General features: G+C 33.0%; 3 protein-coding genes across 3 annotated transcripts; 1 reads left to right on the top strand and 2 right to left on the bottom strand.

Moving 5' to 3' along the window:
* Positions 1 to 49,493: 49,493 nt before the first annotated feature.
* LOC123667631 (probable deoxyhypusine synthase) lies at positions 49,494 to 50,746 on the bottom strand. Its single transcript, XM_045601491.1, has one exon. It carries the CDS (start codon positions 50,606 to 50,608, stop codon positions 49,496 to 49,498), a length of 1,113 nt encoding a protein of 370 aa, XP_045457447.1. The 5' UTR covers positions 50,609 to 50,746; the 3' UTR covers positions 49,494 to 49,495.
* Positions 50,747 to 51,423: 677 nt separating this feature from the next.
* Positions 51,424 to 113,320, top strand: LOC123667467. The gene is made up of 6 exons (XM_045601362.1): positions 51,424 to 51,498; positions 52,585 to 53,012; positions 53,139 to 53,370; positions 108,828 to 108,920; positions 109,219 to 109,353; positions 109,734 to 113,320. Exons 1-6 carry the CDS (start codon positions 51,424 to 51,426, stop codon positions 112,866 to 112,868), a joined length of 4,098 nt encoding a protein of 1,365 aa, XP_045457318.1. The 3' UTR covers positions 112,869 to 113,320.
* A 3,344-nt stretch (positions 113,321 to 116,664) lies between these two features.
* Positions 116,665 to 189,033, bottom strand: LOC123667539 (MAP/microtubule affinity-regulating kinase 3-like). The gene is made up of 23 exons (XM_045601421.1): positions 188,224 to 189,033; positions 151,080 to 151,179; positions 148,683 to 148,831; positions 148,182 to 148,289; positions 145,614 to 145,736; positions 144,423 to 144,558; positions 143,812 to 143,947; positions 143,218 to 143,402; positions 140,537 to 140,545; positions 139,682 to 139,794; positions 138,972 to 139,071; positions 136,598 to 136,705; positions 134,229 to 134,302; positions 133,893 to 133,949; positions 133,483 to 133,664; positions 132,670 to 132,864; positions 130,244 to 130,392; positions 129,510 to 129,621; positions 120,803 to 120,874; positions 119,005 to 119,064; positions 118,131 to 118,236; positions 117,457 to 117,616; positions 116,665 to 116,723 (listed from the first exon to the last, which is right to left on the bottom strand). The coding sequence occupies exons 1-23, from the start codon at positions 189,031 to 189,033 to the stop codon at positions 116,665 to 116,667; spliced, it is 3,303 nt and encodes a 1,100-aa protein (XP_045457377.1).
* Between the last annotated feature and the right edge of the window lie 64,051 nt (positions 189,034 to 253,084).

The raw sequence follows: 253,084 nt of genomic DNA, 5'->3' as shown, positions 1-253,084 counted from the left end.
ACATTGTGCAAGTATTTTATTTATAGTTAACACAAACAACATGTTAGAAATACAATTTCTAATAACAAATATTTAAGTAATGGTGACTCACAAAGCTCCAATGTTATTCGTAAAAGCCATTTGACTTTTTGTCTATATACAATAATATAAATTATTATAATTGAAACTATCCATACTATAAATAGTTAACTAACATTATTGTTTAGTTTAATATTTCATAAATACAATTCATGTATCACAATTGTGTGCTTATTTTAAATCCATTTTTGGGTCGGAACATATTGAAATCATTTTATACGATTAAGGTTGATGAATCATCGTTTATACCTTATAAAAAGCTTGTTCTGTAAATAACGAATTAAAAAAGGACTTATTCAATTTAGTGCAGTCGCTATTAAGTTATTTACGTACATACATTTCGGTAACTCATTTTATTTATCTTATTCTATCTATCTTTATTATTAAATCTATATTTGATAGATATTATGATAGCATTGGTCGTTATAAAATATTGATGATACAAGGGAAACTCAAACAAAACAATTTGGTCAAATCTCTGAGATAAGTCAAGTCATTGTTTGATGTCATCATTATGACTTTGATAAATCGCGCTGTCTACTCAACTTTTATTATGGCGATAGAACTCTATTATTTAAAATTTGATTTGTAGTGATGTCTTTTTAAGGCTTGTCGCGAAATTTATCTATGAAGATAAACAAGTAAATTAGTTTAAATTTTTTAAAAATTACTACTAATCTCTCTAGCGACAAGCTTTCGTATTGTATAAATTGTGTAATAACTTTATGTTAGTGACGAGTGATAGTAAAGTTTTAAAGGAAAAGTTTATTTTATTCTTTTTAGTGCATTTAATTAAAAGCTTATTTTTCCTTTATAATAGTATTTTTTACTTTTAATTAATTTAACGTTTAGTCTAGGAAGGACATTAAAGGGATAGTAGTCTTTGTGACTTCACGTGATGTACGCCTTCAAAGAAAATGTCAAATAACTACTAAACAGACTTTCATTAGAGATGTAAGACTGCTTGACAACTTGACAAGGACATCAAACAGAAACAAAACGATAAAATGCTTGATGTAGTACATCAAATATTAATACGTTTAAGATAAATTGTAATGTCAAAAAAATATTTGTTTATAATTTTATTATACACCGGAAATAAACAAATCAAATTAAAAAGCGACCTCTATCAAACAACCATAGGGATAGAAAAATTGCTATTAAAATATATATTTGAAATATGATTCAAAATTAATAGTTTAGTACATTCAAGAACACATCCTTTAATGTAGGTTTCTATATTCCAAAAATTAGTTTGTTTAGGAAACCTTTAATAAATTAAGATCACGATATATTCCAAATTGAATGGTTTATGAACTTAACGAAACCTTGTCTGAATACAGGAATTTGACATTAATGTTTAATAAGCGCAATCTTTTAAGCACACAACAGTAACTAATGACAAAACGCAAATGAAAATATTGACAAAAACTAAAAAATAAATAAAAAAGTGTGTGTGTACTTATGTACGCACGTAAGAAGTAATAAGTACCTACTTCATTGGCTAGCTAACTTCTTGTTCGTTGACTAGGTAATTTTAGGGTGTCGGTTTTTTTTTTGTTACGTTGTGTAAAAAAGTATAACTTAAAAAAACAAATACAAATGTCAACAAAAGTTACATTTATTTTCCAATCCAAAAACGTCTATCAGAATAGACAACAAGTTTATATACAACTTAAAAAAAATATTCCAAGCATATGGCATTATTTATGTTTTCGTGATAACACCGCCATGGGCACCCTATGATCTTTCGTCGGCTCCTGCAACCCATCAGTCGAACCACCCGGCCGCGTCTATTATCACTCGATTAAAACAAACCGAACACGTAGAGCACACTTAGTTCGTATAGAGTGCTTTGATGGCGCGGATGTTTCTTTTATGGAATCGTGTGTCTGTTAAAAGATTCTTAAAACAATGGGTTTTACGTGTAATGTAGGACTGATCATAATCAGTAGACGGTAGGTAGGGATATATGGTTTTACTATCTTTGCCGTTTAATACCCCATAGTTACTACCTTTCTATTAAAAATCAAAAATGTTATCCAAAACGGTATAAAATTCATTAATCAATTTATTCCATTTATAATCTTCTAAGTTTTCAAGATGGTTATATTAAAATCTTGACGTCTGTATTAAAGCAAAACGACAAACGAACAGATCTGATATTATTTAAAAACCAGCTGCCCGCGACTTCGTCCGCGTGGAATTTAACAAAAAGTAACCATCGTAGGTGTACCCCAATAAAAAAAAAACAAAAAAAAAAAAACAAAAGTAATTATAAGTTTTCTTAACTTCAAATACATCATTATAACATTAATTGGAATTAGTGTTTTATTTGTGCTGGAGTATACTTACTACAATTTGTACAATCATTTTATCAAAACGATAATTCTGGCATCGCCTTTAAAGATCTGAAGTGTTTTTTTTTTTATGTCACTAGGTCGGCAAACAAGCGTACGGCTCACCTGATGGTAAGCGATTACCGTAGCTTATAGACGCCTGCAACACCAGAAGCATCGCAAGCGCGTTGCCGACCCAATCCCCAATCCCCCCAGGAGCTCTGGTCACCTTACTCACCAACAGGAACACAATACTGCTTGAAGACAGTATTATTTTGCTGTGATCTTCTGTAAGGTCGAGGTACTACCCCAGTCGGGCTGCTCCATATTTTGAGCAGGAAATTCCTGCTGTGCCCTACCTCAGTTAAAAAGTGTCAGGGTTAGTCACTAAAAACAGCAGGAATTGAGGGGGGGGGGGGGGATAGCTTATCGCACGGCCAGTTTTACGTGGCCTGCTCGAGAGTGAGCTCATCTAACAACTTGGTCGTATTAGCATCTGAAGGCAGAGCCTCTCATGTAGTATATAAAGAAGTACTTTCATAATAGACTGAAAAAATAAATAGTCTTAACCCTTAGGTACTTCCTTAGCTAGGTTTCCTGCGCGAGCGAAGCCGCGGGCAAAAGCTAGTAAATTTCTAAAATAAAAGTAGCCTAAGTTACTCCTTATTACATTAGCTATCTGCCAGTGAAAGTCCCGTCAAAATCAGTTTAGCCGTTTCAAAGATTAGCCGGAACAAACAGACAGACAGAGTAGTATTATTGGGTTGAGATGTGATTCAAAAGAATTTCAGAGTAGAAAATTTACTTACATCTTAATGCCTATTTTGGCATTCATCTTATACTATTAAACGAGCAATTCTTGTATATATATGTATATATATATATAATCTGAATCTCGGAAACGGCTCCAACGATTTTCATAAAATTTAGTATTTAGGGGGTTTCGGGGGAGATAAATCTATCTAGCTAGGATTCATTTTCAGGAAATGTCGTTTTATCCCTGTTTTTAGGAATTGAAAAAAATATCGTTAGAATACGAAGGTAAATTTCGCATAAGTCAATGTAGTTGAAATAGCTCGGTGGGAAATCGGCCGCTCGGGATCAACCGAGAAGATCATGGTTCAAATCCACATGTCCCTGATCAATTATTTTTTCTTTTTCTAATTGCACTCGTTATTTTTAATTTAAATAGACTGTTCTTATTTTTTATTATTATGTCGGTAAAATCGAAAAATATTATTCATATTTTATCAATATGTAATTCGTATTTATACTTTATGATTTCCAAAAAACACGATTTACTAAAAATACCGAGCTTAGCTCGGTCACCCGGGTACTTAACATTATATGACAAATTATTACTACTTCCTCTTACTTTTCTTTATATACTGTGAGACTTCTTGTAGACCCAATACTCGAGCGAAATTGACAGCTAAACATACAAATGTTACTAACATTTTTATAACCTTTATATTAAATAAAATAAAAATCCGATCAATATACACGAAGCGGCCGTAACGCACGTACTAACGGACAGATAATTTTTTTTTACGATATTTGTTCAGGACAGTTATCAAACCATAAAATTCGGATGGATTATAGTAAACCATTCGGTAGGTTTTACGATAATTTTATGTGTATTTGAAGTTTTGTCAATTTGGTAGTTTGTTCGACACGTGGACAAATAGACGAAAAGGCCCAATCGATCTCGATAAAATTAATTTTATTAACATAGTAGACAATACCCGTGTCTTTACCCGCTTTGTAATTGAAGCTGAAACGCTCTGCTTCTTACAATAGTACAGTGATGTGACTTACAGAAGATACTGCCAATTAAAACTAAACGAAATAGTGTTATGTTCTTGTAATGAACAAGGTAGCAAGAGCTTATGGGCATGTATTGACAGTGAGGGTAGGGTCGGCACACTTGTGATGTGATCTTGGTGGTGCATACATCCGTAAACTGCGGTAACCGCTTACCATCGGGCGAATCAAATGCTTGTTTGCTACATTAAAAGTATTAAAGAATCAAACATGTTGTACTAATACTGGCTGTAAGGTTACACGCGCGTTAATTTGGAAAAAAAAAACATTAAAAAAATTAAAAATAAATAACAAAAAAACCAAATCCTTCGAGCAATACATGAAGTAATATGTAAACAAAAATTAAAATATATATAAACTCAAAAGAGCGACACTAGCGCCGCGCGGCGCGTACAGGAACTCAATAATGGCGCGGTTGCCATGGTTACCGCTCGTAAAATTTGATGGCCCGCGCCCCCTGCTTCACGCTTTGAAATCGTAACGCAAACTTCCATTAGATTAAAGTATGCTTTCGACTCGTATTTGAGATTTGGACGAATCGTATTTATAGTGGGTTTTATCTTCGACGGTTAGTTCCTGTTGTTTTTTTTTCTCCATTCAGGTTTGCTAGGAGTTTATAGTAAGTGTTAATGGATTAGCTGGGATTATATGAGCATATAAAGTAAATAATATAATAAATTTAAATAAACTAGTAGTCGCTCAGAGGTCGGTATTCGATCGTAATTAAAATTTTAAATTAAAGGAAACCAAAAAATAACGAAAATAAAAACCTTTTTTTTTTTAAATTTTCCAATTTGACTACAGAATTTGACAATGAACAAATAATTGTGTTTGCTCGCAAACGAAAAAAAAACCGACTTCAATTACATCAACTAGTAATACAACGTAGATCGACGAAAAAATAGTCAAGTAACAACGCGTTATCAAAGATTACTCAAAAAGCAGTTATCAGATCTCGATAAAATTTATATGTGACCACATGATAAACATCAGCTTTCGATTAAATTAAAAATTATCAAAATCGGTACACCCAGTAAAAAGTTATTGCAGATTTTCGAGAGTTTCCCTCGATTTGTCTAGGATCCCATCATCAGATCCTAGTTTGCTTATCATGGTACCAAACTAAGGATATCCCCTTTCCAACAAAAAAAGAATTATCTAAATCGGTACATCCAGTAGAAAGTTATGTGGTATAATACAACGTAGGTCGACGAAAAAAGCGTCAAGTAAAAACGCATTATTAGATATAACTCGAAAAGTAGTTGTTGGATCTCAAATAAATTTAAATGGGACCAATTGGCACACAAAACCTTTCGATTAAAACAAAATTTGTCGAAATCGGTCTACCCGGTCAAAAGTTCTGATGTAACATACATAAAAAAAAAAAAAAAAAAAAAAAATACAGTCGAATTGAGAACCTCCTCCTTTTTTGGAAGTCGGTTAAAAAGTTTAATAAAAGCGTGTGTATGTTAAATACATGGTAGTGTGTGTAATGTATATTTAATTGATTTAATGTACTTTTTACTAACTATAAGTGTGTGAAATTTCATATTGCTCCGTCCGCGTAATATTCGTAAGAGGGGTATAAAGTTTTTGCTTCACGTATTAATATATAGATAAATTGAATGTACAATTAGTCTAAGATCCGAACTAGACATGATCTTCATCCATCTGCTTAGTGGGTAAAAGTTAAATAATTATCTACTTTAGTATGTTAAAGATAAACCACGAAAGAGTTGGCTGGAAAACCTGGCCAGGTTATATTTATTTCAAAATTGAAAAATTGATAATATTTAAAATAAAATTCGTCTCTAGTTCGGATCTCGTACTAAATTTGTTGGTTCTACATTCTTAATCGACAATAATAACACATAATTAAATAAATAATACTATATATTTTTTTACTAATTATAAATATAATTTTATTACTAATTTCTATTCGTCATTTTATAGAATAATGAAATAACTAATTGCTATGTGCAATGATAATTCAAAAATATTTGTGAATGCTTTAAATATGAAAATTTATTAGTACTTGTGTTAGTCAGTGATCACTAAAGTAATTACAACATTAAGATTGTACTCAATAAACCTTATAAAGTTTATAATAAAGAGGAACGCTCAGTAAAATTCAGTATTATTGCTTACATGTACTGTTGAGTTATAAATAAAACGTTAATGTGATGTGATCGCTAATATTTGGTCTAAAATTAATTACTATAAAGCAAGCCTTAGATTATGATTTAGGCGTTCTGATTTCGTATTAAAACTTATAAAGCTACTCGGAATACAAATAATACACTCCGTTGCAACACAATATGACATCTGAATATTGTATGACGGGGCTCGTCTTCGAGCTCGTTCGGAATAACAATGGAAGTCTCATCTTCCAATCGATTGTTGCAACTGAGAGGTTATTATTACTTGCTTGCTTTACTCGTACTTAAGATTATTGGAAAAACATAATTTATATACAACGAAATTTTTACAATTTAATTTTAAATATTTTTGTTTGTCTTTTTATAGATATACCTACTAGATGACCCCGCAAACGTTGTTTTGCCATATATTTTATTAACGCCCTTAACCCCCCCCCCCCTTATAACGTAGGGCTATGAAAAATAGATGTTCGCCGATTCTCAGACCTAGCCCATACGCACACAAGATTTTATAAAAATCGGTTCTGTCGTTTCGGAAGAGTTTTGTAACTAACATTGTGACACGAGAATTTTATATATAGTGTAAAAATGTCATATTGGTTAAAATATTTAAAAAAGGAATAATAATAGGCTATTATTAAAAATTATATTTCGAGAATCGAATCAGCAAATACAGATTGTAGTCAAAGCGAATGTCACACTGTCGCGTAAGACGTCATGCAGCGCTACAGCGTGATGGCTTCTTTTGCAATTGTACAAATAGGGGGATGTAATCCCGGACTGTTATTTTGATCCCGAGATTTCGGAATTAAGAGTTTTCAAGCTTAGTTAGCAATCGCTTTTGACAGATTTTACTTACTAATATAAATGTATCTATGTAACAGTCAAATATTATATTAGTTTTAGAATGCCATATTTTGGTTCTGAGGATAAGCTGTCTCAATATTTCCTTATGCCTCCCGGGTACGTGGGTCTCTGTCAACACGCCGTTTGTACCTCCAATAAAAAAAAAAAAAAAATATACTTTGAAATAACGGCATCATAAATCATGAGGATTTTGGAAATTACGCTACGATTTTCTAACGTTCTTATTTCAATCACGAACCACACACTCGGAGCACAAACTAAGTTCACCACTTCATAATATCGCTGGATTTATTTCAAAACGATAAATGCGGTAAACTGACCTATTTTCCATTTACCTCTAATGAGAGTTATCCGGCTTACAGCGTTCTACGTCTGGCGCTACGACACCGTAGCCAGCCAGCTACGAGAATTTTTAATTTATTTTTCACACTAAAAATCATATAACTCTTATTGTTCTTAGACGCAGATTCGTTTAATCACAAAAAACACTCAAAGTGAAGTGAAAGCTAAAAAAGTGAAGATCTTTAGTTCATACAGCTTAATAGTGAGGAGCTTTAGAAGTAATTTATGGTAAAGTTCTTCGCAGAGAGGTAGGGCACAGAAAGTATTGAGTTCCTGTTGTGGGCTAGAAATCACCTGGGGAGGGTCGGCGGGTAGGGCCACAACACGCTTGTGATGCTTCTGGTGTTGTTGGCTTCTAACCTAACCGCTTGCAATCAGAAAGGCTGTACGCAACGCATCGCTGGCGTTTCGCCGACCTAGTCTATAATAAAGCTTTGCTACTTTTTGACCATTTTTTTTCTAATAAGACTAAAAGTTATGCTATATATATCATCCCACTGCTGCACGGGTATCTTTCTTCATGTTAGAGAAAGTTTGGAGCTTAATCCACCATGCTGCTCCACTGCGGGTTGGCGGATACATTTATTACAAGCAACGATCGCTATCAGGTTGTTGTTTGTATTTATTTTATTATATTTATCAGCGATAGCAAATTGACCAATATATATTTATTTAATGCATAAAAATTTATATCTAACATTACAGGGAACCCAATGCGTTAGTTGGAACATAGAAATATTAATTAAAAAATATATTCCACATCGTAAAATTTTTACGATTCCATTTAATGAGAGCCACCGCTGCTGCGACGTTAAAGGCAATATTTAAGGGTCGAAATACCATCCAGCCGTTTTACGACTTCTAGGGGCTGGTTTTAATTATAAACGTGAAACGTTATTCGTGTGATTCGTGTGTTTTATTTCAACTAGTTTTTACACCCAGCTTTTACTACGTTTCGGTGTTTTGATGTATACAAAATAGTATGAGCGTACTTAGTGCTTATTTTTTTTATATACAACTAGGTCGGCAAATAAGCGTTCGGATCACCTGATGGTAAGCGATTACCGTAGCTTATAGACACCTGCAACAACAACATAGCAAGCGTGTTGTAGACCCTCCTCCTCAATCCTCCATTAGCTCTGGTCACCTTACCACACCGCTTGAAAGCAGTTTAAGTTAGTGTGATCTGTGAGGTCGAGGTACAGTCGGGCTGTCACAAACGTCTCTTTCGAGTAAAGTAAATATATATATAGTGAGTCTTAGTAACAGAACTTTTTACAGAGTGGATCCATTTTGATGATTTTTTTTTTAAATCGAAAGGTGGTGCTTGTCATGTGGTTTCATTTAAATTTAATTGATCTCTTAGTACTAGTACTTTTTGAGATATCTCTAAAAACTCCTATTTAACTGACTATTTTTTCGTCTACCTACGTTGTATTACTGGTCGATGTAATTGAAGTCTGTTTTTTCGTTGGCAAGCAAACACAATTATACCTTAAAGTTACCGTCCCACAACTTGTGCTAACTCAATCGTCAAATCGTCGGTAATGTGTGTGTATCCACCAATAAACGATGTCCGTTTAATTTTCGACACATTTCCATTTCGATGTCCGCCTATTTTTATAAACAGTCTTGAAATAAAAGAGACATATTGAAGATCGTTCCGGTTAAGTAGTATCAAATGTTCATTTAAGACCTATGGGAATACGTTTAATTCCTGTTTAGGGGTGAATAACTAGTAACTACGTAAATATTGTTTTTATAACCAGCGTGCTATTGTTAACGATAATTGTGCAGATACCGTACTATTGATCGCTCGGTTATTATAATATATATTAAATATATATTAAAATTAGATTAAAATACTATTAAGTATTTCGTAATCGAAAAGAGTTAGTGTTCAAATAGCCAACCTATTGCTTTCAAATCGCAATTTATTAACAATTATTGCACATTTCCTGCTGCTATAACTGGTAGTGTTATTGCAACGCAGACCCCAAGTTTACTTGACTTTATCTTCTTCTACCTGGCATAGTATTAGTGTTAGTATATATATATATGTATGTATATATATATATATATATATATATATATATATATATATATATATATATATATATATATGTATGTATGTTCGGGGATAATTACGTCGTTTATGAATCGATTTTGATAATTCTTTTTTTGTTGGAAAGGAGATATCCTTAGTTTGGTACCATGATAAGGAAACCAGGATCAGATGATAGGATCCCAGAGAAATCGAGGGAAACTCGAAAATCCGCATAACTTTTTACTGGGTGTACCGATTTTGATGATTTTTAATTAAATCGAAAGCCGATGTTTATCATGTCGTCACATTTAAATTTCATCGAGATCTGATTACAACTTTTGGAGTAATCTTTGATAATGCGTATTTACTTGACTATTTTTTCGTCTACCTACGTTGTATTACTTATTTTCAAACACGCTCCTTCATGTAGGTCAAGCTATCGATTCAATATAGTTATGTATAAGAAACCTTTCATAATTATTTTAAAATGTTTAAAATGAAAAGAAATATCACATAGCAAAATAACCTTTATTCTTTAGCGCTTTTGTAACCATTGATACTAAAAAATATATCCTCCAATCACACGTTATAAAACCATAAAACTACGAAAAAAAGGATACAAAGAAGACGCATCATATAAATAGATTACTCACATATGGCTCAGTGATTAAAAAGTATGCTTGGTACAAAGTTCTAGTGGTTGTATCGTATTCAAAACGTACCAATTATTTCACGTATGGATTTTTGAGCGTGAATGAATATCGATACCGTTACCGTACATAGTGGTTCCGTAGATCGTTTTAATTAGAATGAGAATATTTTTAGTATGGTTAGTTATAAATATGACTAAATGTGTCAATACTGCTGTTCATCAGCTCAGCCTATTGCAGTCCACTGCTGGACATAGGCCTCCCCAAGTTCGCGACAGATATCCCGGTTTTCCGCAAGACTACTCTTAGCAGAAGGGTCTCTGCCAATTCCGTTAATGGGATGGTCAAATACATAATAATACCCATATAACAATTAAATATGTATTTACAAACATTGTAGAAGGTAATCCACGATTCAGCCTGTAACATCGCACTGCTGCACATAGGCCTCATTCTCCATGTAGGAGAACAATCTTGGCTTAATCCACCACGCTGTTCCACTGCGGGTTGGTAGATATATTCACACCTGACACATATGACAATTAGTGTCACCTAGAACAATATAGTTGATATTGTTCTAGGTGACACTAATTGTCACTTCTCTGTATACACTTCCCTACCGCTTTTTCACTACGCTGTGTCCTATATGCCCAAAGGTTGTCTGGAAGAGATCGCTATTCTAGCGATAGGACCGCCTTTGTACACTGTTTTATTTTTATTTTTTTTATTTGTAATATCTTATTGTGTTGATTGTTGTTGTGTACAATAAAGAGTATCTATCTAAGAGTATCTAGATATACTCCCTACTATGAGTAACGATCGCTATCAGGTATGTATGATAAAAACCGGGATCGGCAGCTAAACGTTCTCTAAGAAGCACGGTGGGGAGATGCACAAGGGCAGACAACCAGATCGGTGAGGAACATTTGTAGAAATACAAACATCATCACATGTGTTTTTAGGCGCCTCCACGCACCACTACACCAGAACGGTTGTTGGAAGAGGTAATTTTTATTTAGCAGTTTCAACAGTAGTGCGTGACGCACTTGCTTTAACTACATTTTATAACAAAATACAAAAAGCGAATAATACTAAATAATTTTTTATTTGCTCTGACGCAATTAAGGGGCTGATTACATTTTATTACACACGGGGTCATTGGAGTTTTAGGGGTGACTCCTCCCCTAATTTCAAAGTTTGAATATCTGACATATCAATGAACAGACCTAACCACTGACACAATGATTTCAATAGCTCGTTAGCCCAGTTTGTAGTGGTTCTGCTTTCGGTTCCGTCGGTTGTGTGAGCGATTCCTGCCCGAATATGGATGTTGATGAACATTTGTATTTATTTATAGGTATATGTATTATTTTTATGTATATTTTAGAATAAAATGTAGCTTAATCAGCCGGCTGTTACCTGTGTATGTTATAAGAATAATTGTGTTTGCTCGCAAACGAAAAAAAAACCGACTTCAATTACATCGACAAGTAATACAACGTAGATCGACGAAAAAATAGTCAAGCAGCTACGCGTTATCAAAGATTACTCAAAAGTAGTTATCAGATCTCGATAAAATTTATATGTGACCACATAATAAACATCATCTTTCGATTAAATTAAAAATTATCAAAATCGGTACACCCAGTAAAAAAATATTGTGGATTTTCGAGAGTTTCCCTGGATTTCTCTGGGATCTCATCATCAGATCCTGGTTTCCTTATCATGGTACCAAACTAGGGATATCCCCTTTCCAACAAAAAAAGAATTATCAAAATCGGTAAATCCAGTAGAAAGTTATGCGGTATAATACAACGTAGGTCGGCGAAAAAAGCGTCAAGTAAAAACGCATTATTAGATATAACTCGAAAAGTGGTTGTTAGATCTCAAATAAATTTAAATGGGACCAATTGGCACACACCACCTTTCAATTAAAACAAAATTTGTCGAAATCGGTCCACCCGGTCAAAAGTTCTGATGTAACATACATAAAAAAAAAAAAAAAAAAAAAAAAATACAGTCGAATTGAGAACCTCCTCCTTTTTTGGAAGTCGGTTAAAAAATTAACAAAAGAATGAAATTAACACTGTTTAACATAATATACTATTTAGTATTATGTTTCAGTTTTGTGTAGCGACCGCTCTGGTCTATTGGTGTTGGCGCCTACACAACGGCGGTCGCCGGTTCGATTCCCACTTGGGATGGATATTTGTATTTATAAAAATATTTCTTTCCGCTTTGGATGTCTGTCCTAGTAAGTTTCCCCGCCGTGCCTCGGAAAGTTAAGCACGTTAAGCTGTCGGTCCCGGTTGTTTATCACAGACACCTGATACCGATCGTTACTTATAATAAAGAATACATCCGCAAACCCGTAGTGGAGCAGCGTGGTGGATTAAGCTCCAATCTTTCAACTCTATGGAAAAAGAGGTCGATACCCAGCAGTGGGATGTTACAGGCTGAAGCGTATTGTGTTATTATAGTGAGTAAGGTGACCAGAGCTCTGTAGTGAGGGGATTGGTGGTAAGGTCAATAGGCTACGGTAGCCACTAAGTATAAGGTGTGCCGTACCTTTGTTTTGTGTCACCCTAGCATTATACCTACATAAAGAGCTTTCAATATAAGAACAAGAACTTCAACACACGCAAAAAGTCAGCGACCGTATTCTAGTCACGTCTCAGAGCCGGTGTCTGTCAGCCGTTGATATAATTAATTTCGCCCGTGGAAGGCGTATTTTTGTACGGAACACGTATGTTATGTAACAAGCTGTTTACGTCAAACGTCTAGAACATAATACATAGATATGTAGAATGATTATGTTTAATGTTTTTCGGAAGAATCCTGTTATAAAGGGATGATTGTTTTACATGACAATAAAATTATATTTTATTACTACTAGCTGTGCCCGCGACTTCGTCCGCGTGGAATTCAACAAAGAAGTTATTGTTCAGTTCGCAGAGTTATATGATAAATAAATTTCTAAAATATAATTGTGTTTGCTAAGAAACGAAAACAAACGGACTTCAATTACATTGACAAAATAACAACGTAAGTAGGCAAAAAAAAATTAACAAACACACTAGTCATCGCTGCGATTTTCGAGGGTTCCCCTCGGTGTCTCTGGGATCCCATCATCAGATCCTGGTTTCTTATCATGGTACTAAACTAGGGATATCTCCTTTCCAACAAAAAAGAATTATCAAAATCGGTACATCCAGTAGAAAATTATGCGGTATAATACAACGTAGGTCGACGAAAAAAGCGTCAAGTAACCCTTGGGATATTCCTTTTCCAACAAAAAAAGAATTATCAAAATCGGTTCGTAAATGACGATTTATTCCCAAACGAATATAATATATATACACGGTCGAATTGAGTAACATCCTCCTTTTTGAAGCCGGTTAAAAACAAAAATAAAACACATCAACCGAATAAAAGTAACGAAAACATTAATGAAAAAGCATTCCAAACTCGCCGTCTGGATGTACGAAACAGAACTATGCAATTACTATAATAGAATCGAATACTTGAAAAAAATATATACGAATAACGCTACAAGGGTTTTTCATTCATTATGAAATAGAGATTTTATAACGATGCCGGGACGTCATTTGGCTTAAAAAATTGAACGCGAAAAAAATATTAATTAAAACAATGTCTATAGTTGGTGTAAATTTTTTACAAGCGACAAAATGCTATTTTTATAATATGTGATGTAATGATGATCCATATTTACATTTTTACCTAAAATGTTAAATGATTGAAATTATTATACCGAGTTCAATAACTCTCCACCGTTCGATATTTAAATTAAAACATAACTTAAGACACAGAGCCAGAACAGCAAGAAAAAAAAAATATAAATAAAGGTGAAATTAGAAAATTAATATATTTTTAAAACGAAACGCAAAAAAAACTGCAAAATCTTGCCTTGCACAGAACAACTAATCTTAAAATCTACTAGGAAACAAGAAAACACAAGTAATCAAAGCGTTTAACATTAAAGATTAATCTATTAGTATTACTAAAGACATAACTAAAGTATTATAACACAAAAAAGCGGTTTAACTTAGGTGGGGCACAGCAGAAAATATCCTGCTGCAAGATCTGGAGCAGCACGACTGGGGAAGTACATCGACCTTACAGATTACAGCTAAATAACACTGCTTTCAAGCAGTGTAGTGTTGTTGTGGTGAGTAGTGATGAGAGCTTCTGGGGTAAAGTCGGGGGTAAGGTCAGCAACGCGCTTCTGGTGTTGCAGGCATCTATAAGCTACGGTAAACCCTTACGAACTGGGGAGCCGTTAGCTTGTTTGCTGATATAGTCGTTTAAAAAAAAATAGCGACATCCCTCTATCACTAATCACAATTAAAATTAATGTAAAAACACGCCTAACACTCTGTCGGTCTCCAAAGATTTTAGCCAACTAAGTTCGCACTCTGTTTTATAATTAAATTATACTTGCCCGTAGTGCGTAATAATTCTTCGTTATTTTACTCAATGTTGATTTAATCTCAGAAGTGCTGTCACTCGGTAAAGCGTAAAATATATAGTCTGTAAAGTGAATTATTAAATTGTTACTTTGGCTTTACGTGAAATGTTTTTGGGAAATGTAAAAAAATTTGGTACATCTCTCCTTTTTTACAATTCCTACTTTCATTTCACACTCTTTATAAACTTATAAATCTTAATATGTCTTGTTCAAATTCACTGTTCAACTTTTTTTAAAAGTCTACTCCTACAATATGATTATCAAATGAATTTAGAGCAATTACTCTAAATTCAAAGTTATTAATATCTATTCTTTTCGAGATACTCTCAGCAAACCCTTTCATTTGATCTTTACAAAGCCGCCATATTGAATTTAGAGTAACCACTTTGTTTTTCGAGTTAATCTTAGCAAGCGCTCTAATTTGATACCTGTATTGTGATATTGTCATACAATTTTTTGTTTGTAAAACAAAAATATACAGCTAGTTAGTCACTCGCGGAATTTTCAATCTCGTGGGAATGTCGGGAAAATAAATAGTCTGTGTATTAATCTAGATCTCTTGCTATCTATGTACTAAGTTTCATTAAAATTGGTCCAGTAGTTTTTGCGTGAAAAAGTAACAAACATACATACATTCATCCTCAGAAACTTTCGCATTTATAATACTAGTAGGAAGTACTTTTCATGTACACATAATCTACTTTACGTAGACTGTTGTGGGAGGGATGGGAGGTGCAAGTGTACAATGTGAGGCTTTGTAATAACGAGTGTGTGCAATTATCAACACTTAGTATAATAATGCTTTCATCATTACGTTCCCGTTATATTTAAATTATATAATGCTTTGTGACTTTATTTTTTAAAATAGAAAGAATACTTGTCGTTTTTTCTCGCTCTTAATTCCTCTACGGCTAGGCGAAGGCCATTTCTCCTGATACGGCTATCGCGTCAATTACGAACAGAAAGGTCTTAGAATTTTCTAGAAGTAAATATTGAGGCTATCCGCGAGAGAACGAAAGTAACCGACATAGCCCACAGAATTAGCAAGTTGAAGTGGCAGTGGGCTGGTCATCTGTGTCGCAGGACCGATGGTCGTTGGAGTAGACGGGTCCTAGAGTGGAGACCGCGTCTTGGCAAACGCAGTGTGGGACGTCCTCCGGCCCGTTGGATCGACGATCTACGTAAGATTGCCGGTGTAGGCTGGATGAGAATTGCGGAAGACCGGGATGTCTGGCGCGAACTTGGTGAGGCCTATATCCAGCAGTGGACTGCGATAGACTGAAGTGTAAATATTGAGTTTATCTTTGTAACATATGATCCTTTTGCAATGTGCAAAAATTTAATCATTTTGTGCAATGTAGGATACAGTTTGCTCAAAGTCATAGCAGCCCGACTGGGGAAGTACATCGACCTTACAGAAGATTACAGCTAAATAATATTGCTTTCAAGCAGTGTGGTTTTCCTGTGGTTTGTAAGGTGACCAGAGCTCCTAGGGGGGATTGGGGTAACACGCTTGCTATACTGCTGGTGTTGCAGGCGTTTATAAGCCACGATTATTGCTTGCCATAAATTAAAATGTATGATTAATTACAATAACGTCAGTGTTACGGAACCATTGCGACGGTCCGGCTCGAGCTTGGAACTTTCAAGTCTAATCATAAGCTTTTAAGCATAAAGAGAAAAACATAAAGAGTCGCAAATAGACACAGTTTTATAATAACATAAATACCATGTTCGTAAAGGATGATCTGAAAACTCGTTTCATACGTAAGTGAACATTACACTCATCGCATACATACAATAAAACACACTTAGATAAAAGTAATTGAAAATCATAAATAATTACTTTCATAGAAGAAGAAGAAGAAAGAAGAAGAAGAAATATACTTTATTGTGCATATTACAAGCCAACATAACATACATCTTTAAAAAATAAAATTTGCAAAACAATATTATGCACAAAGGCGGTCTTATCGCTAGGTAAGCGATTTCTTCCAGACAACCTCATATTAATAATTTACTGAGATTGTTATGTATTATATTCAATTCCGGACACACACACGTCTATATATAAAACCAAGAAACTAAAAACAAATTTTTCAAGTCTTACCGATACAAAGTACTTTGGCAATATTGTTAAAGACACAATACAGGTAGGACGTTTCATTTATATACATTATGGGTATATAAGTATATAACATTCTGGTCACGTGCCGACCCAAATATTGCGCGCCAACGCTCTTCGGATGAGAAAATGGGGAAGAAAACGTTTATTCCAATTTTATGGAAGATTTGGGTTATCTTTATATATTTATTATGTTCTTTTGAGAGGTTTATGTTTTATGATAGAAATAGAAAGCTTTCACGACGTTGTTTAATAGAGGAATTAGATGTATGAGAAAGTAAATTATATAAACAATATTTATTAAAATAATAATATGAAAAGATTTTGCATAGATTAAAACTGTTTGTAAGTTATCATTTCTATTTATAATTAATGGCATTCACTAGTGCAAAGATATCACAGATGATATAATAAAACTATAAACTATATCAGATCGTCATAAGTCAATTCCCATCAAGAAGTAATGAAAGGCAAAAGAAACGCATAAACTAGATAGAAATAAAACTTAAACAAATCCGTATCCCAATTACAACCGTAACAGAGAACCAGGGAAAATATGATATTAAGGAAAAAAACAAGCTTGATCAAATAGAACACGAAAATAGTTATGAGACAGTAACAAGAGATCAGATAGATGGAGCATTATGTAAATTTCTCTCGGGACATCGAATAATCGGTTTTTGATCACATCATTCTACGAGTAACGAATACGGTGCTTGTTTTGATACAATGAAACATATAGCGAGTAATATAATTCAATATTCTATATTAATGTTTCATGAAGTATATATTTTATGTAGTGTTTTGGTTTACGGGGTACTTGATTTTTGGACAGTGTAGTTATATCATGGTAAAAGAGTTATTATCCATTTAGTAGTTTCAGATTTGATCGATATGAAACAAAAAAATAAATCATCAAAATTTAAAATATAACTTTTCAATCTGAATAGTTTCTAACATCATTATGGACAAATACCTGTGCCCTGCGATTTCACACACGTTAATTTAAAAATAGCCTCGATAAATGGGCTATCTATAACTGAAATAATTTTTCAAATCGGACCAGTAGTTCCTGAGATTAGCGCGTTCAAACAAACAAACAAACTCTTCAGCTTTACTTATAATATTTTATTATACAATATTTGTATCGGTATAAAAAATAACATAATATTTTATGGGCATCATTTTTAAGATAGACCGAAAAATATTAGGATATGTTATATCTATTAGTGAGATTCTCATTTGAGCTAATCACATATATTCTCAGCTGGGTTAATATTGTAAAGCTTATGTCAAACCTTTACCATGATGAGCGCTCCTAATTCCAGTCTTCATCAATTATTCCAAACCATTAAATTTCTAAATCAAAATTAATTTTCCTTGATAATCCCAAATGATAGTTCTGAATTCAGTCGAGAATCTAGATAATGTACATAAAATTTATTCTATAATTATTCGCGTTAAGAAAAAAGGTGACACATCGCTATCGTTAGCATTTGAAAAGTGTTTCAAAATCGGGGTTTTCTTTTTCCTTTTGAGAGCTTCAGCTGCATGCGCTGCGTAAATAATTAAAGTTTTGCAAAAATCATGTACGACAGAATTGTTCCTATTCCATGCGAACGAAGTCGCGGGCAGCAGCTAGTATTTTATAATAATACTTAAGAATATTATATTCATTGAATTTGAAAACACTTTTGGCCTTTAGATCATGATGAAAAAATATTCTGCGATATGATTTTGTTTCCATCCATTTCCATTGTTTTGAAGATTTTTTGAACGACTTTCAAAATAGGTATCACAAGGTTAATTAAAAATTTTCCATTGTTTTCCAATTTAAAAATATATTGCACTTTTTTTCTAGAATTAGGTTAATAAGTTAGCAACACAAAGCATACTCGTATAAAGAGCGCATTCCATATTCGAATTTTTAGTAAATTCTTCTAAAAATTTTATATCAGGTCAGCTATAAATCTATGTTATTCAAATAAAAAAAAGTCAAGCCATTGTTTCTCTACGATAAATTTCTAAAACCCACGAATCGCCACTAAAAATAGTTCATCAAACAAGCGACCTAAAACTATTCGAGTGATCCATAGCTTTGCCGTCAAAAGAACCAAACTACATAGTTGGTACAATGAATTCGAAAAACGTTCTAATCCGCTAACGAATCGAGATCAAAACAAAAAAAAAACGGTCTGTCTTATCAATTATTCGACGCTGGATTTTAGCGACCGGCAACACAATGGCCCATCAATCCTAACAAAAACTGGCAAAACACTAACATACCGGACAAAAGGACGGATGAAAAGCGCGCCAATGCACGCCGTGTCCGAAAGTTTGCATACTGTCCGATGTATGTATAATAAATAAACATTTGACAAATAAACTACAATATTACATCATTGCTAAGTAGAAAAATATATACTAAACGACAACTATTTTATTTATAGATCTCCAAAAGTACATACACATATCAAATTAACTAAACATAAATTCTTCACATCATTACACAATAGACGTACTCCTTTAATTCTAGGGTAGATCACCTACTGCAGCATTCTTATAGAAGAACAAACAAACAAGTGTACAAGTAATTTAATAAACACCAAATAACAAAAAAAAGCTTACCAATGTTAATTAGGACACCCGTTGGCGCAACGGTCACAGCACTGGTGTGTGGCAGTTGCGCTGGCGGTTGCGGGTTCCATCGCCGCACGTCAAGCCATCGGTCCCGGTTGTTATGATGTACACCTGATAGCGATCGTTACTCATAGTAGGGAATATATCCGCTAACCCGCCATGGAGAAGCGTGGTGGATTTAGCTCTGATCCTTCTCCTACACGGGGAAAGAGGCATATGCCCAGCAATGGGATATCAAAGGCTGATGTGAATGTTAACAACATATCATTCATCATTACAGCCTATACAGTCCACTGCTGGACATAGGCCTCCACAAGTTTACGCCAAAAATAACGTGAACTCATGTGTTTTGCCCATAGTCACCACGCTGGGCAGGCGGGTTGGTGACCGCAGTACTGGCTTTGTCGCACCGAAGATGCTGCTGCCCGTCTTCGGCCTGTGTATTTCAAAGCCAGCAGTTGGATGGTTATCCCGCCTTCCGTCGGCTTCTTAAGTTCCAAGGTGGTTGTGGAACCTTGTTATCCCTTAGTCGCCTCTTACGACACCCACGGGAAGAGAGGGGGTGGCTAAATTCTTTAGTGCCGTAGCCACACAGCACAACTGTGTGGCTAACAACATAACTATTCCTCAAATATCTCGATACAGTATTATATCTCGATACATTCTTATAGAAGACGAAATCACAAAAATAAACCAAAAATACTTTACTAATGCTACCCACCATTAAAAAATATCCCATTTTAAATTTCATCTCCTACTGAACTTTCTAATAATACTAGAATATCTCATAGATCTTCGACCATTTATTTGCCTATCCTAGTAGATGACAAATCACGATAAAATACAAGTTTGCAACCGTCATTCAGTCCTCTGGTTATTGAAAAGACGTCGTTACCATTCCAGACCGATTCAGCTCAGTCTTTACGTCCCATTTTCTTCCCTTTTTAATCTGTCACCAATCAACCGTGCATTAATATGCAATCGGCATTCGAAAGAATCCCTCTATAATACTCGTGTGTTCTCCGTCTCTTTCGTGTTGGTACAATACGAGGGGGACGGGTTGTACAAAAGAACGCTCCAGTATTCATGGGTGAGGCGACGAAGCGAAGCACTAGACTAGTCGATGACGATGACGTAGAGCTGCGAAATGGACCGATTTGTTTTGTCGATAAAATTTTCTTATACACAGCAAAGGGCTTTACTGAATACTCAAATAACGTAATAAGCTTTTAAATAGCATTAAGAAAGTATATTTATATTTGTAGACTAGCTGTGCCCGCGACTTCATCCGCGTGGAATTTAACAAAATAATTATTGTTCAGTTCGCAGTAATAAAAAAAAAACTAAAATAAAAGTAGCCAAGTTACTCCTTATTACATCAGCTATCTGCCAGTGAAAGTCCCGCCAAATCGGTCTAGCCGTTTCAGAGATTAGCCGGAACAAACTGACAGACAGACACAAAAATGGTAAAAAATGTTATTTTGGTATATGTATCATGCATACATCCATATGCATTTAATAAGAAGCGGTTATTTTAATATAACAGACACTCCAATTTTATTTATTTGTATGGATTATTATTATAATCTTACTGATTTTGATAGAAAAGGTCACATTTATTCGTAAAATTGTAATCTACTAAAAATGTATGTAGCTACATCTAAGGCAATTTATTGTTGAAAGTTATGTGAGGAAACTTTTAATTTTATTAACTGTTTGTTTTAAAGTTTTGAACACCACCATATTAGCGTCTACGACTACAATACGCAATAAACATTTCACAGATGCATTTTTAAACTTTGTTTAAAAATTTTATATTTTATATTTTCGTAAAGTAAAAACTAACTACACAATCAATCACATCACTACAGACGAAAATAAAGGCCTGCCACTTGATGACTCCTTGGGAGCACGTATTGAAACAGAAGAGCCTCTAGGTAGTAGGCACTCACCATTCATACGGATTTCAATTCCACGAATTAGTTTCCGTCATATTTTTTTAATTAAATAAAATATAATAAGGCGCGTTTTAATTATGTCGTTTTTAAAAAAATGTTAAAATATAGTTGAAGACGGCGTCCTGTCTCTTTTCATTAATTAGGGACTTGTGGAGCTTAAAAGATTTAATTTTATTATATAAATCGCGGAGAAAACATACGGACAAAAACCTTTTCATTTACTTATTCAGTTAAATATTTGTTTTGTATTCAATTAAGTTTATTGTATATACGTGCATGAAAAGTTAATTAAATGACATTACTCAAAATATTATAATTTATTAACTTTTAATTTACGGCCTAAAACTAACATTATAGATAATATATATATTTTTATATAACATTATAGATAATGTTTTGTTTCCCATATGTTGCTTGTTATCTACGAAGTTCAGCGACCATTAAGGAATGCGGTCCTTTTGATATCGAGGGATAAGAAACGGGTTCTCCTGCCAAATTATTGGAATATATTTATTTGTAAAGATATTACTCCACTTATTAGTCCACAAGTGGTATAAAATATTTTTATACATCTGTATTATGTCATAGTATAAAAATTAATTATAAAAACATTTATTTTATTACCTTCAAAGTATTTTTCACTAAATCGTCACTGATATATACTTTTAATAAAACGTGACGTACTCAAAGTCCTTGATGAATTCCTAAATTTTAACAATCACACTTATTAATATATATTTTTTTCAGTTATAACTTTAACTGATAAATAACTAGTTTTAATTTAATAATCCATCTTGTGAGATTACGAAAAACGCGGTTAAAATCGGTACATAATTGATGAATATATTACAAAATCAGTTAACAAGACAGTAAATCTCTGTTTAGATATTTCAACTCACAAAAACACATTTTTGTAGAAAATTAAAACAAAAAATTAATAACAAATACGTTTTAGTAACCACTAACTTTTATTTCTATTTAAATATATTATAGCATAATATACATATATTTCCAAAGTACAGCACACATATCGTCTGTACACATAGTCGTTACAGATGACAGGTAACTCGCCCGAGAGATACCCACAAAGGCCGTTTCGACAAACAATGATTTCCGGATCCGCTTGCAACATGGCGGTGTTATAGCTTTCAGATTTGCATCGAGTTGCGTGTGCTTTTGTGAAAAAGGGATACCGTTTTTAGTTTTGTTATGCTTTGTTTACTGAAATATTCGTATATTGGAAATTTTTAGATCTAATCGATTCGAATATTGTTAGATTGGTAGAAAAGAGCTTTTACAATAATTAGGTAATGACAGATAGAAATAGTGCATTTACAATAATTAGGCTTTGTCGAATGACCACGGACGAGCGCATCACGCTAACGTTTATGAGTTCAATGAAAACATCATCAAGCTCATTACAAATGTTTATATAGACCATATTGGCGGTCTAGATACTTATGTTGTTAGTTTACTAATATGGAGAGGTTAATCCGCTACACACTGCTTCACTGTGACCAATAGAGTTCTCAGAACTTCATCCACGGCATATAATTTTTCTCAAGACATCTGTGTTCACGGTCAAGCACGAGAAGAATTTTAATAGCAAATCTAACACTTGAAGATTCAGCAGTACCAGCCACTCCCTTGTTATATCCACTTGACCATTCTGACTCCAAAATAAATCGACTGAACGCACCATTTCGCATCCGAAACAGACTGAATCACGAGCGCGAAATAAAACTCTAGAGCCTCTCGTAACGTCTAAGTTTTACATGCTGGTTGTATTTTCAAACGCAGAGTGAGTTTCAACTTTATTAGTGCAGACGAAAATAAAACAAAACTCCTCATTTCGATATTAAAACATCACCACCATGGAAACCGTTCTTTTAAGTAGGTATTACAATATCAGGGCTAGAAAATTCTGCTATTCCATAACACACTTATTATTAGTTTTTTGAAAATCTCCATCATACAATTTCGTGTAAAATAGGGTAGACCTTAAATTATTTACAAAAACACTATTAATAAAATGTCGAAATGATTTTTTGGTTTTTTTTTTTTTTGTTTAAAGCTATTTTGTTATCTGTCTAAACCTAAATTATCGGAAAAGTTTTAAATTTTATGATTTCGTACATATTAGGTACACATTTGGAGAATAGTTTAAATTAACCATCTTCTATCAATTTATCTGTATCATATCTTTGTATTATTATCTACCTTTAATGAAAATTTTCATTAATCAGTCTGATCACGAGTTTGTTCTATTCGTTTAATGTTTCGAAGTTATGATACTGGTTAGAAAGCACAGTTTACTTTTCATTTCGAACGAAAGTGTATTGTGTGTGTGTATAAAGAAACGTGATACGACAGCTTGGTGGCTCATTGGAGCACCGAAGTCGTTTAAAGACAAAGGTCGCCGCCGGTCAAAAGCTAATGTCTGATACGAACTTGAAGCGAATAATCTGATAAAAGCTCTGATTCACACACTTACACGCCTACTCTTCTTTTATGTACCTATCCTTAATAAGTTTCACATTTTTAATTATATCTACCGTTATATTCATCTATGCAAATAAATAAAATTGGAGTGTCTGTTTGTAATATTAAAGTAACCGCTTTTTACTAAATGAATATGGATATATAGGTACATGGTTCATCTACCAAAATGACATTTTTTACACCTTTTGTCTGTCTGTTTGTTCTGGCTAATCTCTGAAACGGCTGGACCGATTTTGACGAGACTTTAATTGGCAGATAACTGATGTAGTAAGGAGTACCTTACGTTACTTTTATTTTAGAAATATTTTTATTTTGTAACTCTGCGAGCTGAACAATATATTTTTTGTAAATTCCACGCAGACGAAGTCGCGTTCACAGCTAGTAATTAATAAGTCAAATGGTTTCATACTCGTATGTACATAAAGCAAACGAAACTATCTGACCCGAGAGAGGGTGTCCCGTATTGCAAATTGTCAAATGATTGAAATTTATTTAAAGTATATTTCAAAAATACGTTTTCATAAATATTTCAACATTCTGCGCAATTTTTACCAAAGGATTAGAACAAACTAAAAAAAATTGCCGATTTGATCCAGCCGTTCTCAAGTTTTGCACTTAGGAATCTTTATATCAATTACATAAAAACTATAGAAGTCAATCAAAACCAAATAAAAGCAGAATTGCACGTAGTATTTTTATTATATTTTTACATATGGTAAAGCGGCATAATCGTTTGAACAGTAATTTCTCTTTGTGCAAAGAAATTGCTTTAATTAAGCAGGACACAAATTTCACAAAGAGGTCTCCAATAAAACAGACAATCTTCTTATCAAGTTTTATTATTCTATTAACTACTTTTTAACACAATAATTGTGTTTGCTAGCAAACGAAAAAAAATTAACGATTTTACTAGTCGTCACTACGATTTTCGAGGGTTCCCCTCGATTTCTCTAGGATTCCATCATCAGATCCTGGTTTCCTTATCATGGTACTACTACCCTTCTCCTTATATATAATATATACCGCATATATATATACTCAATTTGACCGCATATATATATATATATATATATATATATATATACATATATGCGGTCAAATTGAGTAACCTATTCATTTTTCGAAATCGGTTTAAAAAGGCTAGTACAAATAAAAAAACTCTTAGACTTGGTATACTGCAGTATTAAGTAGTTGAAACTTCCAACTGAACCCAATACTTTATCGATGCCTTATTAAAATAATTTGCCTCATGTTTGAAAGGGACTTAAAAACTATTGAACCGCTTTAGCTTATTTTAAAAGATTTTTTTTAAACATCGTCAAAACTTCTTTATAAATAAAAAATATGATTGGATGGGATTTTTGTTTGAAGAACCTCAATTTTTTTTAAGTTTTCTGTTCCAAAGGAGATGGATACGATTCCATACATTCTGTAATGTAATGAAAATGGTATCAATAAATGCATATGGGCTTATTAATCCCTCGCTTGATTTGACGAAAACTATCTTTCTCATATTTCTCCGCTTCCAGTTTCAGAATTGAGCTGATATTTTATATATTAAAATAAAAAAATATGACCAATTTTTTAAACCATATCTCTACTTATTACATTTTGGCCCAATAATCCCCATCTCCTCTCAACTACAAATAAAATAAAGCGGCAACTATTCCGTAGCTGGGACAAGGCTTTTTTTCTAGACTAGACTACTAGAGCAGTCTAGACTCTATACTCTTGAGCAGGGGTGTCAAACTCAATTTTGCAGGGACCAGTTTAAAAAAAAAAAAAAAAAAAAAAAAAAAAAATGTACTGAATCATTATAAAATTTTATTGATTTAATTATATAGTTGTTCTAGAGCTTCATCCGTCAAAATGCTTCGTTGCTCTAACGATCGTTATCGACTGTTTGTCATAACAACCGGTACAGACGTCTTTATTTGCTTTCTTAAGCACGATGGAAGCCACAAAAAGTTATAAAGAAATAACAGAGTAATTATTTTATAACTTTAAGAGTTTTTTTGTAAAATTCCAATAACTCGGTCTAAGAGTATAGCAATTCTGTAACACTTGATTTTTCAAGGGTGATCACGAAGTGTTTAGGGTTGGCATTGTCTATATTTACCCTCTCACCCCGTCTATATCCTTTGTGATAGTATAAAACAGAAACTTCGAACCCTTTTTTAATCAATACATATAAAAATGGATATACATATAATAACACAGTTTATTATTGACTAGCTTCTTCACTTCGTCCGCGTGGACTCCGCTCCTATTGATCTTAGCAGATAATATATAGCCTATACCCTTCCTCGATGAATGGGCTATCTAACAGTGAAAGAATTTTTCAAATCGGACCAGTAGTTTCTGAGATTAGCGCGTTCAAACAAACAAACAAACAAACTCTTCAGCTTTATAATATTAGTATAGATTATATCATCATTACAGCCCATACAGTCCACTGCTGGACATAGGCCTCCACAAGTTTACGAGGTGAGTTCAAAAATAAGGTGAACTCATGTGTTTTGCCCATAGTCACCACGCTGGGCAGGCGGGTTGGTGACCGCAGTACTGGCTTTGTCGCACCGAAGACGCTGCTGCCCGTCTTCGGCCTGTGTATTTCAAAGCCAGCAGTTGGATGGTTATCCCGCCACCGGTCGGCTTTTTAAGTTCCAAGGTGGTAGCGGAATTGTGTTATCCCTTAGTCGTCTCTTACGACACCCACGGGAAGAGAGGGGGTGGCTATATTCTTTAGTGCCGTAGCCACACAGTACACAGTAGTTAGTATAGATTATATATGCCGTCTGATTTAGACAGTAAAAATTGCTTTAGGAAAAGTTTTATCCGCCATCGCGCAGTGGAGCAACGTGGTAGATTAAGCTGCGATCCTTCTCCTACATGGAGAACATGGCCTATTATAGGAAATCAATAGAGAAGTTAAGGAAAAACGACTACAGGAGTTAGGTAAGAGTAAAAGATATCGATTATTTTTATTGTAACACTAGCTGCCCGGACAGACTTTGTTCTGTCGAAAGTTAATAGTAAAAATTAAATAAATGTAAAGTTTTCTGAGTGACCACTTTATTTTCAATTTTTTTAGTAACCGACTTCATACGACATATATATATTAATGTAAGTTCGGGGATAACTTCGTCGTTTATGAACCGATTTTGATAATTCTTTTTTTGTTGGAAAGGAGATATCCCTAGTTTGATACCATGATAAGGAAACCAGGATCTGATGATGGGATCTCAAAGAAATCGAGGGAAACTCTCGAAAATCCGCATAACTTTTTACTGGGTGTACCGATTTTGATGATTTTTAATTTAATCGAAAGCCGATGTTTATCATGTGGTCACATTTAAATTTCATCGAGATCTGATTATAACTTTTGGAGTAATCTTTGATAATGCGTATTTACTTGACTATTTTTTCGTCTACTTACGTTGTATTACTTGTTGAGGAAATTGAAGTCGGTTTTTTTCGTTTGCCAGCAAACACAATTTTTTTTATTTTTTTTTAGTATTAAAAACTTCCGTGGCCCTTAAGGAACATACAAAAAATAAATTAGCCGAATTGGTCGAGCCTTTCTTGAGTTACGCGCTTAGCAATATTCATTTTTATTTATATAGGTTATCTGTTTGTATGGTATGCTTGTTCCTGCATTATACAAAGTTTACTGCATAAATTAATCTCCTTAAAAAATTATAGAGAAATTGCAACGAAGTAATTTTTTACACACATAAGCCAAACAGGCGAATAGCCTAGTTTTACTAGGCAGTCACAGGACTGTTGATCTGTAGTATAATAAGTAGAAAAATCGCCTGTGGTATTATAATGCATGCATGATAAACAAAAGGCACGGGCATTTTGAGCCCGTGGAAAAAATTAATATTAAAAAAAAAAAAAAAAAAAAACAGGCGAAAAGGCAAGGTAAGAGTTAGTTTTGTTATGTAAATACAGTGACTAACTACTTCTAAACTACGCTGACGATATAGCCGGCAAATGTCGTTATTTACATTTATATGTCACAGTTAAGAACATATATTCGTTTGGAACACGCGACAAAATAACGATAAGTAGGTTCGGTCACGTCCTGGGCCATGTATATATTTTTATTATTTAGAACATTGTTTTGATTATAGTAAAGGCCTGTTACACCGATTACTGATAAAGGTTATCTAACGCATAAGTTATATAATATGGCCACCCCCTCTCTTCCCGTGGGTGTCGTAAGAGGCGACTAAGGGATAACACAGTTCCGCTACCACCTTGGAACTTAAAAAGCCGACCGGTGGCGGGATAACCATCCAACTGTTGGCTTTGAAATACACAGGCCGAAGACACGCAGCAGCGTCTTCGGTGCGACAAAGCCAGTACTGCGGTCACCAACCCGCCTGCCCAGCGTGGTGACTATGGGCAAAACACACGAGTTCACGTTATTTTTGGCGTTAACTTGTGGAGGCCTATGTCCAGCAGTGGACTGTATAGGCTGTAATGATGATGATGAACACATAAGTAACTGATAGGCTATAAAAGGCTAAGCCTTGTTTCAAATGAACCTTTTTATACAAATCTCAAGATGTATAACATCTTTACAGTTTACAAAGTATAAGATTAGCAATTCATTCAGTTACACATTACATATTTATAATATTTTTTTTTGTATTATCGGTCAATTAAAATTTTTGGCACGACGATTACCAACTTAAAAGTCGTTTAGATTCTTAATATATTTAAATATAATAATTACGTATGCATGTATTCATGTGAACTAAAATTCCACGATTACGGGCAAATATTGCGTATAAAAATGCGAAACTTATTTAAGTTATTTTTAAGATATTACTTATGTTAATTATCGACTCCAATGGAATATAAAAAGGTATTTATTTTATATCATTATGTTAAGCCTTTACCGTAGCCTACGTACGCTTGCAACACTAAGAGCTTCACCAACAAAAGCAAAATCAAAAACAGCTTTATTCAAATAGGCTCCAAGAGCACTTTCGAATCGTCATTTTACAAATTGAAACTTTAAAAATAAATTATATTTGTAGAAGTAAAGCTACCACCGATTCGGAATGTAGGTTCTGCAGAGAAGAATCGGCAAGAACTCCGCAGGTACTCTTTTGAAAAATAATATATAAACTGTGTTTTAGTACAAAATTAGTAACATGTTGCATAAAATACAGTCTATAAGTCCACACATTATTATCGACTATGTAATCCTGCACCGAGCTTTATCTATTATTTTTTTTAATAAAAACTTTAAACACGTTGCCGACCCAGTAAATCCCCTGGAGCTCAGGATACTTTACTCACCACTGGAACAGAACACAGCTTGAGAGCAGTATGCCCAGTCCTCCATATAGCAGATGCTTCCTGTAACACCTGTATAAAGGTATCAAGCGGAACACGTGGTCTGCATGTAAAAAGTCCGCATCTTTAAAAGGTTCCGTCTTTTAGATGTTATAACAGCATCGTTATGAGGTAAATAACATAGCTTTGTGGCTGAATTAGTAATCCTATGATTAACCACTAAAATGTAATAGTCTATCACTGTTCGGCATTTAAAAAAAAACTGTTGATCACAAGTCACTTACCATCTAATCCGACAGCGAGTTGACTTCCTGTAACAAATAATATCAAATTATACACCATAACAATTTCATAAGTATAATTTCTAATTTAAATACATACCTACATTCATTATTTAATACCGTTTATGAGTGTCAGACTAGAGAGTCACTGTTTGTGAAATTAATATAAACCTTTATTTTCCAATATTTTACACATCGCTAAATGCCTTGTCAATATATTTCGTATATTTAACAGATAAATATCATTAAACTAAAAAAAAAACTTAAGTAGGTATATATATACATAATATAATAACTAAAAAATATTATTAAAAGAAGTCCCTTTAGGAAATAAATTGTAATAAGTTATGATGTAACATTTCACACCTGGCCAAAGGCTGCTCCATATAAGATATTCTCCATATAATAGATTTAACTGAGATAGAGCATAGCAGGAAATATCCTGCTCGAAATCTGGAGCAGCCCGACTGAGGAAGTACCTTGACCTTACAGATGATTACAGCTAAATACTACTGGTTTTTGCAAGCAGTTTTGTGTTCTTGCGTAGTGTGGTGACCAGAACTCTTTGTGGCGATTGAGGGTAAGGTCGCCAACGCAGTTGCAATGCTTGTGGTGTTGCTGGTATCTATAGGCTACGGTACTCGATTACCACCAGGTGAGCCTTACGCTTGTTTGCCGAAGGGTCGAAGATAAACTATGCTATTCTACTGAGGTTAGCGGATCCTGCCGGCAGTAGAATGTTGGCTGAACCAATCAATCTTTATCATATACCAAAATACAGACACACCTACCGTATTTTTCGATCTATAAGACTTAGATTGTTCCAGACAAACTGAACTCATATTTGGCTCTAAAAATTCGAATATGCCTCGTTTTGAATCTTCAGCTACTAACGTAAGTTTTATTTCAATACGTTCAGTGGTTTCAACACAATAGTATAAAGCGTTTTTCTACCGACCGTCCATCTCATAACTTTCGCAACATTATAATATCAGTAGGAAAACAAGTTCACTGAAAATCATACAAATAAAACCATATGTCTCCCCCATATAAATATAAACAAGATCGATAGCGTCGCCTTGCGAAGACAAAGTTGACCCCCGGTTGTAACTTAACTTAGTGATAACGTGCGTGTCGAAGGTGTCATCCACTGAATGCGGTATACTATCGAGCTATAAGCGACCGATGAAATGTGTACTTCCAAGTGCTTGCTTATAACGGTTTTCAATAAGGTGTTTAAAAAATAAGAAACGATTTTTTTTTTACATATCCACACCACATTACATATCAAAAAAAATACATAAAACAAAAAAGTTGATATAAAACACAGTGCAGTTATTTCACCTTACACACATATTATATACATCGGGAAACTGATCGTTACTAGTATCTCCCACAATTCTCTCCCAAAAGGTGTGCAGAAAACCTTAAGTAAATCGGTAAGTAACACTTTTCATACTAACAGGGCCGCGAGTGTTCGAAATCTTTGAGGGTTATAGCACCTATCAGTGGAGAATATATATGAAGATGACGAATATGGCGTTATCGTTAATTAAATATGTTTAGATTATGTATTTGATAGATAAATATATTTGTTTCCATGTAAGTGTTGAGTTTTATATTCTTTTCTCAAATGTTACCTGGAAGAAATCGCTCTTTTAGCGATATAACTACCTTTTGTTTTTTTTTGTACCATTAATCATATTATTGTCTTATATTGAAATGAAACTTATTTGGAATTGTTGTGATTTGAAGCTCGATTTGATATGTAACGAAAATATGTCTAGATAAAAAGAGAAACAAAATAATGTATAGGAGAGAATAAGAGAAAATACATTACTACTCATAACGCGTAAGCGAAGTTTTGCATGGCGCTTACTGCCTTTTTCACAAGACCGTGATCATTGTTAATAAAACAAATGGCAAAGGCCTACCTGCCTACGACTTTTCAGAAGTTTCACTCCTGCCGCGTGTGAATTGCACATACACAGTTTTTTGTATTGTATGTATATTTATTGCAGTAATGTAGCTTAGTATCGCTTGCATTAGCGTCGCAACCAGTATCAACCGAACCTAATTAGCGAAGCACTCGTACGTAGTCGCGATTCGTTAGCTAGTGTTTTAATTGCGACGTGTTGCGACACGTTAGGCTCGGCTCGAGTGTTTCATGCCGTCCGTGTTTTTGTTAATGGCTTTGGTTTAATATTAGTTTTCGTGTTCGTTTATCCGTCTGCCTGATCTGCGTGTTTACTATATAGTGTAGATTTAGTGCTCAAATCGTAGAACAGATTTAGTGTTCAAATCGTAGAACAGATTATTAGAATGTACAGGAAACGTAGAAGATAAGAATCTATATCTATGTAACATCTATAATAATGGCTACTTCTATAATAAGGCTCTCAGAATCTCATGTACTACAGGTTCGAATTGAAAAACTCTTTTCGTGTTGGGTAGCCTATTTCCCGAGGAAGGCTATAGGCTATACGTTGTTTGAGAACGTTTTTTCCTCATATTAACGAGTGCGAAACTGCAGAACACGGCTAGTATAATATAAAAATGAATCATCAAAACGACGTCCGAACGACATCGCCAAATTGAATAATTCTTTTTTCGTGATCGTTATTGCGTTATTGTTAGTTGTTGTATATATGTATATATACTCGTATATTTGTTGGTACAAAGTTCGCTGGATCTAGTTAAATAATAATTACCGAAAGAATGAACATTGAACAATTTCATTACTATATTAAACCAGGGGTCACATTACTTTTTAGATAATTATAGCCTATAACTTGTCTTCATAAACACAGTATCTATACTAATATTATAAAGCCAAAAAGTTTGTTTGTTTGTTCAAGCGCGTTAATCTCAAGGACCTGATCCGAGTTGAATAATTGTTTTTGTATTGGATAGCCCATTTATCGACGAAGGCTATTTATTTCCTAAGTCTAAGGATATAGGAATTATTAAACCGGTATGGTAACCTAGGGCCATTTAAATTACAGGACCTGGGTGACCGAGCTTAGCTCGGTATTTTTAGTAAATCGTGTTTTTTGAAAATCATATTTAAATACGAATTACATATTGATAAAATATGAATAATATCTATCGATTTTATTTTTTTTAGAATAAAAAAAGAAAAAAAAAAACGATAATCGATCTGGAAAACTTGAGGATTTGAACCATGATCTTTTCGGCCGAGCGCGATCGGCCGATTTCCCCTGAGCTATTACAACTTTATTGACAGATGCGAAATTTACCTTCTTATTCTAACGATATTGTAGCCATTTTTTCATTGCCTTAAAACAGGGATAAAACGACATTTTCTAAAAATGAATCCTAGCTAGGTTTATTTATCTCCCCCGTAATCCCCTGCATACTAAATTTCATGAAATTCGTTGGAGCCGTTTTCGAGATTCAGATTATATAGATATACTATATTATATAGATATAATCATAATTGGTAAGTAAAGTCATGTGTATTTAATAAAGAAAACTAAAAAGGTTTTCTAAATTGAGTTTATAAAAAAACAAGGGATTATTAAATTTCTCTAATGACGACCAAGAACCAGTATCACGCTTGTAGGCAGGCCTCCCTCGAGATGGACCGAAACGACGGTGGACAAAAAACTAATAATAAAATTTGTTTAAAATGATACAATGAATCAGTCTCTAGTTTCTGATCTCTTTTCTGATCTGATTTTCTCTTGATTATTTAAGTAAGCGATTTTTGACCGCGCGTTATGTTCTGGTAAATATCTCTACTCAAAATTTTTTTTTGATAGCAAATGATACATTGTTAGAAAGGACATAAATGCAGGATATTTTAAAAAAAATAGTTAAAACCCTATCGTGTTTGGTTTTTTTTTTATATCACTTTAAAGTTTGTAGTTTGGTAAAATTTTGCAACTCTTAAAAACTTTGAAGGCCCATATTTTCGTATTTTTTCATGTTACACTTACAAATATGGTTTCAAAATGTTGGGAATTTATTCAAAAAAAAGAAATAAAAATAATTTAGGTCCGTAACACATTTTTTTTTGTCTTTTGTGAGTTTGAATGATGAATTCTGGAGATTTTGTAAAAAACAATTAAATGCTGCATGAAAAAAAAATAAAAGGGCAATGACTTTAGTTAAGTGGCCAGATATATTGGCAATGACCCCCCCTTACTCCCCTGACCGTTTGTCCAACACCCCACCAAACACCCTGTATATACACAAGAATTGCTCGTTTAATAGTATAAGATAAGATTCCGTCTAATAGAAAGTACATAAAAAGGTCAATCATCTTTTACACTTCACTGCTGTTAGATAATGGGGGCCTACTCTATTTTGACAAGACAATTATGATAATACCATTGTATAAATATTTATTTTCGGTATGGATGTCTGTCTTTGTTGGTTTCCCCGCCGTGCCTAGGAGAGCACGTTAAGCTGTCGGTACCGGTTGTTTTTATACATATACACCTATATGATATATAGATATAGGTGTATATAATATAGCGATAGATAGCGATCTCTACTCATAGTAGGGAATATATTCGCCAACCCGGAGTAGAGCAGCGTGGTGGATTAAGCTTCAAGCCTTCTCCTACATGGCGAAAGAGGCCCAGCAGTGGGATGTTTACAGGCTAAATGGCAGGATTCAAAGTAAATCGTATCTTAATATTTAAAATATTTCATTTTATAATTTCTTTGTTATAAAATATACAATTTGTTAAAAATCTGAATTATTTAGTAAGTAATTATTATTATAACATATAAATGCTGTGAATGTTTGAATGTTTAATTTCTATAGAAAATATAATGCCTAAAAAACCATAAAAAAAACATGTTTTCGAAGTTACATTAAAAAAAAAAAAAAAAGCACAAAACATAATCGTACATCTGTATGACTGTAAATTTGAAAAGTAGCTCTGAAAGATGCATTGTGCCTGTAATGGTTGTTTTCGCTTACTTTAAACTTGGAGCCCTCACGTGCCATTACTAGTTTTTTTTGGCATAGGGATGTGGGTTTTAAAATATAAGAGGTTGAAACGATGGTTTTAAGAGAAAATTTTGATAGCGCAAAAGTTTGGTAAAAGCTTCTGTTTAAGTAACTTCGGGGTATTTTAGGGGGAAAATGTCAGTTGCAGTTGTTATTATCTGTTAATGTGCTATAAATAATTATTCAATTTTATATTTATGATAAACTATTACCTATTTAATAAATAATGTAATATGTATGTATTTGTGTATTTATTTATGTATATGTTTATTATTTATTTATATTGTTATTATTATATAATTAGATTGTATGATTCACTGTTTTGCCTTTTTGATGACCCTACTCTGTTTTGTTTTAAAATCTCTCCTCTAGCCCAAGGTTGTCTGGAAGAAATCGCTTACCTAGCGATAAGACCGCCTTTGTGCATATTATTATTTTGTAAGTTTTTATTTTTTAAGATACCTACCTATGTACTTTAACTTTTATGCACAATAAAGTATATTCTTTTTTTTTCTTCTTCTATTATAATAATGAAACAACTTTTTCGGATTTTATCGAAGTTACATAAGTCATAGAAGAAATAAAAAAAAAAAAAATAATTGTGTTTGCTGGCAAACGAAAAACAACCGACTTCAATTACATCGACAAGTAATACAACGTAAGTAGACGAACAAAATCAACGATTGCACTAGTCGTCACTACGATTTTCGAGGGTTTCCCTCGATTTCTCTAGGATTCCATCATCAGATGCTGGTTTCCACATGGTACCACACCTGTAATATCTCCTTTCCAACAAAAAAATTATCAGAATCGGTTAATAAATGACGAAGTTATCTCCGAACATACATTAAATATTTATACATATAGAGGTACCAAGAGGTACTCGTAAAAAAAATGGTAATTATCATAAAATTAGTAAAGCATGAAATACATCGCGACTAAATCGACATTTAATTTTTTGCACTAATTCAATTAAAACCCGTACCATTTTTATCTCCTCCGCAATCTGTAAAAAACGGTACTACATCCAGACCACGTTACTTGTGTCTAAACACGAGTAGTGCTTTTCATCCCAGTCTCGCTTGACACGGTTGAGTCGACACAGCGAAACGCCAAGTGTCTCCAGGCGACGCAGTAAAAGGTAGTTTTTTTTTTCACATTTCTTACAAAAAAAAAAAAAAAAACTTTAGCAGAGAAAACACGTTACTTAGTATACGATCCTTGGGGTTTTCATTTACATTAGAATTAGCTCGGTTTTGTGATACAGCTAAGGATACTTATTCTTTTGACTATGTGAAAACAATGTACTTAAGTTGAAATATCAACGTCAATCAGTAGTAGATACACTTCGCGGTTTCACCCGCGTATTTTTCGATGTCGTGGAATAGTCGGGATAAAAGTGAGCCTTTATCTTATTCTGGATCTTCAGTTATCCACGTACCAAGTTTTATTACAATCAATTTACTACATTTTACGCCTTTCGTGTATTTTTTCTAAGATTATTATATATATTTTTATTATACACAAAATTGTGGCAAGGCTGTGTGGCTACGGCAATAAAGAATATAGCCACCCCGTCTCTTTTCGTGGGTGCCGTATAAGGGATAACATAGTTTCACTACCACCTTGGAACTTATAAAGCCGACCGATGGCAGGATAACCATCCAACTGCTGGCTTTGAAATACACGCGGACCGAAGACGGGCAGCAGCGTCTTCAATGCGATAAAGTCAGCCCTGCGGTCACCAACCCGCCTGCCCAGAGTGACTATGGGTAAAATAACTACTAAAGTGAATAAAATAGTTAAATATTTCCGTATTCTGGTAAGCACAATGCAGCGGTCGCAGCGCTGGATTGGGGCTGTTGAGTGTTCGATTCCAGCACATACATAGTATATCTACATTAAATGTATAATACAAATTTCGTATTGGCCATACAAAGATTGGCATAGTCTGGGTGTTTGTGCTTGTCTATTGTGTGTTTTCGGAACCCCGATACAGGAGTAAATCCTAATGGGGGGGTTGAGTGGAAGGCGTTTATTTCCAAAATTAAAAAAAAAATTGAATTTGTACGATTTTATTTTTGTGTTACCCACACAGGAAATTCTAAACATTTTTTAATATCATATCAAAAATCCATCATATCAAAATTCCATAGCTCAATTGGCTAGAGCACCGATGCGGTCAGTCGGAGATGCAGGTTCGATCCCTGCTGGAACGGTCGATTTTTGATATGATTTTAAAAAACGATTAAAATATTTTGATTTAAAAGTGCACCGAAGAATAAATTTAGTGACTAACGACAGTATAAAACCTGTAGAAAATGCAAACGTTGGGTTTGCTATTATTATCATCCTGGCATAACGACTGGGTTGCAGGTATAAACAGGTAAATTAATATATATTGTTCTAGTTACTTTCCACTCATATTTTTGATAAATAAATCTTATATCAAAATGAGCGCTGTTTCATTGCGAATATGGTAACATAGGGTTGTCTGCTAATGGTCTGGTTTGAATGGCGGTTGCCGAATATAATATAGCCTGGTTAGGAATTTTCCAGCCAACCCTTACGCGATTTATCTTTAACATACTAAAGAAGATAATTATTTAATTTTTATCCATTAAGCAGATGGGTGAAGATCTAGTTTAGATCTTAGACTATACAGTAATCTTGTCATGCTTATGTTAGCGTGATATTAAGTGTAACAAAGAATGCCCCTCGAGTCTAATAACAACAACCTCGACTGAGGGGTTGTTTGGAGTGACTCAGCTATTGTCGAATTTGTTTATCAACAAGTCAAATTATATGGTAATTTGAAATATATATTATCAATATTATGTACGAATAATCGAATATTTGTAACATTTTTCAACTGCACAAACAAACACACAAACCCTTTACGTATGTGAGAGTAAACAATAATAATCGCTAAATCGGTCCCGCTTAAAAAATAATAGAAATCAGTAAAATGTTCTATTATTAATAATAATTATCTATCTTTAATAATAATGCAAATAATGAGATACATTATTGCGTATTGTGTACATTGTAAATTATAACAAAACAAAAGACTTAATAACGCTTGATGTCAGAAGGTGCACAATAAGAAGGGGCGTTGTTTGAACATTCATTTAGAAAAATGAGAAAATATGTTGATAACAGGTCACCATGTTTATAATTATTTAAATATTTTTTAAAGTACTAGAGTATTACCTCCTCTATTGGGCACAGGTCACTTCGCTTATTAAGAAATATCACTGAAGCTTAACACGCCAAACTGCTCCACTAGGGATTAGCGGTTTCTGAAGTCCATACAATACATTTGTTAAAAGCAAAATTACCTTCAGAATCTAAAATTAGCAGTTTCTGAAGTAGCCCATACAATACAATTGTTAAAACAACTTTTCTTCAGAATCTAAAATGGTTCACGAATTCTTTAAAAAGTTAATTCCGCGTTATTTTCAACAAAACCAACTTGAAGATACAAAAATATACATTTCTTTGAATAAATGCTTTAGGATTATAAGGCTTTAAAAACTATTCTAGTTCTTTCTAGGTCGCAGTATTGTTATTGTTTTAAGTAAAACGCAAAAATAACAATTTAAAAATAGGTCTTTCAAAAGAATCGTATTTTTTAACCGACTTCCAAAAAAGGAGGAGGTTCTCAATTCGACTGTATTTTTTTTTTTTTTTTTTTTTTTTTTTTTTTTTTTTTTTTTTTTTTTATGTATGTTACATCAGAACTTTTGCCCGTGTGGACCGATTTCGACAAATTTTGTTTTAATCGAAAGGTGGTGTGTGCCAATTGGTCCCATTTAAATTTATTTGAGATCTAACAACTACTTTTCGAGTTATATCTAATAATGTGTTTTTACTTGACGCTTTTTTCGTCGACCTACGTTGTATTATACCGCATAACTTTCTACTGGATGTACCGATCTTGATAATTCTTTTTTTGTTGGAAAGGGGATATCCCTAGTTTAATACCGTGATAAGGAAACTAGGATCTGATGATGGGATCCCAGAGGAATCGAGGGAAACTCTCGAAAATCCGTAATAACTTTTTACTGGGTGTACCGATTTTGATAATTTTTAATTTAATCGAAAGCTGATGTTTATCATATGGTCACATATAAATTTTATCGAGATCTGATAACTACTTTTTGAGTAATCTTTAATAACGCGTAGTTGCTTGACTATTTTTTCGTCGATCTACGTTGTATTACTTGTCGATGTAATTGAAGTCGGTTTTTTTTTCGTTTGCGAGCAAACACAATTATTATTTTTAAAATACTCTAAATAATGAAGATAAATTTAGTTTTTGATCAGCAATGTTAAGTTTTGAACGGGCTTTGTGATGGTATGAGATATGAGTGAAAGCGGGTTAGAATCGTTTTCAATTTCATTAGGTAATTTGAGTAACAAAATAGCCTATAGCCATTCTCTGTAAATGGGATATCCAACAACAAGGTTTTTTCAATTCGAACCAGTAGTTCCTGAGATTAGCGCGTTTAAATAAACAAACTTTTCAGCTTTACAATATTAGTATATAGTTACAAAATAATTAATTTCTTGTAAACTTTACAAATGGTAAACATGTGGTTGCTTCTGTAATGACAATATTTTTTAATTCTATTGCAGATATTAAAGTATAATATTGTAAATGTTACTATCGTGTGATGAAAGTACAATCCTTTTTCTCGTAGGGATAAGTGCTACATTACAATGTGTTGTGCACTTTTTGCTAAATAACTGTTAATAACGGCTGTCTCGAAGGGATAGATGTAAGCGATAATGTTGCCTTTTTATACCAATATGTATTTGTAATTAGTTTTGGATTGAATATATAAATAGCCCGTATTGGAGCAGCGTGGTGGATAAAGCTCTGATCCTTCTCCTACATGGGAAAAGAGGCCTCTGTCCAGCAATGGGATTTTTGCGCGCATAAAAAGATATTAGTAAAATAATAATTAAAAGTAAAATAAAAATTATTTCTATTAGTATAAAACATTTTGTTTTTTACTACGTCCCGTTACTTGCACCACAAACGCCAAGGGGAGCCACGGTAATAAACATGTCGGGTTTTATAATCCGCCCTGGGGTAACGCCGGTTGCTGGATACCGCGATTGCTTATCAGTGTACCTAGCACTTTATATTATTACTTCTCAGATGGAACATGTCAAGCGAAAGCTTATTTTTCATAGAGAAAAGCTCAACACAGCGCGTTTTAATACGTGGTAAGTAGCTATTACGTGTGCCAAGTTATTGTAAAGCTCACAGCTATATAGTAATTAGCTCTGCTCTGCTTCGTGCTGCCTCCAGTGGGATTGTTATGGCAGCTCAAGATTTTCCCGAAAAATACGAGAGAAAATGTAAGAGTTGGATTTTTGTTGAAAAGAAATATTTACATATTTTTTTACGAAGTTTTTTATTGAAACCTTAATAGCAATATTTGGGAATTTTACTGTATTATCAATGATGTTGTTGAGGGTTAACCATAAAGTCGCTAGTGACTATTAACATCGTCGGAACTGCATAATTGCATTTTTTTTTTGTTTATTTCATAAAACGTTCCCCAATAACCAAGTCTATCATCAGCTGAAGAGAAATTTTTTATTTTATGCATATATTATTCAATTGTGGTACTTCTGACAAATCAGTACCTATTAGTCTTAATCTGTTAAAAATGTAACAAGTGACTTTTCTAATATTTACACATTAAATACCGGCTAGTAATAATATTAAAGATAAATAGCCTGTACAGCATTACTTTAAAATTTTATGATCCTGCATAAAATAAGTAAAAAGATACACGCAATTTACACTTTGAATCGCAATCCTGTAAAGATGCTGTTTTTCACATCCGACGTTTTTAATAGTCATGAGCGAAGTATCTGTTGTTACTAGTCTTTAAAATAATATTGAACTAACATAATAAGGATTATGAGGATAATTAATATTTTTGAATTTTTAAAATTATTAGGACAGTGATAGCTGCAACTTTGGACTGTATAAGGCCGATGCTTGAAATTTTTTTGCTCGTCAGGCGCATATATAGTCAATATTTCTTAAACTTTTACTTGAGATTCCATCCATTCATCCATCAGCCTTTAGAAGTTCATTGCTGGACGCACGCTGTTTTTTTTAAGGTCTTGACTCGAGATTAAAATACTTTATTTATGGTTGTTTTCTTTGTGACGTAAATCGAAATTGTACATTTCTCGTCGTCGTCGTAAATCGTCTTTTGGTAAGTATAATTAATCGTTACAAGGATATTTCGTGTATTTTCCCCTTATATTAATATTTATCTCTTATGCTTCCCCCAAGCATCATCATTTTAATATGACGATATGTGTTTTCGAAGCCTATTTGAGTAAATTGTTAATACGACTTGATAATTACAAAACATCACTCATCGTCATCACGTTCATTTATCTAAATACGTCTAATTAAAAGTCCCGAATACCAAAAGCCCTATTATCTTTTTTTTCTTCATAAAACTTACGCAGAGCTAATTATATTGCGGATCAAATAAAACAATAAAATATTTTAGAAGACCAAAGAAAAACGTACAAAAAATTGTTAGGATGTAAAAACAAAAAAATTTTCGGCAAATTTTATGGTTAGCACTTAACGGTTTACACTGTTCCGTTTGTTCTACCTCGAGGGCCGCTAATTAAGATGCCAAACCTAAAATAGCCAAAAACACGGAGAAAATAAACAGCTAACTACCTGGCTGCGGTGAAAACTTTTTTAACATGGTGCCGAAATGCGAAGTAGTTGGAACAAGTTGTTGTAAGGTGGGTTTTCAATTGGTTCTATATTAAGGTTAATAATTATATTTTGTTATTCCTACCTAATAATGATTACAATCAACATTAGAATAGTCTATTGGTCAATTAGCGCCTTAGGTATTTTAGGATCGGCAACGCGTGTGAACCTGATGTTGCAGGATACCTATAGGTTACGGTATGCGCTATCGTGAAGCGGATAGTATACCTTTATTTGTCACCAAGGTTGTACGGTAAAAAAAGATCAATAGATTTTTTAGAATTGCAATATATCAGCCATTTAATATACCCAAAGTGACTGGAGGGCCAAGTTCATAAATCCGTGGACCAAGTAGAATGCAAAATATAACCCTAAAGAAAACAAATACTGAAAATATTATGAAAGAAGTACAATTAAAGACAATTTTTAAAGAATAGGTATATCAGTACAAAAAATACAAAATATACAATTCTTTTCTAAGATGTTGGACAGTCAAAACCTTTATTTCAAAAACGGTTTTAGTGCACTTGAAAGAAAGAAAGAAAGAAAACTTTTGCGGACCCAAATTATTTTACTGTTTTTTTTTTTAATTCGGCCAGCAAAAAATGGTCAGTGGATCGCATGTTTCGACATAACTGTTTTGGACTAAGATTTGGCCCAGTGGTCAGTGTTGTTTAAGTTTTGTTTTCTGTCATACCTGACAAAGAATTTCTTTTTACTCAAAACCGTTATGTATTTGCGGCATCTGTTATACCATAAAGCGCAAACGTGATCAGTCTGGAGCTCCCCGAACTAAAGATAGAGTCGAGTCAGACGTGTAGACGCAAGGTGTAACGAGTTGAACTGTCTGAATAAATTAATTTCTTACGATCTCCTTAGACTGCAACGAAGGGAGTAACGGGTCGGTGCATACCCTAATGCATTAAAATTTTTATGCCATAAAGTTTATGAGGTGTATAGAAACTTGTGTGTACTTTATATGTCTTTGTATAAATATTCGGAACTATTATTTTATATTATATAACTTAAAATTTAAATTATATGAAATACAGTGACTCATAAGATAATAATAATAATAATAATAATAATAATTATTATTATTTATTTGCAAGTTAGTATCAATAGTTAGTTTGCGAGTTATATAAATATCAATGTGGTTCGGTACAATATATTTTTAGCATTAGTAGATTATTAATAAGAACATCTTTTGTTTGGTGTTTTGTTTCGATGAGACTATAAAGAAATAAATAGTATTGTTATTATAAGGTTCTTATCGTTAAGGTTACTTATCTTCTACAAAATTTCTAATGCTCAAAAAATAAAAATAAAAATTAACTTCATTAGGTTTTAAAACCATCTTCTAATCGTCATCTTACAAATTAAAAGTCAAATTATAGTTGAAAGTGAAGTTAACACCGATTCGGAATGTAGATAGATATATTCTGCAAAGAATCGGCAACAAAACTTCGGAGTTACTGTTGAAAAAAAAAAAATAAACTGTATTTTAATACAACTGGTAATATCTTTGCTAGGGAGTGCAAACTAACGGTAAATATATAGCTACGTAGTACGTACCTACATCAGAAACAATAAAAATTATACTAATAACGTCTAGACTAAATTAAAATTTACTTATTACATATAACTAGTACATGATAACAACCGGGACCGACGGCTTAACGTGCTCTCCGAGGCACTGTTGTCATGTACACTGCTATCATGTACACCTGATAGCGATCGTTACTCATAGTAGGGAATATATCCGCCAACCCGCATTGTACCAGCATGGTGGATTAAGCTGTGATCCTTCTCCTACATGGGGAAAGAGGCCTATGCCCAGTAGTGGGATATTACAGGCTGAAGCGATATAACTAGTGGTCGCCCAGTGGTCGAAATTCAACCATAATTAATTGAACATCATTAAGGTTCTGTTAATATAGACTTCTATAATAATAAACAAAAAAGTATAATATGTGTGTGTATTTTTTTTTTTTTTTCGTTGATTTAATGTATTTTTTATGCATAATTTTAGAAAAATATTAGCATTCTGCACCATATAAACTATAAGTGTGCGAAATTTCATACTCCTCTGTCCGCACAATTTTCTAAAAAAGGGGTACAAAGTTTTTACTTCTCGTATTCCTAATATTGATTGTAGTCCTAATATTGATTAGCGGTTTTACTTGTTATCACATTAACATACTAATTTCTATACACATTATTTTATTAATAGTACTGTGATCATTTTAATAAGAAAAATAAATCAAAACTTGCTAGTTGTTAGCCGAACCGGACTAGACTTAATACTCTTAATTCCACATACATTTACAATAAACGCCGCAGGTAGAAGGTGCACGGAAATATTTGGAATATCCAGTTGGGATCAGGGTTAATTATAGTATTTGAGGTAAAATATAATTAATACGAAGTAAAAGTGGGCGTAAGATTCTAAGTTTTATTATAGCTATTACTAGCTCTAACCTGTGGTTTCGCACGCATTAATTTGAGTAAAAATTGCCTATAGCTTTCCTCGGTAAATGGGCAATCCAAAACGACAAGAATTTTTCAATTCGAACCAGTATTTCCTGAGATTAGCGCGTTCAAATAAACAAACAATACAACTTTCCAGCTTTATAATATTAGTATAGATTTCTAAACACACACTTAGAACATAATATTTACTTAAAACTATACCAGATCCAATTCTATAAGTTAATGATATTTTGAAAATATTTTAAGAGTTTACTGTTATACATAGGTACCTACCTACTATAGACAAAACTATTAAATCTTTTTCTTTTAATCTGTATCTTGGTATCGCGCTAAAAGTACTGAATAGATTTTAATAAGAGCTGGTTATAATTCAAATTCATACTATAGCGAATATAAATATACAAACACATGAATACAAGCTTAAACAAGTTTCCGCATGCATCACTACAGAGCGGTTGCATATATATACGGATTATAATTAAAAATATACAATATAGAGGACGATTAATATAGCACTGCAATACAAGACGATAAATCACTCAGTTATTGGTTATACTTAATTTAGAAATACGCCCCGCAGAGCTACAGAGCTACCTGGACGAGTAATAGTCGGCAATCATTTTTTATTTCCTAATTATTACTTCGTTGGATAAACAATTAATTATTTCGGTTTTTGGTATATTTAGATCGATAAAAAAAAATATAGACGAAGTTAGGTCGTCTACATTTTTATTTATTGCAATTTATATTCATTTTCCAATTTGAATTATGGTTTTTATGAATGACTTTTTGAGTTTAATTTACGTATTTATTTATAAAGAATATTATATATATAAAAATGAATATTTGTCTGTATGTCCTTTATAGAATCGTAAACTATGCATTTCACGTCATCATGTCATCGTCATCACGTCATCATGTCACGATCTTCAGCAAAGTGTTGTGCATGAGCCCACAAAGGTTTCTGAGTTGCTACGAACAAAAAATAAAAAATAAAAAAAGCGTAGCAACGCGCGTAGGGTAGAGCTAGTATTGTATATATTTATACACAGATTTCTAGTTAGTACTGCAGTTGATATTTTCATTACTTTTCACCAACTTCAAAGAAAAAAGATGAGGTTATCAATTCGACTTTTTCATGCGTGTTACTTCATAATTTTTCTGTGTGTACCGATTTTGACGAATCCTTTTTTTAATCGAAAGCTGATGCTTGTCTTGTGTTCTCTTTAAATTTGATCGAAATCTGAGAAGTAATATTATTATAAATAATTTGAGTTATCTCAAAATAATAATCTGTATTTAATTGACTATTTGCTCGACTACAACTACAACTATTACACGTTATATTACTTGTCAATGTAAATTGAAGATAGTTTATTTTTGTTTCTGAGCAAACACAATTATAGAGTACTCAAAACTCATGTATAGTTGGAATATGCTTTTTGGGAAAGTGTTACATCTTCACAGTAGATGCATGCTTTGTATCTTTGTAATAATTAGAATTTCGGCTCGGTTTGCTTCTGTTTTGCTACCAATTAAACTTGTTAATAGTTTTACAGCATTAAGTTCGTGGGAAGTGTCTTATTATCATCACATTCCAAGTAGTTTTCAATAGAGAAAATTACTTCGGTAATCTTAAATTAGTTTTGTAAGACTCTAGCTTTTCGGTATCGGGTTTGGGCGCGTGAATTTTTGGCCGTTTAGTTTTTTTCCATTAAAATATAGTCTGTATTACTCAGTGATAGTGTAGCCTTCTGGTGAAAGAAATGCCAAAATCGTAAGGAAAAGCTAATTGGAGGTAGAAAAATATTGAAAGTAGCTACGTATATTAAAACGTAACAGATTGGTGGAGGGGAAATTCTACGTAACGGTAACTCCTGACTTCAAAAGGTCCATTAAATTTTAATAATACATTGTTCACTTGATAATAAAATAAATAAATCCAGAATCATGTTCGCCATAAAACCATAATTTTAGCAAAAATGGCCAATTTAAAGCATCAAAGAAGAGATACGCAACACGTAACATCAAGATTTTTTTCTTATGACTTGAGGTGAAAATCTGAAAGAATTTATTCAGGTCGAAAAACCTCATTCGTTTTTGGGGTAAAATTTTGAAGAAACGTGCAATAAGGCTCACGACAAGCATCGTCGTTAGTAGAACTGCTAATAAAAGATGTTACTGGTTTGAGCCGAGCTCATGTACCCAATTCAGATTTACGATTTCGAAAAAGTCCTGACTAAGCCGAAAAGAATTCAAAAGAAAATCTAACGCTATATTTTTTGGGACGAAAATTTTGTTTTACTTCAAACTTGGCTCCAATTCGCCGGTTTCAACTTAGCATGAACTAATTTTCATAATTACCTCAGAATGTTGCAAATTGTATAGAGTAAAGATACAATCTATAGTCTTACATTTGTAAGGGCTTGTTACACGTGTTATTAAAAATTATTTCAAAGCTTTTTTTTCCATATGCAACTAGAGTAGCAAACAAATATACAGTCTGACCTGACGGTGGTGATATATATATTTTTTTATATCACTAGTTCGGCAAACAAGCGTACGGCTCACCTGATGGTAAGAGATTACCGTAGCTTATAGACGCCTGCAACACCAGAAGCATCGCAAGCGCGTTGCCGACCCAATCCCCAATCCCCCCCAAGAGCTCTGGTCACCTTACTCATCAACCGGAACACAATACTGCTTGAAAGCAGTATTATTTAGCTGTGATCTTCTGTAAGGTCGAGGTACTTCCCCAGTCGGGCTGCTCCATATTTTGAGCAAGAAATTCCTGCTGTACCCTACCTCAGTTGCTGATAGTTGGTGATAGTAAGCGATTGAGCGATGGATGCTGACTGCAGGGTTAAAACGTTACTTGAGTGGAGTATATTTTGGCTGTTATTCCTGGTAAGGCTGAGGTACCTCCCCACCAGAATTGTTCAAGAAATTGGGTAAGGTCTTCTTTCTATGCCCTACGTTAATAAGAAAGTTTTATCTGCTGGGTGTAAAAAAGCCATTTAGGGCTAGTTTTACTTCAACAAGTAAACTACAACTCTTGGATTCACATGCTATGAACAGAAATTCCTGACAGATATACAAGGGACTTTTTATGATGAAAAGCAGATTCAAGTGGGTGCTGGGATCTTGGACCATAAGCTTTTTCTCTTTATCAGAAATGGCTGAAACAGTCTCCAAAAATCTAACGACTGACAATGTCACTAACATTCGTCATTTTAAGAATCTTACAACTTTCTTTAAAAAATATTTTTTTTTGTTTTATTTTCACACAATTTTAAAAAATAATAGTTTTTTTTTTGATATCTCATTAAATGTAGTCAATTTTACATAAAATCTCGATCAATAATACTAAAAGAAAGTAAAAGTAACAGCTTATTAATTTTTACTTATTTTCTTAATCTTTTAACCTTTTTGTTTGGAGAACTACACACAATATTCCTTCTTGGTTTCATAAATTACTTATACATGTTATTGAAATTACTAGCATGTAGGTGCAGTTTATAGTTGCCCTGCTTTCTGCTCCACGGTGGGTTCGATTCCCGCCTTAGTCAGGGTGTAATATTTGTATTTATATATGTATTATTTGCATGTATATTTATAAAAAAATATTTAGCTGTATCAGTTGACTGTTACCTATAACACAAGCATTAAGTTGCTTACTTTAGGAACAGACGACCGTGTGTGCATGTTATAATTTTATAATCTATTTATTTATAATTATTTATAAAGTTCAACCTAAATTCTTCTTTTACCATATTTATTTTGTCGATTCAGCTCATAACTCGTATGATTTATTTTTGTGTTACCCACACATTAGGAAATCCTAAACAATTTTTAATATCATATCAAAAATTGACCGTTCCAGCGGGGATCAAACGTGCATCTCCACTGACCGTGTCGATGCTTTAGTCACTATAGATGGCGCCACGGTCGCTTAGACCGAATATAAAATCATCATATCAAAAATTTCGATCTAGCGGTTGCATTGTTCCATAGCTTAATTGGCTAAAGCACCGACACGGTAAGTCCGAGATGCAGGTTCGAACCCCGCTGGAATGGTCGATTTTTGATATGATATTTAAAAAAAAATTGTTCAGCTCATAACATTGTACTGCTGGGCATAGCTCTCTCCATAGAGGAGAAGGGTCTGAGCTTTATGGTGCTCCACTGCAGGTTTGGGTCCACTCCAAAAAGTAAAATAATTAACAAAAATTTACTTGCACTTGTTCTTTAGTACTGAGTTGTTTACAATGAACACACGATTAAAAAAAAATCTAGTCAATATATAAAGCAATCTCACCAAAAATCATTATAAATTGACCAAGCATTTATTATTTTTTAATGCTGTATATATATAATATAATAATAATAATAAAAAGCATAATTTATAAAAATATAATATTGATTAAACAAGCCTGACATATGTTTTGATAGGGATCGGTGTCGACTTATTGGTGTATTTATACTTTCATTATTGGCGCATCAACATTAATTAATTAAATAAACAAATGACTGCTTGCATTACTGCTGATTAGATTTTGTATAACAATTTAACGATTTCGAATAAAACAAATTTAACATAATTCAACTTGTATGAATACATCGAAAAGTGGTAGACTAGTTACAAATTAGTTGAATCATCGCTAAATATAGTATCTAATATAAATAATATCGAATGCATTATGTAGACATTGTTTGAAACAGCCGACATCAAACGAATGAGTGCTGGTAAACAGTGTCAACATCAAAGAAACATAGAACGTGCAACGAATTACATATCCTAACTAAATACCATTAATATCTGCCCCGAATGACCGTAAAACCTATAAATAACCGCCAAAGGACTAAGGATGCAACTTACCGGATAAGACGAGCAAAACGAGCAAAACATCGCGATGAAACCACATTTTGAGCACTTTACAACACTACGTCGACTTTGATACAGTTAATAAACTAATTTTAACTAATTGAAAACATTTTTAATTTAGAAAACGCTCTATACAAGTATTTGTATAGGAAGCTTAAGTAAATAACACGATTCACGTCAATCGCCGCAGCGCGTACTGAAGAACTGCAAACGCTAACTTGACTCGGGGGCCGGGGCTTCGAATTCGAGCTTTTTCAAGAACCGCTTTCACAGACAGCACACATCGACGAAATGTTTTCATTTACGCACGCATACAAAACATTCTCTCAGCCCAGACAGCAGATAACTTCATAGCACATATTTGACAGTTCATTGACACTAATAACGCTCCATTTCACGTCATTTTGTTATCTTATTTAAGAGAAAATATATTTAATATTGTTATCTTACAAAAGAAAATCTATGAAGAAAATATACAAAATATTTTTTGTTTTAAGAAATATGTTTAAATATTTAATATATAAATTGAATTTTTAACGTGTTTGGTATAAATTTTGCTAGATGGCGTAGAATAGAAGTTTTAACTAATACCAAATAGATAGCGTAACTTGTTACAATATCAAGAAAAAAAATCACTAGTGGTGTCTTGTTAAATTGTTTAAATTATTCTAAAAATATCGTGAAGAATGGTAAAAATGGTCGTTAAAAACTAGTTAAATAATAAGAATTAAAACAACTATTTTATACATTTTTTTTATTGCTAAAATGATACTTAGCAAATGTCTGTGCTACAAGCAATGGAAACACAAGTGTAGCATCAGCATATAATTTGACAGGTGTTGCATTTGCTCGAATTTTGCCCCAGGACACAGCTTCATCTGGTCTAGCACCTGCGTCGCTGCCATCAAATTCACTTGCCGTGTTCACATACACAGCAAAATCTGCCCCGTTCCTCATTAAATTAGCATTACAAATATGGTGTTTTATTAAACCACCACCTAGAATAATCATACCCGTATTATTTGCCTTCACGGCCATCGTATTAAGCCTACGCAAGTCCCCAAGAATATCGATAATAAGTCCTGGACGTTTGTAAGAATGAAAATACATCATATCGCCTAGAGAACCATCTGTTAAAGCTGGACTGAATATCGGAATACTGTTTCTCCATGCCCAGTAACAGACAGAATTCTCATTATTTATTCTTTCTCCTAGTCGTGTAATAATTCGTGAAGGAGTCCACACAGTTCCATCAGTGATTTGTTCGTCGAGCATTTCGTTTAGCAAAGGCGTTACCCACTCTTCAAACAAACAGTAATTGTCGTTCGGTACTAACAAATTACCAATCCTATTGATTCCCCGCGTCCTTAATACTTTGCCGCTTAAATTAAAATCTCCTACATAAGTAGGAGCAAGACACTTAATAAAATCCTCTTCAACACCTCCAGCAGTGGTAACAATGCAGTCAACAAGCTTATTTTTAACGAGAAATAGTATAGTATCTCGTAGTCCAGACGAAATCATGTTAGAAGTGTATCCTAGAAATATAGTACAGTTAGTTTTCTTCTTGATAAAATTATCCTCTTCGTACGGATCGCTAGTTTCTTCTTTAAGAGGGACAGATCTGCATTTGAGCATTTTATTGATTTCTGCTATGGCTTTTCCAAAGTTAGTGGCTTGGAAACCAGAATGGACGTAACTTTCTAGTATTTTATTGTAATCCGTGCCATATTCCCAGTTGTAACCTGACACTATTGGTGTGTCTGCAGGTAACTCTTGACTTGGAGCTAAAACTGCGTTTAAAGCGACGTCGGGAGCTAACGATTTTTTGTCGATTTTCGTTTGAATGTCCATTTTTAATATATTTAGCTTGCTTTTTTTTTAAATTTAATAATTGCGCATATAGCAGTCTGAATTTTCTTTTGTTGTTCTAACTGAATGTAATAATTTACTTATTTTGTCAATGTCAGAATCAGAAATGCGCATCAAAAATATGACATTGACATTCAAACATTAAATACATTCAGAAATATAGAGAGCTTTAATATAAAAGTTTATTATAAGAAATATAAAATATAGAGAAGCCAAAGAATAAAAATAAGAAAGTCAATTAGTACTTTATAAATAAAAAATAAGACGCAAGTTTCGAATGCTATTACAATTTCTTTTATTCGTTTATTAACCTATTAATAAATTTTTCAACCGTTACATAGTATAAAACAAAATTGCTTCCCGCTGTCTGTATGCTTAAATGTTTTTTCGTCAGTAAATAGAGTAATTCGAGAGGAAGGATATAAGAGGAAAGATATATACATGCATAATATAGTAAAGGAACGCAGATAGTTTTTGCAAATGCGCGAAGCCGGGGCGGGTCGCTAGTATATTTATAAAAAAGACAATCAAAAATATTTAAAAATATATAAACAGTAGTCTTTCGGTGGCTTTCGGTGGCTTTATTGGCTGTAATAATCCTATCGGTGACAATAGACCGATCTCAGTAGAGCAAAACACTCATTTCCGAGAAATGGCGTTGGATTGTACCTATAGTATGGTATCTCATTTTCAACGAAGCCATATCGATGATCAAGTCGTTGCTGGATAATCCTGGCTACTAGGTTATGTCTGTGCAAATAGTTACTGATAGCAAAACAACCACAACCGTAAACACCATGTCTGATAGATTCTCCAGGCTTATAATATGCTCGCCATATGTCTGGAGTTCCACCTTTCATAACATGTTTCCGGTAGATGTTCACCTTAATAACTTCATCCATAATTGGTTGGGGATTTCAATCGCAGTCGAATTGAATGGATCCAACATATGTCTATCTCGCACGTTGTGCCGAGGATTTCTAGTGGTGTTGTTTGTTGAACTCTGATCGATTTAGCTGCATATGCATGTTTCAAGCAATATAATAATATAAAAAATAAACAACAGAAAATATTAGATCTTGTCTGCTCAAACACCTCATACCCTCTGACTGTGACTAACCCAACCGATATATTGAGCAGTGTTGATGCATTTCACCCTCCAATAGAAATTAATTTAACATTTGAAAAGCAAAAACCACTTAAACCTAAAACAAATACCGTGATGCAATTTTATAAGGCTGACTATAACAGTATTAGGGAAAAATTGCCAAGTGTGGATTGGAACGAAAAACTAAATCTTTCGCTCACAGTTGATGAGATTACACAATTTTTTTACAGTGTCATAAATAATATAATACAAGAAGAAATACCAAAAAAGAGACCCACTAAGAACAATTATCCTGTGTGGTACACTATCAGCCTTATAAAAATACTAAAAGAAAAAGAAAAGCATAGAATAGTCATGAAGAAATTTAATAATAAGTTAGATGAATTTGAATATAAGTTGCTAAAAAAGAGATGTAGAATTTTGATAAATAAATCGTACTCTGAATATATTAAAAACGTACAAATTAATGTGGTTAAGGATCCCAAACGTTTTTGGTCTTACATAAAAGCTAAACGTAAAAACGAAAGTAACATTCCTAGCTGCATGAAGTTCAGAGATGAAATGGTTTCGGATGGTGAAGGGATAGCCAATCTCTTTTGTAGACATTTTTCATCTATGTATACTGTCCCACAAGCTACTAGTCACTGTCACGCTGGGCATGTTGCATCAGCGTTTGATTCTAGATGTTTGACAAGTATACATATTACAAAGTCTGAGATTGAGACTCAGCTGAAAAAAATTGAACATAGCCAAACGTTACGGAAATGATCGTATACTACCAATTTTCTTTTTAAAAAACGCAGAACCACTTGTTATACCCTTTCAAATTATATTTAATAAATTTTTAAAGGACGGTGTGTTTCCAACCGCTTGGAAGGAAGCCACTGTAATACCTATTCCGAAATCTGGTCCCAAGCAACTGATAGAAAATTATCGACCTATCAGTATACTATCAGTGCTAGCAAAAGTATTTGAGAAAATCATCTGCATACACATTACTTGGCACACGAAACAAATGTTAGGCGGACAACAACATGGCTTTGTAGCCAAGCGACCAGTGGCTACTAACTTGGTATCTTTTGTTGAACAGCTGTTGTCACATATGGGTTCGGGTGAGGAAGTAGATGCTATTTATGGGGATTTAAGTAGGGCGTTTGATAAAGTGGACCATAATTTACTTCTTAGAAAATTAAAAAATCAATTTTCTATAAATGGCTCGGTGTTGCTGTGGTTCAGTTCCTACTTAAAAAACGACAAAATGAGGGTAGTACTAAATGGGTATAGTTCAAATTACTGCATCCCTTCGTCTGGTGTTCCACAAGGATCTAATCTAGGACCTATTTTGTTTGGCTTGTTTTTTGATGACATTAAATACATACCTACCTAAAACATTCAGAATTCCAGTTTATATGCTGAGGATCTAAAAATATTTAGAGTCGTACAGAATGAATTTGACGAGGAGTTCTTGCAGAGGGATGTTACTGGTGTTGCTCAATGGTGTAAAATTAACTATATGACTATGAATATTGACAAGTGTGTACACATAAAATTCTGTAGAAAACGTAATAAATACAATTCTGGGTACCGTATTGATAATAAGAAGTTGAAAAGAGTTGAGGAACTAAGAGAATTAGGTGTAATTTATAGATTCAGAGTCGCAGTTTACTGGTCAGATAAATCATGTTATTAATTTTTTTTTAAGATGTTAGGATTTATAGCACGTAATACCAAAGAGTTTACATCGATATTAGCTCTAAAGACCCTATATAACGCACTGGTATGCAGTAATATCGAGTACTGTTGCTTTTTACGGTACCCAGTTTATCAAAACAATTTACAGCGTATTGAAAAGATGCAAAAAATGTTTTAAAAAAGACTATCCTTTAAAGCGTCTAGCGTCTTCGGTGCGACAAAGCCAGCCCTGCGGTCACCAACCCGCCTGCCCAGCGTGGTGACTATGGGCAAAACACATGAGTTCACGCTATTTTTGGCATAAACTTGTGGAGGCCTATATCCAGCAGGGGACTGTGATAGGTTGTAATGATGATGTAATGATGATGATCCTTTAAAGCTAGAACACAAAACGATCTGCTTCTCAATAACAATAACGACCGGTTACGTTATTTCAAGTACCTTCCCTCATGGAAACCCAATCAGGCTCTTGGCAGCATTTTTCTCTATAAGCTGTTTAATCGTTTGATTGACTGTCCCTCCCTCTTGAAGCGAATTAATTTAAGTGTACCCAGAATATCGTCCAGGGATAGCTTCTTTAGAATGTATAAACCATTTTATATAATGCTAAATCTTAGTATATAAATAAATCAACGCTAAATCTTATGAAAAAAAATTAAATGCAGTTTTTCTTAACATAGACATAGACATCTTCGCAGATTCATTAAGCGAATTTAAGGGAAAAATAATTAAAGTGTTGATGGACTTTGATATATAATTGTAATAGTTTTGTTTTTTTTTCTTTCTATTTTTTATTGTAACAAATGTTATTTTTTCGGTAAATTACACAAATATGATTAATGTCTGATTACAGTAGCGTTCTAAGAATGTTATGCAAACCTTTAATTTAAGTTAATATTGTATAACTTTGTGGTATTGTTTTAATGTAGAAAGCTTTATTATGTACTTAGTTGGTATGCCTTTATTAAGAGCCATTTCACAATTTTACGCTCTGCAAGTTTAGGTAAATTTGGTCGCATCGCGCGAGTCGTACGAGCCGCGCGATCTTTGTGCTAGTACGTATAGTGTGACAACCAAAAGACCATCGTGATCATTTTCTGATGTATAATAAAAATTATAACTATGGTATAAAATGTTTTTTACATAATTAATTTGTTAAAAATTTCAAGTATGTTATATAACAACAGTCAATAAATTTAAAATAAAATTAAAAAAATCAATTTTATGAAACAATTTTTTTAAATTGATTTAGTTTTTTCAGTTTACGAATGAATCTAATATTTACGATATGAATAAAAAAGGATTTAATGACATCGACACCGACAAACATATTAATTAACAAATAACAAGACAAACAGATTGAAATGCCTATTTGTATTGATAGTGTGAGAAAAGAAAATTAAATTATACATTTGTTTACAGAAATTATCATTATTTTATTTTACAGTCATTTTCGTAATATGTTTATTTTATTTATATTTTATTATGAAAGTATCAAATGCGTTTTATCCGCTATAACAACAGGCGCTTGGCGCGTGTGAGCGAAAGAGACGGCTGCGCAGAATTTGGCGTGGACCTTACCTCTAAGAGCGCTAGCGCTCGACTGATTTACCGGGCTTGATGCGTGGCAATATATACTATCTTTTTATTATTTAATATAAAATGTATTAAAAATAATTACATCTTTTAATTATTTTTTTTTGTATTCCTTAATGATGTAAGTTTACTTTGATGAAGATAGTTCGTTAAAATTTCTTAGTTTTCTAAGAGAAATATCGCTTTTAAAATTGTACTTATTTGGAAAATATTCGTAACTTTAATTTTTTTTTATCGTTTAATAGAGATACAAATGGAATAAAAATCTATGATAGTGGACAACAAAATTATATTCCACATATTATGATATTTTTTTAAAATGGTTTCAACGTAGAGGTTATTGAAAAGTAGGACTTCAAAGTATACATTGCGACCGTTTACCCAGGGAGGAGGCTGATGAAAAGGTTAATAATTTTATACACATAATATAAATCAAAATTCTGATCTGACTATGGACTACAACAAAGGTTGCTCTATTATATTTCAAGAATATAAATTACATTATTGCATCCAACACTGACATTAACGACGTCAAAATATTACAATTTCGCGGATTGTTACCGATTTTTGTGAAATGGCTCTTAAATAAATAAATAATTGTATCGACAAAATCTATAGTCTAGACAAAGAGATTACGTTGTTGTAGCCAGGATACAGAAGTGGCCTGGTCTACATCTGTCTGGGTCTGTCAGAAGTTTGTAGAATCGACCATGTAATTCTTTGTTCTTACATATGGCCTTGTGGGCAACTGTCCTAATTTGTTATTATATTTACAATACCTATAAAAAATTAGAACGAACTGACTGTTAGTTTAGTACAACTGATTAAAACCACACACACACACACACACACACACACACTTCAGCCTATCGCAGTCCACTGCTGGACATAGGCCTCCCCAAGTTTGCGCCAGATATCCCGGTTTTTTGCAATCCTCATCCAGCCTAAGCCGACAATCCAACCGCCAACAGCCGGCAATCTTACGTAGATCGTCGGTCCAGCGGGCCGGAGGACGTCCCACACTCCGTTTGCCAAGATGCGGTCTCCACTCTAGGACCCGTCTACTCCAACGGCCATCGGTCCTGCGACACAGATGACCAGCCCACTGCCACTTCAACTTGCTAATTTTGTGGACTATGTCGGTTACTTTCGTTCTCTCGCGGATAGTCTCGTAGCGTAGCGATACATTCTAAAAATATAGTCAGATCAAATTAGAAGATACACTGCTGGATATATAGAACTCCAAAAGTTCGCCAAAAATAGCGTGAACTCATGTGTGTTGCCCATAGCTTTGTCGCAACGAAGACGCTGCTGCCCGTCTTTGGCCTGTGTATTTGAAAGCCAGCAATTGAATGGTTATCCCGCCATTGGTCGGCTTTTTAAGTTCCAAGGTGGTAGTGGAACTATGTTAACCCTTAGTCGCCTCTTACGACACCCACGGGAACAGAGGGAATGGCTATATTTTTATTGCCGTAACTGCACAGCACGAAAACGCTAGTTTTATTTAAATTATTGAAATATAATTATTATAAAGTATTGTATTGATTTAATACAAACGAACAAGTGGGACAAGTCTTGCCTATACTTTAGCGATCTGAACAACTTTCTCTGATTGTGAGTTGCGAGCCTGCGAACTCGTAAATAAATTGCCATTATTAGAGTTTAACAGTATTTAAAAATATTATTATTTTCTTTATACCAATAATAACGTATAATAAATGCCAAGTTCTCTTAAATCGTTTAAAATGACAAGTATTGTACATCGTCGAAGTCTCACGAGTTTTCTCATTTCTGTCATATTAAATGTCTATTTTGACGTGACAACGTCTAATAAATCGATGAACGCCGGCGGCATGCACGAAAAACGACGACTCATTGTACCGTTACGTGCATTGTCCTGTTACGCTCAGAGATAGTCGCTCAGTGATACGAGTAGTATATAGAATATAGATAGATTCCACTCGACTGGCCTATACTTCCGAGGAGATGTTTTGTTAGACGTTATCACGTTAAACTATCGTCCATAAACCAACTTTACAGACAACTAACTTTTTTTAATTAAAATTAGGTATATGTAGATAATTTAGAGTGTTTTATCTGATTGAAAAAATTACAAATACTGTCTACTACTATCTACTACTGATAGGTACCTTGGTATTACTGTTACATTGTTATTCTTGACGGTAACCCTAAAACCGTTTAGACAAATTTTGGTCTATACAACTAGAATAGTTATTTTTAAACGAGATAGCGCTTATCAGATATTTTCTAGTTTAATTGACATACATAGATATTTTTGAGTTTCATATCATATGGATGTTAAAATAATTGTTATTGCAATAATAAATTTTCGTTTTTTGTCTTGTCACGATAGTATGTTTACAGTCTGTTTTTTTAGGAATTTAATAACGAGACTATACGAAATTATACTAATGTGTATATAACTACTAATGTTTACGATATCAGGATTAGAACAAGTGGTATAGCGCTGTAGTGGCGGATGATGCTGGCGGTCCGTGGCGTCGAGCAGCACCCACAAGGGTCCCCCTCCAAGGGTGCAAATTCACCATAATTTTTTCAATTGACAAAAAATAATTCCAAATCGCGTCCGCAGTATAAAACATATATAATACAGTTGAATTGAGAACCTCCTCCTTTTTTGTAGTCGGTTAATGAACATAATGAAAACTGTGCTTGCAATTAATTTGGTAAGAAAAAATAAAATGAATTGGTAGGGGCGACAAATTCTCGGACTGTTTCGAACCAATAGAAAAAAAAGAGACAGTAATTTTTATTAGTAAAGGGGTATTCTACCGATTGTGAATCGTACTTGCGCTGTCGTTCTTTGATAATAACATTACGTGCTCTTTAAGGGACGATGAAAAGATTCACGTGAAAAATATAATACGCCAGTCTCATACAGGTTTCGAATAGGTATAATACTTTTATTTTATTTTTATTAGGAAAGCAAAAAGTGAATAAAGAAGTATAAATAGCAATGAATATAACTAAATCACCATTTAGATGCCCTCACGTATGGAAAACTTTGTGTAGTTATGCTCAATAGTATCCATTTTCTATGTGTTAAAAAAATTGTTTATAAGAGTAAAAGATTATCCTGTACTATTACAAATATTATTCCTTAAATTATCACGGAATATCGGAAATTACTATACATGTGGGCCGTTTGCGTGTGAAGCGTAAAAAAATATAAGTTATATCTATAATATATATAAAAGCGAAAGGTCACTCACTCATCACGAAATCTCTGAAACTATAACACCTACAAACTTGAAATTTGGCAGGTAGGCTCTTTATAGGACGTAGACATCCGCTAAGAACGGATTTTACGAAACTCGGCCCCTAAGGGGGTAAAACGGGGGTTGGAAGTTTGTATGAAAGTCCTATGTTTTTGAAGTAAGAGACCTGAAACTTAAAATATATGCTCTATAGATGGTGAGAAAGTGTCCAAATAATGTATCTTTAGAAATCAACCCCTTTTTGGGGTTGAAACGGGGGATGGTACGTTGACTCACTGATCACGAAATCTCCGAAACTATAACACCTACAAACTTGAAATTTGGCAGGAATGCTCCTTATAGGGCGTAAACATCCGCTAAGAACGAATTTTACGAAAATCGACCCCTAAAGGGGTAAAACGGGGGTTGGAAGTTTGTATGAAAGTCCTATGTTTTTGAAGTAAGAGACCTGAAATTTAAAATGTATGCTCTATAGATGATCAAAAGGCGTCCAAATAATGTATCTTTAGAAATCAACCCCTTTTTGGGGTTAAAACGGGGGATGGTAGGTTGACTCACTGATCACGAAATCTCTGAAACTATAACACCTACAAACTTGAAATTTGGCAGAAAAGCTCCTTATAGGGCGTAGACATCCGTTAAGAACGGATTTTACGAAACTCGATCCCTAAGGGTGTAAAACGGGGGGTTGGAAGTTTGTATGAAAGTCCTATGTTTTAGAAGTAAAAGACTTGAAATTTAAAATGTATGCTCTATAGATGATGAGAAGGCGTCCAAATAATGTATCTTTAGAAATCAACCCCTTTTTGGGGTTAAAACGGGGATGGTAGGTTGACTCACTGATCACGAAATCTCCGAAACTATAACACCTACAAACTTGAAATTTGGCAGGTAGGCTCCTTATAGGACGTAGACATCCGCTAAGAACGGATTTTACGAAACTCGACCCCTAAGGGGGTATAACGGGGGTTGGAAGTTTGTATGAAAGTCCTATGTTTTTGAAGTAAGAGATTTGAAATTTAAAATGTATGCTCTATAGATGATGAGAAGCCGTCCAAATAATGTATCTTTAGAAATCAACCCCTTTTTGGGGTTAAAACGGGGATGGTAGGTTGACTCACTGATCACGAAATCTCCGAAACTATAACACCTACAAACTTGAAATTTGGCAGGTAGGCTCCTTATAGGACGTAGACATCCGCTAAGAACGGATTTTACGAAACTCGACCCCTAAGGGGGTAAAACGGGGGGGTTGGAAGTTTGTATGAAAGTCCTATGTCTTAGGAGTAAAAGAAATTTAAAATGTATGCTCTATAGATAGCGAGAAGGTGTCCAAATAATGTATCGTAATCTATATATATATAAAACCGTTTAAAAAGAGAAAGGTCACTGACTCACTCATCACGAGAACTTAATAGCCGCTGTATGGTCCATCCATCCAGGATGGACAAAGATGAGGCAGGGAGGTAGATTATAGTTAGTTGACGTCCACCGTTAAGAGGGTTTAATTAGGGTTAATAGTTTGTATGAAACATATACAGCCTGAAAATAAAACTAAAAATGTGGTGTATAGAGAGGTTTTATAAAAATAACTATTAAATTATACTAAATTGTGCCTTTTAAAAAGTTACTCAGTTTGATAAGCATTTCAAGTGACTGAAATAAAAAAAATAATTTGCGTTAAACATTTTAATAGTAATGCATATCTTCATAATCACGCGGACGTAGTCGCAGGCGACAGTTAGTGTATTATAAAACAAAGTCCCCAAAAGTATATGTGAAAGATTCCTTCAAAATCTACTGAGCGGATTTTCATGCGATTTCACCAATGGAGAGAGGGCTTGGAGAGAAAGGTTTACGGAACGGCTAAGCCGATTTCGATAATAGTTTCACTGGAAGTTTGCCGGGAAAACTTTGTGACACACTGATTTCTACGCGGGCGAAGCCGCGGGCACAGCTAGTATTATATAATATTAGATGATTCGATCGATGAGATCGGTCACCAACCCGCCTGCCCAGCGTGGTGACTATGGGCAAAACACATGAGTTCACGCTATTTTTGGCGTAAACTTATGGAGGCCTATGTCCAGCAGTGGACTGTGATAGGCTGTAATGATGATGATGATGATGATTAGATGATTATTGACGAAAAAAGATGGAATAAGCCGCAGGGCACTGCTAGTATAATTATTATTATGTAACCTTCATCAAGTTACTAATAAAAATAGGCAACGGGTCGAAATGATTGCGTAAAAGCACTAAAATAACGTTTAATTACACGTTTAATATGTAATCGTTATGTCACTTATGTTATATGGCCCTTTCTAACCATATTAGTGCTAGTATTTAGCGCTGGTATAACTGGAAAGTTCTGAGATGTTAATCTTGTTTGTTTTACAGTGACAGATAATAATAATAATAATAATAATAATAAAGACGTTTATTCACCAAGCATAAAAAAAAAACAAAAGATTTCTTAGTCTAATTTACAGAGATTTTATAAAAAAATGCTGGTGAAAAGGTCGTAGACTCAGCTTATTGCTGCTTTTCAGTCCGCACCTTTACAAATGCTGCCAGCACAGGACGTTAGATTTACATTTAAAAACTAGTAACGAAAAAAGTAATGAAAATAGTATTTAATAAAATAAAAAAATAAAAAACCAGGATTAATAAATGAAGTACATTGCCGAAGGTACAAGTAGGTAAAATGGCGAGCCAAGTGAGACATACTATACGCTTATAATACAGTCATAGTTACTACAAATCCAGCTCAGTGAGCGTTTCGTATCAACTGTCTGATGAAATGCCATAGTCGCCTATATCAATGTATTGATAGCTTCACTTTTTGCCAATTTGATTCTGACTTTTGCTGCTCAAGGAGCCATCTCTTGGTAGATAAGTAGCAAGATACACAACTTAAAATCAAATTGAATTATTATTAACTTCTCTCTATTAAGTGTTTAGTGATTACAGTTTATAGGTGAATGAGAGACAACATATAAGGGAAGGTCAATGAGGTAAAAAATACCCAGTGACAGTCGATTTGACACTAAGTTTATTTAGATAATTATAAGTATACTAGCTGACCCGGCGAACTTCGTATCGCCTAACAGTCGACTCATTAATTTTTTTTTTTTTTTTTTAGAATTTTTCTCTCCGTAAGAACCATCCTCGTACTTCAAGGAATATTTTAAAAAAAGAATTAGCGAAATCGGTCCAACCGTTCTCGAGTTTTGCGCTTAGCAACACATTCAGCGACTCATTTTTATATTATAGATATAGGCAGAAGTACAGACGTCACGTATGGGAGTGTAAGATATATGTAAAAACAACAATTTCGTAAGAAATAACCTAAATTAAAGAAGGTTATTTGATCGCAAAGACAATTACGTTGGTGAGTGTTGCAGACCTATGTGGTAATCCGTACAAAGTGATTAAAGAAAGGTTATTGAAGAAAGAGGTTTTATTCTATAAACTCAAATGTTAGCGTGTTGGCAAACGCAGTGTGGGACGTCCTCGGGTCCGCTGGGCTGACAATCTAGATATTATATCGGTTCTCGCATAATAATGCTTTCAAGATCCTCCTCCTCCTGGGAAGAGTCACAACTAAGGTCAGCAACAAGTGTGTGTTGCTCCTGTTACAAGCGTCCATAGGTTTCAGTAACCGCTTACCATCGAACACTTTGTCTTGTTTGACACAACAAGGTTGTAAAAAAATATCATGTCAAAGCAACTTCAACCACTCTGAACGATAATTTTACGTTGAAAGATTCATCATCATTATCATCATGATTTCAGCCTATTGCAGTCCACTGCTGGATATGGGCCTCCACAAGTTCGCGCCAAAAATGGCGTGAACTCATGTGTTTTGGAAGAGAGGGGGTGGCTATATTCTTTACTACCGTAGCCGCACAGCTGAAAGATTGATTAACTATTTTAAAACAAATGGAAACTGTAATATGATAGTACACTAAACGGCACAAATTTCGTCACTTATTCAAAACATCTTTGTGCCGGTAGCAATCAAAGGACCTTGGATTAGCAGTGCAGATTTTTTTTTAAAAGTATTCATTCACTCCTCGTCTTATTGCCTCAACTGGTGACAAAAGGGCAGGTGCATTTTGCACCAGAGAACCAGCATAGCGATTCAATGGGGAGATTCTGCCAGCATTCTTGATACGTACGATTATAATAATATGATACAGGATTCAGCCTTTAAGTTCCCACTTATGGGTATAGACCTGTTTCTCTATGTAGCAGAAGTATTGATTGATTGATTGTCAATTATTGAATGACACCATATACACAATTTAAAAACAAAACATTAGTTCTTAAGTTATGTATATGTAAAATATTGGAAAATTTCGTAATAATTTTTGTCCCTATCTTCATTCTTATTTCATAAACTCTTTTGTCAGTTACATGTTACCACAGATATAAAATTATAGATCGTGTTTCTGGTACTTAACCTCCTTTTAGCTTTTGTAAAAAAAAAAACTGTATGACATGTAGACGGTGTAATCATCACGATATTATATTGATGGCATTTGAATGTATGTATGCCAAATGTATGCACTTTGTGTGACGCTATTCACTTTGTGTCGCATGAACCTTCTTATCAATTTTAATTCTGCGTTTATGTATGGAAGTTGAGGTCAGAAATAAAATGAAAGATTACTAAGCAGGTTTAGATAAATGGTAATTTTTACTTATTTTACATTTTTTTTTTTTTGGTTTACCTAAGCAATTTGTAACTAATAAAAATATATTTGTATTTTATTTTAATGATTAAGTTGTTATAGTGATAGACGATTAAGTTTACTACTAAGTACACATGTACGAATGTCCTATAAAAAATATATTCTGTTCTCAAGTAAATTTACTTTAATTTTTAAATGAGATAACTCCTTGCCTTATTGCCTCCACTGGTGACAAGAGGGCTGGTGCATTTTTTGCCCAGAGAATCGGAATAGCCATTTAACGAGGAAATGCTGCCAGCATTCTTGGCACAATTCCACACGGACATGATTTGTACCAAACTATCTGTAAATATTGAGTTCTTAAATTGTGAAAAGTAAATATGTATAATGTTTAATAAACTATTGTTATATAAAAAAAAAATACTTTTTGTTAAAAAAGTCACTTAATAAGTAAGTCATAATTTAATCAAAAATTGTTTTGTTATTTTCGAATGAAACATTAAACGCTCATTTTTTTTCACAGCAGTGGTGCACATACCACGTGCGTGTACAATTACCTCAACATATGCGGTTTCCGGTTACACATTTGTATTTAAATATTTCTTTCCAGTTTAGATATCTATCCTGGGTCTCCCCACCGTGCCTCGGAGAGCACGTTAAACCGTCGGTCCCGGTCATTACCATGGATATCTGATAGCGATCATTACTAATAGTAGGGAATATATCCGCCAACCCGCAAGAGAGCACCGTGGTGGATTAAGCTCTGATCCCTCACCTATATTGAGAAAGAGGCCTATTTCCACAGATTGAATCTTAAACGATATCCGTAATCAGTGCATTTGATATTATTTGACTATATTATACGCATGTCTTATACTGCTGTCTCATCGTGAATGGCAGCTTTAAACGTATTACGTCACGTCTTACGAAAAGCATGACGCTGATTGATGTACTATTAGCTTCGTCATTTTTTATTGTAATTGAGAACATTTCAAGATATTGTGACGGTTTTAGAGTTCCGTACTCAAAGTAAGTCGATTAAATCAAATCACAAATTACTTTGTTCAACTAGGCTTCAACTACTTTATCTTCTTTTGAATCGTCACTATACAAATAAAAATTATATTTATTTTTAATATTTTAATATTTAAAATTAATGTGAAGCTACCAAAAATTCGTAATCTAAATTCCGCAAAGAAAAATTTACAAGAAACTTCCTCTTTAAAAATGCTCTTTTATTGTTATACAACTATGTCAGCCAAATTTCAAGCTTGTAGCACAAAAAAAAAATAGTATTTTATAAAAAAAAAGTTCGACGGCCTTTAGCTTTTTAATGCGACGCTTTCGCAAAATTCGTTCTTGATGGACGTCTTCTAACCTTAAACTACCCTGTCAATTTTAATCTTTATGCGCGCGGTATTTGATATTTCGTGATGAGTGAATCACTCGATGATTTTATTATATAAAGATTAGTGGACCCCGCAAACGTTGTTTCGCTATATATGTTATAAGCCCCCTTAATCCCCCTCCTTATAACTTAGGGGTATGAAAAATAGATGTTGTTCGATTCTCAGATCTACCCAATATGCACACAAAATGTCATGAGAATCGGTCAAGCCGTTTCGGAGGAGTTTAACTACAAACACCGCGACACGAGAATTTTATATATAAGATATACTGTACTCTTTATTTGTTTCATTGTATAATGGTACCAGAGGTACCTATCATTTTAAAAATGTTAATATAGAGTGTTACTATACATATATATCGACGAGAATTTCATCGGCATTTGTCCATGATTTTATGAGGCTAAGGACTTTATTTTTCATAAGCTAATACAAGTGAGAGGCAATCCATTAAACCCAATTTATAACATTTAAAGCCATAAACAAAATACAAGTCTAATAGAAGCAGTAGCATAAGTTTAGTTGTATACCTATCAAAATCAAAATCAAAAACAACTATTCAATAAGGGCAATATTTTCGAATCGTCGTTATTATTTTTGTAAAAGTAAAGCTAACACAGATTCGAAATCTATCATAGCATGTACTCAAAACTAAAATTAAATCTATCTAATAATTTTTTTCGGAATGCGTATAAAAATTCTCAGAAAAAGTAGACCTCAACAATCATTTGATTTATAAATATAAAAAAAAAGAAAATAACCCTCAGGATCCCGCCGCCAATCGGTAGTGGAGCAGCGTGGTAGATTAAGCTCTGACCCTTCTCCTATATGATAATTGTGTTTGCTCGCAAACGAAAAAAAAACCGACTTCAATTACACCGAAGAGTTATACAACGTAGATCGACGAAAAAATAGTCAAGTAACTACGCGTTATCAAAGATTACTCTAAAAGCAGTTATCAGATCTCGATAAAATTTATATGTGACCACCATGATAAACATCAGCTTTCGATTAAATTAAAAATTATCAAAATCGGTACACCCAGTAAAAAGTTATTGCGGATTTTCGAGAATTTCTCTCGGTTTCTCTGGGATCCCATCATCAGATCCTGGTTTCCTTATCATGGTACCAAACTAGGGATATTCCCTTTCCAACAAAAAAGAATTATCAAAATCGATACATCCAGTAGAAAGTTATGTGGTATAATACAACGTAGGTCGACGAAAAAAGCGTCAAGTAAAAACGCATTATTAGATATAACTCGAAAAGTAGTTGTTAGATCTCAAATAAATTTAAATGGGACCAATTGACACACACCACCTTTCGATTAATAAAAAATTTGTCGAAATCGGTCCACCCGGTCAAAAGTTCTGATGTAACATACATAAATAAAAAATACAGTCGAATTGAGAACCTCCTCCTTTTTTGGAAGTCGGTTAAAAAAGGTCTATGCACAGCAGTAGGACGTTTTAAGCTGAATCATTCATCATTCGAACCTCAAAAACATAATAGTCTGCAAGACAACGCCTATCAGATACACAAACGTAAAATTGAATAATTACTCTTTCCTGATCTCATTACAACTTCTATTATTAAGTTTACGTTCACAATAAGACAAAATAAGTCAGTCATTATATTTCTATTATTCATAGTTTAATTAATAATCTTAATAGAGTTTTGACCGATGGGAAGAGTTTAGCATCACATTAAAACATTAGGCAAATTTTTATGTTTTTGTTGATCATACTGACTGATGCCTAGCAGCTGATGGGCTAGCGGTCCCGAATTCGATCTTCGCAGAAGGCAAATCGATTTGTCACGAGTATGAAAAGGAGCTTCTAAGGAAAGTATGATTATAATTACAAGCAATTTTAATAAATTCAAAACTCTACTAGCTGTATGTAATAATAATAAGACGCATCAGACATAATATTCTAATAAAATTAGTAACATTGCGTGCTAGAATATAGGTTTAGAAATTCGAAAAATACCCAAAACCAAATCGGAGCACCCCACTGTCCACGTGGTCTTGGTCTGCCCTACCCCTAGAGTGTTTTTTTTAAGCCGCGGAGGCGCGGAGGAAGGGCTGAACCTCCCTGGTTTTCCATAATTTATGAACGGAACATGTCGAAAATTCTATTGGTGTTGTAATCCTTAGAAGTGTGTTTATTATACGAAGTGTATCTACGCGATTTTACCCTCGACCCTCCCCAAGAGCTCTGGCCACCTTAATCACCGCAAAATAGCAATATTATTTGAATCATATATCCGCTTATCGTTATGCGGACTACATGCTTGTTAAAACGTTTTCATTAACAATAATTAACATCCTCTTTCAATAAAGTAATTTAAAATAACAGTCTGAGAATTAACCATTTATAGATACTTATGTTTGTTTTGAAAGCGTATTAGATTATCTGTTATATTAAAATTTAATCAAAGCTCATGCTCAAGAAGACGCTTCATACCACAAATAACTATATTATAACCAGCGGTATCCGGTGTAAACCGGTTTGAGGCGCCATCAATCAAAAATAGTTCCGCCCATTTGATTAAATAATCATTTTCCCACATTATTAGATGATTTTATGCAAAAACAATCAAGTTGAAAGTAAAACTATCTTATCTGTCTTTAGAAATAAAAATGAATTGCCGAAGTGTATGAACGCGCATAACTTCCGAACGAATGTCCTAAATTGGATTTAAAAAAAAATGTTTAGTTACTATCGGAATAAGTTTCCTATAAAAGAAAATTAAAAAAAATGATATATTATTGTTTTTTTTTTTTAGATATAATGTTCGTCGAGCTTTCGGGAAATTCACGAATCAGCCTGTAGTATCTGAAGGATTAGAGCTTAATCCACAACGCTGCTTCACTGCGGGTTGGCGGATATATATACTTAACATATATACGAGGAAGGCAATTTTATTCCTGTGTTTTAGGAATCGAATCCACAATTGGAACAGGAAGCACAGAAAACTGCACTAACGGGCTAGGCAACAAAGAGCAACTGTGGAGTTTCTTCTTCTCTGCAGAATCGCTTGTAGCTTTACTTTTAAAAACTAATAATTATTTTAAAGATTTAATTTGTTAAATGACGATTCGAAGGTGTATTTGAAGCTTTGAATTAAGTTGTTGTTGATTTTTTTTTTTGGAGTTAAATACTAAAATGTTATGTTGACTACCGAATGCTTAATTAAGACATTTCGTAATAAAACTAGTATAAGAAATTAATCTATTTCACATCTAGATCGCATCCGTGACAAAACAAAAACATCCGTTTTGTATGTTTGAAAAAAAACCGATTTCAATTATACATAGACTAGCTGTGCCCGCGGCTTCGCCCGCGTTGAAATCAGTGTGTCACAAAGTTTTCCCGGCAAACTTCCAGTCGGCTTAGTCGTTCCGTAAACCTTCCGCTTGAAGCCCTCTCCTCATTGGTGAAACCGCATGAAAATCCTTTCAGTAGATTTTGAGGAAATCGATCACATACACTTTTGGGGACTTTGTTTTATAATACACTATCTGTTGCCCACGACTACGTCCGCGTGGTTATGAAGATATGCATTACTATCAAGATGTTTAATACAAATTATTTTTTTACTTCAGTCACTTGAAATGCTTATCACACTGAGTAACTTTTTAAAAGGCACAATTTAGTATAATTTATTAGTTATTTTTATAAAACCTCTCTATACACCACATTTTTAGTTTTATTTTCAGGCTGCAGTATAAATAACCTAGCAGTCGAACTTATAGTTGCTGTATATGTTTCATACAAACTATCAACCCCAATCAAACACCCTTAGCAGTGGAATATCAAAAAATCCGTTCTTAGCGGACGTTTACTAACTATAATCTACCTCCCTGCTAAATTTCATCTTTGTCCATCCTGGATGGATGGACCATCCAGCGGTTTTTGAGTTCTCGTGATGAGTGAGTCAGTGACCTTTCTCTTTTATATATATAGATTACGATGCATTATTTGGACACTTCCTCACCATCTGTAGAGCATACATTTTAAATTTCAAGTATCTTACTTCAAAAACATAGGACTTTCATACAAACTACCAACCCCAGTTTTATTCCCTCAGGGGTCGAGTATCATAAAATCCGTTCTTAACGGATGTCTACACTCTATAAGGAACCCACCAGCATAATTTCAAGTTTATAGCTTTTATAGTTTCGGAGATTTTGTGAGTCAACCTACCATCCCCCGTTTTAACCCCAAAAGGGAGTTGTTTTCTAAAGATACATTATTTAGACACCTTCTTACCATCTGTAGAGCATACATTTTAAATTTCAAGTATCTTACTTCAAAAACATAGGACTTTCATACAAACTACCAACCCCCGTTTTACCCTTTTAGGGGTCGAGTTTTGTAAAATCCATTCTTAACAGATGTCTACACCCAATAAGGAAACTATCTGTCAAATTTCAAGTTTGTATCTGTTACAGTTTCGGAGATTTCGTGATGAGCGAGTCAACCTACCATCCCCCGTTTTAACCCCAAGAGGGGGTTGATTTCTAAAGATACATAATTTAGACACCTTCTCACCATCTATAGAGCATAAATTTTAAATTTAAAGTCTCTTACTTCAAAAACATAGGACTTTCATACAAACTACCAACCCCAGTTTTATTCCCTCAGGGGTCGAGTATCATAAAATCCGTTCTTAACGGATGTCTACACCCAATAAGGAAACTATCTGTCAAATTTCAAGTTTGTATCTGTTACAGTTTCGGAGATTTCGTGATGACTGAGTCAACCTACGATCCCCCGTTTTAACCCCAACAGGGAGTTGATTTCTAAAGATACGTTATTTGGACACCTTTTCATCATCTATAAAGCATACATTTTAAATTTCAAGTCTCTTACTTCTAAAAAATAGGACTTTCATACAAACTTCCTACCCCCGTTTTATCCCCTTAGGGGTCGAGTTTCGTAAAATCCGTTCTTAGCGGATGCCTACGTCTTATAATAGAAGATGCCAAATTTCAAGTTTGTAGGTGTTATAGTTATAGTAGTCTGTCTGTCTGTCCGTCCGTCCGTCCGTCCGTCCGTCCGTCCGTCCGTCCGTCCGTCCGTCCGTCCGTCCGTCCGTCCGTCCGTCCGTCCGTCTGTCCGTCTGTCTGTCTGTCTTTTTTTTTTTTCACCTCCGAGTTTTATGTTTCGGAGTCCTTATTTACAATAGGTATAGTTTACTTCTAGGTATCTTTTATCATACTTCTCGCTTTTAATCCATTGCACTGTCATTCCGCATTCCAGTTTCTTCTTTTATCCATCCGCATTCATTCATTGTGGGGTATTTCCCCTCATCAAATTAAATTATCATTTCTATTTAGTTCTTATTCTATTTCAATTTTGTATAAAAAAATTAAACTTTAAATTTAGTTCTCTTTTACCATACATCACGCTTTTAGTCCGTTACACCATTCCGTCATTCCGCATACCAATTTCGTCTTTCATCCATACACATTCATTCATTTTGGGTTATTACCCACAAATGCAAAAAGCAAGCCTATTTACAGTGTGTAGCGCTGAGCTAAGTGGAGCGGGGAGGAAGCTAATATTATTACATTTTATTATTTAATCTTGTACAGTTAGTTATTTAAATTATATTTTTACAGTTACCCTTATGACTATAAAACTAATAAATCTAAATTTACAAAATTAACTTACGAGCTATTCCTTATATTATGTATCCTTCGCTTTTATGTTGACCTAATATACAATATTTACACAACATAATTTTCTAATTTTTGTTTCTATTGTTTACCTTTATTGCGGCATTTTTACAAAACTGCAGGAACAGCTCTCTAGCATTTGTGTTTTCTAGTAATTTTGGCAAGGTATTTTTTTAATTGGCGTGTTGGCGCATTGGCGTATTGGCGTGTTGGCGTGTTGGCGTGTTGGCGTGTTGGCGTGTTGGCGTGTTGGTGTGTCGGAGTGTTGACGTGTTGGCGTTTTGACGTGTTGGCGTGATGGCGTATTGGCGTGTTGGCGTATTGGCGTGTTGGCGTGTTTCCGTGTTGGCATGTTGGCGTATTGGCACATTGGCTTGTTGGCGTGTTGGCGTATCGGCGTGTTGGCGTGGTGGCACATTGGCGTGTTGGCGTGTTGGCGTGTTTCCGTGTTGGCGTGTTGGCGTGTTGGCGTATTGGCACATTGGCGTGTTGGCGTGTTGGCGTGTTGGCGTATTGGCGTGTTGGCGTGTTGGCGTGTTGGCGTATTGGCGTGTTGGCATGTTGGCGTGTTGGACTGTTGGCGTGTTGGCGTATTGGCACATTGGTGTGTTGGCGTGTTGGACCGTTGGAGTGTTGAAGTGTTGGCGTATTGGCACATTGGCGTATTGGCGTGTTGGCGTATTGGCGTGTTGGCGTGTTTCCGTGTTGGCGTGTTGGCGTATTGGCACATTGGCGTGTTGGCGTGTTGGCGTATTGGCATGTTGGTGTATTGGCGTGTTGGCATGTTGGCGTGTTGGTGTGTTGGCGCATTGGCGTATTGGTGTGTTGGCGTGTTGACGTGTTGGCGTGTTGGGGTTTTGGCATGTTAGCGTGTTGGACTGTTGACGTGTTGGCGTGTTGGCGTGTTGGCGTGTTGGCGTGTCGGAGTGTTGGTGTGTTGGCGTGTTGGCGCATTGGCGTGTTGGCGTGTTGGCGTATTGGCACATTGGCGTGTTGGGGTTTTGGCGTGTTGGTGTATTGGCGTGTTGGCATGTTGGCGTGTTGGCGTGTTGGCGCATTGGCGTATTGGTGTGTTGGCGTGTTGACGTGTTGGCGTGTTGGGGTTTTGGCATGTTGGCGTGTTGGACTGTTGGCGTATTGGCGTGTTGGCGCATTGGCGTATTGGCGTGTTGGCGTGTTGGCGTATTGGCGTGTTGGCATGTGGCGTGTTGGCGTGTTGGCGCATTGGCGTATTGGTGTGTTGGCGTGTTGGCGTATTGGCGTGTTGGCATGTTGGCGTTTTGGACTGTTGGCGTGTTGGCGTATTGGCACATTGGCGTGTTGGCGTGTTGGCGCATTCGCGTATTGGCGTGTTGGCGTGTTGGTGTGTTGACGTGTTGGCGTGTTGGGGTTTTGGCATGTTGAGGTGTTGGCGTATTGGCGTATTGGCGTGTTGGAGTGTTGGCGTATTGGCGTGTTGGAGTGTTGGCGTGTTGGCGCATTGGCGTGTTGAAAAAAAAATGTCGATGTTTCCGATTTTAGTAATTTTCCAATATGCAATGAATCAAAACTAATGAAATGAATGAAGAATAATAAAAATGAATTGCTAACGGGCGTCAGATGTAGCCCGGACGACGACCACTGACTACTGCGCTTAGTCAGGCGTTATACACATTATATAATTTATATGTAGAAAGCCGGTAGAGATAACTCTAGAAGAAGTCTCTTCCAGCTAACCTGCGGTAGTTGTTTTATTTATTTTTTATTTTATTACTGGACTTTCATTTGGACAAAATATCTGTGTTGTTACGGCAATAAAATATATAGCCGCCCCCTATCTTCCCGTGGGTTTCGTAAGAGGCGACTAAGAGATAACATAGTTCCACTACCACCTTGGAACTTAAAAAACCGACCGGTGGCGGGATAACCATCCAACTGCTGGATTTGAAATACACAGGCTGAAGACGGACAGCAGCGTCTTCGGTGCGACAAAGCCAGCCCTGCGGTCACCAATCCGCCTGCCCACCGTGGTGAGTATGGCAAACACACATGAGGAGCTTGAACTTGCGGAGGCCTATGTCCAGCAGTAGACTGTATCAAGCTAAAGTGAAGATGATGATGATGATGAACACGGAATCGACTATCTGTTTAAGCGTTATATCAAGTCAGTCAGTCAGTCCACTGCTGGATAAAGGCCTCAGTGAGTTCGCGCAAGACATCCCGGTTTACCGTAATATAACAATATATATAAATTACTAGCTGTGCCCGTGGCTTCGCCCGCGTTTAAATCAGTAAGTCACAAAGTTTTCCCGGCAAACTTCCAGTGAAACTAACTAACTTCCGCTCTGTATCTTTGAAAATACACATGACAAACACGCTATCGATCGCTATCAGGTGTACATGATAACAACAGGGACCGACGGCTTAACGTGCTCTCCAAGGCACGGTGGGGAGACCCACAAGGACTGCACAAGCAGGTGCTACCACAAGACCACGGCAAACACCTGTTTGGCCAATACAAATGTTTGTCATGTGTATTTTCAAAGATACAGAGCACTATTATGGACCCCGTTGGGGCACGAAATAATTGGGTATAAAAGAGGAAGTGCTTTTAGATACATATATTGTAATATAAACTATCTGTTCTCGTCCAATACATATTTTAGTAATATATCTATATATTTTATCTATTTTAAGGTAACAGATATGAAAAAATATAGTTGAATTTAGAAACCTCCTTTTTGGAAGTTGTTTAAAAAATAATCACTAGAATTTATTAAAGTTTTGTAACATTTTTATCACTTGCTAATTATGTAAATAGGTTTTGCAGACATTAGTAAAATTAAGTACAATAACAAGCAGCTGTTACCGAAACAAAATATTATGTAGGAATTTTTGATTAACCTAGATTAACTGCATATTTACACGCTTCAGAAAAAACATTGCTGATTACAAAAATGAGAACTTAATTTTTTTAACGGTTAGTTGTTTTCTATAACTCATCTCATTATTTTAAGTGTATATTTTTTGCAGTGAGGGGATAAGGTAAAAGCGGCGTATGTATTAGAGGTATGTTAATAAATAATCGATTATTTTGTTATCCATTGTTGTAAAAATCGATGCATTTTCCAACCCTATCGTTGCTTTTTCTTAGATAGACTTGTTCTAAACATATAGTAAATTATGTATTTCGATAGTGCATCTTACTAAAATGATTATTTTAATTTGCTGCACACAAGTACAGTCTATGTTTATTCAATTTAATTGAACGATAAACGGAAATCAATTAACATATAATTAACTTTGGGAAGAAATTAACTAGTTTTTCTGTACAGTAAATAAATAAAAATTGAATTATCAAAATGCAAAATGTATGTGATGTATTTGATAAATGAAAATTAATTAATAATGTTATACACATTATTAATTATAATAAAATAAAATAAAGATAATCATGATAATATCACACTTTTGATAAGAAAGGGTACAAAATCCTGTTCGATATTTCGGAGCAGCCGGACGGGAGAAGTATCTCAACTTTACAGAAGATCACAGCTAAATAATACTGCTATATTATATTGTTGTGTTTCTGTGTAAGATAGAGCTGCTAAGTATACGCTGTGGTGACTGCGGGGCTAGGCAGACATAGTGAGATGCCGTAGCCTGTACTTCCATCTTTCTTTACACGTATTAATTTTTGTTTACTTTATGGTGTGAAATAAAAAGTATTATTAGTAGTGGTATTCAGAATTGATTATTTTAGACTAAATTTAACATTTCATATGATACTTTCTTACATAAAGTCAGTCAGATATTAGCATGTAAAAATTAGGTTGAGTTTTTACATTATTAATAAAAAATGTGAAAAAATCTAATCATAAGATCCATTATATCCTTAGGTATTTTATATGTTTCCTTTGAAGTTATATATTGACTGGATATTACAAAAAAAAAATATTAATACTTTCCACGCGGTCACAACGAGTTTTACATACTTATGAATACAATTAGAAGTGTACTCGTATCTGCCAAATAGTAATTAAAAGTCATTGAAAATAGCTTCAAAATTTTAAAGTTGATCAACAAATAAATAAATAAATAAAACTGCAATGTAAAGAAAAATTATATAACATATTTATTAGCAGAAACAGTGTCAGGAAATCTCTAATTACTAGTATTTTAATAAAAAGTTATAACGACTCTTTATTAGCCTGCGCCAATAATATATTGAATGTAATACTTACATTTTTTAAATACTTCTTTTTTTTATCTTATACTAAATATTTTATACGTATTTATAAATTATATTGAAAGAACGAAATCGTATGGGAAAATAAGCCAAGTGCTGTTGAACTATCAATAACTATTATGTAATTTAGATATTTTCAATAAAATATTAAAAATGAAATCTATTACAATGATTTAAATACACGTTTGCATAAATGAATCAAGCAAGAATCGTTCTATTTCGTTGATTTCTTGTTTGTTTTTATCCCTTCTCGAATGCACGTGCTAAACTCCAGTTGATGTGATGTCCGTGCTAAGTCCAGCTGATGTGACGCGGCACCACACCAGTGGAGTAGCGTGTTGGATTAAGTTCCAATCCTTCTCCTTCGTGGAGAAATAGACCTATGTCCAGCTGTGGGATGATACAGGCTGAATGCAAATGCGTACATGAAAACCTCTAGTTTTCGATTAAAATAGAATCATCAAAATCGGTACACCCAGTTAAAAGTTATTAGACAACAGACATAAAAAATACAGTCGAAAAGAGGATCTCCTTTTTTTAAGTCGGCTAAAAGATTTTTTCTTGCAGTATGGAATATGAAATGTGGTTTTTGTTTACAATTGAGGAGACAACCATCTTGATTTTTAATTTTTTAAGAGGAAAGGGTACCGGAGAGACTTTTCAAAAATAGGTATTTGAATAAAATGTTTCTGTCGCGCTGCATGCCGCTACCGCGCCCCGCGCCATCTCCGCTCCGTTTTTTTTATGTGTGACTGTCGCGTTGTTAGTGTGCGTGCGCCAGCTATTCAGCTATTAATTGTTGACGATATTTTAGTATTCGCATCTTTCGTTTGTGATTGACTACACATACATATAGCGCATACTGTTATTTTTCTGAATTTGGCTTGTTTTATTGAACTTGTTCTGCATCGTATTGCTGTGACTCGGCTTACTATTATTGGATTTCGTAAACTACTTATTATTATGTTTTATTATTTTGACTTGGATACTCTTTGTGACTTGATACATGACTATATTTTTGTGGGTAATTATCGAAATACTTAGGTACTTTATTTATGAATTAGGTATGTAATTACATGGTTGAGGTGTGTGTAAGAATGGGTATTGAGATACATACATAATTATAGTGTATACATGTAGTATATAGTATAAGTGTAAGTATAGTATAAAACGTTTGTCTTAGTACCTATATCATTTGTAATGTCTCATGTTTGTCGCAGTTATTAATACAGATACCTATAGGTTATATGTATTAATTAACATATAATTGCGGCGATATAACAATGGTTAAAAATAATATTATAATTAAAAAAAAAAAAACGAGAATAGCCGCCTGCGTGAAGAACAACTATTACCTATAAAGTCAACTGAAAAGGCTGGAACAAGATAAAAATTCAATAATTACACAAAGATAGCTAAATAAATCACAACAATTTCACACATGTACTGTATGTACACTTACAAAAATCATGAAGGCGGCTTTTGCAATTATTATTTTATTTATGTTTTTTTAGTTAGGCAAATTACGTAATCGATTCAATTTTTTTAAAGAGTGGTTGATTAACATGACATAACATAACAATACACTTTATTGTACACCAACAGAAAATAATAATACGTATCAGATTGATTTTTAACCGACTTCCAAAAAAGGAGGAGGTTCTTAATTCGACTGTATTTTTTTTTGTATATAATATGTTACTTCAGAACTTTTGACTGGGTGGACCGATTTCGACTTGCTCGCAAACAAAAAAAAACCGACTTCAATTACATCGACATGTAATACGACAAAGGTAAACGAAAATATAGTCAAGTAAATACGCGTTATTAAAGATTACTCAAAAGTTGTTATCAGATGTCGATGAAATTTAAATATGACTACACGATAAACACGAGCTTTCGATTAAATTAAAAATCATCAAAATCGGTACACCAAGTAAAAAGTTATACGATATAATACAACGTAGGTCAACAAAAAAATAGTCAAGTAAAAACGTATTATTAGATATAACTCGAAAAGTTGTTGTTAGATCTTAAATAAATTTAAGTGGGACCAAATGACACACACCAACTTTTGATGAAAAATTTTTTGTTGAAATCGGTCCACTCAGTCAAAAGTTCTGAAGTAACATACATTAAAAAATTCAGTTGAATTGAGAACTTCCTCCTTTTTTGGAAGTCGGTAAAAAATACAAACCGATTTTACACGTCTATAGAATTCCTAAGTCGAGAAGCTTGAACAGTGAAAGATTTAGTATAAAAGAAAGAGGAGTGAGAGGGAAATTCAAGAAGTAAGCTTTCCTCAGAACGAAGACTGCGTTCATGGGTATCACTAAGAAATCGTCGCTTTAGATAAGCAGGTACAACAGGGTTAAAAATAATAGAGTAAAGTAAGTTGAGAATATGCGTATTCTTGCAGAAGGGAATTGGGTGCCACTCAGGGCGTAACTACTGCCGTATCAGCCGTATCAATGGTACGGGGCCCCCTATCTAAGGTGTGTAAGCAAAAATTAGTACAATGTTATCCACAATGTCACTTAATCTTGTGATTCCTGGAAAAAAGAATTAAAAAAAATGTCATACATACCTATAGAGTTTTCACTTCAGAAATGACTGAAGTCTGAAAAGCCCTTTTATCCGAGTTAAGCGTGCGCCCAATAGTTGATAACATTCTGTATCGTTTATTTCGGGATTCAGTTAATCATTATTAACAATGAATTATTTTTTTTATATAAGAATGGAGCACACAAGCTGACGAAGGCATCTGATATATAACGGCTAGCATCACCTATGGCCTTTAAGAGAAAAGATATAGACACTCGAACTCGCTTGAAAACCCCCAAATTTTAGCAAGGTAATCCACAGTTTGAATGTACGCGGTAAAAATGCGCACGAATCTCGCAAATTGGTTGTAAACCACTGATGGATACAATTAGCACCACTAGACTTCTTGACGTCGAAAGAATGCAGAACACGACAAACGACACTGCTCATAGTGCACATTACGCATCGCGTGCTCGCACCGTGGAATGCTCGATGGTGCTTTCCCCTCATCGTCAAGAGTTGAATTCGACGCAAAAAGAGTGCAAAGAATTTTCGCTTACTTTTTCGCATAATGTACCAGAGAGCCTTCACGTTCGTGCAATAATGGAAGTGTAGACTAAAAATAGTTACCTTCGACAGCTTTTGTAAGAGACAAAAAGCACGGGTTCCATTTGGAAAGCCCAATAGTCTCTCGCCAATTCTGCTAGTGTTTGAACTTTGCCCTAGCGATTTACTACCTGTAAGACCTGGAGGCAGCGTTGAATCTCTTCTTCAGGCTATGCGCCTGTGAATCCCCCGCATATAGATGCGGGAGATTCATAGGAATCCACTAATAGTATTAGCCTTACAAGCTGAAGCAAACGATCCCCCGCATCTATTGCTGCAGGTCAAGGCTAATAACTCTCCAGCTTGGAACTACAAGCTCTTTAAATTAGCTTAAAATCCGAAATTCAAAACATTCGTTCCATTAAAGAACTCATGGAATTATTACTGATAAAATTCAATAGCCTTGCATCCAGTTTTCCGGAGGTATTAACTTGATGTTTTTCAAAACTAAAACTGATACAAAATTACCTAAGGATTTCGATGGAACAGGAACAGCTACAGCAGACTACACTCACTATTGTCTATTCTAGGAGGAAGTAATAACTTATAATCAATAAATATTTATTTTAATTGAATGCAAGCATTTTTTTGTGAGAAATCTTTACCCATCATTTGCCTGCCCCCCTACTAATTTTGATACAGGGCCCCAAGGTTCCCGGGGTTCCAAGGAATGCTACGCCAGTGGTGCCACTTGAGTTTTTTACGCAATTCAGAAATATGATTCTATTTGCGAAGTCCAAATACGAATCGCATAGGTACATAGATTCGACCAAATTTAATAATCTGCTCCTCAGTAATGTCAAGAAAACAACTAAGCAATTTTTTACCGATGAAAAAAAACAGAGGAGGTTCTAAAGTCGCCACGTACCTATATTTATTTATGTTTGACCATGCATAACTTTTTACCGAGTATTCCGAAATTGATAAAAAAAATATATTGGAAAGAGTAAACCCCGAAGTTGTTTTTCGCCTAGGAGGCGAGGAAGAAGCGCGGCTCGCAGCTTGCTTGGCATAGGCATGGAAAAGAGCAGAGTCATAATTTTTTTAACTTTCTTATTGTATTTTTTATTAGTATTACGGTAATAATAATCATAATATACTTTTTTGAAATCCTTGTATTGAGCCCTTTAATTTGATACCAAAAACAAACAACACAGTTATTTACCATAATTATCATTGTTATTTGTTAGCGAAACCCTTCGTTAGCCCAGGTTTGCACAGTGTTACAATAAAAACCGCATATACAAATACGGTTTTATTGTAGTTACGAAAAGAGAAATTATTTAATTTTGTTAATACGAATTTTAGAAAATATCGACTTAAAATTACATCACTAGTGTATCGATATAATTGTCGACTATGAGGCATCACTTCGCTGGCGTATATACGTATTGCTTTGACCCTTCCCTCCCCCAGACCTATCCCCCAAAAAGCAAGAAAGGGACAACTGCAGCTCAGACCGTTTTAGGTATATAATTTTTGACCAAAACAGTGTTTCGTAGTCGACTGTTTTCTCCTCCAAACATGGCAATTTTTTTAAAATTTTTTTTTTAGAAAATAAAAGAAGACTTCGGCTATGCCCCTATGTTTTCATTTTTTTGAAAATATGCATATATTTTTTTTAACGAGTGTCTGAAAATGTACAAAAAATTCTGCAATATTTCGAGTTTTTGAAGTCTCCTAATTCCTATGATAATAAGAATATGAAAAAAATCAAAACATAGGGGCATGATCATGGCAGCAAAGAGTTCTATGTCGCAAAAATATTTGATCTAGTGTCATTATCCAGGGAGAAAACAGTCGACTACGTTTGTATGGAGAAAGAGCCGGTACCCTTTCCTCTTAAATGTACTATTTCTTGATTAAGCTGGTGTTAGCCTTATTAGCGCAACTTGTTAAATAAAAATAAATAAATATCTAATAGTAGAAATTTCAGAAGTTCATACCGAAGAAGAGTACCATAAATAAAATTAAATTTACATCAGTAAGACACATTAAGTTATTGAATACGTATAATAAATAGATACGTAGATATACTCAAACATGTAAATAGCACAACGTATTTACAGTTTTATATGAAATTTACTATACGAATTTTATGCGAAACTATATTAATGTAAGCAAGGGCCGTAAACCTTACACCTTTAGAAACTTACTCTTTCATTAAATGGAAATTATCAATTCTCAACCGGATACAGGAATTTTCTAATCAATATAAGCATGAACTAGTAATCTGGAGCAAATATATATAGACCTACTTGTATTATAATCTAATTAATTTATCCAAAAAATAAAACGTAATTTTTTGCATATAATTTGATGAAAAAAAAGTGATTGATAATTTTAAACAATTATATTTTTTATAAATATACTAGGTAAATTAAGTTGTATATTAAAGGGAATTATTAAAAATACTAAAAAATAAAAATTGCGATGGAAAAATAGGGGTTGATCGTAGAGAGGTGGAAAATTAAGAGTAATAATTATAATTTATTTATTCTAAGTCATGACAAAATAAAAATAAAAATCTTGCCAAAAAAATTAAAGTTCATAAATAACAAATAAAATATAGGGATTGATCGTAGAGGGTTGAAAATTTAGGGTTGTATGTATTTTTTAATGTTGTATCATAAAAAAATAAAAAAAATAATTTATCTGAAAATTTAAGAAAAAAAATTTTTAGGGGGGTGAAAAATATATGTTTTTCGATTCTCAGACCTACCCAATATGCACACAAAATTTCATGAGAATCGGTCAAACCGTTTCGGAGGAGTTTAACTACAAACACCGCGACACGAGAATTTTAAATATTAGATTAGCTGTGCCCGCGTTGAATTTAACGTTAATTAAAAATTATTGTTCAGTTCGCAGTTATAAAATAAATAAATTTCTAAAATAAAAGTAGCCTAAGTTACTCCTTATTACATTAACTATCTACCAGTGAAAGTCTCGTCAAAATAAGTCCAGCCGTTTCAGAGCCGGAACAAACAGACAGACAAACAGACAGGCAAAAGTTATAAAAAATGTTATTTTGATATATGTACCATATATACACATAAGAATCAAAATCAAAATCAAAAACAGCTTTATTCAAATAGGCTCCAAGAGCATCTTCGAATCGTTATTTTAAAAATTAAAACTTTAAAAATAAATTATTATTTTGTAGAAGTAAAGCTACCACCGATTCGGAATGTAGATTCTGCAGAGAAGAATCGGCAAGAACTCCGCAGGTACTCTTTTGAAAAATAATATATAAACTGTGTTTTAGTACAAAATTAGTTACATGTTGCATAAAATACAGCATCACTAAAGCCTTATTAAAAAATCTTTATCAACTATGTATGAATTTAGTAAAAAAGCGGTTATTTTAATATTACAAACGGACACTCCAATTTTATTTATTTGCATAGATAGAATAATTGATGACGAGACAAAATAATGATAAGCATTCATAAATCGAATGATGATTAATTACCATAATTATTATTGCAATGAACTGAAATATTTTATATATTTTTTTTGTTGTAAGTTTGATGAAAGATTCTATAGGTACTTTTTTTATAACTAAAATAATTGATTTTGTATTCGATTGTAAATTATTATACTAAAGCTTTTGTTCAAGAAATTAACAAAAAACATTTTGTTTTTAATATTTTATTAAACGTAACCGAATTCTAAGAATTTAGGTGGGGACACATTACATCAAAAAGTTGTGGATTTCTTATGAAAAAAAATTGACTCTCCACGTGTGGAACTAAAGACTTACATTACTTCCACTTGTTGATAGAATGTGTCAAATTGGAGAGTCAGAGATTCGGGGAGGTTCAGAATTCGATGTTGGGGAGGTGGTAGCTAATAATTGAGTTTTTTTTGCTTAGGTTTTTTTTGTAATTTATAGTAATTATTTATTGTGAAAGTTACCATAGGATTGACGTGCGTGACGTAAGTGTGTAGGACCAAAGTCCCTAAATTCTAAAAAAAGAATCTGACTGCTAGTTCTTAGAACCTCAGTTTTTAACCGATTGTCAACTATTATAATTTGTATTATAATAAACATAACGGTATTCCAACAAGGTTCTGAATGCTAGAATCTGGACACGTGATATCGAAAGCTCTCACTATTTGTAGGAAAGGGTACTAAATCTTACATGCCGCTGTTACAGTTCGCGCGCAAACGTCGCTTGATAAGGCTGTATGATCGTGTGCATAAGTCTACTCAATATTTGGCGCGTAAAAAGTTGGTGTATTTAGAAAATAATTTATAATTTTTTTGAGTGGACATCAATTGTTTGTTTTTTTTTTATATTTGAAAGTAAGTAAAATTTTATTGTTTTTGTATTATTTTCGTTATTTGTTTGGTTTTTATTTACGTAAATACACAAAAATAATATTAAAGATGAAAATGAAAAAAAGGTTTTACTACTTTAAATTACAATTTTAGTAACTGATTTATTTTATTTAGTGTAAAGAAGAAATGTTTTAGTTAATTAATTAAAGTTTAAATTACGATTGAGAAATAAAATAATTTATAAAATATTTTTTATACAATTTACGATAACTAAAAAAATAATAATAAGTAAAAGAGCTTCAACTTACGACTGAAAGCACTCATATATACATAAAAAAAAACAATAATAACTATTAAACAAATATATTAAGAACTATTAAATTATAAAATCACAAAACAAAATTCATATAACACACATAACAAAAAAGAAAAACAAAAAAAAATTCAGTTCAGTTCATAGTAATTTAAAGTAGGTGACCAAAAAAATCCACAATTCGGCTACCGGTCTAACATCAGAGCATTTGATCCACAAATCGCACCGTATCTCCGGAACTGCCAATTTAATACCGTCACGCTACATCGAACACGTCACTTCCTTGCGTGACAGACCGACATAAACATATTGCTTTCATATTGATGACAGTGCTATTAAAAATTGTTATCAATGTTACTGGGACGGCTTACGAAAATAGACAAAATAATATAATAATTACTACACTAACATTATAAAGATTAAAGATTTGATGTATTATTTATCATTATTAGTATAAAACAAAGTCGCTTCCCGCTATCTGTATGCTTAAATCTTTAAAACTATGAAACGGATTTTGATACGGTTTTCTTTAGTAAATCGAGTGATTCCAGGTTTATATGTATAATACATGCATAATATAGTAGAGGAACACTGATAGTTTTTGCAACCGTGCGAAGCCGGGGCGAGTTGCTAGTAATGCATAAACACAAATGCTACTTTACCGATTAAAGAAGTCATATTGTAACGTATAGATATGTCAAATTGTAAAAAAATACTTCGTAAATGAGCTTTGACTGGTACATGATAAAAGGGTAATCTTAAGTGTGATGTCCCTACTGTATTTAGATCACTAGACTATATTTCACGCGGGCCTCGTACAAAAAAAAATTAAAAAAAAAACAACCATTTATTTTTTACAAGTCATATTTTATTTAAAGAACCTAACGTTATAATATATAGGCTATCTTTTACTGGAAGAAAATAGAGCAGTCAAAATAATATACATGAAACTGCGATTAGAAAGCGAGTCATATATACTAAGGAATCCTGTATTTCTGATGTTTGAATGTATCTTATGTCGTTCGATGATAACGTAGTATTCTCCCGGTAAAAGAATTTTAAAAACTGATCCAGTAATATAGAGTTACATAAGAACATAAAATCAAATTCTTCTGTTTATAAAAAACTCAAGTGTCATAAAAACATGGACAAATGCAGACCGAATTCTTATACCGAGTTACGAGAGACTATGAGAATTTGGAGAGATCTATGAGATTATTTCCATAGGGATAGATATTCCCTCTTTATAAATTAGTCTAAACTAGTGGTCGCCCTAGAGGTCGAAATTCGACCATAATTAAATATTTAAATTAAAGAAAACAAAAAAAAAAATGAAAATAAAGAACTTTAAAAAAAAAATTCAATTTGACTAAATACCTTGACAATCAACAAAAGAGTATAATTTGCGTGATGTGTGTGTCAAATACATGAGAGTGTGTGTAATGTTTTTATTTTTGTTGATTTAATATATTTTATGCATAATTTAAAAAAAATATTAGCATTCTGCATTCCTTCTCTGCTGTGTGGCTACGGCACTAAAGAATTTAGCCACCCCCTCTCTTCCCGTGGGTGTCGTAAGAGGCGACTAAGGGATAACAAGGTTCCACAACCACCTTGGAACTTAAGAAGCCGACCGATGGCGGGATAACCATCCAACTGCTGGCTTTGAAATACACAGGCCGAAGACGGGCAGCAGCGTCTTCGGTGCGGCAAAGTCAGTACTGCGGTCACCAACCCGCCTGCCCAGCGTTGTGACTATGGGCAAAACACATGAGTTCACGTTATTTTTGGCGTAAACTTGTGGAGGCCTATGTCCAGCAGTGGACTGTATAGGCTGTAATGATGTAATGATTCCTTCTCTATAAAAACTATAAGTGTATGAAATTTCTAACTCTCCGTCCGTGCAATTTTCGTAAAAAGGGTTACAAAGTTTTTGCTTCATGTAGTCTAAGTTATATAGATGTTTAGATTTGAAACAACATCAAAGTTTTCCACTCAAACGAAACTGCGGACTACAAATAGCGTTATAGATATGAATAAAATAATAATAATGATGTATAAAACGACTTGTTCGTTTTTTATTATTACACAATTGAGGTTATGAGATTTTTTATAGCCTATGTGTTACTTCTCGATGTAGCTTTCTAATGATTGTACAATTGCCGAAATCGTTTAAGCACTTTTCCAATTTATCGATAAATACAAATAAACTATTTTGTGATTATTATTATAACAAAAATAATAAAGACAATAAATGCTACAAACTCAAAGGCTTCAAAAAGTACAACACAAACGTATATAATTATGTCGATTTTTTATTTTTTTTTAACGCCGAGTTCCTCAAACACAATGTTTACCAATAAGATGTCCTGTTATGTCCTCGAGTAGAATTATATATTTATAATTTTATCCATGACGCTTGTTAACGCAGAGAATTATCGGGAATTCAAAATGTCCAATAATCTGTTATGTAATCATCGTAAATATCCCGTTTTAGATGTAAATAATAGAGTTTGCTATTTATTTGCAATGTATGCTTTTTTTTAGTTGCAATAAAGTAGTTTATTATTATTATTAATGTGACAGCTTAGCATAACTTACGTCATGAAAAAGAATTTGATAACCAAGGAACTTATATTGTTGAAAACAGATTTGTGTTTCCAAACGCAATTAAAGCAGCGTCGCTCACTAAGACATAAATACAGCCACTTAAAATCGTGTATTTAATAAAAGATAATAATCTTATCGGTAATCAAAATCGCTACCAATTATTATTCAAAACGGCCAGTTATCTTTAACTCAATAATTATCCGTTATTATTTGAACTAACGTATTACCGCCTGTTTAATTATGAGCGTGTAAGTAGTCGTTAACTATTACTATGGATGAAATAATACATTTACATAATGTGAATGAAAAGTTTATCATTAACATAACTGAGGAAGATGATCTACATTCCGAATCGGCGGTAGTTTCATTATGTATGTTTTATATGTTATTTTTATTAATTAAAATTATTTTATCAAATGTTATTTATACTTATTTAATAATTGATTTAAGAGTTAAGATCAACATTTAAAATGGATCTTTGGGGGGAACTTTCAAAAGCTTATGTCCAATAGTGGACTGCAATAGTCTGAAGGGGCAGTACAAATTTCTTTATCAATGACTCTACAAATATAATTTGTAAAATGATAATTCAAAATTGCTTTTGAAGTCTTATTGAAATCAAAATCAAAATCAACTTTATTAAAATAGGCTTTAAAAACAGTAAAAAGAAAAACTATATTTGATTTGACAATGTTTGAATGAGGGAATACAAATATTTGTCTTGATCCGGGTATTTGTTTGGATTTTTGTGTGTTTTTGTTGTTATAAAACCAAAATTTTAATTAAATTACCTAAGCAAAACCAATCAGATTTTAAGATGGACATAAGTATACATACTTGCTTATTTATCTGTGAACTCTAGCGGTCGGAGAAATTTTACGAAAACAAATTTTATATTTAAATACAACTTAAACGCAATTTAAATAAGATCTCACACCTTTTTAATTTCGCAGCGGAACGAGGTTTTTCTATTAGCATTGTTTTTTTGTTAAGTTATTGTATGAAAAAATACTATATTTTTATGAATTAAATTTTTTCTTTTGTTTTCCGCGTTTAGTATGATAACATTAAATAAAGCGATGCGAAATTTGGAAAATACTTCTTATGCAACCTTAAAACATTTATATCTACTAACATTATGAAGCTCAAAAGCTTGTTAATTCAGAAACTACTGGTTCCAACTGAATCTTTTTGTCTTGGATAGCCCATTTACCGAGAAAGGCTATTAACTATTTTTTTCTCAAATTAACGCGCATGAAACGGCAGAGCATAGCTAGTTGATATATATTTACGCCTAGTTGCAGATAAATATAAAACTATACAAAAAAATCTTTTTTTTTTGTGGTTTAAAATATCTCATCGTGTTATTACTTTCCTTATCGTTAGATTGTTTTTAAACATAAGATTAGTGTTAGTTATTTTTTATTATTATATAACACCTTTTTTATTGTTTTTTATTCGTACAAAACGCTGACCAAAAATTTACATCCATATGACATACTTCAATTACATAAATTTGAAGAAATAAGTACATATTTACATAATCAAAATAACCGATTCAACGTTTTTTAACTCTTTAAAGATAATCGCTATATAAAATATCCTCAATAATTATTAATAATATAAATTTGGGTTGTCTGGAAGAAATGGCTAGCCTGTAGGGGTCCCTAACTATTCTAACTGCAGACTTCTTCTTAATATTTTTAAATAAATGTAAAATTTAACTTTCAATTCATATATAAGAAACTGTGTCTTTAGCTGGTATAGCACGAATAAATGAGAAGACACGAATTAGATTAAATGTTACGGTAGAAATTACAATCTTCATAGAATTTTGGAAGACCGACGAAGATGTAGGTGTTTTATTGATCTAGAACAACAAATTAAGACCACAAAATTAATTATTTTGTTAAGAATAAAATACGTGCTGGAACAAATTCGAATCGAACGCAAAGACACAAGACACGCAATGTGTAGGTGCTTGTACAGACACACTAAAACACATATTATCACGATTTGTTAACCATTGATGATTAAGGTGTTAAGTGGAATGGAGCAATGTCTATTAAAATTAAAAATAAAAGGCACATGGTAGTCCATAATAGTACCAGTAATATGAATGTAATATTGAGACATGACTGGTTTTAAATCACGACTATCACGATTCAATTCGTCTTCATTGCGACAAAGCCATATGTCGCCATAATGTCGGGCGCGAACATGTGGAGGTCTATGTCCAGCAGTGGACTTTGATTGGCTGAAGTGGTGGTAGTAGTGAAGATTCAACCTGTAACATACCATTGCTTTCTGCATGTAGGAGAAGGGTCAGAGTTTAATTCACCCCTCTGCTCCACTGTGGGTCGGCGGATGGTTCAAAGTTTATTAAAAGTTTTCGAATAATATCCGTTCTCTTTGTACCAACATAGCTGTCTCCATTGTTGTGAAAGTCCTTAGATAAACAAACAGAATTAAGTTACGCGATTTATGCAACTATAGTATGTATATTTCCTATCTTCTAACTATCTGTTCAAATCAAACGTTTTCATTACATATAAATCATGTCAAACGTGACGTAATGCGTTATAATACGATTCCTCGTCGGAATGTCTGTTTCAAGTATACGAAAGTTCTAATAGTGCAAGTAGTAACACATTCACCATAAGCCGTGGATTATATAAGTCAGATCTAAGCAAACGTATATGAGGTACATAATATGTATATGAATAGCGTAGTACGTATGTACGTACTGTCTGTTCTGAGTATTCATTATTTAATTTAAATGATTTAATTACATAATTAAATATTATATTTATTTCTAAAGCATTGGCGCGTTGGCGCAACGGTCACAGCTATGGATTGTGCTTGTTGCGCTGGCGGTTGCGGGTTCAATCCCCGCACATGACAAACATTTGTATTGGCCATACAGGTGTTTGCTGTGGTCTGGGTGTTTGTGCAGTCCTTCTGGGTCTCCCGACCGTGCCTCGGAGAGCACGTTAAGCCGTCGGTCCCGGTTGTTACCATTTACGCCTGATAGCGATCGTTACTCATAGTAGGAATATATCCGCCCACCCGCATTGGAGCAGCGTGGTGGATTAAGCTCTGATCCTTCCCCTACATGGAGAAAGAGGCCTATGCCCTGTAGGGATATTACAGGCTGAAGCGATAAATCAAAAAGCTGTTATTTATTTTACATATAATATAACTAATAATATACCTACATTAAAAGAAAAATAATGACTCCAAATTGGTCTCCAGACGATATTAAAATCGGAATAAGTAACGAGAAACAGTTGTCAGTTTCAGATTATGCCTTAAAAATAATGTAATTGATTATGATATTCCAACAAGATTTGGCAACAAAAATGTATGTTTTTAAATAGGCTTTAGAATTTAGACTATCATCGCAACAGCCTTAAGTATGAAAATGTTTTAGTTCCTACTTCAATTACACAACACTTGGGTACAGTCACCGCCACATACATACACGAGTATACCAATATTTTTAAGTACACGCATTATTATATATAATTATATATATATATATATATATATATATATATATATATATATATATATATATATATATATACATTTAATGGCTCGTAATGTGTGCCACATTAAAAAAAAAAAAAAAAAAACGAAATAATATATAACAAAATTTAATAAAACGAACGTGGCCTTATCACTAAAAGTATAACGGCATGTATCCAGCATAGCAATAAAACATAGTCTGAAAAACATGTATCAGTGTCTAATGAAAAGTGTTTACAAAGACAGGCACGCTTAAAGAAACGAATTCATTAATTTATGACTTTTTTTTATATCACTAGGTCGGCAAACAAGCGTACGGTTCACCTGATGGTAAGAGATTACCGTAGCTTATAGACGCCTGCAACACCAGAAGCATCGCAAGCGCGTTGCCAACCAAATCCCCAAACCCCCCCCAGGAGCTCTGGTCACCTTACTCACCAACAGGAACACAATACTGCTTGAAAACAGTATTATTTAGCTGGGATCTTCTATAAGGTCGAGGTACTACCCCAGTCGGGCTGCTCCATATTTTGAGCAGGAAATTCCTGCTGTGCCCTACCTCAGTTAAAACGTTAAGTAGACGTTAAGTAAATAAGATTAAACTTATGGTGAAATCATAAGACATGCATATCCGCCGATTCGTGTGAAAGCAACGTGTTGGTTTAAAATAAATTTCTTTCTTAATACAAAACTTGTACCTAGTAGTGTAACATAAATAAATTAATACTTTCGTAGACAGAAGCCTTTAGGACATTTTCGGTTGCTAAAATTTTGGTAAAAATGGCGAATGAGACTCTCATATACGTTAGTCGATACATTCCTGAAATATTGAACACACATAGGAAATATAAAGAAAAATAGACCGACCGACGACTGAGTCGACCTCTGCCGTTAGCTTAGCGAAAATATGCTTGCTGCTATGAGCTTAGGTTTCCTTGCTCAACTTATGTACTTTTGTACCATTGGTTGATGATCTTAGGTGGTTTCCCAGCCGGGTTCACTACTTGAAATACACACTCTATACTTGGCAAAGCCTAATTTCTCCTACTTCCGATCCATTTTCAATTAATAGGTCAGTTTTAATTACAATCAGATATTCAATACCAATTTTCCAATATTCTGTTACAGTATCAGAAAATATAGGACGAGGTTTTCTTGTCTAGAAAATTATTTCCACATCATTGCTCAGTAACTTGATGACTTAGTTTTCACTCTTGTCCGTCATTGTCGGGTTCAAAGTCAACCGGTTAGTGAATGTTTAGCGTGGAAGTAATGTTTTTGTTTTTATCTTGACGTAAAATCGACGTCATGATGGCGCCAGTGGTCTTCTTAACTGGTTGGTTTTAATTTGGCTGACATAACGTCGGTGATAACTTTTTATAGCAATTGACATCGTCCAATGAGGTTAGTTGAGAGCTTTGTTTAATAAAAATGCTTTAAGCGAGAAAAGTCAAAACCGCGGAAGCAATGGTAGGTAAGCCAAAAGTAAAAAGTAAATGCCGTTAAAAAAAAATGAATGGCTAATCTCAATACTTAGAGCTTAAAAAATTGGATAATAAATGCTGTTAAATGGTACCGAAGCTTTAAAAAGCTATGGGTTCTACATGTAACTGTTTATTTTGTGCGCCTAGTAAAATTTTAAATTTTAGACGTTTTTAGATCATGACATGGACGAAGGAAAAATCTTAATAGAACAATTCAATCCAACAATTTCAACGCTGATGTTACTTTGTTTTTAATCAAATTCTGTAAAAATACGTGCCTTTATTGTCCAAATTAATATCGTAAATTTAAGCTCCAAATAATAAATAATAAAATCGATGTCGTAATTTCTAATGATAGGATAGGTAGACATACAACTGCAGTTTAGTAACATAACTAATCAAGTCCACTCAGAATAGACCACACACCAAAAAACAAATAAGTCAAACTAACGATTGTAACTCAATTTATCTTTCAGATTGAGACACTTAAACCCAAATAAGAACCGCAATAAGACGCTAGACTAAATTACACGCTACAAATTGTCGCTAATTACATAAATATATCAAATGTACACCACAAGTTGGACTGCGGTCAAGAGAGAGTATATGAAGGTACGCAATGCAGGGCAGTTACGTAACATACATTCATATAGTATATACATTTATATCTTAAATCGTATTTTCCACTATCCTTTAAATTATGTAATCAAATTGTGCATTAAATGAGTATACTTCTTATTTGTCGGCAAGTAAACACCGACTGTCAGACACTGCACGCTTTTGAATACCGATTTAATTTATAGATTTTTCAGTCAGATCATTGCCGAGTCTTCTTAGCAGAATGTATATCCGAATCGATGGTTGCTTCACATTAATTTCCATTAAAATTTTAAAAATGATACGTATAATTTAAAAAATGTCGATTTAAAAAACCTTTGAATAAATAAATTTTTGCTGTTGATTTTCAGTTTTGCCTGAATTAAAGCTCAAAATATTTTTTGATAAATCTTGGAAATTAGCGTAACTGCTTTATGACGAGATGCAGCTTTCTAACTATATAGTAAATTCTTGAATCTTTAGGAATTTTGGAAGCCTGCACTCCAATAACAAGAAATAATAATAGTAATAATATATAATATATCTATTTTCCTAGGGACTAAAGGATACACAATACAAATGTACTAAAATACCTCCAGAGATATTCTAATTCCCTCGGAAAGTTTTTCGTCACCGCCTGTCTAATGATACAAAGCCGCGCCATTAAGGATTTTATTAAAACACTAGCTGTGCCCGCGACTTAGTCTGCGTGGAATTTAACAAAAATGTTATGTTTGTTCAGTTCGCAGAGTTATAAAATAAATAAATTTCTAAAATAAAAGTATGCTGATGTAATAAGCAGTAACTTAAGCTAAATTACTCCTTATTACATCAGCTATCTGCCGGTGAAAGTCCCGTCAAAATCGATCCAGCCGTTTTAGAGATTAGCCGGGACAAACAGATAGACGGACAGATAGACAGACAAAAATTGTAAAAAATGTTATTTGGTATATGTACCGTATCATATACACATGCATTTAGTAAAAAGCGGTTTTTTTAGTATTACAAACAGACACTCCAATTTATTTATTTGTATTTATAAGAAATGGCAGTAAAGACCTTTTTTTATTGAAGTCATAAACATTTAATTTACGTTTACTTTCATAATTAAAGCTACACAAATAACTAAAAAGCAAGTAAACATAAAGATTAGTACCTTTTAAGATTAATAGATTTAATAGTTAATATTTCTCTTTTATAGGACTATCGACATTTAAGAAGCGAGGAAATCTGTGAAAATTCATCTACACTGGCTTTAAACGATGGTAAGTAATTAACGAACATTATTATATGATAAATCAATTATTATAATCTTATATATAAAATTATCGTGTCACAATGTTAGTTAAAACATACTCCTCCGAAACGGCTGAACCGATTTTTATAAAATTTTGTGTGCATATCGGGTAACTCTGAGAATCGGCCAATATCTATTTTTCATACCCCTGTGTCATAAGGGGGGGAGGATTAAGTGGGTTGATAACATATATGGCAAAACAACATTTGCGGGGTCAGCTAGTATTAATGTAATGTGAATACAAGTGAAATGCATTAAATTGAATTACATATAATTCGCACAATATTAATTACATACTGTTTATAATCTAAATACAAAATATAAGTCAAATAGAAGCAGTAGTTTATTTAGGTTGTATACTTATCTTGTGCCTTAATCCAAAGTTCAAGTTCCTACTATTAATTAATAAATATTTGTTAATGAAAGTGCGAATAAAAATGTTTAATAATTAGAGTACAAATCCGTTCGCCAAGCCACATATTTCTCATCTTACCTGAATTCAAATTAAAAATATCCAATGCATGGAATAGGTTGAGAATTTCCTAAACTATTTCATTGCTTTACATGTTCAAATGTATTTAATTATCTTAAATAATAATGATTAATTAAGGGTGAGGCTAAACGAGTGTAATTTTGTGAGTTGTCAGTTGCGTAATATCGGTCGCGTAATTTCTGCTGCATTCGGTTTCATACAAATTACGCTCGTGTAGCTTCACCCTAAATGTTAATTTATAACATTTTGTTTTTGTAAGTTACCTCATAACTTTTTACTGGCTCAACCGATTTTGATTATTCTTCGTATTCAAAAGATGCCGATTGTTAATGTGTTAAATGGTTTTATTTAAATTTGAGAGACATGTGTCTAGTAGTTTTTGAATTATTTCTAATAGTGCGTATTTGAAGTCGGTTTTTTTAGATCAAACACAATTATATGAACATCTAAAAATTACAAGGTGTAGGCACAATTATGCCTTTCGTGTTTGTTTTCATATCGATACAACTGATTGATATTCTATCTGACGATCGCTTTTATTACCTTAACCTATTTATCGCTTTAAGAGAAAATCAATAACCTCTTATAATAAAAACGTTCCCTATATAAAATAAAAAGAAATTTGAATGGTTTGTACACGAGGTTTGTGCACAAAGTATGCTTGAAATAGATTTATTATTTTTAATGGATCGTTCTACAATATTAATATTGCATTTTCATTACAGTGGATTCCAGTCTTGCTGTCCTGTTTGTGGGGATATGTTTTGTCGCAAGATAATGTCGTGGTGAGTTATAATTTTTTTTTTGTTTATAATACAGGCATGGACATATCCACATTGGGGCAAGTTGGGGCAATTTAATTAAAATTTTTAAATTAGCCAAAACTTAAAACTATTATTAAAATAGCGTTGGTAGTCAAGGTAAATAGAAAAATAAAATTCTACCATTATACTTATTCAATTTTAACATTTATTTGTTTCTGCCCCACCCTTTACAGGATTCTGGATACGCCCATGAATACACGTAGGTACCTACTCGTAATAACCACCTGCTTCTTCGAAACGTGACGTGATGTTTTGAAGTTTTGTAATCTTTTCTAAACAGGCTTTATAAGATAATGTCATACATTTGAAATCAACTTTACTACGTGTATTGATTTTGATGATTCTTTTTTAACCGACTTCCAAAAAAGGAGGAGGTTCTCAATTCGACTGTATTTTTTTTTTTTATGTATGTTAGTTACATCAGAACTTTTGACCGGGTAGACCGATTTCGACAAATTTTGTTTTAATCGAAAGGTGGTGTGTGCCAATTGGTCCCATTTAAATTTATTTGAGACCTAACAACTACTTTTCGAGTTATATCTAATAATGCTTTTTTACTTGACGCTTTTTTCGTCGACCTACGTTGTATTATACCGCATAACTTTCTACTGGATCGACCGATTTTAATAATTCTTTTTTTGTTGGAAAGGGGATATCCCTAGTTTGGTACCATGATAAGAAAATCAGGATCTGATAATGGGATCTCAGAGAAATCGAGGGAAACTCTCGAAAATCCGCAATAACTTTTTACTGGGTGTACCGATTTTGATAATTTTTAATTTAATCGAAAGCTGATGTTTATCATGTGGTCACATATAAATTTTATCGAGATCTGATAACTACTTTTTGAGTAATCTTTGATAACGCGTAGTTGCTTGACTATTTTTTCGTCGATCTACGTCGTATTACTTGTCGATGTAATTGAAGTCGGTTTTTTTTTTCGTTTGCGAGCAATTATTTGAATTAAAATTTCTTGACGCACGCTTGACTTGGGGAGTAAGCGCGTGACGAGAGCGTTACGAAAAGTTCAGGCCTATTGCTAAAGAAGTTTTACTTCAGTCGTGCTCTAAAGCACACTTGGTTTTTTTTTTCAAAAGCTGTTGCTTTTCTTGTGGTCCTTTTCACTTTTTGTTCGTTTCAGCGAGATCCAACGAGTAATTTTTGAGTTAGTCCTAATAATGTGACTTATACTATACACATATAAATTGATTTTTGGAACAAACACAATTATTAAATACCATTGAAATATAACAAATAAAAACAAAACAAATATTAATATCTCTTAAAAAAATTTGCTATTGAAAACAGTTAGCTAACAAGCCATTCCAATCCCACCTTCACGTTCGTTAAACTATAATTAAAACACCCAATAATACCGCGTTCCTAACGAACAGACTTACAAATTGCTATATATATGTAAATGTATGATACTTTCTCTCAAATTGACATGATCTATGAGTATCTTTAGTACATTGTTCTGTGCCCGCTGGAATAACTGCGTCTATCAATCTTAATCTGTATCTATATTTCTAAGATAAATCATATGTATATATGTTACCGGAAATGTATGAAATCTAGGAATTGTATACAAATCCTAGGAAATTTATATAACTCCGAAGCTATTTAGGAAATGTATAAAATATTGTTTCAAAAACTATTTGATACATAAATGTCCTAGGAAGTGTGCACAATTCCTAGGAATTGTATATAATTCCAATTATAATTAGGAAATGTATAAAAATAATGCTTTCTGTAATAAAACACGTTGTTAAAATGAGAATAATATTTTTTATTAAAGCACTCGTTGAGACAACAACGTTCAGGTAACAGACATATCGTAAAATATAATAATCTTCATATTATCTATCATAATTAAAGCTTCGAAAATCAAGTATCTAGGAACTTTTAAAATGTATTTATAACAAAATCGACTTATATTTTTCTTATAAAGTCAAACTTTCGTTTGGTAAGTAATCAGTCTGTTATTAATAATAATAATAATAATATAATAATAATAACAATAATAATAATATTTAAGGAATTATAAATGTCACAATATTAAGGTAAGTCTTTATATTATTATATTATGTTAAGTGTAAACTAGTCAGTCCATATGGCTACTTATTTTTGCGGGTAAGCCGGAATGGCACTTGGAAGTACACAATAATTTATTTTTATAGCACAGACATCTTGCTGTAGTACAGTTTTTCTTGTAAAGGCACATTTTTAATCCCTGGCCGGTGCATACATTGATATCTCAAATATTTACATTTGCTGTTTAGACAATGTATATGTATATATTTTATTTTACACATTGCCGTGCGATTTTAGGAATTACATACATTTCCGGTAACATATATATATATTATGTATGTTCGGGGCATAAAAGTTAAAAGTTATCGGCTGAGATAGAAAAAACTCTTCATTAAATGGGCCACAAATTCGCCAAAACCTTTTTTAACCGACTTCAAAAAAAAAGAGGAGGTTACTCAATTCGACCGTATATATATATACTTTTTTATGTATGTTCAGGGATAACTCCGTCGTTTATGAACTGATTTTGAGAATTCTTTTTTTGTTGGAAAGGAGATATTCTAAGTGTGGTACCGTGATAAGGAAACCAGGATCTGATGATGGGATCCCAGAGAAATCGGGAAACCCTCTAAAATCCGCATAACTTTTTACTGAGTGTACCAATTTTGATGATTTTTAATTTAATCGAAAGTCGATTTTTATCTATGTATTACTTGTCGATGTAATTGAAGGCGGTTTTTTTTTCGTTTGCCAGCAAACAATTATAAATGTACAAATATTTGTTGAGTCCCGAGAGAGTGCCGGTCCCGGTTGTTATCATATACACCTGGCAACTATCGTTACTTATAGTATAGTCATATATATACATACACTTTAAATAATTATAAAGACTACGGGTGGTGAATTAAACTTCGACACTTTTCTCATTCGGAGAACGAAACCCATGCCAAGCAGTGGGATGTTACAAGCTAAAATCGATCAATCAATCTATATATCTGTGGATAAAGCTGATGAATGACCGTCGAACACTTTTTTTTTAATTATAAAGATAGCAAACAAGCACATCGAACGCCGCGTTAGCGCAATGGTCACAGTCATACCGTACCAGTACACGCACAGTACCTGTTGCGCTGGTAGTTGCGGGTTCGATCCCCGCACATGACAAAAATTTGTATTGGCCATACAGGTGTTTGCCGTGGTCTGGGTGTTTGTGCAGTCCTTGTGGGTCTCCCCACCGTGCCTCGGAGAGCACGTTAAGCCGTCGGTCCCGGTTGTTATCATGTACACCTGATAGCGATCGTTACTCATAGCAGGGAATGTATCTGCCAACCCCCATTGGAGCAGCGTGGTGGATTAAGCTCTGATCCCTTTCCTACATGGGGAAAGAGGCCTATGCCCAGTAGTAGGATATTACAGACTGAAGCGTAAACAAGCACATGGTACTGATGGTAAGCGGATATCCTGGCTTATAGTCGACTTCAAAACTGGGATTACAAGCGCATTACCAACCCTCTTCAGTAGCTCTGGCTACCTTACGTATACATAAATAAAATAATTCTTGAGAGCAATGTTATTTAGATGTGATCAAGTAAGGTTGGATGCTGCCCCAGTCGGGCTGTTCCAAATTTTAAACGAGATATCCTGCTGTGCCGTTTCTCAATAAAAACAAAAATCATCAACATAAAACGACCAAGATCACCCTATTAAAGGAAGTTATGATGCTTTTGTTTTGTAAATACGGAAAAAATATTTTTACATAACAACTTAATAAATTTATTAAAAACATTACGTAAATAAGCTAGCGGATGTAGGCTCGGTTTTTGCGTACTAAGTAGGTTGTACGTCCTTTCAAACAATTTTTCATCGTTACATAAAAATCGGGTAATTAATTTTTGAGGTTAGTGTTAATAGCAAAAAGTTATGGCTTACATAATATTACTAATGGTTAATTTGCTAATGTTTAAAGTAAAACGTGATTTGACCATTAAATACTTGTTTTTTTTTATATTAATATTTAGAATAATCGGAATGCAACTTCCGGTTTTCAACATGTCGTTTGAATGTTGTTATATTTTCATATGTGATATATTGCTGTTTATCGGTTGATATAAATGAAAAGGAGTGATAAAAGTATTTTTATTTGTAGCTAGCTGATTGGTGAAAAAGGAGGCAAATAAGGCGATTTTTTTTCTTTCATAGGTGGGGTCTTAGGGTTCTCACAAACTTGCATGGAAGTTCTTCATTTCTTAAGCTACAAACTTGAAATTTAAAAGAAAAATAGTTAAAATTTAGTAAAAGTCCACCAATAACAGATTTTGAGATAGGGCCGCACCAAAGAGGTCTAAGGTCTCTCACAAGTTTTTACAAATATCCTTAATGTTTGTGTGCTTTTGCACTTTAAAATTTGACAGAGAGGTAGTTAACAGTTAGTAGATGTCATCCAAGAATGGATTTTGCAACAGGACTGCACTAAAAAGTTCTAAGGGCTCTCGAAGATTTTTATGAAATACTATATTTTTGTGCTACAAGCTTAGCATAGAGATGTTTAATATTTAGTAGACGTCTACTAAGATCGAGTTTTGTGACAGTGCTACATACACAGGGGAAGTTTATGTTAGTAAACGTCCGCTAAGATTTTTTTTAACAGGATTTATGGGATTTATTAGGATGAAGTAAACACGGCTTTTAACTTTTATGGAAACTTTACATGTGTAAAATAAGGGATGAAATTTGTATGGAAGTCCGTCATTTCGGGAATTAGAAATATCAAAAATGACCTTAGTCTTTTGATCATAAATACATAATCAGAACAAATCATTGACATTATGTACGAAAGTATGTCTTTTATTGCATAGACCTTTATAGGCCAGTAAAAATAGAATTTAACCTTGCGCTAAATTTCCGATCAAATTTTTTTATGAGCTTTATAATCACTTCCTGAGTATAATAACAAAAATGCCGATAGATGGAGCTTCATGTGCCATATTGAATAATTGTATTTGCAGGCAAACGAAGAAAAACCGACTTCAATTATATCGACATGTAATACAACGTAGGTAGACGAAAAAATAGTCAAGTAAATATGCATTATCAAAGATTACTCTAAAAGTTGTAATCAGATCGCGATTAAATTGAAATGTGACCACATGATAAACATCTGCTTTCGATTAAATTAAAAATCATAAATATCGGTACACACTGGTACACTCACTAAAAAGTTATGCAGATTTTCGAGAGTTTCTCTCGATTTCTCTGGGATCCCATCATCAGATCCTGGTTTCCTTATCATGGTACCAAACTAGGGATATGTCCTTTCCAACAAAAAAGGAATTATCAAAATTGGTTCATAAACGACGGAGTTATCTCTGAACATACATACATATATATAATATATAATTATATATACGGTCGAATCGAGTACCTTCCTCCTTTTTTTGAAGTCGATTAAAAAAGGTTTTTGGCTGATATCTTGGAGACTGCACTTTTTTAATTTTGTTTCCTGTAAACTTTTTTATTCAACTCACCCTTTATGAATTTATGGCCCATTTAATGAAGAGGTTTTTCTATATCAGCCGATAACTTTTAAAATCGTCTATACTATCTCTTCTACCAGTTTTTGATTAAAAATAAATTAACTAACAATTAGTCCGGTCTCAAATAATATTTAAGCCTCAAAGTATCACAAGTAGAAATTTCAGAAGTATGACACTTTATTATTTGGCTTTCGATTGCATATTACATAAATAAGTAAATATAATAGCGTTTGCGGAAATTCTGCATGGTAAAGGAGATTAGTTCGTATTACTGAAATTAGCTAAAAATGTCTTGATAGACCCAAGAAAAGACAGATTCTCACACGACTGTTCCATGAAACGTTATCGAGCGCGAACGTCGAAGTCTGGTAGTTCTAGCGCACAAAAGTTTAACCATAAATGTAGAGGTACAAAGAAATCCTAAATCGTTGCTATATAATGGTTACATACTATTCAAGGCCCCCTTTGTAAATATCATCAATGTCGACGCGAGTAAAGCCGAGGGCAACTGCTAGTACCATAATAAAGACTATTTAACTAGGATTATAATCTTAATATATTTATATATATAATTATTTTGTACGTGTGTTTGTAAATTAACTTCGTGGTAATGGCTTAAGGGATTTGTTTAAAATTCTGTGTACTCATTTCAATAGGTTTTAGAATTTATTTTAGAATTTATTATTCCTATAATTAGACGAAATACTTATCAATTTCTTAAACCGCCAAAGTGCGTGACAGTTTATCTGCCGTTATTTGAATCTGGTAGGTGGCGCTGCTGTCGGTATGTCAACGATATAATTTGGTAGCTGCTATTCCGCCGAGCACAGCATCTGTCGGGTCCGCTAGTGGTATATCAAACATTAAACCACGAAACGCCAATGCTTAGCGACGAACATAAATATGAATGAATTCGCACGGATACAAAACACGGGCGGAATTTTAAACGTTACAAATAAAAACTTAACAAAAAACTACCACGTAACTTGTTATGATGCGTCTTGGAACCGGAATGAGTATTTTGTAACGAATTAGTCCGCATTGTCTCATAATAATTGCTCGATTGCGCAATACATAACGACTATGTACTAAATTCCGCGTCACTCGTATTTCCAACTTCCTACCGGTGAAAGGTACATCAAAATGCGTCAATGTGTTCTAATAATTTAAGTATTTTATTGATGTTATTTTTTTAGTATGACAGCTTATTTATTGAAGTCGTGAGCCACGGTGTTTTTTAACCGACTTCAAAAAAAGGAGGAGGTTACTCAATTCGACCGTATAAATATTTTTTATGTATGTTCGGGGATAACTCCGTCGTTTATGAACCGATTTTGATAATTCTTTTTTTTTCTTGGAAAGGAGATATCTCAGGGTTGGTACCATGTCGTCAGTACCATTTCGTCAACTTACGTTGTATAATTTGTCTATGCAATTGAAGTCGATTTTTTTTTCGTTTGCAAACAAACACAATTATTCTATCTTAAAGAAGCGTAAACATATTTTATGTTAAATGAAAGAATTCTGACAGTTATTCATTCATTCATTAGACATTCTAGTACGCATAAACATATATCTGCATACAGAATACAGATGCTATTTTTACGGCCGCTAGATTTTTGACACAATTTTATGGAGCTTAGATCAAAATTCTATCTCTAGTAAGCAAATTCAGAGATAGATAGAATATTGTAACTGACCGTTGATTTGCAACAGATACAATTGTTATAACATAGAGTTTGCCCTCTTTTTTACCAAGGAGAAGAGAAGAGCTGAATTTACCACACTGCTGCGGGTTTCTGGGTTCCGGACAGTTTTCCAAATATGTGTACCAATCGCTGTCAAATGCTAGGGTAGAAATCGATTGGTTTCGTGCCCTCTGAGGAACGCTAAGCCCACATGGGCAATGATGACAACTGGGACCGGAGCTTTCATGTCCTCCTAGATATGATGGGGGCTCCGCAAGGACAAACAGTTTATACAATATCTACATCGAGCGGAAGTCGAACTTACGATACATCCAACCTCGCCATTTAACCATTATATCAGTATGTACAAGCGAGGAACAATGTCGCTGGCCCCGGGCAATAAAGCGGTATACGCCAGTTACACCCTTTTTAATGTTATTTAATTTTTGGCTTCTCTGAGTATCAATCTATCACTCTTATTTTTTTCAGTTTTTTTTATTAATATTTCGTTAGAATAAATGACAATAACCGTTTTATTGCATGGATAATTCTCTTACGATTAAGCTATGTATTATTGCATTACTCTAAGAAAAATACCACAAAAAACCGGTGAACATCTTTACAGTAATTGTTAATGATCTTGCAATTAAAATAGTATCATCTATGAATTGTATTATACATTTTTTTAATTATTTCATTAAAAAATTATACGATTTGTTTTAAAAAAATTATTTTTAAAAGCTTAAGTTGGTAAAAAAAATAGCTTTCATTTGACATTTTGAACGTCTGTTTTGGATCACTGTACACTGCACTATAAACAAATTAGCTTCTTTTATTTCTCCTGTAAAATTTGATTTTTGATATTACCGCTTTATTGCCCGGGGACAGCGATGTGTATACGCTACTTAGATGTGAGAATATTATTGCAAAAAAATGTTTAAATACGAGTATCTTCACTTCCGACCGAAATCGATGTTACAAGTTTTCTAATACTATTTAGAATATTCTTATGGAATGATAAATTAAGGGAATTGCCAAGATAATTAAAAAAAAAAAAAAAAAAAAACGTAAAAATTTACTTTAGCTATTAGCTTGTCGGTTCTGCTAATTAATAAATAATTAATAATTAATAATAAAAATAAGACCATGTACATAAATATATTGTTCCGAACCCAAATGTATTCATTCGAACATTTAACGCAAAAGAACTTTTGTTTAAAATAGTTATATAAAAAATTAATAGTAAATAGTGAAAGCCCGCGAAGTGTTACAAGTTAGAAAAATTAAACAATTATAGATTTACTAGGCGATTATTATCGTAACTTTTACTTCGATGTTATTTTACGTAACGTACCTTTAATAGAACGTGTTTTAGTTCGGATTCAAACCAGTTCAGTTATGGTAGAAAATTATTAAATTTAAAGTATGGCAACCTCAACACATTTCAGACAATCGGTATTCGGTATTGTAGTAGGGCATGCAGTATAATAATGCGTACAGCGCCTAACAACAGAGATTACGGGCTTGATTACCGTTCATTCAGCGCCCGGGCAATTTTTATTTACTCCATAAATTAAGGGAAAAGGGTAAAAATAACGTATTTTTTTAGGTATGTATTAGTAAATATTAGATTACTTTCGGTGCAACGGCTAACCTTTTTGTATAATTTTTTTTTTTTTAAAAAGAACCGATCGAAGCGATGGATTAGTGCAGAGAAGTTGATAATTTCGCTGATAATCGGGGGTTCGATTCCCGCGTACGACATGAAATGTGCAAGGCCATACAATAATGTTCTAAATCTTTGTTTTTTATGTGATGTACTTATTTTCTTCCCAGAGGCAGTTGAACTTAATTAATCTGTATTCCGAATCGTCGGTAACTTCACTTTTAATGATAATAAAAAATTTAATTTGTAAGATGACGTTAAGAATATGTTTTTGAAGCCTATTTGATTATATTTAAAAATAATTATCATAAACACGTATAAGATCATCAGTACACTCAACCGTTAGTAATGTGAGATTCCTGTGACGGGGTCGAGAAAAACAGCATAAACAAACGAGAAATAGGCAAACATTTTACCTTAACTCTGAATCGACCTTTACTGAAATAGTTAGTTGCCATCGCCACAATGTCATCACGTCATTTTACCTTTTAAATACATATAAATTTTAGTAAGTTTATTGATGTAAGTTTACAACAGTGATTTGTTATTGTAACGGTACCCTGGACAGGCTTGCCCTAGTGTTGGGTTCTCCGGATATTGCAATAATTGTAAATGTCTTGTTTTCAATAAATATTTTCATTTATTTATTAAGTTTTATTTAAATCAATTATTAGTATAATATATAGTCCCAAGTATCCCACGGAAACAGAAGGTAAGCGAGCAAAACTAGGTCCAAAAGTTACGACAAAGGTGGTAGGTTAGTTAAAAAAGCCTTTGTAAACTTTCATTTTAGTTTTACAATACACTTGACCTTTCGTATTGCGTATATGCAAAAACATGTAGGTACATGATGTTTGTTTGTTACGCAACAGGCGGTGAAAGGGACTTCCGGCGTACAATGGCGACATGAACGTCTTACCCGTAATCCGCGCAAGTTAGATTGCGATGTTGTGAACTTGTAAATATTTATTTGTTTTTTATTTTTAACATATTTCTGTGCCGTATTTCGTATCAATAAATATGTAAATAATTATACGTATATGCTAGCTGACCAGGCGAATTTCGTATCGCCTTATTATTATTATTTTTGTGAATATAATAATTATTTTAAGTTAAACAAAGTTACATATCTGAATATTCCATTGAACCCGGCCTAGTAGTAAGTAATTTTTTATATACAACTAATACGGCAAGCAAGCATACGACTCACACGATGGTAAGCGATTACCGTAGCTTATAGACGTCTGCAACACCAGAAGCATCGCAAGCGCGTTGCCGATCCTATCCTCAATACCCAGGAGCTCTGGTCACCTTATTCATCAACAGGAACACAAGACTGCTTGAAAACGGTATTATTTAACTGTGGTCTTCTGTAAAGTCGAGGTACTACCCCAGTCGGGCCGCTCCACATTTTGGGCAGGTAATGTACCTACTGCTGTGCCCTACCTCAGTTATAATAGTATCGGAAACATCGTGACACGAGATTTTTATATGTATAGATATAAAACTGTAACACATCCAATTCCATGCAAAGCCGAGTTTTAAAAAAATGGTCTTCTACAAAATCTATACTAAAGTCAAAATTATTTTTTGGTTCGTTTTTTCCATTTTGTTTTTCTCGTAAATATTTAATTTTATTTGATTATAATTACGTTGCGTTTACCGTTATCAATACTAATATTATAAAGGACACGCTTATCTCAAAAACTACTGGATCGAATTGAAAAATTGTTTTTGTCCTGGATAGCCCATTCACCGAAGAAGACTGTAGGCTATTTTTCTCCACAAATTAACGCGTGTGAAATCGCGAGGCACAGCTAGTTTAAATATAGTATTAAGCAAAATCAGGCTATGGAACAAGTTTCTACGGCATGTAATAAGATGGCGAACAATGAGAGCCACCGACCTATAGTTAAGTCTTCGCCCCTTTGTTCCTCAGATAACAATCATGACAGCTTATTTTCACCCGTTAAATATTTTACACCATATTATCAAGTTTTTTGTATGAATATTGATTAATAGTCATTTTTATTTCAATATACTTACAGACATTTGAAAAGATAAGAACCTCTGTATCATAAATTACATTCATAAGTAAGCTAAAAAAGTCTCTTTACACGAAAAGAGGCTTATGGCAATAGGGCCCTATTAACAAGCTGTTACAATACTGTCAACATTAAAAAACGAAGACGCCGCGTTGGCGCAACGGTTACAGCCATGGATTGTACCTGTTGCGCTGGCGGTTGCGGGTTCGATCCCCGCACATGACAAACATTTGTATTGGCCATACAGGTGTTTGCCGTGGTCTGGGTGTTTGTGCAGTCCTTGTGGGTCTCCCCACCGTGCCTCGAAGAGCACGTTAAGCCGTCGGTCCCGGTTGTTATCATGTACACCTGATAGCGATCGTTACTCATAGTATATATCCGCCAACCCGCATTGGAGCAGCGCGGTGGATTAAGCTCTGATCCCTTTCCTACATGGGGAAAGAGGCCTATGCCCAGTAGTGGGATTTACAGGCTGAAGCGTAACAACATTAAAAAAATATTTTCTTTTAAACTTCATCATTACATCATTACAGCCTATACAGTCCACTGCTGGACATAGGCCTCCACAAGTTTACGCCAAAAATGGCGTGAACTCATGTGTTTTGCCCATAGTAACCACGCTGGGCAGGCGGGTTAGTGACCGCAGGGCTGGCTTTGTCGCACCGAAGACGCTGCTGTCCGTCTTCGGCCTGTGTATTTCAAGCAGTTGGATGGTTATCCCGCCACCGGTCGGCTTTTTAAGTTCCAAGGTGATAGCGGAACTGTGTTATCCCTTAGTCGCCCCTTATGACGCCCACGGGAACAGAGGGGGTGGCTATATTCTTTATTACCGTAGCCACACAGTACAGTCTTTTAAATTAATGACATACCAACTGATAATTTTAAGGAGTAGATTATTATTATAATGTACTATATTTCGAAATCGAAAAGAAAGAAAAAAGATATAAAAAATAAAAAAATGAAAAAAACAACTAATTTATAATTTTATAAACTTGTATTAAGACGAATAGATTAATTACGTAGCCTTCAATTAAAAACAATAACTCAATCAAATCCCAAATAATCAAAAATAACTTTATTCTCATTATTTAAAAAGCTTCAAAAGCACATTCTAATCGTCATCTTCCAAATTAAATGATTGATTATGATTGAAAGAACCTACCACCGATTCGGAATGTAGTTTCTGCAGAGAATAGGCAAGAAACTCTGCTGATACTCTTGTAAAAAAAACTGTCTTAATATGTACATAATTACGTAATATTCTGCATGAAATACAGCTTTCTGAGTAAGCTGCTTTATAAACTTTTTTGCTGCGCCAAGATCATTGAAATTTGAAATATGAAATAACAGCTATAGTTAAAGAATGTAATGCTAAGTTCCGGTACTTAGGGCTTACGATATTCGCCGCAGTACCGGTTATACTAGAACGTAGCGGTACTGCATTGTAATAGAGTTCCGGTGCGGAGCGAGTCTCGCGAACTTGTTATATATAATAATAAGAGTAGGTATAGGAACTTTGAAAGCCATTTTATCCATCCTTTTATTTTCGGCCGACTTCAATAAAGTAGGAGGTTCCCAATTCGACTGTATATTTTATTTGTGCTACCTCATATATATACATTTTAACTGGGTGAAGCGATTTTGATGTTTCTTTTTTTAATCGAAAGTTGTTACTTGTCATGTAGTAATTTTTGAGGTAGCACTATTAATGCGTATTTACTTGACTATTTTTTTATCTACCTTTATCTTGTGGATATAAATTCAAATCGTTTTTTTTTTACTTTGCGAGCAAAGATTAAAGATAACTCAAAAGTAGTCGTCAGATTTCGAATAAATTTAAATGGAACAAGCACCAGCTTTCGATAAAAAAGAAACACATTTCACTATAAAATAATCTCAAAATAAATTGTAATTATATTTTTTTTAATTTTTTCATAACAGCCATCATTACAATCCTGTTGTCGGAGTTCCTAAAATACATCACATACAAAAACATCCAGACCCCGATGAACATCTGTATGATCCATACAAACATAGATCAGGTGACATTCTCCTAGAGTAAAGCTTTTCAACTAAGTACTACTACTAGTAACTAAATTTTTGTAACATAATTTGCAAAAAAAAAACTTATTGATAAGCATAAACTTGCACATCACCTTAGGACATTAACACTCGTAGTTTATTGAAACCGGTGATTAAACCAGAACGTTCTATAAGTCTACTAATATAGCGAGCAGTCAGTAGCCGCTAACGAAACTTATCTCGAAAGCCACATGTGAAGTTATTACATCGCGCATTACAGGGCGGGCCATTACATGTTTTAAACATTTAAAGCCATATTAAATACAAATACTTTGCTAAATATAATTTGATAAAAGGTTGAATTATTATGAACAAAATACAAAAAGTTGACGTACGCATACGTTTTAAACGAAATGTTTAATACAAACCTCATTTACTTGCTTTAAATTTCGGTTCGACATATTAATTAGGCGCCTAATTTACTGCTCTTCTTTTAGAAACCAAATCACGATGTTCTCTCTCTAACGCAAAAAAAATTAAAGATTAGGTATATCGAACCTTATCAGTATTTCCTGATATAAATACACTAAAATGTTAAACAACCGCTAAAATACCGACGGCTTGCGGGTTCGATTCCCGCTCTGGACGGATATTTGTATTAGTACAAATATTTCTTTCTGATTTGGGTGTCTGTTATTATATGTTGCCCCACCGTGCCTCGGAGAGCACGTTAATCTGTCGGTCCCGGTTGTTATCATAAATATTTGATAGCGATAGTGGAGTAGCATGATAGATTAGGCACCAATCCTTCTCCTACATGGAGAAAGAAGCCTAATCCCTGTGGCATGTTACAGGCTGGATCGAAACTTTTAGAGATAAAATACATATTTGAAAATACTTTTCCATTACAGAAAAAGAAAAAAAATTGAAAAACGATTTAAAAAGATCATACTAGCCGAAGTTCGCGATATTGTCAAATAGATTAAAAATGACTCAAAATTTTCCATAAAAAATAATACCCGATAAATAAAATAAAAAAGTAATGTGCTCTAAGCTTAAAGGGCAACGGCGACCACTTTCGATGCATTTTTTTTTCTCACCGCACCACTTTTACTTTCGCGGTATGCGATACACGTTAGTTCCTACGAGTTTCAAATCACTATAATACGCGCATAATTTCAGAACAAATGCACCAAATTAAATAATTCTTTTTTTGTGTTCATTATTGTGTAAATTAAAAAAAAAAAAACGATATAATTGACAGAAAGTAAAAAAAAATTGGCAGGAATGAGTTCAGTCTGCTTTTTTTGCACTTTACTCACAATTTAGAAATTAGTAGTAGTTTTTTAAAGTAAGTTTTTCGTAATTTAAACGTTTACGGTAATATCAACAAATATCGTCTTCCGACAGATAATTATTTGAATTTAAAATCAATTGATTGTCTAACGGCTTTTTATTAATTACTATTTATTTTTATTTGTGTAGTTTTCTGACAGAAAAGTTAGATCGAAAGTTGTTATTTTTTATATTTTTTACACAATAAATCTTATTAAGATATTCCCTATAAATTGAAGTTGTTCATTTTTTTAATGATTTAAATAAATGTATATACATACTAGCTGACCCGGCAAACGTTTTACTATATATATTATTTATATATACGACCCTGATAACTTAGGGCTTTAAAAAATAGCTTACGACCGATTCTACCAAATATGCACAACATATCTTATGAAAAACGGTCAAGCCGTTTCGGAGGAGTTTGTCCCCTAACACTGTGCCACGAGAATTTTATATATTAGATGTCCTATTCGCAAATATACGTAGATATAACATTATTTTTCCAAGACATGCAGTTTCTTCACGATCTTCACCTGTTATTCGTTTTAAAGGTTTTACGGCCGTCATCAACACTTCTATTTTTCGGGACCCATCCCAATTTTCGTTTTTAAATCCCGATTATAATCGAAAATTTACTGCTGGTGAAATGATACGAAAAATCTAGTCCGTTGTACCTACGTATATTTTGCATAAGCAATTGAAAAAAAATAACACGTTAAAACGTGGGAATTATTAGTTATACAATTATTATGGTTTCGGCGCTATGACGTAACAAACAACTATTCATTTATAATGATCTCAGAGTGAAAAATTATTCGGTAATACTATCAATTAATTTCGCAACAATCTCTTTTTTTTATTATTTTGAATTCATGGGAGAATTTGAAAGGAATTGAATTGATGTGCGTAATTTTAACGTGTTTGTAGGAAGTTGTTTCTATTTGTGGATTTGGTATTTTATTATTGACATTAACTGTGCCTGCGACTTCGTCTGCGTGGAATTCAACAAAATAATTATTGTTCAGTTTACAGTTATAAAAAATAAAAATAAAAGTAGCCTTAGTTACTCCTTATTACATCAGCTATCTGCTAGTGAAAGTCCCGTCAAAATAGGTCCAACCGTTTCAGAGATTAGCCGGAAGAAACAGGCAGACGAACAGATAGACAGCCAAAAATTGTAAAAAATGCTATTTTTTACAATTTTTTGGTATACGTACCGTGTATACATCCATATGCATTTAGTAAAAAGCGGTTATTTTAATATTACAAACAGACACTCCAATTTTATGTATTTGTTTATATAATATTTTTATTTAATAGACAAAACGGATATTACGAACACGAATGAATGAAGTTAATAATTTAATTAGTATTATAACTTTTTTCTTCTGCGTCTGCTCCAACAGCCATCGGTCCTGCAAAACAGTTGACCAGCCCACTGCCACTTCAACTTGCTGATTCTATGGGCTACGTCGGTTACTCTCGTTCTTTCGCGGGATAGTCTTATTTCAATATAGAATCGAAACAATATAAAAAACAATTATTTAGTAATATAATTAGTAAAACTGCTAAAAATATTTAAATTAATGTTTCACTGTTGTTACAGAACAATTTCGATGGATCGCGAGCGCAATGGGGATGGCAGATGAGTCAAACTGGACCCGGCACGGTGGGTCATTACTTCGTCCAGTTACCAGAGGTGTGTATCTAACTAAACACTCGCTAGCAATTTTAAACATATATCGCAGTACACACTCAGAATCGGGAATCGATACCACAACCCGCGGAACAGAAAGAAAGGTCACTACAAACTGCGCCAACTATTAGGCACACTACAAAGGCAAGTGAAATGTAATCAATTAGAAAGAAAAATAAAATGTGTGTTGGTAACTTTTTGTCATAGACTCAAATCCACAAACATTTATAATTTTCGTAAATTTGGTACAAATTTGCATATCAAACTAATTCAAACATCCTATTTGCCTACATATATCCAGGCCGTACAACAAGTCCGGTACATAGCCGACGGCAGCGGCTACCACGGTGCGGTCGCCGTCACCACCAGCGACCAGCAACACATACATACCACCAACTTCGCGCTGGGAGAACGCGCTGTCGAACTTAATGCTCAGGTTTGTGAAGTCTTAAAGAAAATTTAATCCCGTACAAAATCATACATACATACAAATAATACATACATAGATATATAAATACAAACATTACACCCAGACCTGGGCGGGAATCGAAACCGCGAAGCAGGGTCACTATAAACTGCGGCAACGGGCTAGTCAAAGGATCTGTTTAGTCATTCATTTCATTAAAAACTCAAGTAGAACAATTAACATGTTAGTTTTATTGTACTAACATGAATTAATTATATTAAAATGTAACACATATTGTATTAAATTTTATTAGAACAATAATTCAATTTTCATTTTAATTTACAAACCTACGTTATTTTTTATTAACAATAAATAGTATCATAATTTACAATCCTTTTTATGTTTTACAGATACCTAACATATATCAAAATTCGGCGTCAAACAGGACACAGCTTAACTCAAACGGTAATCAACAAGCGCAAACTCCCATCGACATATATCTTCTTCAACAACAGTATCCCCAAGGACAATTCTTACAGATACTGCCAAATAGCCCACAAAATTTCTTACAAATATCGCCAGTACCTAACTTTTACTACACTGATAATGGGCCTAAGCAAATTTATTACAGTGGCAATATAGACCATAGCTTGAATAATAATAAAGAAAATTCAGGACATAAAGATAAAACAACTCCATTAAATAGTGAAGGCAATGATGAAATCATCGAAACTAGAGAAAATGGACCTGTTGTAAGAGTTTTTAAAGATCATAAATGCTCTAACGATGAAAATGTAAATAACCAGGAATATGCAACTAATTTACAAAAAACACCTGATCTCGTCGGAGATGTACCTAATTACAAAGAACGTAACATTCACGGTGATTTTGGAGCTCGAGAGTCTGGTAACAAACAGATATATCAAATAGAATCTAATTACAAAATCGATCCAAGCGATAGAAGCGAAAGATTTTATTATTCCACGGAAATAAGTCATCCTACAACAATCAAACCTATTTCTTATTCTGGACACGAAGGTATATCGCGGTTAGTAGCTTCGACCCAAGATTTGATATCTAATGAAGATCTCTTAAGAATAAATCACGCTGCCGAAAAAGTAGTAAACAGTCATACTGATGATATCATTAAACCTAGGCGTAATCCCAATGCAAGAAAGTTAAATTACTACAATCATGTTGATATTCCTAGACAAAGACTAACTGTGACAGCAAAGTATGGAAACATTGATGACAGCGAAAGAAATCAACCACTGAATATAAGAGAACAAACACATGAAACGACTAATGAATATAGATTCGCATCACCTATCGTTGTTGAAGATATTAATTACGGTGATTACAAACAAAAAATAGTTAACAATTTGATGTCAACAATGGTACCGTATATAGAAAATGGTTACGGAATTGTGGATGTCCGAAATAATTTAAATGAAAACAATACTTATAATGAAGAAAATAAATCCGGAGAGGATTTAGTTAATATAACTCCACGGCCAGTAAGCCAAAATTACCTAACACCTATCACAGTCGCCTTAAGACTACTTAACTCGAATGACACGGATTTATTTAACACTGTTGATGATCATGAAACATCTAATAGTGAATTTGTTTCCAGCACAGTAGAGAGTCCAAGGCGCGGTAAGCACCACAAAACTATAGTTGAAATACAAAAGTCAATACCAGTAGAAATTACACACATAAACGACGTCGAATATCATGAATATTTAGATGAAGGCAGGAGCAACAAAGATAATCCAACAGGTCTGATGTCATCGCTGTACTATAAATACATAGAATCTTTAGATTCAGCAAAAAATAATGAAAATACTTATCACAATAATAATCAACAAAACAGTAACGAGGAGAGTAGTAATACAGATTCAAATGAAACCTCAGAATCAAATGAGAATGTCGAAGCAGAAGTACAAGCACAAGCAAGTTCGGATAACAGGAATTCATACACAAATTACTATGATTCGCAAAATAAATTAATTCAGCCTATTATTATTGAAAAGCAAGTCCCAGTTCCTACATATGTGGATCGTTTCATTGAGAAGCGAGTACCGTATCCCGAGCCAGTTGAAGTTCTCAAGCAAGTACCAATAGACCGACCAGTACCTGTACCTGTGCATTATCAGACAATAGTCGAAAAACCTGTAGAAGTCACAAGATACGTTGACAAACCCTACCCAATAGAAGTTCTAAAGCCATACCCAGTCGAAGTTAGAGTACCGTATCCAGTAGAACACAAAGTATATATTGATCGTCCAGTACACATACCTTTTCCAGTCGAGAAGGTCGTCGAAAAACAATTAATCCATCCCGTTCCCGTACCAACTCCAGTTGGGGTTCCAGTCGGAATCCAGGTTCCAGTAGAAAAGGAAGTACTATACCCAGTTCCCATTGAAAAACCAGTACCTGTAGCTGTTCCAATTGAGAAACCTGTCCCTGTTGAGAAAATTGTAGAAAAGGAGGTCCCAGTACCTTATCCTGTCGAGAAAAAGGTACCATATCCAGTCAGGCATGAAGTTAAGATTCCAGTCCCGTATCCGGTAGAGAAAAGGGTACCGTATCCTGTTGAAAAAATTGTCGAAAAACCAGTAACAGTAACTAAATATGTTGAAAAACACATTAAAGTACCCGTACCTCATCCAGTGCGAGTTGAAGTGCCTAGACCTTATCCCGTAGAACGGATAGTCGAGAAAAAGGTGCCTTACCCCGTTCATATTGACCGTATTGTTGAGAAAAAAGTTCCTGTACAAGTCCCTTATCCTGTAAAAACGGTCGTAGAAAAGATTGTCGAAAAACCAGTAGTATTCACGAAGTATATCGAAAAACCTTATCCAGTCGAGAAACGTGTACCGTATGCGGTTGAAAAAATCGTAGAAAGGAAAGTACCTTATCCCGTTCACATCCCAGTTGAAGTTAAAGTTCCGTATCCCGTCGAAAGAGATCAAAAACACGCACACCAATCCGAACCGTATCGATTTGAAAAAGCCGAACCGACAACGCTTTACAGTTACGGGATCACCCAAGAAGCTCTATCTAATGTAGCGAATTATTTGAGATACCAACAAGAACAATACAAGCAACCTATTCCAAACTATGTAAAAAGCGATATTGAAAGCTACAGCACGCAGCATCAAGCCGAGTCACAGAGAAATTATCAAATACAACTCGCTAATGCTCAACTTCTGAAAAACGTGCAAAACGCAACACCAGTTCAAACAACACGATGGGGTAATCAATACGCGTCTTCGTACAACTATTTGAATTCAACCGCTGATAACAGACATGTAACAAACAATAACGTTCAAGATAACAGTAAATACTACGGTCCACCGCCTTTGAGAAACTATATCGATCAATGGGAAAAGAATAAGGAATACACGGACAGAATAAGACGGACGGAAAGAACGCCAAAAGTAATAAGTAATTTGAGAATAGAATATGGTTTTAAGCCCCCACTAATTCCAAGCACAGAAGTCGATATAAATGGAATACCGATCAACAAAAAAGAATAGCTTTAATTAACTTAGAACACGAAATTAATTTACAGAATATGAAGAAAAAAACACGCAAGTCGAATTACAATATCATAATTGCCAAAATACATAATCTACGAAATTTAGCTTTATTTTAATAGTATTAATTAGTCGTATAATGTATAAGTTAATTAAATTATTTTATTATTAGGAATACGAACAAATAATTTTGTAACGGTGATATTTATAAAAATAAGCTTTATAATAGGAACGTGTACTGAAATTATTGTTATAAAAGTTGAAATTATTAATTGTGTTATTATTTCTGGTTTTATATTGTATATATTTTGTTTCAAAATATATATTTTTATAAGACACGTTTGTTACGTGATAGCTTTATGAATGATATACAAATATTTCTAGTAATATTACATGTAAAACTGTTTTTTCTTAATAATTTATACAAATTGCAACCTCTTTCAAGAGCCATATTATTGTTGAAATAAAGCTTTTTAAAAATTAATTATTTTTATTTATTTTATTTTCTTATTTCATGGTATAATTACATTTCACAAAAGGCGGGCTTACTGTTGAAGCTATTGTTATAGACAAATAAATAGTTTGGATGCTGTACATAGTTGCGTAGAGTCAGGTTAAAAAGAAAATAAAGAAAAAAAAGTGTTTGGAATTAAAAATAAAATTTATTTCCTTGAATATCTCACAATCGCCGTACCACAAGTCAATCTCCAGGCCACGGACGTCTACACTAAATTATGTTATAAACCAAAGCTCATATATATAACTACAGTATGTAACATTATTATGTATTTCGACTTGACTTGCCGCGTCGTATGACAATGAAATTTAATTAAAAAATATGTTTTTTAAGTCACATTTAATTTGCAGTACATTAATTTAAAGGTATAATTATGATAAAATTAATTTACATTTTTTTATATAGCAACACGTGATTTTGGGATGCTGTTAAATTTTTTTTTAATTGAAACGTCAAAAAGGGACGGAGAGTTATATTAATGCTAAAAATAAAAATAACAGCTGTCTATTTTCCATGTTTTATTACAAGTAATATACATTGATAAAAATAAATATAAATTGAAAAAAAAAAGAAACAGTAAAACCAATGTTTGTAAAATTGAAAAATAATCTTTCGGTGAGTGTAGCTACTTCATACCTACAATATTTCGAATAAATTAAGTAAAATGATTTCTATTGTTTTTAAGCCATTCAACTGGCCACTCATTGATCTACGATGTAACAACGCGACAGTCAAGAACCGAAAGGTCAGATTTGTGATTTCTTGTAAAAGTATAACACTACGCTTATTTAGAATATAGAAAAAGATACGCGATCGCCCGCACGGCTTACAACATACATACTTATTTATTATTTATACCTAGTAAGTATGCGAAAAATTCACTCACAAAGAGAAAAAAAAATAAAAAACAAAAAAGCATCACACCAAATCACAAAATATATTAATCACAAATGAAAGGCTGATTACAATGTACGGTGTAATATTAAAAGAACATAACATACCACATTTTGACACGTAATAATGAACATTATTGCTATAACTACAAAGTTTATAATACTTTGATCACAATTACGTTACACATCTAACAATTTTTTTGTGTGTGTGGGTTACCCTATAATGCGTCGAGATTGAATCGCCAACCCGTTGTATTACATTTATAGAACATTTTTGACACTTTCTAATTCAGCCTTATAATTAGAAAGAGGCAACTGCAGTGGGCGACCGCGTGTTACCATTTTTTTTTTATAAACTGACACATCAAATGTAGCTTTGACAGATGACGCACTTGCGAGTGCTGCCATAACAGAATTTTCAAATTAATTTTACAATTTAAAAATTCTGCTTAGCTATTATAAAGTCATCGATCATTGCTTATTTAACAATTCGACCAAAGTTGAAAATTGCTATATTTAATTTGTAACTTAAATACTGGATGTTAATCAGACCATTTTTATTGCACTGCAACTAAAATAAAATATATAAAAGAAAAAATGTTGCCACAAAAAATAAAACAAATTTAAAGATAGCAATCCTCAACATGGCCTAATGTTAGTTCCTAAATTAGAAGTTGTAAATTTAACAAATAGCACGAGTGTTCAACAATGACAGTTAACGTATTTTTAAACAGCCATATTTTTTTTTGAAATTTGTTTTTCATTACGTTTGGAAAGAAAAATATAATTAACACTAAGCTAAGTTGTATCTTGAGCGCAAACTCACTTTGTACATTATTACATTAATAAGTAAAATTAATATATAAACGATAGCACAAACGCCGGTGCGTCGGTGTGAGTCGCGCGGATAAAATGTCTTTTAAAAAAAAACACAGACAACGGAAAACTACAGATATAAATAAAAATTGATAACATTTTAAAATCCTTAAAAACATCGCAAAACACACCGGACGTCCGTTTATTAACTATTAAAAAAAACCCGACAGTATAAGTTTCAATTATTTATTTTTACAAAGTAAACGAGGCGTTTTCGTTTTGAGAGCGTTTCTATTTTTAACTAAACAATCGGTTCATTTTATTTTAACCGAACATCACTTGCATACAATTTTGAGAGCAGCACTTGGCACATCTCGTAATCTCCATACGCCCCAATATTATCATCACCGATATCATAGATTAAATAATAAGTCTTAGTGAATTCATTTATTTATTATTTTTTAGGCATAACGGTAAACACGCTTGCCATATGAAAAATTATAAAAGACCAGTCCCGAGTATAGTACATAATAGTTCATCGTTCTGGCGACACTAAAGTGTAGTCGGATGTTAAGAGTCTTGAGCTGAGATATTTACATATTTATGATAAATCAATTACTTCCTACGTATGATTATTTAAAATATGACGAAGTTATCCATAATTTGAGTTCGACTGATTAGAGCAAATAGCTAGATAAAACATTTTTTATATATATATTACAATCATATCTTAATAATAGTAACCTTAAGTCTTTTGTAATAGAAAAGAAAGTATAGAAGATTAACAAAATAAGATTGAAGTGTTTCACAAAACACAATAAAAGCTAACTTTATAGTCGAATTCGTAGATACATGCGAAATAGGAAATCCAACCTTCACTGCAGACGACGTGCTATTGACCGCCTCTCCGCGAACTTGGTTCTCGGAGCGTCGAAAATTTCAAATTTAAAATTCGAATCTAACTCAAACTCTTACCGCGATTTCAAATTTAAAATTCGAATCGAACTCAATGCGATGGGACGCCGAGCGCCACTGGTTTGAAAATCGAACTCCTAAGCTCGGGGGCGCGGGAAAGACCATCGGTTCGAAAGAGGAACGAGACGCGAAGGTCAGTTAAAAAAAAAAACATATTTCAAAAATCGAACAGCTCCGGAGGGGGTATCGGGTCGACGGGCAGGCAGTCGCAGAGGGGCGACACCGGTGAGCGGACGCGGCTCTGTCTACGCAGCGTGTGTACGCTCACCGTGTGCGGAATTACACGCACATCCACATCCACTGTATCCGCTCGTAGAGATAAAGACGACCGGGGATGTAACCTCGGCTCCGGAGGTCGAAGGTAGTCACTGCGGTAGTCGGTGAGGTAGTGGGCGAGGGCCCCTGAGGGTGTTCGAAGACCCGCGTTGGCGACGAGCACCATATCCTCGGCGGAGAGTCGTAGGCTGTCGCAGCGAGGGGGAGGCGGCGGTGGGGAGGGCGAGGGGGACGGGGAGGGCGAAGGCGAGGCGGAGGGCGATGGGGAGGGCGAAGGGCGGCGAGGGCGGCGGCGCCGGCGCGGGGCGCTCCCGGGCAGTCACAGCTTGAGCTCGTTGGCGATCTTCGAGGCAATGTTCTTGAAGCCGATGCTCGTTCCTGGAAAAGAAGACAATGTATTAGAGTTATTATGAATTAAGTACTATTAGCAATTATTTATCACAATAAATACGTTAACTAAAAGAATCTCGAATCCGAAAATTTTAAGTTTGTGTATCCTTAGATTTGTGGCAACATCTATCGCGCATACAAACTAAAGGAACACTGACGTATCCTACATCGCGATAGCAAAGTTATCAGAGCGATTGAGTATATTTAGAAAAACCCGACAAAAACCGTTGGTGGTTGTACCGTTGTTGGTAGTCCGCTAGACACAACACCCGTCTGATTGTAGGATCCTCCCTTTTCGATGACGGGTGAGGAACATCACACCCTGTTCCTCACACACCCCCCAAAGATTTAATAATTTCATGCTAATGTTCAAACTCCACAGTCATCGTTTGACAACCTCGCGTTTGGGAAAGTGTTTTACATTAGTACAACTATTTGTTTTCGATCCGGGTTTTTATCCCCACAACAACAGCGATCTCTTCTGGTACGGAAACTACCAAACCTGTAGTATTACAACTTGACGGATCAAGTGCACTCTTTCTCCTACATGGTCAGAAGTCCTTTCAGCAAACTAAAATCTTATATAGTTAGTCCTTAACCACATTGGAACAGCATAATAGTTAATCTATTATGCTGTTCCTACCTTTTCTCCTCAAAAAGGACTTCTTTTATTCAGCAATTGGATGTTCACATGCTGTTTTAATGAGATTCAGTAACTCACCAGATATCCTCTTGAAGCGCACTCCGTTCAGAGAAAGTCGCGGCAACTTGCACACCTCAATCTCCCACTGAACAAGGGAGTCAGCGTTGGGGTCACCGTGTACGCAGAGTAGTAGGAACCTCTCTCGCTGTTCGTAGTCGCAGTTGTTTGCATCTAGCACCTACGATTAAAATTATCATATAAGTTTGCCTAATTTTCTTAAATCTTCTTGAAAGGCAGTGAAAAGTGTAATTCCGCCAATTCAATTGAGCAACATGATTGGTTCAGTCTAATCGTTATCCTTAATAGAAGAAAATTTCTTTTCGAAGAAACGGTATAATTACATGCTAACACAGCACAAAGAAAATGTGTCTCGGAATTTAAAAGTTCTGATCTAATAGTAGTCATAATTTACAGCAGGTAATATCTTGCTTAAATATGGAGCCACCCTAATACACCAAAATTATAGAAGATCACAACTAAACAACATTGCTCTCAAGCAGTGTAGTGTTCCTGTGGTGAGTTAGGTGACCAGAGCTTACTAGAGTAAGGGTCATGGGTATAATCAACAACGCTTGTGATGCTCCGAATGTTGGAGGCGCATACGTCTGGTTTGCTAAGGTGGTACAACTCAAGGCGATTTTGACACTTGTTTGCCAAACTAGTATAAGGAATTAGTAAAAATAATAAATTACCTTTCGTATTTCAGCCATGATCTCATTCGGGTCTCTTGACGATGTGGTTTTCATGCTCCATGTGAAGCGCAAAACCCGTGGCTTTACTTGCTCCTCAGTCCCCTGTCTGAATATTTAAGTTCGTTCAGAACTAGCTAATGGTATTATCTAACTAAACGGAGAATATGGACTATTTAGACCCGTCTGTAAACAATCACTATCTGCTAGATATCATCTTATATAATCTTAGTAGATAGGTATTACTATCAGTTTTATGTCGTGATCCCTTTTTCGTAGTGATATAATTGCCTATACTACAAAGTTATACTGACTATTTATTATTATTTTCAAATAGTTTTTCAATTTTTTATCTCTTTTTAAACATAACAGATTTTACTGTCATATTTAAAAGCTTTCAATATATCAAAAACATCAATAATATTACACATTTTTTTTAACTTCTACGGCTCCATGAACTATAACAACAAAGTTATATAGATATCAACCATTCTGGATAAATGAAAAAAAAAAAAACGTGCTTGCCCTTTTACTTGCGTTTAGTTATTGAAATCGTGGTTAATTAGAATGAAAAAATTAATCAACTACCCAAAAATTAATACTCAAGTTATTTCTAAGCTTTGGTATGTTTGTTAGTCAAAAAAGCACGTGATGTAATATGTAGATGATATGAAATATATTTGAAACCTAAACGGGTGTATGTTCGAAGCCCGAATGTTGCCATCAGTAAAAAAAAACGTCATTCTACAAATAGTAAAAACAATCAAAATATCAAATTTTGTAAAAATTAAAGAGAATTCGTAGACTGAAATTGGAGACAAATTAATGATTTTGACAGATTAAAGAAATATAACAAAATTAACCAATGGATAATTACCCAAGGAGGGCTTGCGGACTAGCGCCTACGGCATGCTTCGGGGTGGTACCGTCGATAGGCCTAAAAACAGAAAAACATAAACACTAACACTAAACACTAGGGTGGGGCGATGCACTAACACGATATTTATATCAAGCCGAAGATAAAGCTTTATAGATAATAATAAAAAAGTTATGTTATTTTAAAATTAAATAAAAAAATTCAAGTCAACTTCAATTTGGGTCAATTTCTCTCATGAAACTAAAATTAATTAATTCAATAATTTAATTAATATTTCAAAATAACAATCAACATTAGACATATTTTTGTAACATATTTTTTAAATTATCAACATTAAGCGTCATCAACAAGTTAAAAAAAAATGATTTGGGACTTCATTAACGCTTGAAAACTTTGAAAAAAATATAAATATAAATATTACTTAGGTAAAATGTGACCTAATAGTAGTAAGGAATGTAATGAATAACAATTAATAAGCAGCTTGATATAAATATTTCGATAGTTAAATACAAAAGTGCAAATTTTGAAAAAAATCAAAGCACAATAAAGCAAGGCCACATACAATATTTTATAAAACAACGTAAAATCATTTAACGATTAAATAAAAATCCAGCTACTATCATGCTGTGAGTCCTATAACTTACCCTTTTATTAACAACACTAATAAAATATATTTTATATAAAAATATAAAAGATAATAAAAAAAACATTACATAATTAAAAAATACTGTATACAAAAATACTGTAAACAATTAAATTTAGATTTTTTTTATTACTCGCTGTAAAAATGTAGACTATTTTTTTTTGTACACAAAATACAAATTTCCAATTTTAATTTTTTTTAGTTTGAAAAAAGTAGTGTTCTAGTCATGCAATTTTTTTCCATTTGGTTTTTAATAAAGTATATGACGATCCTAAGATATACTTTGAAATAAAATCCACATGATTAGTCAAAAATGTTAATGAACTTTAAAAAACACTCGTAAAATATCAAAACGGTTAAATTTTGTTATTTACTAACATAATCCAGCCGATTTTTATAAACAAAAGCTAACATTAAAATTATAATAATTATGAAAAAGTGGCGATTTAAAGATCATCCCTTATTTAATATATATTACCAGTAACTTTTATTATTAAATAATTTTAAAAAAAAATGTTTAATTTTTCATGATCTTTACAAGATTCTATTTTTAACACTTCATGTATTTAAAACAAAAAAAAAATCTTAATCCTTTCAGTAGATATAGTTACGTTACATATTTACAATAATAATTTTTGAAAAAATGTTTCCTATTTTTTCATGTCAACGAAATAAAATTATTTATTTAACACTATTATATTGAATTATGTGATTAAAAAATCGGTTGGATTACACGTAAGTTTGACAAACACAAAAATTATCGTGATTTTTTTTTAAATTTGATTGAAAACGCCTATCGCACATTTGTGGTTTTTAAAACAAAAAAAAGGCTATCCATAGCCATCAATAGCCATTAATCAATAGTATAATTTATCAAGTGCAAATCAATATAGAGTGAAAAAAATATAAATTTATATTTTTTTGTTATTAAAAAATAAAATAAAAAACCAACCATAGGAAATAAAAAGAAATATTTTTTATTACTAACATAATATCTGCAAAAACACGTACTATAACCAATATGCAAACGTTTATTCTTTTATAATTTTTTCTTTTCCTTTTTTATATTAAATATCACCACAAACGCGCGAAAACGCTTCGAAAATTAAATTAAAATAAATTAAATCAAACTGTCAAACATCTTATGCCGCGTACCTCCGCTGTATGTCCAAGGAGGAAAAAATTCGCGGTTTCTGCCGTCCGGCCGACTCGCCCAACACTGATAGTCTAAAGAATAACACTTACCACGTAAGTATGTATAAATAACCTTTATATCAAATAATCTCTTTTTTTCTAGAATTATTTTTAAACTTCTATATATTCGAATAAAAAATGTTATAACTATTAAAATAAAAACGTAATTTTTTTAATAAATACTTAGTGTCAAAGAAAAAAAAAAATTTTGAATGGACTAAAATAAAATAAACAAATGTATGAATGTTTTTATCACGAGACTACGATTTATTAAACGGGATTCATAAAATTCTAATCACGAACACTCAAAATATATGCAATTTTGTTAAATCGAAATCCTTATTACTTAAAAAAATAATTTAATTAATTTTATTTATTAAAGATATAAAGAAAGTAACGTATTTCTTCGTCGCAACGTAACGTAACACCAATGAAACGTAACCTATTATAATGAAAATTATTATAAAATTGACTACAGACAATGTAAAACTAAATTAGAACTAGAAACTAAATTAGGCGATGGTAAGGTTTTGTCGTAATAAAACACATGTGTATTGAAAATCTGATTATTAGGATAAGCGCAACACATACAATACTAACCATTCATCATTATATTACATTTCATACATTATATATTTCACGCTGCTATTACATTATAATAACTAAAATCGATTTAAGAAAAGATTATTATTACAGAAAAATCTCGAAAAAATAACTTTCAACCAAAAAAAGGGTTACAAAAAAATTAACAAAAAATCTGTAATGTTTTTTTTAATCGTTTTTACATAATTGTGATTAGGAAAAAGAAAAACTTATTTAAAGAAAATATATATCAAATGGATGAAAACATTTTACGTAAATTTAAAATACGAATTAATGAAATATTAGAAAAAAATAACAGTAAAAACTCTTTACTGTACGTTAAAAAAAAACAAATCACAAACTTAAGTGTCTAGGTTAGAGATAGAATGTATTGCATCTTTCCTACGTTTCGTTACGATTAATAATTTCTTAATTTAAAAAAAAAATGCTAACAAAAGAATAATGCAGTTTTCTTTCATATATTAAATGTCATAGCGAGATTATATAAAAATGTATATAGAAACTAGCTGACCCCGCAAACGTTGTTTTGCCGTATATGTTATTGACCCCTTAATCTCACCCCCATAACTGGGGGGGCATGAAAAATGATGTTGGCCAATTCTCAGACCTACCCGATATGCACACAAAATTTCATAAAAATCGTTCCAGCCGTTTCCGAGGACTATTGTAACTAACATAGTGATACGAGAATTTTATATAAAGATTAACGCTTGTTTTCTTAAGGGCTAAATAATAATATTTCGCTTTGAAAATTCTTAGAAATTTTTAGTAATTTAAATTCGTAAGTTATCTGTTGGGAAAACTACCTGAGAAGTCAAATGACCTCTTTTAACACTTTAAAGACCACTTTCTATACTCTGAAAACTATTCATATAAAAAAACGTACCGCTTAAATTTTAACATGTCGAGTTTGTGAACAAAAGGAGTCGGTTTCTGAGTATAGGAACCGGGCTTGTATCAAAATGGTTAAATTCAAACTTTTTATATATATTTTTAACTTACTGCTGCATTTTTTTTGTCTATATTATATAGCAAATTAAACAGTTACAAAAAAAAGTAAGAATTAAAAAATGAATTAATTTTCAAAAGCGGTTATTTGACTGCTTTGGTAAATAAGAAAAATGTTACTACGATTTAATAATTTTGTTAATAAGTATCAAAATAAGTTTTCTTTAAAAAAATATAAAGACAAAGAAACAGAAAAGTAACTTATTAAGAAAAATTATTTGAACTTTTCTTTTGAGAGGCTAAATTTATATTTCCGTTATATTTTTATTATTTAAAGAAAAATGTAAAGAGAATTTTAAATGAACTTTAAAAGTAACAAAATAAAAATATTTATATAATTATCACACAGAAAAATGTCAAAAAGACGAATCGTTAACAAATAATAAAAAAAAAAAAACAAAGGGATGGAGCACCTAAACACGACATGACGTTTCAATGTCATAACAATTTTACACTTAATGTGAATACTGCAAATAATAATATAAATTTAAATAAACGAATATATTATTATTATATTTATGTTATAAAACATACATAACATTACAAAACAATATTTCCATTTTACTGAAATTTTAACCAGATCTTTTAAATATATAAATACCATACTTCAGTTTCCAAAACATTTTACTAAAGATATATTTTTCGTACATAATAAAAAGTTATTTTATAACATAAATATATAAGGAAAAACATAAAAAAAATGCGCCGAAAAATTTAAAAAAAAAAATCTACATGATCATCACACAAATATCATATTTTTATATAAATCAACTATTGGATAGTCATAGTCACATATTTATAATACATAAAATAATACACCTATATACCTATACATGCCTAACACTCTCATATAACGCAAACGTACATATGTACATACGAACTAACATCGATTTATAAGTAGTTAGAAAATATGAAAAAATCTTATAAACGATTAGAAATATATTTATTATTTATACATTAATATATTTATTTATTTCAATCTGATTCAAAAATGATTTATATAAATTTTGTGAGTTTAATTTCACTATAAAAAAAATTATGATTTATACTATATCTTATGATTAGTAGAACTGTACATTGGTTTGAAAACTACAGTTCTATGTAAATTGCAAAATACTGAAAAAAACTTTCTCTCTCGTTCTTTTAATACTTAAACTTTCGAATTTAAACTTAGTAAAACTGTAACAAAAATTTTTCATAAAAAATACCTATTTTTTGTTTACCTACGTAGAACCTTCAATCAACGTATTAATATAATTTTCTATCAAAACAAAAGAAATTGTCTAAGACGTTTTTTTTTCACATAAACACTGACCATTTAAAAAATGTACAAAAATACTCGAAATCTGTTACTTATAAAAAAAAATGTGTTTTAAAATACAACGTAGTGTATGTATGTCCCTTTCACGATAATTTGACATAAAAAAAAATGTTGTTCCTATATAAATAAATAAAAAACGATTCGTTTAACGAACCACGTTTGAAAAACAAAAAGTTATTTGATAGATTATAGGAACCTAGGCAACATAAATCAAACAAATAGAAATTTTAATGACAATGGGTCAAGTCAACACGTTTGAAACTGCGAAACATAGTCAACACTTGGAGATAATTGCCATACAATAAATCTATGTTTTAAGCTATTTTCTTTTTCATGTAGCAATTGACGTTGAAATACTAGAAATGATTTGCTTGTATATTTATTTAAGTTAAAATATTTGACAAAATATATAATATAAATATAATATTATACTTTTTTCCTTTTCAAAATAATACTTCTTGCACTGTTTGTTCCACTATATGAATATCTTTCTCATGATCATGATTTGATTTTATTTTTTTATATTGTTATATTTTTTAAGGGCAATAAAAGTAAATAGCCAAACAATCATATTTCTGTGTCAAAATATTTATATACTGTCATATATACGTCAATTTACATAACTTTTAAATAACTTGATATTACATTTTAAAAGATGGGTTTTATTTTAAAACACATTTACATACTCTGGACAGTTTTTGTATGTACATATAGTTATAGCTGCCTAACGCATTCCTAAATGGTAAATATCTACTGAGTATTTGTACCGACGTTAGGGGATGGGTCACGGTTATGTACTAACATTATATACTGGTTATCTCACTCACTCTTCTATTTACTAAATACTTGTATGTGTGTGAACCGTTTTATTTATTAAACATTTTTTTATATATCGTGCATTTTTTTATATGTAGTTTTTTGTATATTGTTTTATTGTAGTGCCATTTAGAGATAAAAAGTTCGATGTATCTGAATTTTGAAATGTTAGCGATTTTTTTTTTTCCTAGAATGTCAATACAATAACTACCATATTTTTCAAATTCAGACAAATATTTATAACGTTCATTAAAATTGTTTTTAACTGAGATTATTAGACGCATATAGAGAATTTAAAAAATTGTTTTCCAAATAAAACATACGGTACTTCCCCTTTGAATAGCATTACAATCAAAACAATATATCGATTAATACAGGGTACCTACATCTAGAAAACGATTCGTTTTACTTACTATCAGTTAAGTTTCGAACACAATATAAACGTTACATCAAACATTTAACGGTTTGTTACATTCAAAAAACGATTCGTTCACTCGTTAGAACAAAACGAATGGTTCTCTCAATATAGGAACTGGGTTCGTGTATAATCGGTATCATAGCCTCTAAAATTTTCATTATAAATCTATATATCATAGTTACTAAAACGGTTCACAAATAACGAGTTATTGAATTATGTAATTAATAAATTTGTATTATATAATATTAGAAATATACAATATAATTTCTCAGTCGTCATAGTCTATATAGATTGAGTTCGAAAAAAACAATGATAATACGTAAACATTATAAAGAAAAAAAAAAAAAATATTTTATGCTACACGGGACTCGAGATCGTATGCATTATTATTATTTTTTTTTTTTTGGTTCAATTATTTTTATTATAATGCCTCTTCAATACAATAGAATTTAAATGTGAATTTGATTTATTAAAAATATTGTCAATTTACCATTACATCTTTTTTTGTACATGTGTATATCAAAATACCTCTCACGAAACACCAAAAATAAAAAAGTAAACAAATGTAATTTGTCACAATTTTTCGAGAATTTGAGTCATTCAATGTTACCAACCTAGTATTGCATGTCATAACTTTCTTCCTAAAATGAAGATTTTTTTGCTATAAGTATATTAAGATAGCTCTTAATTTCCTTGTTTACCAGTGGAGCAATTTTCAATTATTATTTAACTTCACAATGTATATGAATATTACCGAGCTGTACTATAAGATAGAGGCATACATACAAACTCGAACATCAATCCCGAATGTTCTAGAAAACCCTGGAATGTACAAATTCGTTCGACAATAGAACCGCTATCACTTAAGCTACGATGAAATGCGACGCGCGACGGGACTAGGTTTCCATTACATGTTGACCAATTCAAATAATGATATTTGTTTGTCTAGAATATTTTCATCTGTCAACGCCATTAGTATGTATTTTTTCCTTGAAAACATTGTATTTTATCCGAAACACAGTGTATATATATATATATACAAAATAGCGAAACATATTTATAAAATTATGATTACTTTTATCGATTAAATAATATCCTATTTTTTTTAATATATGTTTTTTTTAAACAAGACAACATGCAATCGGAAGTGTCGCCGCGACATAAAAAATATTAATACGTTTTAAATCAAACTCGAATAGGTCGTTAAAATTACCTTACAATGTCTAACGCGGAAATTAAAAAAAAATTTTTTAACACATTCTCAAACAATATAATTATTAATTTACTTACTCGGCGTATAAAAATTTTGTCTTTGTGATGTTAAAAAAAAAAAACAGATTGTAAAAAACCTTACCACGTTTTTAAAGAGTACTTTCACCGACACTGGACATAAAACCAAAAAGGATATAATACGCTGAGTAAAAAAAATTAACAATTAACCGATGATATAAAACCTCATACAAATCTCATAAATTAAGCATAACAATTTTGCACATATTTATCTATAAATTAGCTTAATACATATTTAAAAAAATATATATTCTTCTCCGTGCCACGGACGCCAGCGAAGCCTCACGGATTCTGATTCAACCTGCGTAGAACGGAACGGGGTGAGCGAAACGACCAATTAAAAATCGAATCGCCCCTCTCTTCTAGTTCCGGCTCTTTTTTTAATTTAACACTCCCGGGTTACCATATTTAAACTTTATGATGACAACCTCGATTCTCGCGAAACACAGATGCACAATACTACGCTCCCTCCGTATTAAAAAACGTATAATAATAAAAAAAAAACGCCCGTCACGTTGCGACTAAAAACGTTAAAGGGTTGTGGATAGACTATAAGCGGTGAAAAACCGGATCGCGAACGTCGACTCACGTTAGTACAAGCGTACGGTTAGAGAGAGAAATTAAAATAATAACAATAGTAATAACAAAGAAAAAAAACCAAATTAGCCTTCGTAAAACACGGGGGATGCACGAGGTGTGATATTCCGTACACCTAAAGTCGACGAGGCGATTATCGACAATACTTACTTTGAAATACGTCACTATAGAGATCTAAGAAACAACATTCAAAGCATGTAGCATAGCTTTTAGGGCTCACACTTCGAAGTAGCAATAACAAAATATAAAAAATATATATATCAGCGTTTAAAGATAATAGGGGAGTACATCATGCTTTGATCTAAAACTACTTCAATCGGTTATAGATGCAATGGCAACGCGCAAAGTCGGTAAAATTTACAAGTTAATTAAAATTGATGTGCGTTTGTCTACTAATGTAAGGGAGGTTTTAGCATCGTGCATCCCCTGTGTTGACGCGAGAATAAAAAAAAATATAACAATAAAAAAAAATCGGAGCTCGGAATCTTTAGAGGGAGACAATTTGAGCACCAAGTGAAAAAAAATATGTCAAATGAAAATAATATATGTATAATATATATAAAAAAACACACACAACCGTAATGATCCACAGAGCGACACATAATGGTTATTTCAATCGAGTGAGATTGACAAAACAAGTGTGTTACTTATTAATGGAAAAATTATTTACAAAAAAGAAAAAAAAAAGGATAAATCGTGAACAGACTTTGGGCTCTTATTAACATAAAAAACGTGCATTTAAAAAGATAGCTCAAACACTGTTCATAAGTCTAATCATTTAATAATTACGAGTCTTTTCCACAACCCTTTTTTAATAAATTTAAAAATCTAACGGTAAGAATTACGGCGGCAATTTAGGCGCCATTTTAAAACCATGTTACATTTGGAATGCATGTAAATGTATGAAAACAAGGGTGCCTAAGCGTGCGCCGCTAACACTGATGCGTGGGGTGGTATGAGATGGCATGATACTATTAAATGTAGGATAGCGTTTTGTGTTACCATTTCATAATTTAACATAAAATTTAAAAAAATAATTATTTATGGAATTTTTTATAAAGGCAAATAGTATAAAATATTTTTTCTTTTTAGAAACTCGAAAAAACTGTCAATATTTTATTTAACAGTATGAAGTAAAAAAGAAAATTAAATTCAACTATTCCTGACAAATTTTATAAAAATGAGTACATTAGGAATTTAAATGTATAAGTAATTTTGTATTGGTAACATTTAATTTTTTTTCTAAACGGTAACACAAAAAGCTCGTGGATCAATGATATAGCTCAAAGCATAGCGTTTATAGGACGTGTAAACAGAAATTATGACGTCACAGAAACAAAATATACTATACTATGAAGAATTTATATTAACACATTTCGATTAATTTCAACATAGCCTTTGTAAATCCAGAAAAATTACTACAACAAGTAACTGTTACGGAAAAAAATAATAATAAAAATATATTTTTTTAATTAAAAATAATACTGATATAGGAGCTTTTTTTTTGGTTAGTTTTTTAAAATTGCATTAAACTTATAATTTCCTTAACAGTTACTTATGGAAAATATAAAATGATTGTTTTATATTTACTGTTAGTACGATAGGAAAATTGATTACAATGTAATGTGGTGTTAGGTTCTCTGAGACCCTGGTTAGTAAAACTTAAGTATGAAGAAACACAAAATTAGCACTGGGTTAATGAATGATTTATGTAAATTCATACAAACATTTTTAGAATTTTTTCTAGTGTTATATTTTGTTATGTGTGATATTTTTGAGTATGTAGAGTTGATGAATATGGATCGAAGTTTCAAAATACTGGATTTTTTATTCGAACAAACTTATAGCCTTGTTTGTGTTTGTTATTAGTCTTAAAACACTTGAACATGTAAGTCTGTTTAACATTTACATATTTGTGAATAGGTATCTGTGAGTGGAAATATAATACATAATGTGATATGAAATTATATGAAAATTGGCTATATATGTTCACTTAAAGATTTTTAATATACCTACTGAGATTTTTTGTCTTTCAGTAATAGGAACATGAACATGTTTTAATATACTATATTAGTATAATACTAAAATAGTATTGTTTTTTTTTTTATTCCCTGTGTAATATAATACTTGAATTTTAGTTTTCCGTAGCAGCTCTTACGATAAAATATGATTGTACTTTAATGTATTTGGATATTGTAAACTGTCATTAATAATCTTTATGAGTATTTTATTAACATTGTTAGTTTTGGATGGTGATGGTATAACGGTGTCTGTAACATTATATTATGTTATAAAAGTCTGGTGGTAAAACATTAATTTAAATGAAATTCGCATGTTTAAACTGTGTCTACCAGACCACCTGATCCAATTTTAAAACAATGTAAATTTACAGTACTCTAAGTTTTTAGCATGGTGTACGACGCCTGTTATAAACATTATTATTTGTACAAAACTAGCATTTTTGGGTGGTATAATGACTTTGTAAGTGGGTGGTGTGGTGGTGTAGTGTGGTGGTATGGTGTGGTGGTATGGTGTGGTGGTATGGTGTGGTGGTATGGTGTGGTGGTATGGTGTGGTGGTATGGTGTGGTGGTGTGATAGTGTGGTGATACTGACCGCTTGGAGAAGCGCGAGGAGAGCTTGGAGAAGAAGGATGTCCTCGGTTGGTGCGGGGACCCACTATCGCCGTACGCGCCACCAGCACTACCACCACGCGATCGAGTTTGACCTGTCGAATGTATATTATTATTAAATAATGTCATGCTATAACATATATACATTTTTATGGATAAAATACACGCAAGAGGCTTAAATTAAACCACATACTCTACATAGAATTTAACAGCTTCATACGAAAAAATCAGTCAAATCGAAGCATTGGTTTCAGTTCAATTGTAGACCCATCTTATTTCTCATAGTACGTGCAATAAGCACATAATTACTATAACAAAAACTTTTAAGAATGTAAAATTATAATAATAATAGAGGCTTTTATTTCTGAGAATAATGAAATAGTATTAAACAAATTTATTTATAAAATGTCCCTAATCTCGATGTGACTCTTAGCATAGGCCTCCTCCACAAAAGAATATAAAATTACTACTTCCTAAACTAATCCTAAATAGTATTTTTTACAAACCTATAAACGTACAAAGCAACTTACTGAAAATCAAGTTTATAAAAATCTTCAAAAATTCAATGAAATCGAAAACACCCTTATATTCAAAGTTGCTCGTATGTTTTTAGTTACCCTCATGTTCAGAGTTACCCCGAGTAAAACACCCTTATATTCAAAGTTGCCCGTATGTTTTTAGTTACCCTCATGTTCAGAGTTACCCCGAGTTATATACCTGAGTGGAAGGTGGACCGCGAGGGCACGTTCCGGGGGAACACGACGGAGGGGTTGGGGAAGATCGCAGAGGGGTTGGCGAAGTCCCGTCTAGCAGCTCCCGAGTTCGGGGCTCCGGTCGCACCCACCGTCGACGATGTCGAGTTCAGACTGGAAATAAACAGTTTTTTTTTTATTAGTATAAGTATATGTTCAGGTTTACCAACTTTGGTCCCGATGGTGATGGAATTTTAAATATAGAAATAGCCTTATGTGTCTTTGGCTATATTCATTATAATTCTTCATAAGTAATTCAGTAGTTTTAACGACAAATAGTAACTTTTGTCCTCTCATATTTTAAATTCAATATATTTGCAATTGAGCACAGTTGTGATTTTTAAACATTTCTAATGATATTAAGTATAAAATTATTTTTAAGATATGCTTCTCATACGTCAATGTGAAATATTATTTTTAGGATAGCTTTTAACGGTGTAAGTTTCGGTTTCTTTTATTCCTTGTTCTTTGGATAATAGCATGTTAGGTGCATCACAAAGGTATTAAAATATCACTTCTCTAAGGATGGAAAGACGTGGTTATTACCATAGCTCTATTAATCAACATGTACAGAAAAAATGTATTTAAAAAATCTATCATTAAGAGTAAGATCAAAAAGCAATAGACTATTTAAACTTAACGGATATTAAAATATACTCATTTATTCCCGATTTCTATATTCAAAAACGAATCGTTTAACGAACCTTTCAATATCAAGGAAAACGAACAGTTTTTTTTTTTTTTTTAAATATAGGAACCGGGCTTTTTCTTTTGTAATAATTGTATATTAGCTCCATTAGTACCTGTAGTATTACTATAGGACTCTTTCTTCAACGTTATACTCAATTATACTTACAAGAGAGGTTACGTACTCATGTAAAAAAATTTAAATATATAACCAAACAAGAACTTCTAAACAACAAAAACTGACTAAAAAATCCAAACTACTACTACGTAATATAAACATGCAGTATAAAACAAAAATCAATGCTTGACATATTTAGTACATATTGAAAGTTTTAAATCTTTGAATACATCAACATTTGAAACAGTATGAATCATTAAAAAAAAAATCAAATCAATCCTCAAAAAACCGTATAAATTTATAATTAAATTAGGAACAAAAAAAAAATATATTATTAACAAAACGAAGTAAGCGATTTACATTATAATTAAAATAAAATTATTTATAAACAACATATTTCAATAGTGTTTGGACTGTTTAAAAACAATAAAAGAAAATCACAAACACAAAAAAAAATAGCAAAGAAATAATTAAAAATTGTTGCTATCACATTATACACACTGAAAATATATATTTTGTTATTACATGGCATCCATACTTAAAATCTATTAATTGTATTATTATTTCAAAAAGAAGATTCTGGTATGTGGTAAGACTAAAAATTAAATGAAATACATAGTCAACAATTAAAATGACATTTATATATTTATCGTAATCCGTTCCCTTGCATGAAGAAAGAAGCCTATGCATCGCAATGCGATGATAGTGACGGTAGAGGTTGAATAATCTTTATACAGAGATAGAATTATTTTTAACTGTAGCAACCCCCTAGTCTTTTTATATGCATAATGTATTGCCATCATTTTTATGAAGTGGAAGATCAGTGAGAATCATAGTAAATTTAATTCACAAACTCCAATTTAAACTGGGTTCGTAGATTTAAAAAAAACGTTACGGATACGTTATATTTACTAACACAGAAATCGTTTCTTAAATATGAATGAACTTCAATCTACAACTAAATAAAATATACAGAGACACAATATTAAAAGTTAATACAGCTGCAAACCTAAAATATATATTTATTACTGTCAGTGCGTGTGATACAAAACGTGCGAACATTTACTATATTCGTCGTAAAGCTGTGTCTTCGTGTTGTTTAAATCTAAAATACAAATGTGGTAGTTGCAAAATAAAGGCGTTCAGGCTGTCTGCTTGCGATTTGCATTGTTAAATTAAAAAGAAAAACTACAATTTATTGATAGGGAATTTACACGTAGATATGTAAAATATTTGCAGAATATGAAAAAATACTAATATTTTACTATCAACGTAATTAAATAAGGCTATGAGAAGCAAAATGGTCTAATTTCCTTAATTTGAGCCTAAAATTAACTATTTGCCTAAACGGTTTAAGCTTTTTTAAAATAAGTGTTTCACAAATTTACGTTGTAATCGGAATTAACAATAAATATTACTAAGCCGATATAACGAGATCAAACCAATTTGAGTCTCTCAGCCATGTTTTTAAAATACTAAAAAGACAAACAAAGTATTGAAAACAATAGTAAAGCAAGAAAATTCCCATCCTAATCACTATAGCAAATGCAAGCTCAAACTCGTGCATACTCGTACAGAGTATGTACCTCGGTCTCGGCTGTGCAAGGTCCCGCGCCGACGCGTTGTGGGGTTCCGCCCCCAGCGTTGGGGCTCCGCTGGCGGACGATATCGACGCGCTCTTCACGTGCGTCTTAGCGACATTACCGGTATTACCGGTACCGGTTCCGACATTACCCGTCGTGCCGTTACCGGTACTCTTACTGTCCTGTCCCGCTTGCGTGCTGAATCATCGCATGCGGTTAGTTTTCCCCCGTTATGTGAAACGGCCACATGCATTTTTTACTACTTGATAATTTTTAAGGGTAGTAGTGATCATTTTGAACTTATTATGCGGGGAATAATTATATATTGTCTTTAAATATTTTCAAATAATTTATTCAATACATTTATTAATAAAATATTATATTTTATTAATTTGTTTATAGTGTAGTAATGATCATGAATTAAATGGCATAAAATTATAATTCTACATAATTAAAAGGTGTACTTAAACAACAAAATTTATGGTAAAACTTCTGTATGCGACGTTTATTGAAAAAAAATGAGATATAATGTCATGACTGACAATTATGATAATGATAACGAACCATGGACCTAGCAGAATGTACACGTGTTAGTGAGATGCGAGCTTGTTAGTCAATCTACATGATATTCTATACAAGCAATCGTCGTTAAATTTGTAAATTAAAACCGAATGCAACAATTCCATTTTTACCTTTTAGAGTAGTTTTTATTTGCAAATTTTGCATTCACTATCAATTAAAAAAGGAATTATTAAAATCGGTTTATGATTATCTTTACCCCGTATCGTACACAAATAGTTTGTTAACCATGCTTACCCCGGTGTATCGTGCGGCGGCGACAACTTAGGTGCATTTTGATGTGCAGTTTGGTGCGCGGTTTGGTGCGCGGTTTGATGCGCGGTTTGGTGCGCTTCGGTCCTTCGCGTCCCGCCGGTCAGTGTACGAGATCTGGGTTCCAGTTTCGGTTGGGCGCTCGTCGGCCGCGTTGTGTTTTGTACCTAAAAAGTGTTAAAATTTCATTCCATTAGACAACCCACGCATAGTCAACCAATAAAATATAGAATGCTTCTATATCTTCCAGTGCAAACAATGCTTTTAAGTTGAAGAGAATTTTAAAACCAGATTGCTAAGTCCCCGAGAAAAAAATAAACAAGCAAAATTTTGGAATTAAAACAGTATACTCTTAACAAGTATTTTTAATAAAGTAGTAGTAAAACAACCTATACCTGCATCTGTGCAATCCTTGCCGTATTTTCCTTAATGGATGCTGAGTCAATTGTATTCTAGAATGAAACATATTAAAGTTACTTAATCCTTCAATGGTTAAAATTTTAAATAGCATCTAAATATATTAAAATCATAAAAAAGTCATTCAAACAAATTAAGAACTTATCTTTACAATAAACATTTTCATACATTAAAGAAACTCCCAGTTCCTATAGTAAAAAAGAAACGACTTGTTTTGTTTAAAAACCTTGTGAACAAAACACATTGTTGGTGAATATAGAAACCAGGCTTAAATTCGTTAACGCAAAAATATATGCTATATTAATATTACCCACCTGTCTTTTAAAGTTGGACGTTGTTGTTGTGGCAGTCGATGTCGTATTGTTCGCAGCGCTAGTGGTCGTACCGACTGTAATATCAAAATAACATCATTACCCCTGGACTGAAATAAATAATGTATTAAGAAAAGTATAAAAAACCCTCTAACGTTATCAAATATTTTATTATCAATATGGGTAATAACGGTCATTACACTAGGGTAAACATTATTTCTTTACATAACATCGTTGAATGAAGCCACGTTGTGGTTCTTTGTTTATTTTTATCATCACTTTTAGATTCAAAATCGACAATACTTTAAATAATAATAATTTCAATCAATTGCATGAGATCTTGTACAAATTTAGCAATTTATAAAGAAAATTCATAAGAATATAGAGCAATGTATTAGTGGACCACCTAAAACCGATAGCTCCAAGGGTTTTGTTAGACCTAAAATACAAAATTTTTAAAAACGTAACAATACTATTTTAAAGCCAATTTTAAAAACGAAGCGTTAATTCTAGTGCCTATATATTATGGCAAACGTGAAAGCATTAATATCGCAAAGCCAAACCCATATGAAAGCCGCAATACGTGAGTCACTTATCCAATAATTATCAAACTTATGATTTAATTTGATAAAGCCATGAATCTATACATTACATGAGAGCTATTATATTGCTATTGTGATTTGAATTTCCTAGTTATCCTATACTTTAAAAAAATATTTACTGCTCAAATTAAACTCTACGGCTAAAATACCTATTTTTTTAAATAGTAAAATATGAAATTTATTTAGTAAAAATATGTGAAAGGTCTATTTAAATGTTCCTTATACTCGTAAGTAACAAAAACTATTTATCAAATTTGGTCCATTCGTCTTATGAGGGCAACGAACAAACATACATAGTAACATGCTACGTTATAATGCTAAAATACTTATATGTAGAAGAGAAAATTGTATATTACATGCGAATTGGTGTAAAAAGTTTAAGAGTATTATCGTGCAAAGTTAAAAATAATAATTTAGAAGTAAGAACTGAATAGAAGATATAATAACAAATTAGTACAGCATCGGTACGTTGATATATTTTAAATTTAATCAGTTCAGATCAGAATTTCTATGTACCTATTGAGTAAATTGAATAAGAATGATAGGCAATAAATATATAAAAGTAGCTCAATGAAAATGAATGTTTGAAATGATGAATACAAAATTATTTTGCCTTTAATTAATAACAATTACTTTACAAATTTAGAAATCACACCAATAACACAGCTAAGCGACATGCAAAAATGGTGTTCGATGTTTTTTCCTTACTTTTTTTTCCAAACAATTAATGTTTACACCTAAAACAATTATCAACAAGTGGTACATTTTCAGACTGAAATTATTTCATTGTTAAAATAGTGCGTAAGAACTTTCAATGAAGTGTGTAGTAAAATGTCATGCTATACCTATCTTACAGAAAAAGGAAGCTTACGATCATGCAATGGCTAAAGTCTAGTTCGAGTTTTGACGTCAAATTTTCTGGAACAGCGAGTCCCTGAGTAAGAAATAATATGGTACATTTGAAAAATAAAATACTCCAGTCACGTGTCGTTTTATCTTGGGGTAAAGTGAACATAATGAGGGTAATATTTAAATCCCTCTACTTATCAAATATCTCTTGTCGATGAGTCAAGGACAAATAAAATTTTAAATTCTTTAGAATGATTTGCGTTTTAAATTAAGATCATTCCAAGCTATACATTGGTCATGCAGTAGATAACTGTACAACTTACCAATAGGGCTAAATCGATAAACTTTATTTTACGAATAATTTAATATTAATTTATAATCAAATTTTATTTTAAAATTGTAAATAAATAACACATGTTGTGCTTTGTATCGTCAGTTTTTACATCTTCAATTAGTGACATTCGTAACAAATAACACATTTACATTTATTTTATATATTTTTTAATAGTAATTGACATTTAGAGCCTCTCGTAGCTGTCACGAAACAGCTAATATCCCTCAAAGAGATTACAAGTGTCAGTGGTAGTCAACTTGTTTCTCAAACTTAAAAAAGTGTCTGCCCTATCTTTAACTTTAATACGACCCTCATGATTATAACAAGTCATTGCCCCGTCAGTACTAAGTCGGACACAGTGGTGAACACGTCAGTGTATGGGTAATAAGAGACCAGAGCCATCTATACCTAGTCGGTTAACAGGTCGGAGGTCGGTCGGAGGTCAGTCGGAGGTTAGTCGAGGGGTCATTCGGAGGTCAGTCGGAGGTCAGTCAGGGGTCATTCGGAGGTCATTCGGAGGTCAGTCGGAGGTCAGTCGCAGGTCAGTCGGAGGTCCGTCGGAGGTCAGTCGGAGGTCAGCGAGTTACCTTGCGCGCGCAGCACCTCCGCGCCGGAGGAGGCGCGGCGCGAGGCGGCGGGGCGCGCGCTCGCCGAGATGCTCCGCTGCACGCCGCGGTGCGACGGGGACGCGCAGCCTGCAGCGCACGCGCACTTAGCGACCTCCCGCGCACCGGCGACGGACCGCGGTCGGCGTACGATACGAGCGTTACAGATAGATTTAGACGTACGATTCCGAACGTGTCACCGCGATGTCGATCGTTAAAAACTGTCGCTAAACGAGACTGGGAGTTTCTTAATCGTATCTGAATATCGATAAGTTTATTCATTTTATTCACAAACCTCGATAATTACAACTAGTTTGATAAAAAAATCAAATGTTAGTTACATTATTCAGATTTACTTGCGATAGAAACAGTTTCCAACAACTTCCCCGCAAATTACTTATCTCCTTCTGAGCACTTCATCTCCTTAGAATAATACAAGAGTTTGATATGTAGAGGTGACAGCCATCGGAGCAGTATGTGCTTAATCTTTCTATAAAACTTCTATGAACCGAAACGAGTGGATTGACCTCAACTATCATTATAGTCAAACAATTTCTAGACTAATTGTAGCACAAACATTTCACAATTAATTCATTACTATTATTGCTCTTCTGTTTTAGTTTATTTAATATTAAGTGAAATATCGACGTTTTAAAGTCGTGCTCCGTTCAAAACCATCCTGACAAATTATTTTTAAACATGTAAACAAAATTACCAGAATTAAGTAAGATCGCTTAATCGTACGCAAACAACGTCGAGGTCCGTCGCTTTGGTATAAGAAAATCTACCCTCGCCCACGATACTATACCGCCCCGACAGATACACCGCGCGCCACTATAAATACCGTTTACCTCTAGTACGGAAAAAAGAAAAGTACTCTAGAACATTTCTTGGATACAACAATCATGCCGAATCATCATCTAACACATAATAGAATTAAAATGAAAAAAGAAACGCGTCAAGAATGTTGAAAAACACGTAAATTCGGAAAGATCTATTTAATGGTAACAATGAACAACACACTGGACGAAGGGACGTCACGGCAGCGATATAGTTGCGTCGGGTATACTGCACGTTAAGCACACAAATATACAATTAGAAATAAAGAAGCAACAAATACTACAACTTGGAACGAAAAGTACAAAAAGAAAATCATATTTACTGATACCCAGTTCCTATATTCAGAAAACTGTTCGTATTGCTCATAAACTGAATGCAAAAAAATAATCGTTATCTGAATACAGGAGCCAGACATGAGAAGTAGCTTTGATTCATGTTCAATTCTACCCTACAAATTTTATAGACGGTTTGAAAATCTTTTGATTCCAAGAAATAGTTTCATAACAAATGGACCTCAAATGATATTTCGTAGCTTACTATCTTAAGTCGTAGATGTCCTGTTAGAATAAGCTATGAAGCTCGCCCAATATATTTTCTCATTAAATACATAAATTGATTATAATACCCTGAGCGCTTTCTTTCGTATTCATGAGAGAACAAAAAACGCAAAAACAGTCGAGCTATAAACATGACAAAAATATTTTTTAATTTATAACAAATAAATAATTTATAAAAGAAAATACTAAAACAGCATAACAGTAAAAAGACACTTATTAAATATTTTCTTCTCTATAATCTCACTGTACATATACTGCGATATTTTTATTTGTTCTCAACTGAATACACATATTTAAGCGTTATTAATTATTATAATTGTTTAATTGATTTCTAAGCCTACTTTTACAGCTGTTTTTACATAGTCCCAAATTAAACCTTCCATTAAAATAATCGGACAAGTCGAATAGGACGCATGTGTTCAAGACATCATTTGCTTGAATTTAATTCCAATATGATAAAACAAGTTAAAACATCATTTTTAACCGCCGACACAAGAAGAGGAGAGTTATAAGTTTGATGCCAAAGGCCGTCTGGCATCGTAGCAACTATCGAACAGATGAACCGATTAAGAAATGGTTTCTAACGAAAAAAAAAATGATGATTTCCAAAATTATGCAAGACATTTTTGCGACAAAATAGAATTATTGCTTGGGGGTTTTTAAAATTAATTTAATAATTATAGTTTTCTTGAATTAAATTCAAACACGTCGCGTCTTCGGTGCGACAAAGCCAATAATGCGGTCACCGACCCGCCTGCCCAGCGTGGTGACTATGGGCAGAACACATGAGTTCACGTTATTTTTGGCGTCAACTTGTGGAGGCCTATGTCCAGCAGTGGACTGTATAGGCTGTAATGATGTAATGATGAAATTCAAACAAAATTTAAAATTTCTTTTATGTTTAGACCATAAGATAAGTATGTGTATTTGCATGTGTGTGTATGTTTGTCCAAGCTTACCCCCGTGCGCGTTGCCCGCCTGCGCGGCCGGCGGCTGTCCGGGCGCGGCCGCGTTCCGGAGCGACAGCGACGAGCCGGACCGGCTGCCGTCCGACTCCGGCTGGACGGATGGAAATCATATTTACCCTCGGTATCCGACTTGAAGGACCATTTGATTTTAAAATATGTTTGTGCCCTTGTCTTGGCGCAACTAATTTTTGGTACACATTACGGATTCATTAATATAAATGTGTATACGATACTTCACATATAATTTTAATAAAATGGATTTCAAGGGGTCAATTTTATTAATCATAATAAATTAAAATGTTTACAAATCAAAAATAAAAACAATATTTAAAAAAATCCTATTTTTATTTTATCTTTAACAGTAATATACACAGCGAATTCAAAATCATTTTTGTGCTTCAAAGCGTCTTTATCCAAAGCAAATCAAAAATATGGCAATACCACGTAGGTTACCTTTTTTTATACGACTATGTAGGTAGGCTATAAACACCTACAACACCAAAATCATTGCTGTGTTACCGACCCTACCCCCACTCTGTCCAAGAGCTCTAGTCACCTTACTCACCACAGGAAAACAACACTTCGTGAGAACTGGGATTTAGCTGTGATCTTCTGTAAGGTCGAGGTACTTCCCCTGATGACTGATTCGCCGTACTTCAATAAAACTACCGGCCAGAAATACTTGTGTGATTGTAACTTACGTCAGTACTCTTCCTGCCGAGTAGCAAGTAGGTCGCGAATACGTCGTCGTACTTCGCCTCTGCGAGCGAGTACTCGATCTCTTGTCGATTATAACCAAGGCACACGAGCGCCTCTGTGAATTAAAAATATTAACATAAATAAACAACTTAAAAAACTGTCATTAGCAGGAAAATAAAAAAATTTGGTGAATTATCAAAAATATTTTTTTCATTTCCTCCTGTTTCTAAAAGATCACAAAGAATTCAAAACAAATCACTGTAAAAATTCGTTTTCAAGTTTTCATACACTTTATTTTTTCTTTGTTTGTTAATATAACATCGGCGTTACAACATATCATGCAAACCTTTAAAAAAAATAATGTATAATAACAGCAAATAACATATGAGGCACTAAATAAAAATAAGCATGCTTTGACAGAAGCGAAATAAAAATAAATAAAAATTCTGTCTTATTAAATGTCTTGTGATATTATCGATAGTGAAAAGTCAATTTTAATTACAATTATTTAACAACTTTTTATTGTTATATTTTTATAACAAAACTAATAAGAACACTTTTTCTTTTAATTTAAAAAATTTACGAAACTTTTTGAATTTTAAATTGAAACACCATCTTATCGACAATTAAATCAGATCAAAATATTCAATCTACATTCCCAAAACATTTTACATAACTATTTCTTCTTTAAACTTACTTTCCCGCCATTTAATAAACCAGAGACAATAAAAATTTAAATTACCTAAAACTTTTTTTTTTTTAAATTTTCGTATTTCAAAAGACTTTTCACAAGACAGAATAATATTTAAGTACCACTTATACTGAAATAACATTAGTACCGCTTAACGGTCACGTACCAACTTGCGCTGTGGCGGGTTTTAGCGGGACGCATGAAATATAGAAAAACATACTTATTATATTTAGCGTGTATTGTGTACTTTATGTATGGCATATGAGAAAATTTTTAGTAAACATTACTTGTAACTTTAGACAAAAAAAAAATTATGAATCCAATCCAATCTTCATCCAGGGTAACGTTACTCACAGGACAAAGTTATAATAGACTGGTGAACTGCAACTTTGTGTATTTAGGGCTTCATTTCATTCTTCATTCAAACAGACATCAAACTAAAATCAAGTCTAATAATCAAAATTAGTTTATTATTAAAGGTGGTTGAGGTAAAATAGGCCTATTATTAATTTGTTTACCTCATGCTCATAAAGGATTTATTAATAACTTATGTCCGAGATAAACCTTACCGACAACCCGTGAATCAGGCATTTATTCATTCATAAGAAAAAGTTAAATTTTAGTAATAATACCATACATAAAGTACAAAAGACAAGACGCGTTCAAACGTCCACATGTTAATAATTTCGTAGACCCAATCGAATAAATACAAATAAACGTGTTATTGATAATTATGTGAAATTAAATATATTCGAATTCGATTATTTTGCTAAATAATAAATAAAGCTCTAGCCTAGTCGACGGTTATACTGACCAGACTTAGACTTTAATAAGCTTTCAAAAGCTGTTATAATAATTATGTTATATAAAGTATTTGTGCAAAATAAATAGCTCATGATTTTTAAGCTAAGTTTGTGTTAGTTCTAGCGGTTATTATAATTATAATATTTCAAAAATAAATTTTTATTTTGTTATTATTTTCAATATCATTAAGGCAACGATATTTTTACGTAAAAATATATACACAACACACACATATATATTTATATACTAAAAAAAATTACATACACAGGTGATACAAGTCTACAATGAAATAATTGTGTTTGCTCGCAAACGAAAAAAAAACCGACTTCAATTACATCGACAAGTAATACAACGTAGATCGACGAAAAAATAGTCAAGCAACTACGCGTTATCAAAGATTACTCAAAAACTAGTAATCAGATCTCGATAAAATTTATATGTGACCACGTGATAAACATCAGCTTTCGATTAAATTCAAAATTATCAAAATCGGTACACCCAGTAAAAAGTTATTACGGATTTTCGAGAGTTTCCCTCGATTTCTCTGGGATCCCATCATGAGATCCTGGTTTCCTTATCACGGTACCAAACTAGGGATATCCCCTTTCCAACGAAAAAAGAATTATCAAAATCGGTACATCCAGTAGAAAGTTATGCGGTATAATACAACGTAGGTCGACGAAAAAAGCGTCAAGTAAAAACGCATTATTAGATATAGCTCGAAAAGTAGTTGTTAGATCTCAAATAAATTTAAATGGGACCAATTGGCACACACCACCTTTCGATTAAAACAAAATTTGTCGAAATCGGTCCACACGGTCAAAAGTTCTGATGTAACATACATAAAAAAAAAAAAAAAAAAAAAAAAAAAAAAAAAAAAAATACAGTCGAATTGAGAACCTCCTCCTTTTTTGGAAGTCGGTTAAAAAGAAAGATATTTACTATCACGAGACAGGTAAAATTGATATTTCAAGCTATCTTTGATAAACATTGTAACATTTACATCATAATTAAAAAAAAGAGTAATTGATGTAAATTAAAATCAATAAAAAAATTTAGAAAAACGAGAATATTATAAAGACCTACTAATTTAACAAATCAAAACTGACACTCATATTACTCCTATATTGACCAAGGCTAAATACATAAATAAGTCAAAACAGCAGAGGAGATAAATGAAGTACCTAGAGGTAAATGAAGAGATATATACGTCAACTAGTAACATTAGTCTGAATCTCTTTAGAAGGATAAGACGGAAGAATATTGTAAGACCTACTACTATTATTCCTATATTGACCAAGGCTAAATACATAAATAAGTTAGAAACAGCAGAGGAGAGAAATGAAGTACCTAGAGGTAAATGAAGAGATACATATATACGTCAACTAGTTACATTAGTTTGAATCTCTTTAGAAGGATAAGACGGAAGAATATTGTAAGACCTACTACTATTATTCCTATATTGACCAAGGCTAATATAAATAAGTTAAAAACAGCAGAGGAGAGAAATGAAGAAGTACCTAGAGGTAAATGAAGAGATATATACGTCAATTAGTTACATTAGTCTGAATCTCTTTAGAAGAATAAGCAGAGGAGAGAAATAAAGATGTACCTAGTGGTAAATGAAGAGATATATATATATATATATATCTTCTTATATATAAAAATGAATCGCAAAATGTGTTGCTAAGCGCAAAACTCGAGAACGGTTGGACCGATTTCGCTAATTCTTTTTTTAAAAAATGTTCCTTGAAGTACGAGGATGGTTCTTACGGAGAGAAAAATTCTAAAAAAAAAAATGTAATTTCCTGAAAAAGTCTAAAAACAACACTTTTCTATACTCCCATACAAAAGATTTGTGATAATACTTAAAAGTCAATTTGAACTTTAATACCATACGATAAAGTTTGTGTTAGGCGATACGAAGTTCGCCGGGTCAGCTAGTATATATATATATATATATATATAATATATATATACGTCAACTAGTTACATTAGTGTATCTCTTTAGAAGGATAGGACGGGTGGACAGAGAGGGGTCACCTATCCGCTTGTGGTCCTTGAAGTCCTGCTGCGGCTCGACGTAGGGCCGCAGCTCGTCGTCCTCGTAGCCCATGTTCATCCACTTGTCGCGCATGATGCTCTCCAGCGACGCGCGCTTGGCGGGGTTCAGCACCAGGAACTTCTTCAGCAGGTGCTCGCAGTCCGTCGACATGTAGAACGGTATCCTGGACGGCAGGGAAAACGCACTGTCATGCATTCACGTACGCTTCAAGTGTTGAACGGTGTCCGGTAACCGAACAGACACAAACCTCCGTTTCAAAAAGTATGGTTATTTTTATTACTTCACATGGTTATTTTTATTACGTTATTCAATGTAACGTCATAAGAATTTCAGTGTCAGTAAATTGTGATCATATATGATATAATATAATTGTGTTTGCTGGCAAACGTAAAAAAAAACCGACTTCAATTATATCGACAAGTGATACAACGTAGGTAGACGAAAAAATAGAAAAGTAAATACGCATTATCAAAGATTACTCCAAAAGTTGTAATCAGATGTCGATGAAATGTAAATGTGACTAGCAGTGGACTGTATTAGGCTGAAATGATTAACAAAAATAAACTACGTACCTATATTTCCCACGTAACACCCTTTCTCTAAGCTCCCTCAGGGTTGATCCGTCAAAAGGTAAAGATCCCGATACTAAAGTATACAGGATCACTCCCAACGACCATACATCTACCTCTGGACCGTCGTACTTCTTGCCTGGAAACAGTTCATTTATACAATAAGAAAAATCGTTCTAGTAAATGCAAATTAATAAATACGTATATGTAGGACTAGCTTCTACCCACGACTTTGCCCGCGTGGAATAGTTACTTTGGGCTAGCTGGGGAAGCTCTCAAAAGAAAAAAAAATCCGATTTTAAAACATTATTCATTGGTGCTCCGCTCTTTTGGGTCTTTGCGCGATGATATATAGCCTATAACATTCCTCGATAAATGGTCTATCTAATACTGAAAGAATTTTTCAAATCGGTCCAGTACTTTGTGAGATTAGCGCGTTCAAGTAAACAAACAAACAAACTCTTCAGTTTTAAGAGTTGCTGTATTTTTTTCATGATATTAAATAAGTCCTTAATGCTTATTAAAAAAAGAAAAGCTTGTTGTTTAACGTCAAAAAAAAAAATTGTTAAACTTAGAAACTTATGCTATAAACCTGATTTATACAAGTACCTTACCTTGAAATAGCTCAGGAGCCGCATAGGGCGGTGAACCACAGAAAGTGTCCAACTTTGCTCCGGGTGTGAATTCATTTGAGAAACCGAAATCCGCTATTTTAATGTTCATTTCGCCATCGAGTAGTAGATTTTCAGCCTGAAATTGTAATAATAGGAATAAGTGTAAAGAACTCTTAAAAAGCAATCATATAATGTTACAATAATACCTATGATATTAGCTGTTAGAGTTGTAATATGACATGTTCATAATACATAATGGCAGATACAACCGTCTCTACCTTTATCATACAATTCATAACGCTTATAGGAAGCCACTTACAAAAGCAACAATTTTTCCCAAATGTTATATATCTCACATTACTTATAACTGTACTACGTTAAAAAACTTATTTATAACAGACAATTTCAGCCTCACGTGATGGTAAGCTTTACTTAGCTTATAGTCGCCTGCAACACCAGAATCATTGCTGTGTTGCCGACCCTACCCCCGAACCTGTCCAAGATCTCTCCACCTTACTCACCAACAGGAACAAACACTACTTGAGATCAGTGTTATTTAAATGTGATGTGGTGTGGTGTTATGTGATGTGATGTGATGTGATGTGATGTGATGTGATGTGATGTGATTTGATTTAATTTGATTTGATGTGATGTCATGTGATGTGATGTGATGTGATGTGATTTGATTTGATGTGATGTGATGTGATGTGATGTGATGTGATGTAATGTGATGTGTAAGGTTCACTATCCTAATGGCATTGCTCCAGATTTTAATAATTATTCAAAATCAAAAAACGAAAATAACTTTATTCAAATAGGCTTCAAAAGCATCTTTGAATCGACAGAATCATAATAGTGAAACTACTAGCAATTCGGAATGTAAATTTTGGATAGAAGAACCGACAAGAAACACCGCAGTTACTCTTTTTTTTTAAACTAATATAAAATCGGTAATATCTTGCAAGAAATACAGCGTCATTACTATTATTGTTACACACCACGTTACTACAGCTTCGGCTGACGCTGACGGTCGTGGGTTTGATCTCCGCTCACGACAAACATTAGCATTGGCCATACACATATTTGTCGTGGTCTGGGCGTTTCTGCTTGTGTATTGTGTTTTCTAATCTTAAGCATAGCAATAAGACCTAGAGGGGGCAGCTGAGTGTGTAAGTTTAAATATAAAAATACCTTGAGATCCCTGTGTATGATCCTCTTCTGATGGCAGTACTGTACGGCTGAGACGATTTGTCTGAATTTCGCGCGGGCTTCCTTTTCTTTCATACGACCGTGAAGCACTAGATAGTCGAACACCTGTTATACAAGCACGCTATTAATGAAACAAGTATGAACCAAGTGACGGAAAGTGACACGTTTACACGCAGATTTCCTTTAAAAGGACATTATTTCATAAGTCTTGTGAGGTCCTCGTGGTCTATATGCATACATAAAGCACAAGTAAGATAGGCAAATCTAAAATAGGCATCCCTATAGAAAAAATTTATATTACTCATAACAAGTTATGAGAACCTATGAGAATTTAGTCTGCACTACAGGAAATAGGGATTCAATTTTTTATTTATTTATTTTTAATATATTATAAAAAACATTATTATATATTATACATATTGAAACATCGACAAACACGCTGTACTTTATATATAATACTCGTATAAATTTATTGAACAATAATAAAAAATTGATCCATAACTGTGACTATTGTAAGCGCGCCATCCCATCGGTCCAAATGCAACAATGTAACTATACTTGTAAATATTATAAAGGGAAACCTGTTATTGGCCTTATGTTTTTTTGTAATTTGGTTATAGTATGTATTAACTGAAACGCTGTTGGTTTTCTTAATAAATAAATAAATAAATAAATTATTTAATTTTGAGTAGGAAAAACAGCTAAAATACTTTCATAAATACACAATATGCATAGAAACATAAAGCTAATAATAGTTCCCCCCATATAAAAAAAGAAATTACAACAGAAGTATATCACTAACCACATAACACATTTTATCTCTAAGATATATGCATAGAAACATAAAGCTAATAATAGTTCCCCCCATATAAAAAAAGAAATTACAACAGAAGTATATCACTAACCACATAACACATTTTATCTCTAAGATATATCAATGTATTTATACTAATGTTGTTATCACAATACCAACAAAATCAAAAAGAGTTAAAGAATGAGTCACTAATCAACTTTCTAACAGATGCACAGCTAGTATCAAAGAGATCTACTCGTATTATATATCAAAATTAATCGAAACATATTATATTGTTACCTGCTCGCCAAATGAAAGTATTTTGTTTAAAGTTTGAGGAGACAGAGGGTAGGTAGGGGTTTTTTCGCAATGTTTTTGATGAAATATTAAATGAGATTTGCGATAGTTCAGGATTATTCGATTTGAAGTAATATGAAACAGGTAAGTTAAGTCAGCGATTTCTCTTCTCAGTTCAAGAGGAAGAATATGGTACTTTTTACATAGGTTTACATAGTTACGAGAATCATATGGTTGATTTGATTTAAAACAAATGTACTTAAGGAATTTCCTTTGAATATTTTCGATGCGTTCAATATAAGTCCCATACCTAGGATTTCAAATTTGCGAGGCGTACTCCAAGTGACTACGTACAAGTGAACAATATAATATTTTTAATGTTTTGACTCTAATAAAGTCCACCGAAGTACGCATCACAAAGCCCAAAGCTTTGTTTTTTTTACTAACTACTAACTACTACGGACTAACACCCAGATCTCTCATTGTAGAACTCCTAGGGAGTTCTTCACCTTTTAAAAATGTAATTGTATGATATAATGTTACGCTTTCTTATAAACGTGACGACGCTATACTTAGCTGCGTCAAGGTCCAAAAAAATAGTGTTACAATAGTGTTCCAACCTATGAAGATCAGCTTGAAGCTTTTCAGCATCCGCGCTATTTCCAATTTTCGCAAAAATCTTCATGTCATCGGCAAAACAAAGTATATGGGACTAATGAAGACATTAACTAACGTCGTTTACACGGATCACAAACAGAAGCGGACCTAACAACGATCCCTGGGGGACTCCACTAGGAATGGTTACCCAACTAGATACGTAATTGTTAATGACTACTGCCTGAGAACATTTATGTAGGAAGAGAATCACCTTAATAGATCCCCCTAATGCCTCCTGAACTTTTTTTAATAGGGTTCCGTACTGGATATGATCAAACGCTTTGCTGTAGTCAGTGTAAACTACGTCAACCTGAACACCATCCTCTATAGCATCGGTTATAAAGGAGTTAAGCAATATCAGGTTCGTTACAGTACAGCGGCTCTGTAGAAAGCCATGTTGGTAAGGGCTGAAAATAGATTGCAGAGCCACCGATAATTGACCGTGTACTATTTTTTCAAGCATTTTGGTTAGTATACACAACTAGAGATCGGCCTATAGTTAGTTATTTTCTGCTTGTCACCCTTTTTATGAATAGGGGATATATAAGCACTTTTCCAAATAACTGGAACTACGCATTCATCAAGGGATCGCTTAAACAAGAGAAAAATTGGTAGTGTCAGGGACGTGGAGCAATTCTTTAAGAAATGAGCAGGTAATTTGTCCGGGCCTGCCGAGTTAGAAGTATCTAAGCCAAGCAGTAGTTTTTCTACCATATTTAATGTTACACATATTCTAGATATATCCGATACGCTTGTGCTTGAAGTGAATTATATATATATAGAAGATAAATGTCAGTACTCACCTCGCCTCCAGACGCGTACTCCATGACAAGGTACAGAGTTTTCTCAGTTTCTATAACTTGGAACAGTTTCACGATGTTGGGGTGGTCGAGCATCTTCATTATCCGTACCTGAAACACGAGGTGATAGAATTAGCACTATTCATACGCACGACCTAGGAACATAAGAACGCTTGATTGAATACAAAATAAACTAGCGATTTCAATGATATATGATCACATTTCTTTTAATACTTTTTTATGAAAATATTTTAGTAGTATTAAAACATTAAATACTCATTTCAATAAAAAAATGGATAGTTTTTACTTAATATTTCATATTATATTACTATTCCAGCCATAAAACAAAACAAACAAATGAGTAACCCAATTTAAGTGAATTTAAAATAATCCAAATCAATTTCTAAACAATATACCAACTTATAAGAAGATATCTCTCGTTAAAGTTATTCTACAAATACTCACAAATAGGTAATTTAGCCGACAGTAGCACTAACGACTAACCTCTCTAAATAATTTCTGCAAGGAGCCAGGGTTGAGCTGTGTCTTATCGATGATCTTGATCGCGACCTCTTTGCCGGTGGGGACGTGCTTCGCTAGCTTCACTTTCGCGAAGTTACCCTTCCCGATTGTCTTCAGGAGTTTGTACTTGCCTTGAAAAGAAGACAATTCAATATTAAAAATAGGCATAAAAGTATTTGTAAGAATTGATTATAGAAAGATTTCTATATGAAAAACAATAATGATAACATGTCACACTTAGAACGTAATATAAAATATGGAACATTCCAATATTTGGAAACAATTTATACTAGATCGTACAATAAGTCCCAAGACTAACCTGGAAATGGCGCATATATTAAAAACTCTTTTGATTTTTAAAAAGTACTGGCTATCAATACAAGAATATGTGTCAAATTTTTAAAAATGGAACAATAAAATTATTGATTTTGAAACATTTAAGTGACGCTACGGTTGTAATTTCGATACAATGGAAAAAAACGAGTTTCGCGTGTTGATAAAACATTGTTTTTTAATGGGAAAAAATACCGTTGAAGCACAGCAATGGCTTATAAAATGTTATGCAGGATCAGCTCCCTCTAAAGCAACTATTTGTCGGTGGTATGCCGACTTCAGACACCAATGATGGGGAACGCTCAGGTCGTCCAAATGAAGCAGTGACTCAACAAAATATTAACCAAGTCCTCAAAATCGTATTGGAAGATTGGAAGGTAAAAGTGCGAGAGATAGCCGAGATAGTGAAGATTTCAGCTGGTAGTGTTTTCACTATTTTACATAAAAATTTGGCCATGAAAAAGCTTTTTTCTAAGTGGGTGCCGCGTTTGCTTACAACTAATCAAAAGGAACAACGTATCAATGATTCAGAGCGATGTTTGGCGCTGATGAATCATAATAAAAAGGATTTTTTACGTCGGTGTGTAACAATGGATGAAACCTGGATATACCATTTCACTCCGGAATCCAATCGGCAGGCAGCGGAGTGGAGAGCGGCTGGTGAAAGCCGCCCGAAGCGTCAAAAGACTCAGAAATCGGCCGGTAAGGTTATGGCGTCTATATTTTGGGATGCGCATGGAATACTTTTCATCGACTACCTTGAAAAGGGGCAAAATATAAATAGTGACTATTACATGTGCTTATTGGAGCGATTGAAGTACGAAATTGCGGATAAACGGCCTCACATGAACAAAAAGAAAGTGGTGTTTCACCAGGACAACGCGCCTTGTCACAAGTCCGTGAGAACGATGGCCAAAATTAACGAATTGGGCTTCGAATTGCTTCCTCATCCCCCTTATTCGCCAGACTTGGCCCCCAGCAATTACTGGCTGTTTGCAGACCTCAAAAAAATGCTTCAGGGTAAGAAATTTGACTCAAATAGTGAAGTTATCGCAGCAACGGAGGCTTATTTTGAAGCCAAAGACAAATCGTTCTACACACATGGGATAGAAAAGTTAGAAAAGCGTTGGAGGGACTGTATCGCTCTTGGAGGAGACTATGTTGATGAATAAAAATTAATTTTATAAAAAAGACCTTTTTTTAGTACTTAGTCTCGGGACTTATTGAACCACGTGTTATGTGTTACTCGAAATGTTAAGATTGAAGAACCTGGTCTTATATATAGTTATAGTTATAGTTTTATTACAAAAATATTAAACGGGTGATTATTTAGTATAATAGATCATACTAATTAATAGCTAGCTACTTCACACCAAGCTGGTAATTTAGTCCGGTAACAAGTAGTAGGTGTAGTAACACATTTCTAAGCAGTAAAACCTTAGTAGAATGGTCTATTCCTGCATTTAAATTCTGGAAAATTTATTACCTTTCCAGAATCTCTGGCTACCTTACTAACTACAGACACACAACACTACTACTGATTACTTGAGATCAGTATCATTTAGCTGAGATCTTCTGTAAAGTTGAGTAACTTCTCCAGTCAGCCTGCTTCAGATTTTGACGTAATTTCAAAACTTTGCTATCGTAAGCAGTTACAGTAGCCTGTAGACGCTTGCAACACCAGAAGCGTTGCAAGTGCGTTGCTGGCCCCGACCCTCCCCAGGAGCTCTGGCCGTCTTACTGCCACAGTCTACTCACCACAGGAACACAACACTGCTTTAAGAGCATTATCAATGGGCTGTGATCTTCTGTAAGCTGAGCTGTACTTCCCCAGAAGGGATGCTTCAAATGTATTTTCTATTGTGTCCTACCTCAATAAAATATAGTTTTTGCTTGATCATTACAATCAAATTAAATTATAAAAATACTCCACCACCACCACTTCAGCCAATCACTGTCCACTGCTGGACATAAGCCACCACAAGTTCGCGCCCGACATTATGGCGCGAACTCATGTGTTTTGTGAGAAAAATACTCAGTACTCACCAATATGCGGTTCCTCAGAGGCCCTGGACCTCGATGAAACTCGGGCACTACCTCCAGACGAGCCACCGCCTCCCGTACCCGCCGAAGTCTCCGACGCACTCTGGAAAATAATTATTGTTATTATATAAAAAAATCGATTAACTGATTCATGTAAATATTCAAAGACCATTAGAGGCGTGAATATTAAATTGTAAAATTTTTTTTTCTCTCATTTTCGAATAGATTCAATTGACTAAAGTGACGGTTCAAGGGTACTTTTGAAGCTTTTTGATTTTGATTTGACTAATCCATCATAGTTTAGCTGAGATCTATAGAAGCATAAATATGAAATATGTAGTAACACGCAACGTAGAGGCTCACTTAAAGATTTTATTGTAATTTAAGGCAGTAAGTTTAACAAAATCACATATATTGTAAAATGTACAAAGTTAATACTCAAAACTATTAACACAAAATGAATATTTTTCAATGTAGGGTACATTATAATTTACAAATAAATATTTTTCATTTTCAACGGAAGCTTTTAAAACTTTTATCATCCATCAGCCTCATTCGAAATGGTCTTACTCAGTGTAATATTATTTATAATAGAATCACACGCATCAATAATTAAAAGCACTACTAGCGTTACTCTACTAACATAATTAGCGCTGTTTATTTATTTGATAAAATCACACAAATCGAATAAGGACATACAAAAATATTTACATATGCTAACTTATTAATATATGTATATGAAATAGAAACTATTTTTTTGAAACATTATTTCTGTTAAAATTTTAATAAATAATTGTGTTTGCTGGCAAACGAAAAAAAAACCGACTTCAATTATATCGACAAGTTATAGACGACGTAGGTAGACGAAAAAATAGTCAAATAAATACGCATTACCAAAGATTACTCCAAAAGTTGTAATCAGATCTCGATGAAATTTAAATGTGACCACATGATGACGGCTTTCGATTAAATTAAAAATCATCAAAATCGGTACAACCATTAATTTTTTTTTATATCCCAGTAATTTCTCTGAGATCCCATCATCAGATCCTGGTTTCCTTATCATCGTACCACACTTAGGATATCTCCCTTCCAACAAAAAAAGATTTATCAAAATCGGTTCATAAACGACGAAGTTATCCCCGAACATACATTAAAAACATATATATGTATATATAAGATATAAAATTAAAACTTTCACATTATATATTCGGTACTTCGACCCCACCGAGCAATATCTTAACAACTAAATGTCCTTCGCAGTTCTACCCTCGTTAATTTGATGAAAGAACTTATTAAAATATCACATAGCCTAAAGTCTTCCTCGGTAAAAGGACTATCCAATACAAAACAATCTTTCAATTCAAAACAGTAGCTCCTAATATTAGCTAATTTTAACAACCAAACTGTTCAGCTTTATAATATTAGTATAGATTTGAAAAAAAAATTAAAAACTTTCATCACACGGTGTCATCGAACTTAAGCCACCCCTCTATTACACTATCGGACATTACGTTTTAACACAGTTTACCGAAAAGTCTTAAACTAAAAAGTTAAACACAAATGAGGTTCAAATCTGAGGATACGTGTATTTCAGGAGGTCGATAAAAATTTAATCGCAGAGAATCACATGACAGACCTTTGTTTTTTTTTTTTTTTTAAATACACCGACATAATTGTGTTTGCTCGCAAACGAAGCTGAACCGATTTCTATTACATCGACAAGTAATCTGACGTAGGCAGTAGGTAAAACTGACAATTGAATACGCATTATTACAAATAAATCAAAAAGTACTCGTAGCACGAATTTCGATTTAAAAAAACCATGAAAATCGGGGAACCCAGTTAAAAGTTATGATGTAGGTATAACACATTTAAAAACACAGTCAAATTGAGAACTTCCTCCTTTTTTTGGAATCGGTTAAAAAGAGCATACTTCGGAATTGAATTGTAACCTATATACGATTTATGCTTTCATTCCGAGATCTTATTTCGAAAAAGTTACGGTTACAGGAGATAAAGGCAACATGGAGTCTTACATAAATAATGTCGGGGATGATACATTGATAAAAAAGACGTGTTCTCTTTATGTAGTAATTTAAATTGCAAAACAAAAACAAAAAACAATCCTGTATGACAAAAGAATATTAACTTTAATCAAATTTAGGGCATGGGAAGTATAAATTTAATTTAATTTTAGGCTATGGGTATACATACATTGTTACAATTTTAAGCTTTCACCTACAATTAAAAGATAAAGTATCATGACAGAGACAGAAAGTCTACGAAAGCCTCAGAAATATGATTATTTAAAAATTTTGGACATGAAAACTAACGAAAGTTGTCATCTCGACCACACCAATCTATCTCCTTCTTGTATTCTCAACCCTAAGTAACTTTGGCGATATCATCTGTGCTATTTTTGATATCATCATCTCCCTGCCCTTATCCCGCTTATGTAGGGTTGGCACAACATGTTTTCCTCTTCCATTCCTCTCTATTATTCGTCACATCAGCGCTTACTCCTTTCTTTCTCATGTCCTCACTCACGCAATCCATCTATCGCTTTTTTGGCCTGCCAATCGCTCTTTGTTCTTCGACATAGAACTAATGAATGTATACAGAAACCCTGTTTTTTGACGTTCTTTTTTTATTCACACATACATATTTATAAATTGCATATAAATGATATTATCAACAATTTTTCTCCTACATAATTGTTAAAGTTTTTTCTAGTTTGAGGGTTGTATTTCTATGTAATTACATTCCCTACATACATAATTTAACACGACAGGGACTCGTTAATTCCATTACTATATATTTTATTTAGATTACCACGAATCGTCCCTGACCTTCTGTCTGTGGACGGCGATCATTTATTTTTATACTGAGATAAATAAATTATGTAAAACTGATATAGACGTATTTCCTATTACATTCAGTTGGCAATTAAGGACATTTTAAAAGCCCGACTTGACTAGCCCGTTGGCGCAGTTTGTAGTGACCCTGCTTTCTGCTCCGAGGGTTGTGGGTTCGAATCCCACCTCTTCTCTCTTCTCTATTTATATATGTATTATTCAAAGGTATGTTTGTCGAAAAAAAATGTAGGTATACCAGTCGGCTATTACCTAGAACACAAGCATCAAGTTGCTTACTATAGGAACAGATGACCGTGTGTGTATGTTGTAGATATTTCTTATTATTATTATCACTTTAAAAGACCTGTTTCTTACTAGCTAGCTTATTTTCTTGAAACTTTTTTCCTTTTATTTTTCATTATTACTACACCCTTGACTAGAACATTTGCTAAACTGAACACTTATAGAACCCTAAGTATAAGATCGATCAATTTAACTGTACCTAAAACTGTATTTCAATTCAAACTTCCCTGAAGTGCCTACCTTTTATTAGAGTAATGTAGTCGTTATCTCGTAGCAAAGAAACATTATTTATTCCATTTTTTTGGGTCGTACCGAAACTGTGACAAGAATACTAAGCAATATCACCTTAAACCATTAGCATACAAATTTCATTCTAGGGCAAAAAAGTTAAATAAAAGTCTCATTTAGAACTACCCCGCATTACACCGACGATAATGTCATGTTTGTGTTGAGTTTGTCACGCCATTTCACATACAGATATAATTACTTATATTAAAGTTAAAAAATATTATTGAGCGCGTTTATCCTAGCAACTACTATTTCGAATTGATTTTTTTTAGTATTAGATAGTCCATTATCAGGCTACAGGCTACATAACATCACACAACGAACAATAGGGAACAATAACGAAAAACGTTTCAATACGGGGAAAGCATATTCCTTTTGATGAAATAAAATATTGAATTATACTTTAAAAAAAAATATACGAAATAGATCCATCTGACAATATAAAATTTCTTATACGAATAAAACTGAGAGAAAAAGCTTGTTTTGAATAAAATATCAATACACATAATTATGTAGGTAGACCATACCCCGTGGAGTCTCTCGATGGCTTTCGTCCGCCGTCTCTTCCACAGCTTCGACAAGAATACGGGAGCGAGCAAGGGAAGCACTCGGTGGCGCATCGTTTGAGGATTTATTTTGACTGTTTTTTTTTTTTAATTAAAATAAACGAAAAAACTAAATAACTTGTCACCGATTTATAGATAAACTAATGTTTCGGTAACAATTAGTTACAGATTTTTTTACGGTAAAGTTATTTTTTAAAAGATTATTCGTAATAAATAAAATTTCAACGGAAATAAAATTTTATCAGTAGTTTTTTGCTCTTTTAAACTGAGACTAATGAATATTTTAATTTGACTTAAATGATTAGACACAGTTTTTTTCACGTCTTCACTGCGTTCTTGATCCAAAGAAAAATAAACTCACATACAATTTCACAATACAAATTTATCTTTATTTTTAGCACACTCACTAATGTTTAACTTTTTAAAATAACAAAGTATAAATCTTTCACCACATTACAACATAATAATCACAAAACTCATTAAAATGTCAAAACGATAAACTTTAGCACGTACGAAATAATAAGGAGCGAGGCACGAACTGAGAAATAAAACTGATATGACGGAATTATGACAACAATAACATATTTTATACCGTTCTAATTGACGTTATTACACGATCTGCCCTACAAAGAAATGTTATGACTTCACACTTATGTGCAAATTCTTGGTATACATTGAAATTTTTAACTCAAACTGAAAAAAAATCCAATTTTTTTTAATAATCACAGGCAAGTAAGATCGATCAAAATCTTCAAATAATATAATGTCTAAATTCTTTTTAAATAAATTAACGAAAGTTTTTATTAAAAAAAAAAGAGTATTATGATACTTGTATCGTGTAATTTTCAAACCAAATAGAATGAAAAAATATACAAAAAAAATTCTATGTACATATAGAGACAACCTTTGCCCACCTAAACTACAAATAATGAAACATGCTCAAAATCCTTTTTAATAAAATTAGGGAAGTTTTAAGCACCCTTTCTATATTTCCAACTATCCTTTGAAAAAACTAAATATGCTATACCTAAAAAAATTATAAATAAGTGTAAAAACAGTATTATATATATATATATATATATATATATATATATATTATATATGTATGCTATAAACATAAGTATATATACAAGCTTATCGAGCGACCGGGGTTATCGTTGATATATAATAATTACGGTACTAACTGTAAACTATTTGCTATTATTAGCGTTAAGCATGTGTCTGCATTATCTTTAAGCTCGTGTAATCATACATCCCAAAGGATGAACTTCACTAATGAGCGAAGAATTCTTATGAAAAAGGTGACGGGAATAAGAGATAATCCTCCTTCATCCTCATCTTCATTTTATATCATATAGCTTGTAAACTCCATTTCTTATCCACTCTCTACACTTCCCTACCGCTTCTCATTTTCTACGCCCTGTCCTATAACCAACCCTAAGGTTGTCTGACAAAAATCGCTCGTGGCGATAAGACCGCCTTTGTACATCTTTCTTTGTATGTATCACTTTTTTTATAACGTTCCTTTGTAGTTTACAATAAAGAGTATTTATTATTTTCTATTACTATCGAATATAAATCTTTTTAAACATAATATATAAAAAAGGTTTAAAAGGTTTGTAATTTTGTTAATGCGAATAAGAAAATGTCCCATCCAGTTAAGATCGATATTTTTTTGTGCAATGAACAATCATGGTTTCTGTTTATAACAAATTTGTTATATTAGAGTTATACTTATGTGAAATATAGTTGTTCGAACGTTAGATTATATAGAAACTTTTTAAATAACATGTTTTATCTAACTCAGAAGAATCACTAGTGTGAGAAGAACCTATAAGGACACTTAGCTGAATAATATTAGATCTTTTAAGCTTTTTTATTCTTATTTATTTAATGAATACAACTTATATCTACTAACTATTTATAGAGTTATAGTTCAGAATATAATCATCGATTGGAATATAAATAAGAGACATCTGAACATTTGCAAATCGCATATGCGTTACTTCTTAGACATGATGAAAGCGATGAGACAGCTAAAGATGATGAAAGGAAAATATTAAGAAAACAGACGCGTAATGAAAAATTATGTACCTCAACGGTTGAAACAAAACGCAACCGAATGCAAGAACACTGACGCGACGTATGTCATTGCATCAAATGCACGTCAATTGCAATGGTGAATAACGTAACACGTTTGTCAATAGTATTAACTCAAACTAGAATCTCACTCTCGAGATAAAAATAAAGTTCTTAAAAAATCTTATCAAATTGATTACGAAATAAGGTTCCCATGACCAAAAGCTCTACGTTATAATAGTGTCTATAGCATTTATTGAGGTGTAAGATAGAGCACAACAGAAAAAAAATGTTATTCAATATCTGGAGCAGCCTGTCTGAGGACGCACCTCAACCTCAGAAGATCATAGCCAAGTAATGCTGCTATCAAATAAAGTTGAGTTTCTGTCTTGCGTATGGTAGAGTTTATGGTGATGCGTCACGTTGATGATAGAGATAAGGCTCAGCACGAGCTTGCAATGCTTCTGATATTGCAGTCTTCCACAGTCTACGGTAACAGCTTACCATAGATTAGGTTTAAATGATAAAGATAACTTCCTGCAAAAAGATACCTAATACATACAAATGACATAAGATCATTAATCTCAATCAGTGAAACGAACAAACTCTTCAGCTTATAAAACATAGTATTGATATCATTATGATAACAGGAATTGGACGAAAAAGGTCTCTATCGTGACGCAACCTTTAAAACGGACAAACTGAATCGATATTTATAAATAAATCGCTACCACAAATTGTATTTACGTCATAGGCAATGTCGTGTGGACGCAGCATATAAAATTCAATGAATAAATAAATACCAATTGTATTCTTTTCACAAATGTTCTGTCAGGTTTTGTAGTTAAATGTTGTGTAATTTAAAAGGACCTTTGTATATAATTTTATCAATACTTTATTTTTGACTTCAGGCACCATTACGATCAAAACTAGGGGATTAGAGAAACAGATACGAAACAAACACGAAACGCTAAGATCTTAATATAAATATGGAATCAAATTTACCTGCAGAATAACAGTAATCAAACTTGAAACAAATGACATTATTTTAACAGCTGTTTCCACAACAATTGCACCAAAGTGTCAGACAGACTTACTCCAAGTACAATATTATTAAACATCAATTTTAAAAATTAATATAACTTGTCGTGTGAGCGGTTTGAACCCCTTTTTTACCCTTCAGTACAAAGATTACAGTTCGGCTTATACTTACTAATTTATTTATTTTTGTAAATGATGTCGATTAATACTATTAACTACTAAATTTAGAACCGATTTTAGCAATTCTTTCGTCAATATAATTAAATCCCTTATGACTAAAAACATAGGCTATAAAACATAACGATACAACTGGTAGTTACACATGTAAAGCTATAGGCTCTAGATGTAATATAAAATTTTAAAACAAAAGATCTGTGTAGTCAAGCAAAGTGGGTCGAACGAAGTGGGCCGTGTTATATAACACACGTATATAAACGACGTACGGTACACGCCTGGCACCCCTACGTTCGCGTAAACAAGGCAATGGATCGAGGTAAAATAAACAAAATTGTCGGAACAATTAATTAATAACAGTTATCGTAACTTACGCTGGTAGCGTTTGTACTATACGTGCTATAAAACGATATTTAGCACGCTTATATACACTTGATTTCACAACCACAGTGGATAAGCGTGGTGGGTTAAGCTCCAATCCTTCTGCTACATTAAGAAAGAGGCATGTGCCCAGCAGTGGGATGTTACAGGTTGAATCGCTAAAATGTTCGAATACACTTACGTACTTTAAAGCGGACATGGAAGTTAAAAAGGCGTGTATTACTTATGCAAGCTTGCTGAAGGTACAAACAATTCGTCTTCGTCTGCGCTAATTAGCTACCTTTAACATATGTGTTAGTACACAAATAGTAGTCTGCACTACGTGTGCATTCGTACAGAAGGTGCGAACTACGCATTCGAGTATTAGCGTAACAACGCACAACACGTATGTACTCTGTTTGAACTTGGAACGCATGCGTGCTAAACGAAAAAAAAAAAGGTACGTTTCGCAGTACTCGCTACGTTTAACAATTACGTACTACACTAAGCTATATATATTTCTTTATATATGTCTGTATTTCGATGTACATTAAGAAGAAATAAATAAAATTAATATTCTATAACTTAATACATGATAAGCTATTATAAAAACAAAATATTAACATTATTAAGCCTTCAAACTAATATATATTATTTCAAAGTTATATATAGCAACTATCAAGCAATTTTAACATAACATAATTTTCTGGTAGAAATGGCCGACTGCAGTGCATCGCTATCGCTGTTCGCGCTGCACTATTTTAAAATCAAATTTAAAACAGTGAAATTTATTTACATTTCCAAAACGCCTACGCAGTTGTTAGTTCCTTTGTTTTCTAAACAAAAAAGCGAATCACGACCACCCCTGCGCTGCGCCTCCATTGAGATAAATGTCAAAGTTTATACGTATCTATTGTTCGAAACAATCGACCGTTCGCTAGTGCGGAATTGAAAATGAAGGAATTTGGTGAAATTAAAGGCAATATATGCCGTTAAATAATGTCTTGAATATCTGTCTTACATTTAGAACTTTACATGTACCAACATTCATATCATACATGGGAGAAAACAAGGGTTTTTAATGAGGCAGAAGAGGGGTCGTTAGAGAAATGATTAAATGGTATCATGACCAAACTCATAATTTGGTAATTTTTTTCTTTATTGATCTACCTATAATATATATTTACATTATACTATTTTATTTCTTAGCCAAGTATTTTCAGAATGTCAAAGCGTTTGAGAAATTAGAAAGGACAAGAGAAAAACCAAAAACAATCTATTTTTACCAAGAGTTAGGTGACGTTTTCCAGTAAATTCTCGTTTAAGAATCAAGGTAACCACACCATTCAACTCTTTTTACAACACATCCCGAGTCGGATATAGTAAGCGAAGCGATATAGTGATGATAAAGAGCCCTCGAACGCTCGATCGAGGAAGTGCTATTGTATTCCAAGTCTTTGTTTAAAGTTGCAACGGTGATCAAACAGAGCGTCCTTTGCAAGCACGTAAGCGCCGTGTATATACGATAATCTATAAATATTGTAAAATAACGAGGTCATGCTCAAGTGTAGGTAACGTAGGATATTATTTAGAAGGTACTATGTTGAGCTTTTGACTCAAATCCAAGATTGAGTCGAGTCAGCCTATTCTGCCTTGCTTAGGAAAAAGGCAGTAACAGTTTTTACTGCTTTTGTAAAATTTAGACGCCATTACATTTTCATTGTAAAAGATATCATTAAACCTATTTTATTAAACGCACGTTAATACTATAATAACATTTATTTGATTTAAACAAATCTCAGATTTCGTCATTTGTTCTTTACTGCATTTTTTCTAAGCACAGCAGTATTGCAATTCAGACAATTTTTTTAGAGAAAAAAGATCTAGCCTACTTATCTTACTAATCGGGATCTTTACTATATCAAATGTTTGTAAGTAACAGAGCAATTAACGTCTTATAAAAGTCCATTATACACCACAATATTTAAGGAGACAATATTATTAAAGAAAAAGCAAAGGATGTCTATATTTTTTACACAGATTATAGTGAATTTTGAGACTAACACACAACGTCCGAAACGAACCGAACGCGAAATAAATTATTTGAACGTATAGCGATCTCATACTGTATTATTTACAACTGAGCGGCAAATCGATAACGTAACTTACACCGAATGATAACTGAAAACAAAAGAAAAAAAAAACAATTTTTGTTATACACTAAAATATTGTGACGATAAAGCTTTAAAATGTAAAAAAAAAAACATTCGATCAATCCGAATCAGACTTGCATGATGAGACATTACAAAACATTTTATTATAATATCATAAAGTCTCCATTGACTACTGCTTTCATCATTACATCATTACAGCCTATACAGTCCACTGCTGGACATAGGCCTCCACAAGTTAACGCCAAAAATAACGTGAACTCATGTGTTTTGCCCATAGTCACCACGCTGGGCAGGCGAGTTGGTGACCGCAGTACTGGCTTTGTCGCACCGAAGACGCTGCTGCCCGTCTTCGGCCTGTGTATTTCAAAGCCAGCAGTTCGATGGTTATCCCGCCATCGGTCGGCTTCTTAAGTTCCAAGGTGGTTGTGGAACCTTGTTATCCCTTAGTCGCCTCTTACGACATCCACGGGAAGAGAGGGGGTGGCTAAATTCTTTAGTGCCGTAGCCACACAGCACACACATTGACTACTGCTTTACGAAGACAAAATTAATGAATTATAACATATTATATATGTAGATTCAAAAAGAAATTTTTCATTTGATTTGACCAAAGCCTCTCGATGAGTCCTATCTGATATCGATCTAGAATCAACTTACTAATTGATAAAACGAATAGAAACGAAATTGTTTATCTATTGCCACTATACGACTATGTATGGTCCTTATATTACGAATATTATTGCCCCGAATTCCACAATATGTACGGAGATGAGCTCGAGATTGAAGCGTAATTGCGAATTCTTGGAGCGATGATTTACGACAGGAATAGTGCTGATTTAATTTCAAGACGAGTTTTCATAACGTTTTTGTAACTAATTAATAAGATAGTAACAATTCGTCGAGGTCTAACAATACAACAAGTTATAATTAAGGTAAATATCGACTTTCAAATATTATAAAAAATTGAAGTTTAATTTACATATATCATTATTCCTACAAACGCACATTACGCTAACATACCTGTTTAAATAATTAATAATAAAGCAAATAGTTATTTTATTAAACCCAATAATCAAAAAACCGAACTCAAACAAAAGAAATAGATTAAGGAAAAAGCTACAGATGAAAGTTTCGGCTTCACCGAACACACTGAAACGAGACGCGATACGCGAAGTGACCCAATATTTCTCAACGTTACAATAACTACTACGCGGTGATACACAGAATGTATTGATATAACGATATCTAGTGCAGCACTGAGGCCAAGGGAGCCAGTGGTCTATAATAAGCGTGGACCCACTGGAGCTCGTAATGCGCAGTCAGACAGGGCGTGAAGAGTGGACCACGGTTTTAATAATAATTAAAAAATATATATTGAAGATATATTTTTATTTTTTAATTATCGATTCCAAAATTTTACTAGAAGTTTATTGTATTTTTGATAAATAATTGTGTTTGCTCGCAAACGAAAAAAAAAACCGACTTCAATTACATCGACGAGTAATACAACGTAGATCGACGACAAAATAGTCAAGTAACTACGCGTTATCAAAGATTACTCAAAAAGTAGTTATCAGATCTCGATAAAATTTAAATGTGACCACATGATGAACATCAGCTTTTCATTAAATTAAAAATTATCAAAATCAAAACATCCAATAAAAAGTTATTGCGGATTTTCGAGAGTTTCCCTCGATTTCTCTGGGATCCCATCATCAGATCCTGGTTTCCTTATCATGGTACTAAACTAGAAATATACCCTTTCCAACAAAAAAAGAATTATCAAAATCGGTACATCCAGTAGAAAGTTATGCGGTATAATACAACGTAGGTCGACGAAAAAAGCGTCAAGTAAAAACGCATTATTAGATATAACTCGAAAAGTAGTTGTTAGATCTCAAATAAATTTAAATGGGACCAATTGGCACACACCACCTTTCGATTAAAAGAAAATTTGTCGAAATCGCTCCACCCAATCAAAAGTTCTGATGTAACATACATATAAAAAAAAAAAAAAAAAAAAAAAAAAAATACAGTCGAATTGAGAACCTCCTCCTTTTTTGGAAGTCGGTTGAAAATAACACGTAGGGCAGAAAAGCCAACTGTCACCTAAAATTCTGAATATATGATAAGCAAGTATAAAGTTTTCTTATGAGATCGTAAGATATTAACTTCTATCAGACATGAATGTCTTTTCAACGATTGACCAGTGTCGATAATGTGCGTACGCGGCGGTCGCCTTAACAATTACGTAAGCGGATCTATCTGTTGTCAGTAACGATATAGGAATGAAATAGAAGTTGCAGGGAAAACAAGATACATAGTTGACTTGTCGTCACAGATAACGAAAAAATACATCAGAACGCATTTTAATCTTTTATATGAATATGATATACAAGATGGACACAAGCGAGAGGCATTAAGTTAAACCACGTATACTACATAATATTTCTACGATATAAAAAAAAACAAGTCAAATAGAAGAGGCAGTTTAGGATCAGTTGTAAGCCTCTCTTGTGTCTAACTCGCCTTGCTTGACCATCTGTATCAAGCGCTACAGAGACACCTCGCCGCTTTGAGGGTAGTTGAACATCAAAATTTGCACACGTGTGAAAACAACTAGGACATCAACCCTTTGTTTACTAACGTGCGTAACATTTTAAAATTATATTTTTGTAACAAGCTTCATTACCATAATACATCACAATAGATCTATCAAAAATTATCTTTATATCTATCTACCTTTACTTATCGAACTAAACGGGCTAGACCAACCTACTAATTCTAAAACCAATTACGTCAGGCTAACATAAAACGTTTATAATATACGAATTACTGCGCGAAAAATAATAAATCTTCGAAATTTATCGCAGAAACTTTTAAGAAATATGTATAAGCTGTTCTCGAAAAGGAGAAATTTAGCGAGATATTAGCAAAAATATATTTAAAAATTCTTGGCGAATACCACTTACTATAATTTAGAAAACTCGAGCGTCTACTATTATGGATAATATTATACCTTGAAATATTCATTCTTAAATGTACCGATCAACGCTATGATCTTCGGCTCCCGGCTTACCTGGAATAGAACAAAATATTTAATAACAAATAAAATAAATATTTTCTTCAAATTATTGTGACACAAATAAGATATATCTTAAAATACTAGAGCTATTACTTATATTTATTTTAGTTAGTTAAATGGAGTGACTAAATTGACATTATCAGCTCTTCGATTTTGGTGGGTTACAAAGTATCAACTTGTTCAACTAGCAAATAAGCACATACATTTTTTTCCCCTATAAACACTAGTGTTAGCTGATGAAAAACAGTTGCTGAATACTAAATAAATAAAATAAAATAAAAACCATCTCCGAGGTATCACTCGCATTGATGTTTTATGGTCACTGTTCTGATAAGTGAACACAAAACTTTTAAAAATCTACGTTATACATATGATATAAAAGGCTATATAACTTCACGAAAAGTCTTCTAGGACCAGAGCAATAATAATAATAAATGTCAACCACACGTCTGATACAAAGATAAATTATATTATTAAAAAAAAACTGAAAAGCGGGTAGTTTTATAACAATACAGGTCTGTAGCTTTCGTATCGTAAACTAGTCGAGTCGAGTAAAAGCTGTAATATCTTTAAGCACAATGAGCGAACATTTCCACTAGAACTGGATCTCACTGAGACTCGTGTGCTGAGATAAGCGAGGCTTTACATTCACAGCATCAAGATCGCCTACTCTTCAACGCGGCACGCTAACCTACATTGTTAACTTTGTACTTACCGACTTATAATAGGGCAACGTACTTTGATAAGTGTAGGGCTTCGCGGAGATTACTTATTACTGAATCCATCCGTAAATTTGTAACATGAGATCCCGCTGTTATGTGTATTAGAATTCCTAACACCATACGCATACAGTTAGACAGCAGAAATTACTGTTTTAAGTTGGTTCCATTACATCAGGAAATTTTGTTTATAAAGCTTCACAACTCTCGAATAAAATTGCTTTACACTTCTAAGATTTTCAAGCCCCTAGGTGAAAAATGAAACTTCATTTCCGAAATAGCCTAATGAATAATAATCCTTGCATGTGAAAATCCATATAGTACTAATTTTCTAGTTAACTTTGAAAGCTTCAGCGGAATGGGGATAACTAACTTTTCAAACGTGTATTCATACCAAAGTTACCAAGTGTTTTTTTTTTGCATTTATACTACCACAATGAACTGGCTACACGTATATTTATCACAAAAACAATCAATAACAATAATAAAGTTTTATATTTCATACACATTTTTCACGCCAGGCTCACTTGCTTTTTTTGAAACGAAATGACACACGAACCTAAATGACATCTAAAACCTAGATACCGGAAATCAACAAAGGAACACTTAGCGCGTTTTAAAAAAAGATACCTAAACCTACATCCCGTCCCGAGGGTAGTGACCTAGATCCGGGAATTACGTACAAAACGAAACGTTAGAAAACATTTATTTTGTAATAGTATTTTTACCGAATAATATCGCCGGTAATAACGTAGAGATTTCATGCAAAATGTACAATTCAAAATATAAAGTTAGTGTGATAAATAACATCATATTTTATGTAACGGAAACAGAAAACAAACAAGACTGTGCCTCCGATGATTTAGAACAAATAAATTGATCCAACTAATTTGTTCTTAATAGATAAGTTTCCCAAAAACAGCATTTAACTGACTTCAAAAAAGAGGGGCTTTTTAAAAATACTTATAAACTATTTAAATCAAACTATTTTTGTGGATAATTTAGATTCGTAACAATGTACATCTGGTACAAACATAAAGAAAACATCCTTGGGAGAAGAATGGAAAACTTACAATTTCCATCACAGTGTTTTTACATAATACGTTTATAACGATAACATAATATTATTTATCGCCACAGTGAACAGAGAATGTAACTTCAAACTTTCCAAACAAATATGAAACAAAGGATTCATTCGGTGAGTACATTTGTTCAGAACGGAGGCAAATAGTTTGGGAGTACATTTGGGCCACCGAGTTACGAATTCGTTTACTATTAGTTCAAATGTTTATTTAAACAGTATTGTCTCAATAGAATACGCGATCGTTGTTTTAACGAATAATAAAACAAACTGAAATTTTAAATCTCAAAATATTGTTATACACACTGGTAGCTTGATATTTTTTTACCCGATTTTTACAAAAATTAACAGAACCCTAACTTTAACCTATCAAATACAAATATCAAACATTATAAAAGTCTTCAATATTGAGTACAACCACTATCCACACTACACATATCTACTTGAAGCCAATAAAGAAAAGTCTTTGTTAAACTTTTCTCATTTTCCAAAACAATTCTTTACGCTTTAGTTTCCCTGAATTATTTAAGAGTACATCGATATACAAAATCAACAATCAAATCTCAAGAAAAAAGAACAGGCAATATCCTGAAACATTTCAAAGAATTCTTCCTGAGGTCGGGATACTGGATGAAATGGAGTAATGGATGTTATCTCAGCTCGGAGGAAATGCGAGTACTGCGACCCTTAAATAATGGTCCAATATGTCGGTCGTTCGCCCTTACTTTCTAGTACGGTAATCTGCAGGATTATATAACCCAGGTTCAGGTCTCAGAAATTAATTTTGAACTAAGCTACGACAAACTTTTATGCGAGCAATTAATCCTACGCTAATTCATAATTTAATGTGATATCCTAATTAATTGTTACTAAGTTTAATTATTTTGGGATACTTGTTTTAAGCTTTATATCAACCCCGCCAAGTAAATACCTAATACGTCTAACGAATATTAGGCATTTTCTGTTTTTAGGAAAAGGCAAATCCTAAATACCTTGTTTATTATGTTCCAAAAATTTAATTTAAGAATATTGAAAAACTAAAAAGATTTAAGTTTTACAAAACGGTAAGTAAATCTACTTCTGAACATCGTGCAAAGTATATGTCGCCAACTTGAATACTTGAATTACTCAAGCTCTCACACTGAAGTTCGTACAAATCTCTTTGGCTCTTTACAAAAAGAAACGGTTCCGCGTAGATTAAGATTTTAAAACTTTCACGGTCACTGAATGATGAAACGGTAAAAACTTTTTTACGCGATTCATCTCGGTGTTGTTTTAAAAAATCACAAACTCCTCGTAAATTGTATTGAAAACAAAATAGACGTCGCCTTAAATTGATTTAAATGTTTTCCCCTCTGTTAGAGAACATAATCCATAACAGGCAACTTGCACGGACGCTCGAAACCACCTGCCACTTGTTCAAAGTTTCTCAACTGTGACAAAGCCTTGGAGCCAGTTGAATATCGGCATTTCTTGCGGTCACAACGGAATTGCCAAATCGACTATAGATTTATCCAAATATTCGAATGCAACGCAAATATCTTAACCTATATCTAATGTCAGTCAGAATACAGACAGTGACATGAAACCAACTATTTCGATTAATTTAATGCGGAGATATAGTCAGGGAGATGGTGAGGTCATTAAGCTTCTTGTTTTGAACGTATTTCGCATAGATGTCAAATGCAATTAAATGTCTTACTTCCGAATACCGCACATCATAGTTTAGAAGAGGTTAATAGCTTCAAAATATTTTGGACAAATAATTCCCAAAATGAACTTTAGCAAAATAATAATCATTCTAACAACTGAAAACTTGTTATCTATGCTATAAAAATAGAACAGAATTAGCAAGTTTAAGTGGCAGTGACTGGTGACCTGTGCTGCAAGACCAATGGCCATTGGAGCAGACTTGTCCTGGAGTAGAGGCCGCATGTTGGCAAAAGCAATGTGGGACGTCCTCTGAGCCACTGGACCAACGATCTACGTAAGACTGCCCGTGGAGGCTGGATGAGGATTGCGGAAAACCGAGGTGTCTGGTACAAACTTGGGGAGGCCTATGTCTAGGTGTAGACTGCGAAAGGCTAAACTGACCGACTGACTGACTATACTGCAAGATGCTTAAGTCTCCCATAGTCTTTAACATAGGCTTAGCAGTGGAGGGCATTAAAATAATGACACAAAATATAGAATCTAGATTAAAAAAATGACAGTTATTCAATTTTATTATTCAATAGTAGATTATTCATATTTGGTTATGTTTTTATTTCAATATACTCAAAGATGCTTGTTATGACTGTGGCGTAAAATACAAAAGGGTCCTTTCATCTTGTCTAAAGTCATTCATGAGCTACCTAGCAATTATTTCTACCCGCATTCATAATTTATATGAATACAGAATTAGATAGTTGCATGCAGTTTCACTGAAGCGCTAAAAATTTTCATCATATATTTTAAATGTAACTAAACGACACTGTATTAACATTTACTTATCTGTCTTTATAAATCTGAGAGTCGTTTTTTACTGTTTATTATAATATTCTCATTAATACACGACATTTTAAAACATAGATACCATTTTGAAATTGAACTGACAAGTAGTACTAGGATTAAGGCGTTAAAACAGATACACCTATCTACCTTCTTTTGTTTTATGGATTTTTATATTTATTTCTTTATAATACTAGAAAAATTACAAGATTTCTATATATAATTATCGCGTTCGTAACAAGTATAGAAGGAGGAAATTATAAGATAGAGGAAAAATATAAAATATAGAGAAACCCACAAGTCACTTTGATGAATAAATTGCAACATAAGATCGTTTACGCTTAATTAGTAAGTCATTAGTTGAGTTTCGTACGAGCAGTGTATCCGTCATTATATTTTATATTCTAACAAACTAAAATAGCGTGAAATTTAGGTTCACATACAATGATTTTCTCAATATTTGCAGCTGTTTTAAAAATTCTAACATACATATGTTACTTATACTAATATTATAAGACGGAAAAGTTTGTTTGTTTAAACGCGCTAATCTCAGGACCAACTGGTCGACCGACTGTTCGATAGCCCCTTCACGGAGGAAGGCTACAGGCTTTTTTGTCCTCAAGTTAACGCGTTTAAAACCTTAGTCATATCAAACCACAATATGCTGGACATAGGCCTCCACAAGCTTACGCCAAAAATAACGTGAACTCATGTGTTTTGCAAATAGTCACCACGCTGAGCAGGCGGGTTGGTAACCGCAGTACTGGCTTTGTCGCACCGAAGACGCTGCTGCCCGTCTGCGGCCTGTGTATTTCAAAGCCAGCAGTTGGATGGTTATCCCGCCAGCAGTCGGCTTTTTAAGTTCCAAGGTGGTAGCGGAACTGTGTTATCCCTTAGTCGCCCTTTACGACACCCACGGGAAGAGAGGGGGTGGCTATATTCTTTAGTACCGTAGCCACACAGTACTATACATGTATACAATATATATATGTAATATATCTCAAAACCAAGATACACATACAAAAACCAGTCAGACAATTTTTTCTTTATAATTAAAGTCGTTTTCTAAACTAATAAAACAACATTATATTGATATCTTCACACATTACCAAGTATCTACCCTTGACTCCCATCTTCAGTCTTCGAACAAACAGTACACTATGAAGCTAAACAGCCGCACACCGTACGTCACAATTCACAGAACAAATACATTTTTATTTATTTCATTTACACACCAACTGTAAAGTATTTAAACACGAAATTCGTCAACTTAAAATCAACGAAGAAATATAAACTAAACATCGAACTTTATCTATCAATGAATCTTTTTTTTTTCTCTACTATAACTTATTTTAGCACTATTTCACTTTTAAATGATCACTTGAAAACACTAAATTTCGACACATCGTTTAATTTGTTATAGTTAGCTGTCCTTTGATTTACACAAACCCGTTAATTTACCTACATAAAAACAAGAAATATAAAAATATTTAAATAAAATAGTACTTTTAAAAGAAAATGAAAACAAAAGTAAGAAAGAAACTAAAAAAAAAAACGGCGAGAAAAGTCACTTAGATATATAATCAGATAAAGAAAAAATATAATTCTTTTTTCAAGGTTTCATCGAGGTACTAAAGTTAAAAAAAAAAATTCTCAGCAAGTCTAACGGCTTAACTGTGAATATTAATTAGGAATTAATGATAAATCACAGGTCGACTCAAGGCCTCGCGTTTATATTATAACGTAATATCCTTCCTAGGAATATTCTAAGAATAATCTGACTTATTATACTTAGAATTAACTTCCTTTATAGATGGACAGTCAGACATACTAATTATACGTATAAATTAAAATAACCAACGCCTCACTTTCAACGACCCCCAGGTAGGATTTTCTCCTGTGTCGGGGTCCGGAAACACACACAATACACAAGCAAAAACGCCCAGACCACGACAAACATCCGTATAGCCAATAGAAATGTATGTATGTAGTTAAATTGTCTGCACACGACTGGTAGTTTTTATACTTATATATTATAAAAGACTTCAACTTCTTTCGGTTTAATCGCTTTCAATGGGAAAAGATCTAAGACATATGAAACTTTTCGCTTTCATAATGATTACTTGGTTAGTATTAAAAATTATCTATTTTTATTTTTTAAGAGTTTTTGTAATTACAAAGTAATTTTTAACTGTATAGAAATATGAAATATTATTTAATATTGAGCTATAAATATTTAAAATAATATGTATTTACGTAAACACATAATATATGGATTGTCAAACACAATTCGTATACAAATGCATAAAAAATTGTGCTCATGCAGACACATAAAAACACCGAGAAGAAAAATAGAATAATACGACACATCATGAAGAGCAACTTATTTAGCGATTGTCTTTTGGCAAACTAACCGCTTTTTTTTGCTTTTTTTCTATAGAATTATTACATACACTACCTACCAAGTAAGATTAAAAAATAAAACCAACCATCACAAGGTTACAAACACCTAACCATAATGTAATATTCACAAGAGTCAGTTCGACGGCTTATAGCGAGCTGGATCGATACGAACAAACACTGTGCACTACGAAACTTGAACGAAGAGTTCAATACGAGTATATTAATACATTAGGCGAAGTGTGCGTTGACACCCGATTTTACCCTTTACCCGTTACTAATCAATCAATAACCTTACCCCTCTTTAAAAACTGGCTTCTATCACAAAAAAATTCAAATCTAATAAGATCAGACTACAGTTGATTTAACTTATAATCAAAGTCGTCCGCTGTGTATATCTAACATATATAATTCTCGTGTCGCGGTGTTTGTAGTTAAACTCCTCCGAAACGGCTTGACCGAGTCTCATGAAATTTTGTGTGCATATTGGGTAGGTCTGAGAATCGAACAACATCTATTTTTCATCCCCCTAAATGTTAAGGGTAGTCCACCCCTAATTTTTTTTTTCGACCGAACTTTGTTTTTATTTTATTATAATTTGGCATTGAAAAATACATAAAACCCCAATTTTTCAACCTACTACCACCAACCCTTATTTTTTAATAGCGTTTAACGGCAAGACTACGTTTGCCGGGTCAGCTAGTAACATATGTAAATCTTAAGTTTGTCGATAATCTAAAACGTAAAAAAAAGTAAATGTAGATGGTCGAGTTAGAACACCTGAAGGAAGAAGCATATCAAATACGATTGAAGAAATAGGTCTTACGATTAGTGAGGTACCGTGAATGGTCATAGAAAACGAGGGTACAAAAAACCTTTTAATGAAATTACAAACCCGAATACATTGCCAAAGTGTTAAGAAAAGAAAGAAATAACAAAGTGTCAATCAAACTTTATCCCAACTAATCTCATATTAGTCTGCAAAACAAAATGGATGAAATTCTGAAAGTTGCAGGAAAACCGCCTTGGATATAATAAACTCGTACCTTAACCAAGGTTCATGCTCCTCCACTCTTAACTTCATAGAAAAGATGTTCGTCCAGTAGTGGGAGTGGAAAATATAGACGCAATCAAAGTACAGCATTTAATTTTTAATATTGCAACCTACATGCGACAAGCCAGCCCTGCCGTCACCAACTCGCCCGCCTAGCGTGGTGACTATGGGCAATATACACGAGTTAATGCTGTTTTTGGGCGCGAACTTGTAGAGGCCTACGATAGACTGAAGTGAGTGAGTGAACCTACATATAATAGAGGTAAAAAGCATCTGCAAGTACTATTTGAATTGAAATTAGAACTACTTTTCATTCTAAGCTTTGACATTTTTCCAACATTTGTTTTTCATTAAAAACCCTATTTTGCGGACATCGAAACCCATGTTAAAATGATAATATTAGTCGAAACCGCAGCGAGGTAGTAAAGCTTTTAAGCTTTGATATGCAAAACAGTATGTAAACGAATGAAAAACTCCTCATAATCCGTTTATATAACTGAATTTACATCTCGTGCAATCTTGGCTGCAACTTATATGCTATAAAAAATATATGTCATCAACATAAATACGCATCCTCCAACACGTAATTGTGAATACAATTTTTTTCTTTATTCAACTATTTCTCTTAAAACAAAACTAAATATGTACTATTAAAACTCATTAATTTCCAAAAAAAGTTACAAAACATTTTCGTCAAACTAAAATTTAAATTACACATATACAGACATACCACATATATGCCAAAAATATACAATTAATATTACCAGTGGTCGCCCAGAGGTCAAAATGCGACCATAATTAAAGAAAACCAATAAATTATGAAAACAAAGAACCTTTTCAAAAAAAATCCTCTCTGACTACAGACTGACAAACAACCAAAGAGTTATAATATGCGTGTGTGTGTCATAGACATGGTAGTGTGTGTGTAATGTATTTTTTGTTGATTTAATATATTTTTATGCATAATTAAAAATAAAATAGGTATTAGCATTCTGCACTCCTTCTCTATATAAACTGTACGAAATTTCATACTCCTTCGTCCGCGCAATTTTCGTAAAAAAGGATACAAAGTTTTTACTTCACTTGCTTGATATATAGATTTTCAAACACAAAGTGTCAAAAGTTCTTTTACCAAAAATCTAACATTGACGAGTGAAATGATCAAACGTTTGAGACGTTTCGAACAAAATGAAAAAAAAACCGATACGTAATTCGATAGGGATTTACGAAGCCGAAAAAAATATGCGAATAAAATATAACGGCCGCAATAAATTTATCCAATTAATGCGAATTAATTTCATCCATTTTTAGCTAAAAATTTTAACTACGTTGCAAAAAACCTAGTTTTTTTTTAGTTTGTTTAATTGCTTTAGTCGCTGAATTTACTAATGCAATTGCAAATTGCGTAAGAAAATCAGAATACTAATAAAGACATAAGCTATAAAACAGCAGAACAAGTAGGATTGATAATAATATAATAGGAGAAAAAAAGTATAGGCATAAAAAGGGTTCAATCTCGTGGAAAATATTACCTAATAAAAAAACTGTACTGAATTAAAATATGATAACAAAACCAAAAAACTAGGAGTTACTTCTAAAAGTTGTAATCTTTCTATATCTATATATATAAATAAAAATGAATGTTGCTAAGCGCATAACTCGAGAATGGCTCGACCAATTCGGCTAATTTAATTTTTTGTATGTTCTTTAAGTAAAAAAAAAAAATTACCATTAACTTTTTACAGAACGAAGATATATTTAAACTGATGATGTAAACCGGTTTTACAAAAAACCTAAAAAACCGTTTTTTGTAAAAACCGATAATCAACGAGTTAATTAGTCGACTGTATTCAATCGCAGATTGATGCAACTACGTAAAAGTTCGGAATCCCAAACGGCAGTTTGTTTTAGAAGCGCGCTAGAGGATCCTAACTAGAAATACTAAAATTCAACACTATTTGTTATTCAATTCGAGAAAAGTCCGGAACATTTCTTTTAATCTCTTCCAATAATACCAAAAGAAACCAGATTCCAAATGTTTCTATTTCATTCATTCAAATAAATAAATACTAAATATATACGAGAGATTTCTACCAAAGCGCGATCGTAACCTTCCTTTATTCAGACATATTCTCAGCAATCTATAACCCTCCAAACAAGACAAGACTATTATTCTAACCTAGGCTTGTCTTCCAACGGTTAAATATTGAATGAAGAACCTTTGATGTACTAAATTTTATTTTCTTAATACAACATGATTTAAGACTACACAGATATCTACGTCACAATTTTAGTCGAAATATTATTTATTATATTTATTACGTGTAACCGACTCGAAAATCCTTCTCCTACATGGAGAAAGAGGCCTATGCCCAACTGTTGGATGTTACAGGCTGAATCGATCGATCGAATACAAAATTAATTAAGTATATATACGTTATTTATTTTAATAAATCATCTTCATAGAAGTACTCACTGAAAGAACTATTAAAAGTCTAAAGTAATCTCCGCTACTTCATCTCCTAACTTCATCAGACAAAGCATATACTGGCAATTAGGAAATAAAAACAAAATACAACCAAATAGTCAACGAAAGTCCCTTCAAGCATCTGAGACAATTAAGACAGATGCTTGAGGTACTCTCCAAAACAACACAACTATACACCCTCGAAAAACGAAAAGGAATGGAAGACTCAGATAAAACGTACCTATTACGTGACACAGATAAGACTAATCTCGACCCTTAATTTCTCATGATAGCTTTGAAAGCCGAACTCAATTACATTACATTTTCTTAAAGACAATATTAAAGCAATTTTGGAAACTTTATTCGGATGCAGAGGATTCGATGATGTTTTAAATTTGAAATGAATAATTTTGTAGACGGAATTATTTTTTCGTGTTATATTTCCTATACATATGTACAAGATTAGTAATAGATCATATAAAGCAATTTCAGTGTATTAAAAGAAAAAAAATCATATTTAGAACGACAAGCCTAATTGAGGTGATATAGACTTGAATAACGATGAATCTAAAAGTATAGACTTTTACTAATTACTAAATCCTATAAGATCATTAAAACATAAAACTATTTATTGTTTGACTAAAATTGCAAGACAATTTAATTAGAGCAATAAAAAACGTTTGAACCGATATTTGCAACAAATGAAAATCATTGAGTCAGACATCAATTGAACAAAAACTTTAAATAAAATTAATCATTATTGAAATGTCATTAATAAATATATTGTTATACCTAATTGCTTGCTAAGAATCTTTAAGTACATTTATTACAATTATTATATTTATTCCAAAAGTCGAACTTTTTGTTAAACACCGATATCAGTTTAATTTTAAAGCGTGACGTACTAAAATTCCCAAACATTTATACATATACTAGCAAAAACTTAGTAAAGTAGTAAGCTTAGTAAAGGATCTTCTTTATAAAACTCGACTCACAAATAGGACTTGAAAAGCAAATCCAAACTCGCTAGTCAATTTAACTTTTATATATCTCAATTTAAGCTACGTCTTTACCTTTCCACCTAAATATTAGTCATATCATAGTCATGTCATATATAGTCATATTTAGTCATATAAAAGACAGAATAAAACATTTAAAATAAATGAAAAAAAAAATTAAAAACATAAATATCGATATATAAATAAAATTCGCAACTGACAGCACTATTATTCACAGCCACTATCACACCCAGCGACAACCCTTACCCTTTTCCTGGCCATGGTTACAATTTAAACGCAAAAACAATTAAAAACAAACGCCATACTTCAAAACCGCTACGGACATCCGTACGCGACGATGTCCAAAATCACACTGCGGGAATCGCGGGGTAACAAGCGCCCTATTTTTTTTAACGCCGAATGCAAAACGTCTCAACGTCATACGGATATGCAAGTGAAATGCATCTTTAAAAATAAAAGTTGAGGGATCATTTTCATATAAATATGTCATTGTATTATAAGGGTATTGTAAAGGTGCGAATGCATTTCACCCCACCTAAGTTGCGTCAGTGCTGGTTACAACTTTTCGAGTTAACAATGAAATTTTTGTTATTATTAAGACTGTGAGGTTTCGTTTTAATTTGAAAATTCTAGCAATTTTACTAAATAAATTATTACAAACTAAAATATTCGTTTGTAAAATTTATAGGTATCTTAAATTTCGATTTACTTTTACTATACAAGTCATCGTCACAATATGAAAGAGAACATGAACATTTAATTTAATACTAGCAATGTAATAACATTGCAGCCGATATTAAACCCAGTACAAATAACTTAGTACTGGCCAAGCCCGCGCCAGTCGAGTCTAAATAACTTGGTTCGAACAGAACATTACGAGTATCCCACACGCGATACTAATCTACGAGCAATTGAAATTCCTACAGCATAATCTATAAATCTAATAGATATCAACGTTGTAATTCTTACAATCTATATTATAACGAACTAATCTCAGAAATTATCTAAACTATCTCGAGATTTAACGCGACTTTAAACAGTCCACTGAGGCAAGTTTTAGGCTATAAAAACATTACGTCATATCTCAAAGAAGTAGTAATCAGTAATTAGGCCTAATTAAAAATTACTTTATTTAAATAGGCGGCAAAAGCATCTTTAATTCGTCATTTAATATATTGAATTTAGCACCAATGTTAACTGATCAAGTATAGAAACTTAAAGAAATAACTGTAACTTTAAATACTAAACAACGCCTATAAAAGCATAAACAGCCGAAACAAGCCTTGTATAAATTATGAATGCAATTCCGATACCTATATGGTAAAGGGTATGGTATATATTTCACATTTAAGCCTTAAGTAATTACAATAATGGTCGAAGAAATCAATTTATGTTGCGATGGTGATTGTGTTTGACACTTCCGATTAATAAAATATTACTGAATACAGCTTTATTCACACACCTAACAGAATAGAGCTAATTATATTTATAAAATGTTAAAATACGTCAAATCAATTGATTCTAATGTGAATATGCTTACAGCGCACTGCTGGGCAATGACTACTATATTTTGTATTTTTTATTTTACAACTCGGCCGCCAAACAGGCCTACGGCTCATCTGATGGTAAGTGATTACCGTAGTTCTGGTCACCTTACTCATCATAAGAACACAACTGCTTGAAAGCAGTATTATTTAGCTGTGACACTCTGTAAGGTCGAGGTAATTCCCCAGTTGCTCCAGACTTTGCAAGCAAGGTTATAATTGTTAGTTTTGATTTGCTCGCATTGAAAATTAAGTAATATTTGTTCGTATTAATAAATAACTAAAAAATATGTATTATCCACTCTAATATCTCTACTGTCCATGGCTGTGTACGGTCTGTCTATAGTGACGACGAGTTGGCGCAGCGGTCACAGTAGTGATTGTTACGCTGGCGTTCGCGGATTCGATCCCCGCTCACGACAGATATTTGTATTGGCCATATAGATGTTTGTCGTAGTCTGGGCGTTTGTGCTTGTGTATTGTGTGTTTCCGGACCCCCGACACGGGAGAAAATCCTACTGGCGGCCGTTCAGCCGCCGGCCGTTAAGCGTTTATTTATTTAAAATGTTAAGCTTTTAAAAATAATCTGTAAAATTGATTACTATTATAAAATTTGTTAGAAATATATATTTTTAAACATGAAACGACATATACTGTACAAAAAAAAATGGACGAAGATGCTTAGAGATGACGTGTAAGAAAAAGTATTGATCAATCAATATTAAACATTGTATAGTTCGACTTTCTATTTATTACAAATATAGTACAGTATATAGTATATACAGTTATCGTTCGTCATTCAAAAGACAAATATACCTTTATAGTTGCCTAGTGGCCTGAGCTCACTTCGACTAATGAACTAGCGTCCTAGACTTTATTATCGAGCTGGTGATAGGAGTTAGTAATTAGAGAATGAAGCTTTTGACTCATAGATGTATATTATACATATGTTGATAAATAACTACGATTCAATTATTAAGTATTTTGTTGTCTTTAAAGTTACAAACTATAACTTACAACAACTAAATAATAAAGATTATTATCATTAAAAAAATCAAATTAGATTTAAATTAGAATAGAGAAAATTTCGAACCGATTTGAAATAAAAAATACAAATTAGTTGTAATATATTATATCTATACGAATATTATGAATTCGACTTCGTGAGTTTATTTGCAAGGACTAATGTTTAGAACCGATTTTGGAAGTTCTTTAAACGGTATAAAGTACATCATTCTCATTTGCAGATAAAATAACTTTACAAATCACGTCTGCGTGGAATGACGACAAGAATCACCTCATTTCCTCGTTGATTCGCAATTCCGATTTTCGGAGCGAAAAATATACCAGCCCTTAAAGCCCTAAAACACAGCGTTATCTTTAAGCAATGTTTAGAAGCAGAAATACCGTAATATTTACTACGTTATGGTAAAATATTATTTATCACTGAAAATTAATTTACAATTTAAATAAATCTCAAACTAAACACTAATTATAATTAAAATTCCTGCGCGGATAAAAATCTTTACCGAATTCCTACTCGAAACCAACCTCGGCTGCGGACGCTGTCTTCAAATTACCGTACGAATTTATATTTAACAAGTAACAAGTTTTTTTTTTTTTGTATATATCTGGTTGTAGCTACTATTATTTGAAAAAAAAAAATACAAAAAAATGATATAAAAAAAAATATTATCTTATAAAATAAATATGTCATCCTAACATAATAAAATATTGGCCATATACATGTTTGTCGTGGTCTAGACGTTTGTGGTTGTGTAGTGTGTATGTTTCCGGACCCCGACACAGGAAAAAATCCTACTGGGGGCCGTTGAGTGTGAGGCGTTTTATTATTGTTTTACAATAACAACATAGGTATGTATGTGCATAGATATCTATGTATATTATTGTATATAGATGTGTATATTTTTATTTAAAAGAGATTCTAACACATAATGACATCAACTATTACAAACTAAAAACTCACACAGAAAATCCAATTCAATAGATTTGTTTTAAAATAATATTACTAAATATTTGTTTGTATTGTTATAATTTAAACTTTTCGCGTTATACAGCCTTATTTTTGTATTTTTTTAAAGAAGGAAACATCACGCATTAACTAATGGGATCAAAGCAGTAACCACAAATGTAAACAAAGAGTAGAACTGCGCGGAGCGCATGTAGCCATAATACAATCTAACATTAATTCTTCAGTGTTAATTTTACCGTGACACTGAAAATAAAAAATACATTATCAACTAAATAAACTTGTACGCGATTTTGGTGTCTATATACAATAAATTAAGATATATATTCGTGTGAATTGTATAATATACGGTTAAGGGCTTCGCGTGGCTTCCGGTAAGGCTTCTATGCGTCAAAGCCACTTGATACTTACATAACGTAGGAAAACCTGCGGTATGTTGTTGTGTATTTATTAACGTAATATAAAATAATTATTCAATATAACAATTTTATTTCAACAAGTACGGTGAGTAGATTCATACTTATGATACATTTGTAAATCGGAACATATGACATGTGTGTTTCTGTTAGTATATAATAGTCGTGAAAATGGCACTTGCGATAGTGTCGAAATATTTGGAAATTAATATACAAATAAATTTTGTATGTTTAACCGACATAAAAAGGAGGAAATTCTCAAATTGATTGTATATTTTATGTGTTAACATAGCTTTTTGTAAAATTAAATGTACTGTATCTTAAATATCCCGTTTTACACATAAATCAATTGTTTGGTAATGTATGGGTTTGTTTATGTGGTATGTCATTTTATTAACTCAAGTATATCCTCCATACTCAATCCCTAACCAATTACAATTTAATATGTAAAAATCTCATGTCCCATTGTTTGTCATCGAACTCCTCCGAAACGGCTTGAGCGATGTTTATGTTTTTTTTTTTTTTTGTAGTAGTATTTGGTAAGTCCGAGGAAAGGTCGAAGGCTATTTTTTAATATCCTTAATAATGATAATGATTTCTCTATCCGTATAACAGAACGTTTGTCGGGTCGGCTAGTATCTTTATATTGTTTATGTACAATAAAGTACATTACAGAAGTAATATATTAAGACTGAAAGTAGAAATGGAGAGACCGTTTGTAGTAGCTTTATACGAACGAATTTCAGAACATATTACTCTGAGTTCCACTGCTCGTAGTTAGTGCGTAATATTGGAATGAAACCGACTTCTTACCAAGACTGCTGTTCTTTTATTAATAATAATAGTATAATTTTACGTTCATCTGTATTATATTAAGCACTTACGAGTTTGTTTCACCAGTTGTGTATGGATTTTATCATGCAAATAAGCTACGAATAGACTTTAATAGGAGGAGGTGGAACAGAGCATTAAGACCTGTTTCACCACAATTTATAAACTGCAACTTATAGATTCACATTTGCGAATAGAAATACCTCATAAATATAGTGAAGTTCGATGGTAAGAAAGAACAGTGGGTCAAAATCTTTTATCTGTTGGATACCGTCGTCCTTGAATCGTTAACCGCAACTGGTAAAACAGGCTCTTTAAGCATTAATAAAATCTCATATTAGACTGCCCACTGTCGCAGTCGACTCTGCTGTCCGTTCCAGTGTAGCTGGTCCGAGTGACGTCCCGGTTTGTTTATAATATTTATGTCAGTATTTACTTTAAAAAAATATTTATTTATATCAGTCAGCTGTTATCTAAAACATAGTCAACATTAGTTTGCCACCTTACGAACAGACGATCTTGTATGTCGAATGTATTTATTTTATTTTAAAAATTTATAACATAACTTAACGATCGTATAGTCTAGACTGTAGTCTCATCTACCATTATTTATCTACGTATAAAAACAGAAAAAATATTATATGCTTAACGGCCCTACACAGAATTATATATCCTTGGGTCAGTAGTCCAATTAAAATCATACATAATATAACCACAAAAGATTAGATCACGACCAATATCTATATGACCCATTTGCATTTGTTACGAAAGGGGATTAAACCCACCACTTGTTGTTGTTGTGACCACAGCACTAACTGTTTTTATATTTATATAAATTTAAAACGGGAATTAAAAACATCCGGTTTTAAGTAAACTTAAAAATAGAGCTTTTTGTTTGTAAAGCGCTGCGTGAAAGTTCCCCATCGATCCGGCGGGTCATTAAACACGAGGTCAAAGGTCGCGAAATACGGCTGCTACGTTACTATCTCCGGAGTCGTGGACTTATCGGCTTGAAAGCTTCAATACAAATAAAGGCACTCGAAAGGGTCCCCAATATTGTATTTTCCCTTTTTCACACTTTTTTCTGCTGAGTTCGCGTCGTTTCGTTTTTCAAGTACTTCCTATTTTCTATACATTTACTTAGTTTTATATATTCAGTTTCAATACATTATAAAAATACAACCTATCATTGTAAACGATTTACTTTTTGCTAAGATGAAAGCATTATCCCAATACTAACTTTCTAAATCTTCACCTTTATAACGTTTACACAGACGAACAAAATAAAAGATAAAGCAAGTACTTAGTAGAATTACCGACGAAAACCACTCGTATCGTTGCATTAAGCTCCTATATGCATTTTCTAATTATATTTAACTATACAGTTCTCGAGGGTAGTCGTACACAATAAATGAAACGGGAAATATCTTTGCGTATAATTTTAATTAGGTAGAATTTTATAATGGCGAAAATAATAAAATGATTTATCCTATACCGTCGCCTTATTGGATAAAAAATATTGTTTATTATTGACCCAACGCTGGGAAGAGGATAATTCGTATTTAGGGTCAAATATAACATGGTTTAGTCCACAGTGGTAAGCGGCAACCGTAGTCTACTGATGTTTGCAACTCTAGGACCTTAATGCTGTCATGTGCATATCTACGAGCTCTTTTTAAAACTACACTACGATTTTAATATACGAATTAAAACAAAAATGTAAAAGATGTCTAGAACATTGACTAAAAAGTAATTTCATTTAAAATTTTCAAAATTCTATACGAAAATTGCATTTTTTTTTCAGACTTCACGAGTGAAACGGAAGCTAGTCACAGTATGACGAACGTGAATTAAAAAAGAAACTCAAAACACTTGGGACATGTTAAAATATTATAGTTGTGAAAAATTTACAACGAAATTTGCGCCATTTTTTTTAATCCAAGCATTTCAATACGGTTCCCTACCCCATTACCCCATTTATCCAAAGCAGCTTTCTTTACATAACTCACCACAGGCACACAACACTACTTGAAAGTAATCAGCTCGACATCTATACATATAATAAAATGGTAGGAAAGTCAAAACTGTACATTGAATATATTTTTTAAAAAATACTTGGGGTGTGATCTACAATCGACACCGAAGCCAAAAATATGGTTTTTAGAATTTTTGTCTGTTTGTCTGTATGTATGTCCGGGATAAACTCAGAAAGTACTGCATGGATTTACTTCAAATTTGGCACGAATATTATTAAGAAGTCGGGTCAACATATAGGCTACATATTATCACGCTATCACCTACGGGGAACGAGCAGTGAACCTTTATTTCTTCAACGCATTCTGTAACAACGTGTAATCTAACGACGCATATTTGAATGTTGTTGTTACTATGTCAATAACCATGTCATAAGCTAGCTTCACACTATAAATAAAGACATTCTGTAGTATATTTAGTATCAGCATTGCACCCGTGCGAAGCCGGGGCGGGTCGCTAGTACTATAATAAAGAGGGTTACGGAGAGCGGGGGAGGGAACAGCATCGCTTGTACAATACTTTTGGAGTTGTAGGCGTCCATAGTCTACGCGTCTTCGGAATACGTTTAACATCAGGCGGATCAGAACCTTGTTTACCACCCTAGTGATATATATATTTTTTTTCTTTATATCAATCATGGAAGATTCTAGACGCTATTCCAATAATTTAGACATGACATAATTCCAAGATCGTGACCGTTAATTCTAACAAGTCACTCTAAACATATTACATCAACTAAGTATACACAAAAAACATACATATTATGCACATTACAATCAGATCGTGAATATTTTACTTTCGCCATACAAAGGCATCGAGATAAGACATTTTTGCTCGATTACGTCCGCGCATCATATCGCTCGCTTTGTTTCGTTGAAACGGGGAAATTTTATGAATATTCATATATATATATATATATATATATATATATATATATATATATATGCATACAATGTACGTTCTCTCGATAGTACAACGTTAAGGTACAATGTTATAAAGCTGAATGTTTGTTTGTGTTAAAGTTACAATCACGATATTCATTGGTCTGATTTAAATACGATTATATCGGATTTAAAAAGTCTGATGTTTACCTAAGCTATAGATTTGAATATTTATAGAATTTGAGCATGTTTGTGGGACTGTAGGTGTTCCGAAACCAATGTGTCAAATTCCTATCCTTAATTCAATTCCAGTATTTTTCAATATATCTAATATATAAAATTCTCGTGTCGCGGTGTTTGTAGTTAAACTCCTCCGAAACGGCTTGACCGATTCTCATGAAATTTTGTGTGCATATTGGGTAGGTCTAAGAATCGAACAACATCTATTTTTCATCCCCCCAAATGTTAAGGGTAGTCCAAGTCTAATTTTTTTTAATATTTAGATGAATTATTTATTCTTTATTTTATTATGATTTGGCGTTGAAATATACATACAACCCTAAATTTTCACCCTTCTACCACCAACCCCTACTTTTAAATAGCGTTTAGCGGGCAAGACAACGTTTGCCGAGTCAGCTAGTATATGTATACATATAAACATATCTTATACATATGTATATATATATATATAAACACTACCGCTATAAATTAAGATTAAAAAAAATATACACCTTAACAATAAATAAGTTATTTTGGCGAGTTTCGGTTGCAGGTTTTAATTTATTTGTATTATTATTTCTGTAATTGACATTATTTTGACTTTCATTAAATGTTTGTTTCATTTCATTTCAGGCCCTGTTCCAATTGTTGTATTTTTAGTTCTTTAGTTACTATAGTATTAGTCACATCTACATACAAACTTACCTCGACAACATTTTCAACACTTGCTTATACTCTCTTAAAGATTAAGAACTGTGGAGATGTTTACCTGTAAACAAAATTAAAATTTTATTAGTATTGATGAAAATGCGTAACTGTTACACATACTTGTTACTTTTAACAAATAAGTATTTTAAGGTTGATGTCACGCGTACAAACTAAATTAATTACTTTATTTCGACTGTAGGAAACTGACACACAAATATCATACCTGTCATAGGTACTTGTAGTAAAATGCTGTTAAACCCGAAAATTAGTAAAAAATATATTAATCTATCTTGTCGCCAAAACAGTTCAGTATTTTTAACGAGAAAAAGCAGTAATTATCGCATTAATTCTATCAACCAAATTACGTGTTTTTATTTGTAGCATATTAAAGTAACTTTATAGTTATTAGTGTATATTATTATACTCGTATAATACATATTTACAACAGGTTTCCTACTACACGCTTTAGCCTGTAACATCCTACTGCCGGGCTACGAGTAAGTCCTCATTCTCCATATAGAAGAAGAATCGAAGCATAATCCATCACGCTGCTTCACTGTGGGTTGGCGAATATTCTACATCTCATACATTTAAGTATATGTACATAATATTATATAATATATATATACACATAATATATAGGTTATCGTACGATTAGAAATTAAAGTAAAGAACGAAAAGTAAAACACTTCACTGCATCTTTCGATAGATATTGTTTCAGATGACCTCATTCATAACGCCGCGGACGGAATTCGTCCTGGAGTGTATTCCGTTTGTGTTTTTAAGTAAATTGAAGTGAAATGAATCCGAATACATGAAACAGGCAAGAGTTACTTTTAAATTTTCCAAAATGAATATTATACAGGGTTACAGGAAAAGTCGTGCTAGATCCGTTAAGGGCGTGAAGTACCCATCATTTCTGACTTATTTCACCATGAAATACCCTACCCTAAACTTAACCCTTTTCGAGATATTCGACTTTTAATTTTTTATTGAAAATTGCCGATTTTTAGGCTACTAAATTTAATTTTGTTTATTTTGTGTCTTATTATTATTATTATTATTGCATTTTTACATCTCTAAGAAAATGATTTTACGATGTCAATCATTAAAATAGTGCATAAGTTAATTGAAAAGGCCGTAGTAGACAAGTGAAAGTTAAGAAATTAAAAAAAATATTATAAAGTTTATTTTTCTCTAAGGGATATCTAAGAAAAATATTATGGCAGTTGATCGGCAGATGTGTTTTAAAATATCTACGTTTCATCAGCTATCTAACGAAGTATAACAATCTATGGTTTTATTTAAATGCATTGAAAAAAACTTAGCGTCCAGCGTGAATGTGTGGATGGGCATTATCTCCAATCATTTGATTGGATCTTACTTTCTCCCGGACAATCTAAATGGGGAAAGTTACGAAAACTTCTTGAGAGGAGACTTGAGCCATTTGCTGGGTGATCTGCCACTCAACTTGATCAGAGACATGTGGTTCCCCTGTATAAGAAACTGAGTGCATTTTTTTTTAACGAGACGTTCATATATGGTACACATACATACACTGTTTGGCTTTTTATCAAAATCGCATCTATGATAATAATATTAAAACAAAGTGTTTTTTTTTTCGTTTACTTGTTTATGAGCAAAAATTGTTTACAAAGTTTACTAAGGTCGTATGAATTCTTCTCTTGCAAAGTCATGAAGATTGTTATTACCTATTAAAACATCTCTCAATCTCATAATTATGAGCAAAGCAAAAATTCCAAGATTGCAGATCTTCAACCGACAATGTTCGTGGTTTCGACTTCCTCTTTAGCTACTTTGTATCAATAACTTGCTTTTGGGCTACGTGTTTATCCTCGTGAGTCTACTTGTAGTAACAAACACTTAAACTCATCGGTCACGGCTATTATCACAATAATTGTGTTTGCAGGCAAACCGACTTCAATTACATCGACAAGTAATTAATACAACGTAGGTAGACGAAAAAATAGTCAAGTAAATACGCATTATCAAAGATTACTCCAAAAGTTGTAATTAGATTTCGATGAAATTTAAATGTGACCACATGATAAACATCGGCTTTCGATTAAATTAAAAATCATTAAAATCGGTACACCCAGTTAAAAGTTATGCGGATTTTCGAGAGTTGCCCTCGATTTATCTGAGATCCCATCATCAGATCCTGGTTTCCATTATTATTATTTTATCATGGTACCATCCTTGAGATATCTCCTTTCCAACAAAAAAGAATTATCAAAATCGGTTCATAAACGAAGAAGTTATCCCCGAACATACATTATATATATATATATATATATATATATATATATATATATATACACGGTCGAATTGAGTAACCTCCTCCTTTTTTGGAGTCGGTTAAAAAAACTGATAACGATCTTTACTCTGAGTAAAGAAAATATCCCCCAACCAGTAGTGGAACGACTCGTAATAAGTTTTAACTCTTCTCTACGGTTCTCACTTAGTTACCATATAAATATTTACGTTAGGGACATATTAGATGTGTCATTAATACGATTACGTATACATATTGTCGAATTTACTTGAAATATTCAAAATTTACGACCGTCACGAATCGAGGTCATGAGGTTACTACTATATCATAGGGCTACCATAAGGGGGTGAAAGTTCAGAGACATTTATTTTGTTTGCGTCATACCAAATGTCCTAAGTTAAATTCTGTTTGATTTTGACCAATTTTATACTTTTCACCATGCGCCTTATTTATCGGTTATTTATAATTTTTGAATTGCTACAAATCAAATATAACATAACACTAATCTAACCATTCTAATAGTAACTAATACTTTTTAATACTAATAATTTTTTATTTCAATATTGGGTTTTTACTATACTTTTCTCATATTTAATTGGGTTTCAAAGTTATATTTACTAACATTATAAAGAGGGAAGTTTCCTTTGTTTGTTTGTTTGTTATTGATATACATAAAACTTCAAACCTACTTTTAAAACAAACCATTAATAATAGCTTCAAACATATTATATCTAAAAGTAAAATATGCATAGTATTTATATAAATTACAGACCTTCACATCTAGTCAATGTCAAATTAAACTAACACAGCTTCGATCTACAATTTTTAACAGTCTAAGTTGACAACCCTCTTTCATAAATAATTTAAAGTTAATTAATTTCTTCACTAATAAAAAAAACTTGTGCGGTTCGTTTGTAGATAAAGGCCGGGAATTGAATGCATTGCTATTAAAAACCACTCTAAAATGTTCTTTATTATTTTACGATAGGGTTTAATTTAGATCATATCAACAAATAACTAATTGGACACACAAAAACTGAATATGCAATAGCGACTGGATCAAAGACTCTTAAGAAGAAATTAAAAAGCTCGCATTGAGTGTTACGTTTGAAAATTAAATAATATTTCGTTTACAGCGATGTTGTTCTATCTCCTACAATTACGACTAGACGACCTTGTAGCCTTTGACTCCTATACTATATAGTATAATAATTAATAATTAACCTCCGGCAAAAATGTTTTAAAAACAAAAAAAAAATTCAAATAAACGAACTCTAGCATCTATTTTAATTAGTATCGTGAAGATCGACAGACAAATTTGTCAAGCAAGTTTGTTATGTTATTTCAATTATGTCACACAAAGGTCGATCGAAACCAATCGCTTACATCACAAATATTATTTATAACATTTGTAATATTCTCATTATTCATAAGTGCCGTAATGGCGACATTATGGTTTCAAAACGAACCAATACATTTATTGTCTTTTCATTTGCTTCATCAGCGAAACCTTAAGAAAAACTGAGAGTAAATTTATAGTTGACGTCGGTGACGCCATATTGTGCTCTTTACTACAATCTAATCGGGAAGTGTTATAAGAAAATCCTTCATATATTTTCACAGTTACGTAAATAGCAAATACAACTGTTACCAATGTAAACAATCGACGAGTTAGTCAGGAGATTAATAATTTCCACTCGTTTCTGTTTACGCGTCCGAGTGGGAGGCGACTTGTAAAAATATTTGCTCGTTGACGTGTTCTAGTAGGTACATCACATCAATCAAACACCCGAATATTTTACCGTCATTTACACTTCAGCACGATGAGGTATTGTCGGTGTAATCGCACGATAATTATTTTGATTAGAACTCAGTTCCTATATTCAGAATACGTTTTGCATAAGAACCGTTCAAATTCGAAAATGACACGTTCGAAATCAAACGGTTCCCGAGCAAAAGAATTCGTTTTCTGAATATAGAAACCAGGCATAAACCGCTAAATTGCATTATTCAGATGTTTTAAGACTACATATTTACAAAATTATCAGGACGTCACAGTTTTTTTTTTACCTGTGTTGAAGAGCGCGACGAGACAGGCGATTTGGGGCTTTTCGGGGATACCGGTTCGGCCCTGTGTTCCGCCAGCACCCTGTGCTCGTGCTTCGTCCCGACTACAGAGTTTTTAACCCTCTCCATCCGAGCTTGTATTGCTTTCCTCGATATAACCTTCGTTTTTTCATCCTTCGTGCCACCGTCCGCAAGCTTCCTCATCAAGCGAGCGGTGACGGCGACCGAGTGTTGCTGGGTGTCGGAGTTTGTTCGGGACAGTCTAGTAGCCGGCCGTGCCGCCGGGGCAGCGGCTCCGGTACTGCTGCGCGTACTCTCATTCCTATTGAACGGCACCACATCGTGCTCCGTGTCCGAATCAGCCGGCAAGTATCCCCCGCCACCCACCGACGACACGCCCGTACGTAAAAGATTTTCGTGCTCAGCGTACCTCACTCGTTCATCGACTTGAACGGTTCCATTCTGAGCTCGTTCGAGGCCGCGCTCCATTTCGCCGATTTGCCTTTCCAATTTGCGTAAAACATCGTCTGAAGGTGGGGTAGGGTTATTTTCTTCGGGTGGGTCGGTCGCTTGGAACGATTTAAGGTGTATTGGATGAGCTCTGTTTAGTTCCAAGCGTTTCGGGGCGATGCCTGAAGACGTCAGCTCGTACTCGGCGCGTGGTTGAGGAGTTCGTTCCAGCATGGCTAAGGAAACCGGCGAGGGTGGCGGTGCGCCATTGACAGTCGCGGTCGGTGATTCAGGAGCGGGCGACACACGGGGTGCGCGAAAACTCTTCCGCATAAAATCCTCACGAGTTAATTTCCTCTCCATTTTTAGATTATACTCATTATAATTCAAAATTTATAACTGACTTCATTAATTTATTTAAAAATACCCACTCGCTTATGTGTTATCGTTTTATCACTCTATATCACAATACACTACATTTATCTGTTAGTTCCATAACTCTGATATAAATCTGTAAAACAAAACGAACCAATAAACGACTGTAAAGCAGCGACGTCAGTCGTTTTAAAAATATCGACAGTATTATTCAAGATAAAAACAATGATAAGACTCCTAATACAAAAACGTGAGTAGCTAAGTCTCAATAGTCGCAGATACTGATGAACTCAAAAAGAAACCGAAAGATACAACCTACTAAAATAAAAGGTACCGAGACCTTTACATTATGTTAGCACGTGAAGAAACTACCAAATCAGTAGTTTATTGAAAAACTATTTATCATCATTGAAATCTAAAAAGGAAGTAATATACGCAAAAGAAGATAAATTTTAAAGGGTTTAAAAACATTACATAGAAAAATTTAAATCTATCAATTTAATGAATTGAAAAAATGTATCAGAATAAACAGGAAAAGGGAAAATAGAAATCTATTAACGAACAAAAACGAATAAAAGTATTTAAAAGACGAATTAGTTCAAATATTGATGAAATAGACTTGGAAAACGCTTAAGAAGTGTAGAAAGGGCTTGAAGAAACAAAACTAAATAGCTCGAATATTTGCAATCTACGGTGCATTGCGCAGCGAACGGCATCTGTAAAAGACAGAGACAAACAACAATGTTAGTTAGAGGCGATCATTTAAATCCTTGTACCGTAAACCCAAGAGCGGCACAAAAAGCTCGCGGCACCTGAAATAAACACACGGACCGACACCACAATAGTAACAAACGAACACAAACTTAAAGCGACACGTAACGACACACTTGACATTCTTTATAGTAGATCCGTTTATTTCGTTTTGCTAGATAATCTAATCGCTTTTACATATTACGATAACCTTCCTCGAGATAAATTCAGTAACGATTAATCATTGTTTTAACTGTTCCACGGAAGTGTTCTACTCGAAACAACAAAAAATGAGTTTATAACTTTTAGTTTCAGTAAAAACTTCTAAGAATTTATATTCTTATAGACGAGGCTCTACACAAGAATTTAGCCTTTTTTAGATCCATTTATCAGATTTTTTTGATAATCTATTTTTGCATCAAAGAATCAATTTCATCCGAAAGGATAAAGGCTACATTATGCTATACTTCACAGCAGCTGAGCAGTTATTACAACGCGTACACAAGGCGTGTTTATAGCAGTGTATTCGTAAAATAAAAACTATAAATTACTTGTGCTTAATTATTGTTTTATTTGATCTATATGCCCTCGATTTATCATAAAAACTCTGTAGATCTTTGACAACAGACATACGCTCACATAAAATTATACGTCCGAATTTTATATGTCTTTACGAGAGCATAAAACAATTCAATGATACATGCTTGTGTGCAATTAAAACATGATATCAATTATTATTTAAGCTTCACTTAAAAGAACGCGATGTGCATAATATCTTAGACAAAATATTTCATATAACATTTGTAAGTAACTCGGTGTATTGTTCCAAGGTCGCACAAAAACTACGTGAGTCACCGGTCACCATCTGTTGCATCTGACCGTATCAAGGTTTCTCGGTTATACTACTATCTAATACGAAATTATTTATCACCTTCTAAGGTTAGATATTTTTTATGGAATCACTCTTACTATATTTACTCTTATCATTATTTATTTTATTGACTTTTAACGTGAGAAAAACTGACTTTTTGCATATAGGAACTGGGCCTTAAATCATTGTAATAATAAATACTATTTATAGTTTTTCCACTCGAAAAATATCTAATTATACAATCATTCGGTAAATAATGTGATTAGCACTGATGAATTCAAACAATGTTTCTAAGCAAAAAAATTACGTACAATAATTAATACTTAAAAGGGACTACATCGAAACGAATGAGCAAATTATTTGCGTGGTCATGAACGTAATTTACAGTAACAGAACAAAAGAACAAATTGGCCAATATCGTTTTAGTCAATGTTCTTGATACTGTTTTTATAACAAAACAAACGTAATTCGATCGTGATCATGCAACGAAATCGCAAAGTTCCTGCTAAAATTAATACGATCCATTCTCGTTACACCAGCGAGTCAACTGAACTAGAATGAATCAGATATGAAATAGAAACCAGTTTAAATCATTGAAAAAGAATTTAAAAGACAAATAGAATCGTCATGCCATGTTTTTAGTGATTTAACAAACTCTTTTGACTACACTCGGAATATTAACATAATTATGGACTAATCTTCGTAGTATATCTAATATTATGGTCAGGCTTATTTAAACGAGAAGTTACAGAAAAAGTGGAAAACAAGCTAAAGAAAAGCAGGAAAGTCTTGCTCAAAATTTGGTAGGCTAGAATGAAGTACTTCAACCTTATAAAAGATTACAGTCAAATAATAAGATTAAATTAGCTTTCTTGTGGTGAACAAGGCAGCCAGAGCTCTTGGGTAGGATCTGTGGTAGGCTCAGCTACACACTACTCCTAGTGTTACAGGTACTTATAAGCTACCACGACCGTTTGCCATAATACTCTTGCTTGCCACAAATACACTTGCTTGCCACATTAATGGTATAATACAATATTTACCAGTAGCACTGATGTCAAACCGCTTTACATCATCGTAAGAGTACTAAAGGTTAATACTATCATAAAAACTGCCCGGTTATCTTGGTATTTCCACAGACCATATTTTATTAATGTTACCTATTTTAATACAGCGCGGACGAAGCGAAAGAGTTTGTTTGTTGAACGCGCTAATCTTAGTATCTACTTGGCTGTTGTGAAAAAAGCTTTTGGTGTTAGACATGCTGTCTGTTTATGACAAAGTTTACAATATACGTGACGCATTGACTCATAAGATAGGAGCAGACAAAAATATTAACCCAAGATTAAAAGAAGTGAACAGAGAAGTAAGCATAGAATTCATTATTGCTATTTTTTGCGAGATGGTCATCAAGCACAAGTCAATTTTGTTATGACAAGTATCGAAAAATATCGATTTTGAAATAGCGCAAAATCTTTAATGCATTAAAATATAATCGTTTGCACTATCGTAATATCTAATATTGTAATATCAATCAATCCGCACAGAATTAGTATATCTCGCACACAATTCGTATACATTTCGGTGTACCAAAATAGCAGCTGTCACGTGCGCTTTAATAATAGAAACAACTGTTTAGTTAATTCTATTTTCATCCACAACTTAATCGAGTTCGCGTGACTCGCTAACGGAAATCGTCGGGTATTATAATCATATATCTTTCACTGGCAAGGTAATGTGGTGACCTTCGGAATTTGGTGGTTTAATAAAAGTGGAATTAGAGGTGAAACAAACAAAAGTAAGTAAACATCTATATATAGGTTAAACATCCTTGAAAATGTGCCACTGGTGTAGAGTGCAAAAACTTGAGGAAGAGATATAAAATCCAAACTCGATACAAACAAATCAGGGCTGACGAAACATTAACAAAATTAACATAATTGCGCTAATTTCTAATTATATATCAAAAGACTTTTGACTTTTCAAAAACTAAGGAATATTATAACTTTAACTTTTCTGATCTAGATACAAAGTGACCAAACCAAATACAGCAATTTCAAATTTCTACTAGTTATAACTAACTTTAGTTATAATAACTTTAAATATTAAATATTATTCAGGTAGACTTAATTAATTTAGATTTGATAACCCTGGAGACATTATCACATTACGGCTGAACTACTAGTAATTCTATACTGCAACGTCGTAGACAAAGCAACTTGAGGCATTTGCGGTCGCATCGACCTCTTCTAGTGGTTTTGAATTTATGCTTTTTCATGTTTATATAAAGGATATATTCTATGTACTTAATTCAGTACATTAAATTACAAAGCTGAAGATATTTTTAGGTAAAAAGCTCAAGAGTACTGAGCTCCTAAATTACGTAGCTATAGAATTATACGGATTTTTTTTTTATGCGAATGAATTCGCGAGCAACGGTTAATTTAGGAATCTAATTGTAACCTCAAATAAAATTGCCTTCATCAAGAGATAGACGATTTCATTAAATTTAAGTTGATGTAAAAAACCATTTATTCTGCTGATAATTATATCACAATATCCCCATATCTCCAAACGTAGTTAGCGTGACCGCTCAACTATAAACATTTAACCCGATAATAATAATACTCGAGTTAACTTTTAGCCATGTTATTTCGTCCCACGTAAATTAGCGACTTTTAAAGGTACTCATGCCAGCCATTTTGTGAAACGCTCCGATATTTTTTGCAAACGAGACTGCTTACTGGAACCTGTTTTGTTCTTAAGCTTTTTATTGAGTAAAAATCACGTCTCAGGTTGCTGCCTTTATTGAGCTAGCGTGATAAACGAGATGGCATTAAAAATCTTAAAAAGGAATCTGCAATAGCCGATTTCTCATTTCCGTTTCGATTTCACAGAGGTCGTAAATATAGGAATAAATCTTATATCCGATGACAAGTTTGATGGTAGCCTCTTCATATTTTACTGGTTAATAATAGCTATACAGCTTTTCGGCCTGGATCCACTTTTATTTAATTTCATACCGAAATATTTTTGTCGACCTAGTTTTCAAACTAAATAACATGAACATACATCAAATATCACTTAGGTATACAAGGACTAGGCAAAATATGTAACTATTTCCGAAATACTGGGAGAAAACTGAATTATAGTACCTTTCGCATCAGTTTTCTATTGAAACGGTATAAGTTCACGTCATTCTGAGTAACGTTAAACTTTTTTAAGCAAGGTCACAGTTGGTAAAACATTGTTTTTCTTTCATAACTCTTTATGTGAAAAGTTTTAGAAAACTATAATGTAAATTTGACATTTTTAGCACTTAAGAAATATCCCACTAATGCAATATTATTGTTTGTTCTTATTGCAATCATTGGAAAAAAAATATTGTTTAAATCATTCGTTTCCATAGCATTTTATATTAGACCACTCACACAAACAAGAGTTGCAGCATCATTGTGAACGATATAAAGTTTCAAACATTTATTATACTCCTAAAAAATTACCTTATTCTAAAATTCAGCTAAATTTGGAAATACGACCAAACTATTAAGTTATCAAAAAAATTTTAATACATAAATTATTCGAGCCATCAATATAAATTCTAATAACACAAAAAACCTCGTATCATAAACACGTGGAAGTCCAACGACTTCTAAACTATAAAACGTCGAGCGAATCTCAACGTGACTCATCCGAGTAATATATTCGCACGCGGTCCTTACACCGGAGTTATGGGCACACGATTCTGTGCATACGTTACTCAATAACATCACTTATCTAATATCTAGTACATGTACAATTTAATTATATTTACATAAATAAGATAATAAATACAGAAGAATGTACTTCACCGTTACAATTTTTTTAATTTTAGACTCCAATTTTTACACTTACATTAGATGGTACAATAGGTTACATATTTAGCTCGATTTGGTTACAGTTTCGGCGTAAGACTGTTTTATGAAAAGAAGACTAGGCATAGGTTACATACTAAGGAAATATTCATACAAGCAGAGCTGTCACTATAAATGTGAAAGTCTACCGAGTACCAATAACCGCGCAGATCAGATCGAAAGGATGTATTGTATTACAAAAACGATAATATGCTAAGAATAAAATGTGCTTTAAGATATTTGAAGAATCGTGAGAAATTCCAATAAAATTTGTTCCTTTAATCGAATAGAACTAAATGATATTCGATTCCAAATCATATTAAATTTCAATCAAATATTTAGCGAAACTTTTGACAAGACACGGTTATAATTCTCGTAAGAGTATTTGGCCAACATTATAAAACATTTGATCAAAACACCGAACCATTAACAGGTTGTACTATTTTTTTCAGATCTGTAGTCTACGAATAAAATACTATCAAACTATCTAGTTTTCTAGTAAAATTTAATATTGGAGATAGTAATTTTAACAACGAAATAAAACTTGTATCATAAACATGTAGACGTCCGCCGTCCAATGACTTTTAAACTACAAAACATTGAGATAAAATGCGTAAGAACGTTTGGCAAACATTAACTAACATTTGATCAAATCAGCAATCCATCACCGTAGTCGACTCTGCACGGCCGTTGCATTCGTCACACTACACGGTTTAAGGTGTTGAAACGTTTTGTAACGTCTGGGTTAAACTTTTTATTATTATTATAGAAGTAATTAGCGTCAATTGTTACGACCTTGGCTATTTATTTCATTTACTTCTTTTTGTTCTTAAAATGTAATAAAAACTTTCAGATTATTTTAGTAGACCACCTAATGCTAGTAAGTGAAGTTTAATCGCCAATATTTCAATTTTAATAAACAGGTAATTTAAAACCAAGATATAACCTGACTAAACGAAAACAACCCTTACAATCCATAGTATAGATTTAAATGTAATATGCAAATTCAATAAATTAAATTACCTACTAAGTTATTGAAAGCCTTTCTACCAAAAATTATCTGAATCTTCGAGGTAAACGGTTAAATATTTAAAAAAAAAACGTCTTACAAGAATCACAAAGCAAACCGCTTGGCGCTCACAACAAAAACCAGAAACAAAAAGGCTGCGGTGCGCCGGAGCATGACTCACGAGCATCGAACCGAGAGTCATGCTGTGTCTCACTCTAAACAAGTATTCAGTATAGCTGTCTCTCTCCTCCGTCATCGTGGAGGCCTCACGCGACTGATACATGAAACTGCGATTAGATAAAACTCTGGTTTTGTCGGCCACCTTGTATTTACTTTGCAAGCGAATTATCTAAGTACTCCAAAACACGACTGATAGCATTATTAAAATATTGCCTTCACTTTACATTGCAATTTATACTTTTTTTCCTGGCATAATCGACGACAAATACTTTAAATTGAATCATACTTTTAATGGGTAAGTACTAAGTAATTTCTGATTCATTAAAATACATTTCGACCAAAAAAAATATATAAAAGATAAGATTTATCTTCATAAATTCTTGAAATAACACTTAAAAGAAACGTAAAAGTTTAACTTTTTTCCTGTATTTTCTATAGCGTAACATAACAAAAACGAAAGGTAATTTGTGTGCGGAAGGAAATATCAGTCGCAATTAGGGGATCATTACTTCTATTTAGTCTCCATTGTTGACAATGAGTTTGACCTCACTGACGCTACCATAATAATTTGACAAACATACTAAATTCACAACACGTTTTCATAGAAAATTTCACAACCAATTTTCAAAGCCCCTGAAACAGACCTTTATTTCGTCAATATCTCTTGCTCCTGTTTTCTAACTCATAACAAAGTGTTACTTTATAATTATATATATGTAAAAAAAAGTGCGTTTCAGACCCAAGTTGCTACATTAAATCCAACAGTGGTGTCAGCTATCGACTTTTAAGCACATCATTATCAGGCATTGTCTCCGCAGCTCTCTCTCTCTCAAACATGACAAATCACCACTTAGCGCTATCAAAGCGCTTAAAGATCAATTATTTTCCTTTGTTGCCCTGTCACTAGGCTCACGTGTAATTCACGAAACTTCCACGATTTTCCCACTTGATGTTTCGCTTTTAATCTTCATTACTTTTATCTCCTTCACACATTCATCGAATGAATGCATTAGAAAGAGACGCGAGACGCTTACTATACCAAACATTTCTTTTGGAAACGTTAAATATTTGGTGATGGATAAGCCCTATCCTGTTTTGCCGTGTCATCGTTAGTGGTGAAAAGTAAAGGTTGTTCACGCTTATCCCCCACAGAGAAATTTTGGACGTGACGTTGCGATATTAACATCGAGGGCGAATAAACGGTAAAAACCTCGAGCAACTATACAATACTAATGTTACAAAAAATCAATAGAATAAATCCAATAGTCCAATAGAATAATGAGACAGCGGTATAGTAAACGCAATGTATAGGTACAGGAGTCGCTCATCAGAATGTAAGGAGAAAACAACTAAACATGTAAACAGCATAAAAATTGAATAGAACCGGTCGTTATGATGCAAGATAATGTGGGACACTCGCCCACGTTTCAGAGAAAGTATACGACATTGATTTAGAAGCTAAGTCGCCTTGAAATAAAAACTTAGATTATTTAAGGCTTACGAGAGATTGCCTACTGACCGTTACTATGGATAAATATTACTCGTAGTTTCAAGTTTAAAGTATGTGCGTTAATTTAATTATTTATTTAAATTCAGGCTCATGTCTTTATAAGAAGGTAATGAAAATAATTAATATTCAAGTATATGACGAACTATCATTCTAATGACATAAAACTGTCTAACACATTAAACAGTGAAGAACAGTAAGAGCTTTAAACGGTTCATTGCTTGACATAATATATTTTTTTTATAAACAGAGCTGGCTGCTGGAGTTTATTTCGCCTCAGTGCTCAAGTGCGCGTTGGCGGGGTATATCCAATTATCTATGTACTTGCTATCCAATATTCAATATTTTCTAACAAACTACTTAAGCCTCAAATGCATCTTTTTTCAAGATTTCTATATTTAATTCTACTTTAAATCATTTCTGTGTAGATTTGAAGACATTTAGTATTATTTTCAACAACTTGAATAAATAGTAACAAATTATTTTAATAGCTTTTCTTTAAAAACAGTTTATCTCTTGTAATTTACTGGAAAAGCTGTTCTTCCGTGTGTACAGCATTAATGACTTTAAACAATAAATGAAACAAAACCATTCCGTTGAACCATTACCTATAATTTCCGCTCATTTTCAAGATTGCGCGCAACTGTATTTTTTTTTAATTACTCGTTAAACGCTGAACAATTTTCGCCAATTTCTTTACTGGAGATAATGGAACTGCATTTAAATTGTGAGATCTAAATGGTTTGGATCGTTAAACTTCAGAAGTTTCCGCAGAATGGTGACCACTTCTCGAAATGTTTTCTTCTAAAGTAAAGTGATAAAAACATAGAACTACCGCTTTTTCTCTACAGATAACATATATATTCTAGTGTTAAAGTTTGATTTATCTTGTGGCTATTAGAGGATGGAATTAGGGGCTGCAAGTCGGGCTCATTGGCGTAAGGTTGAAAAGAATTATGACATCCAATGTTGGACAAGAATTAGATAAGCATCAATTTAGTGGCCTACTTGCAAAAGAACATATAACCTCTTAAGTTCTTAATCTTATATCTACATATCATACTCTACTTCTAGTCTATCTATCTTCTTTCTACTCTATCATACTCTTTTTAATCTTATACATATCATACTTAACTAAATCCTTTTGCTTTATAGTAAGCGCCATGAGAACTAGCGCGTGGGCTCCTAATTGTAGGCAGTAACCAGACGCCATTAACTACACGGTCACATGTAACACGATATTTGATAATTTGTCGAGATAATCGAACCCAATACATTTTAATTATTCAAAATTTACAACACAGTAAAAAAATCAAACTCAATATACAAGTTTGATCATTCAAATTCAATTACATATTACTTTTTATATGTTACCGTTCCAACTTTTTATTGAGTGCAATGACTTCGAAATTTTTACATAATTTTTAATTTAAATGTTATTATATTAAAAATAAAAACTTAAATATAAGTTATAACAGTATAAAGACTGATTAGTGTATAAAGATAAAATATTTTAAAATAAAGTTTTATCCAAGAATATTTAATCATTTTGAATGAAAAGATAATATAGACGTATTTATCCTAAAAAAAAATCAGTTTAAAGCAAGTGAAAAAATCGCGATAATATCTTAAACCCCTTATAACGTTTACATGACGCAATCTGAAGCTTGAAAAACAAAATTCGAAGACATGTGGCCATCTTGTAAACAATCAAAATCGAACGAACGTTTCGTACGAAGCAATTACATCAGACATAAACACAATACGAAACAAATTGCCCCATACTTTTTCGGCTATTTGTACTTCGTATCGACAGCACTATAAAAAATTAATAGAATTCATTAGAGGAATACACTAACATACAAATACGTCTTTTGATCTCAACACACACGAAAGTAAATTTTAGTGAGATCTTGTGCTGTTGAAAAGGTTGTTCTAATAGTACATTTCTAATCAATTTTTAAATGGAACAATCAACCCTTAACACAAACATTGTATTGAAATTGTTTACTATATTACAACACATAGAAAGTATCATAAATTACTTATTGATCCAACTCCAATTTAGTTAAGGTTAAATACTAACATAGTTATTACGCTAAATTGCTTCTAACAAAAATGAGTCCTGTTGCTTGGTATGAAATTAAAAAAATAATAATAATTAAATATATATAAAGCCATCCTACGTTCGTGAGGATATTAATCACTGTTTTTTTTTTTAATATGTATACAATTACTATCGGAGTTTAAATAAAAAGAAAACTTTGCATAAGGAGAATTAGTTCTAATGTTAAATGATAAAGCAAAATAAATACTGACTTTAATAATAAAAACGACATTTTCAAGTTTCTCCAATATAATTATGATTGAAAGTTTAACGTTTAATGAAAAGTTGGAACTTTCTTAATAATGGACCTCTAAAATTCAATTAGAACGAAAAGCTGCTTAAACAGATTACTGGATTAAGAATAATTCTAAGATAAACTTTTGGAAAAGTAAATTTTAGCAAAATTAATACTTAGTAACATGTAGAAGTTACAAAGTAAATTACATACAATTATACTTTTCAAAGTAGGAGATACACAAGTCGATACTAAAGAAAGCAATAAATCAATGTGAAGTCACGCGGAAAAATCGTAAATAAAAAAGAGGCTGACATAAAATTGCAGATAAATACTCTACAAGAAACATTGAAAATAGAAAGCTAAAGTACACAACCGGTTCGCAAGAACGAGTGCTAACATGTGCTAACACTGGAATTAGTCGCTGCAGCCGTCGATTCAGAGTGACAGCTCATCCTTATACGTTTATATGGAAGTCGACACACATATAATGATTTCAGTCGTTTTAAACAAAGTCAAACGTCTCTTATAATCTTTTATCGTGACATAAACATAAATAACTATCCCCATTTCCCTTGGTCACGCTGTAACTCGTAAACTTCTTGAACAATTGCATTATTTTTTTTTAAGTTTTCAAACACATTGTAGGAGGTTCTTGCAAAATGAAAAATGAAGTACAACAATTCCGGCAGTTTGGAACATTTCAGAAACTTTGCAATTATTTGAAGTACACGTGTTTTATTTTATAGTTCACCAGACAGGACGACGTCTGACAAATCACCTAATAAACTTAATCCTCTAATCTTTATATTATCAGACCAAAAATTTTACACATCAAGATTTTTTAAGGACACGGACGAGTAGCGAGACAAAGTTTTACATTTAAATGATGTTTTCGAATAAATTAAAAGACCAAATATAGAAACCAAAATTATATAAAAAAGATATGAAACGAGAGATGTGAAACCGGTTATCGTGAGCCAAGGTGCTGCCGCTGTAGTCACCGAAACGTGAATTTGTTTAACCATCCGGAAAAACGTGTACAAAAGTTACCAGACCGTACATTTTCATTCCTTTTTTTTATACATAATCGGATAATAAATTCACGCACATTTAAGTGACAAATAATTCTTTCGAATGATGTCCACGCTATTGTTTCAAGTTCATTTTAAAGTTATACCATTTTTAAACGTAACGTTTTGGGTATTTGGATAAAGGAAGGCATAAAGATACAAGTCTATTTCTGCAACTAATACATTATACGACTTTTATTTATTTTAATAATGTAATTGTTTTAGGATAATGTGGTAAATTTAGGGGAAGCAAAAATATCCGCTTCCGCGTCAACCCCCCCCCCCCCCCCCCCAGTTCGCGCCAACTTCGTGGTTCTCTGAAATCCTTATCCAAACTGGCTGGGGACTGGATGAGCTAAATATTAACCTAATATCGAATAAACACCTCAATCGTGTGACGTGTCCCATTCATTAACTATTACAATTTTAATTTTGTACACACCGCGGTAAACAGTCGAGTTTTTGTGTGGGCCATCAACGGTAACGGTAGGTCATAACGGTGCGCTCTCGTGGCAGATTAATGTACCCAATTCGGAACGGTACTCGTATTTCGTTACTTGTCGATTAAATTGTCTAAATTCGAAACTAGAATTCAGGAACATGGAAATTGACCATTTCGATTAACATTGAAGATGTAGGTGTGTTTTGCAATTCGTTTTCATTCGTTTTCTCTCGGGGACATAATTTAAATATGAAATTAAAATACTTTTGCAAGTTTTATACTATATATATTAATTGAACTACTATTCCTAAAATATTAAAAACAAATTTTGACTTAAAAATGGTTCTGATTACCTACATTAATATACAAAATTTTACTAAACAAAAATCTAAAAATAAACCTCTGACTTCAGTTTAGTAAATTAATAAAATTTTAATTAAAGTTAGGTCATAAATCGAGCGCTTAATTTTAAGACCTAAATCATAAAACTAAAGCAGCTCCGTGCTGGATTGATTCCTATAAGTTCGTAATACTTCATCGTGTTGGCGTTATTGTTTAAAGTCGATATTACCGATGCATATTGACTGACCTCAATGCACTAACTGTTGACCCGATCGACCGATACGACAAAATATTACTATAATACATTGTAAAACGTAACATGATTTGTTTAGATAAGTTAATATTATTTGTGAAAATGAGAGTAATATAATTGAAAGTTTTTTAAACAAATTTATACTGGTACATTTATTTATTGGTTATCTATAAAAACTTATTATATTTTCTCCGAACGTAGTGCATTACTCCTCTTCCTTGATAAAGAGTTGCATGTTGTCATACGGTTTTCAGAATCCAACTTTTTTTAAACATTTTTGAATATCATATCAAAAATTGACCGCTCCAGCGGGATTCGAACCCGCGTCTCCGACTCGAATTCCGAAGTTCGAATCCCGCTGGAGCGGTCAATTTTTGATATGATATTCAAAAATGTTTAGAATTCCTAATTGTGGGTAAAACAAAAATAAAATCGTACAACTTTTTTTAATTTATTTTAATCTTATTTTTAATACAATTTGTATCGTTTATACTGGCGATGAGTTGTTATTCATATTTACGGTACGTGTAATCGGCTTACGCTGTACGGTTTACGAATATGACACTCCACACATATGTGTGTAGGTGTTATGAATTCAAACACGAAATATATTTAAAACGGTTGCCATACACAAAACACGTCGTTTAAGATAAGGCGATATTGTAAAAGATTACAATTTATGTTTAATATCTTATCACATAAACTATAACAAAGTGCATTTAAAGGAGAGCGTTTAAAATATTCAACACAAAACAACCACAGTATTGGTAAAATTGTTTATTTAATATATAACAGCTTCAAATTAAATTATGTAGTTGAGATACAGATACATACAATGAATACAATAACATCATTCATTGGACCAGGTTCTTTTATTACATCGAGAAATTTAACGATAAATATACTAAGCCCGTAATAAACTAATAAATAACTAATAACTCTAAACCGTGAATATTAAATACATAAAGACCCCTGCTGTTTCTCAAGCTTTGACATTAATGGCTACTGTTCCGCCCCCATGCTATTGCTATTCACATGCTACTAACGAATATATCTTATCTAAAAATTTGAATTTTAAAATCTATTTTGTAAAAAATAATTAATTTGTGGTGGATCAAGCTCCGACCCTACTCCTACGTGGAGAAAAAGGCCTATACCCAGCAATGTGATAACTACTATAAGCTAAAACAATCGGTCAATTATTTTACATGACAATATTTCTCATGAAATAGGCTTACAAACGCAAAACTATAATTTTCAATCTTGCTAGTAAAAACTTAGCCTAACAAGTTCAAAGAAACACTATTAGCTTTATAGTTACAAATTCAAATAAGACATATTTTCAAAACATTCTATATCAGTTTAATAATCCAAGTCGTATCTAGTATTATATTAAAACAATGGTGGTACCAACCAACTAACCAACCAACCAACTAACCAACTAACCAACCAACCAACCAACTAACCAACCAACCAACTGGTTTCTAAGAAGTAACACTAAACGTCCCTGCGGCGAGCTTGGCCCTCGACCTGATTACTAGAGATGACACCTTACTTGACAGGATGTATTGTTAGCATGTGTGAGATTATCAACGAGTTAATTATTAGAACAATAATAGAATATTGATTAAAAATATTTGTCGAACTACATGAGCGTGGCCACATGACTTTTAAGCTGTATACGCCCAATAAAAAAGGATTTTTATGGGTGATTCCATTCTTATAGGAAAAGTGAGGATAGGGTTTAAAACCTTGGAGTTTAGGTAATAAAAGCAATGTCGTATTTTAAGTTACAACTTAGAAAAAGAGTAATAATATAACATCTTCGGAAATCACAATACTTGGGTAGTTATAATCAATTTTCTCTGACAAAAAAAAAATTCAATTGCTAGTACTAAGACATAAAAATGACAATTTTTTTAAAATAAATTAAGTTTTCTATAAAAAGACTAATTGCCACAAAATTTCACTAACAATTTACGATCTCCGCTAAAACACCTATCGATAGGAAAGTCCACAAGACGCTCTATCTCGTTTGCTTCGCAGCAAAACTCATTTGAGTCAGAAAGAGGTAAACAACCTCAGCGCGATGACCAGAACGAATTCCGTAAAACTTTCATAGCACCGGTTTACTATTTACAAGTGAAAGTATTTTAAATGTTGAATCGATTTTTATTAATATCTATTATAATTACAATTAAAGAATTTATCTTGGTGTCCGATCATTTTTTTGTGATCGCCAATCGGATTACAAAATTATTTCTGCGTGTTTCGTTGTATTGTTTGTTGCTTGTATTTTATTGATTGTTGTTTGAAGAGTTGGAGAAAATAAAAGATTGAAGAGAATAGATTACTGTATTACAAAATTACATTGTTTAGCAAACACTTCGCACGACGAGAAGAAATATGGGAAAGAGAGAGTTCAAATGTCAAATCACTGTCTTATATACCTAACGTTCTGTCACATCACTGATTGTCTATTGCACTCACAGTTTATAAACACTTCACACCGATGACCGATAAATTAAAGTGCGGACCACACGATGTGAACCAAGAGTTGCAACGCAAGATGTGAGACGTTCCTTAACACTGCGTTAGCTGCCTTTTAGATACATGTATTGAGTAAGATCAGATACATTAGGATGCCACTATAATAGGCAAAGAAATATATTAAAGAAGCATTGGTCATAACACCAAAGCGATAATGATCTAAGAGACGTAACTAAATTTAAATATAAATATTTTTGAATTTTTAATGTATAATTTTATTTTAAATCTATCTCTTAATATAACCCAGATTTTATTAGAAGTTTACATTCGAATATTATATTAAAAACTGTGTAAAACGTAAATACTATTATCTAATGGTATGTAATACATTAATATGACAATAATGTCAATGTCAAGGACTACCTAAATATCAAAATGTGAAAATAAAGTATTTTAAAATTTAAATTACATTTAAATGATATACGATGAATACAATTTATAAAATATGCATTAAAAAGATGCAAATTAATCTCCAATTTGTTTTCATGATCAAATACACTACTGATTACATAATTTTACTACCGTTTTAAATACAATAGCATGGATGAATGTTTGTCTCAAACAAATAGTTGGAGGGTGAAATTGATCTTAAGCAAGCATCTTTTTTTTTTTCTAGGTACTTAATTTCCATAATTTTCGTACGTTTATTACCACTATCTTAGTTCTACATAACGTAAAAATAATTTCACAAAATGACCGAACGAATTCTTAAAAAAAAAAAAACTTTTAAACCAACTGTTTACCATGTAGGTCCTATATGGTAATTTATCTTGTTTAGTGTCGAAGAGACAGTCAAAAACATACATAGCTAACATATCTATTACGCAACTCAGGCCATCTCTAATTAATATTCATCGAGTTTTTCCAACATAGTCGAGGTATTCATACCAAATATTACAAAACACGTTGTCAAACTATAAGCGCAAACAAAACGCCTATTTAAACACAAATCCGTCAGGTTATCCGTTCGACTTTACCTTTGTTTGTACGTTTCGAGTTTGTTTATGATTAGATATATATAGGTATACATAGGTCTTCGTTTTACATAAAATTAATTCACACGTATAACACAAACTTTAAACACACAAATGCTATCAAAGAGTCTTATCGCTTAGAAACGATTTCTTTTAGACAATGTTTATTGAAATTAGAGTTTAAAAATGAAAGTAAGATTGAGAATACGTGAACAAAATAGCATACGTTACTTTTATTATTTCGCAAGTATTCATAATTGGCCTAGACTGAGTAACCTCACTATCTTTTAGGCTTTCTTTTCTATTTCTGATAGTCGTAGCGTTATGATTTTATAGCCTACCGCCTTCATCATTGAACAGATTTTCTTTATCCAGTATGCAAAAGTCTAATTACTACTTATTTAACTATTAATACAAATTAAATACCGATAAATCACCTTTATGTCAGGGTGATATAAAATAAATTATATTCAACTAAGCAAACAGAAAAATAATTGTATCATTACATTACTTCGTGTTTAAAATTTGTTCACATCAGATTACAATATTAAACAGAAATTTGTGCTAATATTTACAAATTACTTAGCAAAAAACTTTGCGAGTTTTTATGAATTTCTCAACATTATTAACGATTCTTATCGAGAGTATTTTTATGTAAGAAATGTTTTAAATTCCCGGCCTTTTATAAAACATACGTGTTCCTGTTAAACGAGAACATTTTAAAACACAACCAAATTAGTACAGAAGCACTCAGGTTATACGAAAAACAAATTCAACTATATTTTTATATTTGTAAGGTTAAAATAAACAGTTCAATATATATTAAGTTGCTAAGGATTATTTATTTCATTGTTTACGTTGTATTTGATGAAACTGATAGTGAAATTTATACAGGGGTGTAGTTAAAATACATGAGTGTGTAGCTGAAATGTTGTTGTTGCAAACGAAAATATATAGTAACGTAAAGTTAGTTGAACATATCATGAACCAATATACCATATTATATAGCTGCAGATACGATTTCGTGGAAATTTACTTATTTTTAGGAATTTCTTTCAATGTTATAGTGCGAAATATTTACATTATAATGTACACATTTCGTCATAAATATTGTTCAGCACCTAAAACTTTATATTACCACCTCGAAGAACAAATTATCTAAACAAAAAATGATATGTCTTGCATAAATTAAGTCTAATCTATAAAAACCTATGATTCTATGTTTTTATTTTACTACAATAGACTAGTCTAGTGTTAATATCTGTAAAGCCTAACGTAGAATAGTAAACTTCAATTTTAATTTCACAAGAATCCTGACTTATCATAACAGGACTTTAAAGTACATTTAACTCTATCAAAACACAGAACAGGTAAATAATAAAGACTAGAAGAGGTCATAAAGTAAAAACCGGTATAAGGCAAGAACAGAAAAAGATAAAATATACTCTACTACTTAAGACTGTGTGACTGTTTAGTGTATGTAATCACAGACGTTAACGAGCTCATAATTACAACGTTATTATGTCGTCGTGATGCAATACGATTGTGTATGATTCTCATTATACACACACAAATACAAACACAAAGTCATTGTGCCTGTATGTGTGTGTGATATCTATCTTGAGATAATTTAAGCACTCATTCGTGCAAACGCACCAAGCCTTATTTTGCTTGTGACCTACACGAATAATGTAAATCTGAAGAAATTGCTGCTGTTGCGAGCACTATAATAAAGAGCGGCCATTCGATTTCACTTTACATTTTTTCAACTTTAGCTTAAAAATACAAAATCATTTCAGTTAAGAGTAATCATAGATTATAAAGCATATCAATACGACTAACAGATCGTTAGTTAGTACTCAACCTACTGTATTCTAGTATGAAATGAAGATTTAACAACAATGATCTGCGAATTTGTCAATATCTCTATGAATTAAACAATATATATTATCAGAGTATTTTAATGCGTACACGAAATTAATAATACATAAATAAGTCAATTAGATAACTTTGACATTTTTTTAAAAGTAAACGACTTTTTATCTTGAGAGTGATACCTAAGTACATATGACATTTTATTTCATAATGCATTCCAGTATTACTAAGCCATTTCACTAAATATGAAAATAAAAACAAAAATAAATAAGTAACGTTTTATTTAGTGTTACAGAAGACAAGAAAAAACACTATTACGTATATAAATTTAACTATAATATATATTTTTTAAATACTTTTAAAACATTTTACGCAAAAATAGTACGAAATATGTGCAATAATGCTGTTCGGTGCTCCCCAATTTTATTACGAAAGTTATTCATCACAACTCACAAAATCAAAGAGATACGAGGCTAGCAAAACAGTGGTAAAATGCTATTTTAACAGCTATAATATTGTATTAATTAATGTAACTTCGGTGTAATATGATAACGTTAAATATATAACGAGTATGATTCGAGGTCACACCCGTATAATTCGTGAATCTTGTGTTATTATGAACACAGGTGGACAAAAAACAAACACAAAGCGATTGCTTCACATGTAACATAATGTCTTGACTTTTTGCAACATTACGGAAGGCATGTGCGAGTTATATATATATATCAATGTAAACAACGAATTATTTGAAAAAATTATATCTGCGTTATTTTTTATTTTATTTTTTTAATACAAAAAGGTCAGCAAACAAACGTACGGCTCACCTGATGGTAAGCGATTACCTTAGCCCATAGACGCCTGCAACACCAGAAGCATTGCACGCGTTCCTAACCCTGTCCCTTAATCCCCGGGAGCTCGGGTCGCTTTATCCACCACAGGAATAAAACACTGCTTGAAAGCTGCAGTTATTTAGCTGTGATCTTTTAAGGTTGTGGTACTTCCTCAGTATTTATTGTAAATGCTACTAGCTAATATAGTCTCTTTTTTACGATATAGATAATACCGTAACATATCATAATACTAAACAGATACATATACTTGGAAAACACTTTCCCCTTTCTCAAACTGCCAGATAAAAATACAAATTAAATTAAAAAAAAAATATGTTTGACTAATCCGCCAACCCGCAGTGGAGCAGCGTTGCTGGAATAAGCTCCAATCCCTCTCCTACACGGAGAAAGAGGGTTGATAGAGGCTGAATCGAAAATTGTAACGATTGACTATAAAAACCCCAGTTAATTTATTTAAATCGGTCGCAGTTATCTACGATTCTACCTACGCTAAGGTCGCCGCAGTCTGCGACCTTAGCGAACTACAACGAACCATCAGCTGACAACTTATCTATCAGCCTTGACCTCACTCACCCTATCTTAATGTCACAATTAATTTAACTATTCATCTTATACATAAAATTCTCATGTCAGAATGTAGGTAAAATACTCCTCCGAAACGGGTGGACAGATTTTTATGAATTTTTGTGTGCATATCGGGTAGGTCTGACATCCGGCCAACATCTATTTTTCATACCCCTATAAGGGAAGGGGGATTAAGGGGGTTAATAACATATATTGCAAAACAACGTTTGCGGGGTCAGCTAGTATTGCTCTAATTTTAAAGGTTAAATGAACAAAACAAGTTTTTATATTGAGATGTTTTTGTAAGAAAACAAATATGTAAGTAAAAATAGAGTAAGATAATTAAATATCATGTTACCGGTTTATAATTTAATGCAATAAACAATACTAGTCGTCCAGTGGTCTAAATTCGACAATAATCAATTTAAATTATAAGTTTGAACAAGGTTCTTTTGTCAAAGACTATACTTTTATAATCACAGATTTCGCCAAGGCTACACTGTTGATTTGCCTATTATTTTCAAACAAATTATATGAAATTTAAATTAAAAAAAAAATGATTAAAATAAAGAATACCTTTTTTAATTCTCAATTTGACCACGGACTTTAATAATAAACAAAAGAGTATACATATATGCGTGTGTGTGTCAAATACATAGTAGTTTGTGTAATGTTTTTTTTTATATTTATTTAATGTATTTTTATGCATAATTCTGAAAAAATATTAGCAATCTGCACTCCTTCTTTATATAAAATATAAGTATTCGAAATATCATACTCCTCCGGCCGCGCAATTTTCGTAAATGGGAGTACAAAGTTTTTGCTTCACGTATTAATGCAAAGATTAAATCGTTAATTAAGAACATTATTGTAGTCACTATAATTTTAAAAGCAAAATGCATTAACTGTAACTGTACGCTTGTACAAATATATTAAATGCTACATTAAAACAACTCTTAAGTTTCGTTTTATTTCTTTTAAAATTCAAGTGCAAGATCACAATCAAAAACGGACCAGGATTCATATATAAATTTAATTGTTATCTACCTACTTTAAAATTTTAAACTCTACGTTCCAAAACGTTACTATCTGTATTTCAAATCTTTTAGCCTTGTTGAAGTCGTTTTACCAGTTATAATTGCTTTCATATCTAATTATAAACATTTAAAAACGTCAATTAATCACAGAGGTTCACCAAGGCTGTACACACGGGCCTCTGTTTTATAAAATATACAAAAACGGTAAAATAACAAAACTCTATAAAAAAATATTCAATTATAGGTGACATCATTGAAATACACCTACCCTAATCGCGCTATCACTATCAAACGTTATCACAACGAAGACTGATAACTCCTTTAACGATACGATAAGGAGACAAGTGGATACATTCAGCGAAATATGATACAAATCGCTTAATATTAAAAACCGTTTTGATATTTAAGCGTACTACAATAAGGATTATAAGTTATTGTCTTATATTATTAATCGATTAAAAACAATAATTATATTTAATTTCTTCCTTAAATAGGGCATTGCAAGTATATATCTGTAACTTTATTGTAAAAATATATATATATAAATACATATGTCTTAAAAGTACAATTTTTAAATGAAAGTTGCAAATCAGTGAGTGCAGTGTTGATCGTTATAAGAATAATCTACGATCGATATACATCGACCGTATACTCTCTTTCCGAGTGAACACAAATTACTCATTTATTATTACCGACTTTTCACTTCAAGACTCGTTTAACCTAGTAGAGAACTGGGTCAGTGTTTCCAGTGACATTCGTGACAAGCTACTGTGGTTGCGAATTATTCCTTCGTTTATCGAAGTCGATTTTTAAAAATGAAATGTCTACACATTGGAAGTTTATTACCTTGTCAGGTTACTATTTTAAAAAATACAGTTATCCAATGTATAATTATAGGAAACAATAAGAATAGCTAAATATTTACTAAACCATAAAAAAATCTTCATTGATTATTCTGCAAGAGGTAACAAACAGTTTTATAGGTAGGTATAGGTAGAGTTCGTAGAGTTTCTATCAGAACATATATGTACATATTCTAGCAAAAACAAATCATAACTGAACTCTCAAAAAGGTCAAGTACGGCCTTTACGCATAGGTAAAAAAAAAACAATATTTTTTTTTAATAAGACCAAATACAGTAAAACATTTCCTCTGGAAATGTGAACTCTCGTACAAAACGGCAAAATAAGTATTGTATTCACTGTCGCAACTCCGGATATCAAGGTCCAATTGCCACCGTTACACTCAGCCGAAACAAAACCTCTCGACTCCGATACGAATTATAATCTCTCGACCGTAAAATAAAGAAAAAAAAGTATATCCATTATTCCGAGATGATCGGCTATGAGTCACTTAAAATTGTACTAAAAACGCTATACAATTGCAGTATCATTATATCGGTACTTTCATTTAATAACATCGATGAACATAGGATATTGATATCTAATGCTTACTACTTAAGCGCTAAAAACATCATTTACAATCAGACATCGGTCGTAAAGTTTATGAGCTCAATACTAAGTAGTGGTTATCAGGGATTTAAAAACACTGAATTAATCTCTAACCCGGATCACGACAACTAGTGTTTTTGATGAGTCTTTATACTCAATCGAATAAAAAAATGCACGCCGCTAGAACCAGTTCTATAGCCATCAAACATACACCGATAAACGTGAATTCCGAGAAAAAAAACACGACATACGATTGGAAATGACTCAATGTCGACCGCCAAATCCAATATGTTTCACTAGTATTCCCATGGGAAACGTAGCCGGAAACTAATACAAACGATTAAGCAATGCAAAACTTGAATAGATGCGACGTAAAGATTTCTGAAAGAGAAAAAAAAAAAGTTCGAACAATAGAAACCTGGAATCAAAACCTTCGATACAATACCGATCAAGGTAAGTGACCTTTCCACGATATTAAATCTTAGCAAAACCACTATTACACAGCCACTGTAGATCCACAAGTTATTAACTGAACCGCCGAAGCGCGACGTAACGGCACCGACGCGATATCGTGTAAACGCTTCCTCCGTCACATTTAAAACTGCAATTGTTGCCACAATACACTAATCCATGAGCACTATTTTGTACATCACAGCACTTGAGGTTTTGTGAAAAACACCGACAAATACAGAGCAGAATACATCCGCTCCGTTCGACGGTCAAGAGGAGACTGAGGTCGCCTGCGCCCGCGCCGCCTCGATCACCCGGTTATCAGCCTTCGAGGGGAAAGGGGGTAAAAGAAAAGTGTTCACGTGATACGGTGATAAGCTGAAAATCCAATTCGACTTTATTTCAGTTTTATTTTAGATTTAAATAATTTCTCGTCTATAATATATTTTATTATGTCAACTATTTCATTTAATAACGACGTTGTCAATTTACAAATATATTTAAATTCGCATGCTATTAAATCTACAGTTTTAATCGTAAGACTTTTAAGATTGGTATAACTTGTTACTATTCTATCAGCAATTCCGTCAGGTGCAAGAACGCACCTGTCATTCTCACACAGTACGTTCCAACTGTTCAAAAACATTTTGGTAGTAAAGCTAAATCATACAATTACATTTAAGTAACAAAAAGTTTATATACTGAACTTGAATTAAAGTTAAATTTTCCATAATAAGCAATATAAATATGTTTATAATACCAGGACCGTCTTGTAAAGCCTTTCTTTACAGAACCACATCCACAACAGAACAGCAGATCACTAAGATGATTGTTCCTAGGTTAACAAACTTAGCATCCCATGAGAATACCTTCAACCGCATATGAAAGGTAATGACCGACAGCCTAGAAAGTGGTACACAATCATTCAGAGATAACCCACCTCTATACCTTAAAACATAGGGTATATTTTTGCACATAAATACTTGCTACTTACTTACCATTGAATTAACTATATTTTGTTAACATAGTTCTTATTTTTAAAGGAATAAAGTTTATATTAGGTACATATAATATTTGTATGCATTTTACAATGAATGGATCCGTAATAAAAGAATGGGAATATTTTAAGGCATTCGTTTAGGATTACAATAACAGAAATTTCCCTGAAATGAATTAACGTAGTATTATCGCTCATCGTGTAGAGTATATAAAGTCGATATTCGTATGACAATGATATCAATAGGAATGCGCTCTTGTACGCGGGAGAAAATAAGTTTCCTCGTAAATGTCGCGAAATACAAACACTGAGGACCTTATATGGAAGCTGTATTTTGTATTGTCGGGTGAACTTTGTTGCTGAAGTAAGCTTTTCGCTTCCAATACATCTTTTATTTAAGTTACTTAGTATTTTCATTATTAACCGACTTCCAAAAAAGGAGGAGGTTCTCAATTCGACTGTATTTTTTTTTTTTTTATGTATGTTACATCAGAACTTTTGACCGGGTAGACCGATTTCGACAAATTTTGTTCTAATCGAAAGGTGGTGTGTGCCAATTGGTCCCATTTAAATTTATTTGAGATCTAACAACTACTTTTCGAGTTATATCTAATAATGTATTTTTACTTGACGCTTTTTTCGTCGACCTACGTTGTATTATACCGCATAACTTTCTACTGGATGTACCGATTTTGATAATTCTTTTTTTGTTGGAAAGGGGATATCCCTAGTTTGGTACCGTGATAAGGAAACTAGGATCTGATGATAGGATCCCAGAGGAATCGAGGGAAACTCTCGAAAATCCTGAATAACTTTTTACTGGGTGTACCGATTTTGATAATTTTTAATTTAATCGAAAGCTGATGTTTATCATGTGGTCACATATAAATTTTATCGAGATCTGATAACTACTTTTTTAGTAATCTTTGATAACGCGTGGTTGCTTGACTATTTTTTCGTCGATCTACGTTGTATTACTTGTCGATGTAATTAAAGCGGGTGTTTTTTTTCGTTTGCGAGCAAACATAATATAAAATCAAAAACAAACGTATTAAATTTGAGATTAACATTGTAACATAAATACTAGGCCCATCAACGTATCGACACAATTGTCTTGAAGTTTTTTTGAAGGAACGTCTTAGTAAAAATAAAAATAAAAATTAATAAGTTAAATTCTAAAATTATTTGTACCGTGTGCCTATCAAGTTATGTCATAGTCTGTTACTAACATTATAGATACTTGTATGTAATCATTATCAGTGATAACACCACCTTTACGCTGTGTTAAGTTTGTATTAATAAAAATAAAAACACTTAATTTTATAATTAAAAAAAATAGTATAAATACAAATCAAACATAAATAATAAATACAAAAAATTAATAAAAACAAAGCACTCGATATCGTATTTACAACCACAGCTTATAACGTGACGCCTATTTATAATGCTAACCTATTATCTTACGAGGCGAGATATTTCTCCGTCGACATCATGATATACATAACTACTAATGGAGTGACATCGATGGACATTACTTGTGCTATAATTTAGCAACGATTAAAATGTAGTGTACCCACACGCTGTACTCACTCATTAGATATTATGTAAAATTTTACTTAGTAAATAACGTAACTATTACTCCCTTTAAATTTAAAATTATATTAATACCATTTAACTTATAATAAATGAAATAGTTTATTTGTAATTGTTCATTTCAGATAGTAGCACAAATTTTAATCATAAAAAACAATCATAAAAATTATCATCAATCACATTAAGATAACTGCATAGCTCACTGAAATGTCATTTGGCAGCAATAATTGCACAATATTCTTGCTATCGCTGGGCTATTGCTCGGTACACAATAGCCCGATTGTAACATTTACCTTGATTCTAAAAACCAATTGCATGAACTGCTTAAGTTCGAAAACCTGTATCAAGTCATTAAATATTGAAATACTTGTCATTATTGACACCTGTTAAACTATGTGTTAAAATTAGTAAAGGCATATTACTCGAAATAATGTTATAAATTTACGAGCAACAGCTTATAAACTCCGCTTGATAAGTGGGTCGACGTCATACAGCCGTGGTTTTGTATCTGTGTCCACTGAACGAACGATCAAAATATAAAAAATTCAATTTTGAAATTAGTACATTTTAATTCGTCTCGCTAAGTAAATTATAGTCGTGCTTACGCGCTCATTGGAGGGTTATACAAAGGAAGTACCTTGCCACAGTAGCTCGTATATTAAGACATCTTAAAATTTAAAAAAGTGCTAAGGTTTTTTTTTACATGGAACGTGATCTATTACATCTAAAGAACCCCCCATTTGTCCATTGAGTCGAACGTCCGACATTTGAAATAAACGTCTTGTTTTCTAAGGAACGTCAATATCCTACCTACTGGTTTATTTCCTGAAATGGCTGTGCCTTCTTGTATAAATTTGTTATTACCAGGCATGGATTTTTCAACTTTAATTGAAAAATATACTATTTTCCATTTCATCATCATCATTACAGCCTTTACAGTCCACTACTGGACATAGGCCTCCACAAGTTTACGCCAAAAATAACGTGAACTCATGTGTTTTGCCCATAGTCACCACGCTGGGCAGGCGGGTTGGTGACCGCAGGGCTGGCTTTGTCGCACCGAGGACGCTGCTGCCCGTCTTCGGCCTGTATATTTCAAAGCCAGCAGTTGGATGGTTATCCCGCCATCGGTCGGCTTTTCAAGTTCCAAGGTGGTAGCGGAACTATGTTATCCCTTAGTCGCCTCTTATGACACCCACGGGAAGAGAGGGGGTGGCTATATTCTTTAGTACCGTAGCCACACAGTAATTTTCCATTTAAAACTTATAAACTACCGTGTCGTTTAACATAGGAACCGCGCAATCGAGTGAGTCAACGCAGGCTGCGCCGGCGCGTGTAACAGTGAACCGCTATTGCGCATGATCTTACACGCTAGAATATTTATTTATTATTTTTATACAAAAACTTACAATATTATACGAGGAATATCTAGGCTAATATATGAAGACTTATATAAAAGCTAAGAAGTTTGCTTTCAACGCGATAAGCCCTGGATGTACTACCACCACCTATTTACAAAATCGTTTATTAAAAAACGTGTATAAAATAAGGAGACATTAAAATTCATGCATCACGCTTCAGCCTGTAATATCCCACTACTGGGCATAGGCCTCTTTCCCCATGTAGGAGAATGATCAGAGCTTAATCCACCACGCTGCGCCAATGCGGGTTGTCGGATATATAATTCATGGATATATTATTTTACCAAATATTTTTTAACAAAATTTATTTTATCACGATTAATTAAACGTTAAATTACATTTTGAAACTGCTAACATTCAAATCTTTCCCAAACTTAAATCTACAATTTAGGCTGAAAACCAGCGCTTCCCAGAACCAGTAAGCAAATAACTAAGCCAATGCTCATTACTTCAATGGGTTATGGTGTAAAAATTATGAACATTTCCGGCAGTAAACTGATGAAATTATTATTACCTTATTGACGTTGAAAGTTTTGGTTTCAAACTATCTTTTGATCACTAAAACGAGAAATTAAATCCAAGATAATAGTGTTACATACACGTTCTGACCTTTACTGGAATTAGTTAACAAATTATCTAACGTATCCTTTTGCGTAGGAGTACCAGCTTGTGAGCGAGCCTAGATTAATGAAATTATGAGTAACTCTATAAATAACGGAATATAAATCTAAATACGTGTTATACAAAGCTGTTTCTATGAAGTTACTGGCTTCGATTTCGATTCGAACCACTAGAGTAAAATGTACTTAAAATGTAAATATGAAATAAAAGTAAATGTTGTATATACCTAAGTACCATACTGTAAACGGGTAATTTTACTTGCACTGGCAATTCTGTCTTACAAAACCAGTATAATCTCCTTTATTATATTGCGCCCTAAGAAATTCACCATTTGGACATACTAAAAAAATATCGCAGCTGAGAATTAATATCGATTAGAGTACTGTGAAATTAGAAATATCTGCAAACATACACCCATACTATGCTATAATCATAATTGAAATCAATTACTTTAATCCCTTTACTCCTTAGTCGACTAATAAAGCTTCAAAGTAGTCGCAAAGCCGACCAAAACCACTAGCTTAAACATAAGCTATTCTAAATTGAGCGATAAACTAACACGAAAACCAAAATTAAATCTTAATACGTTAACTATAAGGGTAATTTTCGTTCGTGACGTACATAATGCAGTATGTACACAATAGACGATGCACAAACGAGTGATCGCCGGCCTACTTACATGTGTAATTAGTGGAACTACAAATAAGGAAAAGTTCGTTTAAACTAATGGATTCGAATGGGAGATAAAGATGAAGAATGTATAGTTTAGATAAATAGGGAAACGCCTTAGTATATATGTTTAAAAATTGACATTACAAGGATAAATAAATAAACAATATTAATTAACGCCTCACACTGAACGGCCCCCAGTAGGATTTTCTCCCATGTTGGGGGTCCGGAAACACACACAATACACATGCACAAACGCCCAGACCACGACAAACATCTATATGGCCAATACAAATATCTGTCGTGAGCGGGGATCGAACCCGCGACCGCCAACGCAACAGTCAGTACTATGACCGCTGCGCCAACGCGTCGCCGCTCTTTTATTTCGTGTATAAACATCCAATTTTATATACTCGGTTAGCAAAAAAGGTGATGATGGTAAGCGCTAAACGTAACCTTACAGACGATTGCAATACCAGAAGCATCGCAGGCACGTTACCGACCCTTCCCCTAATACTTCCCCAAGAGCTCCGGTACCTTATTCCCCACAGGAACACAACACACTTGAGAGTGAGAGCAGTGTTATTTAGCTGTGATCTTCTGTAAGGTCGGGTTCTTTCCCCGTCGGGCTGCTCCTGATTTTGAGCAAGATATATCTTGCTGTTCCCTAACTCACTGATATTGTTTTTCTTGAAACAATCACAACCATTAGCTGAGATTACTGAAACGTGTAATAAAATCGAACAACAAACAATAAATTTATAAAACTATTTCAATAAAATCTTTCCCACGGACAGCCCTGTAAGTCTCATTTTTATTTCTATTAAGTCCGCATTTCCGGTCGCTTAACGAACGCTCCGAAGCCTTTTAAAATGCAATGTTTTTATAAGTGCGCAATCAAGGTTTAAAGAAGATAAGAAGTAGATACATTTTTACATTTAAATACATAGCTATGCTTTCATAGCTATCATAATCCACTTGGGATTACAGACCAACTAGACCAATAGTAAAACTGTAGTCCGCGTCGAGTTTTAGTACACGTCCCGTGCAAGCAACATTTTTATTAATTATTCAAGATTTTAAGAAAAATTAATAAAAATAAATAATTCGCACAATTGTTTTAATACAAATCTAAATTAAACACGTAGAAAGTATTCTAGTATAAGTATATAGTAAAACATAAATTATCAAAAAAACGCCATTAGTATCCACGTAAAAAACGAAAACGTGATACGAATACAGATTGCGACATAACTTCACATATTTTATTTCAACCGTGTATTAAAGGTACTGAAATAAAATACAAATCGCTATGAACAAATTTATATTTCCGAGCTTACGGGAATACGGAGCTCTTGTGTGAACACGATAAAAGGAAATGGATTACTGGGCCTAGTTTACCCAATTATTACACCTCTATATAGGTATAATATAGATATCATTACAAATTACATTTATTACTTTATTTATTTATCCAAACACTTAACGACACACAATTGAGGTAAGGCAGAGCAAAAATATTTTGTTCAAGTCTGGATTCGCTCGACTGGGGAAGTACCTCAACCTTACAGAAAGTCACAAACACAATGCTCTAAATAAGGTCTAAAGTTTTACCGTATTCCTGTGGTGAGTAAAATAGCAATATACATACTTAGTGTAAGAGACGTCAAGAGCTAACTAAAAGCTAACTGCGCTTAATATTAGGCATACGCTTCTTTGCCACCACAGTACGTTGCGTAGTGTAAAAACACTCATACATTTCTAAGCCACACGTGAGAAAGAAATTCTAATCTTAATCCATTACGTATTTTAAGCACAAAATTATCAACATTACGCGACGGTCAAACAACGCCATCTCTTACGATTTGTTGTGAATAAAAGTATAAAAGCGGTGGAAGAATTCTTAACAAACATACTAATCACAACATCAACTACAAAACTAGGCGTGTAGTTGAATGACGTCATTCAATGAAAGGTCAATCCTTCCAATAGAATAGCTATTGAGACTGAATATAACGATAAAACGATGTAAACAGGTGAAATCGAAAACGCAAGCTAGTCGATCTTTATCTCATAGCAAAATTTTTAATAGCAACTTCGAGTCAACAGCCGCAGATTAATTACATGACATTCGTTTTTATTAAATAAACATTGATTTAAACTTGGTTATTAAGTTATTTAAAATATATTTTTTAATTAATATCGCCTTATCTCTAAATACATCATTAATTGAAATGAATGGATTCCAGTCTCAATAATTAATCTAGCTCCGAGTTTGCTACCTAGTGATACTTTAGCGACAATTCGTAAGTTCAGAAGACAAAAATGCCACCTTCACGTATATAATCGTAATAAATTAACGTAATAATAATATCAATAACGTAAATATTGCATGCAAATTTTTGGGATAGAAAATTTATCGCAATATAATTTTTTTAACCTAAATATATCAATATTTTACGCAATTGTATTCGTGATTTATTTACAAAGTTTTATTACATCTTTATTGTAATGGATACAAGGTTTAGGCAATAGGTGAAATAAAATAAATTTTGAAAAGTATATAAATAAATAGTTCAAAATTTTACATCAATATCAAAAAAAATTAATTACTGTAAATCATGTGTCACACAAATGTTTATACATACGTAATTTTTAACATAACAATAAGGTACTTTAGTCTTGCAGCGCCATCTAGTATGTAATAGCGACATTAAGGAGTTTTAGTAGAGTCCCATATTACTTAATCTTAATATTAGTTACATAGCGAATATCAATTAATCAATTTATTATTAATTACGTTATTATAAATTTTTGAATACTTTTATAAAATAAAAACATAAACCCAATAAAAATGACAGAGTTTATTAGTTCGGCTATTCGCCACGAGGTAGCGTTAGTTGTACTTGTAATCCCTTGACTCAAGTTTAAAAAGTTACAATGTTTACAACGAGAATGTTATATTTGTTTTACAATTAATACATAAAATTAGTCATCTATGTATTATAACAATAATTATAAAAGTATTATTACTGAACTTCTAAATTAATTTTATCTAAATCAAGTATGTAATTAATAAGCAAACGATTGTTAAACAGTAGTAATTTTCCGGTTCGTACCGGTGATGTAAACAAGTACATAGTAACAAAACAAACAATAAAATCTATACAACGTCAATAATTGCACAGATGACAGATTCACTGTTTCAAGTGCATCTAACAATCGTCTTATATAAATATTTATTTTATATGCAACTTTTAGATAGAAATAACCTTAAGAAGATCGAAAGGACACTATTTCATAGGATAGAATTGTTTGTGTTCTTAAAAGATAAATAGACAAGAATATGTGACATGTCTCCCTATAAACAAAAACAGAGTTTAATCAAAGGAATTCGAAAATCTGAGAATAGTCAAAAAACAAAAAATATATTTGTTTCTATTACGGGATAAAATGTTCTCTATTCTTAATAACATTTAACGGAAAAGACATATTTGTAAAAATTTTCAGAATTTAATTGTTGTCGGAACCCGGAAAACTATAATGCATTGCATTTAATTATCACTTATGAGGTAGGTTGTTAGAAACTGCGATGTAACAAAAACGCAGTAACATCTATTTTACCACTTTTTCGTAAGTTAACGCGCACTCGACGTCATTGTTTATTTTGAAATCGACCGCAACTTTCTAATCTATTGTGTTTTATGCAAAAATAAAAACCAGTCTCGCGTTAAATTGACATCGCAAACTGGCCAAAACGATAGACTTTCATTCGTTACTACGAGTCTAACTCGTTTTGTAGAAATGTTTTGTATTTATTGTACCGCATTTTGATACTAGACGAATATACCTATTTCTTCGCGAATAACTGCATTTTTTTTTTATTATCTTCTTATTTCTTATAATTATATTTTATTTCTATAACAGATGTAAATTTTAACACACATTTACCTCTTGACGAACGAATAGAGAATACACACATACAAAATAATGTACATACAAAAAATAGAGCTCTTTCATTTGTGTGTTCACTGATCGAGTGATCGTCACTACCAAACTGTCGAACGTTCACACAGAATAATTTACTGCCAGCTCCTATAATCTATCCATCTCTGATTTTGCTTAATAGAGATAGAATTTTAGCACGAATTGTGTTAGCGATTGATAGAACAACATATTTATTTTTCAGTCTTACTTAAAATAAATAATACAAAGTCACTTAAATATTACAACATAAAATATCATTACATAAAAATTATTTTTTAAACTTTAGTTAATTTGTAAAATCATACTTTGAAATACAGCTTAAGAGTTTGGATTGCGTCTTAATCGTTTACTTTTCACGCTATTTAATTAAATGTAATGTTATTAAAAAGGTTCTACAAGGCAACGTTAAATTTTACTTTAAATTAAGTTTACGTAACGCGTTGCACACACAGAACACTAAACTAAACGAAAACTAGTATTTTCAGTAGGTATATAACTATATAGCATGAATTCAATGTGTAAATAACGAAAACCAACATTCCGTGTGCACATTTACATATTTTTAACGCAACAAATTACTTATGTACGTAACCCTAATGTGCTCTCATAAACATCGATTACAGTTAATGTTATAATAAAATTTGAACATTTATTATCAATTTTCATGGAGTCACAAACATCATATATTACGATCTATATAATCGCTGTGTGTGAAATCAAGTACAAAATAAAACAACACTATTATATCATACCAAAGATCTAAATATAAGTTTTCACGTTATAAATGAAACTTTCATCTGTCATATTGGAACACAACGTCGAGGACGTCGCGATGAAAACGTCGGTCACTAAAAATAACTCGTACGTTTAAATCGTTCTTTTATTTTAAGAATTCTCTACTAATAAATAATTTACTGCTTGTTCGAACACTTTGACATATTATTTTATTGACCAATTCCAAAAGAAAAAAATAGGTTTAACTTTTGATAGAAAATAATATTTCGTGCAAGATATCACTAACATTGTACTAAAACACCGTTCATTTATAAAAGAGTAAGTGCGGAATTTCTTCCCGATTCTTCTCTGCAGAATCTACATTCCAAATCGGTTAGTACCTTCACATTTAAAAATATTCACGCTTAAAATTTTAATTTGTAAGATGACGATCCGAAAGTGCTTTTGAAGCCTATTTGAATAAAATCATTTTTGATTTTAATTTTATAACTCATTTCTTAAATCTATACATATAATAAAACCATAGATAGGTCAATTATGATGTCGCAGGCATAACAGGCTACGGTAACCGCGTACCATCAGGTGGACCGTACGCTTGTCTGCCGCCTAATGGTATAAAAAAAATAAAGTAGGAATAATTCATTTTAACAAATTATTACTATGAAACGAATACTAAACACGTATCCAATGACCTAGGCTTGCTAGAGTCTAGCTAGTCTACATATATAGCCGATACATGTCTCTACAGCCGCTTTCTTTTCTGTCATAGCATTTAAAACATTTCGGTAGCTTTCAATACCAGTAATTATTTAATAAATATTTGTATTTAATTAATCTAGTTAATCAACTTGTTACACGTTCAATAAATCGTTTAGGCGGTACTTTCATTTTTTTATTGACTATCAAGCACTTCCTTTTGCATAATATTTTGATTACTTAAACATTCAAATGTATGGGAAAGGCTAAAATGTATGAAGCGTTAAAAATCAATTCTGGTAACTCAAGTAGTACCGTATGCTTCTCACAACTGCGCAAAATTCCCTTCTCTATCTAAGTATTACAGCTTTATCAACCACACTGTTCCAATCAGGTTGACGGATATATATACAAAGGTACCGAACGTTTACGTATTCTCAAAGGCATAGACTACAAAACAAATATTTGCATAAATACAAATATCTACCAGGAGAATGAATCGAAAGCGCGACCGCCAACTTCAAACCGACTACTCGTACCACTACGCCAGAACGGTTGTTCATCATCTAGCTATACCAAAAAGGTTAAATTGAAAAAAATTGAAAAGCGGTTTTTATAACGTATGGACTATTCTTTTGTTCATATTTATTCAGAGCAAATAAGCATTAGTATTTCAGACGAGTCACTTCAAACTCTTTGAAACTCGTACCAGACCGGAAAATGAGTATTCAACTCACTGGATTATGTTTTATTAAAATAATGCGTATTGAAACAAAATGTGGTATATAATGCAATGGTGTGTCCGTATCGTTCAGCTGTTGATTTATGAAAATACTATTATGTACTTTTATACAAAAGAAAAATAATTTCAGATGAACTAAAGTCATAAAAAAATAATCATATCATTAATATGATTAAAATACCGTTATGTAGCATTAAGCTAGTTTTAAATCGAATCTTTAGTATCTACGCTACGCTGACTTACATAATAATAAGTTTAGTTTTTCTCTATTTAGACATTCGTTAAGCGTGTATAATCAACTTATAATGCTAAATAGATCATTTAATTTATATAGAATAAAATAAAGTTAATTAAACAATTAATAAAATACGAATATGAACTTTAAACGTTTGTCATTACATCTATTTACGCCCGTAGGTTATTTTAGCCGCAACGTTACTATTTACTACAAATTCTGCATGTAGGTATGTTGTGGGTGGTGTTTGTTAACTCTTTCAGGAATCGATCCCCTACTTCCTTTATTGGTCGAGCTTCGAATAGCAAACATATGAATTATGCTATACAATACGTGCCACGTAGCTTTACTTGAATCAGCCATTATGTTCTGTATTCCTCTATCAAAATATACAAAATACTCACTCAATAGATTTATCTGCATGCCCTATCTTATCGTTAGGATAATCTTAACGATCCGATATACATACATGTATACGAAAACATTGATATAAAAAAAAAAACTGGATACATTTCTTACCAAGTATTACCAGTAAAAATCAAACTCTCATTATTTAGAATGTAAATATGGACAACATAAATAAGTACATACAAACCTTTACATTTTAAATTAGACACGATAAGACAATGTATTTTGTACATTTTACTGTTTTAACATTGTCTACTGCATAGTATGTCACATTGTGTCATATTGTGTGTCACATGTTTCTAGACATATATCAAATTGATTTAGACAAGTTATATATACGTCTGCTTAGATAGAAGATAGAATGTACTTTATTGCTCACCACTCAGGAAAGATTTACATAAAACAGTTATTAACAACACATAGCGTAAAGCTCAAACATAAGGCCAGTTCAACCAGTTGTTGATCAAGTTTATCCTGAAAATAAGTTACGATTATAATTTAACATCAGGAGTTAAAATAAGCCATTAGGACCTGTTTCACCTCAATTAATAAACACCTTTAAGATTAATTTTTTCAAATATATATATCTCATAAATACAATGGCATTCGATGGAGAAAAATTATAATACATCAAAAAATTTATCTGTTGGATATCATCATTTTTTTTTTGCTATCGCAGAGGAACCCATTTATGGGTGATATCCAGGACGCCAGGGTAGGCAGTCCTAGACCGTATGTTGGCTTCAACACCTGGGGGTGCACTACCGACCAAACCCCTGCGGGAGCCTTCAGCCGCTTTAATTGGAGGGTCCCGGATCTGCAGGCAACAGGATCCTTCCAGCGACCGGCTGGCCTCGGCGAAAAGGCCAGACTTCTCCTCCATGGGGACTGTCCGGCTCATTTCTGAACAATCCCGATGACGCCATGTCTAGCAGGACCGGGTTCCCATCCCGGCCCGACACGAGCACAGGGGCGTTACTGGAGGTGCATTAAGTAGCGCCTCCTACGCACCCCTGTTCGTCGCCTGCGGACGGAGGCCTCGTCGGTGGATTGGATATCATCATCCATCAAATAGCCATTATACACGAATGGTAAAACAGACTCTTATATTATTAGTACCAATCGTTGCCCACTTCACTGAATGTACAAATTTACAAAACCGCTTCAGTACTACCAAAGATTAACTTCTGGAAATCTACAAATAATTTCAAAAACTTTACATCTTTTTATAGGAGCATAATTAAAAATCACTGCGATAGAAACAACTTTATCCTGAAATAAATTTAATTATAATCACCTCCAGGTATTAAACTTTACGCGAACTGAAAGCAGTTTGAGAATAAAGTTAACGTCTTATTTACGATTACTTTTCAATCGAATCGACGTTTCCTGAACACAACGCTGGATAACAAGCAGTCATAAAACCTTTGTGAGTCAAAGTTCGGAAATGAAAGATATGTAATGAGGTAGATAAATGTACAACTATTTATCTTAAAAGGTGTAACAATGTAACTTCCTTGAAAAGACTATTGTGATATAAGCGGTATTTTAATACGCATATATTGCTATAATAGGTATATTATGATCATATTTTTTTTAATATGTGTTAAATTTAAATATAAATAAAAGTCCGATTTCTAAAGTAGAATTATTTATCAATTAAATATTAAGTATTATTGACTTTATTAGCGCTAAATAAAATTTAAAATTTATTGCAATTACAAACATATCGAAAATATAGCACTTCGATTATAAAAAAAAAAATAACGAAATATAAAAATAAAATCGAGAATATTATCCTTATTCCCAAAAGTATTTATTTAAAAAAAGGAATAAATTTTATTTCTTAATCTGTCTAAATATAAGTAAACGAAAAAGTTACAACTACGTTGAAACACAAAACATTTTTTACTCGAATAGGGTCATTGCGCCTGTTCGCGTCCACCGCCCAATTCGCGTCCATTTTACGGATCTCACTTTCAAAAGTCTCGAAATTAAGTATACTAAGACACCAATAAGTCGAAAATTAATTACCGGCAATACCTCAATGTATAAGAGGCACGCACGCATAGACAAAAGTTCCGTGCGTCCAAGCAATCCTGGGTAAAAAAATAGTTAGTGAGGGCTGTTCAACAAGAGAACGCGAAGGTACGGAATAATGAGAAGAAAATAGTGGGCAGCGGTTCGTTTGAAGGTAAGCCTTTTATTGTTTTATGTCTATTTTGGATACATAGCTGTTTCTAGACGTTGGTTATGATAAAAGGAATTATAATAATTATGAATTTGCTTATTTTTTTTATAGTTAACAGTTAAAATAAGGTGGACGCGAACTACTACACCGAATTTATAAAACTTCCACTTTGCGTCCGCAATGGACCCAAACTATACCTAAAGGGATTAATAATAAAACTAAATCGCGTCCATTTTTTAAATTAATTCTATAAGTTTATTACATAAAACTAATAACTACAAGTTTAATACCTATTCTACTTTGAATGAAATAAGTAATTTCTTTCTTATTTTTTTTTTCTGTTTAAGATCAGTTCTTTGCAGATAAGAAAGAAGAAGAAAAAAAGAACATACACAGAGGAAGATTTAAGGGAAGATTTGCATGACATCCAAGAGAAGAAGAAATCGGTAAGACAAGCACCTATGCAAAAAATATGCTATTCCGATATTGGACAAAATCAGTGGGTGCAGACCAAGAGGGTACAAACTTATCTACACAAATAAATAAAATTGGAGTGTCTGTTTGTAATATTAAAGTAACAGCTTTTTACTAAATGCATATTGATTTATACACGGTACATATACCAAAATAAGCGATCTCTTTACTGTATGATGCCCTAATAAGAAGTCAGCTTGAGTATAATGCGGTAGTATGGTCTCCACATGAAGTCAAATACAGTCTCATGCTGGAACGTATTCAAAATAAATTCACCAGGTTTCTTTACCATAGGCTTTATGGCGTGTATCCCTTGTATCCCTTGATGTATCCAACATTGTTTGTATTGGGCATGGTTGGATATAACAAGTTGGAGACTAGGAGAGAGCTGGCTCTGGCAACTTATATTTTAAAATTATTCCGCGGTGTTGTCAATAATCCAGGGGTACTGCAGTGGATAGGTTTGAGCGTACCGTTGGTATCTACAACGAAGACAGCGACCGAGCTTATTTGCAGTACCCCATGGCAGAACCGAGCTAGTGCGCAACGGCCCCCTTGCTCGTTCAGTCAGAACGCTGAACTTGGTGGCTGACACACTAGACCTTTTTTCTTGTTCGTGGAGTGAATTTTCAAAGGTTACTTTGTATATAATATGTTATGAGAAATTAATTTAATGTTATTATATTTATTATTGTTTTGTTTTTAGTATTATGTTCAAGTCAACTAATTCTTTTTTAATTATAGTTTAACATTTTTTTTTCCTTTTGCTTTTTGTCTCCTTTACTACGTCTAATGAATTGGGTTATGCCTGTAGTATTAGATGTAAGAAAATAAATAAATAAATAAATAAAAACATTTTTTAGAATCTAGATAGCTAATGAAATAAGGAGTACACTTAGGCTACTTTTATTTTAGAAATTTATTTATTTTGTAATTCCAAGAACAGAGCAATTTTTTTTTTATTATAATTATAATTATAATTCCACGCGGATGAAGTCGCGAGCACAGCTAGTATCAAATAAAACCAAGTAACGAAGAATAAAACAAAGGTATTATTAATATTTAATGCGAATGGAGATATGTGTCCACCTCGTATTTTGTTTCCATAATTATTTTTAATCAAGGCTGATCTTTGTGGTGCTGTGTGCTTACGGCATCAAAGAATATAGCTACCCCCTCTCTTTTCGTGGGTGTCGTAAGAGGCGACTAAGGGATAACACAGTTCCACTACTACCTAACTTAAAAAGCCGACCGATGGCGGGATAACCATCCAACTGCTGGCTTTGAAATACACAGGCCGAAGACGGGCAGCAGCGTCTTCGGTACGACAATGCCAGCCCTGCGGTCATCAACCCGTCTGCCCAGCGTGGTGACTATGGGCAAAACACAGGAGTGAACTTGTCGAAGCCTATGTCCAGTCGTCGACTGCGAAAGGCTGCTGTGATTGTAATTGCAGGCTGATCTTTAGCTTGCTTACATTCCTTTAAAATTCACAGGACAGATAATTGTTGAATTTTAAAGGTGGAATTACTATTTACTTACTATTACTTATAGTGATTTATTAATGTTAATATGTTGATTTTTAAATAACTATAATTCTTCAATAAATAAATTATTAAAATCCAATCTCTCTTTACATTATCATAAAGATATCACCTCTTTATTCCTTTTCTAAGCTGGTGGACGCGAAGTGGTCCAGCGGGTGGACGCAAATTGGATTTTATGGACGCGAACTGGGTAAATCACCTAATTCTGAGGTTTGTCTTTAAATAAAATAATAACAAGATCTTTCGACCAAAACTGAAAATTAATCTTTAAATAGACTATATAATGAACACAGTAATTAATTTTTTCATAGAAATTAGTGCGGGGACATTTTTATTTTCTTCTTCAAACTTGCCAACTGCACTAAGTGGACGCGAACAGGCGCAATGACCCTAACTAGAATCGCCTTCTTTGTAAATTTTTTCATCACTATTTTGAGTCACACATTATTTATTACTCCATCTATACTAATATTATAAAGCTGAAGAGTTTGTTTGTTTAAAGGAGCTAATCTTAGGATCTACTGGCTCGAATCGAATATTATTTTTTTAATTAACGAGAAACTTAACGAGAAATTAACGAGAGTCAAACCGCAGAGCACAGATAGTCATTTAATAAGCGACAAGGCCGACAAGCAACCTCATACAGAACATAATAAAATAATTAGATAACATCCAAAGAGTTTGAGATACAAAAAAAAATCAAATAATCACTACCATTTTATGTAATCTAAATTACAATATACAAATATAAAACAAACAGTCACCGTGGCTCATTATGACGAAGAATTTGTAAACACAGCATGACTCCATAATTCTAGGAACATAACTTAGCATAAAATATAATTATGTACATATGCTGTCATTTAAACTCTTACGCGGTGGTAGTGTTTCAAGTGCATCTCGTTACATACCTACTTCTCGTCTTAATCACTTTTATGTGTCATAATTGCTAATGATGTGTTAGGAGAAATAACTGCGTCGAGTCGAGACGATCACACTGTTTTTTTGTAACACAAAATTAATTGTTATGATAACGCAGAAGAATTTATTTTGTTGTACATGGTTAGAAGCTAATTATTTGAATTGAAAAATTATTTTTAATGTTAGGTAGCCTATTTCTTGATCGCTTTAGGCTATGTAACATCACGCTACGACGGAATGGGATATGGGAAAAATTGATTTCCATTGATATAATTACATGGGATAATATGAAAATTTCTTTGCGAAATGATGTCGCGTGCAATAGTTATATCGTACACATGATACTACAATAAAACGACAGTCAGATAGTATTTATTCGTTTTACTTTTTTACATATATACTAAGTATATAAGCTTAAATCATTGATCAAACCCTCACACAAGTTTGTAAGTTCAAAACTATTTTCCTTTCAAACTACTTAAGGGTTATCGAACAAAGGGTCCGCTTTGAGTCGAACTATGTATGTAAGTAACGAGTACATAAGCTCATTTACGAAACTTAACGAATCAAAAGTATATATAAAATACTAACGCAGAATTCTACACACATATTGTAGTAGTAGTTCTAGTTTTTTTTTTTTTTTTTTTGCGGTTATGGCGTTTTAATATTTTGCGCTAATAAACCGAAAGACGCATAGTTTTAGCTAAACAGAAAAAAGCGTCGGGCAATAAAAAATTTTAAAACAAAGAAAGACTCAATATAACGGTATATTTACATAAGTATTATTTTTATTAGTGTACATACAATAATCTAAACATAGTAAATGAAATTTTGTAAATCAGACGTTTAAATCAATTTCATGTAATAATTTCAACGTGAAAATAAGTTATCTCCTAAAGATAATTATGGATAAACATCACAAGACATTGTAACATTTATCTTATACTAATTTATAAAACATTTATACGTGAAGACCTTTCATTAGCCAAATGTTGTTTAGTTCAATTTGCTATGTGTTGTTATTTGTGCTGTTGGTTTTCCGAATATTAAATAAATAAATAAATAAATAAATAAACAAATACATATCAAACAAAAGTAATGTGGAAAAAGCACTTAGACAAGCAAACAAGAAACGTACAACTAAATAATGTTAAAAAAGGAGTCCGGGTGACGTCACATGTTCTACAAAATTTCATTATTTTCGCTTTCCACTCGAAACGTTAAAATCGTCGCTATTAAAAATAAAAATATACCGAATTCATTTTCAACTTCACGTTAAAATTGATTTTATTGCGGACTAACTGCGCTTCCTCGACGTTCTGCAATGATAAATTGAAGCCAACTTTAGGGTTGTTACCCACACGACAAATTAAAAAATCGCCAATATTTACAATAAAAGTATATCTTCCAAGCATAATTTATATTTATATATACATTGATACAAAAAAGTATATAAAACAGTCGGCTATTACTTAGAAACAGGTCATTAAGTTGCCTACCTTAGGAGGAACACATGACCGTGTGTGAACATATTTATTTATTTATTTATTTATTACTTATTTGAAATACTTCAGCCAGTTATAATATAAAATAACGTAGTATAAAAAACTAAAAGTTGTCCAAACAAACCTTGTACTGCGTATTCAACGTCACAGTGAACGAGAAGAATAATAATAAAAAAATCCTTACAGTCTAACAATAAGTCGTTGATTTACTAAGTACATACAACATTATCAACAAGCGTAAATAGAAAAAAAAACCGTATACGACAATAGAACACGTTTGATTTGATAATTTTATCTTATTGTGTAAATATTTGATATACATACATTGCTTTCTTAAAAATTAATCTTCGTTAAGTTTTCCACGTGCCCCTCAATGGCTACCCATTAAACCTACTAGGCTGTGTGAAAATAAAATGCAAAACTCTTATTATTTTATAAGAGTAAGTGTAGTTGTGAGGTAAAATAATCATAATTTAATAATACCTACTATCTAAATAGATATGATTCTCGGCTAAAGAAATTACAAATTAGTATATACTGCCTAATAAATCAAAAATAAATAAAAATATAGTGATGTAATTTTAGTTTTATTAACATTTTCTATAATTTCGGATTACGAAATGTAACATTTATTTCAATATACACAAATATTGTATTTTTTTTTATTTAAGTCATATTTTATTTTAAAATAATTTAAAAAGGCTCCGATAATTTTTAAATTGATAATATTCCTTTATTTGCTCTACTACCCATTTAAACTTTATAAACCACTAACAACCCTAAACACATAATCGGCCCATTAGTCGCACTATCACTTTTACACGGCAGCGTCTAACCGAATTTCATAATGCGTTCAACATGCACGCTCGTATGTGTGCCGAAATATCACCAACATATAAATAGACAGACTATATTAGGAACTGGGCCAACGACCCGACAAGTTAATCTTGTATCGGAGAATACTATGATTGGTATTGTTTTGAATTACTCGATAAAGGTTATTATCTAATCATAATATTAAATCTATTTTGCGTATCTATATTGAGGTCCAATTTCGCAAAAAAAAATGGCAAAACAACAAAATTAGACCAAAACCCAAACATTAATTTACACGGACCCGTTTTCATACTAATATTGATAAATATATATAATTATAATGAGAACGCTTATGAAGGTGGATGTATGTTTGTAACTCTTCTACGCACAAACTACTGAACAGATTGTAATGAAAATTGGTGCGTAGATAGCTGCAGGTCAAGAATAATTTAGTCTTTTAACTACCCCAACATTTCCACGGGATCGGAAATTACGTGGTTGAAACTGCAATGAGCTATATATGTTATAATATGACAAATTATTATGTTCTGACACGTCCAAAAGCACGGTTAGTGTAAAGTTAGATAAAATATGATCGCATTAACTGTTGACTGTCGTCTGGAATCTAAACAGACGATTATTTAACTACATCTGTCTGATAATGAGAGATAACAACACGTGACGACGACTGCCAGTGGAACGTGAACGTAAACTGTTATATACACTAGCTCATACACGCGACTTACACTACAGCGCAGATCGCGTTGCTTATTATATTAACAGTTAATTTTATAGGCAGACTAGCTGCCCCGCAAACGTTGTTTTGCCATATATGTTATTAACCCCCTTAATCCCCCCCCCTCCCTATTACTTAGGGGGATGAAAAATAGATGTTGGCCGATTCTCATAGATACCGGATAAGCAGAAAAAATTTCATCAAAATCGGTCAAGCCGTTTCGGAGGAGTATGGCAACGAAAACTGTGACACGAGAATTTTATATATTAGAAGATGAAAAAAACTTTTGAGTGGAAGCAAATGTACACCTTGCTTACAAAATACCTTGGCTAAGAATTTATTACTTAAAACTCAATTAAGTAATTATATATTTAATCATATATAGCATGTAAATCTTTAAACATATATAGTATTCTATTATTAGAATCAATTATCTAATAAAACGCTAAACCTAGCATCAACTTCTGGCACTAAAAACCTGTAATAGCACCAGTTGATAAATCTCTCTGATAACCCATCATGTGCAAGATACATTTTATTAGATAGAAGCAAAATTAGCCTTTATTTGAAATTTATCTATTAGTATTAATTAATATAAATAATGCTGTGTGGCTACGGTACTAAAGAATATAGCCACCCCCTCTCTTCCCGTGGGTGTCGTAAGAGGCGACTAAGGAATAACATAGTTCCGCTACCACCTTGGAACTTGAAAAGCCGACCGATGGCGGGATAACCATCCAACTGCTGGCTTTGAAATATACAGGCCGAAGACGGGCAGCAGCGTCTTCGGTGCGACAAAGCCAGCCCTGCGGTCACCAACCCGCCTGCCCAGCGTGGTGACTATGGGCAAAACACATGAGTTCACGTTATTTTTAGCGTAAACTTGTGGAGGCCTATGTCCAGCAGTGGACTGTATAGGCTGTAATGATGATGATGAATATAAATAATAGACAAATTAAAATGACGACGACATTCGTCACGAGGCGAACACGATTCATTACATTTGTATGGAAACACTTCAAATCATCATAGAGTACATAAACATCGGCTTTCGATTAAATTAAAAATCATTAAAATCGGTACACCCAGTAAAAAGTTAAAAAGTTGCGGATTTTCGAGAGTTTCCCTCGATTTCTCTGGGATCCCATCATCAGATCCTGGTTTCCATATCATGGCACCAAACTAGGGATATCTCCTTTCCGACAAAAGAAGAATTATTAAAATCGGTTCATAAACGACGGACTTATCCCCGAACATACATTATATATATATATATATATATATATATATATATATATATATACGGTCGAATTGAGTAACCTCTTTCTTTTTTTGAAGTCGGTTAGGACGTTAATAATTGTGTTTGCTCGCAAACGAAAAAAAAACCGACTTCAATTACATCGACGAGTAATACAACGTAGATCGACGAAAAAATAGTCAAGTAACAACGCATTATCAAAGATTACTCAAAAAGTAGTTATCAGATCTCGACGAAATTTAAATGTGACCACATGATAAACATCAGCTTTCGATTAAATTAAAAATCATTAAAATCGGTACACCTAATAAAAAGTTATTGCGGATTTTCAAGAAGTTCCCTCGATTTCTCTGGGATTCCATCATCAGATCCTGGTTTTCTTATCATGGTACTAAACTAGGAATATCTTCTTTCCAACAAAAAAAGAATTATCAAAATCGGTACACCTAGTAAAAAGTTATTGCGGATTTTCAAGAGTTTCCCTCGATTTCTCTAGGATCCCATCATCAGATCCTAGTTTCCTTATCATGGTACTAAACTTGGAATATCTCCTTTCTAACAAAAAAAGAATTATTAAAATCGGTACATCCAGTAGAAAGTTATGCGGTATAATACAACGTAGGTCGACGAATAAAGCGTCAAGTAAAAACGCATTATTAGATATAGCTCGAAAAGTAGTTGTTAGATCTCAAATAAATTTAAATGGGACCAATTGGCACACAACACCTTTCGATTAAAAGAAAATTTGTCGAAATCGCTCCACCCAGTCAAAAGTTCTGATGTAACATACATTAAAAAAAAAAAAAAAAAATACAGTCGAATTGAGAACCTCCTCCTTTTTTGGAAGTCGGTTAAAAAGTGCGAGAACCTCTTGAATGGGAAACATCGGGCTGTAAGAAACATAACGCGAATGGGAAAGAATTACGAATACTAATCACTAATAATAATAAATAAATGAAATTCTAACACTCACTGCAAACATATAAGACTAGATGAAGACTTATTTAAATTGACTTACCTCGGTTTATTAGGTTTTTTTTATTAATATATTTAAAACCGCATAAATATATCTATATACACAAAATCAAATTTTCCATTCTGCGTCTTTATCAAATATCAAACAACGTATAGTCTCATTTTCGTAAGAATTATATCACATTGCGTTACTTATCACCGTTTTATAAACAATTACTTAGACGTACAATACTTGAATAAAAAAAGCAATTAATTATAATTTATTTTGTGCTATTTGTTATCTACTATACACTAAATTGTTATCTTTATTCTTTAGCAATGAGCGAAGAAATCTCAAAGCAAACGTTTACAGAGCTAAAAATAAAAAATAAAAATTTTTAAACGAAGAAAAATAATTTGTTTTAAGTAATAATTATTTATATTCAAGTCGCGTAAAATAATTTTCAACTCGTATATATTCACGACCGTTGAACCAATTAACGTAAGAGTTAAAAGAGATCAATTAAAAAAAGAAAATTTAAATACTTTTTTGAAAGATTTGACGTTACCGTTAACTAACCTAAATTACTATCGTACCTTATCTCTGTGCGAGTGGCGATGGTAGGTGACCGGCGGTGGGTGTTGCGGCGGTAGAGGCACCTGACTCTGCCCGGTCACCACAACTGGAAGACCATCAACGATGGTCACCATAACCCGCTTATCGGCGCTACGACGTCGCTCCGCAGAATTCCTTCGCCGTCTCTGTTCGTCCGCCACTGGCTTCGAAAAAACCGTTCTGCGATCGAAGAGCCTCGGATCTCCTTGATTCTCTGCCGCCCTGGTAGCCGGGGTATGACTCTTTGAACGCTTCAGTAGTCTCATCACGTGCGATTTTATGGCATCGGGTTTGCTTACGGGGGGAGGTTCGGGCTTGTGTTTATACGACTGTGAGTGCGCGTGGTGGCGCTGGACAGACACCGTGTGCCCCATCCCTGGTGGAATAACGTTCGACAGGCTCTTGACTGCGTATGCAGCGTCCACTTTGTTTCCGGCCACGCACGATACCTCGTACATTACGACAACTCGCGTTCTGTTTCCCTGGTGCCCCGAAAAACCGAATCACAGTCAACAATTTAATCGATCATTTTTCATTCAACCAATTCCGTGAAACACTGCAATCCGTTAACTCTACACTTCCCGCATTATCGTACACAATACACTCGTTCCGGAGAATTGTCGATGCTTACATCTGCCTGCGTTTGATGCGTAAATCGGACCGGTTAAGGAAATTAAATAAAAAAACAATTACAAAACATCAGAGAATGTTTACAATATTGAAAGTAAACAGAGTGAGTCCAAGTGATTCACCAACGTTCACATAGCGCATGAACAGTTGTATATTTACGATGATAAAGAGCCAGTAGACTCGCACGCACGTTTTCCGCGTACGAGCGCCGGCATTCAACTGACGATTGCCACATTAGAAGCATTCAAGAACTTGTAACGATCGTCCAATGATACTCGGATGATAAGAACCGAGATAAATGAGTTTTTGTATGCCGCTGGGCGAGGCCTATCCTAATCCGCAAAAGGTCAATGTTTCAGTGAAGTCATACCAATTGATGTAATTGTAGATAACAAGGTTGAACTCGTATTCCGTCCGAATGAATGACGTCTTTTAAATTAATCACTCGAGGCTTCGCGAATTCGTGGTGAATAATTTTGGTTATATTAACGCAATTGGCGGTACCGTTACAAATGAAAATTGATTATCATCTTAAGCCTGGTTCCTTAATTCAAGAGACAATTCGTTTTGTTAACATAGGAACAAATTCTTCAAAAAAAAAAAAAAACTTTATTAAATACCATGCCTCAATACCTCGTATGCCTAAAACCTATCGCCCCTAGGTACATAATGTTCGCAATACATTAAGAAGTTTATGGTGACCGAGATGTTCTTTTGTAATAAGATATATTGTAAGCACAAGGAAAAGTGTCGCAAGAAAATTTAATATTCACCCTACATGACATATAAGACAATGGAGGGTAAGTCGCATTATCTAAAACGTTAAGCTCAAAGGAATTTTAAGCGAATTTCTCGTTTTACCTTTCCTTTGTCGTTTTCTTGACAAATTTCATGAACATTTTTGCCTTGAATTGCCTTGATTTTTTGTTTTACTAATCCTAGCTGAAACGTTTAATAATATATATATATATATATTTTTTTTTTTTTTTTTTTGACTAGATTCATTTGTACAGACATGTAAGACAAACAAAACGACGCCAGCAATTTATACTAAGCTAACTCTTAAAAGTGAACTTTACAATAGAGGCTTATAAAAGGGAAAAACGTGATACTTTTTATATTAATGAAGAAACTTTTTGAAATTTGGTATCTTTAATAGTTAATTTATTCATTGCAATTTCACATTTTTTTATTACATATAAAAAAAAACATTTTATCAAGTTCGCATTAAAAAAACAAACTTATCGAAAAGTCGAATTGGCGTAGTATAAATTGTTGGTGTCGAAAACTGATAAATTGTATTTAACTTTTTGAAGTAGGTATATAAAGAGGTAAAAATATTCATACCATATAAAAATACATAAAATTATTCTTTAATCAATACAGGTTAACTTTAGGTTACATATTATTTTATTAATTAAGATAACACATAACACTAATAAACAAATCATTATAAAGAGATTAACCAACTTACAAAACATTAAACGTAACAGCTCATATGAAGTTACCATACCAGGAAAACACGACTTAACAGGTTTAGTTTTTTAAACTAAAATCGTAAAATCCAAACTCTACCAACTCATTAAAGTAATACTTAAATGAGTCGGTGCTATGAGTCACAGTACCTATACACATTGCCCACATCGTATTTGGTGAAAATCAGTGAAAGCGCAAGCACGCTGCGTCGAAGACAGACCTACTTAGAAACAATCGATTGATTTAGTCTTTGGTCTATGCGGCTTGATCAAACATAGCCCAGTATGACTATACCAATATAATCATACTAAAGAATTTGTTTGTTCAAGCGTTCTAATCTAAGAAGTTACCCGTTTAAATTAATTTTGCAACAAAGAAGCTAATTATTACGGAAGATTGTAGGTTTTGTCAGGCTTATATAAAGTGAAGTAAAGAAATATATAAAGCGAAAAGGATTTAAAAAGAATCGAAATTTACCTACAAATGTGGCGATTACGTACTTTCAAATAAACCCAGTAAATTACTATAATTTTGTAAAATGTTTAGAAAGTAGAAATATTACTTAACGTTTGTAACCAATAACAATACAATTTCGTAAATGTTGTATTTAGCTTTTCCCGCGCTTAAGGTGTTTCGAGGTCATTTGTGATTAGTCAAGAATAATTTTACAGTGGATAAATAATATGATTATAATTACATATCTATGTGTCTAATAGTGCTAAAGTCGTAGTTTTTGAATGCTATTCCATACACTAACCACGTCTTGGAAACAACTCGGTCGTTTTTTTTAAAGATTTTTTTTAATCAATAACAATCTATACTGTATTAATACTTATTAAGTGAAACTAATTTTGAATCGTTATGTCACGTAAAAATATTACAGTTGTGATGCTATCACCGGTACTAAATACTGGAAACGTCAAAAATCTCAATAATTACTCTTTTGAAAATTGTCATCGCATGATTTAATAATATTCATAATAAAAAAAATATTTTGTCACAAAAAAACTATGCATTAAACGTGACATTATTGTCATAGCTGCGTAATTACATTAGATAGGTATCAATGCGTCCAACCGTTCTTACTATCGTGTTCAGGCTATCATCACTGACACAAGCAGAGGTCATGACACACGGGCACCTGTGCGTCAAATCATTTCATTGTCTAAGAACAAAGATAACTAATAATTGAGTAATAAAACACTAAAGTACATTGACACCGAGATGTACTCAAAACGGATTATTGTTTTAATTTTTTTCCGTCTAACTAGATTGTGTTCTGCCATAAATCAAATTAAATTCTATTGGTTTTACTCGAGGATGTTTTATTCATTTAATAAATAATTTTTAGAGTAAAATAATAAAATCCAAATTAATAATATGTATTACATTTATTTTGGATTACATTAAATTTATTTAAAATTAAAAATATCTTTATTTAAATGGGCTTTAAAAATACCTTCGAATTGTCATTTTACAAATAAAAATTTTAATCATTTTTAAAGTCAAGCTACCACCGGTTCGGAATGCAGATTCTGCAGAGAATGACCGACAAGAAGTCCCACAGTACTCTTTTTAAAGAAAAATATACGCTCTTACAATTTTGTTTTATACAAATTTGGTGATATCTTGCCTGAAATACAGCTATACCAAGTCCACACATCTTTATCATCCTTTATGTAATCCTGTACCGAAGAATAAAGCTATTAATTTCTTTTTAATACAAACTTTAAATTTATTCTCAGACAATTTCAATATCATTTGTACGATTTTATTATACATGCGAATAGCATAACCCAATAAGTAGACGTTTACTTTGCGCAATCTGAAACTTGCATGTTACAATACAAACTGCTTCACCAAATAAAAAGGTTGTAAATGAGAAATAACCCATTGTAGAACAAACTATTGCGCCATACAAGTAACATATAAGTGAAATAATGAATGAACTATTCACAATACCTACAGATATTGTCAGTAAGTTCAACACTACCATTTAAAGAACACACGCGTCAAACGATTTCTGACAATTGACATATTTGTCATTACATTCCGGGAAACATCGAAATGGAATTGCCAACATTGCCTTTTTATACCGTAACAAAATATTTTTTATCGAACTTAATTATACAATTTATTATCTATATCAAAAATTAAAATATTATTTTTATATAGTTAAAATATATTTATCCTTTCTGTACTATATAATCAAACTGGTTTGTATCGTCTCCTTCTACGTGACATTGGCAAAATAAGTTTTGTTATATTTACACCATTAGTAGCTATTAATCTAAATAAATGATAGTATAAAAATTAACTTTAAATTTATTCTGATTTAAAACAAAGCTACATCAATCTTGTATACTTTGAACGATTAAAACAAGACGTTTGAAATAACATGAATACCAACTCCAGAGGAGTACTTGAACTACTTAAACATTTAACGAACTTATTAAAAACGTCAAAACAACCATATCATTTTTCAGTTCTTTCCTTAAAAAAAACATAAAACATGAATCCTGAATGAATGAAACCATACGATCCGAATGAACGAATCGTTCATTCCCGTACAATGTCAACTTATACTGGTTCAGTTCATCAGTTTCAGATTGTTTGTAAATATATACCTGTTTTGAGTTGTTTTTTATTAGAATTCCGGTATTTTGCTATGGATATTGGATTTCTGATCCTATTTTCGTACGTTTTATTTTGAATACCGGGAAAACGTTAATGAATTTTCATTGACTCTCGCTTGTTGAAAGTGTGCTATCTTTATATGGGAAGGCGACAGCAAAACTTGGAACTAAATACTACAATGCATGTTTATTGACAAACTTTATTCAATTTTTTCAACAAATTGTAATTATACTTTACTGTCTATTATGTTTTGTCTCAAACAAAAGTTTTTGATTAACTTAAGACTTCTTAAGATTCTATTATTTACCTCCTTAATATCTCATACAATCTCCGCTATAATATATCTACATCAATAAAAACAATACTTTCAAAGCATGCATTTACAATGGATTACTTTTTTAAATTAAATTAAAGCCATATAATTCTTTACTTTTATTTATCAATTTATTTTAAAATTTAATTTTATTACATTTAATAAATACCTAATACTTATTTTAAAAAAATCATCGAGTATTTTTATCGGTATCCCTGTAAGCGACATTGAATAAGACCGGTAACTTTGACGCAGGCTGATATAAATTTCAATAGATACCTTTCACATATCCATTTGTATATCAAAGGCATTTCCAACGAAATCTCCGCCGACATTCGAAAATATATTATGAGCCCTTCTGCGTTTCATCCGGCTACGCATTGTTACGAGTTTGTATTCAACGATGCGGTGCCTCGTTTAGTTATACAAAGTTACTCGTTGACAGCCTCGACAGTAAATTTTTTTTCTTTATTCGCAACGCACTGGCCATGTATTGTGTTGTGTTAAAAAAAAAATATTCGTAAAAAATGTTTCTAAAACTTATCGATCATGTTTAACAACTAAAAATACGACATTTAGAAGTTTATTACAATTTTTCCTACTTAAAATATACCCCGCAATACGCATATCCAGTCGAGATTGCTGCAGTCATAAAACTGGCGACGTCTTCAAGCAGCAGCTGAATTCTTAATGCTGCGTAATATTATATTTAGCATCTATAAGCATACTTTCTTTCTTTATTTCGTTGGCGCAGTTTGTAGTGACCCTGCTTTCTGCTCCGAGGGTTGTGGGTTCGATTCCCACCCCGAGTCTGGGTGTAATATAAATATTTATTTATATATTTATATATGTATTATTTATAAGTATGTTTATCGAAAAAAAAAAATATGTAGCTATATACCAGTCGGCTGTTACCTATAACACAAGCATTAAGTTGCTTACTTTAGGAACAGACGACCGTGTGTGTATTATGCTGTGTGGCTACGGCACTAAAGAGTTTAGCCACCCCCTCTCTTCCCGTGGGTGTCGTAAGAGGCGACTAAGGGATAACAAGGTTCCACAACCACCTTGGAACTTAAGAAGCCGACCGATGGCGGGATAACCATCCAACTGCTGGCTTTGAAATACACAGGCCGAAGACGGGCAGCAGCGTCTTCGGTGCGACAAAGCCAGTACTGCGGTCACCAACCCGCCTGCCCAGCGTGGTGACTATGGGCAAAACACATGAGTTCACGTTATTTTTGGCGTGAACTTGTGGAGGCCTATGTCCAGCAGTGGACTGTATAGGCTGTAATGATGACCGTGTGTGTATTATATAGATATTTATTTATTTATTTATTTATTTTTCTAATAGCCGTATTACTTACTAGCCAAACTTCAGAAATGCTTTTTGACAAAAATCCTATTTATTATTGAATGCCATAGGATATTAAACATCATTCATTCAATTCACAAATAAAATGGTACAGAAATACTTCAAGTGAGTCCAGTCCTCAAACGGTGTATCTTTTCCCTATTATGAGTGAACATTTCAAGGCCTACGGTATATAGATAACGTCGGCACGAGTGATTTTCCGACGCGTTCAGGTATTTCGGAAACATGGGTACGATCGGCCCTCGTGATAAATGCCACTGATTGAAAGCAACAGGCGCGAACGTTTTCATTTACTGACAGGATATTAGTGGGAAATAATGTCTCGAAATAACATCTTCACAGGAGACATGTGATGTGATGTTTTAATAAATAGACATTGTGAAAATGTGAACTAGAAAATATCAATATCGTATCACCGACGCATTTATACACACTATTAGACACAGCTAATTAGCTAAACTAACTGTGTGCCAACCAGTCATTCCGATAATGTGTAAAATTCTATCGAAAATATTACGTGAAACTTTTTAATCACAATAAAATGTTAGAGCAACTATTGTATGTATAATTAAAAAAGCCTTATACCCAAGCATTCCTTTACAGCCCTCCAATAAACTGCAACCAATGAAAATGTTAGGCGACAATATAAATTAATAATAGAGTTTAAATTAAAAATTATAACCCTCGTCAAGCAATGTTTAACAAGGTACATGGAAAGGAGGCTAAGAAAACAAGCATTGGTGATGGTCGAAACCGCAATGTTCCTTATTTAATACGATCGTCAGAATTTCCTTTGATATTTAAATAGATTATTCACAAATGAAACACTGGTAACAAATTTATCATTTGATCAATTTAAATAAAACAAAATTTTGTCCTTTAATTCGATTCGTCATCACGACATGTAATTTGCATTATAAGATGAAGACAACACTCCATAAAAAATATAAAAATAAATATATGAATAAAAGTTACATTTACATAAAATACCATATTACTTGAGTCATAAAAAAATGGAAAGCAGTTTCACTATAAATCTTGGTAATGCATTAACTGATAGACCCATTAAAACATTAGAGTCAGAGAGAATGCGACAATATCTTTAATGGCACAACCGTTTAAATAAATATATACCGTAACATAAAATTTTAATGCAAAACAGCAAAAAAAAGTTAAAACAATAAAGAAATTTTAGACAACATTTTAAAAAACTGCATAAAAGATAAAGTGATGGAAGGATTAAATAGAATTTGGAGATAGAATTGCTTAAAAATGTTGCTTTCGAAAGGCATAAAGCAAGAAAACGTTAAATAATTTAAAACATACCCAACACAACAAACACAAATAACTAAGGAAAATAGATGTCAGACGCAACGAGAACTATGGCAAATCTAGATAATGGATAAAGGGACGGACGTCAAGAGTCAAGAGTCACGGGTAAGCTCCGTCAAGTTTAATGGTAGAAAGATTAAAAAATATCACGGAAAAACTTTGAATGAAAGTAAAACAAAGGGATATTTAAAAGGAAAAAGCGAGACAGACCATAAGAATGGAATGAAGTGCACGTTGAAATAATAATCATGGATGTCGCTGCAGGTTAGTGTAAACTGTGCAATTTCAAAAGATGATGCTTTGGTGTAATGATGCGGGGTAAATGTTTATTTTCGTCTATGGCTCGGTAAGCTTTTAGTTTCTCGTCATACGACCATTGTCGTCAAAGGCTGTGGTTCTAAAATTAGTATTTAGACCCGCAAAAGTCTATATTAATATAGATAGAATATATATTAATCAAATATATGTATATGATTTGGAATCATCCATAATAAGTTAATGTGAATATCAAGCTTTTTAATACAAATTCCAAACAATCTCAAATAAATAAAACATAGATCTCTCAAAATTTATTAGATAATCAACACATCATGTCGTACTTGACGATGTCGACGTAACTGAAACTAAAGGTCTCATTACGGATGTTATAAGTCTGAATAATGATGCACTCGAACACCTGCCCGATGGAGGATGCGATCACACGTAATTATAGTATAGATAGTATATTGGTCTGAGTCAACGCCCTAGATAACGCTGACTTTGATATTTCTCGGTGTAAAACTCCAAAGCCGGTATTGGAAGATCGGGTGGAAAAAATTATGATTTAAAATTTAATACGAAGAAGAGGACGATCATACTGTCAATGGACGAATCTTAATTAAAAGAAAAAGAAACACTATTTTCGAAATAAACAAGTAACAAAAAAAAATTAGAAGTAACTTATCATTAGTCTTTATTTATAATGTTCCTCATATCGACCGTTACATGGAATTTATTACGTATAAGTATTAACAAAACAAATACGAATATAATTCGCGGTAGGAACAAACTAATAATATGCCGAAGGAAATATAGGTACATAAGGATCTTGGCAATAAGCCAAGATGAATCGTATATAATTATGTTGTATACGCACGTTACTTTAACTGCCTTCTATTCTCAAGAAAAAAACATCTTTATCATTAAAACAATAAGAGCTGTAATGATTTGTATGATAATTTTCTTGTAAGGAAGCTATTATTCGTAGTATAAGTCGCTAATCCAAAGCATTAAGGCTCACATTACTAACCATTTATTGCAAGTACATCAATAATGCATAGTCATATCTTGAAGTTGTTGTCTAATTTAAGATAATTATCATTCGATGTTGGCTCGCGGCATTAAAAACCATCGTAAACTTTAATATCGCGATTAAAATTCTTGAACCTTTTAGCGACAGAAATTAATAAAACTTAAACATTGAGGTACCTACTCAATACAAAAAACTATTGAAACAATTTTTTACGGTTAACTTAAACCATTATCCAGTATTACATAAATAAGTTACTAGACCAAACAATCGTTAGAAAAAATTAATGCAATTGTATGAGAATAAATATTTAAAATAAAAAATACATAAAAATAAATTTTACATGATTTTTAATGATTAAAATCGAAGTGGTAAAATTATAACTATAAGTACCAGGGTAACAGTAAAAATCAAGAGTTTGGCCGGAGGCCAGCAGGGCAGGGCTGTAGTAGCTTCATTACGCGCGCCTCCATTCATTATCGTTTATTACGTTCCATCCATATTATGAAATGTTTCGCTTAATTCTCCCAGCTCATTAGTTCACGCGCCATTATTACACCAACATATTTTTTTGCTATTTCATTTAGAATGCTTCATAAGATCTTTAATCAACATATTAATTCAATGTTCCATGTTGATGGCGAGTCATATCTAATTGAATTCTATCAAAGAATAAACTTTCTCGAAAACTATTGATCCTGCCTCGTCTATAAAATTTTTACTGCTAATGAAAAGACGCGTCGAACATTTTCTATTATCAAAGAGTAGTTTAGTTACAGTTACTTATGTAGACATCAATTATAGTTAAAGTAACTCACCAAGAGGAGAAAAAACACCTTTAATAAATTCATAAATCATAAACTTATATAGTAAAACTTAAATTACAAAATGTCAAGGTCAGATCTTCAATAACTGCAACTCGAAATTACCACAGTTGATTAACGTGAACCACAAAATTTTCAACTTCAAACTGCATAATACACCTAAAGTGGAATAAAATTCTGGTGAATTGGGTTGGCAGTGCAGTTCAATTTAGTTTTAAAATTTTGTGTTTTATGTAGCGATTAACTGCAAACAATAAAAAGTAATGGAGAATTTCAGTTAAAAATATTTTACAGCAGAACAACAATTTCAGCAAGAGTTGGACATATATTCAATAGAAAATGTATAAGAAACAACAGTATAATAGAAGAAAACCGGCCAAGTGCGAGTCGGACTAGCGCACGAAGGGTTCCGTACCATTGACTAGATAAATAACAATAGGTACACAAATTTCATACTGTAACTAACTCGCCATTCGTGACGTTATAAATAATACAAAATATATTACAAAAATTGGCAAAAAATGGCGTTTTTTTTTTTTTGTAAGGGGCTCCCCTTAAATATTTATTTTATTTTAATTTTATTATTTATTATTAAAGAAAATAAAATATTTTGTGAATATTTCAAGTGCCTACCTGTTGCCATTATTGATATCGAGCAAAAAAGGGCAAACAAATCTCTCTCTGTAAAAGTCTGTTTTATGGGAGGCCCCCTTAAATATTTATTTTATTATTTTATTAGCATTTCTTGTTATAGTGGCAAAAGAAATACATTTGTGAACATTTCAACTGTCTAGCTATCGCGGCTCTTGAGATATAGCTTGGTGACAGACAGGCGGATGGACGGACGGACAGCCAGCGAAGTCTTAGTAATAGGGTCCCGTTTTTACCCTTGGGTACGGAATCCTAAAAATTATAAAATATAAAACAGAAAATGTAAAAAGATCAAACGATGCTATGATGACTAATGCTGACAAATGTTATCCTCTAAGCAGATCATGCGGTCGATTACGATGTAATTTTATATCATAAACGATTTCACTAGATTAAATAAACATAATAGGAAGCCTAGGAGATAAACGATGAATAGTATTGTAAGGTATCAACGCACTAGTAGGCAACAAGAGGAGTGCGACAGCGCAATCGGACGTGCGGTTCGATTCTGTTCACGCTCTGTTTCACAAGTGTGTCGCTCGAATTAAGGTAGATGGACATCGAAGGGATTCAACCAAATAAATTTTTAAATAATAAATGCTCAGAACGTATATCTTGAACCAAATATAAACAACATTATTACATAAGAAACTGAAATTAAAAAAAAAAATAATAAAATAAAATTTCTAATTTGCTAAGAACTATTTTTATATGGCAATTTCTTTAGTTAAAAGTAATAATTGTCGATGGCAATTAAATTTTAACGTTTATATTTTATAAAATTATCTATATAATGCCGATAATATTCGAACAAAGTATGAAATATAACACTAATTCCAGGTCAGACTTTCGCGTACTAAAAACCCTAAATACGTCAGCTTCGCCTAAGTACCTAATTGATATTTTCGATTTTATTGAATCACCTCATAATATTCTATTTTTTTTTTTTTTTTTTTTGATATCGCAGGGTAACCCATTTACGGGTGATATCCAGAATGCCCGGGTAGGCATTCCTAGACCGTATGTCGGCTTAGCACTTGGGGGTGCACTACCGACCAAAACCCCTGCGGGAGCCTTCAGCCGCTTTAATTGGAGGGTCCCGGATCTGCAGGCAACAGGATCCCTCCAGCGACAGGCTGGCCTCGGCGAAAAGACCAGACTTCTCCTCCATGGGACTGTCCGGCTCACCTCTGAACAATCCCGACGACGCCATGTCTAGCAGGACCGGGTTCCCAATCCCGGCCCGACACGGGCACAGGGGCGTCACTGGAAACGCATTAAGTAGCGCCTCCTACGCACCCCCGTTCGTCGCCTGCGGACGGAGGCCTCGTCGGCGGCCCCCTCTCTCATCCGCTCGTCGTTCTCCTTCTGGGACATTACTGTCTCGCAGAAGGAGACCATCGCCTTCACCTCATAATATTCTATGTCTATGTAGACATTACATACAATGAGTACTCGTGCAAGGTCTATAAAGATAATTGATTTATTAAACAATTTATCTAATGTCAAGGAAGACGTAATTAGAAATAAGGAGTCGTCATTCTGTTTAATGACTGAATTAGAAGCTCTAACTTAGAGTGGGTACTAAAATCCCTTCCATAAACAACGTAAAATGTTATATACGCGAATATATAGTAAATGCTAATAAAAACGAATAAGATACACATTGGACAACTCAATGGATATCCAAGATACGAAGATGAACGACGATCAACTGAAGTTACTGCGGCACGCAGACGGTAAAGATTGAAATGTGAATAAATCCAAACACTTAAAAAGGAAAAGGATCGCTGAAACTGCTTTCCAATGACTGTAACACGTACGGGCGTCGTAAATCGTATTTATTTTCCACTTTCTTGTATCAGCAGCGGATTCATATGAATATTTAATTTATTTCTCACTAGATTAAAGGCCTGTTATTTAGGCTGATATTAAAAAAAAAATATACGTTTTTTGATCGATTCGTCAAAAGGAATCGTTTTTTGAACATAGGAACTTCAAGTTGGTAAAAGTTATTTTTTTAAACAAATTGCAACAAAAAAAAAAACAATTGTGCTTTAGACCACACAACTAAACCTAAGTAAAGTAAAACTTCTTTAGTTGTCCCTACAGTAATATACGAAACGTCGTAACTCCCTCTTTTTCTATCTTCATTAACTTATATCTCCCTTTCAACTTCCGTTCGCCTAGCACGATCACACTTTTCGTAACGCTCTCGTCACGCATTCACCAGCTTACTCGCCAAATCAAGCGTGCGTAAAGAAGTTTTCTTCGAAAAATGTTCTCTTTTATTAGTATTAGAACTCGGTCGGTTTTTACCCCCCATGTTTAACTCAAACCGCACGAATGTTACTCGTTAGACAACAGCCATAATACAGCGTTCTTGTTTCTCTCGATCGCTCGCTTGTGGTTTCGCCTCGGGACTGCTATTGATGTTATTGATGCGATATTGTTAGACTGCGTTATCTACGTACTTTAGAAAAATATTAATTAAACATTTTGAATGCCGATTTTTTGGCAAGGCAAAGACAAAAATTGAAACAATTATAGTGTGGGCTTCAGAGTCGTAGAGGTTTTTTTTTTTAAATAACCTCTTATGTATAAAATTTGATCTTTTAGTTTTTTTTTTTCAATATTGATAATTTTTTTATATACACTTGTGCCTTTATCACTTTAATGTTTTTTTTTTTAATGTCTATCATTAGGTAGGTTCACAATAATCGGACACATCAAAAAGGGAATTTCAGCATCATCGTCTGTTTGTTATTAAAATACCCTCAAAAGGAAACTAAAGCTTAAGAAATCCGACAAAAAACAATTAACAAAAGCACAGCTATAATTGCCATATCTGTCACCTACATTCAAGGGTATTATATTAAATTCGTTTAGCGTTATTACTCAGTCTTTACGCTCAAATAGAACCTCTTATTGTTTTTCAACCTTGCTAGACATTTTTTTTGTGCATTTCCTTGAAGCCTGTATATTTGTTATGACATTTTTTGCGGTTTTTGTTAAACTAAATTTATCTCACCTTAGTTCTACTTCCTTTCCCAAACTACAACAACTTAAATTTGACCTAGTATTAAAATGTATTTCATACGATCAACACTACTGCAATTACTTCTAAGGCTTATTAAATACTGTTTAATTTGTTTAAATATACAATCCAATAATAAAAGTAGTAATAATATTCTATATATAGGGTGGTACTCCTGGCTGCGTTTCTTAACATTGGGGTTACCGTAGGTGTATTTGATCACGGTTAGGTAAAAAAAATCCTAGCCCAATTTTAATTTTACTTTGTCTTAGTATACGAGCTACCTTTTTATTGTAATTAATGTGAAGTTTAATCGTATTTATTACATATAGCTTACTTCTTTATTTACCTGAAAACTTCAATTAAAGAATACATTTTATATTACTTTTGACATTAATTAATAATGTCAAATTAATTTTCATTACTCCGAGGAATTCGGACCTTTATTACCTTTCGCTTCAGCCTGTAATATCCTACTACTAGGCCTCTTTCCCCATATAGGAGAAGGATCAGAGCTTAATCCACCACGCTGCTCCAATGCGGGTTGGCGGATATATTCCCTACTATGAGTAACGATCGCTATCAGGTGTACATGATAACAACCAGGACCGACGGTTTAACGTGCTCTCCGAGGCACGGTGGGAAGACCCACAAGGACTGCACAAACACCCAGACCACGGCAAACATTTGTATACCTTAAACTCCGCAAATTGAACTTTCAGACACAATAGGTATTACCGCATTTTTTTATTAACATCAACGTTAAAGTTTGTAAAAACATTACAAGTTCTGAGTAAGATTTATCAATATCTTACGAATTCAATCAGCTCTGATGCAACTTTAAAATAAAATTTACATAAAATTATAGGCACGATAACGTAATGCGTGCCTTGGCTGCTATCGTGATGCATCGATATACCGCGCATAATTTCGATAGCAAAAGAACCCGGTACCGAGAACATTGAGATAAAAATCATGATTTTTTTTCAGTAACAACCTAAACAAGTTCTAAAAGATATTTGATTATATATTAAAATTACAAAATATTACATCGTTTTTTCAAATAAGCATATATAAGTGGTTTATTGTAATGAATTATTAACTGGCATGAAGTCCATAAAGGAGAAGATCCTCAATTGTATTTTTTACCAAGTTAATTTTTTAAATAATGTTATGTCAATTAAAAGGATACGATACAATACAATACAATACAATACAATACAATACAATACAATACAAATATACTTTATTGTACAACCAAAAACAATACAAATAACATAAGGATATTGGTTGATTATGATATATTTGAAGTACATTATCATATATACAAGTAAAGTATATATGTATACTGCACGTCAAATAAGGAATAACCTCTGAATAGATTTAGACAATTCCCTCAAGTCCTATTGTTGGCTAGTAAAGTTCTATCAATCGGCTACGAGAATATTCTAAAATTCAAAACGCTCAGTGGAAGGGGCGTACTTTGACTGTTAAGTGTAATTGGATACTAACTAAACGAATAAATAAAATTTTACTAAACTATTCGAGCGATTCTTTTGAAGAAATAAACAGAAGTTTTTTAATTTAAAAAGGAGATTTAATTAAATTTTGATTTCAATTAATAAAATTAAAAATAATCAACTTGTATGATGTACAATAGGTTATTGCTAACATCGCTACTTACTGTTATTTTGTCACACATAAAATGCTAAAAAAAAGCTAAATGTTTTAACTTTAAATGCAAAATTAGGTATTGTTTCAAATATTATGAGCCTAAGACCAAATTCACATTAGCTGTATGAAAATATATAAAAGAAAATGCATTGTAAACGAAGACTAATAATTTATCATAAAAACACGGGACGAAACGTTAAAAGAACAATTTTGGCGATCACGATTGCATTAACGTATGTGGGGGACTAAAACAACGGATACGATGGTCAAATTGCTAAATTTGAATTTATGCGTCCGGTTCGCATCACGTGCCGAGCTAACGAACGTGGAAACTATAATGGTAAAGCTCTAAACGATGAGAACAATGTCTGAATTTGCAACATTTGTAATATCTTGAAAGATGAGTCAAAAGTATCTTCAGAATTTATTAATTCGTTAATTGTAAAAGAAAACCACGTGAAGTTTGGATTTTTCTGTTTGTAGGATATAATTAGTAGAACTGTTGAGATGCTTTTCTAAATTCTTAAGTATAAAGCTGCACAATTCCTGACTATCACAGGCAGTATTATTTCCGTCAGTTTTCAGCCACAAAAAAAAAACATTTGCAAAACAGATCAGCAGAAGAAAAAGCTCTGCTGGTAAATTAAAACTACAAAAATACTAATTTATATAAAAATCTAAGATATTTTGTATCATAAATTACATTTCTAATATTCCTCACAACGTCTATTTTACTTATGTACAAAACAAAACATCTTGGGTCGATAATTCCATAATTGGTAACTTCCGGTGAAATTAAGTTCAATAATTTTCGAACCATTTCTAAATTTTTCTTCTCAAAACGACCTTACAAACTAACTTGAGTTTTATAGCAGGTTGAGCAAAATTCGAAGAGATAATCCGAGCTTGACCTGATTTTCAAAGTTTCAACGGAAAGAATTTATGAGCAACTTTTACTAAAATAGTTGTTATTTGTTCCTCCTTAATGCCACATAAGAATTCCAAAACAAGAACTTCGGACCGAATTTCAAGAACATAATAGAAATATTTTGGTACAAATATGGGATCAATTTAGAATTTTGAATTAACTTCTGAAACGATACTCCCAAATTTATATAGTTAACAACATGCTCATCCTATATCTATCCAATATATTTATTTATGCAGTACATACATAGTAAAAGGCTTCACTATTTACTCGTTCTTAAATAAACTTTATTACCGGGTTTATCCAACAAATAGTACGAGTAGTTAAGGATCACGTAAATACGAATTCAATTTGCGTCAACCGTAATATACCATCCTTTACGAGACTCACCTAAGAGAAACATCCGGCGACACAAATTGAAAAGAAGAAATATTAAAATACAACGAAATAAACTATCGAATCTTCAACAGTTACAAGGTGCGTAGAACTATAAAATTATGAATTTCAAGCTGACTTCATAAGATTTTAAATAAACTAAAGAAATGTGACATTTTCTAATTCAAGGTCTGCTAAATGGAACCGACTTAATTCCCAAAGTTTTAAATATTGCAGCAGTTCCGCAAAAGATCCGATTGCTTCTAGAACACTAGCACAAGATTCCTTACATGAAACTATTAAAACGTTGTATATTTTTATGTCCGCAAATATTTAATTTCGTTGAACGCCAATGTACGTCGCTACCTGTATAAGTAAATTTAAGACCGGCAACGTAAGCAATGCTGTAAATAAAGGCGCTTGCAGAACACCCTTGGGAAGGGGCCGTTATACTGCCTGGGCAGTCATGCTTTACGGTAACAGGAAATTATTCCACGTAAGTATTAAATTATTCTTTCCTTCGGGAAGTAGCTATATTGCCTTTTCTACATATTAGATCCTCTAAAATATGAGTAGGTGTGTCTTTGGGTAATGCCGTTTATTAGTTAACCACTCACTCTCTAGCTGACTTTTACAAAAGAACATCGCAATAATCTGCTACAAAACTTATTTTAGACTTATACAAGCTACGGTACAACTTAGGTGTTATTTCAAAGACAAACCTATACTAAATCCCAACAAATCCCTGTAATATTTTCACTCAGCTCTTCTAAAATATTTTTATACGTACTAAACTGAGAATGATCACCTAACACGATAATGAAACCAAAACTACAGTGTAAGTAGCGCTACCCTTTGTTACACCAACGCTGCTCATCCCACAGTGCCGCATACCTTGTGTGGTTACTATAATTTTCCAACTATGTTTAATTAAAACTTAGGATCCAGTCGATTCCGATAGTGACCACGCAAACTCGTCTTTTATTATAAAATCCTTGTATTTATCATCTCTTGTTGTTAAGCCACAAAATAAGATGCATAGTTTAACATTATAGTTTATACTACATTTTGCAGTAATAGATTTACTCAGAAACCATACTTTGTATAATTTTTCGAACCGTCACACTCATTCTTAATAAAAAATATCCTTCAGCAAAGAATATATTTTAAAATGAACACATGGATAATTCCCCAAGCCACACGTTTTAAGGAAAGGCCATTCCTATTTTACGACAAAGTGCTATTAAAATTGGTGGAGAGAGTAAATATGAAAAGGCACGAATCTCGTAAAGACGTGGACTATATTTCATAAAAAGGGCGACGAAAATCGCAAATCATATTTACATAAAAGCCTCTCCAAAGCGATTTGTAATCGTAAGAATATTGCTAAGATTAAAGATAATAATTTTCTTTTACCTATACGTTTTTACCTATGCGTATAATCTGAGAGATTATTCTATTATTTATAAAGAAACTCATATATAATACATATATAATAACAACATGTATATATATATATATATATATATATATATATATATATATGTCTAGGTACAAAAGCTCACTTTAACCAGTCGCAGTCCATTGCTGGACATAGGCCTCCACACGTTCGCGCCAAAAATGTATCAGTAAGTTTTCACAGGTCGCATATACCTGTCAGATATAGTAGTATTTTATCTATTGGGTACTGTTATACAATATATCAAATGTTAGTCCCCTGTTTGCAAGCAATATGAACTTAAGTCTCTGATTCCGTACTTGTAGTACATGACACAACTTGTCCTTGCCTCCGTCTCTGATGGCGGAAGACTTATTACCCGACTCGGTCGCAGTTACGCACGACTTATTATAAGACTACTGGTTTCGTTTAATGACAATTCATCGTTTTTTTTTTTTTTTCACTACCAAACGTGAACATGACATTTTAAACATTTATTTAAACAGACTAGTCGACCCTCGGAAT

The sequence above is a fragment of the Melitaea cinxia genome, chromosome 28, assembly GCF_905220565.1.
Source record: "Melitaea cinxia chromosome 28, ilMelCinx1.1, whole genome shotgun sequence".
In the NCBI taxonomy this organism is placed as follows: domain Eukaryota; kingdom Metazoa; phylum Arthropoda; class Insecta; order Lepidoptera; family Nymphalidae; genus Melitaea; species Melitaea cinxia.
The sequence above is the reverse complement of the archived record's forward strand: the minus strand, read 5'-3'. Positions and strand labels throughout refer to the sequence as shown.

Excerpts from the sequence above, each read along its gene's own strand:
- LOC123667467 (XM_045601362.1), top strand. The coding sequence starts at position 51,424 with ATGTCTGATAGATTCTCCAGGCTTATAATATGCTCGCCATATGTCTGG. Across the intron at positions 53,371-108,827 it reads AGGAACTAAGAGAATTAGGT|AACAATTTCGATGGATCGCG; the intron begins GTAATTTATAGA and ends CTGTTGTTACAG. Across the intron at positions 109,354-109,733 it reads CTGTCGAACTTAATGCTCAG|ATACCTAACATATATCAAAA; the intron begins GTTTGTGAAGTC and ends TATGTTTTACAG.
- LOC123667631 (XM_045601491.1), bottom strand. The coding sequence starts at position 50,608 with ATGGACATTCAAACGAAAATCGACAAAAAATCGTTAGCTCCCGACGTC.
- LOC123667539 (XM_045601421.1), bottom strand. The coding sequence starts at position 189,033 with ATGGAGAGGAAATTAACTCGTGAGGATTTTATGCGGAAGAGTTTTCGC. Across the intron at positions 133,665-133,892 it reads CAAGGATTGCACAGATGCAG|GTACAAAACACAACGCGGCC; the intron begins GTATAGGTTGTT and ends AACACTTTTTAG. Across the intron at positions 118,237-119,004 it reads AGTCCGCAAGCCCTCCTTGG|ACAGGGGACTGAGGAGCAAG; the intron begins GTAATTATCCAT and ends TTAAATATTCAG.